The sequence below is a fragment of the Mastigoproctus giganteus genome, chromosome 3 (genome assembly GCF_048544385.1).
Source record: "Mastigoproctus giganteus isolate SK-2022 chromosome 3, ASM4854438v1, whole genome shotgun sequence".
Taxonomy (NCBI): domain Eukaryota; kingdom Metazoa; phylum Arthropoda; class Arachnida; order Uropygi; family Thelyphonidae; genus Mastigoproctus; species Mastigoproctus giganteus.
In genome coordinates this window covers 15685066-15973423 of record NC_143577.1, presented here as the reverse complement: position 1 = coordinate 15973423, position 288358 = coordinate 15685066, and the positions used below count along the sequence as shown (strand labels likewise).

The following is a 288358-nucleotide window of genomic DNA, read 5'->3' as shown; positions in this document are numbered from 1 at the left end:
CGACTAACTCAGCCATGTTGTGAAAAACACCCATAAAAATTCCTCCCTTCATCGATGGGATTCGAACTGAGGTCTTTTCCAGCTGATGTGGAGAGGAGGGCGATTCTATCAACTGCGCTACCCAAGAGAGCTTCAGTTGTCATATCATCAAAACCTTCCCCTCCTACCGATGTAGCAAGTTCTACTATTGCACCAATTCCATTTTCTGCCAGTTGGACCATATTTCCTGAATGAACTGACTCTGGCCATACATTTTTCCACAAACATTTAACGTTGACAGTTTTACTTCTTTCAGCAATAAAGCTATGATTCTGATACAGTCCACAATTGAGAAATGTTTCCATGCCTCCATTACTTCAATAGATTCGGATTCAATTTTTTTGCAAAATCCATTGTAACGATTTTCTGATGTAACGAGTTTTAAAGGTGGATATAATGCCTTTATTTAATAGCTGAATGAAAGAAGTTGTATTAATCCAGTACAACTGTAGCAGTAGGAACATAACTTCGTTTGGATGACAAATCTTTCGGATGGCCTGGTTTGCTATCCAACAGTAATAAAACTTTGAAATCTAGATTTTTCCACAAGTTCAACAAGTACAATAGCACAGAACATAACACCAGAATTTCCCAACAAAATGAAATACAGGGATTTCACAATAATTTTTTTTCTGACTAGTGAGTCAACAGCAGGGATTCAAAAAGAGTGGAAATGTTGAAAAATTACATCCAACATAATTAAATAGCAGGGTATTCCCCTGCACAAAAACTCAAAAATACTCTGTCATGCAAGGTTTACCGAAATTCTCTAACCGTGTTATACAAGTACTGTGTTGTGTGAGGATTGCTGCAATTTATCAATCGTGTTAGAGCGAAACCATGTTGTAGAAGTACCTTGCTATACGGGGGTTGCCTGTACGTATGTGTGTGTATATTTGTTAAAAATTTTAATATTAAATACCATAGTTTACTCAACAGAAAACTTCCAATTACAAACAGTTCCAAACAAACTACGTATGCCATTTCATCTCACCTTTTACTTCTTCATTTATGAAGGAGTAAAAGGTGAGACTACTGCTACTACACCTAAATATGCCACTCACATGCCTTCACATTTTAAGTGTCACACACAAGAATAAAATTTATACTATGAAAATAATTCAGTTTGTGTTGTAGAATACTAAAAAATAGAAAAATCCAATCTGTTACAAAATAACTATAACAATGAGTTTATTTATTTTTTTTGCATAATCTGACAATAAATATAAACCAATAAATATACTAATAGATGTATTTATATACATATAAAATCAATACATAACTGGTTTTTCTGAAAGACTCTAGGTCGTGTACTTAAGAATTGCAAAGATTGTTGAAATGCTATAAAATTTATTGTATACGACAAATCACTTTCTCCTGCATTTGATGTGCAAATTTTGTCTAAGTTAAGATACATATCTGCATTGTGTATAATACAGAATGAAAAAACTGGCACTCTGGAATTATCCTGCTCAATGTCAGAAAGTAAGTATTCCATTTGTGGATTAATACTTGAGGTGCAAATTACACGGTAGGTATTATGCCCCATTTTGTACAATAATCGTGATTTGGCCATAAGATATTTGACCAATGTAAAACAGTGCAAATGAAACAAGTGATCTGATCCAAAACGGGACTTTAACAATACTAACAACTTTTAGTAGGGTAGAAGAAATAAGTCAGATTTCATGCTTATGTTACCATTTTGTTAACACTTTTTTGTTACAATTTTATTTAATTTTTTTGGTTACCATTTTGATTTTAACTCTTGTACCAAAAAAGAATGAATCTAGTTCTCAACTGCTGGTACTGCTACTTTGCTTTAACTAAATGATAACTGTTATATGGTAGTTTACAGTACTTCTTTTAACCATTGTGGACTTGACTTCATATATATAAGGAAATTAAAAAATCACTATTACTTGTAAGAATGCATAATTTAGTTAAGTAAATATAAACCCACTATTTCTTTTTTAATAGAATTCATCTAGAAAGTGATCCCCACAATAATTTTGTATATTTTCACAGCTAAGAATGACAGGCTGTTACTGCTACCTGCTTGACTATATATATAAAAATTTCATGAAAGCTTTTGAGGAGGATTGCCTAATTCTATCTGAAAACCAAATATAAAAGTTGGCACTCTGCTGTCGATAAAATTAACTCATTATCATTAGAAGTACAAATGTATATCTAATGTCACAGCAATGACAGATCTTTGCTAGGCACAGCAATGCAAAGCTATATAGAGCCAAACAAAGTCTTGAATGTACATTTTCTAGTTTAATTATGAGTTACGAGTTTTACAAAGCAGAATCAAAATGTTTAGGGACTAACTTTGTATCCTGAAATTTCAACATCACAGTAAGTTGCAATGTTAAGTGATGCATTTAGACAATGCACAAATCATCCATTTGATTTGTAGTATCTGAATTAGCACATGTTGAATATAAGGTGTTTATGTGTTCATTGAATTTTAAAATAAGCAATTTTACTGAGCAGTGAATTGGCATTCAAATTAGGAAAATCGAAATAGAAACTCATCCAATGTTAAAAACAGCATAGAAGATGCTGTGTGCCATTTGAAGACTTCAGTGGTTCAGAGTTTAAAGAGAGCCACTTGTCCATTGAAGAAGATTCCCACTCTGTCTGCCTTTCAACTTCAAAAACCAATGATTCAATCACTTGCATTCATGATCTGAACAAGATTGACTGACTGACATGAAGTTTCTAGTGAAACGTCAATTTTCACCCAACTTTTGGGAATGTGATACATTTTGGCCAAATTTGTGCCCTGCATCCTCACTGATCACCACAGGAAGTGTACAATGCTGGTGCTGCACATGCTATTTTCTTCCACAGTAACCGTACAATGCTATTCAGAGAAAATGGGCTTCAGGAAATTGTTGCCTGCATTGTGACAATGACCCTGCATACTTTGTGCTTTCCTTTGAAGAATTTATTCAAAAACACACCATCACTGTAATCCCCAATCTGCCATACTCACCAGATTTAACACTCTGTGGCTTCCAAGCTTAAACATCCCTTAAATGGTCACAGATTTTCTGAATAATTTCCTCAGTTATTGCAAACACAGGAATTATTACAAATTTTAAAAGAAACCAAACAAATTCCAACACCTCTACAAGCTACTTCCAGAGGTTGTACAAGTGTTGGAATTTGTGTCAAGGAGATCCTACTTCGAAGAAGATCCATCTGAATAGCCAGTAAGCTTCATTTCAGAAATATTAAATCAGTCTCTAAACTTTTTGATCACATCTCTTATTTCATTTTTTTATGGTTAAGTTGAGAAATTATCATTTTACAAATTTTTAATCCCTCAAAATGCATATAATCCAATAGAACTTCAGAGTTGGAATATTTAACTTGAGTGAATGGCATTTCGGAACATAATATTTACATTATTTCTTGGAAATCACAAAATTGAAGTTCAATTTTATAAATCTATTTGCTTATGGCTATTAATATAATACATTATATGTATTGCACTAATCACATTAATTTTAGATTACAAAATACAGTATAAGAGCAATAAAGCTCAATATTTCCTACATAAATAATATTGTTAAATATAAGAGAACATATCATACCTTTTTTGTAGGAAAATTTTTCAACCCATCGCTCACATCCAATTGATCCGGTTAATACGTTATGTAAAAGGCCCAAGGTAAAAATGCGATATAAACCATTAAAATATTGTTAATATAACCTGTTTTTCTAAAAACTAATCTTGTATTCAGTTCCCATTATCCACTCACCGCCAAGAAGGAAGAGCAAAGTGCACTGATGCACATCGACCCATCCAAAACTAAACCAACCAGCAATAAACAGACTGGAAACCAAAGGCAATTGTCAAATTCTATATTAAAATCTTTTTGACTAAATTTCTTTATAAGTGACCAGATTATTTTGGCTGCAATCTGGCTCACATCTGGTGAGTATGGGCTTGGCACACCTAGGATCCTGAGCTGGATCTCATCATTCTTCTCTTTCTTGGTGATTCTCTCTCTCTCAGGGTAATTCAGAATTTTTTTTTTTTTTTTTTTTTTGGCTGGTGCAGCATAAGCCTCAGGCTTCCTTGCATCATATAGCTAATAATAATAATAACAACAAGTAAAGTAACACACTTAACAAAATCCACTCTTATAAAATAGAATTCAATTAAAATAAGGAACATGCAATGAGATTATTTTTGTTAACCAATGCAAATAGAGTTATTCACACATGCACGTAAAGGTCCACGAGTCCAAAATGGTGAATGGTCCATGTACGTTTATCGAATTTGAATTTAATTTCTAGTGTTTCAGCTATTAAGAGTTTTATGTATTAATTTTGTATATTAATTACAATCGCCTCATTAAAAAGAAAAACATGGTTCTCCTGGATGGCGTGAAAGGAAAGTTCAGATGCACCTGTCCTTTTTGCCCTCACAGATAGATACTTGGTGTTACTGAATTCACATAGAAAGATAATTTTGGGTAGAACCGATGTAAAAAGGGTTACATTCCTCACACACAATGATGTTATAGACTATATTGGTTCGTTCCATGTTAGAGATTGAGGTAGTCTTCCTCATTTTTGATATTGTCTGGAGTTTATTTATAGGCTGTGCCACTATTTTAAATTCTGTGTTTTTAAAAATATTAATAAACTGTTTATACCACTGCTGTACATAAGGAACCTTAATAAAATATTTATGGGTAGTGTTCTTATACAGGGAAATTTTTGCATTATTCAAGTTATCACCCTTTTATTTATAAAAGGAATATCATTTTCAACCAATTCTACAATGCATACAGATATAGTTCTATGCAGGAATCTCTTAATGATGAACTCAGGGAACTCAGGGGATATTCATTAAGTATAATTGGGAGCATTCAACGACAGGCAAAACAAAAAATCTGAATCAGTTTAACTTAGTAAGAACACTGCATATAAATATTTTATTAAGATTCCTTATGCACAGCAGTGGTATAAGCAGTTTATTAATATTTTTAAAAACACAGAATTTAAAATAGTGGCACAGCCTATAAATAAACTCCAGACAATATCAAAAATGAGAAAGACTACCTCAATCTCTAACATAGAATGAATCAATATAGTCTATAACATTGCGTGTGGGAAATGTAACTCTTTTTTACATCGGTTCTACCCAAAATTATCTTTCTATGTGAATTCAACAACACCAGGCATCTGTGAGGGCAAAAAGGACAGGTGCATCTGAACTTTCCTTTCACACCATCCAGGAGAACCATGTTTTTCTTTTTAATGAGGTGAGTGTAATTAATATACAAAATTAATACATAAAACTCTTAATAGCCGAAACATTAGAAATGAAATTAAATTCAATAAATGTACGTGGACCATTCACACTATTTCGGACCCGGGGAGCTTTACGTGCATGCATGCGTGAATAACTATTTGCATTGGTTAACAAAAATAATCTCGTCGCATGTTCCTTATTTTAATTGAATTCGATTTTACAAGAGAGTGGATTTTGTTAAGTGCATTACTTTACTTCTTGTGAGCACGGATCGCAGCCGAAATAATCTAGTCACTCATAAAGAAGTTTAGTCAGAAAGATTTTAATGTAGAATTTGACAATTGTCTGTTTATTGCTGGTTGGTTTAGTCTTGGGTGGGTTGATGTGCATCAGCTGCACTTTGCTCTTCCTTTTTGGTGGTGAGTGGATAATGGGAACTGAATACAAGATTAGTTTTTAGAAAAACGGGTTAAATTAACAATATGTTAATGGTTTATGTTGCGTTTTTACCTTGGGTCTTTTACATAATGTATTAACCAGATCAATTGGATGTGAGAGATGGGTTGAAGAATTTTCCTACAAAAAGGTATGAGATGTTCTCTTATATTTAACAATAATCACATTAATATATGAAATATATGCTTAGTGAATATATTTTAAAACCTTGGTGTTTTTAAATTTCTATTAAAAATAGTGCCACAACAACTCATTTTATGATTGTATAAAACTATATTATTTTTAAAATTTAAATTTTTATTAGTTAAACATATTATAAATTACAAAAAAAAAACCCACAGTGAAGCTTATTTAGACAGAACTTCATATCTGCTAAGACCCAAAAAATACACCAAACAACAATCTTCAAACTGAACATTAAAACAGTTGATCATTTCTGTTTAATAAAATTTTGCAATTTAAGTCTATCTACATATTAATAAAACTATCAGAGTTTACAGTAAAATGTACCCACTCTGTAATTGTAATCCTACAATCTAATGAAAAACTTAAAACCTATGTTTAGAAATGAACATACCATGCAACTGCCATTGCAGGATTTAAATTCATACTTCATTTTAATGTGCATATTTGGAATTCTGCAGCATAGGTTCCATTCTAAATGCAGCAGAACTTCAAAAATCCAGAATTATCAAGATCTGGCACTTTCTGAATATTTCTCCAAGGGCAGTTCACCATACAAAGCAGAGGGGAAATAGGCTAGTCAGACTTTCATATCGCACTATTTATATTCATATTAAAAAATATCACACAATCAAAATCACCCATACAGGAGGCAGCATAGGCTGCCTCCTGTATGGGTGATTTTGCTGTTTAAACTGTTTGGTTTAAACAGCAAAAAATTTGATTTAAACTGTTTGGTTTAGTGGGTATGCTACCCACTAAACCAAACAGTATTGGTTAACATTTTGGCTTAATGATGGCAACTATTGTTCTGTGGAGATTATAGGGATCAGAGCTAGAGTATTATCGAATAAAAATAACTAATTTCCTCCAAATTAGCATGTAGCCTAAGAATTAGGCTACGTGCATGACCTTCACAAAACTGGAATTTTCAAAAACTCAGGTTGTGAGAATGCCTATATGTTTACAACAGATAAATCAAATATATCTCATATCCAAGGATTGTTTCATTAGTTGCTACCTGCTAATGAAAAGTCAACTTACATGGACAGTAAAATATAGATTCAAATTAGTTAATAAACAGCATAAAACTTTATAATATATGCAAAAATAAATTCAAGTTTTACACATATCATGAAGTTTTATGCTATTTATTAATTAATTTGTTTTATTCAACAAAACTAAAAAATATTATAGTGCTTAAATTCCAAGAAATGTGAGAATTTAATTAACCATTTACTTTATTGAGAAATCTTTTTTTTTCCCTGTAAATTCGAAAAAAGCTATCAAGTGCATTGCAACTCCATTTTTAATTCAGCAACCATTAATTTTGGATCTAATCTTTTTTTTCAATTATCAAAAATAAGTTAATATTGACAAAGTAGACTTAGCTATGTTCACCATTAATTTAATTCTGAATTTACAGTGGAAGGAGTAATATGAATATATGTAAATATTATTATTATTTTCTTTTGGTGGAATTATGAGAATCAATTTGTGCTTCATATGTCTACTGATGCATAAAGTGCAAATACAGTAAATTAAACAAATTATTTTACCTTCAAATATTAGTTTGCATCACCATAAACAAAGAGAATTTTAAAGAATTAGTTTTAAAGCCTCATATTTAAAGAAGCATTTGTTAAAGAGGTGATCCCTAAAACAAAGTTTTATAGCAGAAAATCTTTAAAGTTAATGCCACTGGAGCTTAAAATGAAAACTTAGTCTATCATTGACTTCCTAACTAAAGTATAAACAGGTGATTGTTTGGTTACTGCCTATCCTGAAACATATGATAGTGTGAAGTGTGAAACAGACTACTGACAAATGGAAAACCTTAAAAAGCAAAAAAATTTAGAACAGAGAAAAATGGAGGGGAATTTTAAAAATATAGGTAAATCCTATAAGGCCTAACCTACATTTTATTAGTCTTTTTGATATTCTATACTGAAAAACAGTCAGCTGATAACAGAGATAACCTTAAACCCCATAGAGTGACAATACTTAAAATCATAGAATCATAAACCCCATAGGTACAACAAATTCACAGACAAAACAATTAAGACTGCATTCAAACTTTCCCAAATTATTAAAACCCAAATGAAAGAAAAAAAAGTGCTTGTTGGGCACCTTTCATATGAATGCTAGTATCGGTAATCTTATACAATGAATAGTCTGGCAGATGAGACTTAACATAGTAGAGTTCTATTATAGTAGAGCAGTAATTTGACTTTAATAATATTAAAGCAAATTAGAGACAACAAACCCTTCTAACTCCTGCAAATAATTCAACATACTATTAAACAGATTTCTTCATCTATATGTTTATGCTTATATGGTTGGCTATGACTGCATTCAAATAAATTATATTACAGTAAAACTTCACTAATTTGAACTAAAGGGAGTGAGGAAGGGGAGGGTAGTATGAATTAATGAAAAGGTTGAATTAACATAAATGATACCTACATTTTAGAAGGCAAATCTGGAATAAAAGTATTTCATTGCACTTATTTGAAACAAAAATTCATGCTTGCTAAACAAGATGTTAACATACAACAATGCTTTTACTCATCATAGCATTCCAAACTTTTGTTATCACTACTGTTATACACTCATTGTTACTGATGTTATTCTTTGAACTTTCACTTTTTTTCTAAAAAGTACATCATCTTTGATGACTTCAAGGAATTGCTGATTCTACATTTCTTGAAAGACTGGAAAGTGTCTCATGTTCCACTAACTCTTATACATTTTTTTCCAATTTCATAAATGTGTGAACAGGCATTCATTCATCCTCTTAGTGTCAAATCATGATTTTGTTTCTCCAACCACAGCATGTTAGTTGAGCTATCCAATGGTTGCAATCAGCTAAGCCCTCCTGGAATAATAACAACTCCATTTTTAATTTGACAACCATTAATTTTGTTGCTTCCATTATGTGTGATCACTACTGGCCACACACTAAAAGAGCTAGCTTTTTCAGAAGGCCACCTGGATATTTTGCCTATACTTTCTTTAGCCACAGCCAGAGATAAAAATATCACTGTGTGCACCTAGTACATTTTTGGACCATAAGACACAAAGGAATTTTAGACTGCATTCTCCTGCAAACAAATTTATTCATAATCCAACAGCATTTATTAATTTATATGATATTAAGGTACAAATATGATGAAAAGAAAAATTTTATGAAAATGTTTATATTTAAAACAAAATGGAATAAGAAGAGTTCGAATGAAATTTGCACAAATAACACAATTTTTTAAACAATAATTAGATTGTCTCTTTCCTCAAATGTATCATCTTTTTTGAAAAATTGGTTGCTGTATTGTCACTTCATAATGTCATTCTTCATTTCTCTCAATGTATAAAAATATTTTTCAAATTGTTCATGAGAATTAGTAAATTTAATAATAGTATTGAGGCAACTACAATTTTAATGTAAATTTAACTTTCTTTTTTTACTTTACTCTTCTTTTCTTCACCCAGAGATTTTTCACATTTAAATTTGTTGATATTTCATCTTCTATTAGTCACGTTCTTACATCACCCAAATTAATTATCCTTTTTGCCATTCATCATCTTTGATTCCATCTAAATAAATAAGATCATTTAACAGTTTTTTCAAATACACTTATTGTTGTTCTCTACTTTACTTCATTCCACTTTGCAATCCAGGTGTAAATAGCATATTTTATGTTATAACAACTTTTAATGTTGGTCACTGTCTTCCTCCTTTTATCAGAATCATCAAAAAAAAAAAAAAAAACCAACTAATTGTGTACTTTGATGTAAACGTACGATTCCCTTATTTATGATTGTTATGTTTGCCATAATACTGGAAGATAAGAAAAATAACTTTATATTGCCATCATCGCTTAATAAAATTTCTTTGGAAGGATATGCAAGGGTATTTTTATAACAATAAAAATACTATAATTTTTTTATTTCCATTTAATTTTTCCTTTTAGACCAATTTACTTCTCTTTCAGTTATTTTGAAACCATTCTGAAAGAAGTTCAGAATTCTGTTAAGATCTTGTTCAGGAAAAATGTCTGTTGGGCAATCCAAATTATAGAGGGTCCAAATTAGTGAGGTTTTACTGTATAGCAGATTTCATTCTAGATCAATTTAATTTTACAAACACAAATTACTGTTTTTTCTTCTTCTTGTCTTTTAAACTCCAGTAGTCTCAAAATTTAAGTTGCGTTATAGTTTGCATATACTGTGGCATGTTAACTTTAGAAATCGAAAATTTATTTACTATAAAAAATTTTTCTTGGTCCCTTGAGATTCTATATAAACAGGTTGCACTGTACATAAGAAAAAAAAAGTTAAAAGTATTAGCTCCCAAAAAATACTCAAAGAAACTGACCAAGTCAATTAATTACTGAATGTTTGCATTGGAAGAAAAGTATAAAACAAAACATAGGAATTTAAATGATAAATTCTCATCAAAGTTATGAACTTTTCTTTGCCAGACAGTTCAGAGCCTAGTTCCTAGTTAGCTCTGAACTGTCCCCACCTCACATGAGCAATGTTAATTTATACCAATATAATATACATATTTTTAATTCTTCAGTGTAGTTTTCCTTCTAAATATAATGTAGCATTCCCTATAGGTAACAGAACCATTTGAAACAGCCACTGAAGGAGGCAGCACAGGTGTATATCTTCATGTCTGTGCACACAAAGACATGTACAGATATGCTTTTTTGTAGTCAACGATTCATTTAGGCATGCATGTATGCATGCTTGCTTGGTCAGTTTGAAGTCAGAAAAGGATTGTGTATTCTTCATTAGAGTGAGTTGTAATCATTCTGCAACTGGAATAATGAGCAAACATCAAATAGCGTGAGCATCTGGGAAAGACTTTCTCGGCAAAATTTCTTGCAGGACTAAGCTGTATACAAAACTTTATTTGCTCATCACTTAAACTTTTAACATCCTGGCTCTAAACCTTTTTCACTATTATACAGATATATTAGAATCCCAGTTATGTGCAACAACTGGGACCAAGGGTATTTTTCAGTTAGTGCATTTAGAATTGATTATAAAAAAAACGAAAAAAAAAAAAAAAAAAGCCATATTTATAAAAGGAAAGCAAGAAAAAAAAAAAAAAGAGAAGATTACAGTAATTTGCATTTATTATTTATAAATTGTAAAGTATATTATATATGCTGATACTGCTTAAAAATAACTGTCATTATTCTGCTGCTTGCCAGTCTTATTTTTCTGCTGCAAGATTCTGTATTTTCAAACATGTAAATTAGTTTGCATTCAATTCTTGCCATTCAGTCCAACTAGTAGCAATTTGATGGGCATTAAACACTTCACTAGATGTTAGTTTCTGTGGCATATATTCATCATAACATGCCCTCTTCATTTTCAATTTGTCTGATTCAGATTATTATTTAATGGCGAATCTATTTTCTCATGTGTCAAAAAGTGATAACCTGGATTTGTCCCTAGTTTTGTACATTGCACGGCTGAATTTGCTCTTCTGTTCTCTTCTTTGCTCTTCATTCATAATGCATTATATAAGTGGAGTCATTATATTATTATATTCATGTAATAGCTTTATTTATTACAGTTAAAATATTAAAATTATCAGTTTCTTTTAGTGAAATTAGAAGAAAACATTTAAAGAAAAAAACAAAAAAAAAAAATATTTGGACAATTAATTTCAGATAAATGGAATTCCACTGTACATTATTTCTTTTCTAATTTAAAGATAAAGGTTGCATGTAAGTGGTAATCAAGCAAAATAGCTTACCACTTCTGATATATAAAAGGCATACTTTTATATATCAGAAGTGATATATAAAAAGTAATATATACATATAAAACAAAAGTATGTATATTACAAATTATATATATATATATATATATATATATATAACCTTGATGACAGAAAGAAATGAAATAAATGAGAATGGCAAGACCACCTATTGGAATGCAGTGATATTTCAGAACCTTGGAGCTTGATGCCTAATTAATGAGTGTTTTGTCTCATTTCCTAGCTATAGCATTTGACACTAAAAAAGTGCATTCTCAGCCAGAGAAAATTTCTCTGGGAAACTTAGTCACTTATCTTCATAATTCCAATGCTGTATTGAAGAAATATGTGGAGGTGCAGTCAAGGTAGTCTAACGAAGCCATTTAAGAATCAGAACTTTTTGTATCCCAAGAAAATGAACTTTAGTTTGCCATTCGCAGGAAAATAATATAATGCATATTCATCTAACTAAACTATTATTGAGCATACTGGTCATACAAGCCATTTGTGTGCACTCATTTGTGCCCACAACTGTACAAAAATCAGTTTACTGTATTAAAATATATAAATATGCAATTGTTTTCTCATAATTTTAAAGTTGTATGAATGTTATCTATTTTATAATTTTATTTGGTTTTCATTCAGTACAGATGGAATTTCTGATATGGTGATTGACAAATGGAAAAAAAAAAAAAAAAAAAGTTATAATATAAATTTATAAAGCTGTATATATACAGCTTCCCCAGGCTAGACATTTCAGACACTCTGTAGACTATGTGCTATTTTCACAAGATACCACAGCCCAATGCCTGGAAAACCTCATCACATCCCATAAATTCTTTTGGAAAATTACTAGCTACCTGTGTGAATTACAGTTTATATTTTAAATACAATATAAAAAATAGATATATATTTTATATTTTTTTAAATAAAATATATATCTATATTTTATTTTAAAAATTCTCTTAACTGTGGAAACTTACCAACAGCCATTACAATCCAACATATTACAAAACTTAAGTAAATTTCAATATTCTACTTCTGATCATATGCAGAATAATACGATCAGAATAGAACTACAACTTTACAACCTCTTTTGGAATAAGAAAAACTACAGTCATATAGTTTTACACACTGAAAACCTAATATCAACCTTATATTTGATTTACTGATAAATACAGCATGCAGGGCATGATATTTATCTTTACATTCCCATCTACACAAATTATCAGTTTAGAAATGTGAAAATATGGATTATGATAAGTGTCTAAGGCCCTCACTAAATTTGCATTTGGCATATCTGTCCTAGGGTAACTTCTGCACACCACATGAAGCTTTAAAGTATAAAAAAATATCACAATATATAACAATTTGGTTTTTGTTTTGTATAAAAACAAAAGCACATTACAAATATTTTAATTCTTCACAACTTAAATTTATGTTTGGGCATCATTGTCCTACAAACACAACCTAGTACACAAAATCTCTATTTGGCATACAATTCTGAACTCTTCCTCAAAAAAGCTACGAATGATATAAAAATGGAGAACAAGGAACTTGGAAAACTTTAAAGATGAAATACATATGCACAAGTGAGAGAGAATTCCAAAAGCTGAGATTTTGTGTATTTTCAAGATTTGAAACCACTGAACTTTGTAACCCATATAATTTTTGGAATTAATTTCTAATAAACTGCAAATTTTTGTAAAAAAAAAAAATAAACTAATAAAGCAACTATTAGTATTTGTAACATTTCATAACTTTATATTTGTTAGAATTTCATATTTAAATTCAAACAGTTCATTTAAATTACTTAAATTAATATTTAAGTATTTAAATATTAATTTAAATATATGTACTTGATGTGGCAAAATATTAAATTGTCATAACAACAATATGATCATACAAAAAATATTCAGCTGTTTCTTAAAATAGCAAATATGATTCAGTCCCAATACCATATTTTCTCCTTAAATGGAATGATTCTTTAGATATATGGTCCTGCAGTATATTTTTTGCATGTTGAATACCAGTTGCATAACTTAGTTCCATCTCTACGTTCCTCTCTATTTCATCACGAGGACTGATAGCCAGAATTATAAAGGGAAGAAATGAAAAATGGTCCACCAATATAGCATTCAATCAATTTACAATAGATGCAGATATAATTTTTGTCAAAATAGTGTCCTCTTGAGTAACAATTGAGCTATACAGTGTCTTCTATTTCACTGAGACTTCATAGATACAAGTTTTCGCTGTCTAGTTCTATAATTTCAAAAAAAAAAAAAAAAAAACACACAGTTATATAGAAGCTTAAAGACAACACAGAAATTTAGCTGTGTTCAATGCAGATCACACTAGTTATCTGTACTGAATATTGAACAAAAAGTAACCTTATATATTAGTAATAGGCAAACCTGTAATATAGATGAATCAGAAGTCTTAAGTCAGTCATGCTAAACAGCACAGAACATGATGTTGAACAGTTTCTTGTATGTATTTAAGACTATAATAACCATTTTGGCTTTTGTAAGCTTATGGGTATTTTTATAAATAACATAAATGTAAATAAATTGTTTTATTGGTTTTAATAAGCATTCTTAAAATATAAGACATTTTTGAAAAATAAAACTAATAAAGTATTAGAATGGCTAAATGATGCAAAAAGATGGACTTTTCTGCATCTGCAAAAAACCAATCACACTGTACTTTCCCATCACTAAAAATTCTGCTTACACTTTATCAAACTCTCTGCTTCAACCACCACAGCAAATAATTTATTTTATTGTTCTACCTGACTGAAGGTAAAATTTCACAAGATCCAACTGATTCTATTATTCCCTAAGATTATGCATTTGTAGTCCTTATTTCTTGTCTGAATTCCCAGTAAATATACACCTCCTGCTTCCAATTCAAGACTGGCTAAAATAAGTGTGAAAAATAACCAAAGGTATCAGGTAGATAGGAAAAAATACTTAATGTTTTGCCATTTAGTGTTTTTTTCAGAACAGTAGGAAAACCATAACTAAAGTAATTAACAATAGGGGCAAAATTAAAATATGAAGTAAGGAGTAAATACCTAGATAAATTGCTAAACAAAGCTGAATACATCACTACAAAAAAGTGATAAGAATGGTTCTGCAGTATATTTTTGGCATGTTGAATACCAGTTGCATAACTTAGTCCCATCTCTACATTCCTTTCTATTTCATCATAAGGACTGATAGCCAGAATTATAGAAGTCCTAATACTCTGGGAAATTTTAGATATTATTTCTATCACTGTTAGTGAAGAATGATAGAGTGGTGGAAAATAATAAAGAATAAAAAAGCAACAGCTGTAGATGAAATTAGATCTGAAATGCCAAAAGCTAGAGGGGAAAAATAGCATCATGGTGGTTAAAACATATTATTCTGATGTAGCTTTCCAAAGAAATAGTTCCAGATGATTTGAGTAAGAAAATTTTACCAGTATATAAAAAAAATAATAATAAATAAAGCTGAATATAGAAATTAGAGAGAGATTTCACTTAGTGTACCAGATAAAAGGATCTGAAGTATTTTTAAATATTAGCTTGCAGAAGAACAGGTAGATTTTTATCCAAATAGTTTAGGATTAAATACCTAGACTAAAACAAAAACAAATTATAGAAAACTTATTGGAATGTAACAAGAAAATTAGAATTTGTTTTTCTTGAAAAAACATAAGGTAAACTACTAGAAATTTGAGATCTTTCAGTTTTTTTTTTTTTTTTTTTTAAATATGACATAGTAGTAGCCTGCAAAATTTTCATGAAAATTAATTACATAAAAGCAAAAATTATGAAGGATGGGAGCGATGAACATTTAGGAGTTTTTGAATACATAGTAATTTTGTCTTATTTAGAATTGTTTTTAATGAAGATGAAAGATTAGATATGGAAATAAACAATAAAGTAAAACAGGAAATGCAGGAATCCAGTTAAATTCACTTGGAGCAAAAAATACATAAATTATAAAAAACATTAGCTGTTTTAATTCTATTTTAACCTACAGAGGCAAGAGCTGGAAAAGGAATAAAGGAATTGCTCAAAAATTAAAATACTTGGCAATGAGGAGTTAAAAAAAGTAAATGGAGCTAACAGATGGAAATAAAATATTTCCATCTGTTATATCTGCAATATAATTTGTAATACAATGAGGAAATAAATAAAAATTTTGGTGTATCCATTCAAAGGTAAGTGAAGCAAACTTAAGATGGTATGAGCATGTATAAAAGGATGGGGAGGGAAGATTAGCCAAATGGATATTTGAATGAAAAATGAATGGTAATAGGCATAGGAGACCAGGGAGGAGTGGATTAATGGTCCCAAGCAAGTATCAGAGAAAAGAGGGCATGCTGCAGTTAGGGCTAAAGGTCTAACAGAAAATAGGACAGCATGTAGAGAAAATAGTTGTGGTGGTGATTTCATGACAACAATGACCAAGATGTATCATTCATATATTCATAATTTTATGACTATACTTGATTGCAGAGTTCAGTTATCTTAAGAAAACTGGACTCTGCAATCAAGTATAGTCATAAAATTACAATCACAGTGATCCTTGTAACCAATGAATATAACATATTTTGGATGATGACGACCATGACTTATCGTGACTTTTGGCTCACAGCATTAATTACAGCCCAAATAGTACAAAAATATCAATCACTTGTTTACACCAAAAGAGACCATGAGATTTCTTTGACAGAATGAGTATTTACATTCATAATCACCTGAAAGTAAGCAACACTACCTTATGTTTGATGTGATTAGGCTTTGCATTTATTTTTTTCAATTGTTAACTTACTTTCAATTTTATTTTATCACTACAGTTGATATAATTGTATTGTAACCTATGCTACAGTAAGCTGCTTTAACTTTATTTATGGACGTTGCATGTAAATTCACTTGTTTTTTTTTTAAACATATTTCAATTTATTTACTCAAAGAATCAGAGTGACACTTGTTTTAATGCTGGATATCATTTATGCACAAACGTCCTCTTTGAAGTTGGTTGTGAAATATATTTTTTCTTATTTAGTTCATTCATTCACTTTTTTGTTTTTTTAAATCTTGAAATTTGTTTATTTTTTGAGTTTATTTCACGTCAACTTTAATAATTTACTTTATTTTAAGTTAATGTATTTTCATCTGCAATGTTAATTTATTTATCTAAACATTGAAATCTGTCTTAACTGTATGTATTAACATACAATAATAACTATAAATGCAACAAGGCATAACTATAAGGGCTTAAAATTATATTATTAAATATAGGTGTAGATATACCATAGACAGCTCTTAAATGAAAACTACAATCGTAGTGTAAAGGCATCGTTTAATTGTATCTCGTATTGTGATCATCCTTCATGAGTTACCATGTATTGCACTACCTCAAATAAGTGATGCTTCACTAATAGAGAAGACTATTGTTACTTATTCTCTGCGAGCACCACCACCCAGACGGCACCATTTCAAGGCTTGTTGGCCGTTCATTAGTGGGTGGGCAGGTACCCTGGTATTGCAATCGTGACAACCCAGTTGTGAAGTTAATCCCACAATATGAGAGATGCCAGAAGGTGTACATAATAATACTATAATAAATAAATAAACATATAATACTATAATAAATATAATAAAGAGCTATCTATGGTGTATCTACATCTATATTTAATAGTATAATTTTAACCCTTATAGTATTATGCCTGGTTGCATTTATATTTATTATAGTATTATTATGTACACCTTCTGGCATCTCTCATATTGTGGGATTAACTTCACAACTGGATTGTCATGATTGCAATACCATGGTACCTGCCCACCCACCGATGAAAGGTCAGCCTGAAAAGGTGCTGTCTAGGTGGTGGCATCCACTGAGAATAAGTAACAATAGTCTTCTCTATTAGTGAAGCGTTACTTATTCGAGGTAGTGCAATACACGGTAACTAATTGTGAAGGATGATCACAATATGAGATACAATTAAACGATGCCTTTATACGATTGTAGTTTTTGTTTAAGAGCTATCTACGGTGTATCCACACCTATATTTAATAGATTAACGTGCAATATAACAGGTAATATAGGAGCAGTATGAAAAAAGTGCAGAACAAAGAGCGAAGAAACAAATAAATGAGGACAGAAGCAGAAATGGAAGAAGAGTTTGAGGAATGTGTATCTAAAAAAAAAATTTTTAAATATCAAATATAAGGCAAATATAGCCAATAAATGTATTGGCTTATAAATATAAACCAGTGCCACCTGACTGCACCAAGGCAAACAAAAAAAAAAGAAGAAAAAAAAGTATTATTACAAATATGATATGATAAATCAACCACAAAAGCAAAGTAGACTATAAAGTATTTAAGGGCAAGAGGCTCAAGCTACATGGTAGAATGGCTAAAGTATAGGTTAGTGCAATTGCATCAGTTTAATTCGTAGCCATCTATCAAAGTAGTTAAATTGGCATCATTTTAATTATATCTCATATTGTGAATATCTTCATGACAAGTTGGCATAATATTGCACTACCTGAAATAAGTATTGCTTCACTGGTGGAGAAGACTGATGTTACGCATTCTTGGTGGACACCACCACCCAGACATCACCGTTTTGAGGCTTATTGGCCTCTCTTCGATGTGTGGGCAGGCACCCTGGGGTTGCAATAGTGAAAAAGATATAAAACAATGCAAGGAACAAATAATAGACAACCATTGTATCCAATCTCACGAGAGGAACCCTGGACACAACAGTCATGAATATTACTGCAATGGACAATGACAGACATTCAACTCAAATGCCAGCCAGGTGAAGCAATAATATCACATCAGAGGCCATAATGCAATAACTGAAAACAGAAATACTTAAGTGTTCACTGCTAACAAAACCAGATTGCTGCCAAAGAGAGAGAAATAAATTAATCTATTCTTTATTTTTATTCTGCTTTATAATAGTTTTACAGTTTATTAATGCACCTATATTTCATTTCATTTGCTTTGAATTGATACCAATGCATTACTGCAGAAATTTAAATGACAGGTCATAGCTCATTTATTTGTTTCTGTTAAGCTTTAGAATATTTGATCCCTCTTTGCAATATTTCGTTTTTATCTAATCCTTTTGTGCATAGTCTTTGAACTATGCTTACTATGAATGCTTTTCATTAATTTAATTATTCACAGATCATGTGAATAATATTATTATATCTGTACTGTATATTGCTTTTCCTTAAGTAAATACTATTTAAGCTATAAATCGTAATATGCAAGTAATTAGTTACCTGGCTTCTGTTCTATGGGACGTGTATTCAAACCACATTACATTTGGTATTAGAGTAGTGTCTCGCAGCATAAGGAGCTCACTTATTGGCCTGAAATAGAAATAAGCATTAAAATATTTATGATGTGTAAACTCTATTCACATATAAATTACAGAGGCTAATTTATTTTAACACTTTCTTTCTTATTTATCTGTAAGCTAATGCAGTATTATTCTAACAGGGTATTTGTTTTAAAATGATTAAATGAGACAGACCCATTCACAAAACTGGTGTTTTCCTTTACAATAATTTTTTCAAGATTGAATGAAGAAGCAAAAGTTAGTACACATGCTCATTGAGCAGCAACACATCAAGCTGGACTCCTACCATAGGTAGAAAGTTCTGCACAAGAAAAGATTGCCACAAATTTTCTCTCTAATTTAACTATCAATCCAATAAGAATTATAAAAAAACGAGTGTTAACGTATGCAGTGCATGACATTTCAGATATGTTAGCAAATGGTAATAATACATGTTTATAATAATAAAAAAAAACAATTTTATGCATGAACCAAATTTCATTTCTGCATGTCCATATTGCCCATTCATTCCTCCAATCAGCATATGAATAGCCTATGTCATATGTGTGAAAAAAAAAAAAATAATAATAATTTTTAGATTTTTATTGGTCTAATTTTGGTGAAATATAGGGAGGCTTGACAAATCATTCTAGAAGAGCCAACTATAAAATTTCATGAAAAATCCATTCACTGAGATTTATTACATGCTGATGGACAGACAAAGAAATAATAATTGCTCGATTTTAATGAAAATTTGGGGAAGGCTTAACAAGTCTAAGAAAGCTAAATATAATATCATCAAAATCTGTCCACTGGGAAGTTCAAATTATTACATGTGTGGATGGACATATGAAGAAATAATCATTTTTGGATTTCTACTGATCCGATTTTAATGAAATATGGGATGCTCAATAAATTTCTAAATGAGCTAAATATAAAATTTTATGAAAATTCAACCATTAAGAGTAGTTATATATGGATGGACGAATGTGGTCAAGACAATAGACATTTTATGCATATAAGCTAATGCACCTAAAATGGGGGTGGGATACTTAAGAACAACAGCTCTAAGATATTCATACAGTTGATCTGTAATTAATATATCATATATATCACTATAAATCTTACCAACATTTTGAAACTATCAGCTGGAAAGATTTATCATAATAAAAATTAATTTTTGCTTTCTTCCAAAACAATTTTTATTTTCACTAAACAATCCTTTAGTGAAAATTGGGGGCTTTTTTTGCAACTTTTATTATACTTTTTTTTTGTAAATGATACAAATAATCATATCAGATAATCATTTTAAAGATAATTAGATTACAACTATCAATAAAGATCTATAAAATAACTAAATTTTCCACTTTGAAAAATCAAACTACAGTATATTTAGGGAAGCACTCATAAAATTGTATTTTTCAAAGAATGTGTGAAGACAATGTTTATTTTATTAAATATTGCCATAAATAAAAATAATGCTTCTAAGATCTGTAAGCATATGGATTACAAATCTTAGAAGCATTATACTCTGATTTAGTTTGTATTCATGCTGTTGTTTTGTTTTTTATTTGGTTTTTAGGAGCATTAGCAACTAAGGCCATATTGCTCTGGGAATATGCGGTGTCATTCCCTGACATTTCCGCATCCTCCATATTTGGTGGTGACAGGCTCGAACCCCAATCTAATCAAGAAGCGTGTGATACGCACTGCTGCTCCTTCCCACCTGGCTACGGAGGCACCTCTGTATTCATGCATACACTATAGCAAACATCACTGAAACAGAGCATCAAAAAAAGTGAGAAAATTAAATCAGCATTTGAATATCTTTTCAAAAGTGAATTAAATGTTTTTTTCAAAAAATGTATGATTAATTTTAATTAATTGATTTTGAAATGTTTTAACAGGCCATCACAGATAAGTGACAAAAAAAAAAAAAAAAAAAAGATTCAATATGAAAACCTAAAGAAAGCAATAAAGGCTAAAGACATTATAAATAAGTATTTCAATTTCATTATTATCAGATTAGAGTAATTGACTGATAAGTGCTTGCACAGGTAGCTTTTTATTTCCAAGGATAAAACAATAACTTTTCATGATAATATACAAGAGTAGGATATGAAAAACATCATAGAATAAAATCATCACTGCAAAATCTTATTAACTTATGATTGCATATAGTACAAATTTTGGGAGAATTAATGTTAATCATTGTCTTCCATGTACTATCATACTAATCCAATATCCCCTGGCAATTCAGACAACAATAATGAATTATTTAGTATTTGTTATAGATCTTAAAACAAATTTTATAAGGTAAATATGTAATGGAATAATACTTACCATGCTGCAATTAAAGGGAAAAGAGGGGTGAGGACCAGATGTGTAACTGCAAACCACACACATGCAAGAAGTAATCCTAATGCAGCTCCACAAATGACTTGCATCCACGTATGATATTGTAGATATACCCTAAAATACAAAACAACTTTTTATTTGTATGTAAAAGTAACAATGGTTTGAAGCTTAATACTGGTGTATCCATAAACAGCCAACGATTAAGTGATGATATATACCAAATCCCTTTTCACAGATGTGACCTACATACTAACACATTTTTGCACATACTGCTACAGTTCATGTCTCTTGTTAGTGTATCAATGGCAGAAATTCAGAGGAAGTGATATGTGCATTTTGCTCCAAAAGTAATTTAGTAACAAAACTTTAGGGAAACATTTAAAAGATCCTTTAATGCTCTTTGAAATTCTCAGCTAGTCATGAATTTGGCAGTCCTAGGAACACCATTTACAAAGTTATGGGGAAAAACAACTGAATGCTAAGCTATATGGAATTCAGCCCTTACAAGTAGTGACAAATAATAATAGCATAAATTTTTATGTGAGATGCTGAGCCACACACAAGAAGAATATCTTCCTACAATGTTCATCCTCAGCAACAAGGTTTCCTTCTATCTAGGTTAACAAACATTGGAGAGATTGGGAACCAAACCTGAAACTGTGAGATAGAGGAACATGAATGTGACTTTGTGGTAAAAATGTCTTTCGAGCAAAAAGTTACAACATATGGACTGTTCTTTTTGGCAGAACAAACTGTGTTCATGCTGTTATTTTGAGGATTTTGGCTCATCAATTACTTTGGTCAATTACTGTTCCTGTACAAGTTCTGCGCATGTTCAATGGCTTTTGAATGGTTGTGTGGGTTGGGAAATCTTAGATTAACTCAAAGAAAAATTGAGGGATGGCTTATTCACATGGTTGAAATAGTCCATCACCAAGGCACCCATTCTTGCAGGTAGCATGTGCAAGGATGAGTGCCTTGGTGACTAACCTATCCTTACAGGTAGCACATGGCTATAATCACCATGTTCTCCATACCGAGTCAATGACAAGAAATTTTTAAGGGCATTTTTCACTCTGTGGCTGAAGTAGTTGATCTTAGGCAAGAATAGCAAGGTTTTTCTCCCAGAAACTTGGGTTTTTCCATTCAGCAAAACAAGGCAAACCAAATACAGAACACACAATTTACGGACATAATACACACAGATGGATGAGATTATTCTCAGTTAACCAAAAGGACAGTTGTCACCAAATTCAAGAGGAAAAAAATGTTTAAATTAAAAAAAAATTTTTTTTTTAAATCCAGAGTGTTTTCTGCTATTTCTTGTAAGGATATGATGGGAATATGAATTAAAATTCTACATTTTCAAAAATTTAATAAATATACAAATTTATTTTTTTACTGCAAAAATAAATATTTTAGAAATTCTTTTTTAATTGGCAACATGGTGTAGAGTTGGTTTCCTCTAATTCAAAATGGTTTCCAGTTTAACAAAAACCTCAGCCTAAATCTGTACTTGCAGTTTTGAGTGTGGTGCTAATTCCACAGTTTGCCTACCATGCTACTAGTTGAGGCAGCCATTGGGAAATCCTACCAGCTACAATCAGCTAACTACAACTTCAAATGATGAGCTTACTATAAGAATTCATCCCAGCCTTCAATAGGATTTTAGGCTAGACTTCCTCAAACAAATCAAATGAACAAACTATAAGAGATGTCATTTTCATCTTGGATATAAAAAAAAAAAAAAAATTATACTAGTGTATCAAGGTAGGTATAACATATCTGTCACTGTTTCTTTTGGCACTAATCTTTCGGCAAGATGAAAGACCACTTCATTATAACAAGAAACATTATCACATACTGAATTAATCACTGTATGATTCCTTTTGCTTCAAAGGTGATACTTATGCATATGTCTGCTCAGATATTCCCTGTAAGAGACAGTAATTTGGAATCTCCTGTTTTAGACCTTCTCTGGCCTACAATCTCTCTACCATCATCATCATCAGCCATTTTCAATCCACTGCAGGATGAAGGCCTCTCCAGCAACTTTCCAGTTCCTTCTGTTTTGAGCACTGGCCATCCATTTACTACCCAAAAACTCATGAATTTCATCTATCCATCTCCGCCTTTGTCTTCCAGGTTTTCTTCTAGCTCCTCTTGGGTACCATTCTGTTATTTTCTTAGTCCATCTGTCATCATGTCTTCGAGCTATGTGTCCTGTCCAAGACCATTTTAGTTCTTTAGTTTTGATAAGAATGTCCTTTACTTGAGTTTGCTGCCTAATCCATGTGTTTCTCTTCTTATCTAACAGTCTGATTTCCAGTATAATTCGTTCCATTCTTCGCTGTGTAGTTCTCAGCTTCTCTTCCATTCTTTTGGTGAGTGCCCAAGTTTCACTTCCATAAGTCATGGTGGGGAGTATACATTGATTCATTATTTTACGTTTCAGACAAACTGGGATATTGCTCTTCAGTATGTGACTATATTTCCTGAATGCTATCCATCCAAAATTTATTCTTCTCTTGACTTCCAGCCATTTATCATTATTACAGCTAATAACTTGTCCCTGATAAGTATATGACTCCACCTTTTCAATTACTGCTCCTTCAATCATTATTTCCCTTTCCGTGGCATACTTGTTCATCATTACTTTTATTTTAGCCATATTCATCTTTAGTCCAAAATCCTTACTAACTGTGCATAACTGATTATGATTTTCCTCTAATTCTTTGGGATCGTGGCTTATGACCACAATGTCATCTGTAAATCGTAAATGGTTTAGGTACTCTCCGTTCACATTGACTCCTTTCTGCGACCAGTCTAATCTTCTGAAAGCTTCCTCAAGGGCAGCAGTAAACAGCTTCGGAAATAGTGTCTCCTTGTCGAACTCCTTTCTCGATTTTAAATTTGCTACTGTCTTTGTCTAGTCTAATAAAGGAGGTAGCACTCTCATATATTTTCTTCAAAATCATAATATATGGGGTATCTATGCCTTGTCTTTCCAGTGCCCGAAACATTGCCTTATGCTGTATGGAGTCAAATGCCTTTTCATAATCCACAAATGCCAGGCATAATGGTGTTTTATATTCATTTGCCTTCTCCATTAGCTGTGATATTACGTGAAGGTGATCCATAGTTGAGAATCCTGTCCTAAAGCCAGCTTGCTCTTTTGGTTGATTCTCATCAAGTATTCTTTCTAATCTGTTAGTAATGACCCTTGTGAACAACTTGTAGATGTGGGATAACAAGCTAATTGGTCTATAATTTCCAATTTCTGATTTATCTCCTTTCTTATGCAGCAAAACTATGATTGCATTATTCCACTGCTTAGGCGTCATACCTTTTCTAATGCACTTTGTGAAGAGCCTTGCCAATTTTTGTGTTATGTCTCTTCCTCCCAATTTTAACAACTCTACAGTAACTTCATCTTCCCCCGGGGCTTTCTCTCTCTCTACCACATTCTGTCAAATTATCTGTTGTCTCTATTGTCCTTGCAACTTCTAATCACGTGGAACTCTTTGGTTTCTTCTTTTTGAAACTTGATGTTCTACAGTCCAACTTTCCTAACAGTGAAGTAATTTTCCTTGTGATTTCAATGTTCACAACTCCAGTTGGCTTCTACTTTCTAGTCATATGGACCCTGCAAGATGCTGAGGCTTTAGCAATTACTAATGACCTCACACAGATTGTTTCATTTCTCTACCACAATACCAAACAATCCTAAACACAAAGCCAGCATGTTTGATCTTTTTCTCACAAACAACCCTTCCAAGTATATGGTCCAAGTACACTGCCAATTCCTTAAATGCGGATCTCCTGGTAATTCTTCAGTAGGGCAAAGATAACTTAGTTGATTTCAATTCTTCTAAAACTCAGTCCCATATATATCTCACAAAAAGATTCTTCTGCTCCTATGCTTTTTTTTTTTTTTTCAATGACACTCGGATTTCTAGACAAGATCACATCTCTATTAGGGATTACCCTAACTTGTAATCTCTCTTGACATAAAGACATCACAAATACTGCTTCCTCTACATCTGAAAAACTGAGTTTTCTCTTTTGTTACCTTTTGGTGTTAAACTTCTTTCCAAAGAGCTGTTCACTCTGTACAAATCTCAAATCTGCCCTACCATGAATATTGTTCACACATCTGAGGCAGTGCACCCAAAAACCTCTCTCAGGCTTTTAGATTCCATTCAAAAGAGGGCAGTTAGTTTAATTAATGACCCATCTTTTCACTGTCAGCATCCTTTCACTGTCCAATTTCAGACTCACAGAACCAACTTTTCTTCTTCCTCATTTTCATATGCATTGTCTGAAAATTACAATCTACAGATATTCAAGTCTAATGTCAACAAATATCATCTCAATCTTCAATCCATTTGCGGTACTAAATACTATAGTTTCTAATACCTCTTGTGATTGGGATTTTCATATAAAAAAAAATTTAAAAAAGCTATCATTCTACACCATGATTTGGGGGCTTTTGCACACTGACTAACAGACTCATGTGAGCTTTCCATATTTCCTTCCATGGAAATTTGATCAAACCAAGCTGACTACAAAATTGTTACCATTTACAAACACAATGCAATATACTTCCTCGTCAACACATTCTTTAGTAAATAGAATAGCTTTGATCAGTTCAATACTTTACCATCATCCCAACATAGATCTGGCTTTGAGTATATCCGAAAGGTCACATTGATTTTGGAGACACCCATACAATTTCAGGGTTCAAAGGTGATGGAATTTGTGCTGCGGATCAATATCCTTAACCTGGATAATAAGAGCATACACAGAAAAACACACAGTTAATGAACTAGAACACAGTGAGATACAAAAGCAACCCAGCAATCATCATCATCGGCCATTTTCAATCCACTGCAGGATGAAGACCTCTCCAGCAACTTTCCAGTTCCTTCTGTTTTGTGCAATGATCATCCATTTACTACCCACAAACTCATGAATTTCATCTGTCCATCTCCGTTGTTGTCTTCCAGGTTTTCTCTTAGCTCCTCTTGGGTACCATTCTGTTATTTTCTTAGTCCATCTGTCATCATGTCTTCGAGCTATGTGTCCTGCCCAAGACCATTTTAGTTCTTTAGTTTTGATAAGAATATCCTTTACTTGAGTTTACTGCCTAATCCATGTGTTTCTCTTCTTATCTAACAGTCTGATTCCCAATATAGTTCATTCCATTCTTTGCTGTGTAGTTTTCAGCTTCTCTTCCATTCTTTTGGTGAATGTCCAAGTTTCACTTCCATAAGTCATGGTGGGTAGTATACATTGGTTCATTATTTTACATTTCAGACAAACTGGGATATTGCTCCTCAGTATGTGACTATATTTCCTGAATGCTATCCATCCAAAATTTATTCTTCTCTTCACTTCCAGCCATTTATCATTATTACAGCTAATGACTTGTCCCAGATAAGTATGATTCCACCTTTTCAATTACCTTTTTCAATTGCTCAATTGCTCCTTCAATCATTATATCCCTTTCTGTGGCATACTTGTTCATCATTACTTTTGTTTTAGCCATATTCATCTTTAGTCCAAAATCCTTACTAACTCTGCATAACTAATTAAGATTTTCCTCTAATTCTTTGGGATCATGGCCTATGATCATAATGTCATCTTCAAATTGTAAATAGTTTAGGTACTCTCCATTCACATTGACTCCTTTCTGCGACCAGTCTAATCTTCTGAAAGTTTCCTCAAGGGCAGCAATAAACAACTTCAGAGATATTGTCTCCTTGTTGAACTCCTTTCTCAATTTTAAATTTATTACTGTCTTTGTCTAGTCTAATAAAGGAGGTAGCATTCTCATATATTTTCTTCAAAATCATAATATATGGGGTATCTATGCCTTGTCTTTCCAGTAAGGTACAGTGTAAGGCAATGTCTTTCCGAAACATTGCCTTACACTGTATGGAGTCAAATGCCTTTTCATAATCCACAAATGCCAGATATAATGGTGTTTTATATTCATTTGCCTTCTCCATTAGCTGTGACATTACGTGAAAGTGATCCACAGTTGAGAATCCTGTCCTAAAGCCAGCTTGCTCTTTTGGTTGATTCTCATCAAGTATTCTTTCTAATCTGTTAGTAATGACCCTTGTGAACAACTTGTAGATGTGGGATAACAAGCTAATTGGTCTATAATTTCCAATTTCTGATTTACCTCCTTTCTTATGCAGCAAAACTATGATTGCCTTATTCCCCTCCTTAGGTGCCACACCTTTTCTAATGTATTTTGTGAAGAGTCTTGCCAGTTTGTGTCATGTCTCTTCCTCCCAATTTTAACAACTCTATAGTAACTTCATCTTCCCCCGGAGTTTTCTGATTCTTCATTTTCTTCAACGCATGTTCTACATCATCAGGAAGGATATCAGGTATGTTGTATGTGTTACTAATTTGCGATCCATCTTCCCCACTGCTAGCATCATTCCCTTGCTCCTTGTATAACTCTTTATAGTAGTCTTCTGCTATTTGAATTATGCCTTCTCTTATGCCTTCTCTGCTATTTATAAGTACACCATTGCTATTCTTCAGTTTCAGTATCATTTGTCTTTCTGTATTACTGCTCAGAGTAATACAGAAAGACGGGTTTTCCCTTAATGCTTGTTCTACTTTTCTTGTGTTAAATTTTCTTATGTCCTCTCTGAGTCTCTTTCTAATGGCTTTACATAACTCAGTATACTCAATTTTCTCCCTGTCAGTGTTTTTCTTGCTCTTCATTTGTCGTCTTCAGTTCATCATGACAAGTGTTTCTTGACTGATTTTTTCTTCTTTGGATTTCTTTTTATCTATATGTTTCTTGGGCTTTATCACTTTCAGAAAGTTGTAATATTCCTCATCAATATCTTGGTCCTGAACAGTCTGCAGAAGCTCAAACCTGTTCTTAAGTTCTAGTACATACTGCTTTTCTCCTCTTCTGTTATCTCAAAGACCTTTGTATTATTTACTCAAATCAGTTTTTTCTTTCTTTTCTTACATCTATATCAAGTGTGCAGGACAGTAACATCATTCACGATATATCTTCTGTTAGTGAGGATGAAGTCAATTTCATTAGTCGTTAATCCATTTGGGCTCTTCCATGTCCACTTTCTGTTCACCCTTTTCTTGAAAAAAAAAGTGTTCATTACTGACATTCCTCTAGATTCTGCAAATTCCACAAGTCTTTCACCTCTTTCATTTCTTTTACCAATTCCAAAATTTTCTATAGTTCCCCTTTCTGCGCTGTTTTGTCTCTTTCCAACCTTAGCATTGAAGTCTCCCATAATGATAGTGTAGTGAGTTTTCTGTTCATCTAGAAGACTCAATTTTGGTGTACATTTCTTCAACCTCTTAATTATCATGGCTCGATGTTGGTGCATAAATCATTATAACCTTTAGCTTATACCTCTTAGAAATCCTGAGTAGTAGTCTTGACACCCTTGGTGATGTACTTTTGAATTCCAAAATGTTTTTTATATCTTTATGGACTAGAAAGCCAACTCCACCTTCACTCCTTTCACTGTTTCCATTTGTACAGCAGATTTCCACTTGATAAACTTATAAGTGATTCATTTCTTCTTCTTGTTTCAGCCAAACTGATGATATTCCAATTTACATTTTCTAATTCCTTTTCCAGCTCTAGTATCTTGTCTTCACCGATGAGCGATCTTACGTTGTAACAGGTCAAGTTCAGTTTCCGTGCATGGCAGCCTGATCGTACGCAGAGATTCTTAGCACCCTCTGCTTCCACTCTGATCCTCTTGCTGCCGTAAGAGGGGGAGTGAAAGCCGCTGGGAACTGAGGGCCATTTGTTTCGTTGTGCTGTCATGTGCTGGAGGGTTTGGTCTTTTGCTCTTCACGCTGACACCAGGTGTCTTGAAGAGAACCACTCTACATATTCATTGGCAACTAAGAGACGTAACAGGGCTTACCATCGAAAAGGTGTGCATGAGTGGATTTTAGGGAGGCAGGTCAACAGGACTTCTAAATCTTCTGAAATAGAAAGATATTGGATCTAACAGTGTTTTAGACTGATTGTCTGATAACACACAGAATTCCTGTTCCCCTCTAGGACCCAGCAATAGAGTATATTATATGTTAAATATATAATATACATTAGCATTAAAAAATAAGTACTCATCTCATTTATTGATTAACAAGTTGCAGTTTCAAGCTGTAAATTAACACAAGAGTAATTTTTTTAAGTAAAACTTACCAATTATTAAGACAAAATGAATTTAAATAAATTACATCACTGTTTTAAATCCATGTTCAAGTTTCTGAATAATACAACAGATTTTTGCAGAACACTCCCTACTTTCCTGATTTAACTGGAAACTTACCTACTGTATGACACAACTAAGGCAGCCCAAAAAGCACTTATAGTAGCAATATATTTCCAAGCATTTTCTAAAGGGTAACTGTTGTTGCAATGATGTAACCTAGAAAAGAATAAATGGAGCATCATAAATTGGACACTACATAACATAAACAGTTTCAATATGCAATAATGAAACTGTCAGCAGCAAGTATGGTTAACAGAACAGAAATAAGTTTTTAAAAGAAATATGTTTACTGTTGATACACATTTTACATTATAGCAAACTAGGAATAATTTAAAAAATACTGTTCAAAATATGTATCTAAATGGAATTGTCCACTCTGAATTTATTTAAGTAAACCTACTCTTAAGACTTAATGAGAATTCTCATACCATATATGATAATTTTATTTATGTATTCACTCATGTAATGAACACGTTGCTAATTTTGTAAGTATGCATACAAGATAGAAAATTTATGATTGCCAATGCTTAAGCAGAACTTAGTCTCATCATAAGCAACACTTCGTTTTATAACAAGAATCTTGCAATCAAACAGTTAAAAATATACTTTCTCAGCAGGCAGCATTGTAATTAGCAAGGAAACTGGGAACTAATGTATTAGTTATATTTGTAAAATAGCAGTTCACAGACCTTTAAAGTACACCCCTGCTTATTTATATTATCCTGTATTTCTGCTGCCAGCTCTCCAACAGTTAGACTTGCATGCTTCCATGATGCACTCATGAATAACCTGCTGGAGAACTGTTTGGTCTAACATAAAGAGGAGCTGAAAACAAATAAATATCACTTTGCAAATGTAAATAAAACTTCAGAATGTACCTACATATTAACAAGTTATTATGGGGAAAGAAAATATGGTTATATCATTATTAAATTAAACACGGGAAACACTTGAACAATAAAATAAATACATTAAATTAATTAACACTGTTAGTAGAGTTATAGGCAAGGTAAGATGCTATCCTGCTCCTATGAACCTAACCACTATATAAAAGCAAAAAGAAATGTAAAATAAAATAAACATAAAAATAAGATTAAAAATAAAAAAAGGGAAGGCCCAAAGCAACTCTCACTCTGAGAAGTGAACACACTGCTCCTCACCCTACTAAAATAATAACAAAGAGAATATACAAAAATACCAAATATAAAAAAAAAAAAAAAAGAACCAAATAAGCACCATCAACATTTGTGTAAACTCCAAAAAGCATCTTATTTCAATCGCTGATTGCTATCCCAACCAAATATCAGTGGATGTCCTGTTTTCCCCAGACATTTTAGGAGAAATAATGAACTAACTTAAACATGAAATATGTTATAGCCACTGCTGCTTCCCATGGAATAAATAAAGAAACATAACAAACAAAACAAATTATGCAGGTCCTACAAAAAACAAATCCAAAACATGCAATTGAAATTGTAAAAAAAAAAAAAAAGAAAGAAAAGAAAATAACTCTATTAATAATATGAACGAAATTTGGACTCTTCACTCTTTTAATTTAGAAGAATATTAACAACAATTAATTTTCTATATTTAATTTGTGATTCAAGTGTTTCTTAAGTTTAATTTGACCTTTTAATTTCACCTATATAAAATGATGCATTTTTACTATAAGTAATTTATGTTTACTTTTATATTTTTATGAATTTATTTATATCAACCCATACTACAAACAATCTGTTATACTGTTCTTAAATTTTTTGACTTACCTAATTAAAACAAAGAAGGACAAATAAGTGGCAAAAAACCACATGAATTGTGCATGATTTGATGGCATTCCATATTCTGAATATAAAACTTCTCTTCCTGAAAAACAAATATTTTAATAGGTTTTAAATTTGTTACTATTTCATGATAGGTGGAGTGAAAGCTATTAAACAATAGATTTCAGCAAAACAAGTTATAAACTAATCATAACATATGGAGAAATTTTGAATTCTCAAATGTTTTTGCAAAAATGATTAAGAAAAATTAGCATTATTTCTGTAAATTGAGGATTAGTTTTTGAATATCTAGATTTAACTTCCAATATATAAAAATTATTATATTACTGTAGGATTATAAGGGTATTTCAGTGAAGTAATTGAAATCAAATCAAAACTCATATACCACACTTGTGTTTGATTTCAATCATGGAAAGACTTCCTGCTCTCACTGAAGACTGAACCCCAAAGTATTCTAAGGTTTGGGTTAATGTTTAACTTAGAGAAATGCTATTATTTATCCAAGAATCTACTTACATTGTTAATATCTTTTTAAGTCGTACAGGATCACCAGAATAAGTGAATCTGCTATAACATTTAAAAATCAGATTCTGTCATAACAGCTGTTTCAAAGCTTGCTAGCTTCTCATCAAGTGGCTGATCCATGGATATACTTGTCTCCAACTTGAACATAAGCCTAAGCTCCATGCTTGTTCTTTAGAGAGAGAGAAGGAAAATCTCTCCATGACTGAAATCTGATGCAGATAAAATGTTTGAATTTTGATTTGATTTCAACTAATTTGTTGAAATACCCATGCATCCTATAATATCATACTGCGTAGCAAAAACACAGTCTACTTTCTAAGGGGTTTAAGGTGAACATAACAGCTGTTATGTTTTTTAAATGGTAGTTTTACTTCCACTCAATGCTTGGAAAAACTTATACAATTGAAACAAATACATTACTAACAATTAAGCATAAGCTGACTAATAGTGACCACCTGCCATCTGATGAGAAGCCAGTAATTGTTTTGACCACCAGTTTTAGCTTTTAAATGTATAGTGAATTCACCTATTCTATTCAAATTGTATATCTTATTCTAGTAAGGATATACAATTTAAAAGATATTAGCAACTTAGGCAGATAACACTATTTGCCTTAGCTGAACATAAGCCTGAACACAGTGCTCAGTCGCTGGTAAGAGCAGAAAGTATCTCCATCATCAAAACTGAATGCAGGTAAGGCATATGAATTTAATTATATTGCCACAATTATTTTCATTAATTTAGATTAAAACCTTGTTTTGTATATATCATTAATGTACTGCCACACTACATTCTTCAAACTTGTATGAAATGCAAATGTAGAATACACAGAAATACAACCATAAAATCCAAAATGACAGCCTATTAATATAACAAAAATATATAGATTTCACAAAAAATGCAGAATTAAAAGTTTTTAAATCTAAAAAAAAAAAAAAAAAAAAAAAAAAAATTGTAACCAGTTTTTTCAACTTTTTAGAATTTCTTTCCAAATCAACATGAATTTAAATTATATTTATTCCCTATTACTTTAATACAAACTGTAAAAAAAATCTGATTTGATGACACTGGGGTAATACTACAAATTAGTGTTAAGAAAACACTTTACCATGACAAGATTTAAATTATATTTATTGCCAAGTGAAGATAAAAACTGTATTTACAAAATTTTGAACCAGTCAGTCTCTGATTTTTTTTTTTTTTTTTTTTTTTTGCAGAGATCAGAGATCTCCAAACTTTAGATTTTGGAAAAATCTCCAAAGGCATGGGATATCAAAAGTTAAATTATTTGCTGGGAGAAAATTTTAAATGTCTTAACTGAATATTCTATTTGCAATCTGATATTAAAGCAGATGATATAACAAAATAATATCAAATATCATTTAAGGGATGTGCTACAAGATGAAAACTTTAACACACTAACACACACACACTTGGATCCAACTGTAAATTTAAAACAATATATATTAGAAGAAAAAAACGCATTTCTAAGTGTAAAAATTGCCCAATTAGAAAAGTAAACCATCTAGACAAGGAATTCATTAAAAGATGAAAGTGAAAGTAACTAATGAAATGTGGTCTTGACAATAAGATTAAGTTTGTTAAGAAGAACAATTGACTACAGGGAAATTTCCTTAAGCTTCTTATGTGCATTTTTTCTCAACAATTCACTACTCAAATTTGGTTGGAATCCAAGTCTACTTTATTATTTTTTTAACTTGTCAGTTTATTTTTGTGTAACACCTTTTAAATCACAATATTTTTCCTTAGCATTTGTACCATAATATTGCCCTAATATTATGGTATTTTTTTTAACAAATTTTTTATGTAACAAATGTGGAATGAAAATATATTTTTATTCCAAACTTGTTCTTTCTCATTTATCAAAGGCAAGTAATTCTGAAACTCTTCATTAAGCTTAAGCATAAGACATAGCATATAGATATTTCTGATCCATATGGCTTCCATTATTTAGGGAAGTAAATATGACATTTACCTTTAATATTAAAAAAATAATAATGTTTTAAGTTTTAAAAACCATTTTCATTTAGAAATTTTTAACTGAGAGAAACAAAATACATGGAGCAAAATTGCTCCTCCTATGTTAGTTTAATGGGCCAATCTGGCAAAAAAGGATCAAAGGTTTGGATGTAACACTTATAAAACTATAATCATAAAGCATTCGGGAATATGTACCATCTCTCCTCCTGTGTGCATCTGCACCTTGATGAACTGCTAATATTTATCACTAACGTAGAATGAAGTCCATGTTTGGGATATTAAATCTGTGACTAATTGGCGACTAATTAGTGCTTTTGTCTTATGGATACTGCACAATTTTTAAACAATTTATGGATAAACCTTTAAATTACAATCAGTTCTTGGTAGAGTCTACTTCCTTTTTATCAACAGCTTTTTTCTAAAAAGTACTATTATTTTCAAAAAAATATTATTATGAATTGTAAAAACCATTAAAATAGTAATTTGCATGCCACACCCACCCATCCTAAGAGCATTTCATGTGGTCATAACATCATATGGAAGAGAAAAGAAGAATGAAGAAGTAAGGAGCTGATTATCCCACTGTACAAGACAATGGTTAGGCAGCATCATGAGTACTGCACACAGGTCTGGAAGCCTCATTTTAGGAAGGACTTAGACTTGTTGGAACAAGTCTAAGTCTTAAAAGAAGTACATCCAGTTGATATAGATGAACAGGGCATTGTTGAGTCAGTTTTGTGTGACATAAGCACTGCGAAAGCAAAAATAAGAGGAGTGTGTTATAGGCCTAATGACTCGAAGGAGTACAAGGAACAATTGTACAGAGAAATAGAGTGGGCTAGTAAATCGGAATGTCTTATAATGGGGGATTTTAACTTCTCAGATATTGACTGGAACTTGTGGGTTGCTCACTCACACACTAGTCAGACTTTTGCGGATTTATTGGATGATTGTTTTCTGCAGCAGCATGTTCGAGAGGCAACCAGAGAAAGTAATACTCTTGATCTGGTTATCAGTAGTGATCATTCGGGTATTAAGAATTTGCAGATAAAGGAACCACTAGGTGGCAGTGATCACAGTGTACTAATGTGGGATTTACTTAAAATCAGGGGTAAAGGAAAGGGTTTTTGCTTCCGTAAAGGTGAGTACAGTGGTCTCCGACAGTTTTTAAATTCTGTACAGTGGGATCAACTGATGATGTTACCAACAGTAAATTCTAAGTGGGAAGCATTCAAGGAATTAATCGTGGAAGCTACTAAAAGTTTCATACCTATTAAGAAATATTGTTCAAGGTTTAGGCCTAAATTGTTATCTAATGAACTAATGAGACTCTTAACAGAGAAGAAAAATGCATGGGATGCATATAAATTATCAAGCGACTCAGAAGCCTATGGCAGATATAAGATAGTCTGTAATCAGGTTACAAAGGAGATTGCCGATCGGGTAAAGTGCCTGCCTGGCAACCCAAGGGTCGCAGGTTCGAATCCCGCCTTGGGCTTGGATCAAAGTACTGCAAAAACCTTGGGAGGTGCATTATGGCCACAGAAGCCGATGTGCCAACAACTACCAAAAAAAAAAAAAAAAGGAGGTTAGTTAGGTGAAGGCAGATTACGAGAAATCCTTGGCAAAAGATGCTAAGAAAAACAGCAAGGATTTCTTTACTTATATAAACTCTAAAAGGAAGGGGATGAATCTGATTGGTCCACTTGACATCGATGGTTCGACTGTTGATGATCCTGCTCAGATGGCAAACAAACTGAATGAGTATTTTGCATCTACATTCACACATGAGAAATTATTCAGGTTTGAAAATGGCAGAAGGTTATCAAATTGTAGCAGATATTGTAATGATTTTGATTATAACTGAAATGATTTTGTAATAACTGAAAGCAAAGTGGAGGGAAAATTGTTGAAGTTAAACATAAGAAAAGCACCTGGGGTGGATGGGATCTATCCAGTTATATTAAAGGAGGCGGCAAAGCAACTAAGCAAACCCTTAGCCATAATTATGAGAGCATCCTTGGACTCAAGGGAGGTTCCCACGGACTGGAGATGTGCAAATGTATCCCCAATTCACAAAAGCGGATCGAAGGGTGACACGAGTAATTACAGACCAGTTAGTTTAACTTCTGTTCCGGGTAAAATAATGGAGTCACTGGTTAAAGATGCATTGCAGGATCATCTAGACAAGACTGCAGCAATAATTCAGACACAGCATGGGTTTGTTAAGGGAAAGTCTTGTCTGAAAAATTTGATAGGATATTATGATGTGGTTACAAAGGAACTGGATGCAAAAAATAATTTTGATATCATATATTTGGATTTCAGGAAAGTTTTTGACACTGTTGCGCATGGAAGACTATTGTACAAATTGGAGCAGAATGGTATTAGGGGTAAGTTGCTACAATGGATAAAAGGATGGTTAAGTGGGAGAAGACAGGGGTGGTAATCAATGAGTGCTGCTGTTGTTTGTTGTTGTTTGGTTTTTTTTTTAGGAGCATTAGCAACTAAGGCTATATTGCTCCGGGAATATGCAGTGGTCATTCCCTGACCTTTCCGCCTCCTCCGTATTTGGTGGTGACGGGCTCGAACCCCGGTCTAATCAAGAAGCGTGTGCTAGGCACTGCTGTTCCTTCCCACCTGGCTACGGGGGCGCCCCGAGTGCTGCTCTTCGTGGAATAATGTTATTAGTGGTGTCCCACAGAGTTTGGTGTTAGGTCCACTGTTGTTTTGTATATTTATCAATGATATTGATGAAGGTATATCAGGCTTAATGTCGAAGTTTGCAGATGATACAAAGGTTGGCAGGGTTGTTAATGACAGTAATGGCAGTGTGCTACTGCAACAGGATCTAGATAATTTGGGCAGATGGGCTAAGAAGTGGCAACTGAAGTTTAACCTTCACAAATGCAAAGTACTGCATATGGGTAGAAGTAACCCCAGAGAAATGTACCAACTGTGTGGTACTACACTTAAGGTGGTACAAAATGAAAAAGACCTGGGAGTAATTGTGCAGTCAGATATGAAGTTTTCTGAGCAATGCAGACAGGCTGCCAGGGCAGGTCATGGGGTTTTGTCAATGGTATATAGGAATTTTGCTAGCAGGGAGAAGGAGGTGATTGTCCCTCTGTATAAGGCAATGGTCAGGCCACGCCTTGAGTACTGCGTACAGGTCTGGAGGCCTCATTTTAGGAAGGATGTAGATTTACTTGAGCGTGTACAGAGAAGGGCAACAAGATTGGTGAGGGGAATGAAGGGATCCTCTTACCAAGAGAGGCTTAAGTTCTGCAAATTGCGGTGGCTGGAGACTAGGCACCTGCACGGTGATCTGATTGAGGTGTATAAGGCCTTGAATGGGTTGAGCACGCTGAATTCTGATGGGATCCTTCCACTTGTTCAGATTACGAACCTAAGGGGGCATAAATTCAAATTAAGAAAAGACATGTAGAATAGATGTGTGGAAATTTGCCTTTAGCCAGCAGGTGGTTAATTGCTGGAACAAACTTCCATCTTTCGTTGTGGAAGTTGATAAGTTGAATAAATTTAAGGAGGAACTGGACAGGCATTTGGAGGGAATGGTGTGATTTTTTTTTTTTTTTTTTTGGCTGATGCTGCATAAGCTCATACACTTGCTTTCTTGCATCACATGCCACTACTACTACTACTATTTCAAGTGCAGAGAAAAGCAGCAAGATTAGTTGAGACAACCAAAAAAAAAAAAAAAAATTCAGTTCTGCAAATTTCAGCATCTGGAAACCAGGAACCTGCAAGGAAACCTGGTTGAAGTGTTTAAGGCATTAAATGAATTGAATGAATTAAAAAGAATGGTCTCTTAACTCTTGTTCGGATGATACAAATAAGGGAACATACACTGAAAGTGGATAGTTGCAAAAATTTGCAAATTTTTGTTGCAAAAGATGCAAAAATTTGCTTCCAGCGAGAGAGTAGTTGATTGTTGGAACAATCTTCCATCTGGTGGTGCAGAAGTGGATAACCCGAATAAATTCAAAGGCTAGGCAAATTATTTGAGGGGGTGGACAGATTAACATGATTTTTTCTTATTTTTTCATATATTTTTTTTTTTTTGCCGATGCTTGCTTCATCATATAATTTTCTAGTAATATTTTTTAAGCCTCTTTACTTTGTGCAGTGTATATATCTGTTAGCTTGACCTCTTTCTAACTGTTGTTGGAGTGGGGTTTAATGGTGCAAGGGCTACTATGGCCAAATTGTGCCTGTTACTTTGGTCTAGAAGTGACTGTATACGTTATAGGAAATAGGTCTAAAAGTGATTGTAAACTTTGATCATTTTCCTCTTTCTAGCATACACATATTGTTACATGTTTTAAATATTAGTGTAGAGTTTCTTACAGCAGTGTCATGCAAATTTTTCTGGATTTGGACCCCATTTGGGGGGGTGCTAGCTTTACCAGCAAAACCCCAAAATAAAATATATCATTTTATTATTCGATGTCGAAATGTTGCAATAAACAAACAAAAATATTTCTAATTCACCTTCAAAGTTCTCTCTTACATGCTTCAAAATATGCAGATTTAAAATATAAAATTAAAAACCTATCCACCTCTGTCTGCATGCAGTCTGCTTGATACACAATCATCTCTCTCTCTCTCTCTCTCTCGTTTCCAGAAATGCTAAAGGGGGGAAAAAACTCACTAAAAACTTACCTTTCCAATTAGTATGACAGGTAAACTTGTATCTTTTTTGTTTGCTCTTGGCATACATAACAAGCAGAGAATCCACCTTCTTACAGACTTCTTTGTGGATCCCCTGTGTTCAAAGGAACACAAGATGACAGATAAATAACACAATGAATTATTTCTTTTAGCTGCTTTTGCAGAATTTCAGCTCATTGTGAAGCTCCAGTAGCAGAATATCTACATGGAGAGATTTTTTTTTTTTTAGAACTAGAATAACCCGTTTAATGCCACAGAAAACTTTTCATACATTTCATGTCACTGGTTAGTGACATAATTTATGACTCATTCTAACTCTACCCACAAGAGCAAGTCAGCCTTTCATTGCTATAACATGAAACTAGAATTGCAAACGCCCAACTGTCAATCCCAATCCAAGAACTAACGGTCAGCTATATCACATAACCAATTGTGAGAGATCTACAGAAAAGTGTTTTATAAAGGTAAAAGGTTTACTACTCTTGCTATGTCTAAGCATAATACTCAAAAACATCCCTGCATTTGTATAAAGTATGTGCCAGTGATAGTTATGTGATAAATTAATTTTAGCACATAACTTGCTTACCTCTTAAATTAACTCACCTCGACATGGTCTCACTTCTTTAATTAAATGTTTTAATATCCAGTTAAAACCCTCATTTAAAACAGTTCCCAGAAAGAATGTTATCTACAGGAGCAAAGAAAGACAAGAAAAGGAGACTAAGTAAGCAGATGAATTTCAAAAATTAACAAAATAATTTTAATGATATGATACAAGATATAATTTCTACACTTCATATATAAAGTAAATGAAAATATTTCTTTTAATACCATGAAAAAAACTGTTTCAACGGAACATCCAAAGGCGGGAAAAAATTAAGTGAATTAATAAAATCTGAAGTAATTTTAGGGTTCCTTTTCATTACTATCTTCATTTTTTTTTTGTTTTTTTTGAAAACCTAATTTTAATACATGAAATTACAATAGTATTGTGGTAAACATTCGAGGCAAAAAATATTTGGCTAGATCACTGTGATCTCTCCCCTTCCATTACAAAAGAGGGGTAGATTTATAAATTTAGAGGCCCTGAACAAAATATTCACACACAGTCCCATACAAAATAACAAACAAAATATTTGAAAATCAACACATGATTTGTTAACTCCTGTTAGATTGAAAAAAAGTAGGTAAAACATGTAATTATTTACTTTTAGAGGGGGAAATTTTTAATGTTTTATTTTTCATAATTTCATCAATTTAAAAATTCAAATCTGTTATTCACATACCACCAAATCTTTTTCACACGTACCACCGGTTGAGAAACACTGATATAGATGATTGTCCTGTATGTAATATGTCTTGTGCCTTTGTAATGTCACATGCTCTTGAAAAGACTCTCGTTCATTTGGCTTTCCCAGAAATTTCTCTGGGTCTCCTAAGACACAGATTTCAATTACTGAAATAATTGATTACTGATCATTCAGTTATGCCCATCACCACCTTTGGTGGGATGGGGGGGCACCACCTGTAGCTCTCTACTCCACTTATCTTAAAAAACCCAAACAAACAATAAGCAGTATAATTTTGAACTTTTGGTATGTGCTAACACCAGGATGAACCTGGAGAAAATTGCAATTGGAGCACTGGTAAAACTTCAGAACTGGGCAGCCCTGCACAACCTTACCATTTCAGGAGAGAAAACAAAGTCCATACTCCTTAAAGGCAGGCTACAAATCACAAGACCACCTACAATAAAATTAAACTTTATGCCCATACAGCTGCACACTGAAGTCAAGCTCCTAGGTATCTTCTTAGACTCAGGGCTTACCTTCCACCACCACCTAAAGTATCTAGCCAACAAAATTCAAAGGTACAGTGCTATGATAAGGCAGGTCAGCAGGGCAGACTGGGGGCTGAAGCACAAAGCTCTTACTCTGATATACCAAGCGGCATACGTGCCAATTGTGTGCTATGGTGCCTCCATCTGGTACCAAAAAGCCATCCTAGCAAGAAATAAACGTAAGCTGGATTCAATCCAGAGATTCATGCTCCTTTCAATTTGCAGGGCGTGCCGCACCGTCAGCACCCCTGCTCTGCAGGTATTAACTGGATGTCAGCCACTATACTTAGAAGTAGTTAAAAGAGGGCTTTTTTATCACTTAAGGAAGGGAGTTCCAACCCAACTGCTAAATTTTCAACTTGACACCACAAACGGCACCAGGCAGGAAAGACAACGGATAACCCAACATCTACAAGAGATATGGCAACATGACTGGGACACTACAACAAAAGGGGCCATCACAAAACGATTCCTTCCATCCATAAGTTCAACTCACCCAGAACCTCCACCCTGGTTTTCGCCTGGCCTCCATGTGACCTTTATCATCACCGGTCATGGATCCTTCCAACAAAAACTGACCGCCATGGGAATCGAGAATGATCCACGTTGCCACTGCGGCAAAGAGGAGTCCTGGGGGCACCTCATGTATGAGTGCCCCAGCTATGACAACATTAGGCTTAAATTCCTCACCACAATACAGAGAAACCCTCGCAATCAAGAATCTACTCTGCTACTCGAGGAAGATACCTATAAGGCATTAACCACCTACGCGCAAGAAACATTTGCACTTAGGCGAACTAAGATTGCAGAACTCAGAGCCCAAGAACTAAACCGGACCGGTGTGGGATAACTCTCCATTCCCCCGGAAAAATGCAGACATAATCATGCAAACCCTAATAGGGTAGGATCTATTGCAGGCACCATCCAAGGTGCGGGATGCTGGCACTCCTCAGAGTGCGGGATTTAAAAGTCATCGCAAACCCGAAATGGGTAGGATATACTGCTGGCACCGATCTAGGTGCGGGATTGCTGGCACTGACCTCAGTGCAGGATCTACAGGCACTATGCCATTGGCAATTACACAGGGGCACCTGTCCCCTGTGACTTTTAAACCCACACTCTTTCCTATACTTCGCCTAAATTAGGGTGGATTTATTATCCCCTGTCAACCCACCCAAATTCATTCCCCCTCAAATCCTCTCTCTCTGTCTCTTTTTTTTTTAATCTATTTACTTTTTTACTTATTTTTTTATTATTATTATCTTTTTATTTATTTATTATTTTTTTTATTAAGTTTTTTTTAATCTGTTACTTTATTTTTTTTTATTTTATTTAATTTTATTATTTTATTTTGCTTTATTATTTTTTTATTTTATTATTTTTTTTTTAATTTTTTATTTTATTTATTTATTTTCTTTTATTTTATTTTATTTTTTTTTTTTGGTCTCCGTCAGGAAGCTCAGGCAACCCTGGCGGAGGCCAGCCAGAGTATAACGGGCAGCCTGGCTCACCTCCCAGTGGTGGTGGCGGGTTCCCTTAGGGGCCTTGCGGCTAAGCAGCCAGAGACAGAACAACAGACCACAGCACAACTCTGTCACAAACCAGACACCACACTTTTCCTGGCTTTTACAGAGATTCTGTAAATTCTTCACAAAGTACCATGGTGCAGATGTGGGAAACCACCGGTGGCGCCTTCCACAAAACACTATGCCACTACCTCAGTATTTACAGTTTAATCTAAAACAACCAATGGTCCCAGGCCAAGCCATGAAATACAGCCACACCAGTGGCAGATTAATCAATAAGCATGTGCTTAGGGCACCAAGGAAAAGGGGACATCAGTTTTTTCCCTTAGCTATCATGCCAACTTTAACTCTTTCACTGCCACACCCTACTTTAGTTGATTTTTTGTAATTGTTCTTACCTGCTGTGTTTGACTTTTCTCCACATTGTAAAAAAAGTTTTCTTCCAAAAAAAAAAAAAATCACTCTTGTCATGGTACTGAAGGTTAAACAAAATCCACTCTCAATTAGTGTAACAAATTAAAATAGTAGCTTTCGCGAGTTACATGTGTATTTTTTAATGCCTTCTTCCAAATCAAAACAGATCTCTGCCATCAGAAGCTTCTTGTACTGTATCTGACTATGATAAGATTTGAGCTGAACAAAGCTCCATACCTATCAGTACCACTTAGTCAACTTCAAGATCAGAACATTGTGATGATGTTGAGGTGTCACAGGCTGGCTCAACTGGCACAAGTCTCACTACTCATCATACTTTGCCTGTAAATTCTCTTGATATGTCTAGTGTAAATGTTGTGGCAAGTTGCTCTACAAGACTGTCTGAAGTTGAAAAGACTGCTGAAAATGAAAATCTACTAGACCAAGGTGAAATGATTCAGTCTGCTGTTGTTGTTTGTTTGTTTGTTTGTTTTTTTTTTTTTTTTTTTTTTTAGGAGCATTGGCAACTAAGGCCATATATCCGGGGATATGTGGTGGTCTCATTCCCTGACCTTTCCACATCCTGCGTATTTGGTGCTCACGGGTTCAAACCCCTATCTAATCAAGAAGCATGTGCTATGCACTGCTGCTCCTGCCCATCTGGATACGGAGGCGCCATGATTCAGTCTGCAAAAGATGAATTAAATAAAGCAAAAGATCCAGAGTTATGGCAAGATTTTTCTGCTGATGTGGCTTATTGGATTGCTTGCAGACCCAGTAACTGTCAACACCATAATGGGCCACATGACAAATCTTCCCAAACTTTCAGAAGTGGCAAACAAAATACTGTTCATAAAAATATTTCTTAGGGGTAAAAGCCAATGATGAGCAATACAAGAGAGAATGGTTATTGTATTCACCATCAACAGGATCAGTTTACTGCTTTGTTTGCAAATTTTTTGCTCCTAAATGTTTCTCATGTTTGGCTGAAAGAGAAGGGCTGAGTGGAGAAATACTAATGTAATTGCTCATCATGAAAGAAGCACTGCTCACCAAGACTATGCTAACTAACATACTTAACTTGGAGACAAGGTTTGAGCTTGCAACAAGAGTTGGAAAAACAAATTAAAGAAAAGTTCAATTACTGGGAACATGTCTTGGAGCATATAATAGTTGTTATTCATACGTTAGCTGAACGTGGCCTAGCTTTTCGAGGAACAGATGAAAATTTTGGTTCACTGCAGAATGGGAATTTTTTAGAGCTGCTTGAGCTCATAAGTCAGTTTGATCCATTTTTAGCAGGGCACATTTCGAAATATGGAAATTCTGGAAAAGGAAATCTGTCCAAAACCAGCTGCGAGGAGCTCACTGTACTAATGGCTCAGAAGGTCCATGCATTCATTGTTGACAAAGTAAATTCTTCTTGTTATTTTACCACATCAGTTGATTGCTGTCAAGTGGCAGTTAATTTTTTCTCTACAGTGCATTTGCTCTATACATTTTTTTTCAGCCTCAACCAGCAAGTGGAAAATTCTTAAATGAACCTGTGTTAAAATCCCTCTCTAATACCAGATGGAAGGCATATGCAATGGCAACAGCAGTAATTTTAAAGTGTTTCTTTTAACATATTGGAAGTTTTAGAGTGTTTAGCTGAAGACCAGTCACAAAAGGAGACACTAGAAGATAAGCAGACAATATTGCAAATAAGATGCAAGAGGTAGAATTTGTTTTCATGTTGATCATGTGGGATGAGATTTTGCAAGTTTCATAGAGCAAGTAAAGTTCTGCAAAGTGAAGATGCCAACTTAAAAACATGTGCAGATCTGTATGGGTCATTAGCTGACTAACTATGCTCTTTAAGAGATGATTTTGAAATATCAGATACTACCAAAGATGCACCAGAAGTACATCTGAATGCCAGAGATAAATTTCATATCACCACCTTTTACTCAATTATTGACAAACTAGAAACTGAGATGAGAAGAAGAGGAGAGGTGTACAAAGAAATAGCAGACAGATTTTCCTTTCTAAGTGATGTGCCAAATAATGTCACTTCATCTGCTGAAACTGAAAAATACTCACTGCTCTCAAAAACTAATTGATGCTTACCTATAAGACTTGGACAATAATCTCTCTGCTGAGCTTAAGCAGTTTCAAGCATATGTGCACCATAAGTTCAGTGCAACAAAAAAGTGTAAAAACCAGATTCAGTCATGCTAAACTTTATAAAATAATTGTAGAACACAAAATTCATTGTGCATTTCCAAATGCAGATATTGCCTTGCATATTTTTTTTAACATTAATGGTTACAAATTGCACAGCTGAGCATTCATTTTCTCAAGCACAATAAAAATCCCAAGAGAATAGCTATGCTACAAGACAGATTGGATGCCTTGTCTCTGTTAAGCATAGAAGCAGATTTGTTACCCAAATTAGTTTTGAGGACTTGATTAAAGACTTTGCAATTAAAAAATCTAGAAGAAACATTTTAAAAAGTAAATAAATATAAACCTATAGGTAAATCTTTGCTTATATTTTTTACTGCCATTTAGTGTTTTTTTAAATAAATAAAAATTTAAAAAAACCAAAAGTTTTTATTTAATATAGTTGTGGGGTCTTACCTGGAAGAAAACTGAAGAAGGGTTATTTCACATTCAGCACTTATTGAGTCTTAATGTCTTGTAAGTTAAGCAATGGAGAAGCTGAGGCCGAGGGGGGGCACCATTGTTGGGTTGTGCTTAAGACATCGCAAGGCCTTAACCCGGCACTGACCCACAATTATCACATGCTACCTCAGCCAAAATTAATTGTGGACATAAAATCTGGCAAATAGCTTTCTCCAGACTTCTGCTACACGAGGGCATGATTGTTAGACTGTGACATGTCACTACAAAACACAAGCTTTCTGTTGCTTTATGGTCCAAGAACTTGATCTATGGTTCAAGAAGGGTGGGCCTTACACCAAGCTAAGTAGTGTCTAGCATTAGTCATGATGTAGCAGTCCGCCTCATTTGCAAGATGTTAACTCGACCAATTGTGGCATTTTTCATTCGCAATTGTACTACTGTCTCCTTTAAGACCTACAAGCATATTTACAGTTGTCTGACACATGGTGCTTGGATAGGAAGTGATAAACTATCAATGGAGAGGTGTTTGAATATTATCAAGCAGTGTGCGTGTATACACACACTACATACAATATGTACACACGTGTATACATATTGTATGCATGACAAACAAGAGCAGGCACATTGTGTAAAGTGAAATGGTTTTTTTTTTAAATATAATTTTTCAAGTAAAAAAAGGGATAGTTTACAAATGTTTTAAAAACACATTGAAAGGATGGGTGGAATGAGAATTTAATGAATTTTGAAATTTAAAAATGAACTTGTTCACATAAAATGCACCATTCTTTTAGGGAATACAACTCCCCATATCTTGCTGCATAGATTCCCCAGAGTATTACACAACTTCAAATAATACCTAACAACTGAAATTTTTGCCATGCCACCAACGATATTGAGAGTATATCACACTGTGTGATGCACCCATCTGCATGAGTTTACATAAATTTAAGCCTTGCATGAACAGGTGCACGTCATTCGTAAAAGTGCAAAGTTTTAAAAACTTCAAAAATTTTTTTTAAATATAATTTTTCAATTAAAAAGGGTTTATTCACAAAAATGTATTACCAAAACATTAAAAAGGTTGGGTTGCGAGGAATTTAAATGAATTTAAACAAATTTTTAAATTTGAATTTTTTTTTTAAATTTAAAAATGTTTTTCATGGAAATCGCGCCCTCTTGTGTGAGAGAAAAAATTCGCCCACTAAAAAGATTGTGAGTTGCTGGTGCACATGTTTTGAAGAAAAAGGTGGAATTACTGATGCTAATTCATAAAAAGAATGCCCATAGAAATATCAATAAAAAATGGATGCAGCAGAAACTGGGCACACAAGTGAAGTGAGCTTGCAGGAGAAGGATCATTAATTCCTCAGAGTACTCTCTACCGGATAGTGTCTATAGAGTAGAGGGGTTTAGCCCTTAAGCAGGCCTAGCTGATTTTGACCTTATCACTGTTTGTGGTATTGCAAAAAAAAAAAAAAAAAAGCATATAGATAAGTAGCACTGGTCCAGGTCATGTTTGCTTGCTTATTTATTTATTTTTTGTAGGAACAATAATCCGTGGAGGGACGATTTATGCAGTGTTATAGCGTTTTAGAAGTAAAAAAAAATGCTGAAAATGAAGGAGAAATTATAAAAAGCTGAAGATTTGAATACAAGCCAATTGCAATGTGCTTCATTTTTATCTACAAGTAAAATTCCTGGAGTATAAAAAAATTTAACTTGAAAAGTCACGCACATTTGTTGGAGAACCATGATTTTGATCAAGAATGAGTGTTTAGGGTAGAAAAGAGAATAAAGGACTTCATTCCTACAAGGATAATATCAGTAATATGATTTGAACAAGTATTAGGATCAGAAAATTTGAAACAGTAGTCTAACCATAAAAAAGAAGGATACAAATCAACACTCATTTCATATCACACTTGCAATGCTGAATGGGGCTGAAATGGCCATGGTATAGAGGGCGCCACAATTTCTTGTGGCACCCTCTATACCATGAGCATCATCATTTTGGTGATGGTCTCATACCATGAGAGACCATCAACAAAATGTAATCAGAGGTACCCAAAGACAACTAACGGCATCCTTCGAAGGGCTTTGGTGAGGAAAAGATCAAGGGCATTAGTGTGTGGTTGGACTGTTTGTTATTCCAGTAGATAAGTGAAAAGGAAGGAAGAAAGTCGAAAAGTTGCAAGTGATTTTTTAAGCTGGAAGAGCGATAGAGGCAATAAATAACTGAATTTTAGAGAATGTAATGAGCTTTTGAGCCAGAGAGAGAGAGAGAGAGAGAGAGAGAGAGTTTTTTTTTCTGTGAACTCCTCTGGCCATCCCAAGGTGGCCAGTTCACAGGAAAAAAAAAAAACAGAATACACACCACACCACCTATGTGTGTATTTTCACCCCTTCAATTCAAACATTAAAAATATCTACTTGAATTATATTCATACAAGAATAATTCTTAACTGCTCCCAACTTTCAAATTATTTATTTATTGTTAAAAATAATGTATAATAAAATATTACTATAAAATGTAGTAGTAATTCGCCCTATAAATGTAGTAGTAATTTTAGTAAATAAAATTAGTAGTAAATGTAGTAGTAGTAATAGAAGCATGTGATGCAAAAATACCCGATATTCTTCCTGATGAGGTAGAACATGCGTTGAAGAAAATGAAGAATCAGAAAGTAGTAGTAGTGGCATGTGATGCAAGAAAGCAAATGTATGAGCTTATGCAGCATCAACCAAAAAAAAAAAAAAAAAAAAATCACACCATTCCACCCAAATGCCTGTCCAGTTCCTCCTTAAATTTATTCAACCTATCAACTTCCACAACGACAGATGGAAGTTTGTTCCAGCAATTAACCACCCGCTGGCTAAAGGCAAATTTCCGCACATCTATTCTACATCTGTCTTTTGTTAATTTGAATTTATGCCCCCTTAGGTTCGTAATCTGAACAAGTGGAAGGATCCCATCAGAATTCAGCGTGCTCAACCCTGAAGCCCAAGGGAAAGATGAAGTTACTGTAAAGTTGATAAAATTGGGAGGAAGACACATGACAAAAACTGGCAAGAATCTTCACAAAATGCATTAGAAAAGGGTGATGCCTAAGGAGTGGAATAATGCAATAATAGTTTTGCTGCATAAGAAAGAAGATAAATTGGAAATTATAGACCAATTAACTTGTTATCCCACATCTACAAGTTGTTCACAAGGGTCATTACTAACAGTTTAGAAAGAATACTTGATGAGAATTAACCGAAAGAGCAAGCTGGCTTTAGGACAGGATTCTCAACTATGGATCACCTTCACGTAATATCACAGCTAATGGAGAAAGCAAATGAATATAAAACACCATTATGCCTGGCATTTGTAGATTATGAAAAGGCATTTGACTCCATACAGCATAAGGCAATGTTTTGGGCACTGGAAAGATAAGGCATAGATACCCCACATATTATGATTTTGAAGAAAATATATGAGAACGCTACCTCCTTTATTAGATCAGACAAAGACAGTAGCAAATTTAAAATTGAGAAAGGAGTTTGACAAGGAGACACAATATCTCCGAAGTTGTTTATTGCTGCCCTTGAGGAAGCTTTCAGAAGATTAGTTTGGTTGCAGAAAGGAGTCAATGTGAATGGAGAGTACCTAAATCATTTACAATTTGCAGATGACATTGTGATCATAAGCCATGATCCCAAAGAATTAGAGGAAAATCTTAATCAGTTATGCAGAGTTAGTAAGGATTTTGGACTAAAATGAATATGGCTAAAACAAAAGTAATGATGAACAAGTATGCCACAGAAAGAGACAATGACTGAAGGAGCAGTAATTGAAAAGGTGGAGTCATATACTTATCTGGGTCAAGTTATTAGCTGTAATAATGATAAATGGCTGGAAGTCATGAGAAGAATAAATTTTAGATGGATAGCATTCAGGAAATATAGTCACATACTGAGGAGCAATATCCCAGTTTGTCTGAAACGTAAAATAATGAACCAATGTATACTCCCACCATGACTTATGGAAGTGAAACTTGGGCACTCACCAAAAGAATGGAAGAGAAGCTGAGAACTACACAGTGAAGAATGGAACGAATTATATTGGGAATCAAATTGTTAGATAAGAAGAGAAATACATGGATTAGGCAGCAAACTCCAGTAAAGGACATTCTTATCAAAACTAAACTGGTCTTGGGCAGGACACATAGCACAAAGACATGATGACAGACGGAATAAGAAAATAATAACAGAATGGTACCCTAGAAGACAATGGCAGAGATGGATATATGAAATTCATGAATTTGTGAGAAGTAAATGGATGGCCATTGCACAAAACAGAAGGAACTGGAAAGTTGCTGGAGAGGCTTTCATCCTGCAGTGAATTGAAAATGGCTGATGATGCTGCAAGAAAGTAAGCATGTCAGCTTATGCAGCATCAGCCAAAAAAAAAAAAAAAAAAAATTTTCACACAACACAACCATTACCTCTAAAAGTTGATCCAGTTCCTCCTTGAATTTTTTAAACTATCAAACTTCCACAACGATAGGTGAAAGTTTGTTCCAGCAATTAACCACCTGCTGGCTGAAGGCAAATTTTCGAACTTCTATTCTACAGCTGTCTTTCCTCAATTTGAATTATGCCCTCTCGGGTTCTTAATCTGAGCAAACGGAAGAATCCCATCAGAATTTATTGTGCTCAACTCATTCAAGACTTTATACACCTCAATCAGATCACCTCCCAGGTGCCTAGTCTCCAGTCGCTGCAATTTGCAGAATTTGAGACTTTCTTGCTCTTTGTGGACTAATGTTATTAGTGGAGTCCCACAGGATTCGGTGTTGGGTTCACTGTTGTTTTGTATATTTATCAATGATATTGATGAATCAGGCTTAGTGTAGAAGTTTGCAGATGATACAAAGGTTGGCAGGGTTGTTAATGACAGTAATGGCAGTGTGCTACTGCAAGATGATCTAGAAAATTTCAGCAGTTGGGATAAGAAGTGTCAACTGAAGTTTAACCTTCACAAATGCAAAGTACTGCATATGGGTAGAAGTAACCCCAGAGAAACGTACCAACTGTGTGGTACTACACTTAACGTGGCAGAAAATGAAAAAGACCTGGGAGTAATTATGAAGTTAGATACGAAGTTTTCTGAGCAATGCAGACAGGCTGCCAGGGCAGGTCATGGGGATTTGTCAATGATATATAGGAATTTTGCTAGCAGGGAAAAGGAGGTGATTGTCCCTCTGTATAAGGCAGTGGTTTCCAACTGGGGTGCCTCAACAATATTCCAGGGGTGCCACGTGATTTGGGTTTAAGTTACTTAAACTTATTATTTTTTAAAATTTATATTTATTTCATTATAAGAAGGTGTACAGTATCTTTTTAATTTTGTGGTGATCTATAATTGATGTTTACTTAGTACCTCTATATAAAGAATAAAATTATTATATACTGTGTGTGTGTGTGTGTGTGTATATATATATATATATATATATATATATATATATAATTTGTATTATGTAAATGTAATTTTTATAATTATATTATTGTAATAACTATCATATAACATATATTTTTTAATATTATATATATACACAGAGAGAATCGGATCTAACAGGCAGAAAATTGAGTAGGGGTGCCGCAAAATAAAATAAATTACTTAGGGGTGCCGTTATTAAAAAAAGGTTGAAAACCACTGGTATAAGGCAATGGTCAGGCCATGCCTTGAGTACTGCATACAGGTCTGGAGGCCTCATTTTAGGAAGGATGTAGATTTGCTTGTGTGTGTGCAGAGAAGGGCAACAAGATTGGTGAGGGGAATGAAGGGATCCTCTTACCAAGAGAGGCTTAAGTTCTGCAAATTGCAGCGGCTGGAGACTAGGCTGCGAGGTGATCTGATTGAGGTGTATAAGGCCTTGAATGGGTTGAGCACGCTGAATTCTGATGGGATTCTTCCACTTGTTCAGATTATGAACCTAAGGGGCATAAATTCAAATTAAGGAAAGACAGATGCAGAGTAGATGTGTGGAAATTTGCCTTTAGCCAGCAGGTGGTTAATTGCTGGAACAAACTTCCATCTGTCGTTGTGGAAGTTGATAGGTTAAATAAATTTAAGGAGGAATTGGACAAACATTTAGAGAAAATTGTTTTGTAAATTTTTTTTTTTTTTTTTTGGCTGATGCTGCATAAGCTCATACACTTGCTTTCTTGCATCACATGCCACTACTACTACTACTAGAACTCCGTCGTTCCCCTCACCAATCTTGTTGCCCTTCTCTGTACATGTTCAAGCAACTCTACATCCTTTCTAAAATGAGGCCTCCATACCTGTACGCAGTACTCAAGACGTGCCCTGACCACTATCTTATACAAAAGGGATAATCACCTCCTTTTCACTGCTAGCAAAATTTTTGTATATCACTGGCAATAACCCCATGACCTGCTCTGACTGCCTGTGTGCATTTCTCTCAGAAAACTTCATATCTGACTGCACAATCACTCCCAGGCCTTTTTCATTTTCTACCACTCTAAGTGTGGTACCACACACACACAGTTGATACATTCCTCTGAAGTTACTTCTACCCATATGTAGTACTCTGCATTATTAATAGTGAATAATTTGCAAATGCAAATTATTCACTATTAATAATTTGCATTTGTCAGCGTTAAACTTTTGTTGCCACTTCTCAGCCCAAATTTTCTAGATCCTGTTGCAGTAGCGCACTGCCAACCTTTGTATCATCTGCAAACTTCGACACTAAGCCTCATATACCTTCATCAATATCCTTGATAAATATACAAAACAGTGGGCCGAACACTGGGGACTCCACTAATAACATTAGTCCATGAAGAGCAGCATCCATTGATTATCACTGTCTTCTGCCACTCAACCACCCTTTTATCCATTGTAGCAACTTACCCTTAATACCATACTGCTCCAATTTGTACAGTAATCTTCCATGTGCAACAGTGTCAAAAGCTAAAAATATCTAAAGTTTAAAATATACTGAATTAAAAGCATTAAAAATATAATGAAATAAGAAAGGTTAACTGTCCCAAGGTTAGTTGTAACCTCTAGTCACTTATGAACCATTCAGAATGGAGAAGAGAAGACCAGGGGCAACATTCCTCATTCCTCTAGGTAATGAATTCAACATTCCTCTAGGTAATGAATACATCCCACTGCAGTGGGATGTATTCATACACCATCATTTCCATTTAAACGGCAGATTCCGACCAGTGATGGATCTTAATCTTGTTCACTATTAATAATTTGAACATCATTTGGCCAGAAGTCATGACCTTCCTGCCATTAGTGCATAGCTATTGCTGATTGATCAAAATCAGCATTCTCAATGGAGGTAACATGGTCTGTGTAACAATGCATCAAAAGTCCATGTAACAATGGATGCAACATGGTTTCAAAAATGGTCCTCCGGACAAAATATGGCTTCACCGATATAGCTCATAACTCACATCTCTACACAGTATACTGAACACCATCCCACTTCTTTGCAATAACTGGTATAGTGTTTTTTAAAGGGGATACACATTTTGTAGTTTCTTACCGGGAACTTGCAGTTTTAATATTGTAACTGAGTAAAATCCTAGTGGTACCCTGAGATATCCCTGGGTAGAAATGAATATAACCCATACTGGAAGTAAAGTTTGAGTTAGGCATAGGATTGTGTGATGAAGAAAAAAAAGGAACATTTTCCATGTTTCTATGTTAAAAGCAATTTCCAGTAATTTAATTTTTCTTCAGAAAAGTCACATCTCTGGAGGACCATTCTGACTTTTTATTTCTTAGTGTCTTTCTGTTCCTCATTGACAATGTGACCATGCCCTATCTATGAGTGTATGAATAGTTCTATTGTGGTGCAAGGGGGTGTCATGATGACCTGTAATTAGTATACTGACCCAAGCATACTGGCTTACTGAAGTTGTCGAATGTTAGCCTGCCCTCTTAACCACAGGGCAAGGAGAAAGAATTCACATTGAAACATCATTTTATATTGCAATACAGATCAGATCAGATCATCAGAAGACAATTATTAGTAAAAAGTAAAAAAAAAACAAAAGCTTCAGTTTTGATTGATTCTTCTAAGATGGTGTCAACTCCTGTCCCAGACAGCAGGCATCTTTCTAGTTCTCGCCAAGCTAAGTAACATTCTCTGGACTATTGCCTTTTTCATGTTTTGGGATCCTAGAGGAAATTTTTTGCCACTTTTCATTAGAATCCCAGCCCTCAGCAGATAACAGTGCAGATTTAGACGCAGAAGTGCTAGTCTTGAGACTATTGCCTGTCTTGTGTCAAAATAATCGACACGGAAAGCAATATAATGCTTGTTTCTGTTGAGTCCAGACAAGCCGTCTATTACACGTAGTTCTCTATTGGTGCTTTGAAATTTCAGTGTGCTTTCTGGGAAAACTTGATTGCTGGTATCTTTTAGGAATGTTTTAGGCAGAAGGATGTGACCATTCGTAACATACTTTTCTATTTCCTTTTAGCATTAGCATTAGTAGAGGCATTTGATGCAAGAAAGCAAGCTTGTGCAGCATCAGCCAAAAAAAAAAACCCACTTCCACTTCACCCCTCTGTTCGTTCAAAATACCTGTCCAGCTGAGCCTTAAACTTATTTAGGCTATCAACCTCCACCACAAGGGATGGCAGTCTGTTCCACCAACCAACCACCCGCTGGCTAAAGGCAAATTTCCGCACGTCTATCCTACATCTGTCTTTCCTCAATTTGAATTTATGCCCTCTCAGGTGATTTTTCTGAGCTAGAGGAAGAATCCCATCAGCATTGAGCATGCTTAAACCATTCAAGGCTTTATACACCTCTATCAGATCACCTCGCTGGTGCCTAGTCTCCAGACACTGTAATTTGCAAAACTTAAGCCTTTCTTCGTAAGAGCACCCCTTTGTTCCATTCACTAATCTTGTTGCCCTTCTCTGTACTCGTTCCAGCAGCTCTACATCCTTCTTGAAATGAGGCCTCCAGACCTGTATACAGTACTCTAGGTGTGGCCTGACCATTGCCTTATACAATGGAATAATCACCTCCTTATCCCTGCTGGAAAAATTCCTGTATATCATTGACAATACTCCATGAGCTACTCTTGCAGCCCGTCTGCACTGCTCAGAGAACTTCATATCTGCCTGCACAATCACCCCCAAGTCCCTTTCATTCTCTACCACTGTCAGTGTAGTACCACAGAGTTGATACGTTGCTCTGGGGTTGCTTTTTCCCCATGTGTAGTACTTTACATTTGTCAATGTTAAACTTCATTTGCCACCTCTCAGCCCATCTGCTCAACCTTTCCAGATCCTGTTGCAGCAGCATAATGTCAGTAGTGTCCTTGACAACCCTGCCAACCTTTGTATCATCTGTAAACTTGGACATTAAGCTTGATATACCATCATCAATATCATTTATAAATACAGAAAACAAAAATGGACCCAACACTGAGCCCTGAGGGACTCCACTAATAACATTAGTCCACGATGAGCAGTGTCCATTGATTACCACTCTCTGTCTTCTCCCCCTCAACCACCCCTTTATCCATAGCAGCAATTTGCCTCCAATGTCACACTGCTCCAATTTGTGTAGCAGTCTTCCATGTGCAACAGTATCAAAAGCCTTTCTAAGATCCAAGTATATAATATCAAAGTTATTCCCTGCATCCAGTTCTTTTGTGACTGCATCATAGTATCCAATCAAGTTGGTCAGGCAAGACTTCCCCTTAACAAAACCATGCTGTGTCTGAGCTATAACTGAAGTCTTGGCTAAATGATCCTGCAGTGCTTCTTTAACCAGTGCCTCCATTAATTTTCCTGGAACAGAAGTTAAGCTCACAGGTCTATAATTATTTGTGTCAGCCTTTGATCCTCCTTTGTGAATTGGGGTCACATTTGCACATTTCCAGTCTATGGGTACCTCCCCTGAGTCCAAGGAAGCTCTCATAATTATGGCTAAGGGTTTGCTTACTTCTTTTGCTGCCTCCTTTAATATAACTGGATAGATCCCATCCACCCCGGGTGCCTTTCTTGTGTTTATCTTCAACAGTTTCTCCTCCACTTTACTCCCAGTTATTTCAAGATTCTGTAGCTTACTGCTAGAGTTGAATACACCTCTGGCATTCTCCTTGCTGAATAACTCCTCATGTGTGAATGTCGATGCAAAATATTCATTTAGTTTGTTAGCTACCTGAGCAGGATCATCAACAGTTGACCCATCAATATCAAGTGGACCAATCTGATTCATCCCCTTCCTTCTAGAGTTTACATAAGTAAAGAACTCTTTGCTGTTTTTCTTTGCATCCCTTGCCAAGGATTTCTCGTAATCTGCCTTCGCCTGCCTAACCTCCTTTGTAACTTGGTTGCATATCAACTTGTATCTATCATAGGCTTCTGTGTCATGTGTTAATTTGTAAGTATCCCATGCATTTTTCTTCTCTGCCATATGCCTCATTAGTTCATCTGACATCCATTTTGGCCTAAACCTTGAACAATAGGAGCCTTGAACAACCTTGAACTTTTGAGATGGAAATTCTATTGTGATACATCCGATGTCAAGACCAACACTATAATTACTCTTCTCGTTTTCCAAATTCACTTCCACATGCTCCTGTGTGTCTGTTTCTTTCTATTTTCCATTTTCATTTTTGCACCTGCCCCTTCATCAAAATCCTGTGCATGATTACCCAAATCAACTGCTCCTTGTTTGGGGATGAGGTTTCCAACAGTTTCTTCTTGCTCCAATTCTATAGGCGAGTTCAATGCAAAATTTTTTGAAGCCACACTTAATCCAGATTGAAAGAGCGTTTGTTGACCCCTTTTTTCATTTTACTCTTGTTCTTTCTTGTCTTTTCTTTTCTGGGCTCCTGATTTGTGAGAATACATTTTGGAGAGATGATTTATAATTTATACTTTTATATCTGGAAAAAAAAAAAAAAAAAAAAGACAATAAGACAAAAAATATTATATACTAATAATTTAGTAGTAGTAGAAGTAGTGGTAGCAGTGGGAGTAGACTAGTATTAATTAACAATAGTACTAGTAGTACTGCTATAATTAACATGACGTATATTGTCATTTAAGAGAACATGCTATGGTAATCCAGCACTTTAGTGTTGTGAGTCACGGTCAGCTCCAACCTGTCATGAATGGCATTCTGACGGAGCAGTTCCGACTTGACCGAGCATGTGTGACACCCACTGTATCTGCCAGTCTATATTTGGCAGATACAGTACTATGTACTCACAGTAACTTATTTTTCATTTTCAGAAAGAATAAAAACAATTTCCTGACTACATAGGAATTTAATTATAAAAATAAAAGTAGATAGTTATAAAAACAATAATGGAAACAGGTAATTATTATTTTCAGATAATACATTTTGTATTGCCTGAAAATAATAATAATTACCTATTTCTGTTATTGTTTTTGTAACTATCTACTTTTATTTTTATAATCAAATTCTTATGTAGTCAGGAAATTGTTTTTTATTCTTTCTGAAAACGAAAAAAAATAAAAAATAAAATAATAATAATAAATTACAAGTACGGTACATAGTACTTTGCCAGCATACAGTTAGTTAGTAGTTAGTTATTTATTTGGTTTTTAGGAGCATTAGCAACTAAGGCCATACTGCTCCGGGATATGCGGTGGTCATTCCCTGACCTTTCCGCATCCTTCGTATTTGGTGGTGACGGGCTCGAACCCTGGTCTAATCAAGAAGCGTGTGCTACACACTGCTGCTCCTTCCCACCTGGCTACGGAGGTGCTCAACCAGCATACAGACCAGCAGATACAGTGAGTGTCGTGCATGCTCAGTCAAGTCGGAACTGCTCTGGCAGAATGCCATTCACAACAGGTTGGAGCTGGCGGTGACTTGCAATCTGACCGTGACTCAAGACACTAAATTGTAGGATTACCCATGTTACTACAGCTAAGTTCAAGAAATGTCAACATCCACCAGCCAACAATAAAAGCCAATCCGATTTTTAATATTGTATATTAATATACACTTTACCTTTTCATGATTCCCACACAAATTGCATACCTACTTAAGTTTCTTTGTAGCATAAGATCATTGGCTTATCAGAACATACAATATGTGATGCTTGATCTTTTGAATAGGCTTAGCCAAGCTGGTGATCATAGTTATCATCATTAGGCCACAAAAGTTCTATAGATAAGCTATGAACTGTTGCAATAATGTGTAATATAGTAGTGCTTCCCAACCTTTTTCACGCCACGGCACACTTGGGAACTTATAATTTTTGTACGTCACGCAGAGATAAACTGGAGCAGATTTTGGGGTGTCCATAACGACTTTGTGAAAAAATGTATTACATTTATTACATTATATGTAATTATGATAAGTAAAATATAAATACTACGGAAGACATTAAATATTTAATACTCAATTCATACAAAACTTCAAAATAAAATCTTTTCAAATTTTCGAAATCACGAAAAATAACTTTTTGAAATTCATATTTCATATTTCTATAATCTGCAAATGATCCAGCAACAGGTTTTCAATAAAAAAGAAAAAATATATATTTACACCAGAGTAACAACATTACAGATCACTCTGAAGTTGTAACAAAATGCAAAGAATAGTAAAAAAAAAAAAAAAAAAAATAAGAAATCTACAGCAATGAGTAACATTATCATCAAAACTGGACAACTTTTGACTATCGCAGACATCAAGGATCATTCAACATTTGTGAACAGAGGCAGACTGGGTCAAAAATTCTTACAGGGGAAAACTTTTAGTGGCCTCACGACAGTGTTTATGGCTATGCAATTGCACATCGGTCTCCAACCTCCAGCCCACCAGGGTTTCTCTGGTAAGTCTTATGGCCAGTCTGCCTCTGTTTGTGAATGGTCCATCCTGTGTAAACTAAAGAAAACTGGAATAATAAATTTACTTACATTTTCAGCCTTTCTATCACAGAATGCTTGAATTTTTTTCTGCTCTGAGAAACTCGAAAATGTAAAATCACTACATTTGACAATGCAGAATCACAGAATAGTACATGATAAGAGCTGCAGAACTTTCTTTCTGTGCCAATAAAGCAAAATGAAAATATCTGATTGGCTGAATTTTGTTTTGTTTCCCACTCTCGTTTCCCCAGTTTCTCTTTAAAGTAACTTTGCAACAAATTTTCCCACCCCAAGCGAAAACAGAACAGATACATATAAAACAGTTATAAAATGTATTAAAAGTGACAAAGTCCAGTCTTTTTGGCTGTATAGAAAGAAAGCAATAGACAAGGCTACCAGTGTTGTTATGAAAATAGCAAATGACCTCAAAACCATAAATTTAATGAAACTGCATGCTTTGGAGTAACATGTTGGACAAAAAAACTTGTGTGATTGAAACCCGCTAATTTTGGGGTGACTGAAGTAGACCTTTTACTCTTCCTTGTCATTATTTAATTCGCTCTCTGAACACCACGAGATAAACGATAATTACACGAAGGGTTCCTCCCATTGCAACGGTCACTTACACAGAATGTCATTGAGATATGCAAGGATCAAAGCGTCATTCAATGATATTCAATGATATGTATTAGTAGTGGCAAATGATGCAAGGAAGCAAGCTTATACAGCATCAAGAAAAAAAAAAAAGCCTACCCATATCACCTGTCTGTCCCAGCTAATAGTTTGCCTAATTCTTTCTGCCTGTAATCCCATCTAAACTTCATCCCCTGTGATTTGAATTTATGACTACTAGTTCAGGAATAAATATAATAGTGAAAATTTCACCCTATTATTTTCTTTCCTCTCATGGCCATAGCATTAGCATTGATAGAGGCATATGATGCAAAAAAGCAAGCTTATACACCATCAGCCAAAAAACAAAAAAAAACCAAGCCCTTCCCATTTCACTCATCTATTCGCTCCAAATGTTTATCTAGTTTGCCTTGAATTTATTTAAGCCATCAACTTCTACGACACATGGAAGTTTGTTCGAGTAATCAACCACCCGCTGGCTAAAGGCAAATTTCCACACATCCATTGGCAATTTAGATGTGTCTCTAGCTAGCATAGTAATAACTCATTCTTAGTCCTTGCAGTTTTTCATTTCAGATAAACAAAAAAAATAGGAAAGAAAAAAAAAAAAAAATCTAAGGCACTAAAATGACAACACTGGCCATAGCTAGACTGTTATGTGACAAATTTGTGTATTGTAAAATAAAACATGGCCAAGCGACAATGATCAGTGTACCCACACACAAAAAAAATGTAAAATAAATTCAACACTAAAATAAAATCAGATGTGACATACACACAGCGTACATGTATATTTGGTACAGGTTTTGCTGAATATTTCACGACTATCTTTTATTTACTACTATTTCTATAAGTGTGGCACAGTCAAAACAATACTCGGATGGTCAGGCGATAAGCTGATAAGAATGTGTTACATTTCATTTTAAAAAAATTCTCGTTTATTAATGAAATTCATTAATTGTCTTAGAAATGAATCTGTCTTCTAAATTTAACAAACCCCTTTCAAGATTGGGCCCAAATGAAGCTGCACTGGAATAGTTATGCTACTGAACAAAATAATTGGTTTTTCTGGAGATTATCTTTCAGTTAGCTCTTCGTACACTGAAAACCCCTTGAGAAAATAGAGAAGATGCAAAATGCCTCCTGCACTCTTTTTCTTTAATTTCGAATTTTTGGTTAAGGGAGGGCATATTCCCCCTCTGCCCCTCCTGAATATGGCCCTGTCCCTAACCTCTTGCAGCACACAGGTTAGGAATCTCTGTAATATAGGTTACAGTTAATACTTTGGCTCCCGGTCCCCCTTTTGGACCCCAGGCATGATGTACTACCTGCACCCCACTCTCATAGGCCCTGACTAGAGTCTCCTGAATAGAGAAACTTATTTTATAACCACCTGGTATATATATTATAGGAAGTGCTGTTCTATTAATTAAAGTAACATCATCAGTTTCCAAATCTTGTTTTACAGTCAACTGCATGATTGATGGGAATATTATCATATAATCAAACACCTTAGATATAAGTATGTAGTCATCATTGATTTCCTATTCTTTTGAACATTATACAAACTTCTGAGCAGATTGTGACAAACTATGTCTCAATAAAGGTTTTAAAAGTGATACATACTTTGCTAGATTGTAAGTTGGAGTCCCAATACTTAAAATATTGGATGTAAGGGAACCTGAGGTTTGTGAATCTTTGAGTCCATAAAATCGTCCTAAGTTGTAGCTCATAGCATGTAACCTCCAGTACTGGTTTTTATCTATTTTAGATAGTGCGTGTCATCCTCTGAGCGAAGAATTCACTTTCTCCTATAACCCATTCAGTGAGGGAGGATGTATAACTTTACATACTGTGTTATCCCTAAGGTGTTCCAATGTTTTGTTTTTCACTCTGCTCTGTCCATGTTAAATCCACTGAGAATGCCGCTTTTAACCAATCAGCGATAAAATCCATCATGATTTTAACCAATCATGTCTTTCATATCATTAGTGCACTAATGGTATGAAAGACATGACCTCCAGCCAAATGATGTTCAAATTACTGATAATGTACGAGATTAAGATCCATTTCCAGTTGGAATCTGCCCACATACTTTGAAGAGAAATTATGGTATGTGAATACATTCCATCTTTGAATCTGTAGTACTGTGTAAGTTGGAGGAATGTCATCCCTAGTCTTTCATCCCCATTCCTCCCTGCTGTTGCCATCCTCCCCTCTTTCCAGTGGTTCACAAGTGACTAGAGGTTACGGTAACCTCAGGACAATTGGGAATTACTCTTTCTTTCTTTCTTTTTTTTTTTTTCCCCCCTCCAATTCAAAATAATTTATTCTTTTGATATGGAGAAAAAAAAAAAAAAAAAAAAAAAATCAGAAAGTGAAAAACAATCCTTCCCTATAATATTTTTGGGAATTTTATGAACTTTTTTTTTTTTTTTTTTATTTAACCATACCATTCATGCTGATATTCCAAGATTAAACAATATGCATAACTGATGCACACTGAATTGTTTATTGATAATAAACTCATCTTTTGGGATGTTGCAAAATACTTTCGAAAACAACAAAAAACGAAGAAAAATTAACTACACAATGAAAAATCACATTCACATAAGTTAAGATTATGCTGATCACTGTTCTAAGTGATGTTTCATATAACAATGTGTTCATTAAATATAAGGAAGTAATAAATAATAACACATCTGAAGAATCACTGGATTTGAATTAAAGATCACTCAACATTGCGACTCTCCCTGAGGATATACTATATCAATCTTCATTGATATAGTATATCCTCAGGGCAATGCAATTAAAATTTGTAATGTAATATAATCAAAAATTACTTTAAACCAAGATTACAGCAAGCTATCACTCCTGGAGGTATTATGCACTCTAGCATGTATCCAAAGAATAAATTCAATATTTACTTATACCTGCAGAAAAAATAAAATAAAAAATATATTCAAAATAAGACAAGAAAAAAAAATTAACATAATTAACCAATAGCATGACTTTCCTGTAAACAGTACTGACAGAATCAGTGAAAAAAACTGATTTGTCCAAGTAATCACATTGTATTATAACAAACTATCATGATTTATGAGGGAAGGTTGAAAAGTTTTTAGCCTCACATAGGATTGCTGGAAAGTTGTGAAACCCCCTTTATTTTTTAACCTAGTACCCCCCCTTAAATCAACATACTTTCTGGCACAATTCACTAGCTTTCATACCAGCTAAAATAAAATTCAAGAAAAAACTTTTTGACTCAAACCAGTAGTTGACTGCATCCATCACAGCACTGCCACTGTCAAATTTCTGTTCTTTTGAGTTCGTTTTTGAGATTTGGAAACAGAAAATATCCCAATGGAGGCAAATCCTGTGAGTAGAGCAGGTGCTGTAATAGTTTGAACCCATAGTAACACAGTGTTGCCTGTATCACAAATGCTGTATGTGCAGATGCATTATCTTGATGCAATATGACTCCTTTCGCCAATTTCTTGCACCTCTTGAGCCTTCAATTCCTTATGGAACCTTCTCTCAACAGTTTAGAATAATACTCAGCACTGATAGTGTCACCTTGTTCCAAAAAAATCAACTATGATCACCCTTTCTGCATTCCAGAAGATGGATGTCATGACTTTCCTAGACTTCTGCATGAAAACTTTTTAGGAGGGGGGGGGGGGGGGAGAAGAGGGATGCTTCAACTGTTTTGATTGTTCTTTTATTTCAGGATCGAAGTGATGTACTCATATTTATGCTTTAGGGACCCACCACCTTCATTCCTAAAACATTCACCACCATATCATGAGCTCGCTCATGGGAGATGTTGAATGTTGTCTCAGTATGCTTCAATGTTATTCTGCAGTCTTGTATGATCAGGTCACAAATGGCATCTACAATTGCAGATATCGACACAGTGGCAGGCCTCCCGCTGCGAAGTGCATTTTCAACACACTTATTCACAGCGAAATTCAGCACACAGTTTTTGACGATGGCATATGAAGGATAAGATTCCCCTAACATTTTCTGAGTGTCTTCAAGAATTTCTTTTGGCAACATTCCCTTTAAATGAAGGTACTCAACGACTGTGCGGTGCTCGATTCTCTCAACAGTCATCACCTTCATTCACCTTGCACACTTCAACACAGTCTGCAAAGGAGAAGAATAGTTACAAATCTGAAATTTCCTAAACACAGAAGAGTTACAGCACAGTTTGGCAATATTGCCTTTCATGAAAACCTTTACAATCTATATTGGGCTAAAAACGTTTTTCGTGAAAATCATGAACACTACTCCAAATTCCATTTTTCATTGGTGATAGTGGACTTATACGTAGCTCCCACAAATCACTGTCACCTGACGGATATTTAATATCCGTCGGACATTTCGCACAACTGACATGCGCATGGCATGAGCTATCCCCCTTTATGTATTTGAGCATGTAATACCATGAGACTATCCAGACCATTTTTTACCAAGGTTTTGCATACTATAGGCTTCCATCATTGAATAGCACATGCCACAGTACATTTTGGGAGGTTCAGACGAGTCATAGCTGTGTATTCAGAAGAATAACTAATGTAGCATCCAGACACCATACCACATTGAGTTTTTAGTTTTATGCAAAATCCATACCCATAATATACTGCTGCTAAACAGGCAGTTCCATGAAAGTTTTCCTGGTATGTCTGATGTGCACATACAGCAGGCCCCCGTTATAACGCGGTTCGCTTTACGCTGATTCGCTATAACGCTGTTCTTATATTATAACCCGTATCTGACTATAACGCTGTCACAGATCACTATAATGCTCTTTTACAGATTGCATTTTTGGCATATTTAACGAAATCGTTTCATTTGATGGAGTCGATAGCTTGAAAATGAATACCAAAACAGCATTAAAACGTTTCCCACGCCGACTTGAGAAATTTTCTCGCACGCTAATTTAATTGCAGTACAGTGACTTGTTACGTAGTTCCGAGATCAACATTTTAAAAAATGATCAAGTATATTGCTTGTAATATTTGCCTTATATGCATTTATCAGAAGTCTAGTCATCACTCAGTACAGTATTAGACATCGTGCGTAACGGACAGTTTACTCGAACATTGTATCGTAATTAATGCAACCAACGCAGTTACATTTTAGAAGAGTTAATAATGGCCGATAAGAATGAAAAAGCAACAACGTCTGAGCGCAGTACGAAGACTATAAATGTAAGAAAAAGACTCAATTTGAAAATTAAATTAGACGTTTTGAAGCGAATCGATTCCCGTCAGCGACAAGCAGGTGTGCCATAATTTAGGATTTGCAAGTTTAACTGTAAGAACAATTATCAAAAAAAAAAAATAAAGAATTAATTTTAGCAGCAGAAAAGATAGCTGTTCCACTGCAAGCAACTTGGGCTAGCCGACTATTAGGATTGAAATGGAAAAGACTTAACTAATTTTATTGAAGATAATGTCCAAATGCAGGATTCAGTTAAGTTAAATATTATATAAAAAAGAGAGAGAGATTAGCCAATATGATGATTTGAAGAAAACTCACCTAAAAAAAAAAGAAAGTTGAATCATTTAAAACGGGTAAGGGCTGGTTGAATAGATTTAAAATCCAGGGAGAAGCCGCAAGTGCAGATCAAGGAGCCGAAATTTCAAAAAAGAACTTGTTAAAATTATTGAAGAGGGGTATTATGTGTTATACTTCTCAACAAGTTTTTAACATAGATGAAGCAGGACTTTCGTGGAAATGAATGCCTAAAAGAAGTTTCATATTGAAAGAAGAAAAAAACATGCCAGGTTTCAAAGCGGGGAAGGATCGGTTGACTTTATTGTTGGGTGGTAATTAAACTGTGGGGGATTTAAAATTAATACCCCTTTTAGTTTATTTGGAAGAGGGCCAAAGTTCAACCCAAAATCGACACATTTTTCATGATTAAATTCATGATTTTAATTGAAATTGTAAGTTTAATTTTGATACGTAAGTAGTTATACCACATAATTATATACGTATGTAATGCAGAATATTTTATATGTACAAATATTTGAATATTAAATATTTTGACCGACATTTGTGCATCTTTTCACTACTGTTTATTATTGATTAGGAAATATCCTATGGCACTGATCGCAACTTACAAATACATATGTTACCGTATGGGAATGCTGAGACACGGATTCACTTAGCGCTTTGTTTTTCCGGAACGAATTATCAGCGTTAAGCGGGGGTCACCTGTACAGAGAACTTCTGGCATGATATATAATTTTTGGGAAGAAGTTTACAAATACTTTTGGTCATATAGTGTACATGGTAAAAATATACTTTTCATAAGAAAAAAAAAAAACTTTACTTACTGTGTGTAAATCTCTTCGGAATAAAATAAGAGTCCCAAAAGACACAATAAGAGCCAAAGGTAACAAACTTGCTATGGCTAAACACTTTCCAAACCAATCACCTACAGGGAAAAAATATAAATAATTCAAAATATTTATTTTTTCAAATAAATAAATGTGTGGTTTCACTAAATAAAATAATGACTAACAGCAGATACTCTATAGTGCATCAAATTCACAAATCATATCCTATATCTGTGAATTCCATAGCACACTTGTAAAACATTCTGCCATACGTTTTAGTCCAACAAAAATAGATGGTTCCTATAAAGGTAAGGCAATTGAATAACTGTGACATCACTAGAGCCATTACTGGTTATGCACCTTACCAATGCATATACATAATGCAATAGCCAAAACTAGATTGAACAAAACATGAAAAATAAGACAGCATCTAGAAATTCACCAAGAACGGTTTGGGAGGGGGATGGTACAATAAATAGCAAGGATATGTATAATTGAGGCTGTAAGAAACTACTGGATAACATCAGCGGTGCAAAGGACAAATTAATCCCATCATCAAAAGATAATCTAAAAATATGTATCCAACAGGTTTTGAATGTAAATTGCAACTCTTCCAGGATGTTTAATTTTTTATTTATTTAATGGAAAACTAGAAATAGTTTTCATTTCATTAAAATTTGCAATCTAAAATATATATGGTAGCTGTTAATGTCACCAGAGGTGTAATGGATCAACAGTCTTCTAGGTGGGTGCCATTCAAAAGCTGACAAGCATTAGTAGGGGCACAGGATGCAAAAAAGCAAGCTTATAATACAGCATTAGCCAAAAAAAAAAAAAACCCTTCTCATTTCACCTATCCCATTCACTCCAAAAGTTTATCCAGTTCTTCCTTGAATTTATTTAAGCTATCAAACTTCCACGACAGATGAAACTTTGTTCCAGTAATCAACCACATGCTGGCTAAAGGCAAATTTCCACACATCTATTCTACAACTGTCTTTCCTCAATTTGAATTTATGCCCCTTCAAGTGTATAATCTGAGCAAGAGGAAGAATCCCATCAGCATTGAGCTTGCTCAAGCCATTCAAGGCCTTATACACCTCAATCAATCCCCTAGTCCCCAGTTTGCAGAACTTAAGTCTTTCTTGGTAGGAGCTAACACTTTGTTTCACTCACCAATCTTGTTGCCCTTCTCTGTATTCATTCCAGCAGCTCTACATCCTTCCTAAAATGAGGCCTCCAGATGTGTATGCAGTACTCAAGGTGTATCCTGACCATTGCCTTATACAAAGGGATAATCACCTTATCCCTGCTATCAAAATTCCTGTATATAATTGACAAAACCCCATGAGCTTCTCTGGCAGCCTGTCTGCACTTCTCAGAAAATTTCATATTTGACTGCACAATTACCCACGCATGTCTTTTTCATTCTCCACTACTCTGAGTATAGCACCACACAGTTGGTACAATACTCTGGAGTTACTGCTATGACATAAGCAGTAACTTAGCTATTAACTGAGGGTAAATATACAATTTTCCAAGAAACAATAAAAAATAAGTCACTTAATTTGTCCAAGACATACTAATTAACTTTTAAGATTTTATTTACCTGAAACATGAAAGATTATTAGGACCTGCCATGCTCTAGTTAAAGGTGGACTGAAGGTTGAGAAGTTGTAAAAATCTTGAACCAGCACTTGAATATATACAAAATAAAATTTACAGGGGAATACATAAGGAGAATTGCAATGGTAACAAAGACAGTAGAAGTTTTAGTTCAGAAATAACTAACGAACAGATTTTGTTTTTCCAATGCATGCGTTGAGAGTGGTTTGGCAAAAAAAAAAAAAAAAAAATCCATAGAAAAGGCATACAGCAAAAACTAAAAATGCCTATGTCAGAGTTTGAAAGCGAGGGCTCATCTTCACTGCTCTCATCTGGATAGTTAAGGACCTTCAGGAGTTTGGTAAGATGGACAACTCCATGTGTGAGACATTCTTCCACAATAGAGCAGATGTAATTTGTAAAGAGTTTACAGCTATCTACAAGAAGAATAATATGAGGGTGAAATTGAAAGCCTAGTTTTTTTTTTTTTTTTTTTTGTCAATACAGTGGAAAGTGAGATTTATGAATATCTCTTCCTCTAAATTGAAAAGTGAATATCACAGCTTATGCCAAGGTTAATTATCAATAAAGGGATGTATTTTTGTCTAGAAACTGGAATACTGTTAAAAATTAGCATCGGATCAGATGTGTGTGCGCGTGCACACACACACATAGTTTGAATTTATGACCCCTAGTTCTGGAATTCTTTATAACAGCAAAAATTCTACCGTCATTCATTTCACGAAACCCTCTCAGAGCTGTATAAACCTCAATCAGGTTACCTCTGAGGTTCCTGGTTGCCAACTCCTGTAGCCCACAATTAATAATCTGAGTCTTTCCTCATAAGATCGTCCTTTTGCTGATCTCATACTGGAAGCATGCCTAATTCCAACTGGAAACAAATTGAATGTGTGATAACTGAGAGGAAAGTGGAAGAGAAATTGCTGAAGCTGTAAATATAGTATCTGGGGTTGATGCAATCTATCCAATTATATTAAAAGCAGCAGCAAATGAAGTAAGCAAACCCCTAGCCATAATTATGAGAGCACACTTGGATTCCAGGAAGGTCACTATGAAGTGGAGATGCCAATGTCTCCACAATTCACATAGGGTGAAGCAGGTAATCATAGTTCCATAAGCTCCAGGGAAAATAATGGAATCACTGGATAAAGATGTTTTACAAGATCATCTAAACAGGAATGCAGTTATACAGCAATCACAGCATGGATTTGTTAAGGAGCAATCTTGTCTGATCAGTTTGACTATACACCATGCCAAAGTAACAACAGAACTGGATGCAAAAAATAATTTTGATATACTTAGATTTCAGAAAAACTTTTGATATTATTTCATATGAAAGACTACTTTGCAAACTGGAGCAGTGCGGCATTAGGGGCAAATTACTTCTATGGAAAATAGGTTCTCCGCACCTATTTCAACAGATCCACATCCTTGCTTAAATGAGGCTCAAGACCTGTATGCAGTGCTTAAGATGTGGCTTTGCCATTGTCTAATACAGCAGAATAATTCCTTCTTAACCCTGTTGGTAAAATTCCTATATATCACTGACAAAACCCCATGAGGTGTCCTAAGGAAAATTGTGCAGTAAGATATGAAGTTCTCTAAACAGTGCAGATAGGCTGCCAGAACACCTCACCGGGTTTTGTCAATGATATATAGGAATTTTGCTAACAGGAATAAGAAGGAATTATTCTGCTGTATAAGACAATGGCAAGGTCACATCTTTAGCACTGCATACGGGTCTTGAGCCTCATTTTAGCAAGGATGTGGATCTGTTGGAATAAGTACAGAGAAGAGCAAAGAAATTAATGAGGGGAACAAAAGAGTACTCTTACCAAGAAAGATTTCAGTTCTGCAAATTTTCAGTTTTGAGTTCTAGGCACCTATAAGAGCATCTGAGTTATTTTTGGTTCTGAATTGAACAGGCTAAATGTTGATAGCACCTTTATTCTAGCTCAAACAATAAACATAAGGCAGGGACACAAATTTAAATTGAGGAAGGATTGATGTAGGATAGATGTGAAGAAATTTTTACTTTCAACCGGAAGGTGGTCTGGTCGACCGTTGAGAAAAACTTCCATTTGGTGTTGTGAAATTTGGTAGTTTGAATAAATTTGAGGATTTAGAAAAATTATTAGAGGGGATGGACACATGATGTAGGAAGTATTTTTCATTTTATCTTTTGGCTGATGCTGTATATAAGTTTGCTTCATTGCATCATTTGTCACTATTAATACATCCTTAAAAAAATTCATTAATATGTTAAAATTACACTAAGTCAATTGTGTATATTATCACATATATCTGAATACTCACTGGATCTAACATCAGAACCTAAAAATCCAAAATACTAAAATCAGTTACAAACAAAGATGAAGTTAATTCCTCACTTGATGTGCAGCATAACACCAACTTATCACAGAAAAAAAAAATATATATATAAGGAAAGAATGAAAATGATAATTAGTCTTTGGCAATGCCATTTCACATAATAACATGACTAGCAACAAGGAAACTATACATAAAAATATCACGGAAATCCACGATTTTTTTTTTAGCCAAGGCTGTCCAAACCATAATGTATTAAAGTCCCAATGTAAACTGGAAGGAAAACAACATAAATATTATTTATACTTTTTTTTTCAACCACTTTAGTTATCAGTAAAATTTTCCTCAAACTAAGTTGTCTCCAAAACTAATACAATAACATAATATTAAAGCCAACATTTCCCACTAAAACATTAAATGAATATTACATAATTTAAACTTAATCTTGAAAATGTTCAAAATATTAGTAATATTTCATGCAGAACACAAAATCCAAAAGATAAAAAATCAATAACTTAGCAATATCTTTTGAATCCCTCCATTACATTTAAGTTTCTTATCGCCTTTCAATCTGCAGTCCATCCATAGTACTAGAACACTATAGATTAATAATATTTTAAATTTATTCACACCATTATAAATCTTATTCACAATAACCTTCTTGTTTCAGTGATCAGAAAGTACTGCAATTTTTTTTCTCTCTCTTTTATTAAGGAGGGAGAATGTAAATTTTTATAAGAGCTCTAATTATTAATGCAACATCTAACACAAATATGAACATGAAGTGAAGGTCTCTATATAAGATTTCCTACACAAAAACAAAATTATTTGGGAATAGCCAAATGAATAATAGAACTTGCTCAATAACAAAAAAAAAAAACACTGCAAGTGATAAATACTTGATTCAGCATTAGCTATACAGTGCAAAGCACTGGGAAAAAAACAAAACAAAAAGGTTTAAGAAAGCAGACAAATTATGAGCCTCCCTTCTCACATAGGTAACCACCCCATTGATCTATGAATTTCTACAAACTGTTAGCCTCAACTACCTGCAGAGACAGCTTGTTCAAATAATCAACAATTTGCTCACTAAAAGAAAACATTCCACAATCTAGTCTAAACCTTTTTTTTTTTTTTTTTTTTATGAAAACCCCAAACACGACAGGTATTAGAACCTATAGTACTTAGTCCCGTGCTTGGTTTGAAGATTGAGAAGATGTAAGAAGATATTTGTTGACATTAGACGAACTTCTGTAGACTAATCTTCATACGTATTTCACAAAATACGTATGAAGGAAGGTTGTTCCAGAAAACAGCAGTTGAATGAATAAATGAGGAAGATGAAAAGTTGGTTCTGTGAGTTTGAAGGTGGACAGTAAATGGATGTTGGCTGGTGGTAGCATGTGTTCGGACTGTTTTGGAAGAGAGAGCGGGAATTATAGAAGCCAATTCAGAAGAACAGTGCCCATGGAAGTATCTTTAGAAAAGGCATGCAGCAGAAACAGAACGTCTATGAGACAATGAGTGGAGAGACTCTGTTAGAGAGGAGTCATTAATTAACCTAACTGCCCTCTTCTGAATGGAATTTAGAAGCCTGAGAGAGGTTTTGGGGGCACTGCCCCAAATGTGGGAACAATACTCCATGGTAGGGCGGATTTGCAATTTGTACAGAGTGAACAGTTGTTTGGAAGAAAAGTAATGCTGACAGCGAAAGAGAAAACCAAGTTTTTTAGATGCAGAGGAAGTAATATTTGTAATGCACTTGTGCCAAGAGAGATTAGAAGTCAGGGTAATCCCCAAAAGATATATATCATTTTGCCTAGAAATTGGAGTGTCACCAAAGATAAGCATAGGAGCAGAAGAATATTTTTTGTGAGATATATAACAAGACTGAGTTTTAGAGGGATTGAAATTAACTAAGTTGTCTTTGCCCCACTGGAGAATTACCTGGAGATTGGCATTTAAGGAATTGGAGAAGTTGAAGCTGATTGAGCAGGGCAAAGTTTCTCAAAATGGAAAGTGGAATTCAATGTGCTATCTCAGCAAAACTATGAACAGGATTTCCAGTGAATGGAAGAAGGTCATTAATATACAAGAGGAAAAGAGCGGGGGAAAGAGCTGAACCTTGGGGGACACCAGCATTAGTGGAGTAGTTAGAAGAAAGAGAGTCATCTACCATCACCCTCACTGAGTGATCAGAGGGAAAACTGGATAACCAATTACAAAAAACAGTTGGCAAACCATAAGATGGAAGCTTGTTTAGAAGACCTTTATGCCAAACACGATCGAAAGCCTTTGAGATGTCAAGAGCAACTGCTTGAGTTTCACCAAACTTTTCCATTGAATTAGTCCATAAATGGGTAACATAAGCCAGAATATCACCAGTGGATCGACACTGACGGAATCCATACTGGCAATTGTTCATCAGACAGGAGGGTTTCTAGGTAGTTTAAGAGTTGGCGGTTAATTGACTTCTCCATTACTTTAGAAAGAGTAAAAGTAATTGCAATGGGACGATAATTGGATGGGAGGGATTTGTCACCCTCTTTAGGAACTGGCTGGATATGAGCAAATTTCCAAGCAGAAGGAAAAACACCTTTGGAATAAGAAAGTGAAAAAAGTCGGCAAAGAAAAGGAGTAAGTTCAGGAGCACAGGTTTGGAGAACAAGTGGAGAAATACCATCAGGACCTGGAGCTTTCTTACCATCAAGATTCGTCAAAATCCTTCTGACATCCTTTTGATGGAAGACTACATTGAATGGAGGCATTGAATGGAGCATGTTGGGAATGGTGGGAGGTGTATTACCAAGATCATTAATACAGGAGTTGGAAGAAAAATGGGATGCTAGTAGGTTAACTTTATCCTTGGCTGAAGTGACAACAGGACCATCTGGTTTTGACAGAGGTGGGAGCAGAGATGGGCAAAAGTTGCAGCCAACAGCTTTGGCAAGAGACCAGAATGCTCAGCTACCATTAGGGCAAGAAGCAAGTTTTCTACTCTTAGCCTGTTCAAAATCTAGTTAGGACTGATTAATAACTGCTTTACAATTGTTGCAAGCTTTGGTGTAGGCAGAAAATGAAACTGAATTGGAAACAAGCCAATTACGATATGCAACGTTCTTCTCTTGATCAACCTTAGCACATTTATTGGAAAACCAAGGTTTACATAAAGGACGAGATTTTAAAGCGGAGTGTTGAATAAAGGGTTCCATACCTACAACAATAATTTCACTGACACGATCTGAGCAAACATTGACATCAGAAGTTTTGAAACAGTAATCCGACCAAGGAAAATAAATCTCGCAGGTCGTCCCATTTTGCATTCTTGTAATGCCAAACAATATGAGGTTGGGAATAGCCATGAGATAAAGGCTCCATTGGAGAAGAGACAATCACCAAGTTGTGATCTGAGGCGCCTAAAGGACCACTCATTTCGACCATGTACTTAGAAAGGTTGTTCGTGAGAAAAAGATCAAGTGTGTTGGCTGTATGGATAGGACTGTCCAGTATTCTTGTAGGTAAATGAACAATCTGTGCAAGGTCATTAGTAATTGCAAAAGCCTCAGCATCTTGACCAGATGAGTCGGTGTGACTGGAAAACGGAAGGCAGCTGGAGTTGTGAACATTAAAATCACCAAGGAAAATTACCTCGCTGTTATACAGTTGGACTGGAGAAAGTCAAGTTGCAAAGAGAGGAAGTCAAAGAGCTCCAAGTGATTAGTGGAGTTGGGAGAATGGTAGAGACAACAGATGAATTTGACACAATGAGGTAGAGAGATTTTAAGCCAGAGAAGATCGAAAAGAGGAGATTCCAAATTACCAAGTCTCTGACAGGGAATATCGGAACGGACATATGCACAAGTACCACCTTTGAGGCAAAAGGAATCATACAACGAATAATTTGGGCGACTGAGATAAGCAGTGGTTGAATCAACCGATAACCGAGATTCTGTCAGAAAAAGTATATGGGGTTTGGCAGACTGCAAGTGGAAATGGACATTGTGTGGCATCCTTGACATAATGTGGCCTCGACAATGCCCCCGGCACACACACTACTCAGATTCCCTCAGACTCAAACTACTATCTGGCAGAGTAGAGGTAGCAAGATTATTATTATTTATTATTATTATTAGCCATATGGTACAAGGAAGCCTGAGGCTTATGCTGCACCAGCCAAAAAAAAAAAAAAATTCCTGAGTTACCCCATGTGTGTGTGTGAGAGAGAGAGAGAAGTAGAAAGGCATCACCAAGAAAGAGAAGAATGATGATATCCAGCTCAGGACCCTGGGTTTGCCAAGCCCATACTCACCAGATGTGAGCCCCTAGGGTTATACACTAGCTGATCCGGAAGCCTCCTAAAGAGTTTCCAATAGGTTTGGTCCGGAGTACTAACTAGCGGCCGGCCTGCGAACAACGTTTTGGAGCTATATCCTCGAAATGTAAGGAAAATTGGATCTCGCCATGGTGTTCATCATAACTGAAAGTCATCAGTCGTACTGATGATGGAAGAGATAGGGGAAGGGTTGACCGGAACTTAGCTCTGGAGACTAAACACTGGTTCCACAACTTCAAGCCTCCAATAAGCAAAGTAGTGGTACTGCACCGGTTGATGAGAGTCATCTACCACCTAGTATTGCCTGGTAACACAGAGGGGCAGCATTCCTCCATGTGGTGTGGGTGCCACACCTCGACCCCCGCTTACATTGGTTCATACCTAGGTGGTCACCCATAGTGTGCTTATGCATTGAGGTTATACCCAGGATTACTAACAGTCCCACCATTGTGAAGGTGCAAGCAGAGGATTTGGCTGACACAGAGCGTCCGGACTTCGTTGAAATTGGGTCCACTTGACTTGAATGTCACCCGAATATCAGTTCCATCAGCGTTTTAGACTCCCAAGTAGCAAGTACAGCTTGTCTGGCATATCAGAGAATGTCTGTGACAACCTCAAGGACCAGAAGTCTAAACCTCTTTCCCTGTTATTTGAATTTAAGGCCCCTAGTTCTGGAATCCTTTACTAACAGTGAAAACTTCACCTTCATTCACTTTACTGGGCCCTCTCAGAGCCTTATAAACCTCAATCAGGTCCCCTCTAAAATGCCTAGATGCCATGCTCTGTAGTCCACATAAAGTCTTTCTTCATATGGTCACCCTTTTTGCTGATCTCCATGCCGATCACTATGCAAGTGGCCCAACTTTTAACCCTTTCAAGAAGCTCAATGTTTTTTTTTTTAGATGAGGTCTCCATACTTAGACCCTACTTTGTCTTCTGGATGTGAAGAGATACTCATATCTATCAATAATTTTCAGGCCCTTCAAACTTTCTGTAATGCTGCCTTTAATTGCAGGAAGACCTTCAACCTCAATGTTAATTAAGAAATCAAACTGAAAACACATCATAAATCATAACACAGCCGGTTGCCTCGTCTGTCGTCCTGATGATGTCATATACAAAATTGTTGTGGTTTTCAAGAACACGCAAAGATTTTAACAGATGCTGCACTTTTCTGGCTAATCCTTTAAGACTCTCTACAACTAAATCCTTCCTCTGCTCAGTGATACCATCATCAACCAGTGACTTCTGATACCACTCCAGTTAACAGAACAGATTTATATTTAGAACTTGTTCCTGCCTTGCACATCTTGTTTTTGGATTACATTACTACTGCTGTTTGACTGTACACCTTTTCTCTTTGTAGACTGCTTTGGGCAGCACTGGACAAAGACAGGGATAAAGACATTTTTTTTTATTTAATTTTTTTTTTTACTTTATGCTATTTTCTTCTTCATTTCTTTGTCTTCTGCTGTCCTGTCTCATGTGTGTGTGTGTGTGCGTGCACACTGTTGCCGGCTTGCTAGCATGGGGGTTCTTTTGAATGATTCCAAACTCGCTTTGGACATTCAGTGTGCGATGGTTGAGGTTGGCCATGGTACATGCATAGTTGTGGCCTACCCCCCCGTGGTGTAGACAGACACTGGGCAGGCTTTCCAGGTGATCGCCTGCCTGGTGACAAAATGACCATAAACAACAACATGCACACTGCTCAATGTTTTTTTTTTTTTTAGATGAGGTCTCCATACTTAGACCCTACTTTGTCTTCTGGATGTGAAGAGATACTCATATCTATCAATAATGCAAATTGGGATGATCTGAGAGATTTTTTTTTCTTCTTTTAAATCTTCTCATATATCTATTTTTGCTCAGATCGTGTCAGTGAAATTATTCTTGTAGGGATGAAACCCTTTTCTCCACACTCCATCTTAAAATCTCATCTTTTATCTAAACCTTGGTTTTCCAATAAATGTGCTAAGGCTGTCCAAGAGAAGAATGTTGCATATCATAATTGGCTTGTATCCAGGTCCATTTTCTGCCTACACCAAAGCTTGCAACAATTGCAAAGTAGTTATTAATGAGTCCAAATTAATTTCGAACTTGCTTCTTGTCCAAATGGTAGTCGAGCATTCTGGTTTTCTGCCAAAGCTATTGGCCACAACTTTTGTCCATCACTGTTCCCACCTCTATCAAAACGAGATGGTTCTATTGCTACTTAAGCCAAAGATAAAGTTGACCTGTTTGAGGTGAGAAAGTTAGAAACCACTCAGCAAATCAATAGTAAACTACAGGACATGGCTGACTACCTTAAATGCATTCAACCTCCAAATTAATCCCCTAAAATCGGCACAAATAATTTTTTCACTAAAGGGCGCCCAACAACGTTGGAGCCTGTGCTCAATGGCTCCTCAGTTCCAAGTGTTCAAAAGCACGAAGATCTGGGGGTTGTTTGACTCAAAGTTATCCTTCAACGATCACATAAACCTCATACAGTCGAGGCTGACTCCACTACGCTGAGTCGCCAAACAACAGCTGCTCCACACCTGGTAAAAAGATACATCGTATCAAACCTATACCCAACAATACTGTATGCTTCAGAGATATGGACTTTAGCTGCTGAATCCAACATTAAAAGGATATTTTCTGCTGAATTCTGGCTTCTAAAATGGGCTAACACCAAACTCCACCTTCCCCCCCCAGCTCTCAGATCAATGCAGTTAGCAGATGCCCTTCAATTGTGCAGGCTCTGATCAGAGAAAAAAGGCTGCTGTTCACCATCAAGATGACCACTGGTAAAATTGCAGAGTTGAACTTCTGGGATCACTGCTCTTGGCGCATTCCTTCCCCTTATCTCCAGTCTTCAGCACAGCTGCTAGCAAACTATAACCAGCAAATTCCTGCCAAAGCAAATGCTGCCCTCACTGCAAGCGATCGACAATGATGACCTCAAAGAAGTGGTCAACAATAAAAAATACAGAAAGGTCTTCTAAATAAGCTTCATCTTATGGTTTGCTGTTTTTTGTAATTGGGTGTCCAGTTTTCCTCTCTGACCGTTCACTGCAGGTGATGGTAGATGGCGCTCTGTCTTCTAACTTCTCACTAATGCCATTATTTGCCAAGGTTCAACTCTTTCTCCCACTCTTTTCCTCTAGCATATTAATGACATTCTTCATTGACTTGAAATCTTATCCATAATACTGCTGCTGATGATAGCACATTGCATTCCACTTTCCAGTTTGACTTGCCCTGCACAAGCAGTTCCAACTTCTCAAATATCCACTACCAATTCCTTAAATTCTCTGGTGCAACAAGGATAACTTAGTTGATTTTAATTCTTCTAAAACTCAGTCCTGCCTCGCACAAAGAATTCTTCTGCTTATCTTCAATGACACTGATTTATAGCATGGTCATATATCTCAACTGGGGATTACCCTGACTTCTAATGTCTCTTATCATAAGCACATTACAAATATTGCTTCCTCTGTATCTAAAAAACTGGGTTTTCTCTTTCATTCTCAGCTTTACTTTTCTTCAAAACAGCTGTTCACTCCATACAAATCACAAATCTACCTACCATGGAATATTGTTCCCACATCTATCATTCGCACATCTAGGGTGATGCCCCCAAAACCTCTCTTGGGCTTCTAGATCCCATTCAAAAGAGGGCAGTTAGTTTAATTAATGACTAATCTCTAACAGAAGCTCTCCACTTTTTCTGTTTCTGTTGCATTCCTTTTCTATAGATACTTCCATGGGTCCCTTTTTTTTTTCCAAATTGGCTTCTATAATTCCCACTCTCTCTTCCAAAGTAGTCCAAATGTGTGCTGCAAGGGTTAAACATCCTTTTACTATACAACTTCAAAGTTACTGAACCAACTTTTCTTCTTCCTCATTTATTCATTCAACTTCTGTTTTCTGGAACAACCTTCCTTCATACATATTTCCTGAAAATTAGAATCTACAGAATTTCAAGTCTAATGTCACCAAATATCTTCTTTCATCTTCTCAACCTTCAGCCCATCTCATTTTGTGAATTCCTTCACAAAGAGTTGCTCTGATATTGCACTATCTCCAATAAGCAACACTTCACCAATGGAGAAGACTAATGTTACTTATTCTCAGCGGATACCACCACCCCTGGGTGGTGGCCACCGAAAATCCACTGGCGAAATGTTGCCTAGTCAAGAATCCAGTGTCAAAGCATTGACTATTCTAGGTAGTTCAATATCAGGGCAACTCGTTATGAAGGCATTCACAATATGAGGTATCACAAAAATGATGCCACCTCCTACGGTGATTTACTATGAACTAAAATGATGCTACGCACTAACTTGTTCGATTAGAGAATTTTCCGTAGTCTGAGACTTTCAGCCCTAAAACCTCTTTTAGTATAAACATTTTGATATAATGAAAGTGACATTGTAATTGTCTTCACGATATCCATAATTGGATAGCATCGACCACATGAAGCACAGTGAAGCATTTGTCGTTAAGTTCTGATTTTTCTGAAAAGTTCAGAGTTGTTTTGTGGATTGCCTGTCTTATTGTAATTGTGACCTTTTAAGGTAAGTTTAAAATACAAAGGAGCTCATTCTTCCAACTTGTGAATGATTATTTGGTAATGAGTTTAATGAATAGAATGTTAAGCAATTATAAATCCTCAGTTTAAAAATGTTTCCCATAGGCAGAGTAAAATATTTATAAATTCTGAAGTATTGCTTAAAAATGATCTTATGTATATGCATATTTTCATTTTTATTTGTGTAGTTAATATTTCATATCCTTAGCTCATTTTCCCTTCTAAGAAGTTTTCCCACGTAAGAAGTTCTAAACCTACAGTCCCTTGGAAAATTTTTTATCCAGGTTCTACTATATATATATATATATATATATATATGTATTAAAATATAAATAAATTTGCATAAAATAACTTGTAGCTTTCAGCAACCAAGGTTGAATTCTTCAGGTGATCTCCCTGGTTGGGAATTCTTGTAAACTACATTGCTTGTGCAAGAAACTAAATACCATCAGCATTTAGTTTACTCAATCCACTTAAAGCCTTAAACACTCTGATTAGATTTCTTGGCAAGTGCCTAGTTAATGATTCTGCAGTTACAGAACTAAAGTCTTGTTAGGAGTACCAATTTGTGCCCCTGACTAATCTTGTTACTTTTCTTTGAACCAGTTCCAACAAATCCACATTCTTTCCAAAATCAGACTTCCAAATCTGTATGCAGGCGCTAAAGATGCAACCTAACCTTGCCTTATATAACAAGATAATCACCTCTTTCTCTCTGCTGGTAAAATTCCTGTGTGTTATTGACAGAATCCCATGAGCAGTCCTAGCAGCAGCCCATCTGCACTACTTAGAGAACTTAAAGTTGGACTATACAATTATCCCGGTCTTTTACATTCTCTTACTATGCTGCGCATGATACCACCCAATTGACATTTCACTCTGAGATTACTGTAATCCAAATGAAGCACTATATATTTATCAATGTTAAACCTGAATTACCATTTTTTAGCTCACCTGCCCAATTTATTCAAGTCTTATTGGAGTAAAAAAAAAAAAAAAAAAAAAAAAGTAAACTGCAGCAATCAATCCACTGCAGTATGGAAGCCACCTCAATGATTCATGTTGAGGGAAAAGGACCATAATTTGCCACGCTGGTCCAGTGCAGGTTGGCAGATCAACTGTATTTAGCAGTCAGGGGCCTGAACCAAGGCCTACTTAAAGAGTATGTGCTACTGCACTCCTGCTCATGACCGCTCGGCTATCGAGGCCATTTGGAGTAGCAAATGCTAATTACTGTCATTAACCATCCTGCTCATATTTGTTTCGTTAGCAAATTTAGACAAACTTGATATGCCTAGTTCAACATCATTAATAAATACTGAAAATATTAAGGATCCAAACCCTAAGGGACTCTACTAATAACATTAGGCCACTAATAATAAATGCTCTATCTCCTGCCACTCAACCATCTGTTTATCCATAACAGTAACTTGCCACAGTTCTACAATATGTACAACAGCTTATCATATGGCAGTGTCAAAAGCTTTACCGAAATTTAAGTAAAGTATATGAAATTTAAGTATACGAAGCCAAAATTATTTTTTGCTTCCACTGTGTCTGATTCATAATAGATAATCAAGACTGTGATGCGATTGCCATATAAATAAGTTTTTGACGAGATGATCCCATGTTACTTCTGTAACTGCAAACTACATTATTTGTCTAGCACAGAGGTCCAGCTTACAGGTCTGTAATTACTCACTTTGTGAACAGGAAAGGTATTTATATCCTCAGTCTGTAGGGACCTTCTACGAATCCAAGAATATCTCATAATTATGGCTAAAAGTTTGCTTACCACTTCTGCTCCTTTTAATATACATGGATAGATTCATAAGTCCCAAGTGCCTTAATTACTTTTAGCTTCAACAATTTCTCTTCCACTTTTCTCTCAGTTATCATAAAATCTTTTAATTCCCAGTTAGAATTTGGTGTATTTGTGGTATGCATATTCCTAAAAAATGCCTTCCCATGTCACAGTAATTCAGCAACCTGAACATGTTCATCAATCACTATGCCATTCAATATCCAGCGGGTCAATTTGGTTCATACCTTTCCTTCTAGTTAACATAAGCAAAGAGTTTACCACTTTTCTTCATATTCTTTGCTAAAAACATCTCAATCTGCCTTTAGCATGCCCAACTTGCTTGCAATTATATTTTGACTTGATTAAAAGGTATTAATCAAGTATTAGAGATATGCAAATGTATCAGCCAATTCACAAAGGGTCAAATGGTAACATGAGTTAATTACAGACCTGTTAGATTAACTTCTGTTCCAGAAAAAATAATGGAGTCACTAATTAAAGAAGGATCAACTAGACAAGACTGCAGTTATACATCAGACACAGCATGGGTCTGTTAAAGGGAAACCTTATCTCACCAATTTTATTGGATACTACAATACAGTCACAAAGGAACTGGATGCAAAAAATCATTTTGATATACTGTATCTTTGATGTCAGAAATCTTTTTATACTGTTGTGCATAAAAGACTACTCTACAAAATGAGGCAGCATGGTTGAACTGTGTGGTACTACACTCAAGGTAATGGAAAATAAAAAAGACCTGGGGTAATCGTTCAGTGCAGACAGGCTGCCAGCTCATGGGGTTTTGTCAATGATATACAGGAATTTTGCACATTAACCACAAATTACTACCATGGATAAAAGGATGGTTGAGAGAGAAAAGATAAGAGTTATTATCAACTGACACTGCTATTCATGGACAAATGTTATTAGCGGAGTCACCTAGGGTTCAGTGCTGGGCCTATTGTTCTTTTCTATATTTTTTTAATGATACTAATGGAAGCATATCAGGGTTAATATCCAAGTTTGAAGATGATACAAAGGTTGGCAGGGGGTTTAATGCAAGTAATGACAGTGTGCTACTGCAACAGGATCTAGAAAAGTTAGCAGATGGGATAAGAAATGACAACTGATGTTTAACCTTTACAAATGTAAAGTACTGCATAAGGGTAATAGTAACCACATTTCATTTCAATAACCCCAGAGTAATGTACAAACTGTGTGGTACTACACTCAAGGTACTGGAAAAAAAAACAAAAAAAAAACTGGGCAATCGTCAGTGCAGACAGGCTGCCAAGACAGTCTGTCAGCTCATGGGGTTTTGTCAATGATATACAGGAATTTTGCTAGCCTGGGATAAGGAGGTGATTATTCCATTGTATAATGCAATGGTCAGGCCACATCTTGAATGCTGCATACAGGTCTGGAATTCCCTCACCAATTTGCCCATCTGCATACAGAGATGGGCAAATTGGTGAGGGGATCAAAAGTGCATTCTTACCAAGAAAGGCTTTAGTTCTGCAAATTGCAGCATCTGGAGATTAGACACCTGCGATTGATCTGACTGAGGCGTTTAAGGCTTTGACTGGCTCGAGCAACTGAATGCTGATAGTATTTTTCTTGCTCAGACTATGCACATGAGGCGGTATAAATTGAAATTGAGCAAGGATGGTTGCAAAATAGATGCACAAAAGGTTGCAATGAGTGGTTGACTGTTGGAACAAACTTCCATCTGTTGTTGTGGAAGTGGATAGCTTAAATAAATTCAAGGAAGAACTAGACAAATTGTTGGAGGGAATGGATAAATGAAATGGGAAGTTTTTTTTTAGTTTTTTTTGGCTGATGCTGTATAAGCTTGCTTTCTTGCATCGTTTGCCACTACTATTTTCATTTCAGTTTGTAAGAGCTTGAGCCAATCAAGGGGACAATGTCTCACTGACTGACGTTGTTGTTGGTATAGAGCTTAATAACACAAGGGCTACTGAGGTCTGTTCCTGTTTATTTACAGGCAACATGTAGTTATAGATGTTAAATTATATGCTCCTGTACAGGTCAACTAACTGACATATTGGAGTTTTAAAACTTGGGAAAAAAAAAAAAAAAAATAGAAAAAAAAAAATTTCATTCATTTAGTTAGTTTTTCTATTTTTAGGAACCCTAAACCTGCAATTTCTTTATAAGGAAATTTTAATTTACTACATTATAATTACTATTGACTTCTGTGTTCCTTGTTAATTAAAATTATTCTACACCAGCATTCTCCCCAGGACCTATCGAATGGATGCACTGCACAGTGAATTTAACTGACCGCCTGGCTAAAATTTAAATGATTCTTGTGGTACTGTATGGTACTACTCACTGATCTCAATCAATATTAATTTGAATATGCTATACGATCGACTTCAAAGTGACAGGAGCATATAATATTAAATTATGCAATAAATTTTTGCTCCTCTGGATTGCTTAAGTCACATTTATAAATAAAAGAAAATTTTATAATACTGCAAAGTGTTACACTCCCCCACCCGGCTACTTCATAATACCACCCGGCAGGCAAAATTTTCTGGGGAGAACACTGTATGCATTTCTCTTCTCTATCATTAGTCTCATCAATTCATTTGACATCTACTTAGGCCCAACCCTAAAAACAAAAAAAGGAACTGCTGATAAATACAAATACCACACTCTAAATTAATTTATTATATTATTTTATTTATTTATTATTTTTTTTTTCTTGCAATGTGCTGTAGTTCTATTTAGCAGCAATTCCACTTCTTGAAGACAAGGTTCAGTGCAACCTTGAAACAGTGCCAAGATGTGTGCACTAAGGCAGAAACACTTCAAAAAATATCTGAAATCATATTTACATGGTAAAACTTTTATTTATTTCAATTATTAAGTATTGAAATAGCTTATTCTATTTTTACTATACTTTTCCATGTACTGTACATTACCTTCCTATCAGTACAAGAGTCAATATGCACGATAAGCAATAGGTAAATACATTTTTTCGCATGTTTTGTATTATTATTATTATTACGACTACTCGAAATATGGAAAATTAAAATATAACGAGCAAGGATAAAGTTACTGGATTTGGTGCATTCAGCTCTATGAATTCGTTGAAACGTTACTAGGTGAATAATAAACGTTCATTTTTTTCGCATTTTAACGTAATTAATATAGACTTTAAGATCTTAATCTTACAAATTATATATATTACTGGTTATTTTCTTTCAATCGAATAAATACGTAAATATTATTGATCAATTTTCGAATTTTGATAAAATGAATAAACTTTTCCAATTGTTTTACCCCAAAAAATAATAAAACAAATTTAAAAAATTAATAAAAATATGTGCCGAGTAGCAGCAGTTTTAATTAGTCAATACGCATTCTGAATGTAGTGAATGTTTGATAAATTAAATACCCAAAACGTGTGGCAATTCATTCAATACCTTTTACAGTTGTGCATATTAAAATGCAACTCGGCAAAATGAAACACTTATCAGCTAAAAGATAAGAGGATGTGTATCATTTCCCGAGATTGTGGAAATGAATTCAGTATATTAATGAATGAAAACAGTAGTACGTGCCCTTTGACATTACACCTAACTAAACAGCACAACGTGAGCTTCTAGTAACAATACTGTTTACTATAGTGTGCTTTTTAATTTTCGTGAGTGTTTTTGTTTTTACATTAAATTTTCATCATCATCCCTGGTGATGTGGTAAATCGCAAATTATTCATCAAAACGATAAGTTTCGAAAATCTATATTAAGCCTACCTGCTGGATATTCCACGTGTGTAATAGCCAAAGATATCCATGCTGGCGAACCTTCGTCTTGGATAAAAGGTCGATGCTCACCCTTCATCATATCAATTGCTTCTGCCATATCGCTAATTTCACATGACCGAACACATCAACTAGATTAACAGTTTCCTCCTCATCTATCCGCGACGATCTTATAAGCGTCACTTTAGTAAATAAAACGTTTAGGCTAAATATTAAAGTTGCTGCCGAAAGGCGGCGTGACAAAATAAAACTATAAATACAAATAATAAGTTTGACATGGAAGGGTTGAATTGAGTTGTATACAACAGTTTTCTCAAATTGTTCACGTCCCACTCAAACATTTCTACTATTTCTCACTCATATGTACAAAATTATACGATTGGATGTCACAAACCGAATATCAGTTTGCTGCATCTCATGTGTATATGAGAGAGGAACAGTAGATACCTTATGTTTATAATTTTGTGTATATGAATGAGAAATAGTAGAGATTTCATCTTATAATTTTGTGTGGCCATAAAATACACAAAATTTACAGACACAATATACTGATATCCCTGTGGCTTTCGTTGCCCAGGCACAAATTCGAAGTCAACCTAACCCATTCGAATGTAAACTTAGTAATCTTATGTCACTTGGTGACATAACGGACGGCCCTCGTGGGTGGTACAGTTGGAATAATGACGTCCTCCCTACACCAAGTGGAAAATACCTGGGTTCAAATCACGTCAATAACGCGAGGGATTTTAAGAGTATTTTTTCACAACGTGGCTGTTAGTCGGTCTCACGCGAAGATAGCAGGACTTTCTCCATAAAAAAGAAAAGAAACACGGATTTTCGTCCAGCAAACAGCAAATCGACCAGAACATACGCTATTTTTCAAACATATTATATACACCGCGATATGGCCTAAGTTGCAGATGCGCCTAAAATGCTACAAAACATCTAGTAAGAATAAACAAAATAATGGAAACACTTCATACAAAAGTAGTCCTCATTAGTACGATGATAGTGTGTGCTCCATTGATTATGGTTTGGTTGTAACTATTCTTTTCAGTATTGCATACGCTAATATTTATCATTATTATTATTATTGTTGCTCTTATATTATTTCTCCCTGATTGTGGGATTCCACTCCTTGACGGGTACTGCTACCTAGTACACAGGGTAGTTGTAATGTCTGGTGTTACTGTTGGTCGAGGAAATCTCTGATTATTCTACATGTGTTCAGGATTGCGACTTTCTGGAGTTCCTTGTAGGTGTTCTCTGGGAGTCATATTACTGCTAGGCTGCTATGTAGAGTCTTTGGTACCAAACCGGTAGTTGAGACGATGATCAGGATGGTTGATAATTCTTGCATATACTACATCTCCTTGATCTCATGTCTCAGGTTCGTGTACTTCCTAATTTTTTCCTCGTGGGTTTTTTGGACATTGCTATTGTTGGGCACCGCTATGTCAATCAGATAGGTAGCCTTTTCCATCTTATCCACAAGGGTTATGTCCGGTCTGTTGTGCGGGATGGCCTTATCCGTTATTATGGCGCGGTCCCAGTACAGCTTGTCGGTACGGGTCTCAAGTACTGCGTGGGGTTCGTACTTATAGTATGGTACACTTTCTTTGGTCAACTGGTATTTCCTCGCTAGCTCCTGGTATATTATCCTGGCTACCTGGTCGTGTCTATGAGTGTACTCAGTCTGAGTATCAGTAACGATCCAACACATCACCTTGCACCTCGCGGTGATGTGTTGGATCGTTTCTGAGGCCAGGTGGCATCGTCGACATGTGTCATCTGACATTCCGGGCTCCTTTGCGATATATTTTCTATAGTTTTTGGTGTTGATTACCTTGTCTTCGATGGCCAGCATGAATCCTTGTCTCTGGGAAGTGCGTCCCGCTCGTGAGTCATGCATTGGAAGCAATATTATCGATGTGATATTGAAGGAGGTCATTGTAGGGTCTGACATGGAGTGTCTTCTGTTCCCATCTTTCTAACTTCGTGTGCCGTCTGGGCGGGAGGGATACCTCGCTTAGGTTGAGTGGGGTATACCACTTATCTCTCTTCCTTATGGCCTGGTGGAGTGGTGCTGTGTTGTTCTCCAAGTAATCCTTCAGATAAACTATCGCTGCTTTCTGTTGCTCTATCAGGTCTATCAGACCCCTTCCTCCCTCTTTCCGAGCTATTGTTAGTCTCTCCACTGCTGACTTCGGGTGGTGTTGGCAGCTGTTAGTCATCATTGTCCTTGTCTTTTGCATGATATCTTCTAGCTCGGTGTTAGTCCAATCTATGACCCAAAAGGTGTATGTTAGTACTGGAGCTGCATAGACGTTTATGCCTTTAACTATGTTCCCTCCATTCAATTTTGCTTTTAGCAGGCTTCTGAGTCTCCAATGATGTTTTTCGGTCAGGCACTTCTTGATTTCCTTGTGCTCTAACTGCTGAGCCTGCATCATCCCTAGGTATTTGTAGGTCTCTCTTTCTGTCATAGCTTCTTTCTCTTTACCAGTCAGCAGCTGGTAGCTTCGGCCAACTAATTTTCCCTGGTGCAGTGTGTGGGTCTTGCATTTGTCTAGACCAAATTCCATCCTGATTTCCTTGCGGAATTGTTCGGTGATCAGGAGTAGTTGCTGGAGTTGCTTCTCGGTTGCCGCTTAGAGCTTGATGTCATCCATGTACATCAAGGGGGTGAGGGTGTACAGGTTTTTTCTTCCTTCTTGAAGATTAAATCCGTACTTGCTACTGTTAAGCATGGTGGATAGCGGGTTAAGTGCTAGACAGAACCACAATGGGCTCAGGGCATCTCCCTGAAAGATTCCTCTCCTGATGGGGATTTGCCTGGTCGTGATGTTTTCGACTTTAATGGTGGTACTGCATTTCGCCATCGTTTCTCCTAGGAAGTTTGTCGTTATCGGATTGACTTTGTAAATGTTCAGCGCCTCTATTAGCCAGCTGTGAGGCACGGAGCCGAAGGCCTTGCAGTAATCGATATAGGCTGTGTACATGTTGCGGCGTTTCTTGTAGGCTTGCTCCATAACCGCGGCATCTATGGTTAATTGTTCCTTGCATCCTTTGCTCAGCCGCTTGCATCATTTCTGCTGTTCGGCCATTATATTCTGGTTCTCCTAGTGGTCCGATATCTTCCTGGTTATTTTGCCGGTTTCTTGTATCTTTGTCTTTAGGCTTCAGATATGTGATTCCTTGAGTGGGAAACTTCGGGATTGTCTCTGGATGCCTTATCATTCGGGTGAACTGCTCTACCAGGTGCTTGTCTGTGCAAGTGAGCTTCTTGTACCAGTAGTTGTGGACGTTATCTATTCCTGGAGTTGGCCAGTTGTGAAAGTTCTTAATCGTCTGTTTTACTTCTTCTACTTACCGAATCTCCCACCCTCTCAGTACTTGTACGTCCTTGGTTTTCTTGCGTTCTAGTTCTATCCAGGGGGCTCGGCTGTTATGTCTTACTTCCCTGCTCCATATGTTTCCCCAGAATTCCTCAATAGTCTTATGCTCGGGTGGTCCGTTCCCTTTTTTCCTGACTTCATCCGATATTGTATTGGATGAGCTACTGGTTCAGGAGTGGGCAGGATAGGAACTAGTAGCATATTTTTTTTTTTTTTTTTTTTATGAGAACCCCAACCACGAGAGGTATTATAACCTATAGTACTTAGTACCGTGCTTGGGTTGGAGGTTGAGAAGACGAAAGAAGATATTTGTTGATATTGGACTTGAACTTCTGTAGATTGTAATTTTCAGGAAATACGTATGAAGGAAGGTTGTTCCAGAAAACGGCAGTTGCATGAATAAATGAGGAAGATGAAAAGTTGGTTCTGTGGGTTTGAAGTTGGACAGTAAATGGATGTTGGCTTGTGGCGGCACGTGTTCGGACTGTTTTGAAAGAGAGAGCGGGAATTATAGAAGCCAATTCAGAAGAACAGTGCCCATGGAAGTATCTGTAGAAGAGGCATGCAGCAGAAACAGTGCGTCTATGAGAAAGGGAGTGGAGAGACTCTGTTAGAGATGAATCATTAATTAACCTAACTGCCCTCTTCTGAATGGAATCAAGAAGCCTGAGAGAGGTTTTGGGGGCACCACCCCAGATGTGGGAACAATATTCCATGGCAGGGCGGATTTGCGATTTATACAGAGTGAGCAGCTGTTTGGTAGAAAAGTAACGCCGAGAGCGAAAGAGAAAACCAAGTTTTTTAGATGCAGAGGAAGCAATATTTGTAATATGCTTGTGCCAAGAGAGATTAGAAGTCAGGGTAATCCCCAAAAGAGATAAATCGTTTTGCCTAGAAATCGGAGTGTCACTAAAGATAAGCATAGGAGCAGAAGAATCCTTTTTGCGAGATATAAGACAAGATTGAGTTTTAGAAGGGTTGAAATCAACTAAGTTGTCTTTGCCCCACTGGAGAATTACCTGAAGATCGGCATTTAAGGAATTGGCAGCAGATTTTCGAGAACTTGATGCTGATTGAGCTGGACAAGGTTTCTCAAAATGGAAAGTTGAATGCAATGTGCTATCATCGGCAAAACTATGGATAGGATTTCCAGTCAATGGAAGAAGGTCATTGATATACAAGAGGAAAAGAGTGGGGGAAAGAACTGAACCTTGGGGGACATCGGCATTAGTGGAGAAGTTAGAAGACAGAGAGCCATCTACCATCACCCTCAGTGAGCGATCAGTGAGAAAACTGGATACCCAATTACTAAAAACAGTAGGAAAACCATAAGATGGAAGCTTGTTTAGAAGACCTTTATGCCAAACACGATCAAAAGCCTTTGAGATGTCAAGAGCAACTACTTGTGTTTCACCGAACCTTTCCATTGAATTAGTTCATAACTGGGTAACATAAGCCAGAATATCACCAGTGGATCGACACTGACGGAATCCATACTGGCGATCGTTGATCAGACGGAAGGTTTCTAGGTAGTTTAAGAGTTGGCGGTTAATTGATTTCTCCATTACTTTAGAAAGAGTAGAAGTAATTGCAATGGGACGATAATTGGATGGGAGGGATTTGTCACCCTTTTCAGGAACTGGCTGGATATGAGCAAATTTCCAAGCAGAAGGAAAAACACCTTTGGAATAAGAAAGTGAAAAAAGGCGGCAAAGAATAGGAGTAAGTTCAGGAGCACAGGTTTTGAGAACAAGTGGAGAAATACCATCAGGACCTGGAGCTTTCTTAGCATCAAGATTCATCAAAATCCTTCTGATATCCTTTTGACGGAAGACCACAGGAGGCATTGAATGGAGCGTGTTAGGAATGGTGGGAGGTGTTTTACCAAGATCATTAATACATGAGCTCGAAGAAAAATGGGATGCTAGCAGGTCAGCTTTATCCTTGGCTGAAGTGACAACAGAACCATCTGGTTTGGACAGAGGTGGAAGCAGAGATGGGCAAAAGTTGCGGCCAATAGCTTTGGCAAGAGACCAGAATGCTCGGCTACCATTAGGGCAAGAAGCAAGTTTTCTACTCTTAGCCTGTTCAAACTCAAGTTTGGACCGATTAATAACTGCTTTGCAATTGTTGCGAGCTTTGGTGTAGGCAGAAAATGAAACTGAAGAATTAGAAACAAAGTTTTGAAACAGTAATCAGACCAAGGAAAAGAAGAAAAGAAGTCTCGCAGGTCATCCCATTTTGCATTCTTGTAATGCCAAACAATACGAGGTTGGGAATAGCCATGAGATAAAGGTTCCATTGGAGAAGAGACAATCACCAAGTTGTGATCTGAAGTGCCTAAAGGACCTCTCACTTCAACCTTGTACTTAGAAGGGTTGTTTGTGAGAAAAAGATCAAGCGTATTGGCTGTATGATTAGGATTGTCCGGTATTCTTTTAGGTAAATGAACAATCTGTGCTAGGTCATTAGTAATTGCAAAAGCCTCAGCATCTCGACCTGCTGGGTCGGTGTGACTAGAAAACGGAAGCCAGCTGGAGTTGTGAACGTTAAAATCACCAAGGAAAATTACCTCACTGTTAGGAAAGTAGGACTGGAGAAAGTCAAGTTGCAAAGAGAGGAAGTCAAAGAGCTCCAAGTGATTAGTGGAGTTGGGAGAACGGTAGAGACAACAGATGAATTTTACACAATGAGGTAGAGAGATTTTAAGCCAGAGAAGATCAAAGAGAGGAGATTCCAAATTGCCAAGTCTCTGACAGGGAATATCAGAACGGACATATGCACAAGTACCACCTTTGAGGCGAAAGGAATCATACAGCAAATAATTTTGACATCTGAGATGAGCAGTAGTTGAATCAACTGATAACTGAGATTCAGTCAGAAAAAGTACATGGGGTTTGGAAGACTGCAAGTAGAAATGGACATCGTTGAGTTTAGAATTGAGAACACGTATATTTGTGAAATGAATTAGGAAGTCCTTGGGAGGTTTAGATCTTTTCGCAGATAAGCTTGCTCTATTATTTTGACAATTCATGGTGTATTCAATAGTAAGAAAAAGTGGGTGGGACATGCTGTATGAAGTAATGAAATTTTTGGATATGGCGTACATGTGGTAAGAATATACCCAGATCCTTGACATAACGTGGCCTCGACAATGCTCCCCGCATACACACTACTCGGACTCCCTCCAGTCACTATCTGGCAGAGTAGAGGTAGCAAGATTATACACTAGCTGATCCGGAAGCTTCCTAGAGAGTTACCAATAGGTTCAGTCCGGTGTACTAACTAGCGGCCGGCCTGCGAACACCGTTTTAGAGCTGTACCCTCGAAATGTAAGGAATATTGGATCTCGCCACGACATTCATCATAACCTCAAAAATCATCAATCATACTGCATGATGGAAGAGATAGGGAAGGGCTGGCCGGAACTTAGCTCTAGAGACTAAACATGGGTTCCACCACTTCAAGCCTCCAATAAGCAAAGTGGTGGTATTTCAGCGGTTGATGAGAGTCATCTGTTGATGATTTGTTAATAATGGTGGTGGGAAAGTCTAGAAAAGAATTGGAGAAGAGAATTAAGAGTGCTATCGGACAAGTGGAGAAATGGGGCGAGGTCCATAAAATGGAGATATCAATGAAAAAAAATCACATGGTTCTGCTCAAAGGTAAGCTCAGTGAAAGAAGAAGGGCAACTGCAAAAATATTTGGTACGACGATAGCATATGGCCCCCCTTGGTCAAATACCTAGGAGTTTATGCGGATGAAAGGATGCCCTTTTTGCCTTAGGTGCAGAAATTAAGAGATAAAGTGAGGATAATTTATTTAAAAATTAGGAAAGTCACAAGGGCAAAATGGGGAGTGAAAGGCATGTCCTTAGGCCTCCTCTATAAATGTATATTTCTACCAATTGTGACATATGCATGTGGGGCTTCGGGTCATAGAGTGACTAATAGCCACGTTAAAAGAAGTTTTATTTCAGCACAGAGATTCGCCCTTCTGGTGGTGACGCGGAACCGTTTCAAATGATGAACCTGCAGAACCGTTTCAAATGATGCTCTGCAAGTTATTGTAGGAAAGGAACCAGTGGATCTAATTATATTTAAAAGGACAATGGAATATGCGATTAAGAATAATAAGAGAATAGAGCTTATAGGAATAAAATCTTGTAGAGAAGAAGGAAGAGAGTATGGAGAGTATTTCACGCTAACTTGAAAGTAGAAAAGAAAAGGTTGCAGCAAGATATAGATTGTATATGGCAGGAAAGATGGAACGGTTCTGCTAAGTGGTGTGTTATCTTTGCCTTTCTGCCTGGGATGAAAACTATGAAAAAGATTTAATCTTGGTCTGGTCTAGGAATTCCAAACAATGTTAATAACTGGACATGGGTTAAAGAAAAGACTGGTAGAGCTTGGTGTAGAAGAAAATCCAATGTGTATTTGTGGGATGGTAGAGGATACAGAGCATATCTTACGGCAGTGTGTAAGATATGATATACCAAGGAATATGTTAATTAGGCAGATTGGCTCCGACTCATACACCTGGAGTGACTTGTTTAAGAATAGAGAATGGAATGAAGTTTTTGCTGAGTTCGCTAAAGAAGTAAACAGGATTAGACAAGTAAAAGTTTATATATATGTAAATAGTGTTTTTATGGAGTTGAGATTTAATTGGAATTGGAATTTATTGATCTTATAGTTTATAGTTGTATAAAAAGGAAATGTTGGAAAAAAAAAGTATAAAATATAAAATACAAAAATATATTGATGAATTTTATTGTTTAGAGTTTTATATTGATTTTAGAGTTTATAGTTGTATAAAAGAAAATATTGTAAAAAGTATAAAATACAAAAATATATTGATGAATTTTAAATGTTTAGAGTTTTAATTTGGCTGGAACAAGAATCACAATTTATAGAAGTTTGCCTTTGAAGTTTAAAGTTTAATTGAGCTCTAGAGTCGATATCCGCCTCTTCAGGGCAGGGGCGGTAACATATCCTCAATGTTTGATTTATCATTCGGAGGATATGATTAAGGATCAAAAGATTAAAATTGATAGGATAGAGGAATAAAGCGCGGATGAGCTTATTGCTCAGAAAGTGCAGATACAAGTAGGTGTTAGGACAATGATGATGTCTTCTCCGAGACTCCTGTAGAAGCCTCAAAGAAAGAGAGCTCCTCTGGGAGCTCTCTTTGTATCGGCGTAGTCTCTTGCTGAGTGCAAGGAGGTTCTGCTTCAATGTGTCCAAGTACTCTCCTATTCTCTGATTTTTTTGTCTCATGTTTGCTGTGGACACTGTCAACCCGGGACTTGAAATTGTTAGCTCATGGACACTAACATGGACATTTTAAATGCATGCCATGGAACACTAACCAGAAATTGACGAACCATTTGGACGAACTGACAAAATAATGATGCTTTCAATGAGACACAGGGATCAACACCTAACTGTGACTTTGTCCTATTAGAGGCAACTAAACTAGACTCGGCCTCTCCAGATAATGGCCATTGATAAGGCAAGGAAGAGTCAAGGAAAACAAAAGAAAAACCCAGAGGAGGAAAAATAACATCAAAGCTTAAGAAACACCCAAGGAAGCAAAATAACACCAAATGCCAGCCTCCTGGAAGCACTTCTTGTCTGGGTTAATGGATCCATTACCTGACAGTGACTGTTGACATTGGCGACCTGAACAGGGCACTCTTGCCCAGTTCACTTTTAATCCCCATCCCTTGGGCAGGGGGGGACGGTTTTCCGTCTCCCCTCTTTTCTCCTGGTGGAGAAAAAGTGTGCTTTTTTCATTAAGAGAATTAAATTGTCCCAATTTGTTATACCAAATTATTAAAAGTTATTTAATGGATAGACAGATTATTATAAGATCCCAACATTTAACTTTTAATAGAATTATTGATCGCGGTTGTCCACAAGGATCTGTGTTGGGTCCTATTTTATGGAATCTGGTCTTAAACCAGTGGTTAAGTAGAACAGTCCCTAATTGTTATAAGGTGGCTTATGCTGATGATTTGGTTTTGGGCGTGACAGGAAGATCTAGAGCAGTATTAGAAAGTAGAATGGAGGTTATTGTTCAGGATTTGACTGATTGGGTTACATTAAATAAACTAAAAATTTCATCTTCTAAAACTGTCATGATGTTATTAAAAGGAAAATTAGACTACAACAGACCACCTCGATTATTAGTAAACAGTAAACAAATTCCTCTTGTTTCCCAGGTAAAATATTTAGGGGTTATCTTGGATGACAAGTTATTATTTTCCCAACATTTGAATTATTTAAGTAGGAAAATAAAAAATTACACTGCTTCTATAGTTAGGGTTACCAGAAAAGATTGGGGATTAGGTAAACGCATTTTGTATCTATATTATAAAGCTATTTCTATTCCGATTGTGTCGTATGCTGCATCAATTTGGTATGTTTGTACTGTCAATGTAAAATTTAAACAAAAACTATTATCAATACAAAGAATAATGTTGTTAACTATTTTGCGTGTTTGTAAGACTGTTTCGACTAATGCTCTACAGGTGATTGCGGGGGTATTGCCTTTGGATTTAACAGTCGTGCATCGCTGGTTTTATCCAAGTATGGAATGCTCATATTTGATTACGGGGCATGGTTACTTAAAAAGTAAGTTGCATCAGTTTAGTTTAGTGGAAGATCCTTACTGTGTTTGTGGAAGGTTGGAAACATGGGATCATATCTTATATGAATGCAATTTGTATGATGAATTTAGATTAGACTTATTTAATTTGGTACCTAATTTTATTAGGGGTTCTGAATTAATTTGGCTGTCTAATGAAAGGAATTTTGTAGAATTTCAACGGTTTTGCAGGTTGACATTTAATAAAAGGAGGAGTATATATGTTGTTACTAATACTGACTAAAGACCTGTTTTTTTTTTGTTTTTTTTCCCCTCCTCTGGATGGATAGGTAGTCTGTCTTGGAGGCGGGGAGAAATTTTTTTTTTTTTTTTTTTGGCTGGCCTTGTGGAATGACCATGAGGCGGGATTGTTACACTCACTAGTAAGATGTATTCTCCTAGTTAGTGCTTTTTTTTTTTTTTTTTTTGCTGGCTCTTGGGTGTGGGCACCCCAGGAGCAGAACTGCTGGCACCCACCGGTCTTGCACCCTTACTGGTGGGTGCGGGATTTAAGTGCAATATGCACAGCCAGAGTTAATAGATCCAGGCATAGCTCCTCGTGCCAGGCACCAGGTTGTAATTGCCCAATGGACTATCACCTGGTGGCAGAGTAGCCTGTTTAACTTATAACACATTACACACACGTGTACACACACTTACACTAACAGGCCATTATGAGAATGATATTATATGATAAATTGGTGGAGATGGATGTATGTCCGGGTGCCACCCTTCGACAGTTAAATACATACATACATACATTTTCTCCTGGTGGCTGTTTTAAATTCCCCTAGAACTGTATCAAACAACGCATTACAAGTCTTAGCAGGAACTATTCCCCTGGATCTGTATATCGTATTCAAGGGGATGACAGGTCGGCTTAGGAAAGGTTTGGCTTCGGAACTAATGGGAATAACATCTGATCCAGTGAACGAGGTCAAACAAGAAAAGAAAAGATTGTGGGAATATTTGACATCTGTGTGGCAGGATCGGTGGAATGCCAGCGAACATGGATCAGTTACGAGGCAATTTATAACCAAAGTGGATTTTACTGCCGCCAAGGAAATAAATCCTTGGTTTGCTCCTTCGATGAATACAACGTACTTATTAAAGGGACGTGGATCCCTTAGAGCCAAGTTACACGAACGTGGACTTGTTACCTGAAGATACTGCCCACAGTATCTTCAGGCACGTTTAGTGTTGTTTAGCAGTCTATCGGATCTGACAGAAGATAACGCAAGTCCCTTGGTAGAAAGCTGTAGGAATTTTAATGCTTTACAGACATTTTCAGTGACTGATTTTAAAAGAAGACTAGAAATAAGATCCCTTCACTCTCGAGGAAATTAGAAGTAGGATGTACAGATTAATTATTAAAGTCCTGGTGGTCTTCTCCGTTCTGTGCCACATGTCTTAAAACTCTTCTTCAGGTGGTTCTCTTCTAGTTGCTGAAGACTTCTAATTATTCTTTTTCCCGAGAGTCCTAACTTGTGTATGATTTGGAATTCCAATGACAGTCCATAGGTAAGAAAATGTAGTTCATATCTATATGGTCACAGATCTAGATGTCACTTAATACCACACAAAGTATAATTCCAAAAGTTTCAGAAGAAGTTATGCTTGCAAACTATGTTTCCATCTAGTTCCTTAGTTTTTAATTTCAGCTATCACGCCCCAGAATCAATCAACATTCTTATGAGAATCCTGTTAACACCCGAGGGTCCCTGTATATCCTCCCATTAGAGTTCTATCGACGCATCCGATCTGAGACTTCCAGCCAGCTGAGATCCGGGAAAGACTACTGGAACTGACTTCTTTCTTGAATGAAATCAAACTGGACAGTTCAACTTGTGACTTCATTTGAAAATAAGAAAATGTACTGAGAATAAATGAACTGTGGTGATAAAGACTAAGACTAGAAAATCATGTATATATGTTAATATAATTGTTACAATTGTTTTGCTAGAACATCATGTATATAACTACTAGTTTTTTTTTTTTTTTTTTTGCTGGCTCTCCGGTAAGGGCAACCTGGGAGCGGGACTGCAGGCACTCGCCAGTATTGCACTCCCTCTGGCGGGTGTGAGATTTTCGGTGGTAATAACACCGGCACAGGAGGACTGTTGACTCAGGCCCGGTGCTAGGGATGGGCACCAGGCAGCAGCTGCCCATACGTTGGCTGCACCCTGGTGGCATAATAGCCTGCCACAAAAAAAACAACACACATGCAAATACGCACAGTACCTTGATTACCATTATATAGAATGGATATATATATATATATATATATATATGATAATGTCTATAAAACTGTATATAATCTTGTATATAAATTGTTTATATCATGAGAATGTACATAAAATTGTGTGTGTAAATAAATGGAATGGAAAATGGAAATTTTATCCGGGTGGGGCTTGTCTCCACTGAACAATTTGGGAGTTGTCTTCACTATCATCCCCATGTTTCTAATCCCCCCTCCTTCAGACTCTACTCCTACTCTAACTTGTCTCGCATTTTTTTTATTATTATTTTTTATTATTTTTATTATTTTTTTTTTAGGCCCTTGTCGCTGAAATCTTTGGAAATTAGGTGGCAGGGCCTGCCAGAGTACTTAAGCGATCCCTCTACTGCCTGACCTGCCTCCTCGGGACTAAGTGTGGCCAACGGAGGGTCCCACTAGGGAAGCCCAACGGCTAAATGGTCAGAAGAACAACATAACATGACACTACACCACGCTAACACATACATTTCACTTTTCAAGCCTCTGGCCTTTGTAGAGTTCTGTGCTACACAAACAGAGTACACAACGCGGAGATGGGGGAAACCCCTGAGGCTGTTAGACATCGAACACTTTACACTTTATGGACGCTGTCTGTCTTGAGGATGCTCTTCACTTTTCCATTTAATTTCTTAGTCCTATTGTCCCATTGATACTGGGTCAATTCGCCTATCTTGACTCTTAATTCTTCTATCTTTTGCTGAAGTCTTCTTTCCCAACCCGGCGGTTCCTCCTGTTTTCGGTTTTTCTGATGCTGGTCTCTCGTTTCTCTTCCATTAATCCTCGTGGCTGCTACCGCAGCACAATAGACGACTATGTGGATGGACTCCAGTGTTGCACCATTGCTCTCAAGGTAATGTGGTATTATGTACCAAGTGAGGTGGTTGGTGACTTACTTTCCACAAGGTTGTATTCGGCTTCTGTTTGGGTATCACGTGAGTCTTTGTGGGGTCCATTCCTTCGAATTCTGTTAAGACCTTCTTCCACTCGTCCTCTATTCTGGATGTATTTCTTCTTGCTCCTCCTCCTCTGCTTCGGTGGTGATACGTTCTTCCTCCTTTGGTTCCGTATTCTTTATCCTTCGTAGCTGATCGCTCACGTCCTGTTTGATTTTTTCCAAAGGGAGTGTAGGAGCTATCAGGTATTTCATGATGATTGTCCTTCTGTGTTCTGCTATTCGCTGTCCTGAATATCCGGGAATCGTTCCAGCCATTTGGTATGTAGTCTTGCCCTGTAAGTTGTTATATTGGTCTCCAGCTTCGTTATTTCGTAATAGCATGATGTACGTATTCACGATGTACATATTCACCTTGCACTTGAAAGATGATTTGATTGAGGTGTTTAAGGCTTTGAGTGGATTGAGCAAGCTCAATGCCAATGGGATTCTTCCTCTTCCTCAGAACACACATGAGGGGATACAAATTCAATTTTGAAATGATAGTTGCAGGACAGATGTGCGGAAGTTTGCTTCTAGCCAGTGGGCAGTTGATTTTTGGAACCAACTTTCATCTGTTATGGAAACTGATAGTTTAAATACATTCAAGGAAGAACTAGAACTATTGGAAGGAATGAGTAGGTGAAACGGAAAGTGTTTTTTTTTTTTTTGTCTGGTGCTGTATAAGCTTGCTTTCTTGCTAGTGCTAGAAATTCTCTTTTCAAATGCTAGTGTGTGTGTGTGTGTGTGTGTGTGTGTGTGTGTGTGTGTGTGTGTGTGTGTGTGTGTGTGTGTGTGTGTGTGTGTGTGTGTGTGTGTGTGTGTGTGTGTGTGTGTGTGTGTGTGTGTGTGTGTGCGCGCTGTTCTTGATGAGTGACTGCCCACATCCCAGACAGCTGCAGAAACTGCAGCTATCTGTTATCAACTCTGGCATGTTGAGCAATGCAGGTTCTACTGTTCTAGCTGTTCTAACTGTATTTGCAAATGTATCCAAATAGCATTGTCCATATGCATAAGTAGAGGGGCAGGTATATGATTACATCAGATGTCACTGGGTTTTGATTGCTCTTATAATTATAATCAGGATGGACCAGCTGCTGAGACTACTTTTTGTATATATGGAATGTTCAACCCTGGACGAAGTAAGACTGTTCTGCTGTGGATTGTGTGACACTGTGTGAAGAAGTACAGATAAAGTTCAATAAATGAAGAGTTATTACGTATTCTGTAGTGAAGTGTCTGATTACATTGTTTTGTGTTGAGGGGTTGGCTCAACCCAGCCAGGCGGAAGCTGTGCTCCTTGCTGGTTACAATCCCTGCCACATGGAGGGGGTCTGTCAACTATCACCGTATTTGGGCATATTACAGATAGTAAAATCTCAGTCTTCCATTGCAATAGGGTAAAAAACCTGCCATATTAGGGTTACCCGAGGACAACCTCATCCTCGATTTAGGATAAATCGAGGATGAGGATTCTCATAAATACACGAGGTTGTCCTCGTGTATTTATGAGAATACACGAGGACAACCTCGTGTATTCTCATAAATCGGCTTTTCCCAGGTCAGTTTGTCTGTTTTGCTGGATGAAAATCAATTTCCAGGGGAAAAACCTTGCTCTCTCATCGGCTGGAACCAACTAACTCAGTCAACGAGTGAAAAACACCCATAAAGTTTCCCTGTCATTGATGGAATTTGAACCTAGAAACCTTTTCTACTTGTTGTGGAGGAAGGTGATTGTAACCACTGTGATACTGACAAGGACTACGGCAGCAGGGTCAGCAAAAACATTCTGTAACTTGCTACCACTGCATAAAAAAAATTCACTGCACCAATGGCACAATGGCATTTGCTGCATGTTACAGCTGTAAAAAAGTGAGGGGGCAGAAATTTCGGATTCTTTTGCTCAAATTAGCATTAGCATTAGTAGAGGCATTTGATGCAAGAAAGCAAGCTTATGCAGCATCAACCAAAAATAAAAAATAAAATAAATAAATAAAAAATAACCACTTCCACTTCACCCCTCTGTTCGTTCGAAATACCTGTCCAGCTGAGCCTTAAACTTATTTAGGCTATCAACTTCCACGACAAGGGATGGAAGTCTATTCCACCAACCAACCACCCGCTGGCTAAAGGCAAATTTCCTCACGTCTATCCTACATCTGTCTTTTCTCAATTTGAATTTATGCCCTCTCAGGTGATTATTCTGAGCAAGAGGAAGAATCCCATCAGGATTGAGCATGCTCAAACCATTCAAGGCTTTATACACCTCTATCAGATCACCTCGCCGGTGCCTAGTCTCCAGATACTGTAATTTGCAAAACTTAAACCTTTCTTCGTAAGAGCAACCCTTTGTTCCATTCACTAATCTTGTTGCCCTTCTCTGTACTCGTTCCAGCATCTCTACATCCTTCTTGAAATGAGGCCTCCAGACCTGTATACAGTACTGTAAGTGTGGTCTGAACATTGCCTTGTACAAGGGAATAATCACCTCCTTATCCCTGCTAGAAAAATTCCTATATATCATCGACAATACACCATGAGCTACTCTTGCAGCCCGTCTGCACTGCTCAGAAAACTTCATATCTGCCTGCACAACCACCCCCAGGTCCCTTTCATTCTCTACCACTGTCGGTGTAGTACCACAGAGTTGATACGTTGTTCTGGGGTTGCTGTTTCCCATATGTAGTACTTTACATTTGTCAATGTTAAACTTCATTTGCCACCTCTCAGTACCATCTGCTCAACCTTTCCAGATCCTGTTGCAGTAGCATAGTGTCAGTAGTGTCCTTGACAACCCTGCCAACCTTCGTATCGTCTGCAAACTTGGACATTAAGCTTGATATACCATCATCAATATCATTTATAAATACAGAAAACAATAATGGACCCAATACTGAACCCTGAGGGACTCTACTAATAACATGTCCACGATGAGCAATGTCCATTGATTACCAATCTCTGTCTTCTCCCCTTCAACCACCCCTTTATCCATAGCAGCAATTTGCCTCCAATGCCACACTGCTCCAATTTGTGCAGCAGTCTTCCATGTGCAACAGTATCAAAAGCCTTTCTAAGATCCAAGTATATAATATCAAAGTTATTCCCTGCATCCAGTTCTTTTGTGACTGCATCATAGTATCTAATCAAATTGGTCAGGCAATACTTCCCCTTAACAAAACTATGCTGTGTCTGAGCTATGACTAAAGTCTTGTCTAGATGATCCTGCAGTGCTTCCTTAACCAGTGCCTCCATTAATTTTCCAGGAACAGAAGTTAAACTAACAGGTCTATAATTATTTTTGTTGCCCTTTGATCCTCCTTTGTGAATTGGGGTCACATTTGCACATCTCCAGTCCATGGGTACTTCCCCTGTCCAAGGAAGGTCCAAGGAAGTTCTCATAATTATGGCTAAGGGTTTGCTTACTTCCTTTGCTGCCTCCTTTAATATAACTGGATAGATCCCATCCACCCCAGTTGGATGGGATTAAAGTATTTATCTTAAAGTCTTTCTTGTATTTATCTTCAACAATTTCTCCTCCACTTTACTCCCAGTTATTACAAGATTCTCTAGCTTACTGCCAGAGTTGAATACACCTCTGGCATTCCCCTCGCTGAATAACTCCTCATGTGTGAATGTCGATGCAAAATATTCATTCAGTTTGTTAGCTACCTGAGCATGATCATCAACAGTTGACCCATCGATATCAAGTGGACCAATCTGATTCATCCCCTTCCTTCTAGAGTTTACATAAGTAAAGAACTCTTTGCTTTTTTTCTTTGCATCCCTTGTCAAAGATTTCTTGTAATCTGCCTTCGCCTGCCTAACCTCCTTTGTATCTTGGTTACAGATCAACTTGTATCTATCATAGGCTTCTGTGTCACTTGTTAATTTGTATGTATCCCATGCATTTTTCTTCTCTGCCATATGTCTCATTAGTTCATCTGACATCCGCTTAGGCCTAAACCTTGAACAATATTTCTTAGTTGGTATATAAAGCCTAGTAGCTTCCAAGATAAGTTCTTTGAATGCTTCCCATTTTGAATTTGCTATTGGTAACATCATCAGTTGGTCCCACTGTATAGAATTTAAATACTGTCTCAGTCCATCGTAGTCACCTTTACGAAAGCAATAACCCTTCCCTTTACCCATAATGGTAGTTACCTCTTTGAGTAAATCCCACTTCAGCACACTGTGATCACTGCCACCTAGTGGTTCATTTACCTGCAGATTCTTAATGCATGAAGAATCACTACTGATAATCAAATCAAGAGTATTACTCCCTCTAGTTGCCTCCCGAACATGCTGATGTAGAAAACAATCATCCAATAAATCCACAAAAGCCTTGCTAGTGTGAAAGTGACCAGCCCCCAAATTCCAGTCAATATCTGGGAAATTAAAATCCCTCATTATAAGACTCTCTGATTTACTGGCCCACTCTATTTCCCTGTACAGTTTTTATTATACTCATCAGAGTCATAAGGCCTATAGCACACTCTTACTCTCAATTTTGACTCGACACTGCACTGTCCAGCAATGTCGACTGGCTTCACTTCCTTGGATTTTATGTATTTCTTAACTAATAGCATAACCCCTCCTCCCTTCCTACCCTGTCTATCCTTTCTGTAGACATTGTACTCCCCAAATTCCAGTTCTGCATTCCTTATATCTGTGTGACACCACGTCTCTGAAATCCCCACAATATCTGCCTGTGATGTTTTGAGCAATACCTCAAATTCATCAAATTTATTAACTCGCAAGTATACATGCACCTGTTCTTTTTCTTAGCTACCCTAACACAACCTATGTGTTTATTTGTACCCCAATGATTCCCAGCAGTCTCTGAACTATCCTGCATCTTATTTTCCAGGCTGCGGCTCATTCCAATAGAAGCAGTGCAAGAATCACTTTCACCTCTGCCAGTGGCTACTGTTAATCTATTAGTCCTTGTATCCCCCCAATCTAGCAGTTTTCCGACCCACCTAACGCTGCCTCGATAGCATCAGCAAACATTCTTGCACAATTTGTATTTAAGTGTATCCCATCCCTGTAGAAGCAGTCTCTCCTGTTAACAAGTACAGACCAGGCTGAAAAAAATTCTACCCCTTGAGCCTTGCACAATCCTTCCAGGGCTGAATTGATCGACAGGGCTCTCATCATATACTCCCTCCTATCGTGTCTGGCCAGAATTGCAGACACTTTCAAATTCAACCCTAATTCACGGCTTTTTTTCAACAGTGACCTGTACTTGTTAAGTAATTCCACCGGTCTCCTACTCTTAATATCATTAGTGCCGACGTGTACAACTATATCACCTTTTGTGCCCTTAAAAGATGATATCTTTTGTGACAAATGATCCATTTCAAGGGAATTCTCATATAAATGGTGTTTAGTCCAAACACTCCTGTGCAGTGTATTTAAAAATGCAGCAATAGACTTAACATCTTACTCTTTCTTGTCTCAAATGGATCCCTTAACCAAATAAATCATGTGCAGTGACATTAAAGTCAGGTTTCTTTGTGAAACACACAGTAATGCTTATACAAAGGGTACTAGGAAAGTTTTGCAACATGACGCAACAATGAATCACAGGAAGCTGCTTGTTGCTGCATGTTGAGACATGTTCATACGTGCATAGTAGCCGCCGCGCCAAGTCGATGGGCTCAGTTATTCATTAGTAGTGAAAGTGTAAAGTGCTTGCGATGGCATCGTGGTCACGAAATGAGATAAGGACAGTTTTGCGGTATAATTTCGTGCGTGGTTTAACCATAAACCAGTGCTTAGAAGAAATGACTCTTGCACTAGATGATGATTGTCCACATCGTACAACGATATTCAGGTGGTATAGAGAATTCCAAAGGGGAAATTTCACTCTGGAGGATTCTGAGAGGCCGGGAAGGCCACGAACGTCAGTTACGGAGGAAAACGTTACTGCTGTGAGGAAAATTCTTGACGAAAACAGGCGAGTGACCTACCAACAGATAGAGGATACTTTGGGCCTAAATGCACCAGCAATTCGTTTGATTCTGCAAGATCATTTGCACGTGAAGAAACTTTGTTCTCTCTGGGTGCCGCATCAACTGACTGAAGAGCAGATGACACGACGTGTGACTTGGTGCCGGGAGATGTTAAAAAAGTTTGATAAGGGACAATCTCGGTATGTGAACAACATCGTGACAGGTGACGAGACTTGGCTGTACTATTACGATCTGCCGACCAAGGCTCAAAACAAAGTTTGGGTCTTTGATGATGACGACACACCCGTAATTGTCAGAAAATCCCGATCTGTAAAGAAGAAAATGATAGCTGTATTTTTCAAATCGAGTGGAATTGTGGAACGTGTCGTTTTGGACACGCAGAAGACAGTCACAGCTAAGTGGTATACTGAACAATGCCTGCCTAAAGTCATTGGATCTATGAAGAACCTGCGGCCAAAGTCAAGAATGGACACCTGGTACCTCCATCCCGATAATGCTGCAGCTCACCGCGCCAAAGCCTGCACCGAATATTTGACCACAACAGGACTGAAACTTCTCGAGCACCCTCCCTACAGTCCAGACCTTGCTTCCTGCGACTTTGCACTGTTCCCGGATGTGAAAATGAAGCTAAAAGGGAGGCGGTTTTCCAGTGATGAGGACCTTCTACGGGCTAGGGACAACAAGTGTGCTCTACTCCCTAGTGAAACTTGGCAGAACTGGTTTAAAGATTGGTTTCGGAGGATGGAGAGGTGTATTGAATGTAGAGGAAATTACTTTGAAAAAATTAAATAAACAAAGCTGTATTGCAAAACTTTCCTAGTACCCTTTGTAGTTGAACTAAACTACAAGTCTTATTGTACATGCTTAATCTAACAAAGACCAATTCTAAACTTAAGGACTCTGTTCTCATCACTAAAAGACCCCAGGCTCCAAAACCTATGATTATTTATGATTATCTAGATGTGAATGAAGAGGAAATAATGCAGGATCTATTTGATTACAATTCATCTGAGTTTGGTGTTTTATATGTTGAACTTGGCCAAGTTTCTTTTGTGAGCTTTTCAAGAGTCAATAATGGGAATGGGCATAATTAGGTCATTGAAATTTCTTTAATGGCCAAAACCATAGCAAATAATTCAATTGTGACAGTAAATCCACCAAACTTCAAGTGAGCTGGCACACTCTAGTAAATATCACTCTCTGGCACATTAGGAAAAAAATGGCCAACAGAGCAGAAAAATGTGTGTACTCTGATTGATAAGGTCGTGGAATAGTTGGTGCAGGAGCACAGTACATGCTGAATTGACTGAGCTCACGTGACTATTAAATATGGTAATGTGCTCGTGTTCTCTACCTTGTAAACTGCTCTGATGATGGCTGTCCTGCGTATAAACAGAAAATTAATTATTTATTAATAAAACATTTCAATGTAATCAATTTCCATGGGTTATGCCCCAGATGAATCTTTCCCTGCTGAAATGGGTTGCACTGATTTCTTTTTCTTTTTTTTTTTAATTATTTTTACTCCTCTCCTGAGTAGGTTCTCTTCCAATGAACAATAGACTGCACTTTTGTATATCCATGACAAACAGCACCAGTAGTATATGGTATGGAGACATTATCCTGTTGAAACAATCTGTACTAGTTGTTGAAATAATCAGCCACACATAGAGATTGAACTATTCAGAATGTTAAGGTAGGTACTGGTGTTCATGGGGTCCTACACAACTATTAAAGATCCTAGGCCACACCATGGGAAACAGTTGTTGCATAACCCCATCTCTTCTGAACTTTTTTGTTTGCACAATGCACTCTGGCAGTAGATGTTTTCCAGGGATCTGCCACACCAGCCATTGTACTATGCAAGACTAGACCAGATTGCAGTTGATGTTTAGCTGCTACTGCTCTCCTGTAAAAAACCTTGGTGCCTTAAATTCTTGATATGTTGCAGTGATGGCTAACACAAGATTGTTTTAATACTCTCCACGTAAACCTCCATGAGAGCAGTGGTTTCACCATCTGTCAGTTTCGAGAGGCGTGGGGTTGAGTCCCGTTGATGACTGAAGGAAATTCTAGTCCTTTTCATTTGAGGCAGTAGCTGGCTGATCTCAGGCAGAGGGAGCAGGATTTTCCTGATTGTTTTTTAGCCTGCACCAGATACAAATTGGCCTGTGAACACACTTTTATAGACACAACACACACACACACACACACACACACACACACACACACACACACACACACACACACACACACAGAGATTGGGATGACCATAAATCATTAAAATAATAATTATTATTTACCCTGAGTACCTGTCACATGAAGTGAGCTTCTGTGATTTTTTTTGCATGTTACTATAAAGTGGTAGTACAATCTCACTTCCATTTCGCATTGTTAATTGTCAACTTTTGATGTGTAGGTTGTCAGCAACTCCATGAATTGTCAAACCAACAATGTGATACCCAACAGAACACCTCAAAATCAGTTAACTCTGTTCTATTTGCTATATGAACAGCTAACCTCTGTCACTCATATGCCTTTCTGATATTTTAGTCACATTTTTCACCCAGGAAGATTCAATGGACTATGAAAAACAGAAGTATCTCATTATTTTTGTTGGGTAGAATACACCCATCAACAGAAGTTCGACGAGTTAAAAATCAGCAATAGCAAATGATGGGAAAATTACTTTAGCTTCATTTCTGCATTAGAGGTTCGATAGTAATGTGTTTACATTTGTTACAGGTGAAAAAGTGGTTGGAAGAATGGTCCATTCCAACTCTTAGCTGGCCAGGAAACAGCCCATCCGGACCTGAATCCTATGGAAAACTGTTGGCATCATGTGGAATCTGCAGTTGCCAGAAAGAAACCAAAGACCCTTCATGAACTTCATAATTCGTGTTTGGAACCACGAACTATCAGTTGATTATCTTCAGAAATTGATCATGTCAATGCCTCAACGGTGTGCTGCTGTCATCAGGGCCAGAGGCAGTCCAACTAAATATTAGTTTGCACCTGGTGAACTTTTCATTTTGTTTTCCATTTAAAATGATAAATTGAAGCAAACTGAGGGCTTCTGATAACATTTCAGCCATAATTGTCTTGTTTACCAAAACTATTGTATAAAGGTTGCAAATGCTCATTTTGGAATATTTTGAGAGCACCTGTCAAATATTACTTAGCTTTTGCCTTAACTATTAATAAATATCTTTTGTTTATATTTCTATTTGTGATGCTAGTCATTAATGTAACATACCATTGCGAAAAAGTTAGAAATGTGAAATTCATAGGTGATGCACTTTCTTTGAACACCAGTGTCTGTGTGTGTGTGTATATATATATATATATATATATATATATATATATATATATATATTTTTTTTTTTTTTGCTTCATTGTTCTTTTGTTTTTGGTGCCCCTTAAAGAATGGCACCCTGGGCAAGGGCCCTACTAGACCTTACCTTAATTCGGTACTGATTATAATCAGGGAAGGAGTTATACAGAAATTTTGTTTATGCACTAGTCATACAGGAGCAGATTAGTCTACTAGTACTGTACTCATCACATTTTCTCAATCATGAGAAAATGTAATGAGTACACGTAACATCTGTAGACCACCCTATAAAACATTACCCAGATATTCAGAAAATTCTTGGAAAGAGGTATCGTATTTTCCAATGAATAAAGTAAATGTAGTTTTGATATATTTTTGGCTTCCATGACAGTGCAATTCTTTTGCTAATTGTTACTCATTTGGAAAAGCTCGATGAACTTGATACGTCTTCATGTTTGGCTGTAAATTGCTGGTTTCAGGTAGATGTAGTGTTTTTCCCCCATATTATCCAGATTTTTCATCCCACAAACCCAAAAAACCCTATGTGATATTTGTATTGGCCCTATAGGTACACGTACCTGTATTTATATTAACCTTTGAATTGGAACTTGTATATATCACCTTGTTTGATAGCAAAGTAACAAAAAAAAAATAATAATAATAATAATGAATAATTGTGAAATAATTTCAAACAGATAAGATGTAAAAAAATGTATTTTTATTGAATGAAGCTTATCTCTTAATCTACAAGACTTTTTATGTAGGATGGCATGTTTTGTTGGTCCACGTAACCAAAACATTTTGCCACAAAGATAAAAAAACGTACATGGACAAAAACAAGCAACATTTTATAATACTTATTTGTTATAAAACATTATACTACATATATCTTAAAGTACGAAATGCATCTGTACAAATGTCTACAAATGTGGTCAAGGCACCAAAATATCTGCTCAGATCCAATGTTGGATGTTTGTATAAACTCGTGTAAAAATCTTCAATAAACTAATGTACACAGTAACAAGTAATTTAGTAATGAATATTTCTAATCTGAAGATTGGCCTTATAAATGCCTAGAGTAGAAATTTTTTCCAGAAAAATTAACTTTGTTTTCTAGAATGTGGACATAATGAACGACCTTATCGTAAATTTGATAATGGAGTGTCTATGTTATTACAACGCAGTATGTAAATAAATGCAAATTTCTTAAATATAAGCATATTTACAAAGTAATATCCACATATTTTCTGATGAGAGAAAGTGCATTCCTCACAAATTAAATGCCAAAATGAAAAGTCTACTGTAGTAACAAGTTAAATTTTAATTTTAATAAAAGTTGTGACCTGGGTTAGTTGCAATCAGGAGAATATACATTTCTGTAGCTCAAACCACTCCCTCCCTTTTCATGTTAATTATAATTTAGAGTTTTAAGATCACATTTAAGCCCAAATGCTAAAATTACTAACTAATTAAAACTTAACTCCCTGCCAAACTAATTAAAATCATAAATTTTGATAAACAAATTTAAATTTTTCTTAAATTTTAAAAACTTATTTTTAAATTTAAATAAACTAAAATTTTTAGTTCATTTACAAAATAAAAATTGACTATAAATAAAAACCTTTTTAAAAAATTATAACAATTTTTTTTAAAATCGATATTTAAAAGATGGTATTAGAGCAGATATATGTTAACCAACATATGAAATTTTACAAACTGGAAGTATTTCCATAATGCTTCTCAGAGCAAATTAACTATAGATCTTATAGTTTCTTATGACTGTCTAAAAGTAAATTATCAAAAAATATTTGCAAACAGTAAGACATTAAACAGACATTAATATACGAGTTTGTAACAAATCTCCTTAGACTTCAGGAAAAAAATTATAAAATAAAACATTTTTTTCTGCTTGGAAAAAATATATATACCATAAACAATTCTAAAAGGTATGGTCCCTAGAAAATACAATCACAGAATTTTATATGGCATAGTCAGAGGAATGCAGTCATTATCAGGATCAATAACAACTTAAAATATTAAAATATCACTTTAGAAAATTCAGAAAAGCACACAAAAACTTTTGTGCCCAATGTTTCTAAAACTTTGACACTTCATTAAAGTGACATAATAACAACTAATAAAAGAAAGTAAAATATTAAACAATACATGTACAACCATACTGTTTTCAGCCCTGCTTTATAAAGAAGGGGAGAAGGAAAGGGTTAAAAAAAAAACACAGATGTGGCATTTTTGCACTTATTAAGATAATTTTACAAAACAGATGAGCAAGTCAAGATAAAACACGATACCACACAGAAATTAACTAAACTTATATTTGTATTAAACTAACTGTACAGAATTTGTTCTTCAAGAGGTTAAGTAGATATGATAATGTATAGTTAGGCACTGAGAATGATTTTTTCTTTTTTTCTTTTTTTTTTTTTATTTTGCATGAAAGGTATGAAATTTATATAGCAGATGGAATAAAAATCCTGCTTGAGTTCATTGAGACTGTCTCTGCATTGGCACTGAATACCACAATTCAAATAAATAAGTTCAGTACAGTTCTCAGCATGTTTATCTGACGGCTAAATATTCATTGTGGCTCTGGTGCATACTTATGTGCACATATGAACTCTCTCAAATAGTTTATTTTCAAAGAAATGAACTACTTAAACTAGTGTCACAGTTTCTTTATATACACATTTCTTCAACCATTTTACTGCACTTTTCTTCATATTAATATGTTAATTACTACAAATAAATATTTATCTCTTGTGTTCTAGTATGACACTAATCTAAGCACAGGTGTGTAAAATGAAACATTCTCACGAAATGTACATATAATTATATAAAAAAAAGCTCTTATGATTGCTTATACAGTTCATAAGCATAGTGATCTGATTGCACTTTCTAATGAATGATATGAATTGATGACATCTCACTCTTGTTTTGTTTCCTGGAACTTCTAAAGTACCAGAACAGGGTGTATCACACAAATCTATACAAAAATATTTTGCTGTACACATTTCTGCTTTTTGAAGTTTTCAAATGAACACTGCTTCTGACTGATGGGATGTCTGCTGAGATGGAGGAGAAGAGGACGAGGATGATGACGATGTGGATGATGAAGAGGATGATGGTGGCTGCGTAGACTGTTGCTGATGTAAAACTTGTTGTTGCTGTTGATCTACTGATGGATGTGGATGGATATTGGTTGGTCCAATTGGGCTAGAAATGCCTTCAGACCAGTCAGACTGGGCAGAATGAGGGGATGAGCTAGACCACTGTCCTGGTGATTCTGGAGAGGGTGTTAAGTAAGTTTCTGGTGGATGGAGATAGTGTTGTGGTGTAGTTTCTGATCCTCCGTGACTGTGCTGCGAAGGTGGAGTAGGATAATGAAAATGATGAGAATATGCTATTTGCTGACCATTTGAATTAGAAGGCACTGCTGGTTTTAGTGCTGGGGAGTTCATTAAATGTTGAACATCTGTTATAGTAGCTGGATAATCGTAAGTAGTATTGGCACTCTTTTGTGGCTGCATCTGAACTGCCTTCTGATGATGTGCTGCTCTCATTACAGCCATGTGTGTTGGAGAAGTAGGAAGAGAGGGGCGTTGTTTTATTGGGGATGATACAGTATATGAACGAGATGTAGGTATGTGTGTCACTGCAATACTATTTGGCAAGGAATTTTGCCTTGGATGATGGTTTTTCATGCTCTGTAGGGGAGGCATCATGTTACCGCTGTTTATATACATCTGTCCTCCCATTCCAGGGTTTCTCGGATCGATACCTCCTATTGTCACATATCCAATTTTTAAACAGTCTTCATATGAAGGTGGCTGTTTGACGGGTATACAACCAGGACCATTGTCAATGTTTCCTAGAGTGGGATGGGGTATTCCCAAAGGAGCACCATTGTACATACTACTATCGAGAGGTGTGTTATCTAGACATTTACCGGTGTGTGGTGATTCCAGAGAATTCACTGGTGAAAGAGTTACTGATCCTTCTACACCATGCATTACAATTGGTGGGGGTTCTTTTCTTTTCTTAATAGAAGATTTTCGGCGTGCACCACCCTCTATAACAGGAGATACTGGTTCTCTTCCATCTCTTAGTGCAACTACTGATATGTTATTAATCTTGGGCCTCTTCTTAGACTTTGAAGATTTTGTTGATCCAATCACTGTAGGAATCATCAGTGGAGGTGATCCACTACCTCCCAATGGGCCACTTGACACAGATATCTGAGGATTTGGAACTTCCTTCAATAGCCTTACAATATCATGATGCATTCTTTCAAGGGCAACATCACATGGCTGTCTTTCCATGTGATCTGTAATATCTCTGTTAGCAAGGTGTTCCAGCAGTACTTTTGCAGCCTGGTAACTACCTTCCCTTGCAGCTAGGAACAGAGGTGTTTCTTCTTTATTGTCCTGAGCATCGCGATTAGCACCATGGGCAAGAAGGACACGTACAGCATCAACGTTATTCACAGCTGCCGCCCAGTGCAGAGCAGTCTTACCTAAGGAAATAAAAATTTGCCATAAGTAAACACATATTGATAAAATTCTATCATCACTTTGTAATCAAGAAAATATCACAAATAAAATGTTATTAAATTTTTTTAATGTATGACTGTTTTTTTATTTATTAAAATAAAATTTAATTGCAATTCCTTCAGGTTATGTTGTTGATATGGAGGTTTGATGGCGCATAGGCTACTTTGGCCATAATGCGCCTAAACCTTCAGGTTATATGTACATGTCAATATTTGAAAGGGTGGGGATGATACAATAAGGTAATAAAGTTTCTGTGTTAATTAATTTCAGACAAGAGCTAAAAAGTGTGCGTAGAGTAGAGATAACATAATATTTTTCTCTTTTGTATAACTGCTACCACAGTTTGGGTTTTTACCCAAATGGTGGTTATGGTGCTTCAACGCTGTGAAGAAATTGCAGTTAACCCTCTAGAGGGCAGCATCCTAGTGTACTAAATATATCAATAAAAACAAATAAATAAAATAAAATAATAATAAATAAAAAATAATAAAAATTTTAATATGTAGAGTTTCAGTTTCAGCTTTGCTCACTTGGGCTTCTCAATTTTGCTACATTTGCAGTGCTAAGCACTGAAAGTCAGGAAATCAGGAATTTTCCTTTTCTTGGATAACTACACTGCTGTTCCTAAACACATTATATTGTTCTTATAATCCAATATAGTGTAAGAATAAAGAATAAAATTTTAGTTTATTTAATCTGTTTTTGCTTTTTATTACAAAAAAAAAAAAAAAAAAAAAAAAACTAAATGGGAATACAGTGTATATCCATGATCCCACTATTGGATTTACTTTTTATGATTAAATATTAGGCAGACTGCATACAGACAAATTTTTAATTTTATTTTTCAAATCTATGTGCTTAGAAATGCAGAAGGAAAAATTGTTATGGTGGACTAGAAACATTTTTATTTGTCAATCAGTGTTTTATTTATTACTAAAACAATAAAACAAAATAATATTTTAATTTACGGTTTGCCAATAAGCTAGGAATCAAAAGTGGCCCATGGCCTAAAATGTTTTCTGTGATGCTGTGCTAGAGGAGCAAGCTGCCACCAAGCCAGAACCACTTTATGAGAGCTTCACCAGTTTCAATTTCTTCCCCAGCTTATGCCATTTTGCCACAAAGGAAATGGCAAAAATCTCACAAATCATATAATGGCCCAAAGAGGTGGTAGCTTGAAATAGAAAGGTGTGGCGTAGTAAGATGTACCAAAACCACTTGCTGTAACGCTTGAACCACTGTTTTGTCTGCATGATTGTGTGTGGTATCTAATGAATGCAAGTCCATTTCCTACTATAATTCTACTTTAAAGTATCCCTCCAATCATGTAGACAGTGTACATGCATTGCAATGGAACAAAACAATTTTTTTGCAAAACATTTAGTCTCTTTTGACAAAAAAGTATCCTCAAATTTAACTGATATGAGGCAGTAACAGGCTTATAAAGCAGTCATCAGTTTCTAATGAATGTGGATTCCCATACATGGCTCATCTTGAAACCTGACATCTCTTGTTTTGAATGTGATGCATCACATCAATATTTGTTTTCTGCTCATAACATGCTTTTTTGAAGGGCACACAAACATTATAAAGAATAAAATGTTCACAATGAATTTCTTAGAATGTGCAGCCTTTGACATATAGAAAGCATATTACATCTAAGGCAGGTTATCCAGTCTACATGAGTGGCCAATGCAATGTTGATGTGACATAAGGTTGGTGTGACATAAACACTGGGAAAACAAAAATAAGAGTAGGAGTGTGTTATAAGTCTGGAAACCTTCCACCTGATCAACGATCACCAGTATAGATTCCGTCAGTTTTGATCCACTGACAATGTTCTCTCTTATGTTACCCACCTATGGACAAATTCAATGGAAAAGTTTTGTGAGACTCAAGCAGTTGCTCTTGACATTTCAAAGGCTTTTGATCGTGTTTGGCATAAAAGACTTCTAAATAAGCTTCCATCTTATTGTTTCCCAACTGTTTTTTGTAATTGGGTATCTAGTTTTCTCTCTGACTGCTTACTGAGGGCGATGGCAGATGGCTCTCTGTCTTCTAACTTCTCTACTAATGCTGGTGTTACCCAAGGTTCAGTTCTTTCTCCCACTTTTTTCCTTGTATGTTAATGACCTTCTTCCATTCTGTGTGATCGGAAATCCTATCCATAGTTTTGCTAATGATAGCACATTGAATTTTGCCCTGCACAAAAAGCTTCAACTTCTCATATAACCACAATCAATTCCTTAAATGGTGATCTCCAGGTAAATCTCCTGTAGAACAAAGATAACTTAGTTGATTTCGATCCTTCTAAAACCCAGTCCTATCTTATATCGTGCAAAAGAGGATTCTTCTGCTCCTATGGTTAATTTCGATAACACTCTGATTTCTAGGCAAGATCATATTTCTCTACTGGAGATTAGCCTGGCTTCTAATCTCTCTTGGCATAAGCATATTACAAATATTGCTTCCTCTGCATCTAAAAAACTGGATTTTCTCTTTTGCTCTTGGCATTACTTTTCTTCCAAACAGCTGTTTACTCTACAAATCACAAATCTGCCCTACTGTGGAACATTGTTCCCACATCTGGGGTGGTGCCCCTAAAACCTCCCTCGGCTTCTTGAGCATTTAATGTAACTAATGACATCTCTAACAGCATCTCTTCACTCTGTCTCATAGACATTCTGTATCTGCTGCATGCCTTTTCTGTAGATACTTTCATGGGTACAGTTCTTCTGAATTGGCTTCTATAATTCATGCTCTCTTTCAAAGCAGTCCAAATGCTGCAACCAGTCAACATCCTTTTATTGTTCAACCTTAAACTGGCAGAGATGCATCAGGATTTCATCTTCTAAACCTTCAGCTCATGCACAGTACTAAATACTAGAGGTTCTAATACCTCTCGTGTTTGGGATTTTCATAAAAATAAATAAAATTTAAAAAGCCTGAGTTTGAATCCAGTCAAAATGAGATAAATTTTTTATCTGCTTTTTTCATACTCCAAGTTAGTTAAACTGACTCAGATGTATCTCTGGGTTTTTCTTCCTGCATAACAGGAATTACTTATAAAACAGTCATCTTTATAACCATAGAACTTACCATAGAATGCATACAATGTACAGCCATTTTATATACAAATGTCTCACATCCTTAGTTGCTTTGGTGCAAAAACAAACCCCAATCAACACATAAATTTCAAATTTCACAACTGCAGGCTGTAATGTGACCTGGGAGTTAATCTTATTTTACTTAATCTTACTTTAATGTCAGAATACGGAATAAAATTATCAAGTGGATAATTTTCAACTATTTCTTGCCTTTTATTCCGAAAAAGTTGAATGGTGTATAAGGTAACCACACTCTTGAACTGATTTTTTTTCGACATGCCTGCTAAATGATTAATGAAAATGCTTAATGATTTTTTAAAATCATGTTTGTGGCATAAATAGATGCAAAATTAAAATATCAAAAACTATAAAAAAAACATAAATATGGTAAGCCATAAGAAAGTCTGCAGGTAGCATCAGAATTAAACTAATTCCCAATAGTGTTCCAAGCTTTTGAAAACAAAGAAAGAATAGTTCTAACCTGCTGAGGGTACTTCAAGTAAAAAATAATGCAAAAAAAAAAAACAATTCTTACAAAATAACTATTAGAGCTATGAAATTGAAAACAGAAAGGGCAGCTCCCTTTCTGGAAATTTTTCAGAGATTATCTGAGAAATGTATAGTGATTTTTTTTTGGACTACAAAAATAATAATTTTAATAACTATATCTGTTCTTAAAATCTCATTTAGCAAGTGCAATAAGCCTACACTTTCAAAAAGGTTTCCACGTTATGCTTTAATTTTTAACTTTGTCGATGCTAGTTTAATATTTTAGTGTTGTGAGGTGCTCCATCTTTATGTTAAGCTATACCAGTAACCAATGAAGAAGTCTAAATTTGAGTTTGAAAGGGTTGCACTTTTTGTATTTTTATTAGTAAAATACTCTATAAGACTGACTTGCAATATCTTATTAAATAATTTTAAGAAACTAAAATTTGGAGTTACCAAGCTAGAACAAACAATATGCTTCAATATTAACTTCTTTTTAAGACATCTAAAACAGTGATATGCTATGCTCATCATAAAGTATTACATGTTTCAGGATATGCATTATGCAGGTATAGGGTATAAACATTAACCTGTAATAAAACATACCATGATCATCAGCTGCATTAACATCAGCATCAGCATTGATCAGATCCTCCACCATCCCTTCAATGGCCATTCGTGCTGCAAGAATGAGAGGTGTTGTACCATCATGCATGCGTGCATTCAGATTGGTTGCCCGATTTCTCAGGAGAATCTGGAAAAAAGAAGCCAAAATAAATTCATCAAAATAATTCTATTCAGTGGTTATGACATAGTTTGATATAAGCAATTATCATACTGCTTGTCTTCAAAGTTGAGAAAGGAACACATTGTTCCAAATGCTTCTTAGTATATATATTGTTCTTATAGCTTTTAGTACTTCACTTTCAGTATTTATCTGTATATATTTTATTTCTGTCTCTTAGCTCTATTCTTTATAGTTTCCATATATTACTTTATTTTTCCTATATTTTATTAAAGTTTTATTTTTTTAGTAGTTACACGAATTGTTTCAGTATGCATATTCCTAACACACAAGGCCTTTTTGCTAATAGTAGTGAGAAAATTAAAATAAATTTTTCACTGCTTCTTGAATACAGTTTTACAATGAAATTACAAAAATTACCTGAAAAACTCCTTGTGCATCAGCGGCTACTGCAGCATGAAGGGGTGTTCGGCCAGTATTGTCTTGTGCATTGGCATCTGCACCAGCATCAAGGAGCTGTTTTGCAGCATCTGCTCTTGCATGTCGTGCTGCTAGATGAAGAGATGTTTCTCCTAAGTAAACATAATAATAAATCCATTAATAAGATATGTATAAATAATATTCAAATATACTTGAATATGCAATTTTGAATTTTTTAGATTGCAGCAGACAGAAAGTAAAGAAGACAAACTAGACAAATTAAAGAAGACAAACTATAAAAATTAAAGAAGAAAATCAGATTTACATAAGAAGCTAATACTGTGGCTGCTGTTAAAATTAGTTTTAAACTTGTTTAAATGCAACCTTGCTTGCTTGCTAAGAGGACTATAATAAGAGATACAATTAAGGTGAGGAGAATTTCCAACTCTCCCAAAAATAAAAATATATTTGGAGAAAACACAGAAAAATGAACTTCAATTATAAATAAGATCTTAACTGATGTTTCAATGTTAACCTGACACTTGAATATTTAATTGTAAATCTTTTTATCTGATTTCATCAACTTTAGGAAGTCAAGAACCAAATTTTTATAATAATATTCTAACCTGTATGTTCAGTGGTCATGTTAATCTTAGCTCCTTGAATAAGAAGATCTTGGATCATGTTTGCAGAACCATCATCTTCCTCACGTTCTTCTCCTGTATCTATAGCTGCACCACGAAATGAAGCCAACATTAAAGGTGTCAAACCACCTAAAACAAAAAGAAGGAATGATTTATAAGTTATTATCACCTATGAATTTGCACATTTGTTGAAGGATCTTTCAAATGGTGAATTTTTATATTTCAAATACCGCTAAAGTAATACCTAATTCAATTTTTTTATTTAATTGAAAAAACCTATAAACTATAGCAACTAATAAATATAATATTTATTATTTCTATAGTTTAATTATTTCTTATTAATAATAATAAATAATTATTTGGTTAGTACCAATGCATTTAATAATGGCTGGCAGTTAAGGTAATTGAATATCTGTTAGGGTTCTTCTAATTTATACAGAGGCAATAAAAAAAATTCCAAATACTATAAATAACCACACATACTTGATCAAAAAATGAAATACAATAACTTACTATATTTTTAAATAATTATTTGGCACTGTATCTTTCATTTCCGTTTTTTAAGAAAAATGTTTAATACTTCTAAACTTATTTAAAAAGTTGACTCCTTTAAATATGATAGGAATAACTTAGACATTAGAAAAGATATTTACCCGGACCCTGAACATCCACATCAACACTGCCAGGTTCCAAATCTCCTTCTCCTTGAGGTGGAGTAAGAGCGAGAATATCTGGATTTCTTACATCAGCAGCATCTAAGTGTTGCTGAGTCCAAGGGCGGGGATCATTTTCATCAAATTCAGTTGCTCGCACCACTGTATGATTTTCTCCAAAAGTAGGATCTGAATTTTTGTCACTCTTCATTCTTTTAACTGGGGGATGATCAGCTGCATCATCATCACTCCAGTGGCTATTATCTGGAGGTGTTGCTGTGTTATCATTAGCATTAACATCAACACGGTTTGCTGATGACTGTTTGTTCAGATTTCTATGGGGAGAAAAAATATTATTTATCATTCATTAAGTTTTGTTTTTTAAATAGAAAAATAATTTTTTTCTACTTAAGTTAAACTATAAATTACTTCATTTTCGAAAAATATAATTTCAAAACAAAACAAAAGAAAATATGGTGCTTGCCTATTTTTTTATTTCCACAAAAGAGAGAATATTATTAACATAAATTTTTAAAGCAGATTTCATTTTATATTGTTTTTCTTGGATGAAATTTGTTTAACTGGATTTCTGAAATCTATTTTTAAAGAAAGCAATTTTTTGATAAAATGTGTTTTTGAATTTATTTAAGTAAATAATTTAATATACTAACATATATGTTTTATTCATTTACTTCTTTTTATGATAATTTTCTTAGCTGAACTTGGCTTACCATATTTTTACACTTTCAGGTCCATTCTGCTGAAAACTGAGTTTTCAGTAGAATAGTTCTGATGTAAGTATTTAATCAAATTTAAACCTACATCTAATCTATCTGATGAAATAAAATCTGCTATACATTTATTTAATTTCAGACAACTCGTTAAATAAGGTGTTAAAAGCTAAATTCCTCACAACATAAATGAACTTTTAATAATAATTCATGTTTGTTCTGTTTTTCAACACTTGCATTAATGCATGAGACCTAACACTGATATTTTATTCAATATTAAAGTTTCTAAGTCTAGAAAAATTTTAATGAGATTCTATTTTAAAAATAATAATAATCAGTTCTTATAGTTCATAGATACAGGTTTTTGAATCACTAGCACATTTTTAAAAAAATAAAGTACCTCATTTCCTGTCCATCTGGCCCTCTTCTTCTCGATCGTCTCCTCTGTCCACTACTTGTTCGGAAAAATCCTTCTGGAAACCAAGTAATTCCTCTGGCACGCTTTCTCTGTGTTGTTACCAGTACACCAATGAGAAGGCCAAATAAAATGATAACAATAACTACTATCACAACATAAACCAGATTTGGATAGCTAGTATCTATAGCATAAGGAGGTTTGTCCTGATCTGCTCCACTGATTTCTTTAATCTGGAATGCTGTATCTAAAGCATGCCGTGATTGAGCTGCTGCCAAAAATTGTGCAGCCTAAGAAAGGAAACAAATATTGCATAAGAGAAATTTTCTTTAGATATGTAAACACAAGAAAAAAATAAATGAACACTGTTTGCACAGCAAACTGTGAACTCACTGTTTTTATGTATTTACCCCCCACTGCAAAATATTAAAGAGAATATCACATATTTCATAGTTTCTGTTTTATAAAGCAACAGGATAAATGCTTTTATCACCACATTTTCTTCATTTGTGATTAAGGTAGATCCATTTCATCAATTAAGCATTTGAATTTAAACCTCATCTGTTAAATTCAACAGTCATTACTTCTCACTTTATATGTACAGGGTCAATCAAAAAAGATGCTTCAATATTATAAGACTGAAGAGGGATATTTCAATACACTAGTTGAAATTAAATAAAATTTGTATGCTTTACAGCATTTGATTTTTGATCATGGGAATCTCTCTACTCCCACCAAGACAAACTTAGTGTGCATTAAGTTTCAGAACTAATTTACTGCTAAACTAATTCTCTGTGCAAGGCACAGTGGACCAACATTTGGACTCAAAACAATACAAAGTAAGACAGTCAGCATACCACGAAAAATTTTGTATGGATATTTAATGTGTTGTGAAGGTTAGTATAGAAACAGAGAAAGATGATGATGCAGGTCATTATTAAAAATTTCTTGTTGGATAGACAACAAGAAATAAAGAAATGTTTAATACCATAGAAAGAATGACTGCTCTGAGAAACTCAAAGATTCTAATCACTTGTTGGCCACATATCTTTTTATGTTTAGCTAAGGAATTTTACTTTTCATTATGGATATAACTAATTTAACACTGTTCAAGATACAAACATCAAATTTATATCTTGAACTTGATAGCATAAGGTATAACGTAAAACTTGATAGTGTATCACTGTATTTAGATATTTATTAGCTTAGTGTAGTACTGTCAACTAATCAATTAAATTTAGTAGTAATTTTATTAATTTTCATCATTAATAAATTAAATTGTATTTAAATGGAAATCATGCCCCAGACTAGAGTGGCAAAGCAATGAGCACAAAGTAGTGGGAGTGCTGCGGCTTGGGGAGAGAACCAAAGAGGGTGATTCTCCTACGAATCACAGCCTAACAAAATGTAAAACTTGCAAAATGTTTGTAGAAGGAATTAATATGGAGGGACCATCATGCTTTCAGCTGTCAAACTCAACACCACACACTTGTGTATCTGACAACACAGTGGCAATCTCCAAGGCAGAATGTTTCCCTGACAATAGAGTCAGTGACTCTATTGTCAGGAAAACATGTTGTGCAAGAAGGATAGGTGGAATAGGACCAGGGTATGTCTGCCAAGGGCAAAAGTAGATGAAGTAGAGCAGATATCATTTTTAAGAGCACAAAAGTTGATATTGTTGTACATGTTGGCACCAATGATATTAACAGTAGGAGATCTGAGGACTTACTTACTTAACAAATACTAGCCAATGTTGGGAAAAAGTTGCAAGTTAGGATTGAATTTGAAAGTTTCTGCAATTCTGCCCAAACACAATAGGAGGGAGTATATGTTGAGAGCCTTGTCAATCAATTTGGCCCTGCAGAGGATGTGCAAGGCTCGTGGGGTAGAATTTTTCTCAGTGTTGTCTATGCTTATTAACAGGAGAGACTGCTTTTACAGGGATGGAATATACTTGAATAGAAGGGGTGCAGGAATATTTGCTATGCTACTGAGGCAGTGATAGGTGGATCTGAAAACTTTTAGCTTGGGGGGGGGGAGGATACACAAATACCTTAACTAGAGTTGCAGGCAAAGGTGAAAGTGAATCTTGCATTGCTACTATGCCTGGAAAGCAAGGTGTCTGGGACTTCAGGCCCTGCTGTGTCATCATGAAACAAATAAATATATGGGCTGTGTTAGGATAACTAAGAGTAAGAACATGTGCATGTATACTTGTATAATTTACAATGTATAAAGGAAGGACAAACAGGACAGGAGCAGTGGAAGGGTTAAAAAGTTAGTTAAGAAGCATATTACATTTAAGGCAGTGCATCCAGTTGACATTGGTGGCGAGTGCAATGTTCAGTCAGTTTGTTTGTGATATAAGCATTGGAAAAACAAAATTGAGAGTAGGAGTGTGTTATAGGCCTAATGACTGTGATGAGTATACTGAACAGCTATACAGAGAAATAGAGTGGGCTAGCAAATCAGAATGATCAGGGATTGTAACTTTCTAGATGTTGATTGAAATTTGTGGGTTTGTCATTTACACACACTAACAAGACTTTTTTCTAAAGCAGCATGTTAGAGAGGCAACAAGAGGAAGCAATACTCTTTGTCTGGCTATCAGCAGTGATTATTTGTGCATTAAGTATCTGCAGGTAAAAGAACTACTGGGTGGCAGCAATCACAGCATAGTAATGTGGAATTTAATTAAAGACATAACTACTGTCAAGGGTAAAGGGAAAGGCTTTTGCTTTCGTAAGGGTGACTACGGTGGTCTCAGAGTGTTTTTAAATTCTGTGCAGTGGGACCAACTGATGATGTTACCAAAAGGAAATTCTAAATGGGAGGTATTCGGGGAAGTAATCTTGAAAGCTACTAGCTTTTCATACCAATGAAGAAATATTGTTCAAGGATTAGACCTACAAGGTCTAATCCTTTATATAGAAAATCTAGAATTTAGAATATGGAATTTAGGGAGGCTATAAAAAGATAACAAAATTCAGATAAATCATTTTGGATTAAAAACTAATAGGTCCTACATATCAAACTGCTTTTTCAGTCTTCTCCAGTGGTAAAAATTAACAAATTAAAAATGGTTCTAGTAGCCTACATCATCAAATTCTTCTGGATGGAGAATTGAGATACTTGCCACATCCTTTCTAAGATGCACGTATTAAGTCCTGATTCGGCAAGTTTCTCTGAATGTTAAGGAGACTGTAGCAAGAATAACTGCAAACTGTCCTCAACTTATAATTTTCATTTTATTGTATTCTTTTATTATATATTCTTATATTAGAGAATATTAATGCCTTACAGATAAATTAAGTAATAACTTAATTTACCTCCATGCTATAATTCATGGCTCCCTTAATTAAAATGTAGAGGTTTAACTTCTGTGGATGCTAAGCCAATATCCTACAATAAACAAATAAAATGTTTAAATTGCTACAAATACTTACCTTTGAGGCAGAGTGAAAACATTCGATACCAGGCAGTTTTGTACATCTTCTGTTATCAATTTCCAAGAAAACTTGAGTTCTGCAATTAAAAACAGAATTTATATTTTTTTGTATTCAGTATATTAAGAGACAACAGAAGTTTATATAGATTTAATAACTATTAATTTGTGTAATTTTGAGACTATATAATTATTAACTAATAATTAATATAAATAAAATTTTAAAAAATTAATTTGTAATTTTGAAAAGCTGTGCAATTTTCATAAAATAGTTTATAAAAAAATAACTGTTACACAATCAACAATGAATAAAGAATAAATAGGGGACAGCATTATTTTCATTTATTAGAACACAGTATAAAATAGATAAACAATGCAATCTATGCAACTTGCAACCATCTGTGGAGGCTACTAACCAACTCCCTCAAACAGGCCTATGGGGCTGGGAAATTCCATATTCAAGAAAGTTAATACTCAAACACCAGGCAAGTAATTAAATATTTAATAAAATAAAATAAGATGATACAGTAAACTGGACTATTACAATAAGTACTAAAAGAAATAAGATCGGTTAAAACACTTAAAAACTAACAATGCTAAAATCGCTAAAATAAGTTAAAATACAGGAAATCCAAAGCTTTCGGAGACAGCTGTCTCCTTTCTCAACAGTGTACTGTTGCTACAATGACACATCCTTAAGTAACAGGCCCATGGTACTTGTGTGACTCACCAGGAAAATCGTCAGTATTCTCTATTTGCACACCGGAAATGGAAGCGACCCAGGAGTGTGCCATGTGGAACCGATCATCGCATCTGAGGACAATCGCCTCAAAGAGGGGTGTACCCCTGTCCCTGTTAATAGTATGACAGGATGAACTGATTCGCAAGCTCTCGAGCCACTTGCATTCTCAGAACCCATGCACATGGTCAGTAATGACTGCATCCTCAGGGGAGATCCGATGCTGCTTCTCCCAAAAATGTTCTGCCACAGCAGACCTAGCATAGTTCGCAGTCTTAATGGCGGTCAAATGTTCCCCCAGACGGTCTTTTAGACGTCGCCCTGTCTCCCCCACATAAGAGATTAAGTGCTCGGATTGTGGGGATTGTTATGTGGGGTAGACAGGGTGATGTCTAAAAGACCATCTGGGGGAATGTTTGACCACCATTAAGACTGTGAACTATGCTAGGTCTGCTGTGGCAGAACATTTTTGGGAGCAACAGCATTGTATCTCCCCTGAGGATGCGGTCATTACTGACCGTGCACATGGGTTCTGAGAACGCAAGTGGCTCGAGAGCTTATGAATCGGTTCATCCTGTCATACTATTAACAGGGACAGGGGTGTGCAATTACACCCCCTCTTTGAGGCGATTGTCCTCAGACGCGATGATTGGTTCCACATGGCACACTCCCGGGTCACTTCCATTTCCGGTGCGCAAATAGAGAATACTGACGATGTTCCTGATGAGTCACATGGGCCTGTTACTTAAGGATGTGTCATTGTAGCAACAGTACACTGTTGAGAAAGGAGACAGCTGTCTCCGAAAGCTTCGGATTTCTGGTATTTTAACGATTTTAGCATTGTTAGTTTTTAACTGTTTTAACCAATCTTATTTCTTTTAGTACTTATTGTAATAGTCCAGTTTACTGTATCATCTTATTTTATTTTATTAAATAGTTAATTACTTGGTTGGTGTTTGAGTATTAACTTTCTTGAATACTAATCAACAGGTGAGTTTTTACTGCTGGCTGCTGTGTTACAGAACCATATGTTCCAAAATTATCATTATTCTTATTATTTTATTTTTTCCAGAGAGTAGTTACAAATCCTTAAGTTCACATAAGCACATAGTGGCTATGAACATGTCTCTCTGAAGATACAGGTAACCAAATAAACACTTAGAATAATAAATGAAAAATCTGATAGTTATAACTGTAGCCTGCCATGCTACCTGTAAATTATCCCATCATCAATAACCAAAATTAGCTTTTGTCTTCAAATGACAAAAAGTATATAAGCACTGCATTATGCTTGAAAGGGTCCTTGGCTTCTCAATTAGTACTGGACCAGTGATCAAAGGACATCTGCAAGTTTGGGCTAAAATCATTCATATATAACTGCATCACAAAGTTTTCTGGCCCTGCATTTTATCCAGTATCTTTTTATGACTGGAAGTGGCAACAAATTTTATTGTCTGGTTTCCATGCCTTTGATGATGATGAACTAATATTATATACTTTCATAACAGTTTTCTTGTTATATATCTCTTTTATAGTTTACTTATTACTGTATCTAGTTTTTGAGTTATCATTAACAGGGACAAATTTATAAATTTTAGTCCAAGATAAAATATCTGTATAGTATATTTTTTTTTTTTTTTTTAAATTTTCAAAAGATAATGTAATTAATGCAACAGACCTTGAGTAGGGAGTTGCCACAAGCCCAGCCAAATTATTAGCCCTAGGCACAAATTCGGCTGTTTATTAGCACTACATTTATGTTTTACATGCACAGAAGTAGACATGGAAAATAAATATTCTGGCAGTAAACATATTTGACGTATGGAACTACCAACTGACACAGCACATGAAATAACACTGAGAAACACTGAGCAAAAGCAGCACTGACCACTTTTGTAATGACAATAACATAAATCTAATGAGATGAGCATTGAGTGAAATAATAATATTGAAGTAATTATAGATATTCCAGATATGCAAATTCATATCCAGATTAAATATGATCATATTTTGCATAAATTAGGATATCTGATAGTTGGAGTTTACTGTATTTAGATACCACATGATGATATATAAATAAATCATAACCAGCTGCCTTGCTAACTTGACTAAGATACCACAGAGAGGAATGAACTGGTGTGAGAAAACTAATGTTGAGAACAAAAGAGAAAACCTAGTTTTATTGAATCATAGTTTTTCCTTAACATAAGCATATTGTATTTATGACTTGCTTATGTCGTAAAAGATTAGAAGTTATGGTTATCCCAGCAAAGAAATATGATCTTTTCTAAAAATGTGAGCACTGCTGAAGATGAGCATAGGAGCAGCAGTTTACAAGGATTGAAGTTAACTAAGTTTTCTTCTTTACACTTGAGAATAGCATTTGAAAAGGCAGTGGTGGATATTCAAGAAGGTGTTATTTGTACAGAGTAGAATTTGTTGAAGTGAAAAGTGGAATGTAGTGTGATATCACTGGCAAAATTACAGAAAAAAATTTCCAGTTAATGGAAGAAGATAATATGAGATTGTCTTCTTCCATAAGTGGAGCTCCCTAAGGTTTGCTTTTTCACCCAGCCTTAGGGAACTGCAGTTTTAGTTTAGTAGTTTGAGGAGAGAAACCTTTATCATTACAGGCAGTGATTAGTCAGAGAGAAAACTAGCTACCCATTAATTATACTTTTGCAAAAACTTTGACAAGAAATTTGAAGGCAGACCATAAATGGAAGACCATCATACAAAAAATAATCAAAAGTTACAGAAATGTAGAGAGAAACTGCTCCAGATTCTCTAAACTTTCCACAGAATTTGTCCAAAAATGTAACGTAAGCCAAGATATCACCAGTGAATTAATACTAAAAGAATCCATATTGGCAATCATTAATTGGATGGACGACTTTAAGATAATGTACGAAAGCACTAGTAGGTGATGCATTTATCCATTAATTTTAAGATATGAGGCTGAGTGCAATAAGATTATAATTAAAAAGGAAGGATTTGGGACTATTTTCAGAAATTGGCTAGACATGAGAAAATTGCCATGCAGAAGGAAAAATGCCAGGAGAATAAAACAGAACACAAAGTGGGAGAACAGGATTTAAGATGTGGAGAAATACCATCAAGACCATCTGGATCAAAACAGTTTGGCACTAAAGGAATGTGCTAATATGCTAGGAGATTTAAAAGTTCTTGCTTTTCTTGTTCTTGTTTATTGGTCAGAGGAGTTTATTATTTTTTCACAATGAATAAAATCATTAATCATATTTAGCATACTAAGTTCATCAATACAACAGTTAAGAGGAAAAGTAAGTTGCTAATAGTTTTATCTTCAGATACAAAAGAAACACCCAACCTGTGCAACATCATGTGTAACATATGAAATTATTTGCAACTGTTGCAAGGAGATTTAAATTAAAAAGCACAAAAATCCATAATTATGCAACAAAATTCCTTGCAAAATTTTATGCCATAATAACATGTCCAGTGGTAAACTTTAGCACTGCAGTTGTTATTTTGAGTTGTTTTTTCCAATACATAAATATGAAATTATGAAAATAAAATATGTATACTAACCCAGATCGCGGAACAGTCGTATACCATCGAGAACCAGCAGACAAGTCTGTTGCCTGCCATGGATAAATCATAAGAATTCCATTCTTATCTACTTTAATACGAACAATTGTTCTTAGAGCATTGCCTATGTCCCTCAGAAATGGAACAGTGTTATTATAAAATACCTATATTAAAAAAAATAATAACAATAATTACATAATATGCAAAATAAAGAAGAAAACAAAAATATTAGAGAAAGAATTTTTAAAAAATTACTATTTTGGTGCATGTGTACATTATACATATTTATACACAAATATTTTTTTTTTTTGTGAAACTGAGGGATCCCCCCTTTCAAAACTGATTTGAGGATCAGTCCCTGTAGATAAAAATAAGTAATTCTCACCCTCTCTAACTACACCAATCCACCCCACACATAATGCAGAGATGTCTGCTAAATGGTAGTACAACATGTTAACAATGTAACAATTTATATTTAGTTGCAACATGTTTGGTGACTTGCCTAGACATATGAATAACACTTTTTCTTTTAACATAGTAACATATGAATAACACTTTTTCTTTTATCTGCAGTCAGTGTGAATTAGCACATATTGAATAGAAGGCATTTTCCCTATTATATCATTGAACAGAAAGTTTTCTCTGTTTCATCACATTTTAAAATGAATGATTATACTGAACGGCAAATTTGTAAAAAATTTTCCTTCAAATTAGGTGGGAAAGCACAACAGAAACCCAGGAAATGTTAAAAACAGCTTTCAGAGAGGATATGTGTCATTTGCAGACTTTTCAGTGGTTCACAAAATTTAAAGAGGGCTATGTGTCTGTCATAGATGATCGTCGCCTTGGTCATCCTTCAACTTAAAAAAACCAATGATTCAATTGCTTGTGCTAGTGATCTGATCAGGAATGATTAATGTTTCAACTATCTGCAAAGTGAAATTGGTATTTCTTGTGGGACATGTCAATCAATTTTAATACATTATTCATTTCAACGAACTTTCTGCTTCACTTCCTCACTGATGAACACAGAGAGTGACTAGTTCTTGCACGAATGCCTTTGTCAATGTGCTGCTGCTGACCCACACTGTTTTTTACATCATCACTGACGATGAACAATGGGTATATGGCTAAGGCACAAAAATAAAGACCTGATCCCTTCTTCTCCGAGGCCCATGAAACAAGATGATCTGGATCAAATGTGATCATGCTAATCATATTTTTTTTGACTCACAGGGTCTATCCATTGTTCATTATAAATTTGTCTCACATAGTCAAACAGTGAACTAGGAATACTACAAAACAGTTATATACTGATTGTATGTGTGATGCTGTTCAGAATATCCAGAAAAAATGGGCTTCAAAGAAATGGCACTTGCATCATTGATAATGCCCCTGTACATGCAGTACTCTCCAAGAATTTCTTACAAAGCACTCTCATCATATTGTGATTCCCCCATCCACTACACTCACTGAATTTAACCCCCTGTTTCCCAAGCTTAAAGTCCTCCCCTTGAAGATCGGATTTGCAATGATTGAGAAAATTATTCAGAACATGACACATGTACTATTAGATTCCTAAAGAAGCCTATCAAGAATATTACTTCCAGAATTGTAATCAATGTACACAGCATCAAGAAGCCTACTTTGAAAAAAGATCCATTTGAATAGCTCCCAAATATTAGTTCAGACACAAACTTTCTTGATCACATCACATAATGTCCAATGAAATGCTAAAATAACTTAGAGTTTGGCTTTTATTTGCACTGCACACAACAGTTCTTTAAATAATTATGAAAGGCCAAAAGGGTAGGGTACCTCAATCCAGCAACCTTAAAGTCGACGTGATAAAGACCAGCAAGTTTATGGGAGCACATAGTGCATATTCAGATGTAAATAAAATTTAATTTTAATGAACAAACAATTAATTAAATGCAATTTTTTTTTTGCATTGCATTAAAATTGCATTTTTTTAAAATGCAATTTTAATGAACAAACAATTAATTAAATTTAATTTAATTGAAACATTTAAAAAAAATTTTTAAATGTTTTCAGATACAATTTATTTATTTATGTATCGAACAATATTTGAAAAAATGATGCTAAAATAATATCTGATAAATAATAAAATAATAACAAAATAATAAAAAAATTAAATAATTGATAAAATAAAATGCACACAAGGAATTCTTTATGGAAGGGGATGGCCAGAAATTTATCAAACTCTAACAGGAACCTAAATGATTTTGTGATAACTGAAAAGATAGTGGAAGAGAAATGTGTTGAAGCTAAACATAAAAAAATTGCCTGGGGTGGATGAGGTCTACCCAATTATATTAAAGGGGTGCAGCAAAGGAGGTAAGAAAACCCTTAGCCATAATTATAACAGCACCTTTGAATTCATGGCAGGTCCCTGTGAATTGGAGATATGCAAATGTATCCCCAATTTACAAAAGGGAATCAAAAGATGACAAGAGTAATTACAGACCTGTTACTTTTAACTTCTGTTCCATGGAAAATAATGGAGTCACTTGTTAAAGAAGTAAGGGAAGACCATCTAGACAAGAATGCCATTATACTGCAGTCATGGCATGGAATTTGGGAATTTAAGGGCCAACCACGTGTGACCAATCTGATTTGATACTACAATGCGGTAACAAAGGAACTGGATGCAAAAAATAATTTTGATATTATCTAATTGGATAATTGGTAAAGCTTTTGATACTATTTCACATGAAAGAATACTATATAAATTGGAGCAGTGTGGCATTAAAGACAAGTTATTGCTAAGGATAAAGGGATGGTAGAGTGGGAAAAGACAGAGAATAGTTATTAGTGAACACTGCTCTTTCTGGACTAATGTTATTTATAAGCGGAGTCCCTTAGGGTTCAGTGTTGAGCTCAGTGTGGTTTCTATATTTATTAATAATATTGATGAAGGTACAGTAGGCTTAATGTCTAAGTTTGCAGGGATTAACTATAGTAATCAAGGTAAGCTACTGCAACAAGATCTAGGAAAATTAGGCCAATGGGCTAAAAAATGGCAGTTGAAATTTAACATTGATAAATGCAAGGTACTGTATATGAGTAGCAATAATCTCAGATTAATATACCAAAATATAAGATAACAATCATAAGATAATTATAGGGCAACAATATTCCTCACTAAGCAGAGTTAAATATTAAATACATAAACTTCACTGAGTTGATTAAATATATTTCACTGAATAGATTAAAATGTCAATTACCTCTGGCTCAATAAGAACAATCATCATCAAAGTACCAACTGCCAGTTGTGGTGGATCTGGTTCACAATCTAAACCATCCCAGTTACACTCTTCACTATTACATCCATAATCACAATGGCCATTAGCGTAATTCTTCAAGCAGTATGTATCATAATGTTCACTATTTAAAAATAAAACATACATTGTAAAAAAAAAAAAAATTTCTAAATGTAAATAAAAGAATTTATCTCAAATTAATATACCAGAGCAATATTTCATAACCAGGGGTTCTGTACAGATTCCCTGGGGGATCCACTCATTTCTAGAGAAATTTTATATAGAGGGTATATTTGATAGCACAGAAAATCATTTTAATAAAAATGTTATGGTAACATTAAATGTGAAACACATGCCTTATGTATAAATACAGGTAACTTGTTGCCTATTGAGCTACTAGGTGTCACCATTAGTTATTCTGGTTATTGGGGAAATTTCAACTTAGGTAAAATTTGATTTGCGTAGCATTCCAACGCAACCTTTATGTTAATTGGGGAGTAACAATAACAGTAATAGTAATTGCCATATAGTGCAAGGAAGCACCACAAGCATTTGCTGCACTGGTGGATGGGGGGGGGGGAGAGAAAGAAAGCAAGTAAATAAGAAAATACAAATTATGTGCTTCCCACCTCACATAAGTAACTATCTAGTTGACCTTTGAATTCATCCAAATGGTCAACCTCAACTATCTGTGAAGGCAACTTGTTCCAGCAATCAATGACTCACTGGTTAAAAGAAAACTTCCTACAATCTAGTCTAAACCTCTTTCACTGTAATTTGAATTTATGGCCCCCAGTTCTGGATTCTTTATAACAGTAAAAATTCCACCCTCATTCATTTTACTAGCTCCTCTCAGAGCCTTACAAACCTGTGCTTTCTTGTATTCAGCCCTGGCCTCTCTAATCATATATATGGTACTATTACAGATCAACATGTACCTGTTCTAGGCTTCAGTACTTTTCGTTGCTCTTTTCATCATTCATCCATTTTGGCATCCTCCTCCTGCAATATTTTCTTAATGGCATGTATGTGTTCGTGGCTTCTGCTATTTTTGCTTTAAAAGTATTCCAAAATTCAAATGTATTCGCCCTCACCCTGCAATCCACCCAATCCACCTAGTAGTACCTAAAGCTATCAAAGTCCCCTCTTCTGATATTAAAACCCATGCCTTTACCTTTAACTACTGCAACATCTTTTTTCGTCTTCCAACTGACAATTGTTTGATCACTACTTGACAATGGTTCCTGTACTTTAAGCCCTGTGATCCGATTTGTGAGTAACAATGAGACAGGCCATGCCGGACTATTTTAGTACCCGAGGCAAGAATGGAAAATTGCACCCTACTGTTAATGATGGCAACATTGGCAATTATTTAATCTTTCTTTTGACACCCCTTTCAGCTTTTCACGTGAGGGAAGAGCCTCGTTCGCCTCACCCTTGGCATGGCTCTGCGATGAGGTTAAGAATATTCTCATCCCTAGTGTTTTCTATAACGTGCTGGAACAAATAATAATCATTTAATTTATTTTAAAAAAAAAAAATTTTCTCCATGCAGTTTCCCTCTCACTTATTCCAATCAATCTGAGACAGTTTGAAGTTACCAATAATAAGACATTTGTACGTGCTTACCCATTCCATCTACATGTAGAGACTCTCATCATACTCTTCACAACCTTCTGATCTATGAAGAGTATGATGACAACCTTCTGATCTATGAAGAGTATGATGACAACCTTCTGGTCTGTAGATTACTCCCACTCTTATTATATCTCTTCCAACTAACTCACACCACACAGATTCTCTCTCTCTCTCTCTCTCTCTCTCTCTCTCTCTCTCTCTCTCTCTCTCTCTCTCTCTCTCTCTCTCTCTCTCTCTCTCTCTCTATATATATATATATATATATATATATTTAGGTAGCCCTCATTTTGCGCTGGTCTGATATGCGCTGATCACTAATCACAACGCCATTTTTATTTTTATTTATTTTTGCAATTTTTTTATAAATTGAAAGTTCTTGTTTATACTCCAGCACAAACCACCAGTTCAGCAGAGTTTACAATAAATCAATCAATACAAATGTTAATCATATTTAGCAGTTGAGGGCTTGGGACCTGGTCCACTCAGCTACAACATAATATCCCCAGAAGAATGAAGGGAAAATATGTTATATACCATAAAAAAAAAAAAAAAAAAAAACACTTTATTTGGGGGCAGCTGTGAAGTAGTATCACTTTCACTTATTCTCTTAGGCAGCACCATGATAACAGTCAAATGAAATTTTCAGTAAAGAACTTCACAGGGTTAAGTTACAAGGGATGCTGTCACACCTTACAACATGCGAATGAAGCACGAACTACATGATGATAGTTTGATGTGAAGTTGTTGAAAATTATTGGATAATGCGAATTTCATCTTCACCACAATAACCCAACATGTAACAAATATTACATACAAAATGCAAACAAAAGCTCCCACTTTGCTCTCTAATAAAACTGGACTGACTCTACAATCCAGAAAGGAAAGAAAGGAAAGGATGTAGAAACCAAGGGCTAGAGTGTAATTCTCCGAAGAAATAGCCGATGGGACACAGTCCGCATGGCTTAAACGTCGTGGAGTCTCTCTGAAGTGCATCGACGTAGTTCACCTGTCTCAAACACGTTGTTGAATATTTCTTTAGAATTTTTAAAGCAGAAAATTAAATGTTAACTCTAATTATTTGACTAGATTCTAATTATGCTGCAGATTATTATCCAACATAGTTTGTATGGGAGCAAAAATAAAAACTTATACTTATTGTTCCATCATTCGACTTCACTCTTAAAAATTATACCGAAAGTATCTTTACAATTTTACCAAAAAAAAAAAAAAATTATGTAAGTCCGAAATTACGTAACTCAGGCTTATGTAAGTTGGGGACTAATGGAGATTTTATAAAATTACTTACTTGCAGGGCATCACTGTCTGTTGACAATCAAATCCATCAAGTAGGCAATCTATGTTATTACACTCTTCATTGCATTTAGTATCACGAAAAACATCCCAACAGTTGATTGCAGCAGTGCAGTTCACCCAAGGATTAATACCTGTAAATTATAAAAGAATTACATTAATGTAAATTTAAAGTGTGCTTCTGTATGTTAAAAATCATTCAAATTAAACTTGAATTCTAAAAGTTAAAAATTTCATATTCTTCATCAATAAAAATAAACATTTTGCCAGAAATTATTATATTTGTTAATTTGAAATAAAAAAAATCATAAATTTTATACAGCATGCTTCAAAAAAAAAAAAAAAAAAGGGTAAGTGAAACTGCACAACCTTTACAAGTGTTTTAAGTTCAACTTTTATTGTTTTTTTTTTTTTTTTTTTTTTTTGGACCATCCCTATACACAAAATAAAATAAATAACTTGATTTTATTTTGAAATAAAATAATAATGTTTCCAAAATTTTTATATTCATTTCACCAGTAGTGAGCAACAGCACAAATCCAATTTTATTTCTTATTTCAGCAAAAAAAGTTACCAGTTCTGGATACTTGATTTCTAGTGGCATCCAAAAATAATATGATACAAAAATCTATAAAATATCAGAATTCACGTATGCATCTGGATAGTCCATACAGCCAGGCCTCGCATAACACGAGTTCGATTAATGCGTGTTTCAGTTACCAATATTTAAAAAAATTATACCACTTTTCACTTTACATGATGCAAATTTCCAGTTAATGTGATCTTTTTTTTTATGCGATAGTTGAAAAAGATTTGAATCGCGCATTAAGCTTACCACGCGTCAGACAGGTATTAAACAAATGTTTGCCTGCTGCCCGCCTCAGTGTGTTCCATCCGCTAATAAAGTCAATGCAGACTTGCATTTAAAAATTCTAATTTTTAAATGAGCCAGATGAAAATGTTACCACGAAGGAGATAACAGTAAAAGAACTAGATGAAATCTTTCGTATCGCAGAGAACCTAAAACAGAAGGTGTGAGGTTCTCTGCGATATTTATTTCGCCAGGACCCAGAGAAGATTGTCATCTTTCGGAAAGTGATTGATGAAAAGAGAAAGTCAACACTGTTCAAATATTTCTTCACAGTCATTTCTTCATTGTGTATTTTATGTCAGAGGTTCCCAAACTTTCTCGGTTCACAGTGCCCTTAGTGTCTCAGTAATTTTTTCATGGCGCACCTAGACCAAAAGAAATACCTAACGGTTCCAGTTCCATTTAGTAGTTAGGTCCAAACAACTTAATAAGAAATGTTGAAACTGTGAACTACCTCAAGCTAGTAGTTTACGCGGTGTCCGACAGATGTTGAGAATTGCTGTGCTTCCATCGAAAATTTAAAATATTCCGCGGCGCACAGTTTGGGAACTGCTGTTTTATGCAATAAACATTTAATTCCATAATTATTTTCATTATATTTTACATTGTATACAGTTAAAAAGTTATTTAAAAGGTATTTTTAAAATTCTTTATAGACATTCCAGAACATCAAGGACCAATTATAATTTTTCCTATTGATTATTATATTTGATTAACACGTTTCCGTTTTGCGCTCACAGGACGAATTAATCGCGGCCAGCCTGTATATAAATACAAGAGGTGGTTAAACAGTCTCTGCTGATGATTTCTTAGCTCAGACTTTTTTTTAGGTTGAGAGTCCCATTTTGTGTAAAACATGATTCACTTGTAACCAGAACATGGCTGAAAAACTGAGTATCGCGTGTACGTTGCCAAATGAGCCACTGATGAAGTTTCTGCATTCATTCATTCATATCTTGTGGCAACAAGCAATTCTTGTACAGGCATACTGTGAAATGGATACAACTGCTATTCATGTAATGTCCTCCATGCTCTTGCAAATGAAACATTTATGCGACCTAACAAACTTCTGGTACTGTGATAGGAGATATTTCAATAGCAGGAAATATCTGCTCTTCAACATTTGCAGTTTATCAAAATCTTCCTCTACCAGCATTTACTCTTAATGGTTTCAATGTGCCTATTTTCCCTAAGTTGTCTCTTTATAGAAGAAAATGTTTTATGATTTGGACTTGTTAAGATGGAAATGTTTTGGTGTATCTGTGAAGAGCAGCTATGCAATTCTTATGAACTTTGCCATAAATTAAAATCATATTGGTTAACTTAGCAAAAGTACACAGATTTATAGCACCTTCCATAAGATCGGTTTAATAATGCCATTCTGTAAATGAAGCAGTTGGGGAACCTGAAACTCAAATAACAGACATACTGACATTGCTAGTATGTACTCTGCTACACTAGTTACTCACAACTGAGTAACAGGTATGATTCCTGTAGTAGGACAATCCTATCATGTCAGTGTTGGTCCCATCCATCTAAATATGAAGTAAAAATGTTTTATCATTTTTACAGTTTTATAATTTATGATTAATCTTTTAACATCTTGGAAATAAACACTTTTGAGACATGTTTATAGGAACTTCTTTTCTTATTTTTTACTGTAGATTAAAGGCTTCTGTAGCTGAGTGGTCAGGAGAAGGAATGCAGTAGCACATGCTCTTTGAGTAGACTGGGGTTTAAGCCCCTGACTGCTAAATATGGCCAATCTTCCAACCAACACTGGATCAGCATAGCAAATTATGATCTATTCCCTCAACATGAATTGTTGAGGAGTCTTCCATCCTGCAGTGGGTTGATAATGGCTGCAGTTTTATGCTCCTACATTTGTCCTGTGCAATTTTTAAATTCCCTGTATAAGAAATGCCATTATTTGCAATTTTTTTTCCTAGATAGGCAAACAAAAAAAAATTATGGTTATAGAGAGACCCTGACTCATATTTTGTTGGAACCTTATGCAATTACAGACAAAACTGTCAACTTGGTGTTGACAGTTTTAACAACCATGCATAAAGAATATATAAATCCTAGGCATAAAGATAGCACCTTCCATAAGGTGCTATCTTTATGGTATCTTTTTCATCTACACAGACTGTAAAAAGCACTTTCAAAATCATATAAATATCAGTTTTCTTCTCTCCTCTCTGAATCAGTAATTTTTAAGTGAATATTAGCTTCCATGTAGAATACTCTCTTATCTTAAACTAGTGTGTGTGTGTGTGTGTGTGTGTGTGTGTGTGTGTGTGTGTGTGTGTGTGTGTGTGTGTGTGTGTGTGTGTGTGTGTGTAGATATACTGATGGCATATAGTTATTGCATGAGAAGGTGATTCACAAAACAAAGTGTGAGAGTGCTGCCACAGCATACTGCCTTAGCTACCGACCACTGATATATTTTATTGCATACAAAATCATTTTACCAAAAAGCCCAATAAATTAAAATTGTACAGAACTTGGACGATATGTTATCTCAGTTAAAAGTACATCCCTGTTTATAATTTTCTATTTGTATTTATTAATATAGAAAGCCTCTTTTATTTCTCTGTTGATTTTTGCCTGTTTTTGTTGTAATAATTCAGTCTATAATGATGATGATATTCAAAAACAATGCCTACAATTTCCCTAAGAAGAATTCATCAAGCAACCTTCTATTTTTCCTTCTTAAAAATTGATATTACTGCCTTAATCTAATCTTGTGGTAGCATTCCTTTCATACATATATAACTTATCTAGGCATCTTGATTTTAGATTAAAATTGTTTAATATCTTCATCGGGTATTGAATTGACAGATGTAATGTATTCTTCAGCACAGCTGCCAACTCCTTCCCCAAAGACTTCAAAGTTATTAGGTAACAATAATGTTACTAAAATTAAAAGTATGTAAATTCTAAAGTTGTTAAGATTTCCTTCAGTCTCTGACAGGATAGGAACAAGCCTCTCTGAATGAGTGAGAAATGAGGATACACATATACTGTCATGAAGTAAATACTATTTAAATCAAATTAAATTCAGGCAGCAAATACTGTTTAAATTTCATTACTGACCTAGAGTACATGAGCAAAGGATGCAATTTTTTTACTTACCTAGCGAACAGTCTCCACCATCAAAATTACAAGCAAGGCTATTGCAGTCTTCATCACAAACTCTATTACCTCCTTTCTGATCACATCTATTAATCTTGCACATCTTTTCTTCCTCCAGCGAATTATCAGGCACTGATCCAGATTGTATCACCATACCAATTCCACCTTCAAAGTGGGGATCAAATGACTCACAACGTGCACCATTCCAGTGAGGAGAACATTCACATTCATATTTTCCTAGATGGGGGTAAAAAATACTTTCAAAATTAATAATTGATACATATATATATATAAAATAATTAAATTTATGTCATTCTTTAATGGTCGCTTTGCTTAAAAACTTTTATATTACTGGAATTTTATCATAAAATATTTTAAAGGTCTATCTACCAATGATATTCAAAAACAATGCCTACAACTTCCCTAAGAAGAGTTCATCAAGAAACCTTATGTTTTTCCTTCTTCAATGAAATAGAATGGTTTTCAAAGAAACAGAATGAAAAATAGATACTAATATTAGAAGTTAGCAATATTTACCTATTCTGTCATAGCATGTTCCACCATTAAGACAGGGCTGAGATTTACACTCATCAATAGTATCCTTTTCACAGTGCTTTCCGCCTGCTCCTCTTGGACAAACACACACGTAGCCACGTGCATTTGGACGACACTGACCGTCATTTTTACAAGGATTACTTGCACAAGTAGTATTGGTAAAACCACAGTTGTCTCCCCAAAATGCCTGCACAATAAAACAAAACATTAACATTTCATTAAGTATTTTTATATCAGTATTACTTCAAAGTGGCAACTTTTTTAGTTAAATGCAGGAATATGATTTCACAAGGAATCAGATGAATACTCACCTCTGTACAGACACATGTGTGGCCATGTGCAGTGCTTGTACAGGCTGCACCATTCAAACAAGGATTAGATGCACAAAAATTCACTTTTGTCTCACAGTGACGACCCATATAGCCCAATTTACAATCACAACGGTAATTATTGACAAGCTGAACACAATCTTGAGTACCAGGACTGGAACAAGGATCAGATAAACATTCATTCACATCACCTTCACATCTAAAAAGAAAAACGAGAATACATATACATCATTTAATAAATAATAAAAGTTGAATAAGTAAGAATTTCTTATATAAAATAGAAACTGTCAATAGTCAACAGGAAGGATGGTTGGAGAATAGATGTGTGTAAGTTTGCTTTTAGCCAGTGGGTGGCTGAAACAAACTCCCATCTAATGTTGTGGAAGTGGATGCTTGAATAAATTCAAGGAAGAACTAAATAAACTGTTGGAGGGGATGGATAGGTGAAGTGGGAAGTTTTTTTCTTTTCTTTTCTTTTTTTTTTTTTGGCTGATGCTATATTAGCATGCTAACATTATTTGCCACTACTAATACTAATTTTTTTTTAAATCATTTGATTACAATATGAGAGAGAGAGAGAGAGAGAGAGAGAGAGAGAGAGAGAGAGAGAGAGAGATCACAATTAAAGTCATTTTATGGTTATATGGGTGAAGGAGCAATCAGAACAGCCGGAGCTATTCCATCATCTTTTTTCAACAAGAATACACAATTTCATAATTACACCCATGAATGATTAAGGGTCAAACTGAAATCATTTTTAAGTAGTACCTCAAAATAAAAGTGCAACTTCTCAACTTGGTATATTGCATTCCATATCAACCAGAATGCAGAGTCCATTACAATGGTTAACATCCAAACCTTAGGACAGAATGACACATCTGCATCCTGAAACTCTATACAGTGGCACCTTGGTTTGCGAGCATAATTCGTTCCGGAAATGTGCTCGTAATCCAAAGCACTCGTATATCAAAGTGAATTTCCCCGTAAGAAATAATGGAAACCCAGATGATTTGTTCCAAAACTCAAAAATATTCATATACTGTAAAAATGATTAATACAAAATACATACATACTTTTTTATATTTTTAATATTTAAATTTAATATACATAAAGCAATTGAATTTATTAATTATTGGGTAGGACGACTTTCACTGTCACTAACGGAATCACTGCTATCTGTTGGCTTTTTCTTTTTGTTTGACTTTAACAAGGAACCTATCCAATGACACTTGCTTTTGCCTCCTTTTGAGGGTTTCATGGAAATATGACATTGCATTGTCGTTAAACAGATTCATCGCTCACACTATTACAAAACGAGGAGGCACGCTTGATACACATAAACAAAGCTGCGCGCATGTAGCAACTGAATAAACAACACCGTAAAGGCAGAGATACACTATTAACACCTCACATTTTACTAAAGCACATTTCTAGGGATTACTACCATAAAACAATAAAAACAATTTCCAGTTGCGTTTCTGCTAGTGGAATCTGTTATAAACTGGTAGTAAACTTGATCTAATTGCATTTGCGATTATACTGATAGCTGGAATTGTGTTGGTTTTTACTTTATTAGGGTGAAATGTGTTTCCCCTTCACTGATATAAAAAACATAAATACATTTTCAGAATCTTCTCTTCATTCCTATCGTGTTGCGTTCGGTTGGGGTGATTCTGCGTTTGACTGCCATTTCTTGAAAACACAAAGGTGTATCGTGCATAAGCGAATTCGGTTTGTGTTATATAAGATATCGTTCCCGTATTTATAAATAGTGTATGATCGAATTCGTGTAGTGTAAACACATGTTATACGAGGACTGACTGTACTCGTATTGCAAGACCTCACTCGTTTATCAAGTTAAAATTTATTAAAAATTTTTGCTCGTCTTGCAAAACACTCGCAGACCAAGTTACTCGTAATCCAAGGTACTACTGTATTAACAAAGAAATCATCAGCCATGCCCAACAAAATAGCATAGCCTGGCCTTTTTTGACACTTGTGCAGCAAGCAAGAATAAAGCCTGTGGCTTCCTTGCACTACACGGCAAATACTATTACTAAAACCCAAATAAACCTACTGCCAAAAAAAATTTCAAATAAAGTTGATCACAAATCCATAAATGTATGATGGCCATACAGATCTCCATTTGGGACTTACATATGCCTTACTGCCCTAGTGACCACACCAATATCCGCTGCTTATTTTAATATTTCAAAATTAATTACTGCCCTAGTGACCAAACCAATATTCACTGTTTATTTTAATATTTCAAAATTAATTTCTCAGCTGCCATTTAATGAAGTCTATCTACACTTTTCAGGAAATGGAGCATTTGTTCAGTAACAGCATTACATGTTTGTATCATCATATGTTTTTGAGTAAATCAGAAACTGAAACCCTGCTGGGGTTTCATGTACAACTGTCATGGATGTGCTGAGATTAGTCCAATAACAGTACAACAGTGGTAGACAAAGAGGTATTTTGGAAAGCACAAATCACCATATCTTGGTAATTTGTGCTTTCTAATATCTCATGGATCTAGTACTGCAGTCAATGGCCAAACCTGGTTACACTCCCAGCAGCACAAAACAAGAGTGTACAGTTATGGTAGTGCAAGAACACCAACAAAGGATAGGAAGGCTATAAAAATCTTGCTTGGTCTGATGAATTCCGGCTCCTGCTGTTTCAGGCTGATGACAGAACCAGAATACGGCAAAAACAATGAGTTCATGGACCCTTCCTGTCAGGTGCCAACAATGCAGGCGGCTGGTGGTGGAGGTGTACTGGTGTGGTATGTGTTTTTATGGTGCAGGTAGGATCCCTTGATTTCCAACCAGACATATTATTTTATGGCTGAAGTGCATCCATTTGCAAATGGGTGGTTTTTCAAATAGGATAACAGTGGCAGATCTGCAACCATCTTTAACAACTGTGGCAAGCAACTGAGTCAATATGGACCAGCATCCCACCTCAACTCCAACATCTCACTGGAGAGCCAAACACAGGCTGTTCTGAGGGCTGGAGAGGGTCACTATTCATTATTAAGTAGGTGCACCTAATAAAATAGCCTCTTGTGTTAAATATACATGCTTATGCACTAAAGGGTTAAAGAAATATCAACAAAACTATAATTGACAAGTGTAATTATAACAATTCATAGCATCACAAAAATAAACTGGTACTGAAAAACTATTCAAATTCTTCCTTACCTGGGGCCAACATAACCAGGCGGACATTGACATTCATATCCTCCAACTTTGTCAACACATGTTCCTCCATGATGACATGCACCTTCAAAACACTCATTAACATCAATTTCACAGAGAATACCGAGGGTTCCATGTGGACATGAACAAACAAACTTATTGACCAAGTCATGGCATGTTCCACCATTGCGGCAAGGGTTTGGATCACAATCATTGATGTTGAACTCACAGTAGAGACCTATTAAATTAATTATGTTATTAAAATTAATATGATCTAAAATGAATATAAAGAACACAAAATAAATTATCCAGCAACAAAATACTCAAAACGTTTTTATATTTTAAATAAATACAAGTTATCATAATTAAGAGAGTGAATATAATACAGGCAGTTCTCGCTTTACGAGTTCCCGGATTTACGAGTTTTCCCCCTCAAGTATCAACAAAATCAAAAATATGAACATTAATTGCAAAAAATGAATGTTAAACATTCATAAATACCGCATTCCAAACCATGTGCGTAGCTATACAATACAGTGTACCCCGCTTTACGATATTAATCATTTCCAGAGACACCATCGTATTGTTAAAATATCGTAATGTGAACCCAATAACACACTGTTTTTTGGAAATTCATTTCAAGATCTTGGAAGTTGAAATTTTCGATATATAACTAAGCTATTTATCTCTCTAAAATGTCATTTTTAAGGTCACGAGCGTGACCTTAATGCCATATAAAAAGGTCATGGGCATGGTTTGTAAATTGTATTAGTTACCAATTCAAATCATTAAAATGCACTACACCTTTCATCGTTATAAGAATCAATTTTAAACACCTTTGTGATATTTTTCTAAAGCACATTTCTGGAGGTCACGACTATAAAACAATAAAAACAATTTGCACTTTACAGTTTATTGGGCTTTTCTGTTACTGCAAGCAATTATAAATGGGTAGTAAACTCTTATCTTCTTGCATTTGCGAAAATACCGATAGGTGGAATTGTGTGATTTTTATGTTATTATGGTGAAATGTGAATCCCCTTCACTGAAATCTTCAATCGTATAAAAAACATAAATAAATTTTCAAAATCTTCTCTTCATTCCTTTTTTTTTAAGCTTTGTAAACTTGTTACTCCACACAAATCATGATAGTTGCAATTTGTGTGCCATTAAAAAATGCTTACGCATGCAATCGTGAAATTTATAATTAAAAGAGAAGATTATCTTGGAAACAAACACCTCTTGAAACATTTCTGAAGACTACTCCTTGTGCAACAAACCAACGAGTGCTGAGCCAATAATAGTGATCAACGAGTGTGCATTTAGTCGATGATGATGAAGGATAAACATTCTTTAACATTTGTAAGTCGTAAATAATTTCTCTATTATTATAATTTGCTTGATTTTACAGGCTACGCTTTCATTTCTTTCAATAAATCAATCATTGTTTAAACATAAACTAATTAGCTAACCAATTGCATTGTTGAGAACGTAACTCCTATTTTAAACCTTATGTCTATGGGAAATAAATTCCCGCTTTATGAGTGCGCGCTAGGAACGAATTAACTTGTAAAGTCAAGAACTACCTGTACATCGCTCTGCATAACTTCATGAATCTAGATTTTTCTTTTTTTTTTTTTTGAAATCTATAAAATTAATGTTGTAAGTCCTCCCTAGGGATTTTATTTTTAAAAATCAGTATGGAATAATATTTATAAAAATACAAAATCCCTAACTAAATGTATAATGTTCAGTAGAAGCACAGAGCAAGAAGCAAGCAGCAAAGAACTGATGCTAAACTGACCATCACAGAAAGGTCTGCTGGGAGGGTTGAGTTGACTGAATGGTTTCCTGTAGGGTGGGGAACTGCTGCTATTATTTAGGGCTCACTATGTTTTCTGTGTTGACAAACAGAGGCGACAAACACAGGGGATGGGGAACAGAAACTTTGCTACAATCCTGTTTACATTTGTTAGGGTTATTTTAGATTAATTCATATTCAATAATAATGATTTTTGGGTTATCAATGTTAAAGAAATTACTTTCAGAAAGATAAAGAATGACACACTGTGTTTTCCAGTTTGGTATCCTCCCTGGCATTTTCATCTAGTCTGGTCATCAGTAGAACTGGCCAGCTTAATTTTGTTGCTAAACTGGCACTGAAATTGGTAAATGGAATCTCTAACCTGGGGGGGGGGAGTAATAATCTGAGAATTTGTTAAATTCTTTGTGTTAATTTCTCTCTTCAGGGAAGGACTGTAATGTTTGTTTTTTATGTAATTTCATTTTTTATGAGGTTATATAGTAAATTTTCACTCTCTTAAAAAGTCATCAATAAATACAAGCAAGCAATGCAATTTAAAAAAGTTTAATGATGATTAAAAATTAAATAGATTAATAAAATGTTGACCAAACATCTATAAATATAATTTTCTTGAAGAGACTGTATAAATATAAAAAATATTTATCACAAGAATATGCAATTCTAGCACATATATCATTACACTAAATTAAAAACTTACCTTGAAATCCTGGAAGGCAGTCACAGACATAATCCCCAATAAGATCATTACAAGTTGCTCCATTCTGACATGGCTGAGAAGAACATTCATTGATTTCATGTTGGCAATAACTACCTTCATACCCTTCTTGACAAATGCAGCGATGACTATTGCCAATATTTTCACATGTTCCACCGCTCTTGCAGAGATCAGCTAATTCAATACCTGAGAGGGAAATAATTCAGTTTTGAATATACAGGAATATAAAAAAAAATAATTAATTTATGAAAGGTAAAAAAAAAAGTTTCTCAGAGACCAACAAAAGATTTCTCTCTTACAGAGTCCTTGCTGGGCTATGAAAAAGTTTGTTGACAACAGCTGTTAACTATGCTCTGGTGAAAATTCATTTTTTAACAGAGATACAGTACAGCATCGTTAATTTAAACTGATTGGGACTGGGGTAGTTCGGACTTCCGAACTTTTCAAAAATACTGTTCTGGAGACAAAAAAGGTTTAGTAAGTTTAGAAATAAAAACACTCAGTTGTACTTATGTATTTTTATTCATAGGTAACAAAAAAAAAAAAAAAAAAAATGGAACTTTCAGCCTCAATGACACATGTATAGGCCTTTAAAGAAAATAATTACTTATTTTTTGCTGCACCATTTTCAAACTTCATTTCTTTGCTGCCAGATCTCACTCTTTTCAGCAAGGGTAGTTGAGTTGGACAGCATTCAGTTTATTGATTCTGCATTCAGTTTGTTTGTCAATTTTCACACATTTAATTTTGTCAATTGGTAAGGTTATAAAAGTGTAAATTTGTGCTTTATATCTTCATTTTTATAGCCTTTGGATAATATTCCTCCTATTTTCACTTATTAGATTTGCTGCTTAATAGAATCAAAATTCAATTGGCAAACGTGATAACAATAACCAGTGCTTACTGCAATTATTTTATGGCACTAGCATAAAAAAATAAATAAATGCTGACTTGTTTGGATTGTTGACGTTTCGAATTATTGACATTTGGATTTTTTACGCTCTACTGTACTGTGTTTTCTTTTAAATTTTTTTATCCCTTACAATTAAATAACGGAATATTTTAATAGTCAACACAAATATAATGCTCCCTTTTCTTCTTTTTAAGATGGCAGTTATAACTAAGTAAAATAAAATAAAAATAAAAATTAATAATTAAAAAATTAAACATCTTTCACAATAAACATGTCATACCACAATTCTTTTTTCCCTACCAGAAAAGTATAAATTAGTTGTTCAAATACTGAACACAACAGCTGATAATGCTATATTACATTCCTGCTTATTTTTTATTTTCCTTCCAGTTTTTTCTTTATTCTAACTGCCCACTTCCACAGCACAATATCTACATACTAATTTGCATATTATAGGATGCCATCAGCATTTAGTTTGCTCAATCCATTTAAATCCTTAAACAATTCAATTAGGTCTCCTTAGAGCAGCTTACTTTCCAGATGCTGCAATTTGCAGAACGGAAGTCTTTCTTGGAAGGAGAAATGTTACACTTCTTTGCTGGAAATTTACAATCTTTGTAAAATGAGGATTCCAGAATGGTAAGCAGTACTCAAGATGCTGCTTAACCATTGCCATATACAACAGGATAATCATCTCCTTGTCCCTGCTGGAAAAATTCCTGCATACTATTAATGAAACTCCATGAGATGACAATTGAAATGAGCAGCAGCCTGGAAAACAAGGTGCAGGGGATTCCAGAGACTGCTGGGAGTCTATTGAAATGAGCAGCAGCCTGAAAAACAAAGTGAAGGGAATTCCAGAGACTACTGGGAGTCATTGCAGAAAAATTAAATACATGTGCTGTGTTAGGGCGGCTAAGAGTGGGAACAGGTGCATGTATACTTGCGTGTACACCAATGCTAGTAGTTTGGTAAATAAAATTGGTGAATTTGAGGTGCTGATCAAAACATCAAAGGCAGATATCGTTGGGATATCAGATACGTGGTGTCACACAGATATAAGGAATGCAGAAATGGAATTTGGGGAGTACAATGTGTACAGGAAGGATAGACAGGATAGGATGGGAGGAGAGGTTATACTATTAGTTAAGAAACACATAAAATCCAAGGAAGTACAGTCAGTCAACATGGCTGGACAGTGCAGTGTCGAGTCAGTTTGGTGTGACATAAGCACTGGAAAAGCAAAATTGAGAGTAGGAGTGTGTTATAGACCTAATGACTCTGATGAGTATAAAAACTAATGTACAGAGAAATAGAGTGGGCCAGTAAATCAGAGTATCTTATAATGGGGGATTTTAATTTCCCAGATATTGACTAGAATTTGTGGGTTGGTCACTCGCACACTAGCAAGGCTTTTGTAGATTTATTGGATGATTGTTTTCTACAGCAGCATGTTTGGGAGGCAACCAGAGGGAGTAATATTCTTGATCTGATTATCAGTAGTGATTCTTCATGGATTAAGAATCTTCAGATGAAGGAATCACTAGGTGGCAATGATCACAGTGCGCTGAAATGGGATTTACTCAAAGAGGTAACTACCATCAGGGGTAAAGGGAAAGGTTTTTGCTTTCGTAAAGGTGACTACGATGGTCTGAGATGGTATTTAAATTCTATACGGTGGGACCAACTGATATGTTACCAACAGAAATTTCAAAATGAGAAACATTCAAAGAATTAATCTTGGAAGCTACTAGGCTTTTAGTAGTAGCTTCCAACTAAGAAATATTGTTCAAGGTTTAGGCTTAAATTGATGTCAGATTAACTAATGAGACATGTGGCAGAGAAGAAAAATGCATGGGATACATATAAATTAACAGGTGACACGAAAGCCTATGACAGATATAAGCTGGTCTGTAACCAAGTCACAAAGGAGATTAGGCAGGCAAAGGCAGATTACAAGAAATCTTTGGCAAAGAATGCAAAGAAAAACAGCAAAGAGTTTTTTATTTATGTAAACTCTAGAAGGAAGGGGATGAATCAGATTGGTACACTTGATATCGATGGGTCAACTGTTGATGATCCTGCTCAGGTAGCTAACAAACTAAATTAGTATTTTGCATCTACATTCACACCATGAGGAATTATTCAGATTCAATGTCAGAGGTCAATTAAACTCTGGCAGTGAGCTAGATGATTTTGTAATAACTGAGAGCAAAGTGGAGGAGAAATTGTTGAAAATAAATAAAAGAAAAGCACTTGTGATGGGATCTATCCAGTTATATTAAAGGAGGCAGCACAGGAAGTAAGCAAACCCATATCCATAATTATGAGCGCTTCCTTGGACTCATAGGAGTTACCCATGGACTGGAGATGTGGAAATGTGACCCCAATTCACAAATGAGGATCAAAGAGAGACACAAGTAATTACACAACTGTTAGTTTAACTTCTGTTCCAGGGAAATTAATGGAGGCACTGGTTAAAGAAGCATTGCAGGATCATCTAGCCAAGACTTCAATTAATCGTTGGGCAAAACATGGGTTTGTTAAGGGATCTTGTCTGATCAATTTGATTGGATACTATGATGTGGTCACAAAGGAACTGGATGCAAAGAATAATTTTGATATCATATATTTGGATCTTAGAAAGGCTTTTGATACTGTTGCACATGGAAGACTGCTGCACAAATTGGAGCAGTGTGGTATTGGAGACAAATTGCTGCTATGGATAAATAGATGGTTGAGTGGGAGAAGACAGAGTGGTAATCAATGGACACTGCTCTTTGTGAACTAATGTTATTAGTGAAGTCCCCCAGGGTTTGGTGTTGGGTCCGTTGTTGTTTTCTGTATTTATTAATGATATTGATGATGGCATATCAGGCTTAATGTCCAAGTTTGCAGATGATACGAAGATCGGCAGGGTTGTTAATGACACTAATGACGGTACACTGCTGCAACAGGATCTAGAAAAGTTGAGCAGATGGGCTGAGAGGTGGCAACTGAAATTTAACATTGCCAAATTTAAAGTACTGCATATGGGAAGCAGTAACCCCATAGTTGTCTGTAATTTGGTTTTTAGGAGCATTAGCAACTAAGGCCATATTGCTCCGGGGATATGCGGTGGTCATTCCCTGGCCTTTCTGCATCTTCCGTATTTCGTGGTCACAAGGTCGAACCCCGGTCTAATCAAGAAGCATGTGCTACACATTGCTGCTCCTGCCCACCTGGCTACAGAGGCACCTAATCCCAGAGTAATGTATCAACTGTGTGGTACTACACTGACAGTGGTAAGTAATGAAAAGGACCTGGGGGTAATTGTGCAGACGGATATGAAGTTTTCTGAGCAGTGCAGTCGGTCTGCAAGAGTGGTGTCTTGTCTCATATCAATGATATACAGAAATTTTTCTACAGGGATAAGGAGGTGATTATCCCCTTGTATAAGGCAATGGTCAGGCCACACCTTGAGGTTCGAAGGCTTCATTTTAGGAAGGATGTAGAGCTGCTGGAGCAAGTGCAGTAAAGGGCAACAAAATTAGTGAATGGAACAAAGGGTTGCTCTTACGAAGAAAGGCTTAAGTTTTGCAAATTACAGTGTCTTGTGACTAGGCATCTGCGAGGTGACCTGATTGAGGTGTATAAGGCCTTGAATGCTTTGAGCAAGCTTAATGCTGATGGGACTCTGCCTCTTGCTCAGAATAATCGCCTGAGAGGGCATTAATTCAAATTAAGGAAAGACAGTTGTAGGATAAATGTGCAGAAGTTTGCCTTTAGCCAGTGGGTGGTTGATTGCTGGAACAAACTTCCATCTGCTGTTTTAGAATTTGATAGCTTAAATAGATTCCAAGCAGAACTAGACAAACATTTGGAGAGAGTAATTTTTTTTGGCTGATGCTATATAAAATTGCTTTCTTGCATCGTTTGTGCCTTTACTAATGCTAATTATCCCCAGGTCTCTTTCATTCTCCACTAACCAACTGGGTGGTACCACACACTGCATGTTATTCTGAGATGACTGCTACACATATGTACCTTGCATTTATCAATGACAGACCTTAGTTGCCACTTCTTAACCCATCTGCCCAGTTTCTCTAGGTCTTCATGCAATGATTTTCCTTGATTCCTGTCATTAACCAATTTGCCAACCTTTGTGTCATCGGAAAAATTAGAATATGCCTTCAATATCATTAATAAATATTGGAAACAATAAAGTACCCAGCACTGAACCAGGAGGGATTCCACTAATACAATTAGTCCCCAAAGAGCAGCAGCCATTAATAACCACTGCCTTGGTCCACTCAACCATCCCTTTATCCATAGCAGTAACCTGTCCTAATATATAGTGTGTTTTTAAAAATGATGGTCAATAATTTAAAGGTGAAAAGTACAAACTAAAATAAGCAAAAAAGTCCCAGTGAACATCAGGCCGCAAATGAACCATTTTCAAAATAATGCACATTTTCTGTTAAGATCCACCACTGACTATGGGAGCACTAGTTTAGCAAAAAGCTGTGAATCCTTTGCTAAGGGTGGTTTTATTAAACATAAGATAATACATTTTTAATTTTTGGTTTCAACACCACAAGAATTTACAGATATTACATGTTACAGGATGTTCTTTCTAACATCCTTTCCTCAGCATCAGGTGTTATGCTTCTGGGCCTACCTTCTCGTACTCCGTGTGCGACGTGAAGTGCCCATGTTCTCTAAGGCCTCAATGTACACTGATGAATGTGCGCCTGTTGGGCTGCCTTCGGTGGGCAAATGCTTCTTGGTACAAACATGCAGCCTTGAGTGCACTGCCGTTGGCTTTACCACATATGAAGTGCATGTCCGCATACTCTTTGTTGCTGTAACCTCTTTCCATGTTGACTATCCTTTGACAAGTACTAGTATGCCTGCTACATCTCAGAGTATTGAGAGAGGGGAAAGGGAGAGAATGAGCATAACCTAACATAAACACCTTGACAGTGGTGAATCCCAACTAGAAATGTGCAATATCTCGAAAACGATTCACTTAAGGAACCATGTTTACTAGGCTTTTTTTGCATACTGTAATCTGTACAGTTTACCTTTAAATTATTGACCATCACTTTTGAAACAAACACCCTGTGTGTGTGTGTGTGTGTGTGTGTGTGTGTGTGTGTGTGTGTGTGTGTGTGTGTGTGTGTGTGTGTGTGTGTATATATATATATATATATATATTTTTTTTTTTTTTATATCCATCAGTGTTTATTTAAAATAAAAATACTGCTGGGCTAATCTGTTTTGTGACATGTCCACAGTACTCCAACATTAGAAACTTAAAATATGGCTGTATAAGAACATCTCTAATTAATTTATTTTTTCCTTGTCAAATATTAATTTTTGAACATTTCTATATTTTTTATATCATACTTCTGTTTTTTCAGTTCCATTTACACTCTATTTAAAATAATCTGTAGGAAAAGGTGATATTCTTTGTTATTTATGCATAATTGAAAATAGAGTAAAATTATGTATATTAAATTATTAAATTAAATTTTGTATAATGTATATTCTAGAGAGACTAACACTCACCTTTTTCTGCTGCAGCATCTGAACAAGAAACCATAGATACATCACAGAGTAATCCAGTCCAACCGGGCTTACAAGTACACCTATATGTGTTGTTAATTTGTTTACATGTAGCTCCATTCATGCATGGACTAGTACTGCACCAATCAACAAAGGTCTGCAAGAGAGAGAAATTCACAAATGTTCACAAGTTTTGTTATAAAAGAGGCACAATAAAAAAGTCACCTAATTAACTAAGAAAATAATGTCACAGAATCTTGAATTTTTGTTATTTTATTAAAGCAGCACTATAAAGACAAATATGAAATGGAACATGTGCACTGAGGCCAAGGAAGATTTAATGAAAAAATTTTAAAAATTAAAATAAAAAAAAATAATAATTATCCTATATCTTGTGTCTTTCATGGACACAAGGTAGAAGATAAATACAGTATTCCTAAAGAATTAGATTTAAATACAACAAAAGTTTTACCTTAAATAAGTTTATCTATTCAATAAGGATTCCAGAATGGATATAGAAATGTTATCAAATTTTAAACATTTGTTTTAGTATACTGAACAATCCACCTTTGGAAAATATACTCCCAATATCTGGACAACAATTACTTTATTTTTATTGAGACTTAAAGAGGGTGGGCTGAAAAGTAATGCCTTCCACTGCTAACATTTAAAGGAAGACATTACTTTTCAGCCCACCATCTTGAAATATCGTCAAATATTAAATATCACAAATATTAGATTACTATACCACTACAAAGTTTAGAAAGGTACTAAAATGAAATAAAAGACATTCATATATATAGAATATAAGTAATAGGTGCAGGAGTGGTAATAAGAGAAATATATGATGGAATATAGACCTGGGTTACTACTATGTAGAGTAGAAGGCACCCAACGACTATAAATAAATAAATGCTAGTAGGTTATGCTTTTAATGTGTAGAGAAAACAGGTAGTGTAATCAACCAATGGGTTAGATAACATAGAAAGCAGTCATAAAATAACACAATTCGAACCTGCAACAAAAAGTCAAAAATATTATATTATAAGTACTTAGTGCTGTACTTCAAATGATTTCAACATCGTTAACGAGGGCCAGCCGTCAAAACCAATCAAAATGCAGCAAAAAGTAAAGTAAAAGTAAAAAAATATATATTTTTGAGATACCCTGTATATATAATAATATATATGGTAGTAGTTGAATGTACCTCGAAGGTGAGGTATAAGTAGGTTGATATAGTGTAGACCCATTGTAGCCTGTGATACGCCATAACCCATCCAAATGTTTTTTTTTGTTTTGTTTAATCTCATACAGATGGCATTAATCGGTTCTGATATAATTCATTATTTATATCTAACATTATATACACTATTGAATTTTCGTATCAGTAAGTATATATATATATACACACACAGGGTGTCTCAAAAATACACGGCATAACTTCAGGAATGAGTTCCTCATATGCAGACAATAAAAATATTTTATATCAACATAGTTCCAGAAATGCTTGGCTCCCGAGTTATTAACTGGAATGTCTTATCTCCCACAGGTGATTTCCTTCATCACAAGGTACTGACAGAATCTAGTGGTTTTCCATTCTGACCGTGTACTCAAATCAGGAGCAAGTGGGTATGCACTTTATGTATGGTTTGGCAGATGGCAATGCTTTGGAGGCTCGTCGTTTGTACCGCGAAAGGTTCCCTGAATGAAGATGTCTAGACAGGAAAACGTTTGAAGGTATCCATCGCCGCCTTTGTGAACATGGGACCTTTACACCTCATGTTGTAAACATGAGGTGTAAAGGTCCGACAGAGGACAACCAAGATCTACGATTCCTGAAGTAGATGAGCAGATTTTGGATGTTGTGCATGCCACTCCTGGAATCAGAACATGCAGATTAGCAATGCAACTGGCCGTTCAATGTTCAACTATTTGGAGAGTGTTGCGAGAACACCAACTGTATCCTTACCATCTGCAACGGGTACAGGCCTTGTCACCAACAGATTACCCTGCACAAGTAATGTTCTGCCAGTGATTCTTGCAGCAGTGTGGTACAACTCCTCACTTTTCTGTCTTAGTGATATTCACAGATGAAACACAGTTCACACGAGACGGAATCCAAATCTTTCACAATCAGCATGTATGGGCTGAGGAAAACCCACATGCAATTGTGGCAGGTTGCGAGACAATACGAAACATGCCAGGAATTTGGCAGAAGGTGAACATTTTGAACAATTACTATAAGGTAATGTGAACAGTTAAGTGTCATAGACAAGCAAGACCTTCAAAACTTGGAAACCAAGCATTTCCGGAACTATGTTGATATAAAATATTTTTATTGTCTACATATGAGGAACTCGTTCCTGAAGTTATGCCGTGAATATATTTATATATATATATATATATTATTTTTTTTCTCATTTATTGTTGGTTGCGATTTCAACTTATTAATTCTTATACCTCACACCGTGGTCCAGTATATCCAAATGGGCAATGGCAGGTAAAATAGCCAACATGATTGATACATGTTGCTCCATTGAGACAGGGCTGAGAATCACATTCATTGATGTGAAACTGGCAATTGGAACCTGTATATCCTGGTGCACACTGGCATGTATAATTGTTAATTCCATCAATGCAGCTTCCTCCGTTCATGCAAGAGCTAGAAAAAAATTAACAGACATTTAATACAAAAAACCAAGAAGTCAAGCTAAACAAACTTCATTAAAATGCCATTAAATAGAGGATGGGCCATATATCAACCTAGCAAGAAATAATTTTCAAAATTTAATTCCTGAATTGCTAATTTATTAATATCAATGTTATGTATGCATGATGTTGCTTATGACATTTAGCCCATTCAAGGTGCCAATGAGGATTACATCTGTAGATCCACATATTGTATGTGGTAGTTCTGGGGAGTAAAAGGTAAAGTGCAGCCATTATCAATCCACTGCAGGATGGAAGCCTCCTCAACAATTCATGCTGAGGGAAATGTACCATAATCTGCCATGCTGGTCCAGTGCAGGTTGGCAGATCGACCGTATTCAGCAGTCAGGGGCTTGAACCCCGGTCTACTCAAAGAACGTGTGCTACTGCACTCCTGCTCCTGACCATTCAGCTACGGAAGCCTGTATTTTGAAAATTTATTTCAACAATGTGTCCATTAATGTATGAATTGTCTTGAAATATTTCTAATTGGGGCTGCCATCCCCTGTCAATGTTTCCAACTAATTGTAAACACAGTTTAACTAACTAATCAATAATAATATTAACTATTACTAATATTAATATATGTAAATAAATATATAAATAATAATAATAAATAACAATATATATAATTATTATTATCAACTAATTTTAAATGTAACTTACATTTAGTTAGAAACAATGATTAGAAACAGAGATTGCAGCATTAAAATTAAGAGAACAAGCACCTGTTGACTGCAGTTGTTCAATTTCGGCTGACAAAGCTGAGCATAAGAAACTTTGTGAAAAGTTCCTTATGCTCTGTTGGTTTCTAAATAAAAGTAATGTAATGGAGAAAAGTTTTCCAACAGATTGTTAAAAAATTTTCTTAGTTCATCTTGGGATCTCAACAGCACGTTTTATCTGTGGCTACAATATTCTTAGATATTCCTGTCAAAGGAATACTTCAGAATTTATTCAAACACATTTAAATTATTCTCAGAAATTTCAAGTTGGACTTGATTCTGAGCTGATAATATTTGAATATGCTAAGTTTCTCAGCAAAATGACTTAGGACATTCAGTTCAGATATTTCACATTCTCAAACTTGTTTTTTATTTTGGCCAAAACATCTCTTCAAAATCTCAACTAATTAGCCTGAAATTTTACATGAAAAACAGAATGATCACCCATGATAAACATTTTACATTCTTTCATGAAATGTCTGTTAGGGAATTACTTTCTTCCCATCCTTTGCTATCAATAACTGATCTATACTCCAAATTCATTATATTTGTCTTGCCAAACACATGTATATTCTCACTCACTTCAACAAATGATCAGAATGAGATTTTGATGAGTACTTAATGCTAATTCACTTTAATAATCTAAATTTAGGTTAACATTTTTAGTGTTCCTTGTATATGTGTAGTAGGCACATTATAGCCAAAGTAGCTTATGCACCATCAAACCTCCATATCAACATATGTGTAGCTGTGTGCAAGTGCTTGTTGCTATCTACAAATATATTTCTGTAATCCCATTAAACACAAGAAACTGATCATAACTACATCAATGCCCTTAATTATATGCTACTTATACTTTAAAATTTAAAACTGCCCCTTCTTAGAGAAGAAAATTCAAATCGAAGTAACAAACCTTGATGTGCAGTCTTCGTCATTTGTCTGGCAATTTGTACCACTGAAACCTAGTGGGCATGTGCAAGTATAACTGTTAACATAATCATTACAGGTAGCACCATTCTGGCAAGGATTGCTGGCACATTCGTTAATGTCATGTTCACAGTGTTTTCCACCAAAACCATCAACACATAAACAGGTATATTCTCCAACTCCATCCAAGCAGGTACCTCCATTCTGGCATGGAACTAAATGAACAAAGGGTATAATAAATTTATAATTAATTCAAAAAACATTGGTTTACTAGTTACAAGTTACATTTTCTTTGTTAAATAATAATAACAATAATGTAACGATATAACATAATGCATCTTTAAATGTAAAAAACATGTAACAATTATAGCATAATTAGTATTCAAATTTAAAACAAGACAAAATCTTACATGAAGCACAGTCATCTGTGTTAATTAGGCAGTCTCTACCTTCATAGCCTTTAGAACATATACAATTGTAAGAACCATTAGTGTTGATGCAAGTGGCTCCATTACGACAAGGAGAAGATATAGTACATTCATCAATGTCTTCATCGCAAAGGCGACCTGAACAAAAGAAAACAACTGGATTAACACAGATGTATTTTATCAATTCACATGATATGAATAAGTAAATTTCCATCTATAGTAATTATTTTATGCTAATCAGAAATTAAAATAAATTCAGTAGCATTGAAGGTTTAAGTCAATGAAATGCAAAAAACAAAAAAAAATCATCTTCATAGGGTTCCTTTTAAAAATATTTACTCAAATAACATTTTACAAAATGCTTATTATAGACAATGGACTTCACGATAAACACTCCCTCACACACACTCTATAAAATATCTGGCAATACATATGGATACAAGTGAGTTCTCTAAATTTTTACATTTTTACTTACAGAATACATTTTTATTCTGCCTTTGTTATTAGTCAGTATTAATATCAGTATCAGGTATTTTCTAAAATAATAATAACATACTGTCATCCTAGAGTGACTGACACCAATAATAAATTATTTCTTAATTAGCAACATAGCTTATCTGTGTTCATTCCTACTGACAATTAGTCTAATGCCTACATAATTCTATGGAATATTTACAACAGATTGACTTCTGTGGAGTCACTGAAACATTGCTTATAGCAATGATGGTGAACCTTCATTGCCCTATATATCAAAAATAAGCTGAAACAAAAATATAACAATTTTTATGTACCAAAAAAAAGTTAAATTTAGTAGGTAGCCTCCTATTTCTATTATATAAATAAAAAAAATACTTTAAAGTCTTTAATAAGAACGTTTTTGCTTTTTAAATTCTGTGCACAATGGAATACTAGACAAACTATTGGAAGGGACAGACAGGTGATGTGGGTAGTTGTTTTCTTTATTTATTCTATTATTTTTGGCCGATGATTTATAAGCTTGCTTTCTTGGTATCGGTGCCACTACTAATACAATTATAATTACAGTTTTTCACCACTAGATGTGGCTGCCAGAACTCAAAACAAATTTGTCTTCAAATAAAAAAATAACTTTTTATAATTATACTGCTGCCACCCATAAACTATTTATGGGTGGCAGCCCCCATATTTTCCTATGCATTGCACATGTGCCATTGGTTCACTATCCATGGATTATAGCATTCTGAAATGTGTGGTTCCACACTGTTCTGTAAAAAAGGTAACATTTTCAGCCAAAATCCAGGCCTGTTTTTTGATGACATGCTAGAGATTATCTTGACTATGCTTAAATATCAAACTGATGTAATTATCTCACTTTGACAGATCAGTAAATGAGCCCTGCAAATCAAAAACATTATGAGCATGATTTTTCCAACACTTCCAACCTTTTCTCTTTTTTTTGTCACAATAATAATAAACATTTCCAGTGCATGCTACACTACTTGCCTTGTGGCAACATGCTGAATCAACATTCACAGTGCAGTCACATAGTTAGTGGTGGCCTGTATGCCCTGACACTTTTATGACAGAATCTCTCATTAAAGTGGGCATGGCATAGGACACACTATGTAACTTAAAGCAATGCTTTAAGTTACAAAGTGTGTCCAGTATTCCATTATGACTTCTACATAGCAATGAAATTCATCAGCATATGGAAAAAGTAGAATCATGATGCACTGGGACATACTGGACACACTATGAATGCTCTCATACCTCTATTCCTTTGCATCATGATACACATATATATAAAATAATAGTGCCTGCTCCTTCTGCTTTGCACAAGCAATAGTCAATTCCATACTTCCACCCTTGGCAGGACATAATTTATCTTCAAACACTAGAAATCCCACAGTGAGCATGTGTATCTAATATGCTTATCACTGATATAACTGGGATGAATCCAGATTTGCTTTGCTATACAACAATTATGCTAATGATATTAGAGGGAGCTCCAGACTAACAAAAGGATCTGTAATTCTTGGTCATATTTAATGAAAGCGTTTCCTTGGTGATTTGATTATTAAAACAACACAAACATCCCCACCCCCAAATGTAATAAAATTGGTGCAACTCTCGGATGAACTTATGCAGTATTACATAATGTACATAAAGGATTTCACAGAAAGCATTGAGTATTATATCTCTATTTAACAGAATATATTGCTTTGTATTGACTTACCTGTATAACCAAGTTCACAAGCACAAGCAAAATCTTGATAATTTGCTGAAGCTGTACATTTGGCTCTGTTTTTACACTTATTTGGTGTGCATGGATCCAGTTCTTGCTCACATTTAGTTCCAGTGAAAGGAACTTCACATACACACTGGAATGCATTAACAAGATCAATACAAACTCCACCATTCAGACAAGGATTAAAGGCACAGTCATCTATGTTAATCTCACAATTTTTCCCTGAGTAGCCAGGAAGGCACAGGCAACTGTAGCTAGCTAATGCATCTCTACAACTGCCACCATGCTGACAGGGATTTGATTGACATTCATCAATATCCAGTTCACAGCGATGACCACCATAACCTAATCAAAAAGGGAAGAGAAAAAAAAACATTTGTTGAGAAAAACTGCATGAGCAAAACATTTTTACATACATAAATTAGATGACATAAATAACAAAAACTACATACACTAGTGTTCAAAGTGCATCACTTGGGAATTTCACATTTCTAACCTTTTTTTTGCGATGGTATGTTCCATTAATGACTAGCATCACAAATAGAAATATAAACAAAAGACATTTATTAATAGTTAAGGCAAAGCTAAGTAATAATTGACAGGTGCTCTCAAAATATATTCCAAAATGAGCATTTGCAACTTTTATACAACAGTTTTGGTAAACATGACAATTATAGCTGAAATGTTATCAGAAGCCCTCAATTTGCTTCAGTTTATCATTTTAAATGGAAAACAAAATGAAAAGTTCACCAGGTGCAAACTAATATTTAGTTGATCTAGGTGATGACAGCAGCACACCATCGAGGTATCGACAAGATCAATTTCTGAAGATAATCAACTGATAGTTCGTGGTTCCAAACATGAATTATGAAGTTCAAAGGGTCTCTGGTTTCTTTCTGGCAACTGCAGATTCCACACGATGCCAACAGTTTTCTATAGGATTCAGGTCCGGATGGGCTGTTTCCTGGCCAGCTAACTGTTGTGATGGACTGTTCTTCCAACCATTTTTTCACCTGTAACAAATGTAAACACATTACTGTCAAACCTCTAATGCAGAAATGAAGCTAAAGTAACTACAGATGTGCCTACTTACACTTTTCGTCCGATGACAAGGAGTAAAGTCTTCCTGAAAGATGCAATTACTTGACAGGTTGAAATGGTCTCTACTGGCACGCTCTGCAACTCTTGCAGAGCGTGCTTATATAGCTGATGCAATATTACATCATCACCTATGTATGTCGATCTTATCTGATGCAATCGGTAAGAAATATTGCCATATACTTATGTTATTCGGATGACAATTACAATTTTAAGGGGTGATGCACTTTCTTTGAACACCAGTGTATATTGCATGCATTGGCATTGTGCAAAAGGACAAAAAATCAGGAGTAGGAGACAGAGATGTAGGAATAGAACCTAACCTAACTTCACCTCACCACAAAACAACATAATTTATATATTAATTTATATTTTTGAGAATCTATTTGTATTTATTGCATGCCAGCCTCTTAATTGTGAAGTTTAATGACAAGGAAAATAAACCATGAAGTAACAGTATATCTGTTGCTTCATGTTAGTTCATGGTAAAATAATTTTTTTGAGTGAGTTTATTTTAATAAAAATAAACACACTCAGACTCGTAAATAAAAATATAAACTGTTGCATCATATTGTTACGCTGTATTCATTGGTCTTTTGCAATGGTGCTTTGTTTACCATGGTTTTAATTTTTTTTTAATTAAGAGTTATCTGAATTAATTAAATTATAGTAATTAACAGTTTCATAAGTGAGTTCGCCAGACAAAAATGGGCTCATGGGAGTCATTTTGCTGCAAGCAGCTAGCTCTGTGAAGTTGAGTTTTTCATGGAATTTTGAAAAATTTTAAAAATGAAAATATTGTACAAAAATGCTTTTAAATATTAATTTATTCTTATTTTAACTTGACTGACCAACATGCAAAACTGTCAAAAAATTATAACATATAACATTATATTAATCTCACATATATTAAGTCCAGTTTGATTAAATTTTATCAACTTTTGGATATGAATTCCAGAGAATTTCATGTTAAGCCTAAATCAAACAACAACTTAGTATACGTGATCTCCTCCTGTGATATCCAAAACTATTTTTAGCTAACAAAGCCATTTCTATTATCACAGATAAAAGATGGCAGCACTTACTGGAAAATTAATATCCTAAACAGACACATTATTTGAAATGTACATCACGGAACTACAGACACTCCCCGACTTACGTAAGGGTTGCATTCCGCGGAACTCTACATGTCAGATTTTCCTTAAATGCTTTGTTTGTTATTTGGTTTTTAGGAGCATTAGCAACTAAGGCCATATTGCTCCGGGGATATGCAGTGGTCATGGGCTCGAACCCAGGTCTAATCAAGAAGTGTGTGCTACGCACTGCTGCTCCTGCCCACCTGGCTACGGAGTCACCCCCCTAAATGCTCATGCAGCACTTGCAACTATGCACGCTGAATTTGACTGAAGAAAAAAAGAAAGGTTCGACGAACATGTAAATAGAATTATTTATTCAACTTTTTTATCTCATGCGCAGGAAAAATTACAAAAGTGTACAAAAAATTTTTTGTACAAAAAAATTTCAAAATTATAAAAAAAAGAGAGGAGACAGGCATAACATCAGCAAATTTTACCCTTTGAGAATTGTTGCCAGAATTAACTCTCCAGCTGATAAGCACACAGCTGTGGAAGTTGAGGGCTGTGGAGATTTAGAAGGCATTTTTTCCAACACATCACAAAATTTCTCTGCAGCTGCAGAATCGGCACTGGCAACTTCGCCATATACTTTAATGTTTTGGAAACCAGCGCACGATGCTTAAACCTATTAAACCACCTGCTGCTTGCCACAAACTTGGCTTGGGGTTTGCCATACTTATCCTTAATATTTTCATAAATACTTCTTGCTTTTGCTTGAATGGCTCTAGCCTCAGGGGCACATATTATTAATAGCTTTTCCATCTTCGATATAGCACTTGAACACTGTTTTGTAATCACTGTTGATCTTAAATGAATTGATCGTTTAACATGTTCTTAAGTGCACTGCCCTTTAAAACAGTATTCACTGTTGAAGCAGTGAGACCTAATTCCAGGCAGCAGATTACAAACTTTGTCCTGCTTCGTACTTCTTAATCATCTTCATTTGTAAATAAATTTTGTTTCGTTTCCTAGCACTGCCAGCACTTGCATTTTCATTGGTCTCTTTCCCTTTGCCATTGTAATAAGTAAATAGAAATGAAGAGAATATTCTGAAATTTTATTTATGTTTTTCATATGATTGAAGATTTCAGTAAAGGGGTACACTGTAATACCATAGCATAAAAACCCACAGAATTCCAGTTATTGGTATTATCAAAAATGCAATAAGATCGAGTTTACCACTCATTTATAATAGACTGTGCTAACAAAAAAGCCGAACGATGAAACTGTAGTGCCATTTCCATTATAAAAATGACCTTTTAATTAAAGAGATAAATAGCTTAGTTATATATCAAAAATTTCAACTTCCAAGGTCTTGGAACGAATTACCAAAAAAACAATGAGTTTTTGGGTTCACATTACGATATTTTCATGATACCTCCAATTATTCCTATAGGATGTAAAATACGTTTCCACGATTTTTTTAAGTTTGCACTGACTGGCAAAAACTTACGTAAAGTCGAATTTCTGTAAGTCAAGTATTACGTATGGCGGGGAGTGCCTGTACCTTTAAAAATGTATATACATGTGTGTGTGTGTGCAAACAGGTGTGCATGTGTATACTCTTGAAATGAGTATACACATGCACACCTGCTTGCATGTGTATACTCTTGAAATGATTAATAAAATTTTTATTCTGCAGTTTGATATTTGAATTTTAGCTTGCCATTTCAATACTTCCCCTTATTACTCTTTGTGAGAGGCTAATAATCAACAAAATATAATGAAAATTTTCAATTATAGGAAGGAACAATGCAAAGAAAATCTAACCTTTTTGGCAATGGCAAATAAATCTGTTTACTTCATCCTCACATGTTCCACCATTCATACAAGGATTGCTAGCACATTCATTGATGTCAGATAAACAGCGTGCATCATAATAACCTCTTGGACAATCACATTTGAAACTATTAACTAGATCTGTACAAATTCCACCATTGGAACAAGGATTACTTGCACATTCATCAACATTAGTTTCACAGTGTGTACCTAAATAGGAGGGAAAAAACTAAATAAATAAATTTGATCATATAATTTCTGCTGCTGAAATCACATGGCATTCAGAATTAGCATTAATGAGAGCACCATATGCATATATAGTAAACCCTCGGTTTAATTACATGTTGACTAATGAGGAAAGGGACATCCATTATTGCCAAATATCCATTAAATCAAAAGGTTTTTTCTCAAGAGAATTTGTACCTTCACATAACTGAAAATTTAAACAGTTAATTTCCATATGTATGTACTAGAAACACTAAAAAATGTTAAACAATAAAAAACAAGCTTTCATTTACCTTGACTTTACTGGTTGATAGCAGAAGGTAACCTACAGTGACCATATAGCAATGCCTGGAAAAACTTTATTCATTTTTAAAAATAAAAAGTTGAGATACTGGTGACTCTTTAGACATGTTAAAAACTCATTAAGTAGTAAGTTTTAATTAAATTGTAAAAAGCAAGCCATTTTACAAAGTCGGAATTGTAAAACGCCTTGCTTTTTACAACAGTTTTTTTTTTTTTTTTTTCACACCATATTCCTCACAGATGTAGAGAAACAATGGAAAAGACTCACCAGTCTAACTTCTCTAACAGCTTTAATTTTTAAACACTACTCAGATGCACATGCTTTCTCTTTTCAACAGTTTTTCACAGGATCATGATGATACACTGTAAGTGAGGTTATAATAAAGAAACGGGGCACAGACAATTACCTAACAATATGATAGCAAGTTCCTGATTTTCCCTATCTCAAAAGCACACTCAAGATATACTCTGGTGCCAGTTAATTTTTTTTAATCCATTAAATCAAGGGTTTACCATATCTTGAAATGCAACAATTCCGAAAATAAGATTTTTGATAGACTACACTACATAGGCAGACTTTTATAAAGTTAAAATACAGAAAACATTATTACTAAATACATGTTTGAACAATATCCAATTTTTAATAATTACCTGTAAATCCAGACAAACATTGACAAGTATACGAATTAATTCCATCAACACAAGTAGCTCCATTGCGACAGGGATTACTAAAACATTCATTAACATTATATTCACAGTTGGGTCCTGAAGTTCCTGGGAGGCATCGACATTGGTAGCCATTGATGAGGTCCTCACACAATCCACCATGCTGACATGGACTACTAAGGCATTCATTAATCTGAGTTTGACAGAGAAGACCAGTATATCCAGGATGACAATTGCAAGTAAAAGTATTAGTCCCATCAATACATTCTCCATGATGACAAGGAGATGACTGGCAGTCATTAATGTTCGTTTCACAGTTATTGCTTGTAAAACCTATAAGGGTTCATAAAAAGGGTGTGATGCTTCATTCAAGTATTTAAATTTTCACAATTTATTTACAAAATATGTAAATAACTTATAAAAGTAGATGAAATGCAATTACAAGATAATGCAATATATTACTGTGTGATTATGTTATCTACAAGGTGAATGGGATGTGTTGCTGAGTGACATATTCTGATAGTTTTTCAAATAGCATAACATGTTTTTCAAATAGCATAACTAGGATTTTAGTAATGACCAAACATCAGAAATACACCTTTGTTCTCCATATTTTTTATTAAATTAGTATTTAATAATTAAATATATTAGATTTATGTAATTTAATTATAAATTAAATTATATAAAGATATTAATTTATAATTAAATTACATAAAGATAGACATAAATAACAATGAATATAATTCAATTTAAGGATAGTAAATTTAGATAATAATAGTCATTTTTTTTTAAATAAATTATAAATTCAATCAGAGGTCACACTTTCCATATCCTAGTTTCATAATGCATTACCAATATTTGTGTTGGAAGTGGTTACTATTTGTGTAAATAACTGGATACAAGGAATAGCTGAAGTAATTTACTTAGATTTCAATAAAGTGTTTGATACAGTCCCATATAAACAATTAGATAAATTGGAGAAATGTGGCACTGAGGGAAAAAGTTCATCCTTTTACCATTTGAAAATTCATTAATGATATTGATGTACGTATTTCAAGCTTATGCCCACCTCATCAGCAAATATCTGTTTGCTGATGAGGTGGGCATAGTACTTGTTGCTGAAAACAGGTGTAGCTGTGCTTCTTGCAGCACATTAGATCATTTGCAGGCAGGACGCTCACTGCTTCACACAGGTAGTGACTATTTGAACATGTGAAGAAGAAAACATAAAATCACAAAGGTTCCTGACACAGAGAAAATGCCAGCTATCAGCAAAATTTATTTTTCTTTAAAGTTATTATTAGAGAGATTATCTGTATGCCTGTGTGGGCTGCTCATTTTATTTTATAGCTATTGTTTTAGGAAAGTGAATATGGTTAGAAGAGTGGGAAACTGCTGTATATAATTACACACAAATTGCATTTTAAGTTTTTTCAAAAATTCAACTACTAGACAAGGTGTGTGATGAAAAACGTCAATAATCAACTCTGTGTGGTCTTTGAACCATAGAGTATAGCACTGTAATGAGTTTTAACTTGCTGCAACATATTTAGTGTGACTTGTCTAGACATAATAACACATCATTCACCTATTTATCTGCAACCAATCTGAATTAGTATACACTGAATAAAAGTGATTTTACTGAGCAGCAAATCTGTATTTTGTTGTCTGCAAAGTTTAAAGAGGGCTGCTTGTCCAGTGAAGATGATCCTCACTCTGGAACCATTCAACTTCAAAAAGGAATAACTCAATTGCTTGTTTGTGATCTAATCAGGAATGTTTAACTATCCATGAAATTTTTAGTGAAATTAGTATTTCTTATGGGACATGCCGATCAACTGTAACACAAAGTTTGGGAGTGTAATCCATTTCAGCAAAGTTTGCGGCTCACATCCTCACTTATGATCACAGGGAGCAAGTTCTTGCATATCTTCATCAATGTTCTGCTGACCTATAACTATGTTTCTTCCACAATTACTGGCAGCAGATCATTGTTGTTTGGCTATGACCAGGAAACAACAGAGGCCCAGTTCTCTCAATGAAAAACTCAAATTCTCCAAGGCCCAAAAATGCAAAAGAATCTTAATCAATGTGAAGATTATACATATATTTTTTTGGCTCAGAGGGCATTGTTCATTATGAATTTGTCCTGCATGGTCAAATGGTGAATCAGGAATACTAGAAAATAGTTCTACAGCAATTGCATTGTGCTATTCAGAGAAAATGGCTGAAAAGTGGGCTTCAGGGAATTGATACTTGCATTGTGACAATACTCATGCACACTGGGTGCTTTCCATTTAAGAATATCTTGCAAAGTACTCTATCGCTGGCCCACTATCCTCACAGGATTTAGCTCCAAAACCTAAAGTCCCCTTGAAAGGTACCAGATTTGCAATGACTGAGGAAAGTATTCAGCATGCAACAAAGAAACTATTGGCAGTGCCAAAATAAGCCTATCAGGAATTCATCCAGAAGTTGAAGCACTGGAACTGGTGTATATAATGTCAAGGAGAACGAATCTCTAATTCAAAGGAGATCCTTTAAATAGCTAATAAGTTCATCATGTCCTAAATATCAGTTTAGTCTCCAAACTTTTTTTATCACACCTTCTACCTATGAATATGAATTTGTTTTTGAAGTAATCATAATTGACAGCCCTGAAAAAAAAAAAAAAAAAACTCAAATATTCATGCAGCAGAATTACATTTCTGAAGTAGAAAAAAAAAACTTAAATAAATATTCGAAACTGCTATGATATATGCATTTTAAGGCATGTGATCCATTACCCATTTCCAGAATCTCAAACTGAATACTGGTAGGCTAAAGAGGTCATTCCTTTAATCAGTCTTTCATTATAAATTTGTACTTGTGTCCACACTTATATCAACTGTATGATTAAAATAATTGTATTCAAAGGACACGATGTTAGACTATTTCTTGCCTTTTATTTCGAAATTGCCAAGTGCCACATAAAATGCACTATGTATCCACTTTATATCAGGAGACTAATATACAAAATATGTAAGCATGTTAGTAGTACAAATTGTTGCAGCATGTGCTTTTATTGTGCAATTTAATTTAAAATATATGTTTGCTTAAAAAATATTATTCATAGTCGCATCCATTATAATTTTAAAATAAAGAGTAACATTACAAGGTGATGTCCAATTTTAAAATTTCTTGTCATTTTGAAGAATATTAAATGTATTTGGGGAGGGGGTTTGCAACAAGGCTTTAGCTCTCTCTCTCTCTCTCTCTCTCTCCAAAGAAACTCAATTGAAACAAAAAAGGAAAATAGGGTGGGGGGGGGGAAACAGTAACACTTTCTCTAGGTCAAAACAGCACACCTATAAAATAAAATAATAAAAAAATAAATAAAATAATAACTTTTGCTTTTTCTGCATACTTTTATGTTTTTAAAATAGTCTCCAATAAAAAGAATACATACCAGCAGGACAATCACAGGTATAACTGGCAATAGCATCAGTACAAGATCCCCCATTCTGGCAAGGATGACTAAGACAATCATCTTCATTTATTTCACATTTTCTTCCCGAAAACCCAATTGGACAAAGGCACTTGAATCCATTGATCATGTCACTGCAGATACCCCCATTCAAACAAGGATTAGGAGTACATTCATCGATATCAATTTCACAGTGAATCCCGCTATAACCTAAATAATGACAGTGGATTAAGGATTATCAACTTTATCTTCAATATTTTTAAAATTACAAGTTATAAAATTTTCATGATTCTACAGTAAAATAAGGAATTATATGTGGAAATTTTCACAAACTCTATGGAGATCCATAAAAAAAAAACCATTTTGTGTCACTTTTCAAATCAAATAGTCAATAAATTCAAATATTTGGGATCAATCTTACAAAGCGATGATCATCCCAAGCAGAGATCAGTAAGAGAATTGCATACGGCAGACAGAAAGGATATTGGCATGTAAATACTGTTCTACAGAGCAAAAATATTCTAAATAAAAATAAAATAAAATAAAATAAAATAACTTATATTTCAAACGATTGTACAAAATCTTTTATTGTATGGGATGGAAACCTGGACTTTGAAGTGAAAAAGAATATTATTGACACTATCGAAGAAAGGCATTTAACATAGTATGGACATGTAAAATGGATGCAATAAACCAGATATCCAAAGGCTATCCTGGAATGGATACCCTCAGGAAGAGAAAGACCTAAGAGGACATGGATGGATGGAGTATGGGAGCATGACAGCCCGAGGTTTAACTGACCAAGACTAAACCGCACTTTGTAGTTGAAAAAATTTGAAAAAATTCCTACCAAAAATAACTTGTAAGCTGAGGAAACCCATTGTAAATGAAATACTGCTCTTGAAGAAGAAGTATCACTGAGTTATGCTGCATCTTACATACAGTATTAAATATCAATGAGTTACTAACATCTGGAATTTCATTAGGGCTGAAAGGAAATTCATATTTGAACATCTGATGCTGTTATAAAAAGGGAAACAATAAAATGAAATACGCTTCATCCTACTATAATGCACAACATAGATTCCAAATATATGGCACATAATAGAAATGCATGCTACTGTATGCACACTTTCATACAACAGTTAAGAACACATTCTGGGAAAGTAATAAATTGTCAATACTCACCCAATTTTCAAACTTATTTTTATTAATACATATTAAGCTATGACTAGTGAAGAACATTAAAACTCAAATGTTATTAAACAAAAATTTATTTAAATAAAACATAACATGGGGAATATTGTTTCATTTTAGATGGCTAAATTTTGGTGGCCTATTTTCTAATTTCTAAGGTGACATGACAGTACGGGGGTGGTGACTTATCACTTGTTCAGAGAAGTCCATATTCGAAATACCATTAGATTCTGGAAGAATCTCCTAAAGAACTTTTCAACTAGGGCTGCAAGTAATTGATCTCAGATGAGGAGGGGTAACGTTTTCTCTATAAATATGCAGAATTTTTTAGTTCATGCAACATGAAAATTAGCATTTGGATACACAAACGCACTGCCTGATAAAAGGGATGAGTGGTTGGCGATTTTTTTCAGGCCTTACTGCAATATTAATGATAAAAGGCTGACATCAATCCTGTGATAAAAATAACTTATGCATCAATGGATCCCCAAAACAACCAAACTAATTCAAAAGGTTTTAACAATATACAAAGATTAAAAAGTATAAGTTCTGTGAATTATGTTTAAACAAATGAATGATCATAAACACAATAGCTAGTTTTATCCCTTAAGAATTCTCCACTGTAGTTGCAGAACTACTCTATAAAATAGAGTTGGCATTCTTCTACAACTGTCATCAATGAGTTCAAAAATATTAAGCACACAATCAATTAATCAGATAAATACAGCCACCTAAATAAGCATCAATCATTCAACTTTAAACTTTCTTAATAAACTTTAGTGATGACAATGCAGGGCCACATTAATGATGACAATGCAAGGACATGTTAACATCCAGGCACAAGTTCTCAGTGGCTGCAAACTGTAGCATCACCAGGATCTTTTCATGCAGCAGGGGCAGCAAACGCCATGCTCAGCTTTATCAGAGTAGTTGCTACAAAGCATGAGTTAATAACCTGTGATATAGAAATTCCATGTTAGGTTAATAAATAAAGCTAAATTCCTCTCTGAACTAAAAATTTTGGCCTACTTTGATCATCATTACAAGGAAAACATTCATTAGAAAAAAAAAAAAAATTACAGGGTCAGTAATTTGAATAATGTGAAAAAGAATTATACAAAAAAATAAGTTATCACCAGTTTTGTTTACTGGGACTAAACAATTAACCTGATGTAATCAGTAATAAATGTAAATAAAAACATTAAATATGTTCTCATATATTAAAAGCCCTGAATGCTCTTGCCTTTCTTTTTTCTTTTTTAAATTTCTTTTTCATTTTTTCCATATGTAAATTAAGATGATTATCATTAAAAATCAGTATAATATCATTTAAAAAAAATCAAAAGTTGTTTCTATACAGGTATCTAGGTGGCGCTGCGATTACGTCGTCTGCTTAGTAATGTTTCTGTTTCCTTTTACGTGGTTGGATTTAAAATTTCTATTTAACGAAACTGAGATAAAAAGTAATTTGCATAATGGTATATTGATTGAAATCGGTGTGTATGTTGCTAAGGTAAGCTGGCTCACGAAATAACAGTCAAAAGCTTGGTCAAACGATGCCAAAATGTCGCGTTTTAAACCTACTGTATCGTAAGCATTTAAATTTGGAATGCAAGTGGGATCTGTTGCTGGACGGCGTTCGATAAAGTGGTTTCTATCTGAGTGAGTTAAATTGACGATATCTTAATATATTTGATCACCGTAGTGATACAGCATGAGAACAGCGCGAACTGTGACCGTAAAAACGAGTTACAGGCCGATGCTTCGTTCGACACGGATAGCATTTTCCCATCGGTTGCATCGTTTCCCACAATCGCGAACACACTACTCTGAGGTCAAGTTAGTCATGCCTTCAACTTGCGTAAGCTTTCAGAGGAAAATGACCGAATTTTATGAACCTAAAAAGAGGCGTACACGAAACAGCGAAAAACGATAAAAGATCAATATTGTAGCTTGTTTGTGAAGCAACTAAGTTTCCGCTATCAGTCGATTAATCGACGCCATTTACAACGAACTCGAAATCGGGAGCGTCGCCTCAAGGGTGGAAGTGGGGGAAAAATCAGAATGGTTTTCCTATGTTTTTTGCCCATTTACCATAATAGCAGGATGCCAAAAAAAAAAAAAAAAAAAAAGCTCAATTTTCCGATATTATTATTACTACAATTTGTTCGGTGTTGCACTCAAAATAAACAGCCCTTGCAGTATGGAAAATGCGCCTAATGTTATTTGTAATGCGCTTCGATGATCATTCTTAATTCATCGATTGAACTTACAAATAAACAGTACCATCGCTTATAAGGACTTTGTACAAAGTAGCTAGTAGTGAAAGTTTTTTCACTTGCCATCCTTCTACTACTGAAATCTTAGGTGAAAGCCCGCAATTTAACTGTGTAATTTACGGGATTTGATTTAAAAAGAGATCCCAGAGAAAATACCTTTTGTTTAGATCTATAAATGTATAAAGGATCTTAACAAGGCCCCAGAGATTGCTGAGGGTTAATCCCCCCAGCCTTCCCCAGATTAATAGTGAAAAATAAAAGAAAAATGTCTTTTTGTTTTTTACTGATTCATGTTTTTTTTTTTTATATTTATATTAAAAATGCTATAAATGATTATGTTACACAACGTAGTCTATTCTTAGGTCAACAGCTAAAAGCAACGTGCCACTCTAAAACTGGATCTCACAGCTTTTAATAAACCCACGTATGCGCATAGCAGCAAAGCTTTGGAATTTTTCTCTCTCTACCGGAGCAAGACTGGATCTAGTTTGTGGTCTCGCGTGCTTTTGATTGTGTTTATTCGCAATGCATATTTAGTAATTTATTTGAAAAAAGCTTCGCTCAGCAGCGAAACTATAAATTCTTTCCCTCCCCCCTCTAACAGCCAAATCTCTCCGTGACAGACCTGGGGTTAGGGAGTTTCGCCACTGTGACATCGCTAGCATACGATGATCAACTTGAAATTAAACTGATTTTCGAGGCGAGGAGATAAAACGATGACAACATATGCAATTTGGATCTTACTGAATCCTCTACCTGATTTAAATTTTAAATGAAAGATTTTTTTGTTACTATTATTTGAAATTTCCAGTAATTATTTCAACTGGTAGTGACAAAGTGGATGGCAGGGCTCTCTTTACTTTACTAATCATATACTATAAAATTTTTCTATTATCATTTCTTTTTCATTTATGCCGATTATACGTGGTTATTTTATATTTTTTTTTAATTTTAAATTTTTATTGATGAAAGTGCCCTTGTTGTGTACAAGTATGAGTACTTCTGATGTAAATAATGCGCATACGTTTGTCAGGGGCTCTGACTATGTGTTTTGTAATAAATATTTTGTACATCAAATCGGATAAAGTACACTCACCCCACAGCTAAAAAAAAAAAAAAAAAAAAAAAAAAACAGAAATAATAGATCAGAAATGTTACGTAAACTTTGATTCTTTGCAACGTTCTGCCAACATTATAATACTAATACTCTTTATATCGTCTGCTATTTTAATGTTAATATTTCTGATGTAAGAATTAACATGAAAATGGCATACGATGCTGTCTGTCATTTTCATACTAATACTCCTTGCATCGTCTGTCATTTAATGTTAATCTTCTTGCATCGTTTGCCATTTTAATGCTAATTCTCCTTGAATCGTCTGCTATTTTAATATCAACACTCGTAACGTATTTATTTTTTATAGAAATTCTCAATTTGTGGCTTCACTTCAGAACTTCATTCCCTTTGTAGCAAAGAGCTGTTTTCCTGTTATTTAATGTTATCAGAATTATGCGCTAGCAAAAAGTACTAAATCAATGTCTAGTAGAGAATTTATGCCCTGCCATCTTAGGAAGGCATTAAAAATAGTGGCACATCTCAAAAGACGACAAAACACATGTGAAATTCTTATTTATTTTCTACAGAGGTTTATGTAGGGTTGAATCACAAAGGAACCGTCAGGTGCTGCCCAGTACAAAAACTTCCAAAGAATCCCCTTTGAATTTCGGTAAGCCGATAATTAAAAAATGTCATCTAAACGAAACGTACTCCATCAAGAGAGAGGGATGGAGCTGAATCGCTGCCCAACTTGTTTTTTATGGTGCAACAAGTTGACGCATGCTAATAAAACAAATTACAGGCAGAGCACCCTAACGGCATACAAACCAATGACCAGTAAGAACAAACCGAAGTCAAGCCCTGGGTCAACGGCGATAAAGAGATAGATGGCATTACGACAATGCGATTGCATCCCACATCTCCGGGTTCAGTAAACTTGTTCGCCATGGTTTATTATATCGTCCGAGACGGCGAGCTCATAGTGGATAAATTATTTCGTAGTCTCGTACCGTTATCAGCGTCCATTTCGCCGTACCTCTACCATCCCTAAACCTGTTCTACGGGTAGGCGAGTGGATACAGCACTGACAACACTCCATAAAGGAGAAAAATAACGCAACACATTATGCCCAATGAGTTCCGTTTCGCGATAAATAAAGTGAAAGCTGTCAAAAATGGACGAATTCTGTTGGTGGACTGGCTTGTAAAGCATTTGGGAACGACCTATATAGGCCATGCAAGGAATGAGAAGAAACAGAAAAAGTGTGCGAATGATCGTGGCGATAAGGATATCAAGCTCTGGTAATGTGTATCGGACATATCAGGGAGCAGAAAAGGAGAGAGGGGAAAAATTTCATGCATTAATCATGTTATTGAATTTGCAATTATAGGAAATAATATATTTTTTGGCAGCAGTAAAAAATCCATGATACCTTACCATCGGTCTTTACTCTAGACTTTACCATCGGTCTGACATTGTCAGTCCACAGTTCAGTACCGATTGAAAGGGCCCTTAAAAATACTCCAGTCCCCTGAAGCGATTCGAATCCAAATTTCTTCAAATGAGCGTTGTCCTCCATTGTCCATGGAGGACAATGTTTTCAGAAGCACATAATATAATATTGGGCATTTTATGATGGATGCAACCGCATCTAGGCGCAAGCTCTCAAGGTTGGCAAAATGAATCATAACGGGACCTATTCACGTAGTGGCCAGTAGTGACATTGCGGTTACCATCGACATTATGTCAACGTGTAAGGCAAAATCACAATTTTTCCCCTTTTTGAAGATTTATGAATTAAATCTGGGTTATTATCGGTTAAAAATTTATAAATATTTATTTCATTATCTTTTGGTTACATAAACCGAATAAAAGTTAAATTAAAAATTAGAAAATACGGATATTCGGCATCAATCAATCCAGTTATTTATAACTTGAAACTATTATACAAATTTGTATTAATAATTTGAAAGGCACAATATGGCCCTTGTAGCCCATGTACCAAAACCTTCAACAACAATCCAGTTTGACTAAAATACAATATGCAACATTAAGAATACGAATACAAATTAAAAGAATTATTAATTAAATATTATTAAATATAAAAAATTAGTATAAATTGCTTATAAGCTTATACGTAATAAATTACATATAAAATATAATTCGCATAAAGTTTTGGCCATGTATTTACCTAACACCAAGAGCTCATCTGGTGAGTATGGGCTTGGCACACCCAGCGTCCTGTGCTGGATATCATCATTCTTCTCTTTCTTGGTATTTCCCTTCTACTTTTGAGTCTCTCTCCCTCACAGGGTACTCAGGAATTTTTTTTTTTTTTTTTTTTTTTGGCTGGTGCAGCATAAGCCTCATCAGGCTTCCTTGCACCATGCAGCTAATAATAATGTATAAAATCTAGTTTTCTATTGCAGCATGCGAAATTTTATTAGCCCCCTATCGTCCGCAAGATTAAAACTAAATGACTTCGCATCTACTTATAACGTACTGGCCGTTAATACAATAAAATAAAAAAAATAAAAAAATGGTTTTACTCACCAGGCATGCAAACACAGCGAAAACCGCCTCGCTCATCTAGGCATGTGCCTTCGTTCTGACACGGATTCGAATCGCATTCATTAATGTTGATTTCACAACGGGGGCCAGTGAAACCTTTGGTACAATTGCAACGGAACGAACCTGGAGTGTTCACACACACGCCACCATGTTCACATGGAGAACCTGAATAAAACACAACGATCACAATTAATCATTAATTAATTATTAACTAGCGCGATCTAACTAGGAAAATTCAATTAGTAACACCATTTCTAATTTAGTGCGCAAATGTAGCAAAAATGTCCACTTAATTTAATAATCTAGAAGTCTGTGGAATGAAAAGAAATTAACTGACCTTCGTCACATTCATCGATATCTTCCATGCAGTCAACTCCTTTGAATCCATTGGGACAAGAGCATATATAGGTCCCATCGATTGGATTCGTATCGCAGATCGCGCCAGCATGACAGGGGTTACTAGTGCAGGCGTCATCCAGATGGCAAAGAAGTCCTTCAAGAGAATTATTAAAAAATATATTTTTTTATTTCAAAATAAATGAAATATCACAATAATATTTTAGTCAATATTACTACACGTGCAAAGAACAATACGATAGGTATTACCTGTTTTCCCGGTAGCACACTGACAGTAGAAGGACCCAACACGATCGTGACAAGTGGCCCCATTGAAACAAGCGGCAACAGCACAGTCGTCGATATTTTCACTGCAGTCAGGTCCCGTCCACCCGTTGACGCAGATACAAGAGTACCCCCCAACAGTATTAATGCAAGTTGCCCCATTCCTACACACACTCGGTCTTAGAGCACATTCGTCCACATCGTTATTGCAATAGGGACCTGTAAAGACAAATCAGTCCACGGTAAGAAATCATTTCCGCAACCCAGAAAATGCATCAATTACAATTGGTACAATACCCCCGATTTCTAAAGTTTATGAAATGGAGTTTTCTTACCGGTATAGGTCGGAGGGCAGTGGCAGGTGTAGCTGTTAACCCCATCAATACAAGTTGCTCCGTTCTGGCAGAGATTTCCTGGACAGTCGTCAATGTTAATCTCACAGTTGGTACCTGTGAATCCTACAGAGAAAGAGACAACCATCATGAGTCAACCAGTTCAAGTCTAGTCATAATGTATAACAGAAAAGCAGAAAATAATCATTGAGACCACTGATTCCCAAATGGTATGCCGCGAGATAAGGAAAATCTCCATGCTTGCTTCAGTTAGCCATTGGTAGTGGCAAAAAAAAAAAATACTTTCCCTTAAAATATTACTCGCCATGGCGAGTAATATTTTACGGGCAAGTCTAGGGCCTTTCATACCTTGCACACCCTTAAATATTTCATAAATTTCACGCCCCTGGAAATTAATTTCATATATTTCCAGAGGAATGAATTTTATGAAATATTTTAAGGTTGTTTTAAAGGGTATTTTAAAGATAAATTTCCAGAACAGAAAATAAACAGATTAGACATAGAACTTAGCTACGAGTATGAATATGGACTTCATACGTGGATTAGTGGGATGGATGCGGCAGCCTCTTAAATCATACCTTATGTACCGAGGTTGGAGTTTTGAAATGGTCACCCTAAAGTCGAGGCTCAGAGGTTTAAATTCGATGGTACATTGCTCGACAAAATTAACAAAACACGTAGAAAACGTGTTCTGTAACTCGTGCAGCTTGCAATGAAGCAGGAAAAATTTGGAATGGTGGTGTACCATAGAATAACGGTGAAATGAGGAGACAGCGAGAAACTTAGAACAGGTATAAGGGACATTTTAGGAGTCGTATAAGAATTACCAAAAAGGTCACATTACAGAAGTCGATACAAGATGCTCGAAAATATGGTCACATGACATCGGTACGGCGTATGATCCCATCAAACGACTAAACAGGCAATGAACCATATTCGATATAAGCATGTCTATATGATTCCGTGGTAACAAATCCCATTTTTTTTACTTTATTTATTTATTTATTTATTTTTATTTTTTTATTATTATTATTTATTTTTGTTTTTTAGGCCCTTGCCACTGAAATCTTCGGAAATTAGGTGGCAGGGCCTGCCAGAGTACTTAAGCGATGCGTCCACTGCCTAACCTGCCTCCTCGGGAATAAGTGTAGGCAACGGGGGGGGGGTCCCACTAGAGGCCCAACGGCTAAATGGTCAGAAGAACAACATAACAGGGAACTACACATCGCTAACACACACCCACATTACACTTTTTAAACCTCTGGCCTTCACAGAATGCTGTGATACACAAACAGAGTACACTACGCGGAGATGGGGGAAACCCCTGGGGCCGTTAGACATCGAACACTTTACACTACTTCATCAACCAACGCAGGCCTCAGCTCATCAAGTGACATATCGAGTGAGGAGTTTGCTATCGGCGTGCGACGCGAAGCCCAAGGGCTCCCCACACATGTTCCATCAGATTCAAGCCTGTTGATCGTGCTGTCCACGGCAGTCCCTGGATATCTTCGGTTTCAAAACCAAAAGAAAATCTGGGCCACTCGCACCCTTAAAAAGTCGCACATAGGGTTCGAGGATCTGTTCTCAGTATTTCTGTGCAGTCTTCATGTTTTTGATAGGTACCCCTATCAAAAACATGAAGAGGGGTACGACCGTTGATCATTATTCCGCTGCCACTGTAAGCCTCCCTTTCTCTGATGTTGGAGGGATGGTACCACATTCCTTGTTATCTCCAGATGAAATAATGTCTAGAATCTGTAGGATGAAGGGGGGGACTCATCAGAGAACAGAACTGTACCCCATTTTTCAGGGCTCCAAGTCACTTGTTCATGGCACAAGTTTCGACGAGCTCTGCAGTGATTTGGGGTTGATAGGACACAAGCCACTGCTTCCTCGCATAGAGTCCACTTGAATTGAGCCTTCTTAACACAGTCCAGTTGGAAATGTTTTCACCCGTAGCCGCAGCAACCTCAAGAGACAGTTGATGCGAGAACATCGTATCTCGCTGTTAGAGCCAGATAACAGTCTGTTCTGGTTGACGTAGCCTTTGGCCACCTTGGCTAGCTCTTTTTGTAATCGTTCCTGTCTCCTGAAGGAACCATAATGTCGAGATGACACTGCGTGGCACATTAAGCCAACATGCCACCTCCGCCTTCAAGTCGTCCAACGGCTCGCCATCTCAAAGAATCAGCTGAACGACGATGCCTTGCTAGCCCACTAAGCTAGCCAAAAAGCGGGAATGAAATGATGTGGTCGCAACCTGTGTTTTTATAGGCATGAATAATTTGCATAATGTCCGGTTTTGTAAGGTACGATGTTCTCGCATCAACTGTCTCTTGAGGTTGCTGCGGTAGATCGATTTCTATTGGATACTTGGAATTTGCATGACAGGATGCCTATAATATCAAATATTCGTCTTCAGCAACACTGTTCACAATAAAATATTCACGAAAAAAACATTTTGTTCTGCTAATTTTGTCGAACAGTGCACTATATGATAACCAAATTGGCTCAACTAAACCAAAATTAAAAAAATAATAATGAATAAAAAAGTTTGTCTCTATTCCCTTAAAAAGTGCTTGATATAAAGAAAGCGCGTCCCCAAAAACCGCCAAGCACGCTCACACTTTGGGAACCCTTAGCTAGGGGCTATGAGGTTGACCTGCCAGTTCTTTGTTTTATGATCGTTGTGATCGTAAAATATATCTTCCAAAGATTGAGATTGACACGACTTTCGACAAAGTACGATGAACTTTAGTACGAACGCTCAACTGTCCACAGCATTATTTTACAGAACTAATCTTGACTGAAAGAATGGGACAAAGAGTAATAGACTAATCATATTCGATTTTCGTTAGGACAGCACGAAAAGTAACGTTACCTAGAGAGATTTCGTAATTAGTTTTTTATTCAAAGTTGATAAAGTTTGCACTCATTTCATTATTTGCAAATTTAATATACAGATAAAAGTTATTTCGTAAAGAAATTTAACAAGCTTTTAATTTTCACGCGGTGTACTTATAAATGGACCGACCGAGATCACTGAGAGCATTCTCTCAGAACTGCTGTCGGCTGCCTTGGGAAGATGGTATCTCATAATGCCAACTTCTCAAACAATGAAAAATACTGTAAATAATAATTTCTCCCTATGAGGGATTATAAAAAACTTTTCTCCAAAAGGAGAAAAAGGTTTTTATAATAATAATAAATTTAAATAAATAGAATTTTGATTACGTTGTCTCTCTCTCTCTCTCTCTCTCTCTCTCTCTCTCTCTCTCTCTGGCGTTTGGCAGTGGTACTAGATCGTTAACAAATTTCTCAAGGCTTGCTGATGGCAATCACTCTTTGGGTGTACTCACGAATACAGCTTGCAGATGATAGTGTCTTTAAATTCAAAGTGTGGTTTGATCGAGAAATGAATGAAAATCACCTATTCAAACACATAGTTGCATTTGAATGTCAAAAGCGCTCTGGTGAAGAAAATTATACGGCCCATTTATCTTAGGGGACGAAAATAAATTAAAAGAAGGGGAACAGAGAAATTGAACAATTGGAAAATTGCATACATGTGCGACAAAGGGGGGATACTGGATGGAACTTGCTAATAGGGTGGTGTGCAAATGAAACCAAGTGGTGATTTAATTATAAATTTTAAGTCCAGCTAAAAAAAAAAAAAAATCTTTATCTATCGGAATTTATTATTGATTTTATCACAATTTTCATATATCACTGCTAAAATTTACTTTATTTTAAGATCACGCACAGTTTTTTTGTTTTTTTTTATATTATTATTATTATTTGACGAGTTGCTCCTACCAGAATAAGGCAAAGAAAGAATAATAACAGGTATCGTTCAAAGAATGCACACCAGAAGTCGCCCTGAGTAAGTTTAAACGAGACGATAAGTGCGAAGTATTGGGTCCACTGGAGTCTGGTAAGGCTCTCACGCAGTCCTGAGAACGACGAGACGAGAGGTCCTTCGACCGTAACAAATGGCAGGTAAGACGCGACTTATTGTGTCAGGTTATGAGTTGCCCTCGAGGGGGGTCGATGCCGTCGAAGGAAAAAAAAAAATTAACAATAAATTATTGTCCCAACTACAGGAAGCCGCACACTAACCGAGTTTGTCTTCTATTGTGAGGTCGGGCTGAGACCACGGTAAGTCGATGACAGACGTACGCGGGGACTAATAGATCCCTGCGCTTATTAGCATCGTCCCCTCTTCTCTGTTTAAATTGGCTGACTCCTCTAATCGGCAGCAGAAACCACAAATGATTTAGGCAGGGTATCTTCCTCTGTCCTTCACAACCCCAATTTTCCTGTTGATCTATTTTTTTCTCCCCTTCAATTTTCACGAGTCTAAGGAGAAAGTGTTTTATCCAATCCCTGCCACTGGGTGATATTAATCTAAGTGCTCGTTCATCAACTATGACATTCAGGGGAGACGTGAAATTTTTGCTGACATTGCCCATCACCCAAACCCAAGGTTAGGAGTTCTTTTCATTACTGGATAAATGGAAATACTTAAATTAAGATCAGCTTGTCCACAGATTTTTTTCTCTTCTGAAACGTACAGGAGTTAGTTAAATTCTCTTGGAACACAAGTCATACAGCTGTAATGCATTTTATCCAATAACTAAGAAACAAATGAGATTTACGGGGAATATATCCAAGGCAAAATATCCAATATTTACTTATTTAAGTCAACAATATATTTTACTTTGGTTCAAAGAAGGAATTTAACGTCCAGGGAATGAAAAGAAATTCGTTATCTCAGTTAATTTAGGTGACGATCACATTGAAAGGGCTCGAATTTTCTCACGACAAAGTTTTTAATTTAATGTTCCATTTAACTTCACTTAAGGCGGCCCTAAGCGGTGATGGGAGTAAAACTAATAAATAATTACAATTCACCCATTTCTATAATTGGTGCAAGTCTTTGGCAGCCCACCTTAAACCGTTTCGTTTCATGGTCATGGGGAACCGTTGTTAACATCTTGCCTACCCCTGCTTTACAGGGAAATTAATTTTACAACTGTCCTCATGGTACACAGGTTAAGTGCATTTCTTATTGAGTTAAAAAGTTGACTTATGACAGAATTTTCTGAATAAACCCCAGAATTTAGGGATACAAGTTGAGAAATTTAATATTGCGCTCAAGACAAACTGATAAACTTGAATGCCTTATGCATTCCAATAAGTTACCAATCTTGGTTGTGGCAAAATGAGTAGGGAACCCTTTTTCACCAAATAAACTTAATCAAGAGAATATTACTTTTTGCTGGATCCAGTAAAGGGCCTTGTAAGTCACAATCGAAAAGATAGAACTGCGGTCGTAGCTACTGTGCGCTGGCCACGAGGACCTTAGCTTATGTATGGGATTCTTTACGTCATCTCTGACTGCGGTTGGGTCCCAATCAGATAGTTTGTTTTGTACTAAAGCACAACTAATGTGCTACAGAAAAAATGTTTTGGGCTAAGCGTACGTACATACATGATACGAATTTTATATTAAATATTGTGGTCAGATTAGCGAGTTGCACAGAAGATTAATCTCCTAGATCGAATTGCAGCTATGCTGCTATCGCGGGTTATCTGTATAGAGATTCATGTCGTGTTTCGGAATTTCTAAATCCGTCACGAAGAACTAAGAAATGGTATATGCTGTTATAAATCCTTATTTTTATGGCCAGAGAGCAACCAAAGTTACAGAGCATGACTAACTGAATGATTCCAAGATCCCACTTTCCACATGGGCATTGTGCTGTGCACAAAGCAGGAGGTACAGGTATAAGTGCATTGGTGGGAAGGGGCAGAATGTCATGAACTTGGTGTTCTCGCCAGAGACAATACAAGTGCTGGAGTGTCGGTTACCCTCTATTGTTAAAGAGATAATTCGCCCATTTCCTGGATGTAATATGACCTACATACAACTGATGACGAGTGTTATCACAATGGTGTACTATGAAATCCGAAATTGAAGCGTTCCAGACCAGGGGAAAAGTGATAATTGATATACTGTCGATAGTAAACATAGCCCATTCAGTAAAACAGAAACGCTTTTGTATTGACCACACAAATAACGGTCGCGATGAACATTTAATTCGGTATATTAATCGCAACAAATGAATTATACCAGGATGGATCATTAAATAACTAGACTGTTTCTGTCATCATACAAGAAACTAACCGAACGAACTACTTGTTCGGTTAGCTTCCGTTATGCGTGCTACTTATATCACTAGGTGACAGTGCTGTTCCAGTCGGGTACTTCGAGCTTAAAAGTGGCTACGCAACTTTTAGGCTCAAGTACACACACTTGACAAAAAAAAAAAAAAAAAAAATACGAACCTTTATTCAGTATAGAATCGGACTACCTTTGTTTCGAATAACAGCAAGTGTGCGGCGTGGCCCGGATTCTATAAGGTGTTTTACGGCGTTTTAGTCTAATTGTAACCACTCTTCCAAAACAATATCGCGCAGCTCTGATTTCGTTGTCGAACAGCAATTTCCAGCATATCTCACACATTCTCAGTAGGATTGAGAGAGGGAAATGTGGGGGCCAGGGAAGACGGTGGAAATCCGAATCATTCTTGCACGATGCGCTGTTTCATTGTCATTCACAAAGTGGCCTCATAAGGCTTGCACAACATGCAAATCGCTCTCCTAAACACGGACTTACGGTCATATTGCACAACAAACATGGACTAGTCACTAGAGTACCATAAGAGTTGGTGCACTATGATCTGAATCGTTGATGTACCAAAAAAATTCCTAATAACAAGTGGTAGATTGTACTTGGCAATAAAAGGCTCTATCCTGCGATGTAAACAGATCTTTGAGGGCTGACAGAGCCAAGTTAGGACTCGATGAATCAGGATTTCCTACTTGAAATCCCGACAAAGCTTTTCGTGATGCCACCGTAGTCTAGTGGTCAGGCGCGCGGGTGCATAAGTACACGTGTCTTGAGTGACCGGGGTTCAAGCCTGTGACTGCTGAATATGGTGCTGTTTCTTGTATTCTGTGTACGTTGTAAACTCCTCTGACCGTTTGGTCGTCCCGGAGTATAAACAGAAAATTTATTTATTTATTTATATGAGGACGTACGTTGTCGTGGAGGAAACAACTTCCTTCCAGAACAACCGAGATTTTTGCCTTGCGACCTGCACCTGTTTCCATGGCGTTCTCAGCCTTCATCGTATAAACGTTTATCAGATGGACAGAGTAAAATTTCATCAGATTCCACATTTTTGGTTCTAAAAAATCAAAAAAAAAAAAAAAACTGACATGGGTGATGACGTGTTGCCTCGTTGAGTAGAGAGACTGCTCAGGCTGTTCGACTGCAGTAATCTAAAGCTAGAATGGGGGAAACGCGTGATCTGTCAGACTTTGAAAAAGGTCTTATCGCGGGGACACGTTTAGCAGGAGCTACGATTCAAGAAACGAAAGACATAACTGGTTTCTCAAAAGCATCAATCTCAAAGGTTTTTAATGACTGGAAAGCAAGCGGTTCTTCCACACATCAAAGGCGTAAATGTGGCAGAAAAATAATACTTCGAGAGTGAAGCTATCGTACTCTAAGGAGGACTGTATGGAAAAATAGGGCATCCGATGTGCAGCAAATAACATCATATAGTGTACAGCAAATAACATCTGAATTCAAGCCTATAACTGCCGTATTTAAACCAGTACCATGCTTAAGGATTTGAAGAAATTGGGTATTGGTAGTCGCCTGCCTATTCGGAAGCCACTTGTTTCAGAGAAAAACGGAAAAATCCGCTTGCAGTGGAGCCGAGAAGATCGTGATTGTACAGTGGAACAATGGAAGAAGTCATGTGGTCAGACGAATCACGATGCACTTTGTTTTCGATGGTAGGCAGAGAGTGTGGCGAAAACTTCACGAAGTGATGGACCCTTTTAAGACAAGCCAAGCATCTGGAGGTGGTATCGTGGTATGAGGAATATTTTGTTGGCACGTACTGGGTCGGTTGATACCGGTGAAAGGTCCAGGGAATACCTGAATTTTGTATCAGATCTACTGCACTCTGTGATGTTACTTTCATCTCGAAGGCGATGGCCACTTTATGAATGACAATGCAATAGCGCATCGTGCAAGAATGGTTCGGAGAAACATGACACGAATTTCCACTTTCTTCCCAGGCCTCACATGAGAATGTGTGGAATATGCTGGAAAAAACCTGGAATAATTCAAATGGGGGGTTATCCTCTCCGATTAAGACCAACTAATTACAGCCTCGACTGAAGAATCCTTTAAGAATTTTTTCCCAGTCTCTAAGGGGATTCAAACCTTATCGGGAGAGTGTAAATAGCGAAACCACCATACTGCCACGGAGGATTCTGGAGAAAGTTGAAAAGTGATATAATAAGCAACGATTTTTCATATGCGCCCTACTTCAACCAAGAATAATTCTTTTCTGTGCATCCACTATATGGTCCATTCATTCCTCCAATCAGTGCATGGCAACAAAACATAACGTCCACAGCTTCAGCTACAAATGTGTATATGAATAAACCATGTGATTTTTATTGGAAAAAAGAAAAGAAATAATAATTTCTTGGCTCTGCAAGTCTTTCTAAAAGAGTCAAAATTCCACAAAAATAGTTATTTGAAATCCGCGGTTGGGAAGGAAGTTCTGTAATCCTGAACTGCTTCGCAATTTTTAGGAAAAATAAAGTATATAAATAAAACAGACATATCACAGAGCTATTAAATCTATATTTTTTTCATAATGATAATTAATTAAATGTTTTAATATTTACAGCTACTATCCAAACATCTTTCCGTTTAGTAGATTTATCAAAACATTTAATTAATTATTAATTTGAAAATGCAAAACGAGAAAACAATATTTTACTATGATCCATTCCACAATACTGTTCACAGTTGGCATGGCACAGTAGTATGCTCGATTATAGTGAAATTAGCAGACGACATTCATTTTGAGGCTTCACGAACGTCTGCTATTTAGTACAATCGCCAAAACATAGGTTGTAATGCATTAATAAATTTAATAATTAAATGCATTGTATTAAGTGCTCGAGTAATAATGAACTCTTCAAATATTACAGGAATTGAGAAAACGGATTAAAAGGATCTTTAGAAGTTGAAATTTGTGATGTTCGCTGAAAATTCGTGGCCACATAAAATTTCGTCTTCCTCCCGTACATTCTAACGAGTCTTCTCAAAGGCGTGAGAATGCAATTCTTATCAGATTGCTGGAGTCTCTTAGAAGCTAGACATACATCATCATTATGTAACATTTCACCATCCATCACCTGGGAAATAATTTTCATCCCACGGCCTCCACCATCGTGGTGCCAGACAAAAATACCCCTTTCTGCACCACCCCTTTTTAGGTGTGTCCAAGGTCCGGCAGGTTCTATCGCTTGACGTTCCTTTTTCGAGCGCAATAATAAGTATACGCACCTTACGGTCCGGACGTAAAATGAGGTCTTTGACAAGATACAATCTCCCACCTTCGCCAATATCATAAAACAGGCGCTTGTAATATGCAGCTGCTCCACCCCCACCAACAGTTCTACGACCTCAGAAACAAGGGCCCACTATGTAAATTCCTATCTACCGTGTGAGTATACTCTTGGATTGGCAAAGACTGCAGATCTTTCAGAAGAGTATAATCTGCAATAAGAAGCTGTTGAATTTTGGCTTCTACATGTGTTCGGTTCGATTCTTCGTAAATAGCTATAACAGCTACACAACTATTCTTACGTAGTCGTACTTCCCTTTATGGAATATTTCTGGGGGGGGGGGATAAATCCTAAAGGGCACACATATGCATCAATACATTTCGAGTGGGTTATTTAAATTTTGCACGGAGGCATCAGTATATCCGATCTATCAAATAAGTGCATTTTACTGCTCCCTTTGCTGTTGTCTGGATGAAAAGCCAGAGTGTCGGGAAGGAAAACAACATGGAGCCCAAGACCAACTAACTCTGCCAGATGAGTCAGCAGAAACCTCTGGCAATACTTTTCAATCATCGAATGTTCAAGATTAAGGAACTGAAGAAAAATTCCTTAATCTCGACTTTTTAGAGTCTAACTTCAGAAGTTGTTTTCCATTCAATAATTCTCGCTGACCACGAATGATCAATTTTAAATTCACATTAAAGATAATTTGAATCTCTTCAAGTCACAAGAATCGTTAGTATCTTAAAGTTCAAGTTTAAGAATGCCCAGTCGCTGGAAAAAAAACAGCGGTTCTATTCTGAAAGGGTCCATATGGCATCATAATCAGCATTCTATAGGATATCCGGCATTTAACTGAGTGATGGATTTGGCTGACTACTGCCTAGCCCTGTATTTCGAGTCCCAGAATAGGTGTTGGCTTTCAAACACGAATATAATCATGGGCGTATTTTGCTTTTCTCACTGTAAACAAAACGAGATAGTTTCAGTAATGATTCATCCCGGATACCCTTGAAGCTAACAGTCAACAAACAATGCCAGGCGGAGGACTGCGTTCTACTTTATCCTCGCATCGGCAAATGCTAATCCTCTGTCTACACCTCCTTTCTTGAATAGTTAGTATATACAACGATTCTTCTCCACAGATTTTAGTTTAAATATTACTTACCTGGGGGACAGGAACACTTGTAACTGGTGGGATCGGTAGGACGACAGGATCCTCCGTTTTGGCAAGGACTAGGGTCACAAGGAATGTACTGAGATTCGCAGTTCTGACCTGTGAAGCCAGAATCACAGAGACACCTGGAACACAACAGAGAAATTAGTCTCACAGCAATGGACAGAAAAAACAAACAAACTGTAATTAATATGTGCTTCCGAAACTCATCCATGAAGTAAACAAATTCATAAAATTAATTAAGAGTACCTAGCATCTTCCAAGATTATTTCCGAACTTTTTTTAATAAAAATAAAAAATAAAGGAAAGGAAAGGAAATGATAATCAGCAGACAATTCTCACCTGTAGGATCCAACAGTGTTGACACAATTTCCATGATCACAAGGATTTTGCCGACATTCGTCGATATCTTTGGTACAAGATGATCCCGTAAAGCCTTTGGAACACGTGCATCTAAAGGTGTCCTTTATGGAGTGGCAAGTTGCCCCATTGCGACAAGGCTGAGAGGCGCAATGATCTATGAGCTGACAATGGTGTCCTGTAACAAGCCAATTAAAATTGCCACTGTGAGAAACAAATACACAAACACGTTGGTCTAACAATGTACAATTTTTTATTTTTTATTTAGCAAGTGTTCAGTTCCACCCCTTTCAATTGTACAGGAGTTCTTTTGTGCGAACGCCAAGACCATAAATAAATAAATAAACAGCATGATTCAATTCTCGTTAATTTTCCTGTCAACGATACTATAACCAGTTTTAGCTTTCTGATTCATTTGCCCTGATTGCCATTTATTTCATTCACTCTCCAGTCATTCAAAAAAAAAAAAAAAAAAATCACTGCTAAAATCTCATCGATGGCAAGTGTTTTGGAAGACAGAGGGGAAATTATAGAAGCCAATTCAGAAGAAGAGCCCATGGAAGTATCTACATAAAAGAGATGCAGCAGAAACGCAACGTCTATGAGACAGAGGGTGGAGAGACTTTGCAAGAGATGGGTCATTCATTAACCTAACTGCTTTCTTTTGAATGGAGTCAAGAAGTCTGAGAGAAGTTATGAGGGCAACGCCCCAGATGTGGAAACAATATTCGTTGGCAGGGCGAATTTAGGATTTCTACAGAATGAGTAGCTGTTTAGAAGAAAATTAAAGCAGAGGGCGAAAGAGAAGACCCAGTTTTTAGATGCAGAAGAAGCAATATTTGTGATGTGTACTTACCAAGGAGATTAGAAAGTCTGGGTAATCCCAGTAAAGATATTTAAGAATCTGAGTGTCATTGAAGATGAGCACAGAAGCATACCCTCTTTTTTTTTTTGAGAAATAAGACAATGTTATGTATGGTGTGCTTAAAAACTGAATGTTCCAAAAATTGCATAATAAAGGTCCCAAGTTACAGGTATCAGATGATCAAAATGCTGATACTGTTCATTTAAAAATTTGCTGCTTAAGTGCAAAAATGAAATAACTGATACGTATAAAAATTAATAAAATTAATTTCCTGCATTCGTTAACAATTTGTGTTATCCATATGCCATCTCCGGTCTAAATTCAAATAGCGCTATTATTCAATTTTAACATTTCAACTATTCACTGATAAAAACCGAGTTTTGCCCTCCCCACAAATATGAACTTTTTGACTTCGATATTTTATATGAGACAGCTGTTGAATATTAACCCCCCCCCTCCCCACATACGTTTCTTTTCAAAAGGAAAAGGCGAAACGAAGTAAGGTGAATAAACCCATTCCCTATTGTAAGCTTCATTGAGTTCACGCTGTTCTTATTGATTCCTGTTACGACGGCTTCTAACGTTGCCAATTAGTCACAAGGGCTATTTTCGTCACCACCCAGGCAGATATAACTCGCCACTTCGTCACTGTCAAATCACCCCATTCAGTTCCATCCAGACGTTTGAAATAAATTAAATAAATACCACACTAGATCCACCCGATCACATGCTGAATTCACCTGTAAATGCTACCGAAGAGTACCCAAATTGGTTGAGAGATACACTGACATGCATCATTATAATTGAATACACTCCATACAGGATTAACCCTTTTCAAAAAAAAAAAAAAAATTAAATTACAACATCACGCTTAATTTTATTACTTCGAAATTTTTAGTCTGTTTTATGCATCCACTTCGCTTTATATGCTAATTTTGGTGCGTTGCTGAGCGTTATCCATTCATTCCTCCAGTCAGAGCACGCAACAAATAATATCCAGTGCTTCAGCTACAATATACGGTTAGCCTACTTCAGATGTATGAAAAAAGAAATAATACTGGTCGAATTCCTTGGTCCCGTTTAATGAAATTTGTCAAGGCTCGACAACTCATTCTGAAAGAGCCAAATATAAAATTTTATGAAAATCCACCCACTAGGAGTCTAGTTATTACATGCGGGCGGACGGACAGACAGGCAGTAAGTGAACACAATAGGCGCTTTATGCATATATGCTAATGCGCCTAAAAAAAAAATAAAGGCAAAAAATCAAAAATAAAGGCAAAAAATCAAAAATAAATAAAAATAGAAAAAATAAATAAATAATCTTCCAAAATAAATAAATAACCCCCAAAAAATATTAAGACATTAAGGCACAATTACATAAAGATGAGAAATCACAAAACGACGGACATTTTCGACATAGAAAGTTCAACTTGTTTCCCAAAAACTTAAACATAGCGATTTTTGTAAAATACAGAAGCTGATTTTCAGTCAGATGCTCAAAATTCGTAAAGCGCCTTTTCTCTCACCATTACATCCGTCCGTCCGTTCACATGTAACAACTCGACTCCCAATGGGTATATTATGAAATTCTAAATTTGGATCTTTTGAAAATATTTGTCTCAGGGAAAGTTTAGATCTACTCACTGCGAAAGTTTTAGCAAGTCCACAAAGTTCTGCCTCCAGAATACTATTATAAATTTAAAATAGCAATTACGATCCTTTTCACAGTTACAACTTATTTAAAATATTCTTAAGTGTAGTAAGACAATCAATGCTTCTCCACTTCCTGGAGCCATGCATATCTTAAATATGATTAGTTCTGCATGTAACTCGAACTTAAGGTGATCTGTTTGGTTGCCCTCGTGGGTAACATAGTTGGTAGGATCACCGTCCTACCCACACCGAGTGGAAAAGACCTGCGTTCGAATCCTGTCGATGACGGGATGAATTTTTATGTCTTTTTCACATCGTGGTTGAGTTAGTCGGTCTCAGCGAGGGTAGCATGGTTTTTTTTCTCCTGGAAACTCGGTTTTTCGTCCAGCGAACAGAAAATCGATCTTGGAACAAACGAAATTTACAGGCAGTATACACAGAGCATCATGGCCTTAGTCGCCGATACTCCTAAAACCCAACAACTGTTTGGTTAAGTATCATTAAAATTATAACTATTTAAGATGGTGAAATTGGCAATTAATTGCCAAGTTACATTATATTACATTAAGAAAGCAGAAAGTTAAAACAGTATTTATTCATTCTTCATCAGCATGTGACAGTGAGAAGAGAAAATTCCCAAGAAGTTTTAATTGCTTTTGCCTTTACCTCCATATTTTTATTAGATTATTTTGGAGGGTGAGACATAACCGGATAAGGAACATATAAGGTAATAACGTAAAACCAGAACACAGAAAGTGAGACAGTTTTATGAGGTTATTTACTGTCAAATTCATTCTCTTAAATTTAAGTGTTCATCGAGGAAGTTGGTATCACCTAGAAGTTCAGCAACCTTGAACCAATTTACCATTTTCAGCAATAAAAAAATATATAAAATAATCAATAAATAAAAATCAGAAGTGTTAGATGTACTCTTGCATGTTTTTATACGTCCTTGGGCATGGAGGTTGTTGAGTAGAATACATATTTGGTAATTAGGCTTCTAGCTCACATATGTTTGGGCCCAAAGAATCAAGATCTAAATATTTTCTGTGTTAGTCATGTCAGAACACACACACTGAATAATAACCAATGATTTGGTTTGGAACAGTCACATCGTTATAAATTAACTTTTGACATGTATGAAGTTAATTAGCCCATTCCAAATATAGAGGGGGGGAGGTTGGTTGTTCAGAATTTGCACTGCACCGAGACAACCATGGTCAAGAGGTGTTAGTATATATTGTCTGAAAACAGTTTTTTTTTTTTTTTTTTTGCAGAGGAAAACCATGCCCCCTAGACCAAATAAACTCTATTATGGTCTCATATTCACGATGGAAAATATTTTTCAACATTAATTGATCAGTAGATAGGCCAGAAAATACAGTTTGACTATAAAATAATGAAACAAGAAAGATCTCAGCAGGTTCCTAGTCTCGAAAGAATTTTAAAAGGGGGGAAGAGCAGTCAGCATCACTTAGTCAGAAGCGACTCAAAACGTTTTTCTGAGAATTTTACTGCTCCAAGACGTTGGTCATATTGATTTAGATGTAATATATTCTTCAATTATCAGGCACGAACTACAAAATTTGTGGAGTCCCCAATATTTGGGGACCTCAAATATTGAGGACTTCGCTGGACACTGAAAGGACTAGAGCACGAAAACACCAAACTAGTGCCTCAAAAATAATTGCAAAACTTAATGTAAATCACAATCATTTAATTGCTAGCAAATATTTCGGCGAGAACTTCATAAAGCTCAAATTTATGGCACAGCCGCTATCGCCAAGCCACTCATTACTGATGGTAATGTTAGAAAGATGATGCAGTGGTGTAAGGAGCACAAACACTAGACACCTGATAATTGGAAACATCATATTTTCAGAAGAATCATCATTCACCTTTTTTCCAACATCAGGGAGAGTTTACAAGGCATCATCCTGTCTTGTGCCAACCCTCTAAGCTGGAGGAGGATCAAGAATGGTTTGGGCAGCAATATAAATAAATAAATTATCTGTTTATACTCCGGGATGACCACACGGTCGGAGTTTACAAGATAGTGAGAATACAAGAAACAGTACCGTGTTTAGCAGTCACCGGCTTGAACCCCGGTCACTCAAGGCACGCATACTTATGCACCCTCGCGCCTTACCACTCGGCGGCCTTCTTATTATTCTCTAAGTCCTATCACCCTGAACAGGAGAATTACTGCCACTGATTACATTCATATTCTAAGTGACCGGGTTCAACCCGTGGTGCAAATACTGTTTCACATAAACGATGCCATACTACAAGATGATAATTCCGCAATACACATTGCCAGACGTACCCAATCTAGGTATGAGAAACATGAAACTGAGGATAAGCATCTCCCATGGCCTGCACAATCATCAAAGTTAAATGTTATTGAGGCATTGTGGGCATATTTTAAGAGGAGAGCTTGATGCAGATTTCATCCACCTTCGTCACTCAAGGAGCTTGAAACGTTCCTCCATGAAGAATGGTTAAATATTCCTCTTAAGACCGTTTAAGATTTATTTGAATCTATTCCCTTTTTTTTTTTCGGAGGTGTTTAATTTGTTTCAGTTTATAGGATCAAATTTATCAAGCAACGCTTCCCCAGTTTTATTCAATTATTCAAACTGAAATAGTACTTACCTCTATAGCCTGCCGCACAAGTACAGGTGTAGTTGTCGAGTGTTAGAAGAGTGCACGTGCCTCCATTTTGACAAGGATCACTATCGCAACTGTTAGGAACTGCTATTTCACATAGAGAAGCCGAGTATCCGATAGGGCAAGAACAAGAAAAAGACGGACCAGTGGTGACACTCATCTCCACCTTGCACGTCCCACCATTTTGACAACGAGATCCGGGTCCAGGGTTGCATGGGTTCGGGTGTTGGCAATATTCTCCCACGTACATCGGAGGGCAACTGAAATGTACAAAGTCACTTGGTTAATTTTTCCATTGGTGGAGGAGGAACACAACACTACATCGAAAGAATTCTATGAACTTCTTATTATTCTCTAAGTCCTATCACCTTTTTGCTTTTTTCACGATCAATTTGTTAAATTAAAACCTTTCAAAAGGAAAAATGAATGGAAATGAAATCATTAAGGCAGTGTTAATGTGAGATATTGCAACTGCTGAAATTTTCCCGCAGAAATTTTAAAAGTGCCTTTTCTTATCTTCCAGTATTAAAGCCCTGATTCACACTCTGCAGATCAGGGTCATAAAATGTTTGCATCGTAGGAAATACTTTTCGTGTTTTTGGTTTTCTTAACGATTTGACAGTCAGCACTTTAAAAATTATAGCATAATATGCGCTATTTGCACATTTTATGGGCTGAAAGTTGGAATGGAGCTGAGTACAACAGTTATTATTGTTGCAGTAGGGTTTTAGGAGCATCAGCGACTAAGGCCATATTGCTCCGTGTAAACTGCGTGTGTTTTGAGAGTTGATTTTCTGTTTACTTGACGAAAAACCACAGTTTCCGGGAGAGAAAACCATGATATCTTCGCCTGAAACCGACTAATTCAGCCACGCTGTAAAAAAAGGCCCATAAAAATTCCTCTCGACTATCAACTGTTATGAAATGGCAATACATTAAGACCTTCACAAACAGAAAATTTCCGATGTCTTCAAGAAAGACAACGCTTTCTTGAAGTCGGTCTACGTATGACAAATGTATAGATCTTTATGTTTATCTTAATGTTTAACACATTGATCAAAAATTTATAGTTTTAAAAATCGTATTATTAGATTGAATTCTTTATATTAAATTTTGTTTAAAATATAAACATTTTCATAAAATTTTCTTTTACTTTTCCTCATATCATACAAGCTCGTGTGCTGCTGGATTCGGCCTGCCCATTCCCTCCCATTAATCCGAATTAGTGATCCCTTACAAATATCTTCTCCATTTGTTAATCCACTCAGGAAATGTCGCCATATCACGATAATCAAGATTTAACACATTCGAGATAAATTTCTCAAAATATTTTCGCTTTAAGATGAGAGATTGAGTCATTTTTATTATGGTAAGTTTTAAGTTGAATTTCACCTTATCGACATTTATAAAAGGGTTATTCACCCCATTTCTGGGTGTCAAACTTTAACTGCTGACAGGTGTCGCTGTCTCATTCCATATGATCTCAATAACGTTTTGGTTTTTTTTTTCATGCCCCCCCCCCTTTAAATGTTTAAACCGTTCGTAACAGAAGGGCGAAAGGGAAAAGTGGATGCGATAAGTTGCCAAGCAACCGCGAAATGCATTCTGATTAGCCACGAAGGTATACAAATCCCATTGCACGTACGTGTGGTGAATTACACTTATTATTTGCATCCCCCGAGGCAATCCTGGCTCTGACAACGATCTAGTCTAACCTATATCAAGTGTGGGAAACTTCTGTTTACAACAGCCCCGACTAGTATTGTGCTGGTTTCAACACCACCATAAAGAATCCGTCTTTGAACACTAACAACTTGCAACACAATACGCAAATACCACAAAGACTATTTTATAACTATCCTGTGAATATTTCATTAATTGAGCTTTATACTAGTTATACAAAGAGAGCTAACACTTCCACAATCGAAATCAAGAACACCAGCTGGACCAATCGAACTGGAACAGAACTAACAAACTGGAGATTTTACTTCCTCTCCCAAGTCCCACAACAAAAAGAAAGAGAAATATCATCCAAATCATTACAATCTTACATTATCAGAAAGTTCTTTTTTAGAATATCACAAAAATTTCTGTAATGAATACAAAAAAAAAAATATTTTAAATCGAAATATGAATGATGTTTGGGAAATAAATATTTATAACACCATCACTTTCAATAAAAAATCGCTAACGATTCGATCTCTACTGCAAATATTTCCTACATATAACTTTTGGCATCTTGAGAGGGCCCTGTAAAGATTCTCAACGAATTATGTTCACTAGCACCAAATGAACTTGGCGGTCCTTATCAGCATTTCCCAGCCTTTTTCTATATGATGCAAAAATCCTCGTGGGTGAGATTTGTCTCATTTATCGTCTGTCATTTAGAAAGGCCCAGTTCAGAATACCGTTAATGACGCGAGGAACTCAGATGCATGAACCAAATTATTACGACTACCTACCTAACAAAGGGTTGTGCAGCATTTCGCCGTGATAACCGCTTGCACCGACTCCACGAGACCGCGGAAGGGTCCTCAGGTATTCTAGACCAGCTGAACAGGGCGTCGTGGAGATTGTCAATGGAACTGGCGTGAACTGTCAAATGCTGCGCTCCACTGCTTTCCACAAATGTTCGATGGCATTGGTGTCAGGGGAATTTGGAAGCAAATGCGGGCCTTGTGGCATAGAACGTTCTCTTGTTGAAAGAGATCAGTGCCATCAGGAGACACGGTCACCACGTAGGACAAACCTTGGTCCGAAACAATGCCCAGGTAGGATCTGGCGGTGATGATGTGTTCAATGGGGATTAGGGGATCCAGTGTGTCCATGAAAACATCCCCCAAACATTGATACCGCTACCGCTGGCCTGTTTCCGTGCAGTCTGTTTGCAACTGTTCACCTACTCGCCGTCGAATATGCACCCGTCCATCGGCATGATGGAGCTGGGCACATGAGCAGGTCGCCTAATTATGGAGACGGGGGTGATCATAACGTTTTGGCACATGAGTGCATTACATGTATTACACCTTTTTCACCTGGGACAAGTTAGGCAGTGTCAAGTGAAGATGCAGAGCTTTTTTTCACTAGAGTTTTCCCCCCATCCTTCCGTAAAACAGATAAACCAACCTAACAGCACACGAATCACAGATGTGAGTACACCACTTCCTCGTTACATGGAAGTCCTGGATTTACGCGCCCAGATCGCAAACTCTCAAAACATTTCGTTTACGAAATTCATGATTTGAAGAACTTTTTCCCTAGTTACCGCCCTCTTTTCCCACACCGGCTGGAAAATACCCGAGTTCGAATCTCGTTAATGACGCGAGGAATTTTTAAGGGTCTTTTTGACAATGTGGCTGAGTTAGTCAGTCTTATGAGAAGGTAGCATGGTATTTACTCCTGGGACCTCGAATTTTTCGTCCAGAAAACAGAAAATCGACCATAGAACACAGGCAATTGCAGACATATACAGCATAATATGGTCTAAGTTGCTGATGCTCCTAAAATCCTACAACAACTACTTGGGGTCAGCCACTGGAGTCCTCTCCCATCATTCTTTCCTGCCAAGAGTTATGTCCCAATTTTATTATTTTTAATTCACTCGTCAAAAATTCGGAGATTTTCGCCACACACTTTATCTTTTGCAAATTGCAAAGTTTCAGAAATTACTGGAAGACTCCTCCTTATAATTGTGTAAAAATCTACTTTATTAAATTAAAAATGTAAAAACTGTAATTATTTTAAAAATTCCTTTAACACTTTTATTTTAATTTTTATTTTTTCAAAACTAATGCAAACAAGTGACATTTCCCTATCTAATTATGAAAATGCATCTAGACAACAACGGGTCAATTAGTCGGCCATAGCTCAGATTGTATTGGACTCGCTCCAAGGCAACCCAGGCGTGAAGGAAGCACTTGTACATCGTGTCTGTAATTTCATAGGGTCTAAGATATTTGCTGAATGAAAAAAAAAAAAAAAAAAAGGGGAAAACCCGCGATATTTCAAATGTGGATATGCAGAGGGCATTAATCCTGCATCTATACATACTAGCTGATGGCAAACAACCAGACCAGACGTTGCGTAGTACATCTTCGACACGAAAGAGCAATACTTGGTCGTCACCCCTTAAAAACCTCCGTGCACATCCATAATAAAAGGAAGGGAAGAAATTTATGTAGATACGTTGGCTAGTTAGCACTCATGTTAGCCAATCATATCCCAGATGATGTCTCTTTGCTCCTAACACTTAACACAATACCGAGTAAAGGGCAAAAGTCTAATATGAAAGAATAAACAAGACAAAGTACTGTCTCGCGGTCACTTCATTCCGTACATGGTGATGATTTATGAGATGGACTTCTTGGATTCTGATCTGCGTTGTCAAATGAGAAAATTTATATAATGTGGAATTTGGTTTTGTGCCTCTAAAGACCAACAACTATTACCATAATTTACGGCTCGTGATTCATAAATACCCCACATTAGCTATATTAGATGTGAGCCGTGTATCATTCTTGACCCCTAACTTCCTGTCCTCCTCCTCGTTTAGAATAGAAACTAGTTTACATGGATCTATTTTCCCAGGGTGTTTCACCTTTTATAGGCCTTTTTGGAGATATCACATTACTGTTTCTCTTTTCTTTAAGAAGCGAAACAAAAAAAAATATCGTCTTACCTGTTGGTCGGTGATGTTTTTCTTGTGAAAACCCTTACCCCCACCTCTTTAAGGGAGTAACGGAAACTAGAGACCCTTCCGTTTCCAAAAATTTATTACATATTCCCAACGAATCTTGCCCTGGTGGGTAGCTGAGTTAGTAGAATCGCCGTGCTCCCCACATTGGATGGAAAAAACCTGAATTCGAGAGTCCCGTCGATGGCAGCAGGAATTTTTATGAGCCTGTTCGCAACGAGGCCGAGTTAGTCGGTCTCAGGCGAGGGTAGCATGGTTTTTTCCTACCAGAAGTTCCGGTTTTACGTTTAGAAACCAGAAAATATACCCCAGAACACGCAATTTACAGATGGGGCTCCAGTGTAGTGGTGAATTATCTTGCTGATACACACGTGGCTGCATATCTTCCAGCTGAGGTGCAGCATACAATTCTAGCATATCTAGGCAATTTGCAGAGTTCACGGTGTTTTTGTGGAATCAAAATGGCGTAATCACATGGATAAAGGGCAGTGTGACCACATGTTTACCTTAGGACTATCACGCTCGTGTTCACGAACGGAGTGGGGATTTTCAGATCCCCATATGCTCCAATTGTGTCTTTACCATACAAGTGGAAATGTCGCTTCATTACTAAAACTGGTATTTTCCAGAAAGTACCTATCTTCCTCCACCGTGTAGACGAATTCCTTTCGTTGTGGTTTGTTGTAGGGCTTAATATGAATGATTTGCACTCTAAGCATAAAGTTTCTATCTCTTGCGAACCATCCCGTGCAATGTTTCTCGCGGTATTTGCAGCTGCAAACTTGCGGGCTGGCAGATTTTGTAGGACTTCGGGTAAACATTTCCTGAATTTCCGAAACTTTATCTTCAGATACACTAGGCCTATCTGCTCCTTTCTGATGCAATGCCAGATCGTTGAAACTTCAACCATCGCTTCATTAATTGTTCCGTAGGTAGATTTTCTGGAATTCCCTGGAAAAGTCTCTTTACAGTCACTGGAGATTTGGATTCCACAGCCACAACATGCAGATTGCTTTCTCCTACACTGTCGCCATTTTCATGCTGTACTGTTGCAATGCTTGCTGGGATCACATTGAAAAAACTCATTGAGTTGCTCTGATAACTACAGCAAACCATTTTAAAATATCTATTACAATAAAACTTTAATCGAATAGGTGAGTATTATTTTAAAAACTTAAAACTTTCAATTAGTACGCAGGTTAACTGCCATTTACAACTGGCCCTCTAAACAAAAGTGCCCGTCAAGTACTTAGGTATGCTCATCTTCTCGCTAATTTCACCAGAAATACATTGAATATCGAAAATCAGTATCTCTATAATACCAAAATGGCTGTTTACGACAACTGACAACGAGTTGGTACCTAGTAAAGTTAGTGCTTTTTTATATATATCAGAGGCAGATGTTAGGTAGATGGAATGCATAAATGCCATGAAGGTTTTAGAAAGCTTTGAAAGAGCGAGGGTGGATGGACACCTGAAAGCAGCAAACGAAGCGAATAACCCTGAAAAGGAGGACACGTGAAAGAATTCGTATGAACGATGAATATGCGAAGGGGACCTCGATGCACCGGGATGATTAGAATACCCTATTGTAAGAAGCATTCAGAAAAAGCTAAGGTGGGGGGACTTAACGGTTTCAGCTAGAAAAGAGACGAGACGTTCCGAACAAATAGCCACGGGAGAAAAGAAAGTGATGGGCAAAATTCGACTGATTCAAGACATCATGAAGGGCTGATTATAATTTCATGAAGAGCTAAGCGAGCAAAGGGAGTGAGGTGGACATAAATGGTTTCGCCATTCCTAATAACCGAGGTTCCTTCGTATTATATACAATACTTCCTTTAGTGGACTAGCGAACTGAAAAAACGTTACACTTCATTTTAGAGATGCTCGTTTAACATAACTTCAACAGATGAATAAATCTCCAAAGAAACAATTTATCTTTCTTTCTCACACACAAGCTGAGAAGCGCTTAGAGAACACAAAAGGAAAACTAGTTTCCCACGTCAAGCACACTCTATCAGGTGTGTAATTGAGGGCGGTATTGCCGATGCGTGTTCATTGTATGTATCCACAAGCGATACAAAGACAAGTTTTGTTCTATCAAGACGAAAGTTTTTGCGAAATGGGGTCACCAATACAAAATGACATTTGTAACACACATGAAAGTGGGGTCCTTCATCAGATTTGGTGGGTTCCTTTCTTCATCAGAACTGGGTCCCTTCCTTCATCAGAAGGTGAGGTTCCTTCTGATGAAGGAACGTGCCTCTTCATACGCGGTTTTGGATATATCGCGGGGTATGATCATGTCCCCCAAGGTGAATTAAGAAGGAAAAAAAGTAGTGTTCAAAGAACTAGCAATTTCATATTGGAAACTAGAAAAAGTAAATCTGTACATCCTACTACCGTAAGAGGTGAAATTAGCTAAAAATTGACCTTATATATTCTGTTTGATATATTGAGTATTCGGTTGCAGAGTAATTTTTGTAAACAACAGACTACAGTAATTTCTGTAGATGTCCAGTTTTCCCCTCACCTAGTTTTTAAATCTATGTTCCCCTCAATAAAAGTTTCTGTCATAAAATTCCTACTAATCATTGCCACTTGAGAATCCTAAAGCATGGTTTCATTTTATGTCACTTTGAACAGAATGTAAATGAATTTCCATCCTCTCAACAAAATAGTGTCTCCTCTTGTTTTTTTAGGTGCATCAGCGACTAAGGCCATATTGGTCCGTGTATACTGTCTGTAAATTGTGTGTGTTCGTTCTGTGGTCAATTTTCTATTTTCTGGAAAACCTAGTTTCCGGGAGGGAAAAAAAAAAACATGCTACCCTCGCTTGAGACCAACGAAATCAGCCACGTTATGAGAAAAGCCCATAAAAATTCCTCCCGTCATCGACAGGACTCGAACTCGAGTCTTTTCTACCCGGTGTGGGGGAGGACGGCGATTCTACCAACTGTGCTACTGACGAGGGCACACACAGTTGGTAGAATCGCCGTCCTTCCCACATCGGCCGGAAAAGACTGGAATTTTAATCCCGTCACTGACGTGAGGAACATTATGGGTCTTTTTTCACAAGGCGGTTGAGTTAGTCGGTTTCAGGCGAGGGTAGCATAGTTTTTCTCCCTGAAACTCGAGTTTTTCGTCCAGAAAAGAGCAAGTCGACGACAGAACACATGCAACACACAGATATTATATATGGCGCAATATAGCATTAGTTGTTCATGCGCCTAAAAACCTACTGCAATCAAGAAACCAACCACCAGCATGATTCCAGTTCAAAATTCTCTAAACGTTCTCAAGTTTAATATCCTACGTTCCCTCAAAAAGTTTGGCCGCTTTTCGATTAATTCATGGATCGCAATTATAGTAAATCAATGTTTAGCATGCACTTGTTTTCTAATGGACTAAACCCCTCCCCCTCCATTCAGAAATGTATATCCCTCCTTTTTCCATGTATGGAAACCAAGCAAACACCTATAAAAGGCCTTTTGTATTCCACTTATTTATTAAATACAAATTATTCTTAAGGCATTTATTACGCAATTTTTCTAACACAATATCTAGAATGGAGAGGGGCGTTTCGCACTCCACTAAAATAGCCTTTATTCTGTACCTCAGGAATGCTCCAGTAAAGTAGTTCAGAATTTAAATTGAAACGATAGTAAAGTTGTTTAATACCACTAACGCACTATATTTGCATTCACGCAACAAAATGCACAGTGAATTATCCAAGATTTTAAATAGCAACGCCTAATTTAACAGCCCATTCTTTCCAGGACAATACTATGAGGTAGGGCGTGAGGGAAAGGATAATGAAAACGTAGTCAGAAAGCTTGGTTTTCTGACTACAAACTGTGTTGGTTGCGTAAAAAAAATCATCACGTTGCTTTGCCATCAAAGACGGCCTTTGAAAGTTTCTTAATCTTGGGACTACGTAAGACTACGCATAAGCAGACCATTACCGGATAAGCAACATAATTACAGGATTTCTTTCTTTTTTTCTTCCCTTTATTTTCTTTTTTTACTAAATTTCACACCGGGTTATTGTAGTACTTAGCAAAATAGCCACACTCCCCATCGCGTGATACGATCTCCACAGAAAACTACCATTGGGTTAAGGTCTTTCGCTCCATCGGAAGGTAAAAAATAATACAAAAAGGGGTCATCCTGTTTCTGACACGCAAATGAGTGCACCTGAAGCGTCAGTTCGTCTCCGCAAATTTCCTGTCGCTCATTAAACTGCATCTAGACTGAACAGTTTCTTCACACAAATGAATCCCAAAAAATAAATGAATATTAAAAAAATAAAAATAAATAAATAAATAATATAATAAAGCAATTTAAGTTACACGCAACAAAACAAGCACTGTTAGAACTATTTTCAAGAGAATTATCTCACAGTCCGGTTTAAAATAAACCGCGTTGACTACAATTTCTTTCTGACCTTTAACCTTTTCATTAATTAAATTTGGGTTATTCTTATAACAGCCACCAGGAGGAGCATACGAGTTTTTTTTTTTTTTAATGTTCTTTAAATCAGTTACTACTATAACAGCCACCAGGCGGCGTACGCAAGATTTCTTTAAATATATTCTTTATATCTACTACAATTTGAAGCTAGGGAGAATGAACTGATGAAATTAAAAACAAACATGACAGTGGTAAAATGCCGAAATTCATACAAAATAAAAATTTAAAAAAAAAAGGAAAAATAAATTAAAAACAAGTTAAAAAATTACGTACTGAATTGCAACTGAATTTGTTTTCTTAAAAAGGTACATTACAGAAATATTGTTTTATGTTAATCGAAAATTGATATCCATTTCTGTCAACCAGGTCACATCCTACCCATGCATCACGAGATTTCCAGTGAACACAGCTCTTCTTGGACTAATGTTATTACTGGAGTCCTCAAGGTTCGGTGTTAGGCTCGTTGTTGTTTTCTATAGTTATCAATGATATTGATATATATCAGCCTTAATTTCCAAGTTTTCAAATGATACAAAGGTTGGCAGGGTCGTTATGACAGTATGCTACTACAACAGGATCTAAAAAAGTTGGGCAGATAGACTGAAAAATGGCAACTGAAGTTCATTCAACATTGACAAATGCAAAGTACTGCATATGGGTAGCCGTAAATCTATAGTATCGTACCAACAGTGTGGTACTACACTCAGGGTAGTGGAAAATGAAAAGACCTGGACGTAATTGTGCAGTGAGATATGAAGTTCTCTGAGCAATTCAGACAGGCTTCCAGTACAGATCATGGGTCTTAGTTGAGTCTTAGTTAGGAAGCATCTTCAGTACTGCATATATGTCTGTAGGCCTTATTTTAGGAAGGAGGTAGATCTGCTGGTACTGGTGCAGAGAAAGAAAACGAGGTAAGAAAAGGGTCGTCTTACCAAGCAAAGCTTCCTTTCTGCAAATTGCAGGGTCTGGAGACTAGGCACCTGCGGGATGATCTGATTGAGGTAGTGTTTAAGGCTTTGAATGGATTGAGCAAGCTCAGTGCGCAGTGCTGAAAATCTCCCATACTACACACGTGAGGGGGCATAAATTCAAATCGAGGAAGGATTGTTGCAGGATAGATGTGGGGAAATTTGCCTTCAAGGCAAACTTCACATGGCCAGCGGGTGTTTGAATGTTGGAATAAACTTCCATATGTTGTTGTGGAAAGGGATAGTTTGAACAAAATCAAGGAAGAATTTATTTTCAAGGAGATTCTGTTCGTCCACTCATAATTATTGGAGGGACGGACAGAATCTTCCTTGAACAGATGACAGATAATGTGAGATTTTTTTTTTTCTTCTTTTTTTTTGCTGATGCATTATAAGCTTGCTTTCTTGCATAACTTGCCACTGCTAACACTAATACTAACCAGTTTTCCAGTAAATGAAGATTTGTAGATATGCTGCTGGCTGGATATTAATGGTAGGGCAATGTGCGGTACGATACACCATTTGAGGATACAGTATTCTGTCATCTCATAGTATTATTAGCTGCTTTGTTGAAAAACAACAATCCACTTAACAACTTAATATCAATTACTTTTTCTTCTAAAGAAAGTTCTTAGGGGGAGTGGGATCAAAAAAAATCAAATTATTATATTAGGGGCTACCCGTAATTCAACACATAAACCCGTATTTGTGTCTGTAAATTGCTTGTATACTCAGGTTAATTTGCCTGTTTTGCTGGACGAAAAAACCCGAGTTCCTGGGGGGGGGGGACCTTGCTATCTACTCCAGAGACCGACTAACTCAGCCAGGGAGTGAAAAAAGCCCATTAAAGTTCCTCGCGTCATCGACGGGATTCGAACCCAGGCCTTTCCACCCGGTGTGGGGAGGACGGTGACGATACCACTGTGCTACGCACAGACAGGGAAGTGGGATGTTAGGATTCTTTCTGGGTATCCTAATCTTCTATCTTCCTGAAAGAATTATACTGATTATCAAAATATTAATATTGATAACAGCGCGGTTATGATTTATTACGTTTTGGGTAAATATAACACTTATTAGAACCCAAACTAATTAGCATATCTTCATTGATGTACTTTTCTTTATTTCACAAATTCCGAATGGTACTTGTTATTCCTCACTGCACGCTCTGTACCTAGCGATTAACGGTAAAAATGAACTGAAAGAAAAAGAAATTGAGGAAGAGGTTAACTAAATGAAGTGTGACTGGCTGGTCTGCAGAAAAACCGCAAATTCACAAAAAACAAAAGACACCCAGACAGCAGATTTCAGTTGCCTACTACGCATGATGAGAAACTGGTTCAGTTCCTTTTTCTTTTTTTTCCCTCCCCAATAACAAAAACTATTTCATGCGTGTCTTGTTCGTCTGATCGAGTTTACTGACTCCTTTTCTATTCTTCGTTCATCCATGAAAGCATTTTAAACAGTCTCAAAAGTTGTGATCTCTTACCATCTTCCTAAAATTAACAAAAGTACGATATGCAAACACAAGTTATCACATGGTATGATCGCAAGTTCTTAGAGTATGATCTGTTGGTAAGGACTGGCTGCGCTCACAAAGTTAGACGGTTATGTCTTTCTTGTCGTATCGGAAATGTTTCGCCCTGAAATGCTTCATTAATACCTGGATTGTAATGGATTCTTTCAAGATGGCAACACAACTATCCACCATGCAAAATTTGTATCTGAACGGTCGGTTCGAGGTAGGAACATGCCCAAGATTTCTAACATCTATCCTGGCTAAATAATTCTCTAGATCTGAATCAAGTTGAGAATGTACCGACCACAATACAGCAGCTCACATATATCCTGATTTGGACAAAAGGTGGTCCTTGCTCTACTATGTTCTAATTTTTTGGCCAGTGATTGTATTCATGCTTTGTAATGCAGTAGGGTATTGAATCAACTGATTTCTGTAAAATTCTGTAGAAATTCTGTAATCCTCCTATGTGGTCCTGGAAATGACTTTCTAGGACCACATAGGAAATGCTGTATTTCTAATCTATGTATATAAAAACGGCTAGTTTACATCTGTGATGATGTAAACTAGTCGTTTTTATATACATAGATTAGAAATACATTGATTTGAATTATTTATTAATTTCGACGTGGCATGACATCCGATATAAGGATAAAGTTTTTCCACCCTTAGAAGAATAATACATGAGGAACGACGAGAATCAGTCCACAACAGCGAGCGTGCGAAAATGAATCAATAAAAAAAGCCGATATCCTAAAAACGTGTTGCTAGTGTTTTGATTTTGTCTCGCAAGACTTCTTGAAACCATTAATCTCCTCTTCAGTTCCGGGTCAGCACATCACACTTTTTATTTGGTCGATCGTGAAATGCGGCTTTTGGTGAACAGGAAATTGTACTTGGGTGTTGGGAAGCCGTAATTAAATCGCTGACTAATTACGTCTAATGACTGCCCTTCTCGCCATCATGTACACTTTAGTGATCATTAACTGGTGTGAGCAAAGCGGCCTCAATACCACTCTCTCATCTTCGTTGGGGCTCTAATAAAAACGTTATACAAACGGGAGATCTATTTTCATCATTCCCATATGCTCCTTACTGCTTCATTGAGATTTCTCCATTCATTTCTAGACTCGATTCTCACTTCCCGACAAAAGCGATTTTAAATATTTTATTTTGACAGTAACATAACAGTAGCAGCGTTCAAGATTTCTAAGCTAATTTACAGTTAATGCAGTTCATAACTGCATTAACTGGAACTGAGTGTAACGCATGCTTTGCTGCTGATTTTTAAATTGATTCAATCCAAAAATATGTGGAGGTTGAAGGTAGGTTAAACTATTACTTTCCCTTCCCCAATGGTCCTGTATATAAGGGCATATACGGATGGAGGAGAAGAGGGAAAAGGGTCTTGCAGTTATCTATAAGAGGCAATGATTACCAGCAGAAACAAAATAGATAATAATGTTGTTAAGAGATTTGGTCGTGCGGACACCTCCTCTGCGTGTTTAAAGCAAACAAATAATTGCAGAGTACATATCACTTTTGGATGGGTGAAGTGTGGACGTTATCTTTTTGGACAACGTGCAAGGGCAAAGATCGTTTTCTTTATTGAAGTGGTGTGTTCGGTAAATGGCTGTTGCTAACTGAACAGTTTTGACTTTTAAAGATCATCTGCTGAAATCAGTATTACGGTTAGTGAAGAGAGTGTGCAATCAGATTTACTGCATCTTTAGAATATCATTGATCGAAATTATGAGCACCAGACAAATCTTTAAAATGCTTTATTCAGGCAGTAACATAAAGAGATAGTATTCAGCCGGGAAAAGTTGCGATATATCTAAATAATTGGGCCCACCTAGCATGAGTCGGAGTCCAGATGGCAAGGATCCCCAAAAAGTCCAACAATGATTTGAATAAGTCAGGTAATGTGCGAACTGCTTTCGTAGAAGGGAGGTTCGATAATCAAATATAACGTACCTCAGAAGTTAAGAACTTCTGTACTGCACCCCCAAAGAAGTGTTTACCAAAACCTGATCGTGTGAAAAGCTGTTAGGTGAGATTTGTGCAGCAGTTCTAAATAAGTGCTAAAATTTTAAAAATTCATCAACCGTGCCCACCATGTGTATTATGGTCTGTAAATTGCGTGTGTCCTATGGGCGATTTGCTGGCATAAAATTACAGTTTCCTGGAGCGTCACTGACGGGATTCGAACCTGGGCGTTTTCCAAACGGTGTGAGTAGGACGATGACGATACCACTGTGCTATCCGCGAAGGTTTTTGTATGAAGGAACTAGAAAAAAATCAGAACTGGCCAAAACTCTTAACTGGTCTTAAAGAGGTTTCGCAGGAACCAACTAAACATACTCTGAAAAAAAATATGCGGCCAATTCGACTTTCCTTTTCGAGTACCTTCCCTGGTTTTAGGTTCAATTTCAATGCGAGGGACTCACACAACACGCTGGAAATTGGGTGTCAGTCTAACATTTCCCTGTTGCGTAAAGATTAAATATCCGGAAGGTATTGAATTAAATCCATTTAGTCTAGAGATGAAAAAAAAAAAAGGGTGAATTTCTAAAAAAATTATGGGTTCCATAAATAAGCTAGCCAAAAAAGGCTAGTCAAGACCTGTATTTAGATGCACTTATTATTACATTATGATGTCGTATTTTAAATAAAACCTATTTCACTTTCAAAAAGTTATGTGACTTTTGGATTATAAAAATTGTAATCAGCCTGGAGAAAGTGCCCGCTTCCAAAGCATGGCTTCCAGACCAGTCCATCTTCTACATATCCGTCAATGTCATCTCTAAGAGACAGAATCGAATGCCAATTTATTTAACAAGTCCCAAGTTATTAATCATTGGTGGAATGAGAATTAGTTGTCCGCTTGGGCCCCATTAATAACAGCACAGGAGCAAAGCTCGATCAATACCAGACAATTCTGATAAATCCCGCAACCAAAACGCCAGAAGGTGACTGTATCGTCTGACACTAAACAAATGTAACTGTCGTCTGCATCGGAAAATCAAACACGCACAATAAAATGTGTCTGCCATTGTATCTGTACTTCCTACGACATTTGTCCTTCCTCTATCTTGACATCATCTTTCAGCAAAAGAGGATAGTTTGATGGGATATTTCTGGATGTAATTTGTCATTCCTTATCTCTGCTACCGATGTACGTTACATCTAGTCAGATATGGCGGATCCGACAAAGGATTTCCTCAAAGAAAGTTTCGTCGACATTCCCAATTACCAAAGAATTTGTGTCTGGAGCATCCGTTGTTTCTTTGATCTTTCATTTGACATTTGGAGACCTCATCTAAGGCATGCGCAAACACTTCCTGAGGCAAACATCCACTAGAAGAGACACATCATAGAGAGGGAAAAGAAAAATGTAAAAAAAGTGTCATTTGTCAAAATAAACGCGGAAAAAAAGCTAATGCATGCCATCTGTTGCTGAGGCTATTTAACCAAGGTCATGGTCGGCCTTTACCTGGAGCGCTTCTGTAGTTTCATTTTTTACCGGACCTGGCTCGGCATTTCTCATTGATGTCCCGCGGCATGATATGAAGGTCAGAACTTCAACTTCCCGCCGAGTGATTGATTTTTTTGCGTTCGACAATGAAATGAGGCGAGATTTAAAACCAATTCTTCACCGTCCAAGATTGGTAATTTGTGGCGGTCAAAATGGCGGGAGATCTAGAAGGTATTTTGTGGTTTTTGGGGCGTCGAAATAAAGGTTTCAAATTAGCTCAGTATTTCCAGTTTAAACCGATGATTGAAAGTGTCATCAATATTTGTTGAGTAATTTCAGAAAACCACTAATGAAGAACAATGAATTATTTCCAAAATGTCAATCTTATTGTAACTTAAAACAACAAACAAATTCAAGGTAGTATTTTGGAATAGGAAAGAAATTATAAATGAGACTGAAGTTGCTTGGCCAATACATTAAAGTTTACTATGGTTGATCATCGTATTAAAACAGCCTAACTATAAGACACAAAGGTAGTACAACAGAATGTTGATTAACAATCCTAATACATTGCATACGGATGGATTTCTGATTTCTCAATACGCATATTAGTGGGCAGCGATTTTACAAAACTAAATTAGCACAATAAACAGCACAAGAAGAGTTACTTCTTAGAAGTAACACTTCTGGTGGTTAGTGCTTCTAACATCACTGAATCACATAAACAATGAATTCGGAATCTCCCATAGTCAGTGGGTGAATTAACGGAGCATAAAAACAAAAGAAATTGGAAATCAGTTTTTGATGAATTTCCTTTATTGCAGAAAGCGCGTAAAAACTGTATATGGGAATGAACAAAGAACGGTTGCAAAAATGTATACAAAAATATGTGCAAAAATATAACCGAAGTACTTGAATCGAAGAGGTTACACGGTGTGATGTGTACCAAAAAGCACACAGTACTATAAAATCCGTGTGACCAGATCACGTCAGGTAACATCAGACTGAAGTCATTTCCATGGCAATCAGGAACAGTCAGGCAGGATCTGACAAACTTCCAAATGTTTGGAAGGCTGAGAGAGGAAGCTGAACATGTAGAATGTTCAAAGACTACTGTCCTTTGAGTCTTTAACGAAGAGGAAATTGTACAATTTCTTGGATTTAAAACGTTCAAGTACAATTCAAGTACAAATTGCTTGTAAAACATCACAAAACATGGGAACCCCCACCATGCGAAGAATCCTACAAAGAATGCACCAGGGGATAAGAGACCTTCACGGAAGCCGCTGAACCTGGTTACCATCCAGAAAATTCGTCTGACTTGGTGCCCCGGACGCAAACAGACGTAGGAGAGTCATATGATCCAATGAGCTCCATTCATGCTTTTCATTACCAATGGAACACAATGTGGAACACGACAAAATGTGGTGTTGCAGTGCCTTGTGTGACTGCTGGAGAAGACATAATGGTGTGGGACATGCCTATGTAGACGTATCTACATACTTGGTCCCTGACCGGCTAGATGTTTGTTAGTTTGTTTGTTATATAGGAGCATTAGCAACTAAGGCCATATTGCTCCGGGATATGCGGTGGTCATTCCCTGACCTTTCCGCATCCTCCGTATTTGGTGGTGACGGGCTCGAACCCCGGTCTAATCAAGAAGCGTGTGCTACGCACTGCTGCTCCTTCCCACCTTGCTACGGAGGCGCCTGATAGGCTAGAGGGCACCTTGAATGACAGAGACACAGGGCTAAACAATCATGCTGCATTTTATCCTATGGACAGGGTTTTTTTAAGATGACAATGCAATCCTCCACGATGAGTGAAAGAATGATTTGAGGAACGCGAGAACGACCTCAAGAATTGTTCTGGACAGCTCAATACTGGATCCGGATCTCAATCCCACTGAGCATTTTTGGAATGAGTTGTAAAGGCGTGTTCGTCAGCACAATCTTCTACCAACTGAGGAGAGTTTAGTTGCACGAATGTCCTTTCTCGTGTCACTTTTAACCACTATTACGACTCCATGACATGTCGTGTCGACACAGTGATTTTCGAGATAACGGCAGCTAGTAGCTAATGAATGGTCTTTGCAAAGTATTATACTTATTCTGTGCCCTCGTGGGTACAGAATAAGAATAATAGTTCGCACCTATACTCGTGCGTAGTACAGTTGGTACAATTGCCGTTCTTCCCACACCGGGCAGGAAAGACTTGAGTTCGAGTCCCGTCGATGATGTAAGAAACTTTTATGGGCCTTTTTCTCAAGGTGGCCGAGTTAGTCGGTCTCAGGCGAGGACAGCGTGGTTTTTTCTTTTGAAACTCGGGTTTTTCGTCCAGAAAACAAAAAAATCGGCCACAGAATACACACAATTTACAGACATTATATACGGAGAATATGGCTTTAGTCACTGATGCTCTTAAAACCCTACAACAAAAATTTATCTATACACTGTCTTGCAACTCAAGAGGGAATGCACAGGCTATAGAGCAGTTTTTTTTTTTTTTTTACCGGTCGAGCAACTTCTCTTGCCACCAGTCCTCGGTAGTTGATGTCCAGTGCTTTTTCATCAAGACACGACACCTAATGAACAAAATGACGGTTCCAAAAAAGCTCGCGTGAGAACCAGCGAATGTTGTTCGGCAAGTTCTAAATGCTTAGTTAAAGTGTTAAGGTTTTCCTTTCAGCCTCGTGAAGATGTAGTACACCGCTTGTTTGGTCGCGTGCAATCACCTAGAAGAAAGGTCAAATTAAGCGCTCGGACTCTGTCATTACATTTTTATAAGTAGTAAAACGCCGATTGCCACGAGACTGCACCGCGCCATGAGAACAATAGCCTCGTGAGGTTAAAAATTCAACGCTTCATAGTGATTCGCTGGTGTGTGACGTGCATCTCATTGCTTTTCACGGTTTGGGAGAATTCTGTTAATTGTATACAGAACAAAAGACATTTTCCTCTTACAAGACGGAAATTGTTAAATGCAACAGAAATTCTCAGGTAGTGAAGGCTTAAAATAATTTACAAGCCCAAAAATAGAATTTTTTAGAAGAGATATACCTAATTGTGTTATTCGTGTTGTTCAGGGAAATGAAGGGTATCTCGGTAGAGCGAGGTATGTCTGGGACCTAAGTCCACTAAATTAGTTCAGAGATCAAAAAACAGAAACTACTCTTCCAGTGCCTACTGCACATAATGGTTATCCCCTCCTGATGTCCCAACACTTGCTGTTGTTGTGGTTTTAGGTGCATCAGCGACTAAGGCCATTACTCCGTGTATAGCCTCTGAATTGTGTGTTCTGAGGTGGAGTTTCTGTTTGCGGGACGAAAAACCAGTTTCCTGGAGAAAAAACCATGCTAATCTCGCCTGAGACCGACTAACTCAGCCATATTGTGAAAGAGACCCATAAAAATTCCTCCCGTCATCGACGGGTTTCGAACTCAGGTCTTTTCCACCCGGTGTGGGGAGGACGGCGATCCTTCCAGCTGTACTACCCACAAGGGCCCAGCCATTGCATTACACCCTTGTTTCTTAATAAGCCAGTAATGAAACATTCATTAAAATCTGAACCATCCTATTTAATAATATGATTCTTCACCAGTCTTCAGGCTGGTGATACTGAAGTTTCGTACAAAAATAAGCCGTTTAAGGTCTGTTTTTCTGCAGACTTTAAACAGATTTTATTAGAAATATTCCTTGTCATGTTTATCCTTAAATTAAATAATAAAAAAGTATTCATCCTGGCCTTAACGTAAAGAATAATTATCCACCACTCCTCGGAATTCGTAATAAAGAAATAATGGATTTCTCAGGAGAGCAAATACTTTGGCACATCTGAATTTCAAATTTTAAGATCACTGGAGGTTGCGATCCTATCTAAATATATTTTTATTTCCACAATGGCGCTTATCGCTTGTATGCAATAGAAAGTTACCAGGGTATTGCACTACAGTACTTCAAATTAAAGGCATTGCCCTTTTGAGAAGTATTATTATTACTATTTATTTGTAGCATAGTGCGTCACCAGACAGCTGTTTCAAAAAGTGTTGCCATCTTGAAAGCACATAAGCACCAAACGAGTGGAAATTTGGCAAAACGCTTGTGATATAAGGCTGCAGCATGAGAGAAAGATGTCAAGTGACACTAGAAGTATAAATAAAATAGCGTAAAAAAGTTAAGTTTAGAAAAAACGGAAATACATGTACTTATGTTAATTTGCAAAGTTCAGAAATTTCTTATGAACCACACTCGCGGCTTTTTCCCATGCTTGGTCCACTTGGCCCAATTACCAGTTCACAAAACAGCTTTCATTATGCTTTATTATGATTTATTCTGCACTATGGAAAAATGCCACACTTGAAAGTACCATTTGGTGAATATCAACAACTGCTTTGGTAAACGCGTGCAGTGATATGAGAACCCAAACAGAGCAGTGAGGATGAAGGAGGCCCTCACTACCAATAAATGGAAATTTTTTTTTTATTATTACTTTATATTGAGAAAACAACGGTTTTGTACCTGGTACAACAGGATGTATCCCCTATACATAATGTATTTGAAAGACATGAAGTTGGCATCTGAATACGTGTTCAAAAGGGGGATGGGGTGGTCGAACATTCTCCAGACGAAATGGGTGAAAAGGACACGAACACACAAAAACTCTTAGAATACTAAAAAGCTTTCCGAATCGTCTAATGATTTTTCAACGACTCCTAATTCCTGGTGGACAAGGTTGGGCCCTCACCTTTCTCGGGTTGGGGCGTGGAGGTTTACCTACCAAGGTCCGCTGCTTTCGAACGTGATAATTATAATGATATTCCCCCACCATGTGGCCACTGCAAAGTTTTCTAATACTTAAACCAGAGAGTGTCGAATGGACAACTCATTTGAATTCCCGCAACGGACAACCTACAAAAATGAGGGGTCAACCTCGCAATGAGCTACAATACAACCATGAAAACAAACGCCTCCAGGAGGTACACTTCTCCCCTTTACATAGAAATTGGCTGTTAATGACCGCGTCGTAGTTGCCGCCCAACCGTTAGAGCGTGGGTTTCTACCCGTTTAGATGCCTTAAATTAGCGGTTACACTGCCCGAGGAGGAAGCCTGAACTTGGTGGTAATTAGGGTAGGACAGTTGTTTTGACTGCCAAGCAATACACCGACCTCGTCGGGAGAGGTGTTACAGCTGTATGTATGTAAGTTTGTTTGTGAGTGCGTGTGTGGGAGAGACAGGTCGGGACTCTGTGATTCCCACAATGGAGTCTTTATCTGTTAGGGGGTACCACATACCATTTTACAGTTCCTCCCACAGAAATGGAGGGGAAAAAAATCTTTTCCTTTTAGAACTTAAGCAAACAAAAGCTGTCTTTGTTTGCTGGAGTAAAAAGAATTTCACGGAAACTTTCGCTGCTAAAAAGGGGGAAAAAAAACATAAGATGAATCCTGTAGTGTGGGAATCCTTTAAAAACTCTCTCAGGTTGAGTTAGCAATTTAAACCACCGAGTAGACTCTAGTATTAATAGACGTCTAATTAAAATATCCTCCTTCCTGAATGACATGTACATACGTTCTGTATATCTATACGTATACCTGAAAATATACCTTCTGAATCTGAAGTTTTATTTTTTAGCTTTCATCTTATGCAAAGAATAATATGAACTTTTTTAATTATCATCATTTTAAAAAAAAATCTGCTGTACCCAAATCCACTGCATTTAGATGGAAGAACCAGCAGAGAACATTACCCTATCCCACAAATCAACAACTGGTGTAATTATTGATACAACATCTAATATCGTCCTTGAACACAGACGAATTGCAAATTAGAAAACCTGCAGAGCCTTCGGGTATTTGTTATGGCAGGTTACGTTAAGTCCCTTAGCTTCTTACCCCTGAATAAAGGTTATAGTTGGCATCTGTATTTATCTCATAAACACCTACCAACGTCAGAAAAATGATAAAAATGATTTTTTTAAAGCAGAATAATTATTGTGGATAAGCCCTGGAGTCATCACTCTGATCGTCAATAAAGGCAACAACGTTTGCAGTGGAAGCATAACACATCTTCGTCTCCAAAGAAGTCGGTGAAGTCTACCGGAATGCTATGATCACCACGAAAGACATCATTTACATTCATACTGCAGAAAAACGTTATATTGTTTCTGAAACATATTACTGTGAAGTTCTAAGCAAACTGAATACGAAAGTGAGCAGAAAGACCTGAGTTGAAAATGCCCATGAGTGCATTGAACTAGTGGGTGTTATGTCGAAAAAGAATAACAATCAAAAGCCTCATTTTTTCCCCCTTTTGAATACCTCTCGTAATAATAAAATGGTATTTCATTGGTCTCAGCATAAATTAACGCCCTGTGCAAGATGGTCATAACATAACCCATGGTTTCTTTCTTTTTTTTTTTTTTTTTTGATCGTGTGCGCACATTGTTTTCTGGCATATTATGACCGTAATACCATCATCCAAGGAACTACAAACTATTCATAAATAAAAACAGATGGCTATACACAAGTTCTGCAAGATTTCATCCATTTAGTATATTTAGAACAGATGATATCGGACTTTTGCTTTCGGGAAATTAACGCTAACCCGTATAAACCCAATAAATATGAAGATTGGACAACAGGACGTTGCACATCAATCGATGAAAATCCGGACCGACTACCTTACTCCTACACTGCAAAAGCCAAAACACAAAAGCGAACTCCCAATTAGAGTGGTTCGATCAAACTACTACCTCCACATTTCATGTGCAGGAAGCACCGACCGATAACAAAATTGATAAAAACACGTTATCTACCATCCTAGATTGAGGAATCTGCTTTCAATCACGCATCCCCATACATATTAGTCGTTTTCTATTTACCATTATTTGGATATAGGAAAATCGCGCTTAGAACAGACTCGACAAAGTTCAAGTCTAACCTGTTTTACGACGAGGTAATGGTTTTGGCAGACAGCCATTTAAATAATCAGGATGCATTTATATTCATTCTTCACCAGCCCCTATTACCAGCAAGCAAAAATAATAAACGAATGGGAAAAATGTGTAGAATAAATAATTGCAAGGAGAAGGCGAAATTCTTACTTAAAGGCTACAAGCAGAAAACACAAAACAGAGCAGTTCACAGAAGTCAGAGCAAATGGCATTTGAAATAATAAAGTTTCACCTTTTAAAAATGCAAATTACTCTTGTCTAAAAACTGCAGAGAGCTCCTTGAATTATATCATAATGTAGGTTCAGGCGAGTTCGTCTCAGCCAACTTCGACAGTGTCTACTTTTTTGTTCGCCATCGGTGGCCTACTAGGGGATGATAAAGGCATCATTAAAATATTCCTAGATGTTTTCTAAATGCACCACCAAGAAAGCTAATTACAGTTAATTAGTGAGACTTATGCAAATAATTATCACTTGGAAGGGGGAAAAAACTACTGGTTTTTATGCATTTCAAAGGCGTACGTCCCAAAGACTGTTTATGGAGACATAAAGGTCTGTAATTAACTGTCAAAGGGGCAATTATTCAGATCAACGGGGCAGGGGAGAGTACAAATGAAGTAGCAAAAATCTGAACAAGCCTTAGAAAATTATCTCCCATACATGAAACATTTCAACACCGATAGCTCTTGACAGGGAAAGGAGCAAAGTAAGCAATAACTTTTCGCTACAAACCTGTTCCATTTTAATTATACGTTACAGAGCTGGGCAATTAGTCGTTCGCTTAAAGAACAGTTGAGACCATCTAATGGGGTAAGGCAGAATCTCAGTGAGTCGTAAATCCAGTTTGTGTGTACTGCTAAGAAAGACGATATCTATTAAATTAAGATCGCCACTTCCTTAACCAGTACGGCCCATCCGCGAATGGGCGTTTCGCGATACGGCATAGTTTGAAGAGACACGAAGTGGGGATGTCAATCGAAAACCTACACAGTCCAATGGGCGTGGGTTTTAAGCTGTAAGCGGTCGTCAAAAGATGACAACGAAATGTGTATGGGAAAGCTTCCAAAACGAAACCCATCAAACAGGTTAGGGCAGATTAGAAGAGAGCGCCAACCTGAAGAGCTTCTTTTACATCCACATCTTATGGACGTGGTAATGATAGCTGACGCGTTCTCAATCTGGAAAAACGAGAATCCTGCATGAACAAAGAAAACAAACGAAAAGCCTATGCGGTAAATTATTGCTTTCATATAAAACCCAAAGAGGAAGCCAACTCCATATAAACCAGCCATTAGTTAGGTCTGTGTTGTATATTTATACCGGAAAAAATAATAAATATATAAGAAATGTGATTAGCTAACTTCAGGCATCTTTCATTGAGTTTCACGCTGTCTTTTAATTGATACAATAAAATTTATGATTGGTTTTATTAAAATAAATAATTAAAATGTCGAATAAATAACTTGGTCTTAGTAAGAGAGCAAGATATTTTGTACGAATAATAATATATATATATAGTCAGCTTAATTTACAACTGAAATTATTCCGGGACTCGGCTAAGATGATCTTGTAGTCGGTTTTGTAGTGCAAAGGAGTAGCAAAATACTTCCACCTTCGCCCTCGTGAGTAGCACAGTTGGTAGAATCTCTGTCCTCCACAAACCGGGTGGAAAAGACCGAAGTTCGAATCCGTCCATGAGGTGGGGAATTTTTATGGTGCTTTTTCACAACGTGGCTGAGTTAGTGCGTCTCAGACGAGGGTTGCATGGTTTTTCTCCGGGAAACTCGGGTTTTTCGTCCAGTTAACATTAAATCGACCACAGAACACACGCAATTTACAGACAGTATCAGACCATTAGCGACTAAGTCGCTAATGTTCCTAAAACCCTACTACTACTTCAATCTTTAATCGCATATTAGAGTGAACTGAAACCAATTAAATACGGAATTGCATTGCATTCATGTAACGAGTAACTTTACACAACTTCTTGACATAGCCACATTTTTTCTCAATACACCTTTTCCAACGTTTTACCAATGTATGCTGTAGTGGAAAAGTTTTTTTTTTTTTTTTTTTTTTTGTAAAAAGCATTGCACGTTGTAGTCATTACTAAAATGGGGTTTTGAATGCTGCTTTCAACGGTCCAAAAATTACTTCTATGGACAAGTCCTTGATCCAGCGATCAAGAATGATTACACCTTATAATAACCATTGATATATTAAAACACGTTACTAACAATAAACAGCAGGTCAGTGTGTGTGTGTGCGTATATAAATATATTTTAAATAGTTTTATTACATTTTCGTTGTGGAAGTGGAAAATATTTGTTTTATTATTATTATTTTACTTTATTATTTTATCATTTTTGGAAATTAACTCAGTTTCTCATAATGAATTCTAGTAATTGCATCTACAGGTTCTCTAAATTGGCAATTTGAAATATTTTCTTTATTTTCTGAAATAAAATATTTCAGATGAAATGTTTTTCCATTTAGAGAATTGATAGGATGAAAAATAAAATTTTATACGGAATTATAAGTCTATACATGAAATCCAATGCCACATATATTATTTAAATATATATTAATATTTATTTTTAAATTATAAATTATATTATTTTGAATAATATTATTCACATTCAGAGCTCTGAAAGCATTGCCTTGATTTCTAGCATAAATATTTTAAAATAAGTATTGAATAAATAAATAATATTAAACGTTAATTTTTAAGCAAATTCATCAACAAGATAACTTAAAATTGAGAACAGCGCACCGAAGCCACCTACTGGCAGTTCTGCAATTTGCTTTTTAATAATGATTAAAATTTGCTTTTGCCATTACTGGATTCCATGATTTTATTCTATCTCTAACGTCTATATTTTATTAGTATTCTGTATGCGTTTATTTTCACTTGCTGATGAAAGCTTCTTATATTATCTTAACTTATTAAAAATCTAGTTACTGATCCACTGAATGTATAGTGTTATTATTATTACTCCCGTATTAAACTTGCAGATTTGAAGAGGAGCGTACTGAAGCCACCTACCGGCAGTTCGGAATGGAAAATATATAAAAAAAATTATTTTTAAAAAAGGAGATGGGGGGGGGGGAAGAGATTAAAGACAAGAGTGAAGCAGGTAAATAGGCAATTCCAGATTCTAAATCGTTACATAATTCTAGACTGAGAGCAAATTGCAGCTAACATGCGAGTCGATAAAAAAAAATGGACGAATACCAGGAAGTAATTTCCTCTGGATGACCATGAAGGTCACAGGTGTGTGGTCACCTGTGAGGCCTTGTGATGAACGTGCACACGACACCGTCAAATGATAAACACATCGTAAATTAGAGACGCTGAGGGGTGGGGCAGTGTCGCGTGTACCTTATCTCCGAAGATGATGTCTGCAAATGCCACAGATGTCGCTACTGTTGATTGCTGTGAACCTATCATTAGAACGGGCGTGTCTTCCACCGTTGTGTGCCTTAATATACGCGTCACGCAACAAAAATGTGACCCAGGCCGAAACTGTCCCACGAAGACGTGTTCCAATAATTGTTCCAGTAGCGATAGTTCGAGGTCTCGTCGCTACCTGCGGCGAAGGCTGTTCGGATTTCTCGCACAACCCAGATTAAAGATAATCACTGCTGCATACGTAACGAGTCGTCTTAAATTCCAATGAACAGGTCCTCGCAGCATCCACGAGGGGATGAAGACAGGGGACACATTAACCGCTATTTGATACACACATCAGGGCCTTCCACGAGTTTTAATTGTAGTCTCGAATGCTATCTCGATCAAACGAACCGAACCATGCTGCTCAAATGGTTCCACTTATAACATACTCCTTACACATCATGTACTACCGTTGGCTCTCGATTATTTGGACTAATAGAGGGAAAGAGAGAAGGGGGAACAAAAGGAAAACAAAAAGGGCGTTTATTTTCAGCGTTACACTGAGAAGTCGTTGTGATATTCCTCTTACAAGAGAGAGAATAAAATAACAGATACATATTTTTTATTTTTTTGTAATATAAAAAAAACCGTTTGAGGCTATTCGATTGCAACGCCTATGAATTTAAGATTAACAATCGTATAACCTCAATTTCATATTCGGGTTTGTGGTCCTGTATTAGCAGTCAAGAAATGCAACTAGAATACCATGAGGCACCATACATTAAGTGGCCTATTTTTTATATGCACTAAAATTATCCAAACTTCAATTATTAGAGTTTAATTAAAATGAAATAAATTAAATTAATTCATTTTTAAAAACTTTACGGAACTTATTAAATTCTTATTTTCACAGGCTCTGGAATTCATACACCAAATAATCAGAAAATGCCTTTAATATGGAAGGGTGTAATGAGAGCATATTTACGCAGTTGTTGGTTGGATGGTTATTTTGAGGGTTCCTTGAAGCACCAACTGTTTCAGTAATGGTAAAACTGGGAGAAGGCCCAATTCCTATCGTTTTTTTTTTTTTAAAGAAATGCTAGGATGCGTTGAAGTACTGTTAACCATGCTGAATAGCAGAGAACGGGTAAATATTTGGACTTGGGTCCTTTGAGGAACAGAGAGTATTTTTGGAGTGGCTCATTTTGAATTTTTTTTTTATTCAGCTTGTTACGAAATACGCGTTCATGGAACATAACTAAACACCTAAGTATTTTTAATGGTGCCTAGGCTATCTAGGCAAATTATACAGTTCTAATGCAATGGTTTCCCGTTGCCTTCAGCGCCTGTGTTATATATTGCCTCTTCCAATGTGTGTGTGTGTGTGTTCACAGGCTGATTTATATGTTGTGCCATCTGAAAAGCCCGAAATAACTCACAAGGGGAAACCCCAACTCCTGAGATTAGCAAACTACAGCCCTGACTGAAAAGGACTTTAAGAATTCCGCCAGTTTCTGAAGGGATTAAAACCCAGACCTCACCAAACTGGTGAATTGAATTAATTGAATTATCAACTCAAATAAGTTGAGTTATCAACCGATTTTGCTCATGGAAATGTAAAAAAAAAAAAAAAAAAAAAAAAAAAAAATCGCATTACATTTCACTATTCATCGATAATTTTGAAAATGCACTTTTTTTTATATAATAAATCATGTACAAATGAGACAAAGCAATGGTTTATTAATAATTTTAAAGAAAATTTTATATTCCATTAATCCTCCAAATTTTTTTTTGTCAGATAATTCAAAATTTGTTGTCATAAAATTAGCTCTGTAACCATTCAGAATCGGACATATGTTTATATAAACCAATTTAGTTTTCAGGTTCTGAATCGATCCTGAAACATTCTGTATATGAATACATATATATCAGAAGAACACGAGGAACTGTTAGGAATCTTCAAGTATTAATCAAAATATACACTGGAAACAGTGGTGGCACTAAGGAATATCGAAGTCAAGGACTTAGTGACAACCTTGGCACGCACATGCACACAAGTGGGAGGGAATTATACACACAAACAGGAGCTAAGAGGAAAATGAGGCGGTAGGGCAGGGTTATTAATAAGAAACCACTCGGAAAATGAGCTCAGTGTATAAAACATGCTCAATGTATAAAAACAATGTTGTAAAGGTCAAGGGAACTTGCAAGATGCGAAATGACTCATCCACAGATTCAAAAGGCGCTGTTAGGAGATAAATAATACACTTCAATTAGTAACGCGTTTCTTGAACTTGCATCTCTAAGGTTTGTTTGTTCAAATGATACTTAGATCAGTGACAGAGATGATGCATACGTGCAGTGTGCAACGCACGCATTTCTTGCTAAACTTTTTGGACTCAAATGAATTTTTCAGCGGCGTCCAGAAATTATCTTTAAGAAAAATGTGTAATTTTTAATTCGTTCTTGGTTTCAACATTCTTAATTTTGGGGGAAAGCAGGGAACCTTTCATATGAACAGCATCTAATGAACTAAAACAGGGTGGTCTATGATCTAGCCATTATGTTCAGCGTTCCTCAACCTTCTATCCGTGGTGTCCCTTTTTGGAGTGAACCAGTTTATTATGGTGCATTACAACCATCCAGCAAAGTGCTCTACATGTAGTCGCAGGTTACCTTATGATAATTGTTGTCCTTCAGGGTTTTCTCAATCTCAATTTCCTCCACGTATTGTTTGATAACTTCATACAATTCCAAATGCAATACAGTACTTTTATAAAGCCAACGTCTTGCTTATTTGCATTTTCTCTATATGAGAATAAGAATCCCGTCCATGATGGGAGAATTGTACTGAGGCAGATCTGGGGTACATAATCCAGGGGAAAGGATTTTCCATCCCGTAAATAGACAAATTGGCTTTTGAACATATATTGCGCCATACCATACACCACTCTATCACAGCTTTAAAATTTTATTCATTTCAATTTCCTATAAAATGAAAGCACAATTCTGACACATATTAATGAAACTGAATGCCCAGCAAATGCGAAAAACAGGATGAATAACCACCTATGGAATCTGTCGTTGCAGCTGGTTCCAAAGAGACTAAGAAAAAGGAAACATTCCTGCAGCCCATGGTGACTTACAAACAAACTACTGCGGCTGACCTCAGCAAATTTATCGATGACAATGCATATCAGGAGGCAAAGTCCCAAGCAAGACAAGATCTGATATTTTTAGTCTTTCAATAAATAAACAGACCAAGTTAAACAGCAAAATACTTTGACTACAGCGATACAGAAATAAAATGATTTCTAAGTAGGTCACCCGGAACTGAAAGATGATCATCTCAGGATCTCAGGTACCAAAAACTGTTGTCTGTTCATTCTCTAGGGAGAATCTGGTTGTTCTAGGCATAGTGATAACTAACAATGGTTGGCTGTCCATCGCTCTATAGTTGAAGGGCACCTCCATAAAACTAATCAATTCCAATTCTGATATTTCCAATTTCTGATAATCAATATTTCCACTTCTGATAATCAATTCCAATTTTGAAAAATTAGTTGATGAAAAATTAGTATAACTGTTAATATTGATCATTTTAATATTTTTTGCTGAAAATTTTTCAATGCTTAACAAAAATCTTAAAAAACATTTTGTAGTATGTTTTTTTTCATCCCTGTGCTCAGATGTTGTTGTTGGAGCAGAGTTTAGGAGCATCAGCGACTAAGGCCATATTGCTCCATGTATACTGTCTATAAATTGACAGTATACATTGAGTGTTCTATTATCGATTTTCTGTTGCTGGACGAAAAACAAGAGTATCAGTTAGAAAAAACTATGCTACCCTGAACTAAGACCAACCAACTCAATTACGTTGTGAAAAAAGCCCATAAAAATTCCACACGTCATCGACGGGATTCGAACGCAGGTCTTTTCCATCAGGTGTGGGGAGGACTGTGGTCCTACCAACTGTGCTACCCACAAGGGACCTGTGCTCAATAAAGCAATTCCTAAATTTCACGAGACTTCAAAAATACTTTGTATACAATTTAGCTTCATATTAATTTCAATTATACTTTTCGACATTCATGTTTACCAACAATTAATGCAATATTGTAAATATTAGAGATAGACTACTGTGGTCCGCGGGCCACACTTTGAGAACCACTGATATAAATAAATAAATAATTTTTTTGTTTAAAATCCGGGACGACCACACGGTCAGGAGTTCACAAATATGGAGAATACAAGAAACAGCACCGTATTTAGCACTCATGTACCTGAATACCGGTCACTCAAGGCACGTGTACCTATAAAAAACCTAGTATGCGTAGGTTTTTATAGGTATATGTGCACCAAAAATCTATTCTAGCGTGCGTACCTTGTATGCACCCTTGCGTTTAACCACTCAGAAATGGCGGCCTTATGTCTTACACGTTTCTAAGTATCTCGTTCCATCAATTACCAACCCATCACGTGACCATGTTCTCGTTAGCACTGCCAATTTTGCTTAAGAAACATAAGCAATCAATAGTATTCTCGTTTAAAATGGATCCAATTTTGCTACATATTTGATTAGGGGCAGAAAACGCCCTTTCGGATTCTATTCTGGTACTGCGATAATCGTAGACGATCTCAGTCCATATTTTCTAGGCTTTGAACATTTTTAGCAAAAATAGTTAAAAAGTATTTCATTCATTTCCGACTCAAGTTCATCTTTTAAAATCTCATTGGAGTCAGGGAACCTTTCATATGAACAGCATCTTCTTATTTTGGCAATTTCTTATTTTGGAAAGAATTTGCGGAACACTGATGTTCTGTTCCATGTTGGTCTTCCATGGTTGAATTATGTTCATCATTTTCTGAAGGAAAAAGACGTTTTATTAAGCGAAGTATAATTTTCATTATAGTAACTTTACTGAGTCTGGGAGAGAGCAAAGAACAGAAGGACAAATTAGATTGGACCCTTATGTAATGGACGTGGGACAGTATTAGTTACCACTGCTGAAGTTGCAGATGAACTCAACAGTTACTTTGCATCGATATTTACATAAAAAAACCCTTTGTGTCAATGAGATATTATGGAAGTGAGGTTGAAAAAAATGTAATTAATGACGTTGACATTTCAAATGATTATTTAATGAGAACTTTCACGCCTACAGGCAAGTAAGGCTCCTGTGGTTGATGGCATATACCCTATAATCTTAAAGGAGGCGGAAGTGAGTGCATTGAACCATTACGGCTAGTTATGAGAGCATCACAGGACTCAGGAGAGATTTCGTTGGATTGGTGTAAATTGGAACATAAAGGCGGTTCTAGGAGTGTAACGGTAAATTACCGACCGGCCAGTCTAACTTCAGTAGTAGGGAAAATCATGGAGGCAATGATCAAGGGTGGAATTCAGGATCATTTAGATGGAAATGGAATTCTGTAGGATACACAGCATGGTTTTGTAAAGGGAAAATAATGTTTAACAAATCTGGTTAGCCATTTTGACAGGTAACTCATGGGCTGGATTTAGGGAATAATTTCGGCATTGTTTATTTGGATTTCAGCAAAGCATTTAACTCAGTCCCACATGAGTGGTTACTTTATAAGTTGGAGCAGGCTGGAATCATGGGGAAAATTCTTAGATGGATAGCACGATGGCTTGAGGACACCAGACAGAGGATTATGATAAATGGTTATTCCTCAGATTGGGTTAATGTAAGTAGTGAGGTTCCCCAAGGATCAGTATTGGGACTACTGTTGTTTCTGATTATCTTAAATGACATCTATGGAGGGTGTGAGGTCTAAACTTGCAGATGATGTAAAGATCAGTAGAGTAGTTAATGATCGCCGCCAAGCAGAGCTACTTCAGAGTGACCTGGATAGACTTCCAGGATGGTCAGAAAAGTGGCAGCTATGCTTTAATTCAGCAAAATGCAAAGTCTTACACCTGGGGAACAGCAAGCCCAAAATAACTTATACACTTGGTGGGGCTGAACTAAAGTCAGTAGTGGAGGAACGGGACTTGGGAGTTACGATACAGTCAGACATGAAGTTGTCCGAGAATTGTGGACAAGTTGCAATGTTGCATGGTGATTTATCGAACATTTGCTAGTAGAGATAACGACGTCATAATCACATAAAGATGATTTTATAACCTTTATGCGATTAAATTATAAAGAATTACTTTTTTTAAATTAGTATCGAAAAACCGGTATTTTAATACAGGAAAAAAATGACCGGGATCACGGTATTGTAAGCCCTGCACGTTAGGTTTGTCCCAACTATAATCTCGATAGACTGCAATTAAGCTACATTTAGAAAAGAAGAAAAAGGTGGTACGGTCAATTTCCAGCAGTGAAATTCTGATCAGATAATAATATCAATTCATTTGGTCTGACTTGCTTGACCAGGAACAGTAGTAGTAGGGTTTTAGGAACATCAGCAGCTAAGGCCATATTGCTTCAGTATACTGTCTGTAAATTGCGTGTTTTGAGGTCGATTTTCTGTTTTGCTAGATGAAAAACTCAAGTTTCAGGGAGAAAAAAAAAGAACGCTACTCTCGCCAGAGACCGACAAACTGAGCCACATTGTGAAAAGGCCCATAAAAATTCCTCCCGTTATCAACGCGATTTGAAGTCAGGTCTTTTAGTAGGATCGCTGTCAGGAGGACGGAGATCCTACCAATTGTGCTACCCTCGAGGGCACCAAAGACCTCCTTTAATAAGCAGGCAAGTCAGTACGATGCATTCTCCATAATAACTCACATGACAAATCCCAGTATTCTGGGATTTGTCATTGTGAAGGTTCGTGATGTAGTCAAAACGGTTGTAATACGTTCAGAATGATTACATTTCGCTTTAGAATATATATACTCCAGAAGCCCTATTAAAACATAGCCAAACTCTCCACTAGTGAATGAACCGTTTCATCGTTTAAAATAAGAAAAAAAAAAATAAATATTAAATGCATCATTTTATAATACTTGGGATTTTTAAATTTCACGCATGGTAAATCTCTGATTTGTCCCAATTTAAAAGAGGAAAGCGGGGGAAGAAGAAGAGTACTATTCCTATGATGGATGGTGACTCTAAAACAGTGGACTATGGCACTATGCCAATGGCTGGTTGTCTTGGCATAGATAAATAAATCTTTATTTGTCAAATTTAAAATACAGGTGTACATTGGTAAGTAGCAAATTTCCTTCACGTCAGAAAATGCCAGGGGATTACCATAAAATGTGAATAAAAGAATGTCTAAAATATACAAGAAAGGTTAAATATACACGAAAAGATGAAATATAAACTGCATTACTCATCACTACATTTCTGTCTAGAGTCCTGGCAATTGCAATACAAAAGTTCATCTTAACATCATATATACTATTCTATTGTGTACACATAGTTCTTGACAGAAATTCACACAACTACTAGGCAACAGTAGCCTCAGCGAACCACACTGCGGTTTGTTTCCTATATTTCGGATCTTCTATGAGCCTTAGTAGGTCAATTCCGATTTGTGTTAGGAACTGAATTGATTCTAACGCACTGGCGGGTATAAATCTGTCGGCCATCTTCAGTCTGTTTGTCTTCATTCTCAAGGATTTGGTGCCTCTTAATGCAGATGGCGGGATGTGCCACTCACAAAGCTGCCAGAAGCATGGTGATGATATCGTGCCAGTCATCATATTGATTGTGGTTATTAATCGTTTCCAGGCAATGATGTCTGGTAAACGCTGCAGTTTAAGCTGTTCAGAGAGCTGCGTGGTCCTTAACTGTTGAGGGAGATGTGCATATGGTTTGCCCACTTCAGCAGCCAGAATTCACTCGCATATATTCTCCTAATGTGGGTAGTCTGTTTCACGTGCAAGAGGTGCTGTTTTGTTGCCCAACGTAAGTAGTTCATTTTCTTTACTCAGGTCAATATGAGACTTGAACGTAAGTTTCGTATCAAATGTTACTCCCAGATCTCTATGCGTCTCAACAACTGGGATAGGTTTGCCATTAAGTTTCGGGTGTACGAGCGAGTACACCATTTTTTGAGCGAGTACCCCATGATTACAGTCTTCTGCGGATTTAGGGCCAAGCCATAATTTATCTAAGTACACGAATAAGTTCAGAAGCTTATAATTAATCTGTTCACACAATGCACTATTGGTCATGGACCGTTGGATGGGTGTTAGGATCTTAATATCGTCTGCATAAGTGCATACATCATCCCTACCCTTGGAGAACGGGATCATCATGGCGGTAAAGAGGAGTCCAGATAAGACTCCACCCTGTGGAACTCCTGCATGGAGTTCGCGTTGGAAGATCTGACTATCTGTAAGGTAATAAATGGACCGACAAACAAGTAGGGCCTGTAGGAACATCAGCAAATTTCCTTTTATTTGGAAGGCGTGTTGGAGCAGATGAAGTAAGGCATGTGCATCCAGACTATCGAAGGCTACTTTTATATCGGCATAAATTATTGGAATTTCCTTTCTGGCTTGGAAAGCATTTAGTATCGCGGCTTGAACTGTGAGGAGGTTAGTAATTGTTGATCTTGCAGTTATTGAATAATGAATTTGCTGAGGCTGCCCAGCCAATATCTGATTCGACAACTTTGGCAATAGAGCTCTCTCCAGTACTTTTAACAGGGTAGATGAAGTAGATATTGGCCTATAATGCTCCATGAGGTTAGGCTTTGTAATTTTCGGCATTGGAATTACAGCGTACTTATTCCAGTTCTCGGGGAAAACTCGGCAAGCAAGGATAGAGCTATAAATTGCTTGGAGTGGTTCAATTAGGTAAGGGCTGAGACACTTTACCATGAAGTGGGGAACTCCATCAACTCCAGCTGTCTTAGTTGCCCTGAGGGAGTTAATACTCTGTATTAGTGCTTCTTTAGTGATAAGAACACACTCCATCTCATTGTCAACTAATTGATCCCACTCAAACTCCCTGACTTGAGACTCGTGATATATGCTGGAGAATCTGCTAATGTGGTCCATCCACGCTTCTTTGTCAAGCCCCTGATTTGTGTCCAGATTTTTCCCTATTAAATATTGCTCTAGCCCTCGAGTAGTTAATACTATTTTGTGTGTCATTAGACAGTTTCCATTTTCTGTGCACAGTTTGCTTTAGTTTAAACAATGCAGTTAGGCTAGAGTTCCACCAGGTTTTCGATTTTGATGATATCCTTACTACTTTGGAAGCCGCAAATTCTGTAATAGAGTTGATCCAACTGGTTAAGAGAGTTGTTGCAAATAAGGCATCACATTTGAGTAGACATTCCCACGGGATACAGATGGCAGCAAATAAGCATTTATTTGGGTCCAGAAAGGCTGGCAAAGTGACAAGCTGGCTCTTAATTTTTTCTTTGGCAGTGAAGTCCACATACGGTAGCGTTATGAGCATTGCAATTGGGCTATGATCAGATGGAAAGAACATTTCGGGGGGGGGGGGGGTACATCAATTATACATTTACCAGAAGACAGAATTAGGTCAAGTCTATTTTCACCTCTTGTAGGTTGGTCATTGATAAGAGAGATGGAGCATGGCTGTAGTTTATTTAACATGGTGTCCAGCAGGTTATTGAGCTGTGGTGGAAGGTTGAAATCTCCACATACTATATGGGTGGCTGACACATGTAATTTGTTGAGAAGCCAGTCTACTACATTATTTATCATTTCTAGACTAGGGACAGGTGGAATGAAAGATCTGCATTTTGTGCAGACTGAAAAACACAGACTAGCTCACGGAGGGAATCCCTACTCCCTCCGCCTTCGTCTCCTAGAGTCTCTCTAGTCTCTGTCTCATAGACGTTCTCTTTCTGCTTCATGCGTTTCTAAAGATACTTCATTGGGCACCGTTCTTCTGAAATGGTATCTGCAATTCCCTTACTCTCTTCCAAAGCAGTACGAAGAAGTGCCACAACCAGTCCACGTCCGCTTACTGTCCAATTCCAAACTCACATACTCAACTTTTCCTCTTCCCATTTATCCCTTCTACTTCTGTATTTTGGAAAAATCTTCCTTCACATATACTTCATGAAAATTACAATTTACAGAAACTGAAGTGAAATGTTAAAAAGCATCTTCAGTGTTCTCAATCCATGCACGGTACTACTAAGTACTACAGGTTCTAACACCTCTCGTGTTTGGTGTTTTCATAAATAAAGATAAAAAAACCTCCAGTCCCGACTGAAGAGGGCCTTCGAGAATTCTTCTAGTGTCCGCCAGAATTCGAACTCAGATCTTTTTTTCTAAATGAGAAAACAAGTAGAGAACCACTACACTATACTGTAATAGAGTGTGTAGCGAAACTATCTCCCCACTATCACCCATGGGCTTGCAAAATAGATGCTTATCGTTCCAGCAAGACAGTGCAATACCTTCTCCACAAATTGAGTGAGAGCTGCACTGATCTACGAGCAGCATGCTTGATTATTTCCATCTCTTCCAAGCTTAGACAAAATTGCCATATGATCATAAAATCATGATACTGTAGTCAATAATTACAAAGCATGTTGAGATCTCACGTAGGCAATGAACGAATTCGGTCTCAACATAGTTCATCAGAAAGTGATTTCATGATGAAATAAAATATTACGTGCATTAAAATTATATTTATATTTGCGAACATAACCTTACGTAGGCCTTTCCCCTAATACATGCCTCAATAGGTGCATTGTCTATGCTGCACACGACCGATATAAGAGAAAACTCCTGACAGCCCTTTATTATCGGCCTCATAAATATACAGCAACTGTTTTGTTTGAAGCAAGGCAGTAGTTAAATGTAGACTGGTGTGTTCTTTTACTACCATCTCTTTTATATTAATGTAAAGTTTTTATTAAGATAAAAAAAAATCGGTTCAATTCAATTACTATTCACAACCCCAACTAACCCAATCACAAAGCTTTGATGGGCAATGGATGAGGAGTGTTATCAAGTAACCGGCTCTTCGGGAAATTAGCTGCTGCAGATAACAGGTAGAAATCGAAGGGCTTCGTCTTCTCAAAAGCCGAGAGAAATAAATAAAAAAAAGTAAGTAGACCAATTAGCGAGCATCTTGCACGTGAGGCCTGTGTCAATAGTCGCGAGACACGAACAGTAGAAGTATCGATCTCTTGCCGAACTTCGAACCGCTGCCGAAGTGTGAGCAAGTGGCTTGGTGGGTACTCCAGTCAACGCAAAGAGGACAATGCGGCAAGGACAAACTCCCCTGTAGGGGGTCAAGTTCTCACGAAGAACCTGTACTGCCACGGGCCTTCCCCACTTATTCCATATTAGCTGCGGACAGGGAAACAGGCCTGCAGTAAATTAAAGAGCATATCTTGACGGAATTACAATGCTTGTCGGAGTTGACCAATGCCAACGGCCTGCGCCGATGAGGAATAATAGTCAGTTAAGGATCGTAATGACACAATTAAGGGACGTGCATGGCGGCGGAGAGCAAAATTAAACGCAGCGCATCCCAGAGCTCTTTTATGCCACAGTATGTTTAACCGGTTCCAGAAGAAAACTCATAGAGAGACACAGCCCATCCACACTTGCTTTCTTTTTCACTGTCCAATTGTTGTGTGGTTCGTGTGGCTTCAATTGATAAAAGACGAGCGCCAGAATACTTGGCTAGTGCGATCACGTGGTACCGATAGGATTATTACTCTCTGGCAGTGCAGGGAATTGTGTTAAACCTTAAGGTGGTCCTCTTTTAAACTGATTATTAAGTTCAATCTGTAACTGCTGCTTCTACACCCAGTCGTAAAATTGAGGGTAACTAAAATTTCAAATCACTGACTGTAATTCAAATTTTTCAAACCCCGTCCCGCTCTCAGCATGCCATTACTATTAAGATGCCCCGAGTAGATTTATTTAAAACAAGCTTCCAAACAACAAGAACCGTGGAGCCATCCAACTGGAGATTTCATTCACCCGCTAATTACATTTACAAACTAACTCTTATACCTACGCTGATTACAAAAGATTCACCATCATGTTCTTTTGCATGTAGTTTCATAAAATTGTGTAAGCATGGTGGATTGTATTACAATCAAACATTTTCCTTCTAGTGTATTACGCTATGAAAGGGTTGAGTCCTGTATTTTTGTGCTGCTTGTAAATAGCTTCACTTCATTAATAATAAAATCAAAAACAAAGATTTGTTTAACTTGCATAATTCGCATCACATTCCCTTCAAAGTAGTTAATACAAACGAAATTACAATTGATGGAAATGTGTCTGAAAATCTTTTGTCTGACCAAGTATTTTCTGAAATTTTCTACCTCGGTTTTCCTTCCAATGAACTTCAATTTCATCTTTGACAAATATTATCAATAGCAAAAAAATAATCCAATGAAGTAAGCTTAAACAGCACCCGCCAAAAAAAAAATAAAAAATAAAATCTCCTCTAATAATTTACCTAGTTCTTTAAATATATTAAAAATATCCACAATAGCAGGTGGAAAATTTGTTGCAACAGTCAACTAACCTCGGGTTAAAAGCAAATTTCCGCAAATCCACCCTGCAACCTTTCTTCTTCAATTTGAATTTATGCCCCATCAACCATTAGCAATCGACTCAAAGCCTTAAACACGTCAGTCAGATCTCTTCGCAGGTGCTACTCAAGATGTGGCGTAACCATTGCGAAAACCACAAGTTTCCAGGAGAAAAAACCATTCCACAATCGCCTGAGACCGACTAACTCAGTTACGTTGAGAAACAGGCCCATAAAGAATCCTCACATCATTGACGGAATTCGAACTCGGGTCTTTTCCACCCGGTGTAAGGAGGACGTTGCTATCCACGAGGGCTTTGTCATATACAATGGAATAATTATTTCCTTGTCCTTGCTGACAAAATTCCTGTATATCATGGACAAAACTCCATGAGCTGTCCTAGAAGCCAGTCTTCACTGCTCAGAGAACTTTGTCTACCTGCATAATTACTCCCAGGTCTTTTTCATTTTCCACTACCCTTAGCTACTGTACTAGACAGTTTGTACATTAATCTGGGACTACTATTACCCATATGCAATACCTTGCATTTGTCAATGTTAAACTTCAATTGCTAATTCTCAGCTCATCTGCCTAATTTTTCTAGATCTTTTTACAGTAACATATCTTGATTAATGACATTAACCACCCTGCCAACCTTTGTATCATCTTTGTACGTCCGTGTAATAATACGTGTGAATGAACACGGGTATGCTTGTCTTCTTTGTGTTAGTCGGTCTTTGAATCTTGAAATGCACTAACCTTTGTGGTTTTGATAAAGCATCTTCTTTTGTGTTTCTGAGCAGTCTTTAACCAGCTGCAAACTCTGCTCTTTTGAATCACTCATTAAAAAAAAAAAAAAAAAAAAAAATGTACCAGAATGGTTCGACGAACGGTTCCAAGGTTTCCAATTGCAATTCATATCTGGAGAATTAGGCATAGTCATAGTATATAAACGCCAAATTGGCGATTGCTTCCCGCTGCACACCCCTAGAGCCGGGCCTGGGTCAACTTTTCCTGTCTGTGCACAATACACGAACTCCACACCCATCGGATGAAGTGCAATGAAGTGGAGAATTAGGCAACCATCCAACCTGGCTGCCTGATTTTCCAGATCTAAATCCAATTGAGAATGTCTGGGATACGATGGAAAGGGCAGTTCTCTACAGACCACAATACAGCAGTTAACAAATATCCTGAAGGAAGAAGAATGATCCAATGTGGAGCTAGACTCTTTCAGACACCTAGAGGAATCCATGCCACACTGTGCAGGCTGTAATTGAGGATAAATGTGATCCAACTAAATACTGAATAAAGGTTTCTAATTTTTTAGTCAGTGAGTGCAGAATAAGAATAGTAATAACAATTTGGATGAAATTTTGATGAGATTATAATTACATGAACAAAAAAAAAAATTACAAGTTTCGCACTCATCAAAATAGCAACAAATTTTAATGAGTGAGAAGTATACATTCAGGGCATACTTGGCCATATTTGGGTAAAGCTACTTCATACGAAATAAATGAACATAAATTTACACAAAAATGTATCCGTAATTTATTCACCGTTCAAGGAGACGAAAACTTCTATGCGACCCCTTGGGGTGATACTTATAAATACCATCAAACCACTGCCCTCATACTGTTTCTTTCTATAGCGCTACACGAGATGCTGCAACTTCCCCGTTTTCGCAAAATGAGGTCCGTTAAGAAATGGTTTGTAGGTTGAATGTTCACTGATTTGTGAAGAGCACGTGACTCCAACTGTTGTCATCTCGAGTCACGTGTTGTCGGCTCCAACTAGAGCAGGTCTCTTCTTTACGCTGTGGTTAAAGCATGCGAAGAACGGATGTCATTATGTGAGAAGACACCACACAGTTCAGTAATGAATCTGAAATCGCTGAGGGTCTTAAATAAGGCGCCTGACGTTCTGGGTGTGCGTGCTATGATAAAGAGTCAGAAGGAAAATACCTGCTGATCACACTTCCGGTTTCGCTATTTTGCCAAGCCGACTTAAGCAACGGTGGTAATTCACAATCTTTGCCCCTTGCAATTACTTTGTAACTTTGACTGTACTACAATGAATGAACATCCTGTATCTTGTAATTCCTTGCTTTTAAATCCTTTGGGATGCGACCAGGATTTGACAGAAAGGAAACGAATCATTCAAAACAGTCTTTGAGCGAAATGCAGACCAGTTTTGACACAGAAAATCTTCCCTCTTCCCCCCGTGACAACGTATTGATCTTCATCAAAAGATTTATAAAGATGTAAAATTAATCTTGAAAACTTCAGTATATTATGAAGCGGAGGGCGAACATTTGCTTGACTAGATCTTGTGTTCAACCCATTCATCCCTATTATTAGAAACCGTGACTACACCCATAATTCTGGGGACTGCGTGTTGGGAGTCGTGATGTAGAGGTCACACATCACTGGTGTTTCCTTCGCAGTTTGTGTCCAGTATCACTTCTCGTTATCCTACTGGGTGTCACCAATGCCATGGTTCAACCCCCCCCCCCCTAGATTTCGTGCCATGCCACTAATTAATATTCAAAACTGCAATAGGAAATAAGTATTCACCGCCACAGCCCTTGTGTCCTTGTGAACTCTCCATCCTGTCCACGATTGTACATTGCAGCCTGAGGCTTCTCGTGTTCGGCACATAATACTCTCGCATCCTTGCTCCGAGTGACCCTAATATTCTCATATTAATATCTGATGATGAGCTTTACTAACAATTCGTCTCCACTGCTGAGTGCATGCAATGCTGTTTTCCTTGACCGCTTTTGTACACTACTGTGATATTCACAACAGCATGCTGTGGCAATCTATGGTTTAGGGTGTTTTCAATGCGACAAAATTGATTTTAAAGTCCGGTAAGTGCAGGCTGTTCTGCTCTTGGAAATTAAGCTTCTCTATATCTTTAATCGTGGTGACCAAGGACATGGCTACTTAAGTGAACTGATCAGAAGCTGATCAGGTCAATAAGTCAACTGATCAGGAGCTGATAGACTTTCCCCTGTGAAATTATTAAAATCCAAGGATCACAATGGGACAGGGGAAAAAACGAAGCTATATAGGTTATGGCATTCACCTGGAGAATAAAACGTTCATGTTCTGCAACTTAATAATTAATTATTATTTATTTATTTATTCATACGAGGGACGTTTGAAAAGTTCATGGCCTGAGCATGAAAGGATGGTGGTACAGTACAATGTTAAAATTTTCTGTATTTATTTAATGTATAACACTTCGAATGGTAACCCACTACGTTTCGTGCAGTTTCAATAACGTTTTTATTATTATCATAGGTCCTGAAGTCAACAAAGCTGTGTGAATGAGGAACTATGGACAAAATCAGTCACCGTGCAATCATCCAATATTTGGGGGGAAAGGGGACAGGTATATGTTGTCCTGTTCCACCAGGACAGCACACCTTCGCACAAATTTGTAATTGCCATGGCTGTATGAGTGCGGCTTTGAAATCTTGGGCCGCCTTCATCTATTTCCTAATTTTAAAAAAATACCTGGCTGGCATCCCTTACTTGCCACAGACAGTGACGTCAGTGCTGCAATGGATGCATTCGTGGAAGCCCAAGAGAAACTTTCTTCGCAGCTGGAATCAACGCATTGCAACATCGGTGGTAAAAGTATGACTCCAAATGGATTGAAAAGTAACACGTTGCCAGACTCCTCAAATAAACCCTTCATACTCAGGCCACGAACTTTTCGAACACCACTTGTAGTTACGGATACAGTATAACCAATTGAACGCCGACAACGAATGCTGCAATCGCAGTAGCTGTGCTTTTGCTACAACCACTCCAAAAGGTATCAACTACAGGTACCCAAAACTAAAAATAAAAAATAAATAAATGGAATCATTAATAATCCTATAATGAATTAAAACAGGCAAATAAAGTAGGCAGCACTAAACCATTGCATATTGTTAAGCAGTATTAATTATACGCAATATTACGTTGCTGTATTAATGCATGGTGTTGATGCCAGAAGTCAACGATTGTCTGAGACAAATTCCATTAGCCAAAGCCGGGCCAGCATATTCTCTGAAATTTTACCAGAACGTTTTAAGGAAAAGGATGCTGGAAGTACTGCTGAAACGACTCTCTTTCTAGATGTTCTCGAATACTCACAGGAGGTAAGTGCATCGGCAATTCGCAATGATCTACTCGAAAATTCGTTCAAGGCGCAGATGTTAGTCCCAATTATATAGAGTGTGTATAGAGTGCTTAAAAGACAAAAATTTCATCTCTATAAAGTATGCATAATTCGGAAGCTATACGGTCAACGCTTACAGGACAGTTAAATTCTAGGAGTGGATATTGCCAATTCAGCTACAGAACTCGACTATTCTTTGAGGTATCAGCTTTAGTGACAATGGACGCCTCAATTTGAATAGAACTATTAAAAAACGCAATTACTGCTAGATTGTTGAGAATCTCCACTGAGTGGAAGATGTCCATTTTCAAAGAAGTCCACTCTGTGGGGCAGACATTTTACTGATTAATCTGTTAATATTCGATAAACAATTTTCGAGGTATTGGAAAACTACATCGATGAAGTGCGTGCAAGAGTTAAATAATGGTTTAAGTCCCAACGAGACTAGAGGCCCACTTCATTGCATCCATGTTAATTGAGGAGTGGTCTAATGAGAACAAGAAGCCGGATGGGAAGTACAAGACGTGATACAATTGGGTTGTCACCCCGAAATCCAAATTTTTCAACCTTCCATTTTTCTCAGGCAGTCTTTCAAACTGAAAGATAACAACATTGTCAGCACTTGTATGAAAATTCGAATCCAATATCTTGCAACTTGAAGGACTATAAAACAGTACGGTATTTCATAATGATGTCCCATCATGTCTGCTAGGATCGTTATGAACTAATTGACTAACAAGCTAAGATAAGTGGATTGCTGGACTCATACGGCGGAGTTAAAAGTTCAAGTTAGCGAGTTCAATCAAATTACTAAGCAGGTTCGTTTGCATTCTCCGGTCATGTAATGAACGCGCTGTGAAGGTGCGTCAATAACTGTTAATACGATATGAGCGCATGGCCCAATTTGAAACACGTATTTCGAGAACAAATGGCCATTCTCTTTAAGAGGTGCTTGTGGTCACACAGAAACAACAGTCTTACTTTTCACAACCGGTTTGGCAGCCTCATATTACTCACGTATCCCATTTCACACTGATCCACCCAACCTAGAGTTGGGAATCCAAACTACAGCCCGACGTCTACTATTTATTCTACATTATCTACATTTCATCAGATGCGCAATTTAAAGTTGGGGGGATGGAATACAAAAAAGGGGGGGGAAAGGTCCCTCTATGTCCTTTCCCGTGCATAACACATGAATGAGTTTAAATGGTCTTAATGGATATCCACTAATAACAACAGAGGCAAAAACTCCCACCGCATCAATCCATCAACTTTCACTTTCTTTCTGTGTGAGAACATTTCCTTAGCGCGTTGTCCACAGACCATACCGTGATACAAAAAACCCCGACAGGTGGGAAGCCAACATCACGACATACTGTGATGGTGAATAAGTATGGGGAGAGAAAGTAAAAAAAAAAAAAAAAAAAGGTGAAAAGAAATAAATATAAAAGAAAGAAAAATGGTGCTGGTGTAATCACGACCTTTATTTTGAGGGGGAAAAAAAGACTGCGTGTTTGGAGGAGACCAGTAAATATTAAGCAATTTGAGGGGGATTGTAATAATTTTTTAATAATAATATATTAAATTAAAATTCAGTACTAATAAATAATCTTCAAATCATATTTACTAGAGTTTTAAAGGTTTAAACAAACTTTCGCGTTTGGGATTACCATTTTAAAATATTAATTTCAAAGTGATTATGATAATTTACGACAGAGGGCATTTTAAAATATCAATTTTAATAAAGCGATTATCACAGCAGAGGGCGCAGTGACACTAAGAGATGAAAATAGCAATAAAATTTCTTTCACCAAAGTGATTAGGATAATTTACGATAGAGGGCATTTTAAAATATCAATTTTAATAAAGCGATTATCACAGCAGAGGGCGCAGTGACACTAAGAGATGAAAATAGCAATAAAATTTCTTTCACCAAAATGATTAGGATAATTTACGATAGAGGGCATTTTAAAATATCAATTTTAATAAAGAGATTATCACAGCAGAGGGCGCAGTGACACTAAGAGGAAAAATAGCACAAAAATATCTATTTTAACTAATTTCCAGAAATATGAACTTTTGATTTTTGTCTCTTTCAATTTTCGAAATAGAAAACAAAGCCAGATGGAAGCAGTATTTTTGAAAACTGGGTGGAAGAACGAAAAATTTGTGGAATAACATATAATTGTGAGGAATTTAAAAAAAAAATTAAATTAAATAAAGCTGTGTGGAGTGGAGGTCAATGACATTTCACCGGCTAACTGCAATCCTTGCTTTATTCGAATACTTCACACAATTGCGTACGTAAATTGCACTTCCTGGCACAGCACACTCGGTTACTGCTTGTATAATACCCCGAACGAATACACACGTGCTCGCACGGCGACGACACCCGAAAATTTGACCGTAGCACGGCGTTAGATTGCTCGTGACAGTTGCAGTAGTGACAGGAAATTCACTGCGGGCCAGGAAGTGGGAATGTTTTCCAAATGAAATGACCTCGTGTCCTGTCATCTGGCTGTACTTTTTAAAAAGGTCCGGCAATTTGTCAGTGCTGCTGTTTGCACGCGAATGAAGCTCGGTAAAGTTATGTACAGTTGTGCATTGCCAGTTGTACCACAGGACAATACAGAACTGATTCACATGTTGCGAATTGTAAAACACAAAAGAAAAACTCACAGTTTGTAATTTTTTTTGTTTAATGAACCTCTATATTTTACGCTACTCTTTTTTTTCCTTTTCTTTTTTTAAAGACTGATATCAGCGACATGGTTGTAAGGGTGATTACTGTGAAATATTCATCACCGGAAGCTTACAACGCTGGAAATACGACCATCGTTTGAGTTTCAAGTTACACAAGTTCAAATGAACTGTCGAGTCAAATTAAACGTACGAGGGTAACATTTTAGCTGGTTTGCGTGTTATGGACATGGGGTCAAGGTGAATGGTGAAAAAGCAGAGCTCAATGCTTATGAAAAGCTTTCGATTTTGTACACATGTGCGCCACTGTATGCTCCACTTGAGGATAATTAATTATGGGTATTAAGAAGTAACTATTAAGGCTTGTTCGTTTACAGTCTCTGTAAAACGGATCAAAAATGCAGTAGAGATGTCTTTTTTTGCTATTGGCTTCATGTGCTAATTCAGTTATAAAATTAAACAAGTTTTATTCGCACATTCGAATAAATTTGGAGCAAAAGCGTCAAGCGTATAAGGTGCGGTTATTAAACAAGATTGAGCAAGCAACCACTACACACCAAATGCCACCTATGAAACAAAAGCACAGCAGTTGACTTTGAACCTTTCTCTAGTTGTCTGCCAAGTACGTTCCAACTCATTCGCTTTGCAGTGGGACAGCTTTTCATTACTTTGCGTTTTTTTGCAGTTTGCCTGAAAAATGATAAACAAAAGAAACAATGAATGAAACTCAGATTTTTAACAAAACTAAAGAAAACACCAAATGAAAGTTATGAATTGTTACGTCAGGTTTATGGGAAAGATACTATGTCAAGAGCTCGCGTGTTTTGAATGCATAAAAGATTTGAAGAAGGAAGAAAAAATGTGGAAGACGATAAAGGACCAGGCCGTCCGATATCCATGAAAACTGGTGAAAATGTGGACCGGGTAAGGACTTTGATTAGAATTAATTTGATTAGAACTAATGAAGCATCAGAAGTTGCAACAGAACTCAATATGGATAGAGAAACAGTGAAGACAAATTTTAATTGAAAAATTTCGGAATCAGAAAAGTTGTGCCAAATATTTGAAGATCAAAGAATGAGAAGACTCCAAGTTTTTGAAGATGCTTTGAAAAAAAATTGAAGATGGTCCAGACTTTCTGAGTACTGTAATTAATTGCGATGAAAGTTGGCTGTTCCAGACAGCCAATGCAACAGAAGACAAAAGAATCCCTCAGACCAAAAAAAGCAACCATGTCAAAGTGAAAAATGAAAACCGTGCTTTTTGTTTTCTTCGATGTTAAAAGAATTATTATGGCTGAATACGTCCCACTAAATCAAACTATCAGTCAAATATACTACAGTGAAGATTTGACATGAAAAAATTCGAAGGAAGGGACCTGAATTGTGGAAGGAGGGTCAAAAAACAAATCCCTAGGTGTGAACCCGCACCCTACTCGCTAGACCTAGCCCCTTGTCACTTTTTTCTCTTCTCTAAACTGAAAGGCGTACTTTAAGGGAAGCTATATTCAGTTCGTTGAAGACATTTAGGGAAAGAAAAAAAAAACGACCGAAATGTTAAATGGGCTTACAGATGACTTCCAGAAATGTTTCTGTGCTTGAAAGAAAGGTATGAAACAGTGTGTGCGAACCCAATGCAATTATTTTGAAGGGGATGATGACTTGAAAGGTACGAAATATTTTTTTATATTCATTTTATTGCAACAGTCTCGTTATTTAATAGCCACACCTCGTGTATATATATATATATATATAAACTATTCATCTACATGAGTCGTGAAACAAATCATCTAAGTCTTGAGTTGCCTAAGTCTTTCATTTCAAACAGCACTGAGCGATCAGCGTATAAAATGGTACTTGGTTTTAACTGCATTTTTAGTATATTAATTTTAGTTTAATTAAAAGGAGTTAATCGAATGATATCGTAATTTTAACAACTTAAGTTAAGACAGTAATATTACATATGTGCTCCACTGAAGCAACACGGTTTGTGATCACCATTATTCTTGATTTGTCACTAGTAAATAGGGTTGCCACTTTCAAAAATACCGGCCACCGGATAATAACACTTTTTTGCATAAAACATTATAAAAACATTCCATGTACCTTGTACCATGTCGACAAAACAACTGGACATTGCTTGAAAATACTGGACATGTTTTAGTTTTTACTTTTACCCAACATAATACCGACAGAGGGATGACCCTACTAATAAATGACATCGTATATAGGAACGTTGAATGGTATGGTATTTTGAGAAAAGATTACGAATTTGACTGGTTTCGGTATTTTACTTTAAGCATAAAACTGGTTATTATATATTTTAGAAACTATTTGGCCAAGGACACATGGGAGTACACACCATTTCCCCATGGCCTGCTCTCTAAAAATCGGAGATGGTGGAAATCATTCACTTTTCCCGAATTTTTTTACCAAACACATTGTAAAATACACGGTTAGGTAATAAATAAATAAAACTATGGTGGACAATTGCTTAGATGAATTTTCTTAACTAAATTGACTATCAACTGTAGCAAATCATAGACTTATTTGACCAATAAATCTGTTCAACGCACTTCGGAAAGGCAATTCCGTATGAATAATTAATATTATTTGATTGCATCCTTGTGTGTCTCTTACCGAGTCGAAGACAGGAAATGGACGTAACGAATGCATGGTGGGGGTACTGTACATTCCACATCTTCGCTCGCTAACTGTACACGACGAATTTCAGACAGGATCCAGGATAACGGATGTCATCTTCCTCACTTAACTACCGCTGACAACGAACACGTGCCAATACTTACACAGGTCGAATTCTATTTGCTGGCTGGCGATCAAAGTTGAGACAATGAAGAAGAGAAAGCAGACAAAACATGTCTGTGTTTTGTCTTGTGACATTTCGCTGTGCCTTTGGCCGATTACCTAGCTTTCTTCAGAGTGATATTAGGTGCAGATGGACATTTGTCTGGAAGCCACCATAGACAGGGTACACATCATAAGAAAATATAGGCAAAACTGTTTCACCTCGCCAAACCCACCCAAAGAAAAAAAATGAAAGAAAGAAGTAATGATACGTGAGAATCTATGCCGATTTGAAATCATTTTCAAAGAAATTTCTACTTGTTACAGTGAAACATTCCACTCTATATATTCAAAGCAACGGACTTGTTTACACAAGCCCATTCCTCTGAGGCTATTGTGTGGCTGAAACGAAATTTCTAAAGAAAGACGTCTCGTGCAAAACTTAAACTTCCCCGACACCGCCCACCGTTTCTTTCATGGGGTGAATAGTGGTCACTCTCCCCTTGCAACCATCCGGAACTGGATAACCACAGTGGGGAGAGTGACCACTTACACACAAAGAAAGCCAACACTTACGACTACTAGCATCGTCCACAAAAAGGTCTCAAAAGCCTGGTGATTAATGCATTGATTTGATTTAGTGAGAGCAGAGTGGTTGCTTCTTCTTTCACTCTTTGAGGCATAATCATACTTTTACGTGTACCTCATCTCGCGCACAATCTTGACATCTTAAGTTTATCATCTTATATAACGCACCGCTACAAATGCAGTAAAAAGCATTCATCTGGCTTTTAGACCACAGTGAACCGGACTCCCACTCCCAAGGGTGGTTCAGGTTTTTCTGTTGTGGGAGGGACATAAAGCAGTTAAAATGTGGGGTTGCAGTGTTCGGGGAATGATTAAGCTTTAATCATAACGTAGCAGTAAAAAAAATCCACATTATTTTGATCGTAAGGTGGGCCACAGGCCCTTCAGCCCAACCCGGGACCGCCTCTGCCCACTCTTGAAAGATTACGACCAGTAATGGACGAACTGGATCTTTTTAGCGTCTGGTTCATTCAGTCCGTTTTATTTAAAAATGTAAATAAAAAATGTCATCAATGAGCTACTTGTCTCTCCAAAAGAAAGAAGTGGAAGCTTGACTAAAAGTCAACAGGCCATTTATTTATTATTATTTTTTTTTCGCAATAAAAGACAAGTTCTAATGAGATGCGAAAAGCTTCAGACAACATAATATAATTTCAGACAATTTCTCAGGGGGGGGGGGATAAAGAAGTGTCTCTTATTATCCGGAAAATACGGTATTTTCCACAGAATTTAGTGCGGTAAGCAAAGGAAGAAAGGATTCACTAAAGATATCAAAACCCTTTGGGTGCACTTAAATTCTGAATGACTACAGTACTGCGCATGCCTGTATTACTCGGACACAGTCAGTGGGCACACTAGAACAACGGTTCTAGTCAATTTAATCTCTTTTAAAAAAGCCATTCAAGAGTTTAAAAATTTCCTCCCTAATGGTATTCTGTAGCTTTTTACTATACTGTACAAAAAATAAAAAGTCCACGCACATGTCGACATAGAATTCGACTTGTATATCATTAATGTGTGCGGCTGCCGACATCTGTTGACCAGTCAAGTTGAAAAATCCAAGGCCGCATTCCAAATTTCATTAAATGGGACCAATAGAAATCCGGAAATTATTTCTTTGTCTGTCAATCCGTCCGTCCGCATGTAATAACTGGTGTCCCGGTGGACGAAGTTTCATGAAATTTCATATTTGGCCCACTTAGGAACATTCGTCGAGCCATCCCAAATTTCATTAAAATCTGACCAATAGAAATCCTCGTGATCATTTAAAGTTTAAACTTTAAAGAATCGATGCAAACATTAACTTGTACGTTAGGCTGAAACTTTGAACAGCCTGCGGCGCAGCATTACAAGCGACCAGAGAAACAGAAAGAAGAAATACAAGATCTGTCAGTTTGCTGTTAAGAAGAGAATAAACATCCTAAATTCTAGAACCCATACATAGCAAATTGCATTTTGCTAACTTGGTTATTCGAATCGAAATAAGCCTCACTGAACAGGATTGTCTTCAGAAGTGTTTTCTTTGATCAGCATGCAGGAGTGAAATCTGCTCCCATGATCTCTAAGTTTCAAGTCTGGACAAGCAAAATTTTATACTGACACAACTGGAGAGATCGCCATGCAACTGACTTTTTTTTATTTTTTAGGACTTCATGGGTGTTAACCACACCGAATTTTTGGGAAAACGGATCAATTCGCTCCGAGACATTGAAACACTGGGCAAACTCATAAGAATAAAACGAGGATTGGAAATACAACAATAATAACTCAACAGGACAACCAGCGACCTCACTGCAGCCATGCAACATTGGCAAGAATTCATCAGTAGGATTTCAGGTTGTTCCTCACGTTCCAAGCATTTTTTTTTTTTTTTTTTTGTTTGTTCCCAAAGCTTAAATAACATCTCCGAAGCAACAGATATGACTACGAAGAAGTTAATGGAAGAACTCATGGAAGGATCTCTCAAGACTTCAAATTAAAGATTCTATTCTAAGTAAAAAACAAACTAGCTGTATTTACAATCACAACAAACTCCAACCTCAGTGTGTCCAGAAGACTATTGGACTAGTTTATACCAGCGAAGTGTTTTGGAGTGTCTTCTAAACATAAATGGACTCCATACGAGAGCTAACTGGAACGGACAATCTTTAAAACCAACACTGTCCGCTAGGAACTTTCTAGATGCGGAACAAATAAGAAGGAAAGCAAGGAAAGCAACCTCCCTCTTCTTCAAATACAAAAGAGGTCCTTTCTTCATTGTGTGAGCGCTGTATTCATACAACCAACCTAATCGAAACTAATGTTTACACACTCGAGGATTGCAAATTCAACAGAACTCGAAATTTGTGAAGAATTTAACCTTTATCTTCGCGATTGGTCCTGCCCAGATCTTCGTAAACATTGCGAGTCGCACAGAGGATAGGATTTGCACCCATGGTACTTGCGGTTCACAGAAACAAAAACATCATTTTGGTATTCCGTTGATGTGCAACGCCTAAGGAACCAACCTGTTATCGCAACAACCACAGTTATCAGGCAAAAGCAATTTCACAGTATAAGCATCGTACCACATCTTCTAACAGCAGGCCACTTGTGGCTTGTTGAATGACGAACCACAGGTCCCCCTCTCTACAGTACAAAAATATCCTGCATTCCTATTTACTTCGGGGAGGCCTACGAAATACCTTCCTTTCGCTAACCGTAAATGTCTACGCTGACAACAGACTTACTTTGTCACTTTCTAGCCCCCGATCTCCGTATGACAGGGGACGGTCAAAGACCGTCTCGACAGAGAGACCCCTATTGTGTTACCTGCTCCACTAACAATGGAAAACTAAGATCATTTTTCTGCGCGTTACGAGCTTGACGCTAACCCACCTTGACACAGACGTGCTTTGAGAGGGCCACGAAGGTAAAAGAAACTGAGTGCTAGTGGGGCCAACGATGGGGGACATAACCATGCATTTGGGGTTCTCATTTATCAAACTGATCTATAGCTCTATACCAACATGCTCTTGACAGCTGCTAACATTTCAGGGAGAAGGAAAACTAACAATATCTTCAGTCGTTAATTTAAGAAACTTTCCAGACATTTCCTAACCCCAATCTCTCTTACGCATGCTCAGCTGCAGCTGACACTTGCTGAGAGACAAAGGCAAATGGATGTCTATTGATTTCTATTTGAGGAATATACACTTCTCAAAATATTATTAAAGTTTAAGGAGGCAGACATGATTCTCCACAGAATAACAATTTACAGTATTGATTCTCAGATGAATCCCAATATTTATGGCGCAGGAACAGTGAATTTCCATATTCAATGTCCACCCGAACTGGCCGCCCACTAGGGGCACAAGACAGAGTTCCTCCCAAATATTTTTGCAGACAGAGGGACAAACATAAAAGATTAGATAGGTTTTCAAACCTGCGTGGGTGCTTGGAGTTTCTGAGGTTTGTTTATAGAATTAAAACTTGAGAAGGAATTACTTGAAATACTAAGAAAATTTTAATAAAAGACACTTTTACCATGTAAAATACTCCAACTGGCCACTTTATTGGGTGCTCTTAGTCTTCACATGTAATCGAGCCTTCCAGCAGTAACAGCATCACGTGTTTGTACCACGCGATATAAAGCAGAAGAGCAAAAGTGTAGGGATGCTGTATGCACATCAGTGCGACAATGGTAAGACGAAAGATTTAAGTGGCTCTGAAAGTGGCATGGTAGTCAGAGCCAGCATGAGTATCTCGAAAAGTGCAACCCCGCTGGGGCTTTCACGCACTGCTGTCTCGGGTGTACTCGACATTGGTCCAATAACCAAATAGCATCCATTCCGACGGTGGTCGGAACCAGGGCATTGAATGCGGCAGGTCAACGGGAGCTGGTAGAACTTGTACTGAATAACAGAATCGATCGAAAATCAACCCGGTACAACAGGGGTAACCAAAGAGACATTTCAGAACGAACAATTCGTCCTGACGGATGGGATATCGCAGCCGATAATCGAACCGGGTTCCACTCCTGTCAAAAAAAAAAAAAAAAAAAAAAACAGAAGGGGGGGGGATACGGTTATACTGGGCTCAGGAGCACGAACAATGGAGAGGTGGAGGACTGGAAAAAAATTGCCTGATATGATGAATTCGTTCCTACTGTTGGGAGGCCCACAATATGGCTAAAAGGCATGGATCTCTGGCCATCCTGCTAGATACCAACGAACTCAATGTGCAACACGAAAATGAAAAGTGTTTTCGTGTTGCACATTGGGCCCTCCCTTGATACCATGAAGCAGTATTTCGATACGACAGATCTCGAAAGTGTTTTGGAGCAGGTGCATTCTTTCGTGGCTGTAGTGTATTCACATGTGAATGGGCTCTTCCAACCTTCCAACGTAAGAGTAAATTCAGCTTACTGCAGCGGCTTCACCAAATCTCAATCCAGTTGAACATTTATTATATGAGGTGAGTTCTTCGGAATACAGATCCAACCATCCAATTTGCAACGACTGTGGAAAGCAATTGAGTCAACATGGACCAGTATCCTTGTGGCACGTTTTCGACACTCCAAAGAGACCATTTTCTTCCTCTTTATATGGCGTTAAGTGATGCAGACACAGTCCCATTTTCAAAAATTAATCTTCATTGCTGAGACACTGTGGAGCCCACTTTCCGAAGACCATGTACCGCAATCCACCATAAACGATTGTGTAAGCAGATCTATGATCTCCGGTATTCAGCTCCACATCGTCCTTGCAAATTGTCATTCACCAATTCTCCTCTAAGTCGTCTGCAAAGACAACATTGTTTTCTGTAACAACTGTGTAAACCTGTCTCATGTGAGAATTATCCTACAAGATTCTTCCTTAACCGCAGCGATTTGCCATTTGTACACTTGTGAGGCTGTTGTGAGACCTTTTCCATCCAAAAGTGCATTTCTGCTGGAGAGCCACCCTCCCCCAAAAGAAAATTATCAACACTGCATTGCACTAGATTGAACGCACCTGTCACTGTGTACACCATATTATCTCTGTTGCTGCACAGCTTTCCTCGCGCATACAGGACAGCCAACGTGTCCTATTATTCAGTAAAAGTATTAGTAGCAGTCCATAAATTTACACCAATGCCAGGGAGTAATTTAAATTTTTATTTAAATCTTTGCACTGGAAAGTAGATGTTTAAACCAAACTATGCATCTTCTAGGATCAGAAACATAAGTGGAGAGCTGGATGCAAATATGCACATATCTAAAGAACAATATGCAAATATCTAAAGAAAAAGCAAAACTTATAACTTTGGAAAGTAAAAAATAAGCTGAACTGGAAAATGTATGGAGGTAAAAAATATCATCCCCCCCCCCCAACTCCACTCCAACCCAAGGCTGAGAAAACTTAAGGAGCAATGGAGCGCAGGTCAGGTTCTCTACCACTCTTGGGATTACTTTTCTTCTCTGGTTTCCTGGGCTTAAGGAACTTAAAAAAAGTTCCCAGTAGTCTGGAAGAGATAGAGGGGTGGACGCGATGGCCTTGTTGTAAAACACTTACGCCCAAAGACTAGAGGCAATCACCTGTCTTTACTACAGTTCTCCACAACTGTAATTGTCTACAGTTGTGGAGAACTTAGAACTACAACTCAGCTACAGTTGTGGAGAATTCTACTCATCTAAGGAGCATAGTGGGCATTGGATATTTCCATGCTGAAAATCATATTTTTTAAATCATCTATCTTCTTTTTTTAAAGACACAGAAACAATTAGAGGGACGGCACCCAAAAATCTAGTATCCTGCAGGACAATGATAGGACTTTCAGTGCAATAGAGGTCACACAGTCAGTCGTTTAAAGACACTGGAAGAGTGATTTCAGTGCATTACAGTAGGGTGGCATTTGTGAGACGTGTGGCAAGGTGACAAGGGATGATCGATCAGTGAAATTATTGCCAAGGGCCATCTTCCATTCCTAACTACGCCAATACGCCATGCCGAAAGGATACACAAAAGAAATTTGCAGTGAGCAGAACTCTTAAGAGCGATTCTGATTGCTTTCTCTTGTCTTCAGGCTTACTTACGTATGGAATAGCATTGTCATATTGAAGAAGGGCCTCACCCAAGTCTCCTTGCGGTCGAAATTTCTATAAATGTTTCTTCAGTTTCGAGGTGTTTGAGTTTTCGTGGATAAAAATAAATTTTCTATTCCCACTCCGGGGTGTGCGTCCATGTTAAGCACCACAGAAATTTACAGACATAATATATAATGAGGTATCACTATATATCATGTCTGTAAATTGCATTCGGTGGGCTATTTGCTGTTTGCTGGATGAAAAACCAGACTTTTTGAGAGAAAAAACGACTAATTCAGTCATGTTATGGGAGGGGGGGCAATCATAAGAGTTCCTCGCGCAATTGACAGGATTCAAACCAAGGTCTTTTCCATCTGAGGACGGTAACCATATCCACTATCCTAGCCCGAGGGGGATGTTGTTGTTGGGTTTTAGGAGCATCAGCGAAGAAGGCTATATTGCTTCGCGTATAATATCTGTAAATTGCATGTGTTCTGTGGTAGATTTTCTTTTGCTGGACGAAAAACCAGAGTTTCTGGGAGAAAAAACCATGCTGCTACCCTCGCTTGAGACCGACTAACTTGGCCGCGTTATGAAACAGGCCCATAAAAATTCCCATCATCGACGGGACTCGATGCTTAACATACACAAACACACCTAACCTAATCCAAACCCATAAGTCATAACCGTCCCTTTTTGGAATTCTTTCTATGTATAAAACCTATTGCAAAAGGAATAAGGTTAAAAGCTTTTTCTAGTCTTTGAGTAATTCAAGCTGAAACAGAGTTCCAGACAGAGGGAGATAAGTAAATTATAATATAGATTTATTAATTTTTTTTAATTAAGAGACATTGCTTTTTTTGGTGAGCTTACCACAAAGTTTACAAAAAGACACACGGAATGGAACAGGATCAGTCACCCGATGCAAATGGACCAATCCATAAACTCCATGGTTTCCGTATAAACAACATTAACTGCTGAAGAAAAAAAAAAACAACAAAACAATGGGTTTTTTCATATTTCCGAGGTAATCCCTCATCAGTATTCCGTCCATGACATGCAAGTGCACACCACCGCTAAAAAGGAACAAATTACAACAGGCGAGCGTAGATTCGTTCACGCCTTCCACCGACCGATATAAAAGTTGAGTTATCCACAACCCCTGAGTGACAATAATTATACCATTAAAGGCTTGCATACAAAAAAAGGAAATCTCGTATTCAGCGAGGACCCTGCAGGCACCTGTTTCTGGGAAACACTTTCCGTACAACACGTCTCTCGCTAATCCGCGAAGATGTCGGGGGAGGCCAACAGAAGACGGGGAGGGGGGAGGTGTACAGAGAGAGAGTGGAATATTCGTGATCTCGACAGAACAAAGGTGATCACGTTGTGTAAATCACCAGGCTCTGTTGCCTTGGCGACTCACGCGGACACGCCTCGAGGACATGCGCGGCTAGCTGATAAGGAGCAGCTGTAGCGGAGGTTGAAGGTCGCTCGCCAGCGATGAGCGATGAGTGTAGCTAAGAGGCACGCAGGCGTGCAGTTATCTGCACGTGTGGCTTACGGCCGTTACTGGGACATGTGTATAGGGTAACCTGTCCGACTATGTCCGCCGTTTCTTTTGTGTCAGAGGGCTTGCGGGATGAGGGGCACAGAGGTCATGCGATGTCTGGAGGTTCGACGAATTCTTGATGGCCCATTGGCGTGCACAAAGAAGGTAACGCGAACAGTCCGGGTAAATTACAGTCGCGGCAGAGAGGGGTCTTTAGGAGAAGGTAAGTTCGTAAACCATCTCGTATAAGCTGGGAATGCGAGGAGATCGTTTATTGGCGGTAAGGTTATGGCGGAGGATTGTGGGCAATTAAATGGAGGAAAAACGCAATGTTTCCGAACGTGCAGAACTACTTACAATGCATAGAAGAGAACACTATGAGGAAAAAAAAAAAATAATAATAAATAAGTTTCCAGGTTCAGTGGAAAAGGAAAAGTTTCTTATCAGTTTAATAGATGGTTTTTCACTCCTGGACAGAGATTTTACTAGGAGATTCCTATGTTCTTACAATTCATATCAATTAAGCAAATATCTGTTAAAATATTTTCCATAGTTAACGTGCTTAAGAGCCAAAGCAACTAAGGCTATCCATAAACTGCGTATTTTGTGGTCAATCTAACTGTTTTCTGGATGAAAAACCGTGTAAACCACGGCTGAGACCGACTGACTCAGTCATGTTGTGACAAAACAAATTAAACATTCCTTGCATCACTGACGGGATTCGAACCCAGTCATTTTCCACCCGGGGTATCACTTTTTTCTGTAGCGTCCAGGACATATTTTCCAGCAGAACAAAAACTTTACGTAAAATAATGGAGTCACTGGCTAAAGAAGTAACACAGGATGATTTTCATAGGAACACAGTTCAGCGGGGATTTATCAAGGGAAGACCTTGCCTGACTAATCTGATTAGATACTGTAAGGCAACCACAAAAGAACTGGGTGCAAAAATAATTTTGACATCATATACTTAGATTTCAAATTTTTACACTGTTCCCCGATGTACAAATTTGAGCAGTGTGACACTGAAGGGCAGTCTACTGCTATGGATAAATGGTTGGTTGGGTGGCAGCAGACAGAATGGTTATTAATGCCCACTGCTCCTCGCCGGCTAATGTTATTAGTTGAGTCCCTCAGAGTTTGATGCTAAGTCCGTTATTATTTTCAATATTGAGGAAGGCAAGTTTGCTGATGAAACAAATGTTGGCCTTGTGGTCAATAACAGTAATCAAGTATGCTGCTCCAATAAGATCTGGAAAAATCAGGTAAAATGGACTGAAAAGTGGCAAGTAAGGTTTTAACATTTATAATTCAAGGAAGAATTGGATAGATTTTTTAAGATGGAAATATTATGAACTCTCCCCCCCCCCCCCGCTTTGGGCCAATGCAGAAAAAGTTCACAAGAAATTTACTCTTCTAACGATAACCACAAGCTTTCACGACTTTGAAGAGTTTCTTTTGACATCCTCCTCACTTTACAACTATTGGTAAGTTGTAAGTAAGCGCACACCATTCTTCACTTTAAACCTTTGTACCCACTAATGCATTCTATCGCTTGACAGACTAGCACATTCTCCACACCAATCAAATAACTCTTGAACAGCTGCAGCACTTTCCATCTGCACACGCAGACAATGATGGATTTCATCACATCATACAGTCCAGTTCCGTTTATTTAGTATCGTAACAGCGCTTTGCTTACTCAGCGGTGAAAATATGAACTAATTCCAGCAACGTTATGTCTGTTCTACCAAAACAAACTGCTGGAAGAAAGATTCTGGATTTATTAATAACACTTCAGAAACACTATGAAGCAACATAATCATAGCTATACTGCCCATAATTAATATTAATTAATCATGAGTGGTGTTTAATTTTAATGAAAATCCCAAACATGAAAAGTATTAAAACTTATATAGTAACTATGCATGGGTTGAAGATTGAAGATGCTTGTTGACACCTTCATGGTAGATCGCCGTCCACTCCACACCAGGTGGAAAAGACCTCAGTTCGAGTTTCGTCGATGATGAGAAATTTTTATGGGCATTTTTCGCAACGTGGCTGAATTAATCGGCCTCAGGCGATGGTAGAATGGTTTTTTCTCCTGGAATCTTGGGTTTTTCATCCAGCAAACAGAAAATCGACCTCAGTACATACGCAATTTACACACGTAGCAAAATGGCCTTAGTCGCTGATGCTGCTAAAATCCTACTGCAACTACAACTTGTGGACATTGGCATTGAATTTCTGTATATGGTAATTTTTGGAAAATACAAGTGAATGAATGTTGTTCCAGAGAGCAGAAGTTGAAGGGATAAATGAAGTAGAGGAAAAGATTGTTCTGCGAGTTGGGAACTGAATGTGAAGTGACACAATGAATTGATGCTGACTTCTTCGGACTTGCACGAAAGACGTTGAGGTTAAATTACAGATGGTAATTATTAATAAGAATAGTGTCCACTGTAGTATCTTAGAAAAGTCATACAGCAAAAACTGAACATTTATGAGACAGAGATTTACTTCTAAGAGACAGGTCATTAATTAACCTAGCTGCCCTCTTTCTGAATAGAGTATAGAACCTTGAGGTTTTGAGGGCACCATCTGAGATATGGGGATAATATTCTACGGTAGGGCAGATTTGAGATTTGTACAAAGTGAGCAGTTGTTCAGAAGAGAAAAACAATATTTGTGATGTGCTTATGGAAAGATAGATTAGAACCCAGAATAATCTATGTGATCTTGTCTAGAACTCTGAATGTCATCGAATATGAAGACAGGAGCAGTAGACGTTTTATTGTAAGAGAAGACTGAGGTTAACTAAGTTATCTTCACCGGATTAGAGAATTACCTGAAAATCGGCATTTAAAGAGTTGGTGGATATTCAAGAAGTCCAAGCTGTTTTTTCAGGGCAAGGTTTCTTGGAAATTGGAAAGTGATGTAATGTGCCATCATCGGCGAAACTACGGATTGGATTTCTAGTCAATGGAAGAAGGTCAATAATATACGAGAGGAAAAGATTTGGAGAAAGACCTGAACTTTGGGGAACACCAGAATTAATGGAGAAGTTAGAAATATCAGAAATCCATTGAACATAAATGGGACGATAATCAGAATGGATGGATGCCATCTGTTTTTCAGGAATTGGCCGGATACGAGCAAAATTACACACCATTCATTGACTATGGTTTGATAGGAAGTGATCTATGAAGATTGTCGATACAGGAGTTAGAAGAAAAACAGGATGCAGAAATTCGGCTTTATTTGTTTAGCTGAGCTGCATGCTCAGCTAAACAAATAGAGCCGAATAGAACTAACAGGTTGGTGGTGTGAGTGTTGCTGAACGGAAGTTGCGACCAACAGCTTTGGCAAAAGACCAGAATGCTCGACTACCATTTGGACAAGAAGCAATTTTTCTACTCAGCCCATTCAAAAATCGTGTTATGATGTACAGCTGCTGCATTTATATTGACACACCTGATACTAATATAAATATTTCTTTAAAAAGTTGCGTTAATATAAAAATATTTATAAAACATACACGAACAACATAAATGTAAGTTTTAAAAAAAAAAATTGTCCATACTAGTAGTGGATCTATCGAAATTTCCCTTTAGAATTGCCCCTTAAAATACCTCCCCAAACTGTGGAGGTCGCTATGGTACCAAAGCTTTCAGAGTACAGTACTGCAGTAAGCAAACTGTCCCCATTTCGCTTTGGTCCCCCTGTCCTTTCCCTTCGGCGCCGAAGGGGATCACTTCATCCCTCCCTCCCCTTTATCCAAACCTTGCTACGCCACTGCCTGCAGACACTAAAATACATAAGAAAGGGAAAAAATAAAAAAAGAAACCAAAAACTTTCAGAATGAATTGAACTGTAAATATAAATTATATAGTATCTGTTGCAATCTTGCATTTCTTCCAGCATTAATATTAAGTATAATTTTAATGAAGATTTTTTTTTAATTTCGATTTCCTATTTTGAATATAACTAAAATAAGAATCATTAATACAAGCATAAATTTAGATTTAATGATCGGGCTCATCTATGAAAGAATCTTTCCAAACATCAATCCTGTAATTATCAAAATAAGAAAGAAAGAATAAAAAAAAAAATGTCTGTACTTCATTTCGTGTTCGTCATTGCTCAAGCGCGAAGAACCACCATTAAATACGATTATGTTTTTGCTTTATTTCGAACTAATCTAGTAGTGGCAAAAACCTTTAGTATTCATAACACCCTCGGCCATTTCTTCAATTATCTTTTGGCGTGAGATGATAGAACGAACCTGCTAAAAGTTCATTTCCCACAATGCACACGTTCACGTGTCACTAATGGTGAAATAAGCAGAAAAATCAAACTGCGCAGACGCACGAATGGGATATCGTTTGGAGCCAACAGTACGCAGACGATCTTCAGTGGCATTTCTGTGTCGTTTGGAGCTAATAGTGCGCAGACGATTTTCAGTGGTATTTCTGTGATTTTGCGTGTAAATTTAACCTTCTTTAAGGTTAAATGATTTGTATTAAGGTTACAATTATTAAGGTTATAATTATTTGTATTAAGGTTACAATTATTTTACTTTTAAATTATGCACAGCTGGCAAAACGAATTAAGACTTCTGCTCTAATCGAATGCTATCAATTCCACTCATTATGATTTAACCGCCATAAATACAGAAACCAGTTTTATAAGTGACAGTGACGAAAACGCTAGTCATACCGTAAGACGCAACCTCATCCAGATGGCGGGGTTACGAACTGAATGCCGGAGCTACGAAGTGTTTGTCTGGCACGCTGCTTTCCCACGGTTTGCCTTGTCGTCTTGCACACTCACCAGAGAGAGAGCGCAGGCGAAAATCCCCCAGACAATATACTAGTAGCTTCGAGTGGGCACACTGGCGGCGGTAAGGCGATGCCGGCGGGTGGGCAAGCGACATTCTGGCATGCACTTCGGTAACAAGAGAAATAAAGACCCTACAGAAGTTCTCGATGCGAGCAGCAGTGGGGTGGTGTTTTACGAGACTTTTGTCCGGAGGAGAGAGAGAGGGAGATTAGAAGACGCAGTAAGGACTTGGCGAATCCTACGCCCGTTTTTTTCTCTCTCCCTCTTTTTTTTTATAGGATGTGCCGCTCTTTTCCCGCTTACTGCACTTGCACATTGGGTGACAACTGCATGATCCTTCAATACACCCATCTAATCGAGAGCGGGAAAATAGAAAGACAATGCTTTGTATACGTACTTTACTTCCAATCAGTACGTTTTTTAGCTTGGGGAAGCGCTGTGGTATCTCAACTAACCTTGAACCTTTCATTTATCTTCTAAAGTGAATTCTTAGACGTTCGTTCGGAATGCATTTCAAGAACTGCATCTTTTATGGCATGTTCTCAACAACTTGGAAACTTCTGCTCTGTTAGTCAACCCTTCGTAATAATCTTCTCGAAAACCCTTTCTTTTAATCTGCAGAGGAAAGAAATGAAACTTAATGGGCAATTTAGCAGGTGGCACCCGGCAATAAAATCCAATATAACACTACGATTAGTGTGTATTTTCACCCAAAACAAAGACCATGGGGCATCAATATACTGAGTTGTGGTCTGCATGTATTTTATGGTTGGTTGTTCTTGTGTTTCGAGATAAAAAGCCAGAGTTCCTGTGAAAGAGAAAAAATACAGCCCTCAACCAAAACTAGCTAACCCGGCGACAGTATGAAAAAAGCCCATTAAAGTTCTTTCTGTAAAGATGGGATTCGAATTAAGAAATATCCTAACGCGCGATATTCCAAATCTCCAAAATCCAAAGTATTGCACTAATGTTTACCAATAAAACTTATCCTCGCGTGAAACCGACTAATCTGGTCACGAAGTGGAAAAAAAGCCCACAAAAGTTTGTCGAGTCACTGACGGATCCGATCCTGGAAAGAGCGGTGATTATAACCACTGTGCTACCACAAGGGAAAAAAAAAAAAAAAACACTGGACTGGGAAATGGATCGTCTGTCAGACTTATCTTGCTTCCAATGGTATCTTCTCAGACTGCAGACCATGATAATTGAAAATAATGTACCCAACTTTGCTAGATTGAGGCACTGGACCCTGCTGCCTGTGGATTAATGCTCGGACGACAGAACCTACTTAAAAGAATATCGCGAATCACATAGGTGATGACGTTCTAGAATTGTTGTGGTGGTAATCCGTGGCTGTTTTGGCAATTTTTGCACTGAGATCTTGATAAACGTCACGAAAACTTACAGGAAATGTGAATATGGGAACGTAATATATGAACTTCACTATAAAATTTGAAATAACGAAAATACTACAGAAAATAAAAGGTGAGTAACTATATAGAGCAGTAAGTTCTGAGGGAGAGAAGATCATAGTCTATGGTTAAGGATAAAATTCAGGACCATCTGAACAAGAACGGTATCCCCAACAGATCCCACAATGGGTTGACGAAGGAAGTGTCTTTTCGAATGGACAGGTCATGCCTGACAAATCTAGTATATTACTACAATGAAGTCATTAAATAGCTGCATGCAAAAAACAATTTGGACATTTTAGTAAAGCTTTTAATACTGTCCCTCATGGAAGGCTGCTATATAAGCTAGAAAAGGTTGGAGTTACTGGTAAGATCTTATGCTGTATTGCAGGATGGCTAAAGGGTTGTTTTCAACTGTCAGTCTTCAAGGTGGACCATTGTAATAAAAATCTAATTAGGGTGTACAAAGTGTTGAAGGGGTTCAGTAAAATGAATGCGACTTCTCCCTCACAGGCGAGACAAGAACTAGGGGCGAAAATATGAAATCTCAGAAACAGCAGAAGACTGGACCTCATTTCATGAGATCCAGTCTTCTGCTATTCCCTGAGATTTTATATTTCCTATTCCAGTCGCCCATGGGCAGCCAGTTTTCGAACACTGGAAGTTTCCTCCGATGGTGGCAGGGGCCCTCGTGGTAGCACAGTTGGTAGAGTTGCCGTTCCCCCCTACACCGGGTGGAAAAGACAGAGTTCGAGTCCCGCGATGAATTTTTATGGGCCTTTTTCGAAACGTGGCTGAATTAGTCGGTTTCAGGCGAGGATAGCATGGTTTTTCTCCCGGAAACTCGGGTTTTTCATCCAGCAAATAAAAAATCGACCACCGATCACACGCAGTTTGCAGACAATCTACACAGCGCAATATGACCTTCGTCGCTGATGCTCCTACAACATCAACAACGGTGGCAGAGACACTGAGTTTGTTTAAGTTAAAAGCAGAATTGGTTGGATTACCGTGTAGGAATTATTTTGTGGTAATGTGTTTTTAAGAGTACCACGGTGGAGTTTAACCAACTTTCATGAACCAAGTAATACGGTAACACGTGTGTATGTTGTATTTTATACACACGTGTTACCCAAGTGTAGGTTCAAATAACGAAAAAATAAGTATTGTTTTTCAATTATCCAGTATACTAAAGGTTCCGACCGCTTTCCACAAACAGGAACACTCGTAAAAAACTATAACGCCAATTGAATTCGGTGTGTCCCTCGGAACTTGCTCACTCTCTTCTCAGTTGACTTTACCGTGCAACCATGTAATGTGGATGTTTCTTCCTGGCCAAAGGCAAACACAGTTATGCTTGCTAATTACAGGGCAAACAAACCGGCCAGTCAAACCAGACCTTACATAAGGAACTCCATTGTGATGGCTACTTGAATTGCTAACAAATGCGTTTTAATCATGAATCGTTAAATGTTCTCTCTCCTACTGGGTCAAGGAAAGGGAATGTCTTTGATGAAAACTGGTAGTGAATTGCAAAGCTATTTCGCTCCCGCTTCCCCCCTTCACTGCTCTAAACCACTTTGTTGATCGTATTGATTTCTTCAGGGTGTTTCCCTTTTTACAAAGGCGCAAAGAGCCGAGAAAGTGGGAAGTTCACCAACCCTAACGTCTCACCGTCGCCACAGCATCCACTCTAAACGATGCTGAATAGACAGGGTCTTTTCAGAGCACAAAACGATGGGCGAATAACCCGCCTACGCCTATTACAAGAGAGAAAAACAACACCGGGATGGAAAGAAAATACTGCAGTAGCTGAATGCTTTTTCCTTCGTAATCAAACATTGCCAGTTTACCAGCAAGCGCTTCCCGCCTGAGCATTATTTACAGTGAAGAAAAAGGAGAAGTAACACAAACCAGCCTAAAACAATGTTGCTGCACGAATATTTGCTTATGCTTTCATTAATACAATGCGACATCAAAACAAAGGAGTGGGTAAATAAGAGATATTTATGCCTAGACCAGGGCCTATAAAATTTAACAAAGTAGCATTTTTATTTGCTATATAACCGGTGTCTTATCCGTTATCTTAATTAGACATCTTGGATGAGTAGAAAACATGAAATTAACTACCACGCGTTTTAAATCTATGGCACGATACCATCTTAGACGACTGCCCACATCTCACTTGCACACACACATAAACAGGCAATCAAGGGTCGTTTGAAAAGCAATTCAGTACATTTGAACATCGAGTTTTTAAAGAAGCCGCTGTTCTTCACATAAATCGTGGTTGAATAAACTCAGACTGTCATTTACTTTTTCGAGGAACTCGGAATTTCAGAAGACACAAAACTGCAATTGGACTGTCAGTCCAAAGAGGGCAGTAATCTAAATAAATCTATGAAAGAATAACCGAAGTGTCTGTAGAATTATCACCTACCTATCTATCTTGATGTTGTACGATGGTCGGTAGAGTTCAGGAGAGGACAGTAGTCAGTTGGGGGGTGATCTGGTTGGCCATCTGAAGCATTCAGGTCTGAAACAACCGTCATTGTTGAAAACATAGAAGAATTCAATTGTCTGAACTTGAAAAAATACTTAACATCTCCCTTGGAAGCTTAACAATGATACTCGAGCATTTGGAAATGTCCAAAGCCCAGAAACCTTTGCATTCATGGTAAATATCAGAGGGTGGAGTCATCAAAAGAAATTTTAAAATTAATTCCAGCTAATCCAGATAGACTCTTATCTGTTTGGTGATGAAACTTGGCTACATTTTTATGATCTTGAATCCAAATTAGGAAGCATGCGGTGGAAGTACAAGGGATCTCCAATCCCGGAAATTTTCGAAATCAACCATCTGCTCTCAATTAAGAAAGTCAGTCACGAGTTCGAGCCTATTCTTATACACCATAGGTCCCTTTTGAGAATTACATTTATATTTTACAGGCTTCAATGCAGTTTCCAAGTGATTAAGGCTCCGGTAAAGGCGCTATAACCAAACTGAAGGAAACCCAGCCTCCCTGTAATTCTCACTAAAGCTGTCAGTTAAGACAGAACCAAAAAAAAAAAAACTATGCTTATATTTTCTAAGGGGGGGGGTTGACTTTTCTTACAGACCCGACCCTGCTAATAAACCTCTACATGGACATCATTTATTGTCCAATCTCAGAAGCACTAACTGTTTCAACTGAATAACGATTTAACTTCTGTGGCAAAGTATGTTCTTCATATAATTTTATCCATATTGGTGGTGAATTCTCGGCCAAAAAAAAAGACGAATTTTTCTAAATTTAAAATTACTTTTCATTATCATTTGAAAGATAACACGTATTTCACGTTTCTTCTACAGAAGAAACGTGTATTAATCTTCTACAGATTAATACAAAAAGCAATCCTAGTAATCTCATGATTTATATATTTAGTAAACTGATAACAAAAAAAATAGATGAGTTAATACATGCGGACGGACATGGTGAAGACAGTAGGCGCTGTAAACATATTGTAAACTAAAAAAACTTGCAAAAAAGCAACGATTTGTTCTTTCAGCGCATCATCCTCTGTATTGTCCATTTATCCCTGCAGTCAGCTCAGGACAACGAACAATATCCAGTGATTCAGCTATAGTATATGGATAATCTGTGATATGTATGGATGAAAATAATAATAAATAGATAAAAAGAAATAATAATCGCAGGATTTCTATTAGTCCGGTGTGCAAAATATTTGAGACGGTTTGAAAAATCTTTCTAGATGAATCAAATACAAAATTTTATAAAAATTGATCTACTAGGAATTGAGTTATTAAATACAGATGGATGGGCAGACATGATGAAAATGAAATATCCGATGACCTTGGTATGACCAAAATTATTAGACATTTTTCATTGACCAAAATGATCTGCCACAGCCCCTCATAACCAGAAAAGATTAAATATCATCGCCATCAAAATTACCCATAATATCTCACCAAACAGACTGCCTCTAAGCGCGTATCACGTTTCTAAACTCGATAATTCCGGTCCTTTTAAAAAGTAAACGGGTTGATGCAATGAGTGGAAGAACATCACATACGCATCACGGGATACGCAATAAAAAAACAAACTGGACTTTGGCCGTTTAAAATACCGTTTGCAACGTGTGAATGAACTCGCAGATTTGCTCTAAAAATGTGAACAGTGTTGCGTGTCAACCCACCAGCAAAGTCAAAAAAAAAAAACCCAACACACACACACACACATAGTCGAAAGAACACAAACCAAAATGTTTGGAAAGGCTTACTGTTTATAACTTCCGTTAAGGTAAATGTTTCTAATAATATGCTAATTAAGAACTCTTGTTCGCCATTTGCAATTCATAACCACAGATACAGTCGGGCCACGATGCAGCTTGGGGGCAATCAGTCCTGGAACTATATGAGTACTGTACTAAGAACCTGGCTTGCAACTTTAATTAGGGCAATATAACATCGTTCAATGTTTGCCCACTTATGAGCGTTAGCATATATATGCATAATGTACCTATTGTTTTCACCATGTCCATCTGTCCGTCTGCATGCAACAACTTGATTCTCAGTGGACGGATTTTCGTGAAATTTTATATTTGGGTCTTTTGAAAAGATTCGTTGAGAATCTAGCAATTACTTTTTTTTTTTTTTCAGTCACGTATGATTTTCATGAAATTTTATATCTCTTACAAAGATTTCTCGAGCCATCTAAATTTGACCAAAATAAATCTAACAAGTATTATTTTTTTCCATCTGTCCGCATGGATAAAATTTTTGAGTCGAATAAATCAAAAATTATTACTATTTGCTAAAGCTTCTGAAAACACACCGTGTATATTAATCAACTCTTGGCTTGTGACTGTTTTCAAATTATTAAAAAAATTCCCAAAAATAAAAAGGGCTAAAAAAATGCAAAATAAAAACACCATAACTGTGAAAACCAGAATAACAGGAAACTTTAAGTGAACATATGAGCCCTACTAGTCAATAATATTAGCCAATTAGCAACAAGGATTTTACAGAAAACATTAATCATTTTTCTGACTCAATATCTAGACAAATATAAATAATTAAAAATAACATATATACGCGATTTCAGGTAGAGAACTTCTAGTCTGAATTTTATTTTGAACACGTTTTCAGGAGACATGCACCAAATTATATTTTGTATCGCTCATGCGAAAACAGCTCTCAGACGATTGCCTGGGGTGCTGTTCCTTGTGCCGACCCTGATGATGATGGTTGTTTGGAAAAATCGTTTATTAGTTAAATGATTTTTGCATTTCCTTGGCTGGTACATTTCCACAAACACAAAATATAAATTTATATTTCCTAATTAATTCAAAATTAAATTCCACTTTATTTTAATAATCAAATGAGCCTTGAGAATAATTAACAACTCCGTTTCAAAGTGCTGCCCCTAATGATCACTTTCAACACTTAAAAGATTTTTTTTTAAATAATGCGAAAAAACTTGCACCAAGAAAATTCTACTGCTTTAGCAATCCTGCCATTTTTCAATGAGCTAATAAATTTTCTTGGTCTCTCAAAGATTTAAGTTGTTAAAGAAGTCAAAACGACACCACCATTTGTCTTTTTTCTGAAACTATTAGACTCCCCCGATTTTATATTATATAATTGTACTGTACTGTCAAGTGCTGATGCTTGTAAAAAGGTACCAATATAGAAAGTACGAGATCACCCAACCCCAAACAAAATTTCTGGATGGGTCACTGTGGGAGGAACTGAAAGTAAAATGTGCCAAGCTAATGAACAATACTCCTTCTAGTCAAATACATACGATATTTGTGATCAGACCATCTCGGTCTCTGTCAAAAAGCTTCGTATTGTAGACAACAACATGCAGTTCTTTCAAGGTGAATAGCTTTTACCATATGGCAAATGGGAGGATCGCATTTTCCACCCCCACAGATTCCCTGAATGCGTTCTTTAAACGTCTTTCTGGACACTATCATGAAAACTATAGAGCTTTCTACAAACCAGATCGCTTCCCTATCCTTCCAAGACACGCTTCTTGGATGTGTTACATTTGTTTACAAATGGTTAATAGACTGTTAAGCCATCTGAAGTTAAAGCACTCTGTTCCCTACTTTAAAATGTTATGCTGGTCACTGGAATACCTTATCAGGAGAGAGTCCGTATCAGCGGCTTACAATCTACCCCAGTATACCAAACTAAACAACAACAAAACAGAAAGGTTTTAACTTAAAACTTTCATCGAACAGGAACACTTTGCCTCACTATATCTCTCAAGACATGGAACATGTGCCGATGTAAAAAGCTGATAGAAAACACCAGGGAACTCAGAGTCAGTGGCTTCCTTCGCCGTGAATCACTACTAGCTGTTCAAAGCAGCTTTGTGGTGCAAAGGCGTACACGAAACGAAGTTCGAGAGCATAACATGCGTAAACAAATAAGATACACCAGGGCAACAGCTAGTTCTCGTATTTTACTTTGTTATTATTAGTGAAACGTTCCTAAAATAGTGTGGAACCGCCTTAGACCACAATTTTTTTAGTATAAAATTTAAGCTTTTGAAGACCATAGTTTAACAAAAGGATTTATAAGAAATTTACGTGATCCTTTCGTTTTTTATTTTGTATTTTATTTATTTATTTTTTTTTTTTTAATATGAACCTGCTCATTCTCGTCATAAAAATCAAATTTCAGATGAACATGAAATCCTTGTTCAAACTCCAGTTACCACGAGGTCATTCGATTATTCGCGGGAATTACGTTATCTGCACACAAAGACGGTATTAGCTTTCTGGGATGTTTTATCATAAAGCAAAGGTAGAATAATGAATGGCCCAAGGCATGCTGAAGAAGTGGGTCACTGTTGAGTAGAAACCAATCCGAATCTCCTTGAATCATCCAGTTATACTCTTAGTTTCTTGCGATGCATTCGCAAATGGACATCAATAAAACAAACAAGTTAAGGCCAGCCAGTTAAACGTGTCACGAAATCCAAGTTTCCTTTAAGAAACTCTTTGCATCTTCGGTTCTTCCCACCCTCACCCCGATTTCTCGCCCATTATTTGCCCTCAATCCGTCAGAAAGCAACCCATTGTGACGACACAACGAAGGACTGCAGAAAGTAGGCCACTGGTGATCGTTGTTTCTCACAATGCCAAACTTCTCGCTGCTCCTCATTAAGGAAACAAAGGGTCAGTCGGGGGTTACTCGACGTGAACTGCGGCAGTCTGTCTTGTTCCAAGTCGTCACACTCGGATGACTGACAGATCTAACTCCCACGTCTTGCAACTTGAGCTAGGCACCTCTCCCGTAGTACGATGCTTACGCAAAGAGAGGTTCCACTTTGGTCCATTGTAGCGAGTGACATGCGGAAAGTCGACTGTTGATAAGCACATCGCTGTATTCAGAAGCACTCAACAAGAGCACCATTAGCGACTTAATCAATCCTCTAACAACAGCTGCATTGTAAAACTCGCACCAGGAACCTTGATTCTCTCTCGTGCAGTCACTAGGACTTTTATTACAAATTATGAATTAACCGGATGAAAGGATTCATTTCATCTTCCTTTAACTGCGAAAGTTGTTGAACTTCTTCCAGTTTTCTCATTTGAAACTGCTGTTCGTTAGCCATATGTTTCCGTGAGTAAGAAAAACAGGTGACCGTACAGTATTTTTTTTTTTGTTGTTGTTGTTTTTCATTTTAATCTGCACATAATGATGTTACATTTCGAAAATATGAAATAGAACTGAATGCTGAATCAGCAATTCTCACTCAGAGAATTTTTAAATCTTCTCTAACTGGAAAACTCATCAAAAACAAATTAATGAATCTGTGTGGTATTTGCATTTTTTATTTCGTTTGATACAGATGGCGCTAGCAATATTATGGTGTCAACCCCGAAACTACATGCTGTTCAAATAATTCCATTACATCCGGAACACCCCTGACGCTTTTAAAAGCATTGCAACTTGAGTTGCAATGGAACGGAATAACTCCCCCACACCTCTATTTGACAAGCTGTTAATAGTTTGTGAAATAGAGGGTGGGGGAGTTATTTCGTCTACCAGAGCATAGGTCGATCAAACAGCCGTTCTGAATCATATTATATTACATTTCACAGTCCATCGTGCTTTTGTTTCTTGTACGTATGCCTGTTGGAATTAAAAACTAATGGAGCCTATTTTTCAATGCGGTGAGTAATGCAAGAAATTTCAATCTTTTTAAAGATGGCGGCTCCAAATAAAAATAGCTCTAACAGAACGTTCTAATACCTGCTCGCATGTAATGTAAATAATTTTGTGCTTATAAACTGACTGATTGGCTGGCAACTCTCTTGTATCGAGATGACAGGCTGAAATAATATTAGCCATGTCATTTATTTGGCTATAGATGTCCCATTACTGTCTTATATGATACACACAATACACACATATAATCAACAGAAATCTCTAGCTTCAATAAAGAAAAATTAATAAACAAAAAATCCATTTCAGTAATTAAAATAATAAAAAATATATACATTTTGCTTTTTGCTGTCTTCAACTTTCATATTAAAAAATCCATCTATTATAATTATTATCAAGATATATTCGCAACGTTTTTTTTAATGTTAACAATAAAAAAATCCGACTTAGGTTTAATAATAACGCAATATTTATTATTTTAATAAATGACAAACTTTAGAAGAAAATATGTAGAGGGCGCTGCTCAGAACGAAGCGCCACCCCGTTACAGATTCAAAGGTTACAACTAAAAGAAGCTTTGGTTTATTAATAACGCAATATTTATTATTTTAATAAATGACAAACTTTAGAATAAAAAATGTAGAGGGCGCTGCTCAGAACGAAGCGCCACCCCGCTACAGATTCAAAGGTTACAACTAAAAGAAACTTTGGTTTATTAATAATGCAATATTTATTATTTTAATAAATGACAAATTTCAGAAGAAAAAACGTAGAGGGCGCTGTTCAAAACGAAGCGCTACAGATTCAAAGGTTACAACTAAAAGAAACTTTGGTTTATTAAATAACGTAAATATTTATTATTTTAAATAAATAACAGAACTTAGAAGAAAAAAAGGTAGACGGCGCTGCTCAAAACATATTAAAACGTTACAACTAGCAAATAATTGAATAACTAGAAAATAATTGAAGATAAAAATAAACTGTTGTCTTACAAATCTAATTAAAATCGCTCTATATTTGTATCCAGCCTAACTCTTTCCTTCCTTTCTAAATGTATTAAAATAATTTACATTAAAATAATAACTAATTAATTGATTAAAACAGTTGATATTTATTAGTTAAAGCGGTCCCAGCCAACCAATGGCAACCTCGATTGAAACAGAAATGGAAATCAGAAAACTCATACTGAAACTGAAATAAAGAACTCACTCAGACAAAAAAAAAAAAGTGGGTCCTTTTTAAAATACAATTTTACAAACAAATTTTTCACATCCTACCAATACATACCAGTACATGAATATATTGCAACATTTGCTTACCTTAAATATCATACAATAACACGTATAAATACAAATGTCAAAAAATCAAATGTGTACATTAGTGTGAAAGGGTTTCCTTGACAAGGTTTTGCATGAAGTCCGGATGAAGGAAGGGAAGGGAACAACATCACCCACCAACGTGAAATCCATTACGTATTTAATTTATGACCGACTACATCCTAGACTCATTAGAGCATAACGTTAGACTTTCCCACACGGTTGAAGCGTGTAAGAGACCACCTGCTCACGTGCTATGAATAATCACGAGCGAACGATTGGGTAACCGGATCATCGCTATCAGAGAGGTGTAATTTCCGCCAGGAAAATGATAAATCTCTTTTGCTCGCTGCTTACGGAAGAAAAATCTAAACGTACTATAAACCCAATCCCTGAAATATAAACTTACTTGGTTATGCAAATGTTGTAGAACGCATCAGGAGAAACAGCAAAAGTATTGTTAGAGAAAAGCCACAAAGTATCATTCGGGATGTGAGGAAAAATGACAGGTAAATCCCTTATTCATGATTTACATAAGGAAAAGTTCGCAGAAGAGAGCAAGGGGCTGATTTTTTTTTTTTTTTTTTTTTTTTTGGGAGGCTGATGCTTCATACTCGTCTTAAAGGACGAGTATGAAGTTCTGGATGAAGGTTAAAAACATCGACCTTTCATCGTGGGTTGAAATTTGCAATACTGATTCTTCCAGATGTTTCTCTTCTGGATTCTATTAACATGTTTTTGTTGTTTCTTGTTTCTTTTCATGATAAAGTTTACTTCAGCGTATGTGTACTAAATCGACAACGAAAGTCGAACCAAAATGGCCGCGTGCTGACAGCCTAACGAGATTTGCGCTCCAGATAAAAATAAATGACTGGAAAGGTCAATTGCTGGTGTGCTGACTGTGCAATGGGTTTAGCAGGCGGAAGAACATTCAAAGAATGAACTTTGACATCAGAGAGCAAAGTCTAAATGTACAGAAGCAACATCTAAGCAGATAAAATAAACGGCAGAGTTTACAAACAGTGGAAGATGGCCACCCACGTTGTCTCCACTCCTGGGTGGGACCTAATCAAGATTTATTCAATTACAAAACAGCACTTACTTGCAGTACGATTCTCCTCGCGGATTCGAAACACATGAAGCTCCATTTTTGCAAGGATTAGGGGAACACGACACCAAACCTGAAAAATAATAATCAATAATTATTATCAATCTACTCGTCTATTGATGTTTTCTAATTTAATAAGCACATTTATTTCTTACTACCAATGAATCACCAATGCAAATCGTTCCTCACCATCCCCCCCCCAGCCCGTTCCCCCAAATGGTCAGGGATGAGAAAAACTGTTCGCGTGAAAACATTTTCCAGCCTAACTCCCACGTGAAACAAGCTTCATTACACAACGCGTGTTAATATAAATTATGGCCAACTGGTAGCAGGCACATAACCATTTAAGGAACGCCCAGGGTTAACCACTGAACACCTAACGGGATAAATGGGAGTTCCTCACAGCAGCTAGCATAGGATGACTAACAAGGAGACGGGAAGGAATTAGTCTAATAATTCTGAAGTCTAGCAATTCAAGTGGGTCTAAATAACCTTGTAACATGCAGTCAACTGAGTAACCATGTCTAATAATAAAAATCAAGGAGATAAACAGAAAATATCGACCTTCAATTAGTTCAGTAAGCAAGCCAGGCGATGAAAGCTATCTAATACTTTGAACCTTAATTTCACACTTTTTTTTTTTTATTTCTTTGAAATCTTAAGAGCTTATAATCGATGTTGGACAGCATTATATAATACAATACGCTTATGGTATAACATCTGTTTGTTGTATAAAAGAATTAAAAAAAAATTACAACCACCGAGTTTCTTATTGTAAGCAGGTAACTTCCATGTTGACTTCTAATTCAATTACTGTATATTATATCCACTGAGCTACCGTCGAGGGCTCTCCAGGGTAGCACAATGGATATAATCGCCATCCTCCAACACCGGGTAGAAAATGCCTAGGTTCGAATCCTGTCAATGACACAAGGAATTTTTATGAGCTTCTTTCACACCGTGTGCTAAATTAAAAATTACTCTTAGGGGATGATTGCATGGTTTTTCTTCTGAGAACTCGAGTTTTTCAGCAATTAAGCAAATCGATCACAGAATATACGCAATTTACAGACAATACACTACTCGCATCCTCTCCAAGTGTATAAGAAAAAATAAAAAGTACAATTTTAAAATACACACGTGTCCACTGAACCAGACTTTTCATCCGCAGGACCAGGCGATGTCACTGCCTTAGTCTAGTAGTAGAATGCCATAAAGCAGAATGCTAGGGAGCCTGGATTTTCCCAGCTATCACATGCCATCAGACTCAGATATCTGAATCTCAGAGAGGGTATGGGGGCTTTTCAGACTCCAAATGAGTTTTAGTCGGTCTCCATTGCCACTATATGATATAGAAAGTTTTATTAAAGCTCTTCTAATCCACAAAACAAGCATATGGTTAAAACAAGATTTACTGACGTTCGAATGCCTCCACTTCTGAAATCACTTTTGTACGAATACTACCCATTCTAACAGGCAGCAACTAAAACTTAGGCATAGTAGTTTGAACCAATGCTCAGAAAAGCTAATTCTGTATCTGTTAAAGCATCTCTCCCCCCTACTAGTTCGTGAGACGGTAAATTAGTATAAGATGCGCATTCTTCTTGCATCCAGTGCGATGGTTCTTAAGCGCACACACTTTTAGTTTTAGATCAAACGGCGTACGTATCTTTTAGCTTGTCTACCTCAACCAATCTCGCTGAAATTTAGCGATGTTTCCCCATCATTTATTATTATCCTCCAAGGCAGATTCGTTAATCGTGATTCTGAAACTCTGGGGAGATAAGGGGAAGGGAGGGAGAATCTTTAAGATCATTGCAATACATTCTCTCTCTCTCTCTGGGCCTCAATTATTTCTTCTATAACTACTGACTACGATGCAGGTTTTCTCTTATCGGCCTAATTTCACACTTTCTACAAAATTTCACTTCAATCTTTATTACCACCGATTTTTCTTCCTTTTTCTAAGTTCATTCGAGAACGACCAGGCCAATCAACCCCACCAAAGACAATCTACACATCCATCTATTATTTCTTATCATTTAAAGAGTTCCGCTTCTTCAGTTTCATTTCTATGATTTTTTCTAATCACTTCGTTCTAGAGATCCCATTTCCAGATAAATGAACAGAAAATACGCATATCGTGCAATCCTACAGTGGGACCTTGACAACAAAAGGTCCCAATGTAGTACTGCTTGAATGCAGCATGTTTTGAAGCATGCCGTGTATGTTTGAAGCACTCAACATTCAAATTGGCCATAAAACCGTAGGAACTAAGGCTGTGAGGCGTTAATATGTAGCGTCTGTAAACTGCGTGTAAATGGAAGAAATAAATCACGTTCTGGGAGGGGAAAACGAAGTTAATGTTCGTGACGTCACTCTTCCAGTATTGGATAAATCGATACAAAATGCTATGATTACAATAGATTGACCACAAAACTTTAAGCACCAGTTTTCTTAACAACTAAGCTGATTTTTGCAAAACATTCCTGCGAATATTTTCGATTCTTTTGTTGTCGAGGCCCCTGTAGAAATAATAATACAGTAGGGTATAGACAACAAAAAAAAAATATCACTTTGAAACATGCTTCAAACATACAAATGCTGTGAATTTTGGAATCCTCACTCAATATTCAAATTGGCCATCCAAGCCATAGGAACTAAGGACATGAGGAATTAATACGTAGTGTCTATAAACTGCGTGTATGTCGAAGAAATAAACCACAGTTTCTAGGTGGGAAGGGACTGCATGAGATCGGATAATAACGACCTGAGTGAAAAAAAGCATTTGCACGAATTGTTCCGATAGCGGCACGAAGACAACAACGCTTGCAATGAGCGACTGCCCAAAATAATACAACTACAAGCACACAAAATACAGTATTTAGTATTTTGGTTTGTTAACCCCAAGTGACCCAAGCCCTCCCACGACGATCATGCAAAAGCTTTGTCCAACTGATGTGCAACCCATCAATGGCCTCTTACATGAGAGACTTAATATCTGTAAACTTCACTCCATTCCGGCTGCAGAGATAAAAGATCCTCTCGGTCCCTTGTTGACAAAGTGTTATCCACATTCGGAGAACAAACAATCCCTTTCGTGCACGGGGTTGGCAAGTTCTTGTGACCTGTCGCTGATAAGGGGTGCCTTTATCTCTCGCTGAGCTCGTCTCCTAAGCAGTAAACCACAACACAGAGCAGCTCGCAGTCTTACTTGATGGAAGAAATCGGTCCGGTCTGATAACAGCAATCATTAATTTGTGGTCATGCGCTGTCTTGGAGGGAGGCGGAAAGACACGACTCCAATCACGATTTCGGAGGTGTTATTTAGGCTGCGAACACGCATCCAAATGTTGCATCACTTTCTCAATTATTTTCATCTGCTTCGCGGGGCTCACGACCCAAACGACCCCTCTGCTCATCACACATTCTTCTCTTTTCTACTCCTCCTCTTCCACCAACCGACAGCAGCATATACGCCCCGGAGGGAAGGATGTAGACATAAGCCCACGGCTTAATGTGTGAAGGGGCAGAGGATGACCAAGTTGGGTGAAAAGCTTCCCTTTCAGGGAAAAGTGAGCGTCTGGCTTTTCTCAGAAACATCAAATATTTAAGAGATAGTCACTCACTCAGCGAATCATATTTTTTGTTTCTTCAGCTGGAATACTGTGACACTTCTGTACAACTTGAAATATTGTTTTAAAGGCACTCTTAGGAAATGAAGTCGGATTATAATAGTTGCACAAGGCTTTTGGAACGTCAGTTTCGTGACGTCAGGCGAATGCAAAACTTTCAAGTACGTTAAAAAAATAAAAAAAAAGAAACTGGATTCTCTCTTAGATGCAATATAAATACTCTTATTCTGCGATCCTTACATTGGATCACAGAATAAGAGTATTCTGAGAGAAAAAAGAAAAACACGACGAGTCCGCCATGTTTTTCTTTTTTTTCTTTTTTTTTTTTTTTGTTTTTATTAGCTGGCTCCTTTAAGGAGCAGAATTTTGCTGACCTCTACAGTTACACGTAAAGAAGAGATATGCTTGCCGATATCACTGGTTGGACGTAAATGGTATGGGATATTATCCCTTAATAAGGGATTGCAGGCACCCAATAGGACAACCTATGGGAACAGGATCTGGTCCAGTTAGACACCTACTACTAACGTTTAAAATGGTGAGAAACGCAATCCACTGTAAACATTCCGAAAAATGGTGAAATGATTGGCTTCTGCAATACGACAATGCTCCATGTCACTCAAAATGTTTAATCCGGAAAAGTTTGATCTTATTTTTCTGATTTGGCACTGTGCAACTGTTTTCTATTCCAAAATTAAAACAGGACATGAAAGGAAAACATTTTAGCATTAGTATTAGTAATGGCCATATGGTGCAAGGAAGCTTGAGGCTTATGCTGCGCCAGCCAAAAAAATAAAAAAATAAAATAATAAAATAAAATAAATTGTTAATAAATAATAAAAGAAAAGGAAACACAACCTATGCATTTCTCTCCTTCCGTCGGTACTACCCACCTGACCTTTGAATTTCCCCAAACTGTCAGCCTCAGCCACCCGTGTAGGTAACTTATTCCAGTAATTTATAACTCTCTGGCTAAAATATAACTTCCTACAATCCAGTCTAAACATCTCCCCTCCCCTTTAACTTGAAATTATGGCTCCTAGTTCTAGAATCATTTATAACCGTGAAAAATTTCCTCATTCATTTTACTTTTGCCTCTTGGAGCCTTAAACACTTCAATCAAGTCTCCTCTAAGGTGCCTAGTTTCCAAGCCGTGCAACCCACATACTCAAAGTCTTTCCTCATATGGAAGGCCCTCGTCTGATCACACCAGGCCAGTCACCCGTCTTTGGACCAGTGTTGCCAACTCTTAATAATATTTCCCGCTAGCCGCATACTCAAAATCCGCTATTTTTAGCACTTGACCCGCCAAATTTTTTAAATTTTCATTTGTTTGTACTTTGTAGTGAATAAAAACAAACAAACAAATAGTATATATAAATAGTTATTTATTTTTCCGTTTTTAATATAAAATCAATATCTAAAAATCTAAATTAATTTCGAAATTCAATACCTCCTCATCATATGCTTCTTGTGTACTTATTTTGCGAAGCACTTCTTCAGGTAAAACATAATTTTTACAACACTTTTCAACTCTTTTGAGCCCGTATCGTACTGATAAGATTGCATTAACCATGCCAACGCTTGTGTGTTTTGTGTTTTACTAGATTTAAGTTGCTGAATATTCTTTCCACATCTACATTGGATAATGGCAAAATTAAAATATCCAATGCAAATTGGCTAATTTCTTTAAATGGATTTTCACCGCTTGCATCTCGATATTTCGAAACTTCTTACCAAAAATTCATTGTATTGTAGATGTTTTCCATTTAACGAGAGTAATGTTTATATACTGTTGCTCAATTTTTTTCAATTTTTACTTCAGACAATTTTAAATTTTGTAATAAATTTATCAGTGGTTCTTTTTGTTGCTTTAATATATTGTTAACTGAGATTAATGATATTTTTTCTAATTCTTTTATGTTGTCCAGAAGGCGTTGGTTTAATTGTAGATACAAATCAATCAAGAAATTACGACCTCTCTCTCTTATTGCCATTTCATCTGATAAGTTTATTCATTATTAACTCATTTATTTTTCTTTCAAATTGGTAACTTAAATATGGCTTGGGTTCTAAATAATTATTAATGTCCTCTTCTATCCTTTCAATATGTGTATTTGGTAAAAACATTTTATTGGCAATCATCGACAATAGCGTGTTTAAATCGTGTAGTAATAATGTAGGATCAGCAGTATTTGTTTACTCTTTGTACTTCAGATAAGATAGGTTTTAAAAATAAAAGATAATTACTTTCATCTTTGAACATTGAATAAAGAAGTTCTGCAGTATAACATTTGTCAGTCAAACGAGTTATTTCAAAATGGGCTTTTAATTCAATATACTGTTCTAAAATTCTTGTTATAGCAACTTCAATGGATAACCACCTTGTTTGACACGAATGAACTAGACTTCTAGGGAATGTTTCGCGTGTTGCATGAGATACTGCTAATTGCAAAGAATGACATACGCATTTAATTAATATCAAGTTCGGTACATCGGACTTCAAATGTGTATAAACGCTGTTATTAACTCCAATCATAACGCTAGCATTATCTGTCCCAATGCCCACAAGATTATTTAAAGAAAGTTTAAATTTTTCCAGCGTTATTTTAATTGAATTTGAAATATTTTCAGCGTTACATTGATCTAATTCTACAAGAGCTAAGAACGTAGAAAGTCTTTTATCGAATTGCTCATCGTAATACCCAATTGCAATACCTAATAGTTTTGTCACACTAATATCGTTTGATTCATCTAGTAACAAACTATAATTTGAAAAATCATCGAGCACTGACTTCAATAAATCTTTCTGAAAGTGGGGGTGTACGATATATTTGATAATGCCGCTGCATTTTGTTCGATGAGTTTTGGCTGTTTGATCTTGGAATGCATTCTTACATAATTCACCAAGGTGGTCTATTGCCAGTATTGAAGAGTGAGCACAAACAAACAAACTTAACTTTGCTTCAGCTTCCACTGTTTGTAAATTCTTGGTGGGAAAATTTAATTTAGATTGGTTGCCTGATCTATTAGGTGAAAATGGTTCTTCTACTGACTTAATATGTTTGAAAGTTTTTAAATGACTTTTAATGTCCGAAATTTTAGCAGTAAAATCAGACTTACATCTTGCTCCAGTTGGATGTTTTGGAATCTCTACTAACCAGTCTTTGAATTGCGGAAAAGCTAACCATTCCTTCCGAAAATTTTGGGTATATTTCGTTTTGTTTTTGTCCGCCATCCCGTAAGGTAAGGCTTATGGCCAGTCCGCCTCTATCGATAGAGAAAAAAATATGAAATCGTGAAACGCTTTGAGCGAAATGAAAGACCGTGTGATATTGCACGTGCTACAGACCTAAATGAGGGAACGCCGAGAATTACAAAGAATGCAGAGAAAATAAAAACAACTTTCATAGCGGGAACAACTCAAAGTGTAATTAAAATCCATTAACACACAAAGAATTGGAAGAGATGGAATGGCTGTTATCTGTTTGGATAGAAAATCAAACAAAAAACAAGTTTGCTTACGATAAAAGCAAAAGCATTAGCAATATTTTATTACGACCTTTACGTAATAAAAAAAATACGTAATAATCGTAATAAAATACGTAAGTATTTTTTTACGATTATTTATTGTGTTTGGTAATGTTTTGGTTACAAATGTGTGTTCAGTCTTGGGTGGTCGGCACCTAACCCAATTTTTCCCATAGGGCCTGTTGTTTTTATTGCACGAGGGTTTCTAGGAACACAACTATCGTGCTATACGAGGACTGACTATACTAAGATATTATTACACTGTGGTTATTAGAAATAATTATTACTTATTACTCTGTAGTTATTAGAAACGTTGAAAGAGATGTCGGTAATTCGGATCGCATTTCTTGGAAGCCAAACAAATACGACGAAGAAAAATTATCCAATGCCATTCCTTCGCGGTTTCAAAAAAAAGGCGTCATTAGAATTTTTCCCACATTTTTAGATTTGATCCAACAATTTAAAGCTATGACCCAATGATCAGGTCGTTTGACCGCGAGCGTAACTACGTAAAATTGTTGGGGTTCTCGTCAGGGAAATCCAGAATAATATAAAACCGATTCTTCGCTTTATAAAAAAAAACTATGAAATATGTTATCCCTACTATTTCAATTATGAATTATTTTTATTGTTAATTAAATAATTAATTGAACAATTAATTTAATATTTCTTAAATGAATATTTCTTAATTTAAATGTTACATTGCCAAAATACATAAAATGCTAAACATTTATACTCTTCCCGCTAAAAAATCCGCTATCCGCTATTTCATATTTTTATCCGCTAAACCTGAAGCAATTCCGCTAAATCTAGCGGGAAAACCGCTAAAATGGCAACACTGCTTTGGACCCTTTCAAGAAGCTCGGTGTCTTTTTTAAGGAGCGGTGACCACACTTGGAATACTGTGTTCAAGTGTGGAGACCGCACCTGAAATGTCAAGCGGGAAGGCCCATGGTGTGGACACTATGGGTCTTCCTTGCAACCTGTCTACAATGCTCGTAGAAATTAACTCCCAAGTCCTTTTTCTTCCACTACTGACTTTAGTTCAACTCCACCAAGTATATAAATTATTTTGGGGTTGCTGTTCCTCAGGTGTAAGACCTTGCATTTTGCTGAATTAAACATAGCTGCCACTTTTTTCACCATCCCTGAAATCTAACTAGGTCACTCTTAAGAAGCTCTGCTTGGCGGTATCATTAACTACTCTTCAAGAAGATTCAAGGATCGATTCAAAAAATCTGATTAAACACGATTGAGGGACCACCTAAAAGTATTCACGAAAGAAAACTTCCAGAAATATTTTGATCAGTGGCAGTCAAGGTGGAATGCGTGACTTTGATCAAACCCCGTACTGATTAATGATGCCTTATGCCCTATGTTGCCAATTACCAAATGTTTTCAGATATTCTTCTAGTGCATGTGGTCGTCCTTCGGTGAATAAAGAAAAACACATAAATAACTTTCTATCCCCATTTGAAAATTAATTTCTTCTAAGGAAGTTGGAACAAACGAATGTATAATGAAAACAAGCGTATCAACTGGTTAATGCTGGTCCGTATCCTATTCAAAATGTGTACGAAATGACCTTGTCAAAAGCATACCACCCATTACCGCTACTGGATAGCACAGCCAGGGGAGAGTCGGACGTGATCTACGTGCACACACACTATAGAGATCACAAAGAAGGTCCCCCATAATAAAAAGGACTCCCTTAATCGAAAGTACGAGCAGTTAGGGCCCTCACTAAAGCTGCACCGAGAACTTTATCACGTTCCATCACAACTCACGAAATCCATTCATATACGTCACAATGTGGGAACTGGATTACCATCTCAACACTATTACACACAGCCACCCTCGTGCAGGGCCCACATCCTGTCTGAACAGACATATGAGATGAAAGGGAGAAACGCCAACAAACAGCATCCAGAGATAGCGATTTTTTTTTAAGGGAAACGCTGGTCGTTCGTTATTTTTTAATCGTTCTATCCCACTCCAGATGCACTGTTGATACTTGCTGAATATACCTGCATCCCTTACACCCAAATATTTACTTTGCCTTTGTATGTTTGATAACAATAACAAGGCGCAAGTGTAGGAGGGAAAACTGAAAACACCAAAATAATTGCTAAATCGTCATGGAAACAGAATTTACTCAACAAAAAGGTGCAAAACAACCACTGTTTGTTTTTCTTCGGATATCATTATAAGATATTTGAGACAAGGTTAATTTCTGAAAAAAACATCAAAACCGGATATTGTACAGAGACGTCGCCACTAGGGGTCTACTGCCACTCTATATCACACATGCACCCTTCCCCCCTACCTGTCCCGTGCCCTAAGTTTTATCTAGATTAAAAATACTTTAAAATCGACTAAACTCTGATTTATGTAGATATATATACACTCGGTGATCACTGAACTATGACGACTCCATCTGTAATGAATTATGCCACATAGCTCACAGTATAAAAAGCACAACAGCCTCGTACGCTAGGGCAGTGATAATATGCATGTGGTCGTGCAAGTCAAAGTGATAAAAGTAGCAGCTATGGGACGTAGTAAAGGGTTTCAAAAGAACATGATTGCGGGAGCTCGTGCGTTGGGTGCTACCATATCGAAAACAGCATGTCTTGTCGGTTGCTCTCAGTCCACTATGATTAAAGAGTACAAAGAATGGTGTCAAACGGATCAAAGCACCTCCTGCAGACCGAATTGTAAAGGATTGCACACAGTGGATGAGTGAAGAGTGCAGCACATTGTACGGGCTCAACTTTAGGACACTGTTAGTTGACATCGCAAAATGGGAAATGCAAGAACAATATCCCAAATGACGATGCGCGGCACACGCAGATATATGGGGTTCCACAGCAGACGATCCAAGAAACACCCTCTCCACACCGCTGATCATCGTGGTACCTACAACACGCTGGTTGGACTCTGAAGGACTGGAAACGAGTCCAAATACATGGTGTAACACGAGTCCATAGACCCATCGTGCATGGTGCCCACTAACCAGGTAGATGCGGTGATTGCTTAATATGGGGCATGTTTTGCTAGCAAGAATTAGGATCCCTGGTGCGTATGGACCAACCTTTCACTGGTAAGGTCAACCAGCAACTCTTAGGAGACCGCGTGCACTCTGCCAGGTTGCATTTTTTTCTGGACAGAAACAGGACCTTCCAAGACGTTAATGAGCCGTGTCATCGGGCCAGCACTCTACAAGAGTGGTTAGAGGAATACAATGAAGTTATGACCTATCTTGATTGGCCTTAAAATTCGCCTGACATCAATCCAGTTGAACACGTGTGGGATGTTTCGGAATGGGAAGTTAGGTGTATGGACACGACAGTCATATATTCCGATACTGCGGAAAGCCTTGCATAACAGCATGGCTGCAAATCCGTACTAACGGCTTTAGACATCTAGTGGAGTCAATGCCTAGAGAATACGGACTGTTATCGTCGGTCACCATTCGCACGATAGGCAGATGGTCATAATTCAATGATCACTCAATGTATACTATATTATGCCAAAAGTAACTGGGTGGTTACTGATAATAATTATTATAACGGTGACCAGGCGTAACCCAAATCTATTAATGTTGTGTTTTATATTGTCTGTAAAAGTGCCTTCACGTGCTGAAAAACCCAAAAAACCTCGAGGAACCCTACTCTCTCCGCCTGATATCGGGTAACTACAGCCTCGATTGAAGAGACTAAAAATTCCACCAGTCGTCTACGGGATTCTGACGCAGCCCTATTGAGTGGTGAAACAACTATACTCTCACATAGGACATGATTACTGATAACACGAAGACAGTATTTTACTCCATTCATTCTTCAACACACTGATCAATTCACCTACTAATTGTGGTCGTGTTCATCTGCCCCTAAGCCGAAGTTTCAGTTCATTCCAAAAGTTTTCATTCCGACTTCCAAAAGTCGGAGCTCTAGTCAGGTCAATGAAGCTTTTGCTCTCCCACGTCTTCAAATAAAGCCACTATAGGATTCAGTTTGACATGGTGCATAGTATGATAAATATAAAAGGGCCCTTCCAATACTACTGCCACAGTATGAGAAGAGTGGAACTGTCCAGAATGTCTACCGCATGGCATTCATTATTCAAGAACGAAGACCAATGATCCAAGTCCAAACCACAATGAATAACCTCAAACGTTCTAGTTGTGATCTTTGGTTTGTGTGCTGCAGCTCTTTGTGTATCAGTTCCCATGGCCTCCCTGGTTAATTGTATTCAATTAAAATTAGCGAACCACTCTTCTGAGAGTCTCTTTTCGTCAATTTCTGCAGTCTAGTTGAGAGTTTCCCAAACAGGATGATATTTTCAATTGGTGATTACGTCAGCCACCATAGATGTAGGTTACTGAAGTTTTACTGCAATGGTACGAAGAGATTTATTGCTAATATGCCATCCTGTGATTACTGGCCATGGAATGCACTAAGAGCAATGCCTCTATCTTGATTACTTCTATCGTGGAAGCAGTTGCTTTTATGGTTATTCCTGGCACGTGAGTGGCGAGTATGGTTCATTTTGCCTAAATTAAAAGTGTATCTGGTACTTTTAGAAATAGTGTATTTTCTATAACCCTCGTGGATAGCACAATGAATAAAATCACCGTCCTCCCCACAACGGGTGAAAAAGAGCTGAGTTCGAATCCTATCAATGACGCGAGGAATTTTTATGGGATTTGATTTGCACCATGGCTGAGTTAGTAGGCAGAGAGGGTTGCGTGTATTCTTTTTCTCCCAGAATACACGCAATTTACAGCACAATATACTGACGTCTCGTAACCTTAGCTGCTTTGGCGCTTAACATACACACCCTATTTCTTACAGGCTTTATAATCCCCCCCCCCAACCCGTTCTACCAACAAATTTTAATGATGATCAATCCAGACTGGATTACAGACGTGTGGGAAACATCAGAGTGGGCGCAAATGTCAGTGGGAAAAGCCAATTACGAACATCAACATTCTCAAAAAAAGTTTCATACTCATCAGTACACATGCCATGACAGAATCACGTTTAGAATTCTAATCAGACAAGGTCGCTGGATAGCCAGGGGTGAGAACACCGAAAAGTGATCAAGAATGACAAGGAGTTCTTTTCCACTCAGGGGTTGTGCTGTTTGTCACAAAAAAATAATAAATAAATAAATAGAAAACCCTACTTGTGAAACACTTTCAAAAACCAACGATGTATGGCTTGTCCACTGGAGGGTGCCAAAAGATGAAAAGACATTTTTTTTTTAATTTACTGAGTCCCGATATCTCTGCTTCGCCAGTGGAATAGTTCACAAAGAGCCAACATAGCCGACTCATGATCTGTTTTCTTCATGCATAGGAATTTTCTCATATCGAGCCAGCCAAGGGTTATGAATCCAATTACCGTACAACTGCACTTAACCTCAACTCTTTCCAAAGTAACAGACAAATCCATCAACCTTCAACTCTTACACTATCTTGAAACTGTTCATCTAATTAACCATCGACAAAATGGATTCCTTCAGTGTCGACCTTGGTGATATCTTAACTTGTGTTACTAATCTTGGACAAATTCTATGGAAAAGTTCAGAGAAAACTCGAGCAGTTGCACTCAACATTTCTAAGACTTCTGATCATGTTTAACTTAAAGATCTTCTATTGTCCCTCATCTGTTTTTACAATTGGGTAGCCAGTTTTTTGTTCTGTCTTCAAACTTTTCAAGTAATGCTGGAGTTCTTCAAGGTCCCATTTTTTAACTCATTATTTTCTCCCTACATATAAATAAAATAAATAATTTTTAGTTTATACTCCGGTACTATCGTATTTAGTAGTCACGGGCTTGAACCCCGGTCCACTCAAGGAACGCGTGCTATGCACTCTCGCTCTTGACCACTGGGCTACGTCAGGACCTTCCACCTTCTAGTTCGACTAGACTACTCTGCAAAAAAAAAAAAGTATAATTTCTCGAATATCCATCTCCAGTTCCTTAAATGCACATCTCCAATTCTCCAGTAGGATTGGTTGGTCTTTGACACGTCGATGCATTCGAGTGAACATGAGCGTTAAAAATTGAAAATAAAGCAAGAATTTTAAAATCTACCTAATCAATTGCTTTTTGTTTTCTCGATGGGAAAATTGTTCCCCGTCCTCAGTTTAGTCTAGAAACATCATCGAAATACTTCTGAAGCGAACTAAACTGCTTCTATTTAAAAATAAAAAAATAAAAATAAAAAACATTATATATATATATTTTTTTACTCCGATAACAGAACTAAAGCTTTCTATTCCAATACCACTGATGAAGTGCTTTTAACTTTGTTTGAAACGTCCGGTTCTAAAGCCCTTGGTCAGAAATTCGGAGAAAAAAAAATTTCCCACTGATAAAAAAAGGCTAAAAATAAATTATGAAGTTTATCTGTCATTGGGTAACTCGCTAAGTATAAAAATAATTTTTTTTTTTTTTTTTGCTTTGAAAATTCTGATTTTTTATAATGAAGTTGCTGTTGGCCAACACAAATAACAAAAGGCTTCTCCTACTACATATATAAACAAAGGAAAAAATAGGGGAAGAGAAACAAGCGCGCTGTAGTGAATATGTGGAAGAAGCACCGGGCTCAATGGAACAATCCAGTAAACGAAAGAAAAACATTCTGAGTTCAATGAAACCAACGCCTAGCAGAACAAAACAAGTTCGTACTGTTCTAAGTTACCATCTTTGTTCCGTGCTTCTTAAGTTCAGTTTGAGAAAAAATCTACAAAGGTTTCAGTATTGAATGAAACCAGAAAATGCGTGACCCTGTTTAGACATATAAAATCGTAAATTATATTTATGAATCGGCTTCGTTCTATCTCAAAGGTCTTACAGTTTAAGCCTTCCTGATTAAACCGATAAAGTCGAACTAGTTCCAATCGAGGACACGTCATCCGTGTGAGGAGATTCCAGCGTAGTGTACCTGTTGCCTAGAACAATGCAGAACCTAAGAATAGAGCCTTGAGGGGGTCACTATAATCCGCAAGGTTTATTACCGAGATATACATGACAGAATGGCAAGTCGATGACAGTGGAAGACAAATCCCGTGGCCTGACTTGGCAAAACGGATAAAGTCAGGTATGAAAGCGGATGTAAGACAAAAACGGAATGTCCTTACTTCGGGTGGTATGTAAACCGTACCAACATAATTGACGTTAATCCTTGCTTGATCGAAATACGAAAAGACAACGCTTGTCGTGACCGCTGGCTTATTAGACCAGTTTAAAGTAAGGCACACGAGACGTCCGAGATCGAAGGATTTGATTAACCTGCAAGTACAACGATGCAAAGAAATCTCACGGACCACTGAACAGGTTGACAAGTTCTACATGGGAATTGGAAATTACTTCAACGAGTTTCATTTACAGGATGTACGCTTATAAGGTTAACCAGCTTAGCCATAAAAAACAAAAACATTGAAGTATCTTATTAATTAAAGAAATATTACTTCGACAGTTGTAGTACGTGTTGACGTCGTGGAAGAGTGATATGAGTTTAATATGAAGTTCTACACTCATTGGCCAAAATAAGTTGCACATAGTATGATCAAAAGGTCCTTGGTATCATATAAGTACTGCACGCTTTCCTGAGCTTTTCAGTCGATTCGGTCAGAGAAAAACAAGAGATCTTCACAAAGGTGTTATTGCTGGAACAAGTTTAGCAAGAGCCACGATTGAGAAAACAAAAGGAAATCACTGGTGTGTCGAAAGCAACTATCTCAAAAGTACGCAATGAGTGGAAGACGAAAGGAGAATGAAGAAAATCGTTGGTGCTCCAAGAAGGTGATCGCAAGAATTTGAAACGGTCACCAAGTGTGCAGCAAATGACTGAAAAATCCAATTTAGGCAAAAAAAAAGACCTATTTCAGCGAAACTATGCGGAAGGAATTGGAGAAAATATGGGATTTGGTAGTAGGCCTCTACAAAAGCCAACCTGTAATGCTTCATTTTGACCCAGATTGCGATGGATTCTTTCAAGAATGAAACGCAACTATCCACGTGCAAAAATTGAATCTGAATGGTTCCAGGAATATAGCCAAGTTTTCCGACATCTCACAATTCTCAGACCTGATTCCAATTGAGAATGTCTGGGATATGTTCAAAAAGAGCTTTGCAATTGTCTGATAACCACAATACAGCAGCTGACAAATCAGAGGAGTCTAGCTTCAGATTTGACCATCTTCATTCACGTTTATTATATTTGGTTATGATTTCCTAATGACAGTGACCAGGAATAAACAATATTAAACGCCCTAGGCGAAACCTTAGGTGTGCGCCCCTAATAAGTTTTTATAAACTTATGCGGGAAGTAAATCACCATAATTCTCATTAAAAAATTGAAAAAATTTATAATTTCATCTTGTCCCTTCTGTTTATCCCTTCATAATTAAGTATCCGTATTTTTACTGATATTACGTAATTTTATCTGAGTTTGTGTAGAATTTGTGGCGTCCTAGGCAACAGTCTACTTTTCGTAGTGGGAAACACCGGCCCTGATTATGGCAAAATCAGGCAATAAGACTCGAAGTCAAGGACTGTCAAGAAAAACAACATATCGGGATGACTATTAACTGATCAAAAGAGCAAAATGCCAGAGCTGTGGCAGCTATACAGTTTTCGAGTTCAAGCAAGGGTCCTGAATGTTCTTCAAAATGTAGTTCTCCCCCATTAGGCAGAGAGAAGTTTTCCAAACGCATATATAGTACAAGGCCAATAAAGGGTTCAACACCAGCGCATTTATTTATTTACATACTTCTCACCCACACAGCAAGCAGACCCTAAAATATATATTAATATCATTTGCATAAAGTTTCCACTCAACATTAGCAGTGAAATACGTACATATACTGTGTACAAATATTCAAATCTAAAAATATAAAAAAATCGGACAGTTGATGTGAATAAATGTACAACGACGCATCTACATTTAAGACATTCAAACAGACAGCTCAAAAAACCGTGGGAAAATGTAGTCCTCGCCCACAATACTAGAAACGGCCAGTGAATAACTTTCGTAAAAAGCGCGAGAAAACATAAAACTGAAATGTTAATTAGTACAGAAGCTACCGTAAGGGTGCGCTGATGGTACAGTCAGTAATGCATGGAAAAAAACAAAAATCGAGAAACAGTGCTTTACCTGCAGCATTTCAACACCACCTCAAAAAGCCCGAGGACGTCTGCAAGTGAAGGGTAGCCCTAATCTTTACCGGCTCATCTAGATAGAGGGGAGCGTGGGAACGCACGCGGTGTGCTGGCAGAAAGTTGGCAGCGTCCATGATGTTCTCTGTCAACGCCACGGGCCCTTCACCCTGTACCAACAGAGAAGCGGCGGAAATACATAAAAGTGTGACGCTAATACGATGGTGCGATAAGGTCAACATTGTGCACTGTAAGTGGTGTTTAGGAACGCTTAATGGTCACGTGCCATTCAGTATGTTCACAATATTCCAAGAAGGCCACTTCTTACAGACCTCGAAACCAACAAGGCTGGGCATAAGTCAAGTTTCGTAAATTCAACGTGTCGTACTGAAGAATTAATTCTCCACCTACCACTACTGATCCCACCCGCATCTAAAATGCAGCCAGCAATCCTCCCCAAAAGGTTCTTTTCTTATAGTGTACAGTTTCTTGATAGCTTTATTTCATTTTATTTTATATATTGGTTCTCCATTTTAGCTTAATTTTTCTCGATAAATAACGTATTACAATTTCTCTGTGTATTACAAAAATTCCACAATTATCAACCAAATTCTTCATATTCTCTAACACAAGGAGGGAAAAGCTGCTTTTCACTAATCCATTCAAAGCTGCAGTCAGGGTGTGTGGGCTTAGAAGAACGCCTGAAAATCCTCTAATCTCACCTACAACAATAATCTGTTCTGGTTAAGCTCTTTACTTCGAGAAATCGTCAGTTTGACTTCGATTGATCTGACAGGCCCAAGCAGGAGAGGTAAGTAGGAAACAGAAAATGATCAAAGAGCTGACCGGCACCTCCGGGTACAAAGAAAACTGTCAAGACGTTATGTTTCAGCTTGTTAGACCTTAGTCGAAGATCCTCGTGGTAGCACAGTTATGATCACCGTCCTCCCCACACCGGGTGGAAAAAAACTGAGTTCGAATCTTGTCGATGACAAGGAATTTTTACAGGCCTTTTTCACAACCTGAGTTAGTCGGTCTCAGGCGAGGGCGGCATGGTTTTTTTTTAACTCCCAGAAACTTGGATTTTTAATCCAGCAAATCGACAACTGAACACACGCAATTTACAGCTTATATACAGCCCAATATGGCACAAAACCGTACTAAAAGCAACAACAAACCTTAATGGAAGAACTAGAAGCTACAGGGTATTCAGGTGAACAGATTTTCTTCGAAAGGGTATATCGTATTGTAGATGAAATGAACCCCCATTTTCAGAAACAAGCCTGTAAATACTGTAGCTGAAGTTCTCATATGTCATATTTATCAACAAGTAAATAAATTACTAAAACCCAAATAACCCAATTCGTTTTTTAGCAATTCTTCGGTGAGGGTTAATTATGGAATGGAGGCGAGACTCCACATTATCAACTGTCCACAATTATCGAAAGTCACACAAAAAAGGGACGTAGTAAAAACCAGTGGGCACAACTATTACTTTTCTCAAGGTGTACTGAAAGCAGGACTTTCCCACTAGGGTAGAACACTGAAACTTTCAAATGTCATCGGAAATAATAGGTCAATAAAATAGGCTACGGGCATACGACAATAAAGTCGTCATTAGCGCAACTCACTCTGAAGGTCAGAACTTGTTTTACTACAGCGATCAGGGTTTGTGAGAAGTCGTCAGGAGTCCTCAGGCACATTATTGCTATGGATCTCTCACAAGAAGAATCCTGGAAATGTGTAACTCAAATTGTACCCCGCCCTGACCTTGCGTTGCTTATTTCGTCTGATACCGGAGGGGGGGATGGTCTTATTTAATGCCAAGGCAAAAACGTTACAATGGGAGAATGTTTAAGAAAGTGTCTATGAAGAATGTACAGTGCTCTTGACGGTGACAGATGCGAAGCAAGCGTCTGTCCGAAAGAGAAGTATGACCTACGTTTCAGAGTACAAAGATTAGATGTTGGTTTCAAGGAAATCTAAAAAGTAAGATAAGATCACTACTAGAAGGGATCGTGTTTCACCGCGAAGAAGTCTGACTCAGAGAGAAAGTTATACGACTCACATTACGGGTCCAGTGATCGCATTACAATCTGATTATGGTGCACAGTTAACTGACTTTAACGGGAAAAACAAAATCAGCTCCAGTGCCGGGAGAACCATCTACATGTTCAACTCGGGATATGTGAACAGAGAAACCCCCACACAATAACACGGAACTTAGGGAGTGAAATAATCACTCAGCTTTACTTTAAAATAATGAAAACACGAAGATTAATAAAAAACATCTAGTTAGAAAAAAAGGAATTTTTAATGTCGATTATGACCCTAGTGCGTTTTAATGACATCAGTAATCCTCTGGGTTACACTTTCTAGAAGTTTTTAGCATGTGGGGACTGGAATTTTGCCCCAAATCTCCCGTATGGTTGCGACTGATTCTCTGATTACACTATGGTATCCTGCTCTGGCTCTCAACTGTTGTTCCAAAACGTCCCAAAGATGTTTAACTGGTTTCAGATCTGGGCTGGAAATGGCAGGTTCACTACACTGTTCTCGGGTTATGATGCCACAATGGACAGCTGCATTCATGGTTTTATCGATGACAAAAGGTAGACCAAGAGCAAACTGAATAAAACGAGCCCATGCCATCACACTATCACCACAGAAATCCATTATTGATGAAATACAACCTGGATGAAACTTTTCTTCGTATATATCACACCCAGAAGTGCCAGTCTTGTTTGGATTTTGTAGCGTGATTTCATCACTCTACATAATCTTGTGCTACTGTTGTAATGTCCAATTATTCCATCCTCTCCACAAGGATAGAGGTGGGTATTATGAGAAACTGCTGTTCCACGATAACCCATTCTATACAATGTTTTCGCGATTGCTGCTGGGCCTACACTTATATCAGTTCTATCAACAACTCGGAATAATCTATCTGTTCCATGGACACGTCCGCTATGTGTCAACGAATTATCAATCTTGTGCCCTTGCGATTTCCTCTCAATTGGTGACATGTTCTGGGAGTCCCAATGGTAGTCCGCCTGGATTGGAATGAATGGTCGCGTAAGACGCTTTCAACAGTTGATTTTGGATATCCACACTGTTCCTGCTATCTGTTCCATGGACACGTCCGCTATGTGTCAACGAATTATCACTCTTGTTAAGGGATCTCTAGATCATTTTCTCGCTGTCACATGGCAGGTAGTGAATGTGTACGCACCACCTGTGTGTTAATAAATAATTTGCATAAAGCGTTTTCCAGAGAGCCATCGATGAAATTAATGCCTATAGCATTACGCAATATTAAAATTTTATTTAATCCTTTAAACTCGTCCGTATAATAATTACTAAAACTTTAAATTTGCTAGCAAAGATTTATCCAGTGAAATTAACGAAATTGTCAAGAGGAGTCAATAAACCTTTGACTACAATACGCCATATCCAAAAATTTCATTACTTCATACAGCATGTCCCATTCACTTTTTCTTACTATTGAATACACCATGAATTATCAAACTAATAGAGCAAGCTTATCTGCGAAAAGATCTAAACCTCCCAAGCACTTCCTAATTCATTTCACAAATATACGTGGTCTCAATTCTAATCTCAACGATGTCCATTTCCACTTGCAGTCTGCCAAACCCCACGTACTTTTTCTGACAGAATCTCAGTTATCGGTTAATTCAACTACTGCTCATCTCAAATGCCCAAATTATTCGCTGTATGATTCCTTTCGCCTCAAAGGTGGTACTTGTGCATATGTCCGTTCTGATATTCCCTGTCAGAGACTTGGCAATTTGGAATCTCCTCTCTTTGATCTTCTCTGGCTTAAAATCTCTCTACCTCATTGTGTCAAATTCATCTGTTTTCTCTACCGTTCTCCCAACTCCACTAATCACTTGGAGCTCTTTGACTTCCTCTCTTTGCAACTTGACTTTCTCCAGTCCAACTTTCCTAACAGTGAGATAATTTTCCTTGGTGATTTTTAATGTTCACAACTCCAGCTGGCTTCCGTTTTCTAGTCACACCGCCCCAGCTGGTCGAGATGCTGAGGCTTTTGCAATTACTAATGACCTTGCACAGATTGTTCATTTACCTACAAGAATACCGGACAATTCCAAATCATACAGCCAATACGCTTGATCTTTTTCTCACAAACAACCCTTCTAAGTACACGGTTGAAGTGAGAGGTCCTTTAGGCACTTCAGATCACAACTTGGTGATTGTCTCTTCTCCAATGGAACCTTTATCTCATGGCTATTCCCAACCTCATATTGTTTGGCATTACAAGAATGCAAAATGGGACGACCTGCGAGACTTCTTTTCTTCTTTTCTTTGGTCGGATTACTGTTTCAAAACTTCTGATGTCAACATTTGCTCAGATCGTATCAGTGAAATTATTCTTGCAGGAATGGAATCCTTTATCCCACACTCCACTTTAAAATCTCATCCTTTATCTAAATCTTCGTTTTCCAATAAATGTGCTAAGGCTGTTCAAGAGAAGAATGTTGCATATCGTAATTGGCTTGTTTCTAATTCAGTTTCATTTTCTGCCTACACCAAAGCTTGCAACAATTGTAAGCAGTTATTAATCAGTCCTAACTAGATTTTGAACAGGCTGAGAGTAGAAAACTTGCTTCTTGCCCTAATGGTAGCCGAGCATTCTGGTCTCTTGCCAAAGCTATTGGCCGCAACTTTTGCCCATCCCTGCTCCCACCTCTGTCCAAACCAGATGGTTCTGTTGTCACTTCAGCCAAGGATAAAGCTGACCTGATAGCATCCCATTTTTCTTTCAACTCATGTATTAATGATCTTGGTAAAACACCTCCCACCATTCCCAACACGCTCCATTCAATTCCTCCTGTGGTCTTCCGTCAAAAGGATGTCAGAAGGATTTTGAAGAATCTTGATGCTAAGAAAGCTCCAGGTCCCGATGGTATTTCTCCACTTGTTCTCAAAACTTGTTCTCCTGAACTTACTCCTATTCTTTGCCGTATTTTTTCACTTTATTCCAAAGGTGTTTTTCCTTCTGCTTGGAAATTTGCTCATATCCAGCCAGTTCCTAAAAAGGGTGACAAATCCCTCCCATCCAATTATCGTCCCATTGCAATTACTTCTACTCTTTCTAATGTAATGGAGAACTCAATTAACCACCAACTCTTAAACTACCTAGAAATCTTCCATCTGATCAACGATCGCCAATATAGATTCCTTCAGTGTCGATCCACTGGTGATATTCTGGCTTATGTTACCCATTTATGGACTATATTCAATGGAAAGGTTCGGTGAAACACAAGTGGTTGCTCTTCACATCTCAAAGGCTTTCGATCGTGTTTGTCATAAAGGTCTTCTAAACAAGCTTCCATCTTATGGTTTCCCAACTGATTTTAGTACTGGTTATCCAGTATTCTCTCTGATCGCTCACTGAGGGTGTTGGTAGATGGCTCTCTGTCTTCTAACTTCTCCACTAATGCCGGTGTTCCCCAAGGTTCAGTTCTTTCCCCCCTCCCCCCTCTTTTCCTCTTGTATATTAATGACCTTCTTCCATTGACTGGAAATCCTATCCACAGTTTTGTCGATGATAGCACATTGCATTCCACTTTCCATTTTGAGAAAACTTGTCCTGCTCAATCAGCTTCAACTTCTCGAAAATCTGCTATCAATTCCTTAAATGCCGATCTTCAGGTAATCCTCCAGTGGGGCAAAGACAACTTAGTTGATTTCAACCCTTCTAAAACTCAGTCTTGTCTTATATCTCGCAAAAAGGATTCTTCTGCTCCTATGCTTATCTTTGGTGACACTCCGATTTCTAGGCAAAATGATATATCTCTTTTGGGGATTACTCTGACTTCTAATCTCTCTTGGCACATTACAAATATTGCTTCCTCTGCATCTAAAAAACTTGGTTTTCTCTTTGGCTCATAAACGAAAGTATATCAAACGACTATCATAAAAGAAGTTATTTTTCACTTTTATTAACGTTTCAACTAAAATTTAAATCTAATTAAAATTAATTTTAGTAATAATATTTTATATTAATATATATTTTAATTTAATTATAAAATTTTCTTTCGCCTGAATTTAATCTCTTTAAAAATGAGCTGGATATCATCATTCTTCTCTTTCTTGGTGATTCCATTCTACTTCTCTCTCAGGTTAACGCGGGAATTTTTTTTTTTTTTTTTTTTGGCTGGTGCAGCATGAGGCTTCTTTGCACCATATGGCTAATCTAATAATAATAATAATAATAACAGATACAGTGTCCCATTACTCGTATTTATAATTAATGCCTACGGATGCCTGTCTTCAATCATAAGGTGTCAGGAACCATAGAAAGCGATATGGCACGAAAGACCCACGTTTTCAACCCTTTGTCCATGTCCTTCGGTCAGCCACTGAAACAATTCAGACAGGTGAAATCCACCTGCTCCTTAACCTAACCTACAGCCCGGGGCTCATTTGCGTATAAATTCTAATCAGTTTCCCTTTAGCACCAAGCGACAGGTGACACCAAGCGCACGTTGGGTCAGTAGGAAACACCTGTCCCTAAAAGACGCTCTATTAATTAGCCGACAAGTCCTACCATTCATCGGGACACAAAGAGCAAAATATTCCCACGAATTAGACACTGATTTATTCTGCAAGTTCCTGGTACTTTCCATTATGTCTTTCATTGCTGGGAAATATATCATTCAATTAATTGATTCCAAGATGGCCGAATGTACCAAATATCCGTTGCCAATGGTCCGAGTTAAAAATTATTTAGCTACCAACGAACAGAAATTATTACAAAAAATCGCGCCTTGACAAGTGGTACCAAAGGTTCCCCCGCAATATCGGGAGGCGCCCGATGGTGGCGGGCATTCCTCCTAAGACATGGGTGGTTAGAACTTTGCTCAATACACAACCGATAAAACTAGTAATTAGCGAACAGGGTTCAGATGTTATCTTCAGTCACTGTTATAATTTAAACTTTACCATCACTTAAAACTTAATGTCAAAAGACAGAACTTACTGCCAAACGCCAGAATTTAATGCCAAACGACAGAACTTACTGCCAAACGACAGAATTTAATGCCAAACGACAGAATTTAATGCCAAACGACAGAACTTACTACCAAACGACAGAATTTAATGCCAAACGACAGAACTTACTACCAAACGACAGAATTTAATGCCAAACGACAAAACTTATACAAAAATAAACTTTCTGAACGTCTGATATATATCTAAAAGTATCTATAAATTATAAATTAAGAATATAAATACGTTTTGAACTACATAAGACGCGGTAATGTTCGGCTGCCACCTTACACTACCAAAACGGCCTACAAAAATCACTCCCTTACCTTGCACGACGTCAATCCCGACGAAGACGACCAGCAGGACGAAGGGTAACCTCGTTTGGTGCCGCATTCCGCTGACAATCCACTTGGCAAATACAAAAGTTACTTTTAGTCCTCGGTGCAAGACCGGGACAACATAAAAACCACACGGCTATCCTCAATATCCACAGTTTTCGTATCCTTTCAGGGCGCACAAAACACAATTTTGAAAACTTCACCTTCTGTACGAAGACACAATCTGCACCCGTCCCGCGCATGTAGTCATACCGACCTGTTGTTCAGAGTCCAAGCCAAGTTGGCGACCGCACTTCATGGAAACTAATTGCATTGTATACCTCCGCGGTAAACTTTTTAAGGTTCTTAATTTCTAGGTTTTATGGTAAACTATGCATCCATAAGGGCTCATCTATGTTTATATATGCTTAGGAATACAAAGGTTTGCAATACAATTTAATATTTAATCAGTTTCGCGCTCGGATGTTTGGAACTATTTCTTTTCTCACTCAGCATTCCAGAAGCAGTATCCTGGTCACATGAAGCGAACAGCAGCCACTCAGAGCACACCGTGCAAACTTTCTGGAGGACTTGGGGAATTCTTGTTGAGTGACGCAAGTAAGTGGCCGTCCCTATAAGCTATTCAAGTAACCCACCGAATGACTGCCTTTTTTATTTGGTCTTTTTTTTTTTTTTTAATTTATTTCGTGTCTGGCATTAGCGTGTTTATATTGCGTGCCATCTTGAATGGACTATACATGTTACCAACCAATTTAATCCATTGAAGCAGTTCGAAAGGAACTATTCAAATGACGTTGCTGTTCAGGGGCATCGGCGCGAAATTTTCGAGATAGATAGAATGGCAAATATTTAGCTGTGACATCTTTCAAAGCTTAAAGAGATCTGCTGTACAATATTACTAAGAAATCATTTGAATATTTTTTTCTTTTTCTGTATAATTCCAGGCAAAATTACGAGGGGAGTTCAAAAAACATTTGAACACCCCTCGTAATTTCGAGGACAGATTCTTTTGCCACATTTCAACACACATCCGCAGGCCAGTTTTAAAGAGGTCCTCTCACTGTCTTTCAAAGTCCATGGCAGAGCTACATGATAATCCCTATAATCCTCTTCCAGGGAAACAGTTTCTAGAAGGAAGTAGTTTTATTCCCAACTACATAAAGGAATTAATGTATGCGCAAAGCGCTTGTAATTAATTTTAAAAAATGAATTTTATACTAACGCCTTGCATGTATTATATTAACGCCAAAAAGCGTAAATGTGAACCACGTGTTCCTGCTACGTTTAAATCCGGGTAACAATGCACTTATTATGCGTTCGGACCATAAGAAGCAGGGGAATTTTAGGTTCAGTATTTTCAGAAAAAGAGCGTCTTATAGTTTGGCAAATACGGTACTTGAAAGATTCATTACATGGTAAGGGTACCTTGTTGTGATCAGTGTTGCCATTTTAGCGGTTTTCCCGCTAGATTTAGCGGAATTGCTTCAGGTTTAGCGGATAAAAATATGAAATAGCGGATAGCGGATTTTTTAGCGGGAAGAGTATAAATGTTTAGCATTTTATGTATTTTGGCAATGTAACATTTAAATTGAGAAATATTAATTTAAGAAATATTAAATTAATTGTTCAATCAATTATTTAATTAACACTAAAAATAATTCATAATTGAAATAGTAGGGATATCATATTTCATAGTTTTTTTTTTATAAAGTGAAGAATCGGTTTTATATTATTCTGGATTTCCCTGAGGAGAACCCCAACAATTTTACGTAGTTACGCTCGCGGTCAAACGACCTGATCGTTGGGTCATAGCTTTAAATTGTTGAATCAAATCTAAAAATGTGGAAAAAATTCTAATGACGCCTTTTTTTTGAAACCGCAAAGGAATGGCATTGGATAATTTTTCTTCGTCGTATTTGTTTGGCTTCCAAGAAATGCGATCCGAATTACCGACATCTCTTTCAACGTTTCTAATAACCACAGAGCAATAAGTAATAATTATTTCTAATAACCACAGAGCAATAGGTAATAATTATTTCTAATAACCACAGTGTAATAATATCTTAGTATAGTCAGTCCTCGTATAGCACGATAGTTGTATTCCTAGAAATCCTCGTGCAATATAAACAACAGGCCCTATGGGAAAAATTGGGTTAGGTGCCGACCACCCAAGATTGAACACACATTTGTAACCAAAACATTACCAAACACAATAAATAATCGTAATAAAATACGTAAGTATTTTATTACGATTATTACGTATTTTTTTATTACGTAAAGGTCGTAATAAAATATTGCTAATGCTTTTGCTTCTATCGTAAGCAAACTTGTTTTTTGTTTGATTTTATATAAAAACAGATGACAGCCGTTCCATCTCTTCCAATTCTTTGTGTCTTAATCTAATGGATTTTAATTACACTTTTAGTTGTTCCCGCTATGAAAGTTGTTTTTATTTTCTCCGCATTCTTTGTAATTCTCGGCGTTGCCTCATTTAGGCCTGTAGCACGTGCAATATCACGTGGTCTTTCATTTCGCTCAAAGCTCAAAACAAATGAAAATTTTAAAAATTTGGCGGGTCAAGTGCTAAAAATAGCGGATTTTGAGTATGCGGCTAGCGGGAAATATTATTAAGAGTTGGCAACACTGGTTGTGATGACTTTCAGTACAAGAAAATGTATTTATAGTTTCTTCATTTTGCAGGGCGAGAATTTAAAGGGACCACACTTCTTCTAATACTGAATCAAGTCACCTCTCATAAAATAAATTTTTGCCTACGCCACTAAAAATTACTGCTGTGGATATTACCACTACTACTGTAGGAATATTTTGATAGGATAATATAGTTATTTGCCAAATATTTCCCGAAACCCCTGAAGGTGGGTGTACCCCAGGTTGGAGCCCCTGTATTACACATACCAAAATATCCTACTACCATGCAATACATTCTTTCAAGTACCGTATTTGCCTGATTATAAGGCGCACTTTTTTTTTACGGGAAACAAAAATAACTTTTTTTTTTTTTTCGGTACGTTTCCCCACTGCGAGTACGAGTACGAGTAC

General features: G+C 36.6%; 2 protein-coding genes across 3 annotated transcripts; both read right to left on the bottom strand.

The window, feature by feature from the left end:
* Positions 1-13836: 13836 nt before the first annotated feature.
* On the bottom strand, positions 13837-83642 carry LOC150087735 (dolichyldiphosphatase 1-like). Its single transcript, XM_090370090.1, has 8 exons — positions 83510-83642; positions 65049-65149; positions 39357-39441; positions 31518-31614; positions 29809-29907; positions 21443-21571; positions 19041-19130; positions 13837-14006 (listed from the first exon to the last, which is right to left on the bottom strand). Exons 1-8 carry the CDS (start codon positions 83616-83618, stop codon positions 13967-13969), a joined length of 750 nt encoding a protein of 249 aa, XP_090226216.1. The 5' UTR covers positions 83619-83642; the 3' UTR covers positions 13837-13966.
* A 25310-nt stretch (positions 83643-108952) lies between these two features.
* Positions 108953-285539, bottom strand: LOC150087734 (uncharacterized). Of its 2 annotated transcripts, XM_090369185.1 has the most exons (32): positions 285287-285539; positions 261581-261659; positions 188883-189157; positions 183689-183884; positions 183338-183471; positions 172699-172821; positions 172349-172582; positions 172080-172235; positions 171725-171907; positions 164621-164848; positions 161158-161505; positions 159970-160188; positions 155954-156310; positions 153721-153876; positions 153297-153525; positions 151410-151611; positions 148953-149106; positions 142469-142672; positions 139950-140184; positions 136723-136939; positions 136394-136598; positions 135857-136093; positions 131843-131981; positions 128863-129022; positions 125615-125778; positions 121307-121385; positions 117843-118147; positions 116712-117046; positions 116041-116187; positions 115415-115566; positions 114856-115003; positions 108953-110616 (listed from the first exon to the last, which is right to left on the bottom strand). In XM_090369185.1, the coding sequence occupies exons 1-32, from the start codon at positions 285351-285353 to the stop codon at positions 109133-109135; spliced, it is 7551 nt and encodes a 2516-aa protein (XP_090225311.1). In that variant the 5' UTR covers positions 285354-285539; the 3' UTR covers positions 108953-109132. The 2 variants fall into 2 exon arrangements, with proteins under 2 accessions (XP_090225311.1, XP_090225312.1); XM_090369186.1 differs by lacking the exon at positions 159970-160188.
* Positions 285540-288358: the final 2819 nt, after the last annotated feature.

Excerpts from the sequence above, each read along its gene's own strand:
- LOC150087735 (XM_090370090.1), bottom strand. The coding sequence starts at position 83,618 with ATGGCAGAAGCAATTGATATGATGAAGGGTGAGCATCGACCTTTTATC. Across the intron at positions 39,442-65,048 it reads TCCGAAGAGATTTACACACA|ATAACATTCTTTCTGGGAAC; the intron begins GTAAGTAAAGTT and ends TTGCTCCTGTAG. Across the intron at positions 21,572-29,808 it reads TTAGTTGTGTCATACAGTAG|GGTATATCTACAATATCATA; the intron begins GTAAGTTTCCAG and ends TTTGTATTTTAG.
- LOC150087734 (XM_090369185.1), bottom strand. The coding sequence starts at position 285,353 with ATGCGGCACCAAACGAGGTTACCCTTCGTCCTGCTGGTCGTCTTCGTC. Across the intron at positions 172,236-172,348 it reads GTGTGCTACCGGGAAAACAG|GACTTCTTTGCCATCTGGAT; the intron begins GTAATACCTATC and ends ATTCTCTTGAAG. Across the intron at positions 151,612-153,296 it reads GACGAAGACTGCACATCAAG|CTCTTGCATGAACGGAGGAA; the intron begins GTTTGTTACTTC and ends ATTTTTTTCTAG.